This window comes from Numenius arquata, chromosome 10, assembly GCF_964106895.1.
Source record: "Numenius arquata chromosome 10, bNumArq3.hap1.1, whole genome shotgun sequence".
Taxonomy (NCBI): domain Eukaryota; kingdom Metazoa; phylum Chordata; class Aves; order Charadriiformes; family Scolopacidae; genus Numenius; species Numenius arquata.
Window position 1 is genome coordinate 46689474 of NC_133585.1, and position 279072 is coordinate 46968545.

At 40.4% G+C, this 279072-nt stretch overlaps 6 protein-coding genes across 9 annotated transcripts; 3 read left to right on the forward strand and 3 right to left on the reverse strand.

The window, feature by feature from the left end:
• The first annotated feature begins 33544 nt into the window (after nt 1-33544).
• Nucleotides 33545-90637, forward strand: CRACD (capping protein inhibiting regulator of actin dynamics). 2 transcript variants are annotated; one of them, XM_074154250.1, is made up of 10 exons: nt 33545-33691; nt 48404-48572; nt 64234-64369; nt 73853-74017; nt 76492-76560; nt 77888-78070; nt 79756-82969; nt 83957-84147; nt 85193-85364; nt 87749-90637. In XM_074154250.1, exons 1-10 carry the CDS (start codon nt 33556-33558, stop codon nt 87907-87909), a joined length of 4596 nt encoding a protein of 1531 aa, XP_074010351.1. In that variant the 5' UTR covers nt 33545-33555; the 3' UTR covers nt 87910-90637. The 2 variants fall into 2 exon arrangements, with proteins under 2 accessions (XP_074010351.1, XP_074010352.1); XM_074154251.1 differs by lacking the exon at nt 33545-33691 and adding an exon at nt 46441-46500 and having other exon boundaries at nt 48394-48572.
• Nucleotides 90638-90784: 147 nt separating this feature from the next.
• Nucleotides 90785-110876, reverse strand: AASDH (aminoadipate-semialdehyde dehydrogenase). Of its 3 annotated transcripts, XM_074154253.1 has the most exons (15): nt 110647-110876; nt 108527-108647; nt 107461-107792; nt 106468-106660; nt 104237-104478; nt 101507-101613; nt 100884-101056; nt 100150-100342; nt 99003-99121; nt 97197-97653; nt 96816-97127; nt 95527-95690; nt 94814-94939; nt 93328-93459; nt 90791-92264 (listed from the first exon to the last, which is right to left on the reverse strand). In XM_074154253.1, exons 1-15 carry the CDS (start codon nt 110874-110876, stop codon nt 91857-91859), a joined length of 3309 nt encoding a protein of 1102 aa, XP_074010354.1. In that variant the 3' UTR covers nt 90791-91856. The 3 variants fall into 3 exon arrangements, with proteins under 3 accessions (XP_074010353.1, XP_074010354.1, XP_074010355.1); XM_074154252.1 differs by having other exon boundaries at nt 90785-92264; nt 96816-97653; XM_074154254.1 differs by lacking the exons at nt 93328-93459; nt 94814-94939; nt 95527-95690 and having other exon boundaries at nt 92245-92264.
• Nucleotides 110877-113571: 2695 nt separating this feature from the next.
• Nucleotides 113572-162083, reverse strand: PPAT (phosphoribosyl pyrophosphate amidotransferase). The gene is made up of 11 exons (XM_074154313.1): nt 161887-162083; nt 127881-127947; nt 124248-124454; nt 122742-122854; nt 122496-122641; nt 121189-121261; nt 119216-119367; nt 117859-117986; nt 117418-117639; nt 116251-116371; nt 113572-115032 (listed from the first exon to the last, which is right to left on the reverse strand). Exons 1-11 carry the CDS (start codon nt 162012-162014, stop codon nt 114857-114859), a joined length of 1533 nt encoding a protein of 510 aa, XP_074010414.1. The 5' UTR covers nt 162015-162083; the 3' UTR covers nt 113572-114856.
• On the forward strand, nt 130211-155655 carry LOC141469052 (zinc finger and SCAN domain-containing protein 20-like). The gene is made up of 10 exons (XM_074154311.1): nt 130211-130601; nt 136098-136184; nt 139529-139966; nt 141017-141106; nt 146234-146320; nt 149596-149667; nt 150392-150793; nt 152236-152301; nt 153374-153564; nt 155581-155655. Exons 1-10 carry the CDS (start codon nt 130214-130216, stop codon nt 155653-155655), a joined length of 1896 nt encoding a protein of 631 aa, XP_074010412.1. The 5' UTR covers nt 130211-130213.
• Nucleotides 162084-162349: 266 nt separating the features above from the next.
• LOC141469054 (multifunctional protein ADE2) lies at nt 162350-171646 on the forward strand. Its single transcript, XM_074154314.1, has 9 exons — nt 162350-162468; nt 162720-162917; nt 165631-165809; nt 166506-166685; nt 166778-166891; nt 168183-168266; nt 168376-168556; nt 169555-169713; nt 170414-171646. The coding sequence occupies exons 1-9, from the start codon at nt 162450-162452 to the stop codon at nt 170578-170580; spliced, it is 1281 nt and encodes a 426-aa protein (XP_074010415.1). The 5' UTR covers nt 162350-162449; the 3' UTR covers nt 170581-171646.
• A 7276-nt stretch (nt 171647-178922) lies between these two features.
• LONRF1 (LON peptidase N-terminal domain and ring finger 1) lies at nt 178923-196627 on the reverse strand. Its single transcript, XM_074154784.1, has 12 exons — nt 195870-196627; nt 189990-190108; nt 187599-187721; nt 186858-187004; nt 186161-186398; nt 185985-186075; nt 185024-185138; nt 184201-184322; nt 182641-182799; nt 182363-182525; nt 181811-181963; nt 178923-180236 (listed from the first exon to the last, which is right to left on the reverse strand). The coding sequence occupies exons 1-12, from the start codon at nt 196468-196470 to the stop codon at nt 180078-180080; spliced, it is 2190 nt and encodes a 729-aa protein (XP_074010885.1). The 5' UTR covers nt 196471-196627; the 3' UTR covers nt 178923-180077.
• Between the last annotated feature and the right edge of the window lie 82445 nt (nt 196628-279072).

Sequence of the window (279072 nt, forward strand, 5' to 3'; positions counted from 1 at the left end):
AAAAAATTTTTTTGGCTACAAAATAAAAACCTATCCTAACTCTTCATTTCAAAATCCAGAGGGATCACTGCAGAACTTAGTTAATATAGCCAAACTATGTCTGAACATCATGTGCAAGTCTCAAACAGGTTTCTTTTCCTCCTGGAAGTTTAGGATATTCTGGCTGTTTCTGTCCTGACAGGTGTGCAGTTAATTTTGGATAAACTGTCAAGACAAGAAAGTTTCACACAACTTTTCTATGCCTGGTTGACATTTTCCACCCAACCTGTTCAGTCCTGAGGATTACTTTGAAATGTTTTAAATGTTTCAGAAAAAAATTGACTTTTTATTTTGGGGGAATTAAATCAGAAAGGGGAGAAGGGAGTTTCTCCATTTTTAAAATGCTTTAAGTGTTTCACAATGTAAGCTGAAAATTTGGAAAGCTTGCATGCTCTGGAGTCAGGATTATCCAATGTGGTAAGAGGCCTGATGTGGTGTTGTGGCTTTTTTTACTGTCCTCACAAAAAAACCTAGCAAGATACTCTCCAGATCTGGAGATCACAGTTTGTGCATATTTAGTGAGGATTTACTAGATGGTGCTTATGATATTTGTAAGAGATAACGTCCACGGTTGCTTTCTCAAGCCTCTCATGAGGTGTGAGTAGAGATGTGCCTGGGCTACACCAGAGCGGAGAGGTCTCAGTAGCAATATTTCCCCCAATATTGCTTTATGCTCTGGCCTTCAAGCGTGCTTCCTACACCTTCCAGACTTTTTTACGCCTTCTCTTTTTCAGACTGTAGTCAATATATAAATTTTTGTAATGGTGTTTTATTACCATGAACATAGTTGAAAAGTTATTCTCATGTTAACTAGAAAAATGAATATTTCTCACCAGTGTGGATGTTGTGTAGTGAGTGATACACGAGTGCCACACTTGAATAATGAGGAAAAAAGGAACACTTTTAAAACAAGCTCTCTTGATGTTAGAGTTCTACCTTAATCAGGTCGCTAGAGTATTTATGGTGCGATATAGCTCTGGATGGTGCTGTTCCTCCTCAGAGGTTTTGACTGCCCAGATGTATGGCTCCTTTCTGTCCTCTTCCAATATCAAACCCACCTCCTCACCTGCACATCCTTGTCGTGTTCCCTGAACTGTGTCCATGGAAGGGCTCATTTCTTTGCCTCACTCACCTGCTAAGAAATAATAACGCAAGTCTCCAATTAAATAAGAGCTGTTTCATTTGCCTTGTAGGGATTATGGCAACAGGTTTGAGGGGAAGGCAGGAAAGTGTTTTAAAATATTGAATGTTCTTGGTTTCCTCTCTGGGCTCCATCCTACCCCATGGCTTGTTGCCATCTCTGCTGGAGGTTTTCTACCTGTTTGGTCCTACTCCAGTGGAGGGAGGCATCAAGTCTGCCAGGGTCGAAGTGGGCAGCTGGTGAGGGAGAAGAGAATGGACCCACTGGAGGAAAAAAAAGACTGAACAATTACCATTTGTCAAAACAGGTAATAATTGCCCTATGTTGTAACAACCTAGATTTAGGAGTCACAACTATTTACTCTTGTATTACTAATCTCATTCCGAGTTATGATATTGCTCTCTAAAAGGCATCTATAATTTGTATTTAACAAGATAAAACAATCAGAAATGTCTAACAAGACTAGCTTTAGCAAAGATAATTTCTTTGTAGTTTGCTGACATTTGAGGTTTGTTCAGAGCTTCATGGATTTACAGTTCTAAATTCTACTTGCCTGTAGGATCCAAATTGCTGCTTCTGAATTAAAATTCTATGCGAAACTACAGTAATTTGGCAAGAAGGGATTTATCACAGCCTGTTATTGTTGAATAGAGGTGATAACACCTCCTTTGCAGTTTCACACGTTCCCTTTGTTTTTGTGGTGAACTTTCCAAAATTAGGCGGCTAATTCTGACAAGGAGACGAAGCTTTTCTGGCACAAGGAACTGGAGCTAAAATAATCTGGCTGCAGCTAAATTCTTCAGAAAGATGAAGGTTATATTTGGAGAGCACTTGACTGCTTCCTTAATGCATTTGATTAGTGTAATCCCCTGGGACAAGTCTCCAGGGGCAAGGAGGTTTTCTAATGCACTTCTTCAAAGTTCTGTCTCCATTAGTAACTTCATGCCAAGAGAAGATATTCCATACAACCAGGAGCGTTCAATTTAGAAATTAAAGACGCCTAAGGGAGTAACTTCTCATTCAGTTAAAAGGTACAGCTGTGTACCTTGCATGTGTGAACACTGTGATGCTTTCCCTAACAATTTCAGAAAGCATTTGAGGGATTTTTTTTTTAGTTTCTTTTTTTAACCAACAAAAGGCTAAAATTGAGCAGTCATCCTATTAAGGTATAAATACATGCTTTCACATATTAGCTCCAAATCAGACTACTGCAATGGACTGGCTCAACCCAGCCACTGCCTGAACTTTCTGAGTACATTGACACCGGTGCCTGTGCCTCTGTGTTTTTTTTCCTCCTCTTTTGAGTCAGGTCAAGTTATTAGTGAAAAGTCTTAAAGCATTGTAACTCATGTATAGACCCTGTGCATATCAGAGGGGATTTTTTTTTTGTCCCATTATAATTAGCAAACAAGGCTGAAGGTCTAGCTCTTGAATCCCAGGTCTCAGTGCTGCGGGGCCGAGGTTGGGATTTGTCACTTGAGGATGTGACTGTCCCTAGAACTTGCGCCGTATCACCATTTTTTTTTCCCAATCAGAAATCTTAACATGGTCTAAGTTCATATATTTGCTGGATTTCACCTTTGTATTCTATGAACAAACCCCTGTTTTCACAGGTATATTTAAACCATGGCAGGCTCATTCTCTGTGAGGAAATTAACACCTTAATCAAGCACTAAAGGTGAATTTAAAGCTTTGTGGTCATCCAGTGCTGATTGGCTGTGACTAAAATGAAAAGTTTGATCTCTGGAGGAAGTCACTTCACTCATAAAATCAGCACAGAATCTTTCTTAGTGGACACCTGGCAAGAAGTTTTGCCTTTGTGATATAATTGAGAGATCTCTTGTTTTCCTGATCAAAATGTAATTAAGTGTAGTAAACTCCTTCCTAGAAAAAAAAAACCCTATTATTTTAATAGTATGAAACAGAGCTCTACAGGAATGTATTAAGCCTCTGTGTGAAACAGAGCTCTATGGGAATGTATTAAGCCTCTGTATGAGTTATCCTAAGATGTGTTAATTTTAAGAGAGCCTGGCACCCTCTCGAATTGCTTATTTTCTAGAAGAGAACCTATTAAACTGCAAGAAATCTGCAGGGAATACACTGGCACTTACCTGGCAGAATTGCATCTCAATATTTTTGATACACTAATATATTCGGTCAGTGTGACATGATTTGTTGGTTTTGTTCAGATCTTGGAAGACAAGTGTTGGCATATCACCGCGTTACAGCGTGGAGTCAGCACTCTTTGCAAGAGGCTACAGAAGGAAGGAAGGCTACAGAAGAACTGTGAAATGAAGTGATATAATAAGCGAAGTCCCAGATGTCTTAAGTGCAGGGTGGATCCTGCTGCCACTACCTGTGTCACGTCCATTTTGTGAAAAAAGGGCTTTCAGCCTTCTAGATCTGTCATTTTTATATCCACTAATCACAAACATTGACTTCATTGACTGAACAGTAAGTCCTTAATAATATGGGGGAAAAGATATGCCAGGGAACAATGGTAAAAAATGAAGATTAGTACTGGCATGTTGGCTAGAGGGAAGTGTGATGATTTTGGTTAGACCAAGCCGGCAGTGTGCCTTTCCTGCCTGTGACTACCACAGTGCAAGTCCACTGGCTTCATTTAAATCAAACCGTTGATGTCTTACTGCAATTTTACACAATGTAACACAATTTAATGCGATGTAGTTTGACTCCAAAGAAAATTTGTGCAGTAGATTAGGCTGGATGCAATTCTATAGTCTTTAATTTTAGGCTGTAGCATTTGCCTATAGGAATATACAGAGATTCTTATGTAAACTAAGAATTTTACTTTTTTTTCCTACTGTGTCAAACAATATTGTCTGGTTTAGTGTACAGTAAGCTGTGGACAAACTCTTAGGCTTTTACTTCTAAGCGGAAAACAACCAAACTGATGGTTGGGGAAAGCCATATTTTTTTCATTTGTCAGCATATCTTTTAACTATCTGTGTTGCTATTGAAACTTAGGACTTCTCAGATATATATATTATTTTTTTTAATTTCAAACAAATGAACTTTTCTCTCTCTCAAGCTGTCTTTTGGTAACATTTTGAGTATTTCCCAACATTCATTCTTTTCAGTGTAAGGAATAATTTTTTAATGGCAGATGGATTTCTCAAAGATTCGAAGTTGTATTTGGTTTCGGCATGCATGCTAGACTGATTATTTAGGCTCACTGAACCTAAACCAAAGATGGAACAAGCTGGAAACATTCACTCCAGGCTTTCATGTAAAATTTTTGGGAATTCTATTCTGAGATCCTGGCAGCAATATTCTGGACCAACCTTTCTGGTAGTATTTTTGGTACTTCTTGGAAACTGAAATAAATCCTGTGAAAGATTCTTAGACATTTTATTTAAAAATAGGTGTTGAAAAGAACATTCCCAATTTTAACCAAATGATTCATCTGCTTGCAGTGGGGTGTCAGTGCTGGTACTCTATTTTCTCACCTGCTTTTGTTTCCATAGCAGATCCCCCCATGTTTCCTGTTGTTAGTATATACGTGCATCTTCTGTAGCTCATGTTCAGGTCTCCTTAGTTTTTGCCTTCCTGCTAATTTCTTTGAACAGCTCCTCTAACTTTTCATTTCCTATAGAGTTCTCTTAAATCTAAGTGCTTACATCAGCTCAGTTTCTTAATTCCTGGTGGCATAGTGAGCATTCAGTTATTCCAGCACCACTGAGAAATTATTTATTTACCATTGGGCAATATACTGAAATACTGAAGAAAAATAATGCAGGAAGTTATTGCAGCAATTTTTATTTTTTGATGTGACAACATACCAGTATCACAACTGCCAAACTGCTGAACTGCTTCTAAACATCTGGAAAAAAGGCATTGTGATCGGGTCGTTTTTCGTGCTCAATATCACTTTAATTTTTTTCTACTTACCTAGAGAAAAGATAGCACTGAATAATCTCTGCATTGCTCCCAGAAAGGAGGGAAAACAAAAATACAACCAAATACTAGATCAGTGCCCTGAAAGTCTTATGAGAGACAGTTGGGATCTCTGGGTTTAAAAGGACCCAACTGAAACCAAATCTGCACTTGGAACGCTTCCTTGGCAGTGAAGAACATTTTGCCTGTCAATAATGAACTGTGGTAGGTTCAGCTCGGCCAGCTGCCCACCCAGCCGCTCTCTCATTCCCCCACCTCAAAAGGACAGGGGGGAAAACAAGGGGGGGGGGGGCGGGGGGGGAAAAGCTTGTGGGTCAAGGTAAAGCCAGGGAGGAGGGAGGTCTCTTACCAGTTATTGTCAGAGGCAACACAGTCTTGACTTGGGGAAGATTAATTTAATGTATTGCCAATTAAAAATAGAGTTGGATGGTGAGAAAGAAAAACTAAAACACCTTCCTCCCACCCACTTCTTCCCAGGCTCCGTCAATACACAAACAGACATCCAATAAACATTTCAAAACTCTCAAGATTTTAGTTGTTTGGCACAAATTTATTTTGCTGTTTAATTACACAAAAAGCATTCTGATACAATGACTAAACGGGGACCTGATTCTTCAAAAATCACCCTTCTTTGTGCCACACGTCACACTGTGCAAGATGTGACCTGGCTCCATAAGGGTGGAGCCTGTGATGGAGCTGATGCTGGGTTTTACTGAGGTCTCTGAGCTCTACCAGGAGAACCTGCTCCTCCAGAGAAGCTCTGGTCTTGGTTTGCTGCGTTGCTGGAAATGCCAGGAAGGGTACAAGTGTCCATGGAAATATCACAACAGTCTTTGTTCCCTTCTCCTTTCGTTTCCCTTTGGGGCATGTTACTTGAATGGGTTTTCTTTCAAATTTCTGCCAGTTTTCCTGCTCTAGGCACTTTCTCACTGAGAGAAAGTGAGTGGATTTAAGTGTCTTTCCTACTGACAGTTGACATACGGGCATGGGCATGTTTAGTTTGGAGAAGAGGAGGCTGAGGGGAGACCTCATTGCCCTCTACAGCTACCTGAAAGGAGGTTGTAGAGAGGTGGGTGTTGGCCTCTTCTCCCAAGTGAATAATGGCAGAGGAAATGGTCTGAAGTTGAGGCAGGGGAGGTTTAGATTAGGTACTAGGAAGAATTACTTTACTGAGAGGGTGGTCAGGCACTGGAACAGCCTGCCCAGGGAGGTAGTGACGTCGTCATCCCTGGGGGTATTTAAGAAACGTGTGGACATGGCACTTCAGGGCATGCTCTAGTGCCCGGGATTGTTGGTTTGTGTCTGTTTGTGGGTGAGGTGGGGTGTGGTTGTGGGCGTTTGGTTTGGTTTGGTTTTGGTGTTCTGGGATTTTTTGGGTGTGGGGGGTTTTTTTGTTTTTGTTGGGGTTTTTTTTGTTGGTTTTTTTTTGTTGTTGTTGTTGTTGGCTGGACTTGACCTCAAAGGTCCCATCCAACCAAAAATATTCTGTGATTCTGTGATTCTGTGATATTTACCTTATATTATCTCGTTGGCGAAGATGCCCTTTTAAGGTTGTTGCAGAAAAATGTGAGAAATATAGCGCTGATCAATAGGACTGTCACAACTTAGTGCTGATGTAGCAGCAGTTCTGGAAAACATGTCGGATGCTTCTCAAACTTACGAGAAGACTTAATGCTTCTCCAGAATAACATGCAAACCATATAATGACAGCAATTATAGCCTAGGAAATTCAAAGATAACATAGGAAGACTTCCTAATCCGTACTTCTTTTCACGTAGAGAGAGAAAACATGAAGGTTCCCAGGTGAGTGAAAATATCTGCTGGGGTGAAAACTTAGTGTATCAAAATGCAAAAAGGCAAAGACCAACATGTATGGCTGTTGCTATGCTGTACTTTCACAGCTACGGCTCTTTCACTCTACGTATATTTTCTGTCTGTCACACTGGCGGTGGTGATGGGTTGTACAACCAACCATAAAAAGAGGTACCTAAACTGCTTTAAAATGTCACTGATTTGGTAGAATGTTGTGGTCACAAAAAACTTCATCCAGATTATTTTTTTTTCTGATAATTTGTGATTAGAAAAAGGTTCTGATAAGAATCTATTAAATGGTAGGATATAGATACTACTAATAAATTCCTATTAAAATAAAAAAAAAATTCATTTTACAATTAGTTACTTGTTAAAAGGGCTTTTACATATAATATATATTTCTTTTTGTAAGAATAGCTTCTGCAAAAGATGCATTTTCCAGTTTGAAAAATAAACATAATAAAGATATTCATCAATTGCCTCCCTTTGCTGGGAGATAGACCTATTTAACTGAAGAAAAAGCACGTTACTGAATAATAAGCAGTGCACATTCATCTTTACTAGGAACTGGAGTTGTAGTTCACTACAATTATCGAAAGATGACTTTTTGAAAAACTATATAAAATTCAGTGTGCATTTCCTTGAGATGACAAAAAACCTAGCAGAAAGCCCTTATAGCTTGGGAAAAGAAAAAAAAAAAAAAGCTTTAAGATTTTTAATTCAACAAAACCACAAATGCCAAATTGTCATTTTCCAAATATGTTCCAAGATACGTCCCCTAGTTAGATGAAGGTGGAAAAAGACAGAATTTCTAACAGAGCAGTTATTTATTTTAAGTCCTCTTCTGATATTTAAATATATATTAATTAGTTTAAGCTATGTAGAGGGTCTTTTGCCCTATTAACTCTCTTACTTAATTCTGCTGACTAATGCTGAGGACTTTGTATTTATTTGCAGGTTACATCAAGTTGTGAAAGACAAGGAAACGTTCTTTAAATTTTGAAGCTTTCTTTAATGTGTTGTTAAAACCTGAAGATTGTGTGTGTATGCCTGAGTGGGTGTGTATATATATTTTCACGCACGTATATATTTTACCTTGGGTATTATTTATCACAGCTGGTAAAAGGCTTGGGAACTTTGCTGCTGATACGGGGCAGTTCTAGCTGTCAAATGGACGGATATTTATGTGCTTCCTGGAAAGATTATATATGGAAGTGTTATGGAATTGAAAGAAAAATTGTTCTGTGGTACTTGGTGTGGGTTGTTTCAAGAGGAAGGTAAACTAGAGAGTCATGACATATGCAACTAAGAGCTTTAATACAATTAATGCTCTCAAGTTCTTTTAAGTGGCTTTTGTTACTTCCTTTGAGCTTTTTGCTTTTATTATAGTTTTACAGAACTAGATTCATAAACACCAATGGAATTTCTGCCTGTCACTACATGGGGCGCTTTATTAAATGAACACGATAAACACTTAAAGTCCTGAGCAAGAAACGATACATCCTTGTATTTGATAGAGGACTATCAAATCTTTGTACAGCAAACACTCTCTTTCCCTCATCCCTTTCTATCTCTTGAGGTTTGCACACCTCTTATTTAATATCTGTAGGATAACTGGGAGCAATTAGGGAAACTATTGTCCCTCACTACTCCATTTTATTCCTTTCTCTTTTTTTATGAAAGGGAGAAAACTTAGAAGGTTAAAAACTCTTCAGGGATGGAACTATTTATAACCACTAAGTAATATTAATCTAGTCTGGCCACCGTAACATTTTGCATATAGATCTCTTTCAGGGAAAGAGTGCCAAGTCTCTGTGAAATCCCACTTCTTAATTTCCAGGTAGCATAAGTACAAGAGACGGGGAAAGCACAAACCCTGTTGTGCCCATTTGCTACCACCTAAGCAACAATACAGCGATATGAGAGAGGTAGATGTGAATCGCAACATGACAGCAAGCAAAAGCACCTACCAGGATGAAGAGACACTGGGCTGCCAGTAACCATCGTCCATGGGTTCAGGGTCAAATTGTCACATTAGAACAGGCTGATAAACTATCTGGAAGAAGCTGGAAAACTACGTTTGAGTTGCTTATATAGCTAGTTGGGAAACAAGTTCCTACACGTACAGCTAAGGCAGCTGAGACCAGTTGTCAGCTAAAATCATGGCATGCAGCTGGCATGACGCTCGGCTGAGTTTCCTCCCCATATTAGCAGGATGAAGACTGCCAGTGAAGTGCTCCCTCTGCCACTTCTCTCTCCAGAGAAGGGAAAAAAAAGAGCATGTCAATCACAGAGCTGCTGGCCCCAGAGAATCACCCAGTGAAGCATTAGCTCATTTGACTCACATTACCAGAAACAACATCTCTTCATCTCTTTTGCTCTGCCAGAGGAGCCAGCCAGATGAACCTCTTCTTTTTTTTTCCTGGCTCTTTTCACAGAAATCTTTGCCTTTGTTTGTTTTCCCTCAATCGTGATGCTTGTGCATTGAACAACCTCATTGGAAGGTCTTGCAAAGTCACCATCCTGTCCTAACTTAAATTCCTTTCAAGAACTGCTGTCCTCATCATGCCATTAAGAAACCTGTGATTATGAGGACAGTTTGGTGTCACTGAATTTTTGGTACTGGGAGCTGCAAAAGTCTCTGTCAAGTGCCACAACGTTGAACTCGCAGGACCTGGATCTGGGTGCTTTGGACCTATGATCACTCCTTATTTCACGAAGCAGCAGCTCTACCCCTGTGCAAGAGGCTTTTCCCTTGTCTTTGTGCCAGCAGCTGCCCTTTCTCCTGCCTTTCCCTGGCAGCCTTTGCCTCCTGCATCTTCTGTGCCGCTGCCACCATGCGAATGGTTGGGGAGCGAGTTGGGCTGGGGCAGCAGCGGTCACAGGCACTGAAAGGTGAGGGAGCTGGGCTGAAAAGCAAGAGCAGAGCCCTCAAATAGCTGGACTGCTCCCACCACGTTGGGTGTGGGGGTAATTCCCGTCACTCTGAGGCTGGAGGAGCTGGGTGGTTCCTAAAGCAGAGCTTCTGTTTGTGAATTTGGTCCCCATCTCCTCCAGGACGTTGCTGCAAGCCACAGGTTGGACCACGTTGGTCTGTGCCAACAGCTTTGCATCGTTTACCAGCTTAGATGCAATGACTATTTTTGTGTTCTTAAAGGTAAGAAAATGCATTTTACTCCTGTCAAATGTTTTGCTTCAAGCAAGCCTTGGATGAAACAAAGAGATAAGACAGGGATCCCCCTCTTAATTATTGAACTGTGCACTCATTTGTCCTCAGAAGCTTCAGCTTTTGCCACCGATGACCTGTGGTGGTTGAGGTAAAAACACAAAGCCTGTCAAAAGGAATCTGCTGCAGCATCAGGATGGATGCTCTTGTGTTTGCTGCCTGCTGGTGCGTGGCACTGCTGACTAGAAGACTTTCTACCTCTACAGCATGTTGGTTTTGTGCTTCTCTGGTTACCCAAGGATGAGGTCACTCCATTCGTTAATGATTTATGTTTATCTAGCGCCTTTCTTCACACAGCTTCCAAGGCAGCTGGCAAATTTACTTCTGCACCACCAAGTACCTGAAATTGATTGTTAGTGATTTCTGTACAGACTGAGGAGACAGTTACAAGAAACTCCCTTTCCCCTCTATTCTTGGATCTGCGCTAGGGTTGGGCATCATTACTCCATGCAGCTTGCGCTGTCTGTGCACTTTGTGATATGACATTCCACAAGGAGTTTCTCAGGCTTTTTTGTTCCTTTTTAGTTTTGCTTTCAAGTTCTTTTGACAGGTTTTTTTTTTTTTTTTTTTACGTTTACTCTTGTAGAGCAGGATCCTATTCCACAAGCAACTTTACAGCCTCATTTAAACCAGCCTGTAGCACAGAATTCAATTTAGATCAAATAAAGGGAATGCAATCTGGTCACATAATATTGCAAATAACAATTTTTCTAGCTGTGTTTGGAAATAGTGTGGGTATGTGTGCAGGAATGATGCTTGTAGCCATAGAACAGTGTTAAAACATAGCACTTTAAATGGACAGAAAATAGCTGGAGGAATTTTACCATCATGAAACAATCTTGGCACAGTTGATGACCTGCCTTATCATTTAAGGTAATACAAGGAAAGCAATAACATATTTTTTCTGAACATTAGAGGTTATAATTTGCACAATAAACAGGGAACCAAAACTGAAGATCTTGGCAGCAAAATGAAGAAATGGTAATATTTCACACTTTTCTCTTTCGGAGTGCATTAGAAGCATTTCTAATTGAAGATGTTTATGGTTCTTGAGAAAGAATATGATATATTGTTTTGAAAGGAAAAAAACACCTACCTCTTCTGAAAGCAGTATAACATATAAACTGCGAGGAAGAGAAGCCTAAGCCCAGGGAGAGGTTGGGTTCTTGTTTGTTCCTTGCCACTTTCACTTAAATTCTGCCAGTGTAAGTAGATCTAAACAGTACAATAAAGCGTACTTTGATTCACACTTGAGCAAGCTCCCTGTGGCTAGGGCAGGTTGACAGTAGCCAAGTATGAATACTGGAGAGCTCTGCTGAGTTGGACAGGCTGTTAGAGAAGTTCTAACACCCTAAACCACAGGGAAAACTACGGTTTTATTTTTATATAGTTGCTGTTTGATATCAGTGAAGGTAAAACTACAGTATGCTCTGGCTATGCTACAGCACCGTGGTGTGTTCATGCATTGCAAAAATACACCCATTTTCCTCCCCTAAACCCAAGTGGGTTTTCCTTTTTCCATACCTCATCAGAAGTAATATCACACGGCTCGAAGAGTCTCAGTTACCCGTCTGTGTGCCCCCCCCAGTGTCTTTAGATGCAGCTTTGCCGCTCGCCTGTGAAAATATAATTAACCTTCGCTGCCCCTGAGTGTGCTGGAGCGAAAGGAGGGAGTGCAGAGGTGAGGGGGGCAGGCAGCTGCACTGTGCGTGCGTGCAGGGGGTGCAGAACACGTGCCCTGAAAATCTACATTTTTCACATTAAGACCTGGCTTAAGGGTTTTCTGAGAAGGCTATTCCTGCCTTTCATTTCGGGGAGATCAAAGCTCCCTTCCCACTCAGTCTTTTGCATGCATTTGAATTTTATCTACACAACCTTGACTGGGGAGATGACTTTTTAATGGTGTCACCCTGACCCAGGAAAATTACAGTGTCAACAGCAATTCTTCTGCAGGTCTGTCAAGGTTAATCCAATTTTATCCTATTTACTCATGTCATTGTTTGGCTTGTGATAAATAGGGTTGTACTTTTTAAAAAAATATGAACGTTTTCCTATTTTTGTTTCCTACGCATGGAAATTACCTTCCTGGCTTCTTCTCTTCCATTTTCACAGAATCACAGCATGGATGAGGTTGGAAGCCACCTCTGGGGGTCCTCTAGTCCAACCCCCCTGCTCAAGGAGGGTCACCTTAGAGCTGGTTGCCCAGGACTCTGTCCAGTTGGGTTTTGAGTATCTCCGAGGATGGAGACTCCGCAACCTCCTTGGGCAACCTGTTCCAGAGCTCAGTCACCCTCACAGTAAAAATATACTTCCTGATGTCCAGAGGGAACCTCCTCTGTTTCAGCCTGTGCCTGTTGCCCCTTGTCCTGGCACTTCTTGTTACTGAGAAGAGCCTGGCTCTGTCTTCTTTACACCCTTTATGTCTTTCTAGCTTGTTACATGCCCTTGCAGGTGTTGTTCAGAAGTACTGGCTTGTGGAATACTGCTGATAGTCCGCCCAGATCTTTTTCAAGTTTTTTGGTCTTTTCTTTTTTCCTCTTACTTTTCTTCCTTGAGTGTGCACTACAGAAGAGGATGCCTTGCAAGGCATGGCTGAAAATAACTGTGCAAGAGGATCTGGGAGAAGTCTCCACTCTACTACTATTGAAAACTGGGAGCTGAACATTTTTACTGCTTGGTTTTCCCTCAAACACGTTAACAGTTGTACGAGTTAAATGATACTTTGTGATATCCTGCAGTTCCAGGACATGATAAATATCAATGATAATAGATTAGCTTTTTTTATCCCAGGTTTCATGCGCTCCTTTTTGAGACATTATTTACTAACCATGATTTTTATATTTTCTGTTATTCGTAGTGCTTTTAATTGCTAGTTCTGCATGTTTAGCTTCTTATTTATCTCTCAAGAAAGCATATAAGGAATTTACTTTTGGCTGAGGAGAGATAATACACTTTGCTCACCATGTTTGGGTAATATTTTTATGCATATGGAGCAAGAACGGGATTTGCTCACCATATTTGGATGGACAGGAGAGGCGCACTTAATAGTATGCTGGTAACTTCTTTTGAAATTAAACTCTCTCTGCTACTTTTCTTATGCATTTTGGTAAAAACTGTGTAACTTGCAGAAACCTAGGAAAGGGCAGGTCAGATCATATCCGCTACCATATTACTTTTCTCTTAATGAGTCCTGGTAATTGCAGAGGGGGGGTTCATTCCTCTTCAACAGCCCAAACCTCTGACTTTAGGAAGGAAGCAACATTTGAGAAACTTAACCTGCCATTCCGTGGTGCTCTGTGTCTGTGTATATACATACAAATATACATACAAGTCTATGCATATGCATGCATGTTTGGAGATTGTGGTCCCTGCAGGACCCAGCCCTGAAGGGGTTAGGGAGTCGAAGCCAAGTTCAGAACTATGATAAAATGCTAATATGACCGAATATTTCTTTTCTTAGCTTTGAGCAGTTGTGGGCACTATGTGATGAGAGGATAATCCAAAGCAATGAAATTGTTATGAAGTGCAGTGCAGAACCATCTGTCTCTAGTACAGAAAAATGAATGTATTAGTAGCCACCAAAGAAATGCCTGAGGGTTCTTTTGGGTTTATTTTTAATTTAAAAACTAAACCCTAGTATCAAAAGGTACTATGAGTTGTTAGTAAAACATCTAGTGTCCTAGTACTACCTTGTTTACCTAGCCTGAAAATGCCAGAAGTGCCTTTCTGAATTGTACAACTTTTCATGGCTAATAATTCATTGCAGCCTTTTGCCAGGCAAGTAGTCTGAAGAAAAAAAAAAAAAGTCTTTTTATTGATATTCTGTATATTTTTATATGTGTACCAAATCCTTTAAGTTATAGATGTTATTAAATTAAATTGGAGAATCACATTTTTGAAATGTACTAACACAGTTTCTAGTGCAGAATGATCTACCATGTTCTAAAGAAACTGTTCAATTCATAGAAGGATCATGTTCTTGCTCATGATACAAAACACTGAGTCACAGCTTTCAGTATTTTAACTGAAAGATATCTCTACACTCTATTGCTTTTTTCAGGAGTTGTTGATATTGGCTTTCTCTGTCTGATGAGAAACACTTTTTTTTTTTCTTTGAATCAGCAGCTTTCTTTGCATATGGAAAAAAAAAGGATTCTGTGTGTAAAGTTGGTTGTATTTACCTGTGGGATACTGAACATATTTTCCTTTGGGAGTGTTACTCAGCTGTTCTGAGAAGTTGAAACATGCTCTTAGAGAAACAGGTACTTAATAGGCAAAGGGAAAAGATATAGCAGGGTCCTTTAGTGGACAAATATTTGATTGTTTGCCATGCTTAATTGCCTACTAGTCTTGTGTTGCATGATGAAATAACAGCTATACAGACTATGTACAAGAACAACTGTTGTCTGAGAAGCTGAAAATAGACCAGTTGATCAATTTACCACTTGTAACTCTAGCATCAGGGTAGGTATTTTCAGGGACCTGCTTTTATAATGGCCTTTTTCTGTTCTAAAGTTTTGTACTATTGTTATGTCTTTGTGGAAAGGTAAAATGCAGAGTGTGGAGCTGTCTCTCCTCCAACAAAATCTTGAGAAACTGAAGCAACTTTTTATTTCCTGATTTCCGTTCTGATCAGATTTTCATGGGCTCTGGGCCTGGCATCATTGCATCTGTCTGCTACTTATTACTGTGGGATACAGTAATTTTTCTTACTTGTATGCAGAATTTGTGTTTGCTTAGCTTTCTATGCTGAAAACATATTTCTAATAATGTATTTAATTTTATGGTGGTGTTGAAAAAAGGCAATATAGAATAGTTTCCTGAAATAATCTTTTAAGGTCTAAATCTTCCTTGCTGGCCTGTCTGCAGGAATTTTATTTTAATGGAAATGTTTCCCTATTAGATTCTGATTTTCAAGAACAATGAACTAATTCAGAGGTTGGTCCATTGCTCACATGCTTCAAAACCTTAACCAGCAAAATGAAAATTGACTCTCCATAATGGCAGCCACCGGTAGAGTCACTGCTCCCCTTGGGATGCCCACACGTTGATAGACCTGAAGTTTCCGGGTTACAGCAGGCTTTTTATTGCAGGTGCATTGAACTCCTGGTGTCTGCTGCGCCACAACCATTAACATCAGTCAGTCAGGTGCAGGAAGGGCAGGGAAACATGAAATTAGCACACATGTCCCACTGAGAGATGTTTTCTGCTCTGCTGGTTAACAACACGACATCTGCAGGGTAAGGACTGTCAGAGAGACTGTGGCTGAAATGGCTTTTGGTTGCATGCAGGATTTACAGATGGGAACTAACAAAGAACTTTATAGAATCATAGAATGGTTCGGGTTGGAAGGAACCTTAAAGATCATCTCCTTCTAACTCCCCTGCTGTGGGCAGGGACACTTCCCACTAGACCAGGTTGCTCAAAGCCCCATCCAGCCTGGCCTTGAACACCTCCAGGGATGGGGCATCCACAGCTTCCCTGGGCAACCTGTTCCAGTGCCTCACCACCCTTTGCACTGTAGTTGATTGCTGGGGGTGCTTTCTGGTGAAAAAGTGAATACATTCCTGCCTGTTTTGCTAGAACAACATTGACCTGATATCCTGTTGCAGGCCACAAACTTTCCATGTTCAAACTATTGCACATGCTATATTTTGGTACTGCATCTTGTGCTCATAAGCAAGAGGGTAGCGCTGAGTCTACATGTGAAAATTAGATTTGAGGCTGATGTGTATATATGAGATTTTTGACATCTGGAGTTCCCAGCTACACACAAGTACCACTAGTTTGAGACCTTCACAGTTTGTCATAGGCATTAGGAATACCTTTCTTTTTCTAAAAATTTGGCCTGACAAGCTCTGGATGCTTTCATGTTGCTTTTTCATATTTTATTCACACCTTGAAGACATCCTGAATGTTACGAGTGGTGCGGTGTCAATTGAGTGCTAATTTGTCGTTTCTCAGTTTAAATGGACTTTGCCTTCTTCCAGATGTGCTTCCTAGGATCAGCACCAATCTACATTATCTGTCCTGGCAGCCTGCAAGCACCCACCAACACTTAGCCCATGAAATTCAGCAGTAGTTGAATAGTAGGGCTAATAACCTCCCAATTTAATGCCTGCAGGCTGTTCTGTTTGATTGCCAATGGGTGAGCAATGCACTTATCCTTGTCTTGTCAAATGGAGCATGATTTTGCCAGTACCCTAATTGCATTGTTCCAACAAAACACTCTTATTTCTAGCTGCCTGAGGGTGTAAGGATGAATGAATATAGCAAATACTATTTAATAATGGTTAGAGTGTGGGAATAGGATAGTTCTACAAAATCCCTGTCTGATATTTACTTTTAGTTATATGTGAAATGAAGCAAATAATCCCTAATAAAAGTCAAAAAAATGTTGAGGAAACTTTTATATTATGGTTTTGTTCTAAATGGCAAAATTAGTTTCAATTTTTTCAATGGAAAACTAAAAACTGGTGGAAACAGAAGAAAAATTGGTTAAAACAATTGAGTTGTTCTGTGCGATTTTACAAGTTGTTTTCACTTGTTTAAATTTTTCCTACTTTGCAGTCTACTACTATAGTTTGAATTGCTTGTAATAAGAAAGGTTTGGGTTTTTTTTTTATTAAAAAAGGCATTTAATGCTTTTTGCCAGAAAAATAATTGAAACTCATTTTTACATACTCTAGTTGAAGGAAAATCAAAGTTATGATAAGCTCTCATTTTAATTTTTAGAAGTTGCTAGTTTTTCCTTTTTAGAAATTAGAATCAAATACTGCATTTTTAACTTAGTCCAAACTACAGTAAAAACAGTGACATATTTTTCTTGATATATAATTGATTTAGAACTGCAGGATGTGGCTGTTTGGAAGGAAAAATAAGAAAGTGTTGCTATTTCACTAGTTAGAGTAAAGAAAGACCATTTTGTATAAAAGTCTCAGAGGGAAATCTGAAGCTAATGAAAATTTCTCAGGTTGCAATATCTTTTTTTTTTTTTCTTTCTTTTTTTTTTTTAGACTCCGAATGTCTCACACCATGTACAAGAGATGTGGCAGGCAGGAATTGCTCAGCTTATGAGCCACTCCTCAAAAGAGGGAAAACATAAAAATACTCGTAGGCTGGTCTAGAAAAGGTGAACTAAAACTTTTTCTTCTGCCCTTATGCCTAGGCAGTCTGGGAGAATGCTAACCATTGGTCCCTAGAAGCGTATCCTGATTTCTGAGCACTAATATTAAAGAAAAATCCCCATTTCAGAGAGAGAACGAGACTGTGTGAACATAGAAAATACCATACCCCATCTCAAAAAAAGGTAAGGAAATGTTTTTCTGCTGATCTTTTAATACTGTAAGTGATGTCTTCACTTAAGATTTCATTAAGTTCAAGGCAGAATTAAAAATGTAGATAATAATTATTTTAACTTATTTTAATGTACTTATTTTAACATGTACATTCTATCTTAGAAAAAAAAGCTTTTTCATATTAAATGAAGAGTGTAATGCATGTGTTACTGTATTTAGAATTATTTTTTGTGTAGCTTTTGTGTGTATTTTGGAAAAAAAGAAAAAAAAAAAAAAAAGTACGGCACACAACAGCAAATATTATCTTTCATTTCAACCACTGAAGTTATTCCTAGCCATGCCAAGATTTACGTAGTCTCTGGTCTACCAAGCAACTCTCATTTTGCCAAGGCAGATATACAGCGTGTTTGCAGGATGCTGCCGCTGGGAATTAGTGCTAAGTAATAGTTCACCATTTAGGCTTTTATCAGAACAGATATGCACTCTTTCCCTTTCTGCCAGGTTTTGGATTGATTGTTTATTTGTAAAATATTTACAACTCTACTTCCTTAGATGTTTCAGTTCTAAAAAGTATTGGAAGAAGCTGAAAATACTGAAAACATACTGTACTGTGCATGTTTCCTCTGAAAATGGAATGACAGCAGCAGAGGAATTCTTCTATTCAGATTTTCTTTCTTCTTTTTCACTTTTTTTTGTGGCCTGGGAAGAACATTGGCATTGCAAATGATAGGTAATAATGTGGCCCCAGGGCAAATGTGTTCATCAATGACATCATCTGCGAACGCCCTGCTCCACACCGCACATCTATAAAATGGGGTTCAGTGTCTATCTAATGCAGAAATGCTGTCTTCGCTCTTGCGTAAAACAATATGGCTCTGTTATTCAAAGTTATTTATGCGGTTTAGAGAATCTGTCCTGTCTAACTGATATCACCCTGTAAATTAACAAAGCCTATGAATTAACTAGAAGTCCTGCCTTACTTGTGACTGTCTTGCCAAAATGTACGTTTGACTGGTGTGTTATGTGGCAAGAGAATGAATTGCAGGCGGATACTGACGGCTCTTTGGAAATCATCAGCTGGAATACATTGGCTTGTTGTTAAGAAAAAAAGGTTCTGTTTTCTTGAGACAGTCATAGTCATGAGGAGATTTTTCTGCCATAAAAACCTACTACTCCTCAGCTGAAGGTACACAGGTGCTTTTGAAAAACTAATTTGTGAGATGTCATCTGCTTATGTATTATGGGAAGGATATGTTCTTATTTTCTCAAAACAGGAAGGTATGAAAAGTGCCATCACTAATGGAAAGTGCTCTGTGAACTCAGGATTCTGTCTACCTGCTCCCTCTAACTCCATATTTGCATGACACTTCTGTGGAAGGATTACAGATTCTGAGCTGTCTTCTTCCCTTTTAATAGACTTCATTTTTGCATGCAATATGGCAGTTTTCTAACAGCACGTTTTTTTACTTTGCAAAGTAAAATATAATACCCATTAGCTTAAAACACAAATATTCAAAGAGCTGTCTATGAGAGTGTTCAGTTACAATACCATCTCCTGATTAGCTAATATGAATTTCATAAATAAAGTATGTAAGACACATTTCTGTATAGAATTTGCATATATTTTTTTTCCAAGTGAATGAAAGTTATTTTTTCCTACATATACCCAATGTTCTTTCATAACCTGCCCCCATACCCTGTTGTTAGAATATTCTGCTTTTTGCTGCAGAAAGTAGGACCAAAACTTTGATAGGAAATAATTTGTACTATGAATAGAGATTTTGTTTATCCATAAGATTCTTTTTGTCGTAAATAATTTGCAATTTTTGTGTTAGTCAATTTTTGAACGTTTACTGAAGTCTAATATTTTATTTTTTCTAAGACATACATTATTTTCTAGCTCGTTCTACCATTTCACGTTTTCTGGGTTAAACTGCTTACAGCTTCAGACTCACACTTATTGGTGACTCTATCCTGCTTCTCCAGAGGCTTCGGTTTTCCCGTAAGGCACACTTTTTTTTATTTTCATTCTTCAAAAAAAGTGGAGGAATAGGAAAAGCTTTGTTCTTTTATGTTCTGTTAAAGTTTCTGACTTCAGTTGTATCTTCCAAACTTTTTCCCCACCTTTATTCCATTAATTTCTTGGTTTTCCTTGTTTTGCCTCTCTTATTGTTTATGTTTACCTGATTCAGGTTTCTTTGTTACAATAACTGATGAGTATGGATACATTTGATTGTGTTCTGTCAGTCGCTTTAGTGGAAGTACAAACTGCAAGGGTTTTATTAAATTAGTCACTGTGCAATACCCAGCTTTGCAAATAATCTATTTTCTTATTTTAATGAAGAAGAGGTCCTGCCAAGAAGACAGAGACCATGATTTAATCAACATTATGTTGTAGCATTTGTTCATGATTCATTTTCCAGATTTCTAGACTTTCTCTCTGTGTTATACTTGCAATGAATTTGAGTGATGATTAGAATAAGCCTTAATGTGAAAAGTTCCTTGATTTGTGAACCCTCTACATATTATTAATGGGAATGAATTAGTTGTCTCCTCAAATTTGGTATCACAAAACCAGCCAGGAAGTCTTTCACTGTACATGAACTCTGATTTCATACTCTTCTGCAACTCAGCCTTCGCTTGTTTTCTTGCAGAACAATGTCATGTCCCCCTTCTAGCTCCACACATTTTTTATGTTCCTTAAGCCTCTCAATATATTAACTTCAGTAGTTAACTTTCACATTTGGTCTGTTTCCCCAGGAAGGTGCCCAGAATGCAAAAACTTGTTTTGATAATTCTGCAAGAATAGGTTTACTTCCCTTGGATAAACTGGATGATATATATGTGTTACAATCAGAGCAGTATTTCTGTTCAGTCTCTAGATGCTTATATATTTTTGAGTGTTTGTACTTAATATAGAGTAAGAGATTTAGAAAAATGAATATAATAGCTTCTAAGGCAGAGCAAATTTTTGTGAAATTATTTGATTGCAGCAGTATTGCTTGGTTCTAATTATATATGTTTCTTTATTTTAATTACCAAGTTATAATTGGAATTGAGGTTTTTCTTCCTAGTTAGATTCAATACTTCCAAGCAAGATTTCCATGCTCACCAGAAGTATTTCGGAGCGGCTTATACCTCAAAATGGGGCCCAAACTGTGAAGCTTGAATGGCTGTAGAGTTTTTAGAAAGTGTTCAAAATTTCTTATGTCAAGCTAATTTTTTCACAAGGCCAGGAGTCACATTTGCAAAATTTACATCAGTTTCTGTATGGATTTTCATTTTTGTGATCCTGCTGATGACAGGAGTTTATGCAATTAATCCAGGTTTAGTTAATCTGTAGGTTACAGATTCCTCTATGCTGAATTCTGAGAGAATATCAGTGAAGAATACTGTGGGCAAAATTATCTGAGGGCAAAAGGTGATTTTTGCTTCCTCTGGTACTTTTAGAATCAGGCCAATGAAAGGATTCTCTACAGTTATTTTTTGTACCGCTGCCCCTACATTAGGGTTTTAAAGTTCAAATTTGGATCTTAAGAGTACTGAGGAGTTCAGGTTTGTATGTTTGGGGCAGGCAAAAACTGTCACAAATCCTGATTTGACTTTGCTAAAGTAGTGTTTGTGATGTCCTGCCCTAAGGGGCCAGCAATGGCTGAGTAATCTTAGAAATCCTAATTCAGGAAAAGAAAAATCACATGCTTAACTTTAATATGATTTAGTGCTTCCTTGAGCTGGAAGCTCACTGTAGCCCTGGGCTTTAGTGGCTGACTAGGATGGAGAGAGGTAAAGCTCTTCAGGAAATTCTAGAAAGAAAGGACACTCATGTAGATATCAGAGCTAATTATGGTACGGCATGTTAAATTCAGTACTGGCAACGGACTGACTACCTGCTCTGTGTTCAAAGATTTAAAATTCCCTTTGGCCTTCTTCCCCTCCATCTGAATGAATCTCTCAGCTGAAACGCAGCTCAGAGACCTATGCAGTTTTTTAAAAGCTGCTGGTGCATACTTTGCTATTTTTACTTGGTGTTTCTCTGCACTCCCTGAACTTCTTGGACATCTGTGATGTCCTGAGCAGCCAGAAGGCAGAGGTTCCTACAAAGGCCTTCTTCAGCTCCATCATCTTTATCCTTAAGTAGAAAGGGGAGCTGAACTCTCCTGTCGTGGTTGGATATTGTTTTCCACTGCACGGTCCTGCTGAGGTAGCTATTTTTTTTATATATATAACTCAGGATAAAAAAATGTCATACAATGCTGGTTTGTATCTTACTCATTTTCCATATTTCTTATGTTATTGTCTAAAAGTAAGACTTCTTCCCCAGAAAAGAATGGTTCTGGGGAAGAAGAAAAGTATGAAAAATATTTAACTTATAGGCGAGTTTCACTAAAAAAAAACCTTCTTCAAGACGTTTAAGCTGTTATTTTAATCTGCCTATATGTTTTACAGAAGGACAAATGCTGTAATTTTTAATGGCTATCTTGTTAGATCTGGAAGATGTCATGTGCCTTTATAATACTTTTACTGCCTATGTTACATAGGGGTATCTTTTATTGAGCCCATTAATCTAGTTGTTTATTCCTTGGAGAAACTTAAAGTATGGAAAGTATGCAACTAGAGAATGTAATTTGAAGAAAATTGTTTTCTGTAAAAAGGTTTCTTTGTACTTCTGCAGAATTCAGAAAGCCAATACAGTGCTTTATACTATAATACTGTTTATTATAATGTTTTATATAGTGTTCATGTATGACACCATTTGTTTATTGTGTTAAATAGAAGTAGTGCAAATATAATTTAAAATATTTATTATGTAAATATATAATACTATTAGTTGCTTCCATTACTAATCAGAGGAAGGATTACAGCCAGTAAGATGAAAACATGTTCTGCACAATGTGACTTCCTTATTACAGGGCTCTGTGGTTCCTTGGAGGTATGACTTACTGGTGCTGCTGCATTTTGTTATGAAGCAGAGCTGTAATTTTCATATATTAAATATTTCATAATGTAATGACTCTTTCACCCTCACAATACTGCTACTGCTTAATTCCAAAGAAGCCTAAAATATAAGACATTTCACTGCAAGAGCAGTTATTCAAAAATAAGGGAATCTTAAACTTGTGTTTGATTTCAAAATTTTCGTGGCTATATAAATGTGTTGTGCTGTACTTCTTGTTTCAGTAACATTTGAAAAAATCCCAAACAAAAAAAAAAAAAACCACCAAAACACATGGCTGCAGCTGAAAGGGATACTAACCAAAATATTCCCTCTGAGGTCCTGGGTACTGATGATTCAGGTACTGTAAAATAAACTAATTTTTTGGTTGTAAATTAAAGAGACAGAACACATTTTCATCTTATTTACAGAGGAAGCCTCTCCCTTCCTCAGAAATTAAGGCAAAGAAACTGCTTATGCCTGTGTCTGAAAATTGCAGAGTTGATCAGACTGGTCTTGCAGTTCCTTCTTAGCACAGATGGGTCTCCCAATGTCAGGAGCATCCTTGGTCACTTGGGCTAGAAAGTTCTGAGTATTTGTATAGAAAGACTAACTTACAGGTTTTTACAGCAGGATTTGATTTTGTGTTTTTGCCCTTCTCTTTCTTTTTTCTTTTTCGCGCAGTGTTCAGCTTAATTCTAGTATTCTGTGAACAGAAGAGTCCTAGAAACTGGCTCTAAGAAGCAATACTGTATTCAGTTGATTTTGTCTTTCCTCTTTCAAGTGTAGGACCGTTCATTGCATTATATTGCTTAGTATCTTGTCAAGGTGAATCTTCTTGCACTTCATGTCTGTGTACAGTTGTTTAATATACTTTATTGAGAAACTTTTCCTGATACTGAACCTAAACTTTCTCTGGAAACATTTTGTCCTAGAAAACACTGGGAGCCTCCTAAACAACCCTACTCCTTTCATTCTTCTATAGCAAAAATCAACAAAGTTTAATACTAAAAGGCAAAAACATCTTTAAGGATGCAAAATATAATCATTTCTTTCCCCAAACTTGTGGGATTGCCTCTTCTAAGCTATAAAAAGAAGGCCTCCATAAGGAAATCTCCAGTGATGGAAAGAAATTATGGAAAACTAGATCAAAAAGAAAACAATTCTTTTAGGTTCCAGTTCAGGAAGTTGCTGGAGGATAAATTAGACTGAATTCCTCAGTTGGGGTTTTGGTGTCTTAGTTGCATACATCATTAGTGAAAACAATACCATCTGTATATTTTACTTCTGGTGAAGTGCTATTAAATACACTGAAGACATCTTACTTTTTTTCCCTAGTCATGTTTCCAGCTGCCCTCATGGAAACTAGCACCTTTCCAAGGAAACTGGTCCAGCAATTTTAGAATTAACAGAGCAGATAATAGAGTTCAAAAGATTGTTACATGAAAATGAAATACACTCATCATCACCCATAGTTTAATAACTTGTAATTCATACTAAGTACATAAGGGAAATTTATATAGCCTTTGTGATGTCTAGGCAAAGCTGTAAATGGACAAGCCTACAATTCAGTCAGCTGAAAGAGAGTATCAATATGTATAAATGAAGAGAGATTGAACACTCATATTGAAACCTTAATTCTAAAAAGCATAAAACATTTCCTAAGAAGACTGAAATGGCTCTTACTCTGCAAAGAAATTTGACCTACATTGAGCATTAGTTACAGAAGCAGAAGCAAACAATGCTTTCTCTGGCTTTAAAGGATTTCTAACCTATATCATTTGAGTAAAAGCTGGGGGAGCAACATCATCCAAGATCATTCCACCAATGGTGTTTATCATATTAGTGCAATGGAACAGACCCAGGATATTGACCTTTTTTACGAGAGCTTGCCTCTGTTGATGGCAGCAGGGTATATAAATAGCAGAAAGATTTTTTTGGGGGAAAGACTTTGTATTAAAATAGATGGTTGACTTAATTTTGGAATGGGTGTGGGTATTTTTAGATGCCTTTCCTTTTAGATGCAATTTTTCCTTAGGGTTTTAAGAAGCTTGGAAGAACTGTGCAATGGTAGCTCTTAGGAGTTAAAATTCTGCTGAAAGTTGCCTCCAGAGAAGTCATCATATAAACTCACAAACTGCCAGTTTTCTGCTAGTGTCATGACCTTGACTTCAGAAATCCCCAAATCCATGAGGCAGTGATTTTAATCTTTACTTAGGATTCACTTGTAGCTAATCTTGTTTAAATCCCCTCTGCCTCCTTATTTTCCTCCCCTTTCGTTTCCTTCTGTCAGCTCCTCATTCTCATCAGTTTGCCTTAAAGGCCCAGGGTGGATGAGTCAGTGATTCCAATCTGTATCTGCTTAGATACCAATTCCCTTTTAGGGACAGCAATATCATGCTTTAGCTCAGTAGGCAGTCATGCTTTTTGAGCGATTTTGACATCTAGAACTTTCTTTTACTAGATACTGACCGCTGCACTCTTCTCTCCGTTTCGGAACAACATGTTCTCTGGGGTCTTTTTAAAAACAAATAAAACAACCCCAGCTCTTGACTGCACAGATATTACCAGTACAATGAAGATTCAGCCTGGTTTAATCTTGTGTTGATCCCTCATTTTCCTTTCTTGTCCACTCGTCAGTTGTTCATTCATCTCCGGTCACCTGGATATGTATCTCCTCACCTCCTACAAGTCTTCTCCTCCTCCACAATCCCAGGGATCTCCTACTACCGGCACTGCCAGGCATCATGGCACTGAATTTTGCTTTCGTGTGACTTGATAGTTTGGTGGGAAGCTAATACTGTATCTCTCCCTTGCTAAATAAAGAAGAGACTGTAGGTATCATCTGCAATAAGAAAGGCTGAAAATCCACATCATCTGGTGAGAAGGAGACCTTTCCTTCTGTCACCACAGCAGCACCTGAGTGCTCGAGAAGGCACAAAATGCTTCTGGAGCCCCATAAACACCACAATTGCTCCGTGATCTGGAGCTGCAACCACACACTCAGGTTAGGTGTCTCTCACTTGGATGGGGTGAGGAGGGAGAGAATATTTTTTTCTCCCTCCTTAATTCTCTCTTCATCTAAAAAACCAGGAGAAAGCTGGAAGGGTAACCCATGACTGGTATTGTTCTGTGTTCATTTTTTCTAATCAGCCAAAGTATTGAAAATGCTTCTGTCTCTTTAAAATGGTGTGGTATTTTGTGCTGTGACTACTACTGAACGTGAAGTTATTGGAGTGAACAGAATAACTTCATGTGTGTTGAGGTGTGAGGTGACCTCATTATTCCTAAATCTGTTCCTGTTTTGTAGCACTCTTTATTCAGCTCTACTCTTTCAGCTGCTCGAGTGTTTTTATTTCTGCTCTGGTTGTGTAACAGAATTATTTTGAAATGTCAAAATCACAGCAACATAAGTTGGTTAGTTGAGCCAACCTGGTGGAAATTTAGCTGCTCATAGATAAGACAATAATGCAGCAAGATTAAACAGGGCTTGTGGCTTAATAAGATAAGAAGTGACACTTGCCAGGTTTTACTGTGGTGCAAGGATGTTAATTAATACAAGAGATGCTTCTTTCCAACAGAGAGTTCTGGTAAAGACATTCAAAAATCCCCATTTTTGTCTTTGGTTGCATGAAATCAGGGCTTCGGAGAGGTGTTGTGTTGGAAACTCTAGTTTCAGAACATGTTGTGGGGAGCAGTGGTGGGCACTCTGCAATCAGCGCTCACTCCAGGGCAGAGGTGCACCTCCCTGGGGAGATTCTGCACCCTTCAACCCTTTGTGGTTTTGCTGCCACTGAGGACCTTGCTGTTGGGGCTGTTTATCTGGAAATGGGGTCCCTGTCCACTAGCAAGGAAACTGAAAAATTATTTCTCAGAGTTCGCTCAGTGGGAACCAGGCAGCCTTGCTGGTCATTACCACATAGAGTTTACTTGAAGAAGCCAATTAGAACCATTGCAAATGCCATGTGTTGTTAAATTTCTTAAGCTAACTTGAGATTTTTTCCATTGGAAAACCAGCATTTAAGGGACAAATGAGAGACAAGAGGCCAACTATGTTACTTGAGAGCTCTCTTTATAGCCTCAGAGTGGTTCCTGTGGGGTGTGTTTTGTCTAAATAATCTATCCCATCTTTTGTACCATTAACCACCCTTCAGAAGCTCCCTGGCTTCCAGTGAAGTGGTTTTTTGCCTGGTTCATTGTCTGCCACACTCATTTATTCGATTTCTCTTACTAGCTTCAATATTCTCCACTGACTGCATATAGCTTGGAGCACTCAAATGAAGTGGTAATCTGTAGGGTTTTTAACCAGCAGGTAAGTTTTCTGACCAAGCATGTTTCCTGAGTTAAAGGTCTAGTGCCCATGCCAAATCTATGGTTACATTAATAACCTCCAATATCTACAATGATGTGTGACAAGGTTTTAGCAAGCTCAGTGGCTCCATTTCCTGTTGCATCCAAAATAGGTCAAGATGAAACATGAAGTCAGCTAAGCTGGGGAGAGGGGACAAACATTTCAATTTGACATCAGCGGGCGGTAGAGCTGCCAGTTCAGTGATGTGAATTATTTAATTATTCTCCGCAGAACAAAATGTAAAAACAAAACACTACATGTACCTTAATTTTTTTTTTGTATTTGAGATGAATTGGAGTTGTTTGGGGAATAACTAGGACCTTTTAAATTTCTACTGCATTACACTCTTCAGCTATTAAAACCCATTTGCATTTAAGTCAGTGGAAAGAACCTTTATTTTTTCCCTGTAAACTTTGCACAGAATTACATTTTGCCACTTCACCTTTTAATCCTCTTTCATTTAACGTTTCAATGTGTAAGAAAAGCTTGTGTTTCGATTTCCATCCCTGCTTGCACAGAGAAAGGCTGTGACACTGGTGGCAGGCAGTTTGGGTGTGACCGAGATCATGCTGATATTAGGAAGTTATAGAGAGAGTGGTTTCTACCTCTTCATTGTAGGACTGTCCACCACTTGTCTTCATACCTGTTGTCTGACTAATGTTGCTCCTCAGCTGCTGTTACAAAAAAGTCCTTTGATAACCTTGTGTGATGACTAAAGACTGTAAATCATCCTCAGCTAGTAGATTGTCTCATGGTCATTCATGCATCTCCAACCTTGACGCTAGATTAGGTAGTCCCTCTCGGAGGTACCTCTTGACACCTATGCTTTTCAATATCATAATGTTCATCTGTTGATCTTCAAGACGGATCAGAGTCATGGGGTTTGAAGTGATCAAACTGCAAAGGACTTGAATAGCTGCAGAATGTGCCCAGGGGAGCGACCACAGCTGTGATCCACAGAGCGTTTGCTCAGGTAGCCATGCAGCCTTTCTGATGGTCCTGAGCCCTACTGTAAGCTCTCGAGGTCTGAATCAATCCTGGCTTGCTGGCTATGCTGGCTATTAGGAGGGATGCTGTTAGGATTTAGTGTAGGGCAGCGGGGGGAAGACTTGAGGGGGGCTGAGTAAAGCGATTTATTTGCTACAGGGAATCTTGCTCCTGTCAGCTGCTTGAATGGAGAAAGCAGGCCCTTGAGATGGGTCAAAAAGCCACGCATTTTGTCAGACCAGAGTAGTTTCATCTTTCTATTCTTTTTCTTTTTCTTTTTCTTTTTTTTTTTTTTTTTTTTTAGCTCTTTTTAATTAAAAATGAAATTGGGTGAAAGTCATTCTCTTGGCTCCTGAGAATGTTTCATTAACGAAATAAAACGTGTCCCTAAAGGAAGAAGTCGCTAAAGTCATTATTACACTTAAGTCTTGATGTATCTGCCAAAAAAAAAAAAAAATCAGTGTGAGACACCTCAGAGGAGAGGGAGACAGGAAGATATGACTCTCAACTTTTTTATTTTATCTTTTATCATTCTCAGTTTGGTCCCATATGCCTCTGTTTTGGGGAAATGATTCTGTGTGTCTGTATTTCCAGTGCTTAGCAAAACGTAGCTGCTAAGCAGCTTGGGATTCTTAAGTTTCTTCAAATAAACTAATAATGTGTGTTTAATCGACTTTTAGAGGGAGATTTAAGAAATCGGTATTATTGAATGCAGTATGTACAAAATATTAATTAAATTTTTCCTCTGTTAAAAGCTTTACCTTAGTGACTTCAAAAGCCTCTGTGATGGATATCCAAGTGCTAAGGACCTCTGTTTAAACCAGAAGATAATCATAAACTTCTTTAGTTTCACATTAAAAAAGTAAAATCTTTCTCTAGATCCTGAGTTTCATAAGAAACACCTTTTTGGTCTAAACATGTTCGGGATGTAAAGGCCTAAGGTTAGCCACTTGTTGCTGATCTTTGAGTAATACTTGTGTGACATGATTTTGAACCAACACCATGCAAGAATGGAAAAAACAGCATTGAAACATGTATTTCCTGTTGAGGATTTTACTGCACTATAAGCTACTTGGTTCTTGGGAGATTTGCAAATGAAACCACCCATTTGTATGCCAAACTGCAGACCTGGGAGCCTCACTTTACAGGGTCTATTTTCCCTTAAATCCTGGTTGCAAAGATCTATTCGTGGAAGACTGGCACCTCTGCGAAAGGAGCTACGGGAGCCATGGGAAGCTTTATCGAGAGCACAGAGAAGTACTGTAGTAGGCTTTGGCTCAGCCTGCGTTGACTGAGAACTGCATAATGAAGTCTTTTTTAGCTTTTATATTCAAAAGTTTATGGCTTTCTCAGAGGGATTTGCATCATTGTTGCTTCTTTTATGACGATAATATAGGCTGCTTAATGCCTGTCTCCGTTTCATGGTACCATAGGATGCTTCAGAAAACACTAGTGTCTGGCACAATTTTCCTCAGAAAACGCAGCCTCCAGGTTTCATGGCAGTTGTTGACATTAAACTGTTCTTGTAAAGTTAAAGTCACGGATGATAATATAATGACGGGGGTTTTTTTTACAACTTTATAAAATCTGCTGCTGTTATTCATAGCACCTTTAAATAGTTGTCTAATATTCCAGGTATACCTTATTGCCCTTGTGGAAAAGGTAAGCTATTTTTGGCTTTGTAGTTGGGCAAGACTGAGCAAAAAGCAGTTATATAAACTAATGTACCAAATGAATATCGTATGAAAGATCAGTCGGGAGGTCTTAGCTATCAATCTGAAAGCACCTTGGCTCTTGCTAGTTAAAACCTCCCTTAGCTTTTTCCGCAGGGAGATCACTAAATAGAGAGTGCTGAAATACGTGCTCAGCTTGATTTGTAAGGCTGTTCCTACAAGCTTCCTATCATGCTAATATATGTCCTTCAGTGTTCTCTTAAAAACAGCAACAAAAAAAACCCAAACCAACCTTTCTCTTTGGTGATTTCATGGCTTCTGTTTCTTCCTCAGAGAAGATCAAGTCTGGAGTTTCTCTGACTTCGTCTGAAATTGTAGGCATGATCAATTTGTTTAAGAAACCTTGTAAGTACTTGACTGATTCTGTAGATTCTGGAGCACACGATGTCCTGTCATTCGAAAGCTCACTGTTAAGTTTTTGTGGCTTATTCTGGAGTACTTTCAGCGGGGAGCTGGCTGAGGGGCGAATGTGCTGTGCTTATTGTTTTGAAGCAGGAGCTGTTGCTAATGTATGTGCTGCTTTTGTCCATTTTTATGGCAGTCGTCATACACGGTGTGTGTGTGAAGCAGAGTCAATCCAAACCAAAGAGGTTATTCTGGTTTATGTTTTTTGCAGGTAATTCCCTGTGGCATCACTGGGAGCTACCTGCACCACTGTGGGAAACTCTACTCCCCCAGTTTTGGCTATGTCAGATGCTGTGCCTTACTCTACCTTTTGAAACGGTCCTTTTAATTGATGAAAGCTTAGAATCTATGGATTTAAATTTTGAAGTAAATAGAAAAGCATATTCTCGTTTAAGATCATCCGGATTATTTTTTGAAGTTGTCAAAAAGTTTGCTGTTTTTAAAGCTTACTGCTGTAGTTCTAATTTCAATAGACTTTCCTAGATTAGTTGTCAAATACTATCTTTCAATTGCACTGATACTAACTTACATTATTTCATTTTTATTTCTTGCATTGGATTTGCAGAGATTATTTGACAAATTCAGAATTTGTTAAATGATGCAAATGGACTGAAGCAGTATGAAGTTTGTAGCTACGTGTCAACACCAAGCATGCTATCAAGCAGTGGTGCTGGATTAATGTGGTGTCCTTCTGTTCACTTCTCTGTTGATGGGGTTTGGGGGCTTGGGGAAGGGGAATCGGGGAGGAGGGTTTGGCCAAAGTGTTTATAATGAGCAGGATTTGCTTTCAACATGAGATGGTGGTTAACGTTTAACATGACAAGAGCTTTAGTCTGTTTTCAGGTTTCCTGATTATTTGTCTATTCCAGTTGAGAAGTAAGTAGTATCTCTGTTTCCACTGGATTGAATGATGTTCCACATGAGCTTGTGCTACTGAAAAGGTATTAAGAGGGGAAAAGGCTCTCACTTGATTCACTGACTGCCCTTCAGAACAAGGTGGGAAGTCCCTCTGTCACTGATAGTCAGGGCAAATGCTCCACCAGGGAAAGAAAGAAGAGAGGAAGGAATGTAAAAAAGCCTTTATTTCTCAACAAGTTGCTTAATGGGCTCTAATTACAGATTGAAAGGATGGAAGAAGTAAGAAGACTCACTTGCATGCACTATTGAAGAATTCATGTAGGAAGAAGAGACACAAGAGTTTGAAATACCTGGCTAGCTCGCTGTTGTCATCTGTTAATAATTCACATGGCCCTTTCATTTGTATTTTGTTGAGGAAAACAGAGTAGGCTTGAAATATAAAGAAGCTCTTAATTTCCTTTGTGAGGGAGTGGGAGTACAGCGTGTCCATTCAGAAAGAAAAGAATTTTCTTGTGTGAAGTTTTCAGGCTTTTTTAGTTTTCTTTTTGTAGGCAACTTCACCAGTGGTACTGTGGGAAGGAAACTCTGTTTCTCATGTGGCTTTTACACTTGTGTTAGTTATTATTAGTTAAGTCATAACTGAGCTGCAAATTCCAGACTCAGACTTTCCCAGAATTTGGTTACTTGCTTTTGTAGAAAACCATTTGCTGCACAATTACCACCAAATAAAATGGTGCATCACTGTCTTGTCTTATACTGGGTTTTGTGGTCAATCACTGTATGGTACTACTGTAAAGACTTAAAAATCCCTGGCAGCCAGCTGTGGGGGATGAATCTGATTCAATGTCACATGAGTTTTCTCTGAAAGCTGCTGTTCGGGGAAACTCACGTCCATGGTCGCTGCCTCCTTTAATAGAAAAAGGATTGGCTAAAATATATTTAGTTTCTTGGAGGATACCTGTGTTTAATGGATAGGATTAAAAGTAGAAAGGTAGAGAATATCTACAGTTTGCCAGACTTCTAGCTGAGGTGAGTGATGGTAATTTTTCAAACCATGGTGGTCTCGTTTGCAGAACGTGCCTCTGTGCTAGAGTTTCCTTTTGCCTTTGTTTTCAGTCCCTCTTCCGTATTATATGTGTGTGATTATTATTGATATGTGTGATGGTTTCTGACCTCTCTCACCCACAGCAAACTTTCTCTCCCAAAACGGGTAAAGAGAAAATTTAGAAAATATTATGATATTTAAATCTTGTTGGTAATATCTTACTTGGGATATTTGCCTGTTTCTGATTCCTTAAGAAGCATACAATTTATGTAAGAGAGAAGTATGACTTACCTTACTTCTGCATCAGTGCTAGCAGAACTCTAAACAATGATAACATGAACGCAGGTGATGTGCACATCCACAGGTTCTCTAGATAGGATAGCAATGCTTTCTACACATGAAACATGAATTTTTAATAGCGTATGGGTGGAGACAGCCCACTAATTGGCTAACCCAGTCATTTGTAGCAAAGGCACTCATTATCTTCGTTTCTTAAGATTTTTTCCTAGTTGTCTTTCAGAAAAGTTGGAATGCATGGTCTGACGGCCTGTCCCCATGGGTCAGGACTGAATTTCAAATGACTCTTCTGCTCCTTGAGCAGACTGGCTGCTCTTGGAAATGCGATACTCAGCGAGGTGGAATTCTTGTCTGCACCAACCTTGCCATGCCTGCATTCACTTTTCCTAATTACAAAACAACTTACACTTAATGAGTTGCAATTAATCAGTACCTTTTGCTTTGCTACACATATAAAATTATACTCGCAGTAAAATGCTTCATGAACTAATTAGAGATCTCAACCCAGTGTAGCTGGGAGACTTCTGTCCTCTAGTTTACTGGTATCTTATTAAATAGGGAGATTAAAATCTTGTCTCCTTGTTCCAAAGATGCAATCTCTTCATGTTCTTCTTCTCCCATGGCAGACTACATTTAATTCTTATTCTGGAATGCTGTTTCCCTAAATGACGTGTCCTCTTTAGCCTTGTCCCATTTCACAATACAGCCTCCAGCGGGGATGACCAGCTGCTCCCTGGCTGGGTTTGTCTCAGCTGACTCCGCAGGTGCTGGAGGGTAAGAAGAGGCTGACCCTGCAGAGGGTTCTCTGGTTATCCTGAAGAACTGGTACAAGCAGACCTTACCAGTCTAGTGGCATGGTCCAGGAGGGCAGGGCGGAGAAGCACGGCTGTTCACAGCGAGGTCAGGTCCTCAGAACTTACTAGTTCTGGCATGGAACCCATTCCTGCAGAAAAGAGCAGAGTCCTGCAAGGCTGCCTCGGCAGCTGCGCCCTTGCCCATCAGCACATTGAGGGGCTTACAGCTTTTCCCATCTGTAGATCTGGAAACAAAAACCAAGATGTTTTCAGAAAAGAAAAACAACAAAGCAAAATAAACCTCTTCCCCCTGCAATTTGGGATCATTCTGTTGGAGTAATGTGGGTGATGCACCAAGTAATGCTGGTAATGGCTGCATAGATTACCTAGGACCTATGTCTCTGGAGCTGCTGCCTGGGTTCCTGGTGTGCTGTGAGGAAGCACTCTGTTTCCATCACTGCTGTGTTTGGGAGAATTTGTTTCATTGGGGATTCTGAGGACTTTTCTAGGGACAGTTCTTGTGGCAGGAGCTATAGGTAAACAAACATTTGATGTTAGAAGGAAGTAAAGCAGATTTCTTCCTCTTGTTCTTCTCTGAGACATAAGGTCTTGCATGAGTTTTCACAGCCATCCTTTCTGCCCCTTTCCTTGATCCCAGTTAAATTTCAGATCCATTGGTTGAGAGGCTTTTGGCCTCTTTTACAGTGATGTGCAGCGCATGTGGTGCTCATGCATGAACGTGCTGCCACAGGTGCTACCAGGATGGAGCACTCCCCATCCAGCAAGGCTGGCAGCTGGTATCAGTTCCGTGGATGTACACAACGCCGAGGCACCTCCAAGAGGAACAGTTACAGGTAGATAACCTACTTCAGCTTCTGTCCAGTGCCCCTTTCCACTTTTCTCTGAACATTTTATTTAAATAAAATTGGGGAAAACACTTCCCTGTGCCTTTGAAAGTACTTAGTAAAAGTATTATTGTATTTTTAAAAGCCGTTCAAATGTTTTTTGTTACAAAGTAGTGAAATCTCATAGAATCATAGAATTGTCTAGGTTGGAAGGGACCTTTCAGATCATCATTGCTCTCTTATTTTCTACTTTTTGGGTAAGTGGTTACCCAGATACTATCTGCATTGCCTTACCATTCCTGGAGCTTTAGAATACAATGTGAGTGATGCTCTTTTAGGAGTGTGTTTACCAAAACCTACTTGAACACCTTTTAGTCACGTTTGACTGCGGTTTCTGAACTAATACCTTTGAAGCAAGTAGCAGCTGCCCTCCTATTAATGAGCACGGATATATAATGCCAGGTAACTATATGTATTCTTTCCAGGTTGGTTTTTTTTTTCCAGATTCATCAGTGATCTGCAATATGTAAGTACATGATAAACTTCATGTACAGAAACATAAGTGTCTCTGCTCATCTTCATTTAGCATTTGTTGGAATGTTAATAAAACAGTGAATTCTCAGGCAATATAGCAGATTATTTGTCACTAGTTAATTTTCAGTTTACAGTCTGAAATACTTAAACTCAAACCTGTTTGTGCGAGTCAGTCAGCCAGAGACCAGATATACATAGTATTAACTGTGACTAAAAAAAGCAGCTAGAATTGCACTTGCCCAGAGTAGTGTTTTCTGCAAAGAAATTGTGAACAATCCATATCCTGGCATATATGTCATGTCTCTACCATCAGGTTTAAAAACGCTGATAAATCAAGCCAGACTGAAAACCAGAAGATTTGGAGGGACAATCGCATCTCTGCCTCCTATTTTGTTCTGATGCAGTGTGGTTGGGGATTTTATGGTTTGGCTCCAAATAATTTACAGCAAAAAAGCAGGGAAAGGAGGAACTGGTGTTTCTCCTGTGATTTAGACATACCCTCTGATGAAAATCCTGGAGAAAATGTTGCTCTGCATTGGCATTACAATGTGTTCCTGCCCCGCAACTGGCGACTTTTCTTTCTTCCATATGCAAGACCTAGTCTTTAAAAGTGAAGAAGAAGGGACGAAAGGGTGGGAGAAACCTGAGCTTAACTTGTACACTGTGCAAAGTTACCTTTGTATAACTGACAGTGCTGTCATTTCATGTACCTAAATTAAATGGTTCTTTCCTCTGGCTGTCCTGGGTGGGTGTTACTGTGCATATGGCTTTTGGGCTTTAGCTCTGCTGTTTAAAGAAGTATCAAGATTAGCACAGTCGTTTAGAGCATCAGGATTTTTCCAAAAATGCAGTAGAAAACTTGGTAGGAGGATCTCGGGGTCTGATGGAGGGCAAACACAGAACATTGGAATGACTATTCTCTACACCTAGGACGTTTGGCTATACATGTTAATTTTTCCCTTCTGTATGCCATGATTAAAAAGACTGCCCACAATGCAAAGCGACAACTACTGTTATTTCCACTTGACAAATCTTTCAGAAACGATAGTGTGAGGAAGGCTTAAAGAAGTGCAATTTGGACCTGCTTCGAGATGCTTTGCAGTATCTCAGCTTCAAAATGCATCAAGGAGAGAGATGTGTGTATCTTTTGAGGCTAGCTGGTCACATATTGGAAACTGATTACTTTTATAAACTTTTCTTTTGGCTTGTTTATTATTTTTGTACAGTTACAATCCTTTCAAACTCGCATGTGCTGTTGTAGCCCTGGGTGGTGCTTTTCAGAGATGGAAAAATAGCTTCAGCTACTGAACGCTTTATCTAGAACATAGTCTAGATAAATTAAGAATAGATATAAGGCAAGTAAAAAAGCTTAAAACTTGACGAGTACTCACCTCTTTCCTCTGCCCCCACCCCTTTCCCATGTTTACTCTCTGGGATTTCTTTGACAGTTATTGCTCTTGAGCCTTGAGTTGTAAAAGTAAAGCAGAGGTATCAGGTGGAGTGTTTTATGCAGGGGGGCAGGATGCCTACGGTGCCAGAGAAACCATTAGGGAAGGGAGCTAAATACAGTATGGTCATCACGGACTCCCCCTGAATCTCACTTTTAACTTCCCATAACTGGACAGGCAGGGTACCAACTCCTGTACCTGCTTGCAGGGATCCAAAACATGTTTCGGTACCTGGGAAACAAGTTCTCAGAGCTGCTGAAAGGGACTCCCACATCCACCCATGCTGGACAGTCAGACCCTGGCATTAGTCAGTACCAGCAGCAGAATTTCTGCTTCTTGCTCTTGTCGCTATTCCGGAACAGCTGGAGGGTACTCCATCAGCCAGAGGGCACCCTGGACAAGTAACATCTTCTGGAACAGGAGACACTGCGCTTGGCTGGTCCCCTGGGCTTTTACAGCTGCTGTAGCTCCTCAGAGAACAACAGACGCAACCTATGCTCCGACTGTCCTTCCAAGGCTTATAAACAGCCTACTTGAATATTTTTCATTTTAGGATCCATGTTGATGTCATATCCTAGAATCTACAATGCCTTAATTTCCCTTGGCATTAGTTATGTTTAACCATCCTCACCAGCACAGGAAATCTTGTGCTGTGTCTGGGTACCTGAGTCCCCCCCATTCTGTTTCGTTCTGGGACATCGTAAATGGTAAATAAATTCCCATGGGGGCAGGCGATGTTGGAGAGAAAGTGCCATCTCAGTGATGTTTAATCATATCCAACTCGTGTGGCTAAATTTCATGTATTTCACCGGTTCAGTGGTGGTAATGTTTCATAACCTCATCGCAGTGAGACGGTGTGTGATTAGTGCAACCAGTCACATCCTGGCCTGGCAAATCCTCGCCTGGAACTCAACCAGCTTGACAATGGAAAATAGTTTTTTCTCTTTTTCTCTTTTCTAGGTATGTTTTAAAAGGAAATGTCTGGTTGTCCTAGTTCAAGGGTAGAAATTAGATATTTTAAAAATGTTTAGGTTTATAAATACTTGAGTATCATCTCTCTATGGCTGCTTCTCTTCTCTTTAAATTTGCCCCTTTATGAGTAAATAATTTTCTTCTATCATCATAAAATAGAATGGATAGGGGGAGATTTCACTTAGCATCACAGTAGTAGCTAAGATTTTTTTCCATTTTGATGGTACAGATCTTATAATGAACCTTTTCTTGATATTTCTATTTGTGGTGTTCCTACAGATATCTTACTTGGCTGACATTTAAAACAACACTCCTTCTACTTATTAGTGTTTTATGTTAATAAATATACCCAGTGTCAGCCAAATAAATTCAATGACAATATACATATTTTTGAGTGTTTTATGAAGTGAGTATTGTTAGTTTTGCAAAGCTCAAAAGAAAAACATTCAAGAGGTTTTTATTTCTTAGATATTTATAGGGAAGTCTGAAAAATTTCATCAGATTTCTCTGAGGTTACCAGTTAATAAGTGTTTCTAGTGATGTCCTGTTTCTCTGTTTTAATTCCGGAAAACAAAGGCAAACCATGATCACCTCAATTCTTCAGTTGCCTCCAAATAACAAGTACTCCACTGAAAATACATTAATCATATTAGTTTTGGTGTGTGTTCTCACTTTTTCTTTCTCTCTTAATAAATAGTAGCAGGGAAATATCTTCTTATTCTGTATATTTTATTATGTTGATGACAAGATGAGGAATTGAGTCAATGTTAAGCTCCTTTTCCAAAGCAGATCTAGTGTCTAAGAAAGTTGTCAGAACTTCAGCCCTAACCCTTACAGTCTTCTTCCTGCAACAAAAATGTCTTACACTCATCTTGTGTCAGTGCTTGGCCTGGGTGGAGAAGACAACCCAGGCTGAGGGCTCCAGTGAGGATGCGGAAAAGCCACCATGAGTTCTCTGTCCTGTCTTTGACTCTGTTCTGTGAAAAAGTTGTTCGAAATTTGCCTTTGTGGCTCAGCCTGCTTACCACATAGGGCCAGGTGACGAATAAGGAGTGACTGGTTAAGGTCTGTAAAATGCTTTGAAGTTTGAAATACAATACTAGTATAATTAGTGATTAATGCTAATGATCAGTTTTACATTTGCATCTCCATGATCTGTTTAACAGCTCAAAATCTTCCTACTGAAATTGCTGGTAACAGCAGCTCAGCTTGAGTTTTTCTCTTCATAGCAGTCAAGTCAATACTGAGATACCATCTCATCCCAAATCCTATAGTAGGCTAAGTTACAAAAATCAGCAATTTCAGAAAAAGGTGGAAATGGCCATCTATCCTTGGCACTCAGAAGATCCACCAAGGTCTGGAAAACCAGTGTGTCAGCAGGGGAGGTAAAAGTGGGGTAGCGTACCTCTGTGGAGGTGATGCTGAAGATCATAGAATGGTTTAGGCTGGAAGGGACCTTAAAGATCACCTATTTCCAACTCCCCTGCCATGGGCAGGGACACCTCCCATTAGACCAGATTGTTCAAAGCCCCATCCAACCTGGCTTTGAACACCTCCAGGGATGGGGCCTCTGCAACTTCCCTGGGCAACCTGTTCCAGTGCCTCACCACCCTCATAGTCAAAAATTTCTTCCTAATATTTAATCTAAATCGCCACTCTTCTAGTTGGAACGCATCACCCCTCATCCTATCACTATATGCCCTTGTAAAAAGTCCCTCTCCAGCTTTCAAAGTACCTCTCCAGATGTGGAGGAGCAGGAGGAGTTGTAAGCTGGGCATGAGGTTTAGTTGTAAGCTTGCATTGAAGATCTACCCAGGTCTGGCATATTTCATATTTATGCAGATCCTCAGCTGAGTCTCCTGCTTGCGTGCCCAGGAGAGGAATCTTGTCCCTGAAGAGAAGAATGTCTCAGTTTAGTGTCTGCTGATTCTGAGGAGGGGGTTAATCTGGGCTTGTGTTCAACATACATAGTGAAAGCTGCACAGAGGGTGGATGGAAAAAACAGATGTTGGATAAACAGGCAAACTCACAGACTCAGGCCAGCTGTCCCGAGTCTTAATCTGGCCACAATTAATGTCAATTTGTGCAAAGAGGATTTGTTTATCAGAAGGAGTAAGTGAGCCTGGAGGAGTGGTTGGGGAAGGAGAGTGTGCAGCAGAAAGCCGTGAGGAGGGGCCGTGAGGAGGTGAAGGTGTCCTCCTGCCCTGGCGGCTCTGCAGAGCTCCAGCAGAAAAAGCAGCTCCTTGCAGGAGCACGGCGTTTGCAGGCTTTGGAGGGGAACGCAGAGTGGTGTCTTCACCCCCTGTGCTGCTGACTGATGTGATTTTCCACAATGTTTTGGTGATATGCCAGCCTGAGGAATGAGTGCCACGATTCTTTGTGACCACCTTGCCCAACAGAATAAGTTGGTTGAGGTTTGGCTTCCTTCGGGGAAAGAGCCCTTAACAAAACCAAACCCTTCCCAAACTCCTAGTTCTCTTCACTCTGGTTTTCACCACGCAAGCATTTGCTTCAGTCTTTGCTTTTTCACCAAAATCGGCCAGAGCATTTCTGAATGCCATGGTTCGTGCAGCTCTTTTCTTAAGAAATAGTTGATTTTCTTTACTTTGCTACCAGCTGTAAGCCACGACGGCATGATTTTAATTCTGTGAAATCAGAGATAGTCACCATTGTTTTAGTTATTTTAGACACATGGAGCCTGAGTTTAGATTTGACTTGGCTTCCAAGTCACTCAAATATGGGTTTTTTTGACTCCTTGAGAAATTTAGAGATGGTTCTGAGATTCCAATCCCCTAAATTTGTGGAGGGGAGAAGGATATAGTGCCTCCTGTTCAGCTTCACCTTTATAAAATTTAATGAGGAAATTATTAAAATAATGTTTCCACTGCAGTGGTTTGGCTTGGAATAAGCTCCTTTTTAGTCATGGCTTTTCTATATCACTTCATAAGTCTCAGAACTTTGAAAGAGAACACATGGGCATAAAGTAATCACTTTTTTCTTTTTCTTTTTTTTTTTTTTTTTTTTTTTTTCCCCTGGCTAGAGTTGCCTGTAGAACTAGGCCTGAACTTTTTAAAATGTATTTTGACTTCACAGAATACACATGCTAATTTTCCTTGTGATCCACGGAGCAGCTCTAACTCAAAAGAAATATTGGTAGTTTCCAAAAAACCCCCACCCAATAATCAGCTATTGCTTATGACTGGGGACTAAGTAAGTACATAAAATGAAAATGTGACTCTTAATTTCATCTGACCTACTTAAAATATTTTATGAGTTCATCTGAATTGCCAGGGTAAAATTCATATATATGTTTGTCATTGTAAAAATATATTAAACTGAAACCGTGCAAAAGTGAAAAAAATCACTCAAAGCCATTGTTTTACGCTTGCCTGTCACAATGAATCAAAAAAACATTATCTGTTTTTCTTCATTAATTGGTTATTATTGTTCTGAGCGGTGATGCTACTTTGAAAGGGCTCCATAAATTTCTAGTTTCAGTGCTTGCAGGTGCTGTATGTCACAGTATGTCTTTACTGGTTTCAGTTTGTGTTAGGCAGAAAAAAGCAGAAATACTGTATTTTGCACCATGACAAGAAATTTTTATCCAATAAGATTGTCCTTATGTGACATTCAGGAAAGAATTTGTTCTGCGTCAGATCACCTCAGCAATGTATTAGCTTGTTCTTTCCCTTATAAAAGAAGGAAAATACTCCAAATCCCAATCCAAAATATCTTGGATGTACCTCCTTGCTTTCAGCCTTGATTTATTAGCGCCTAACGATTTATTAGCCAGTTGCCTCTCCACCCCCTTGTCAAGTAACAACCCCCTGTCGGTTCCAGGAGCCCTTTCCATAGGGTGACATTTACTTTTTTTGTAGTTACACCACAGTACTGCCTTTTAATTACCCTGTGATCAGCTGGTGTGCCCAGGTCTGTCTTCTTGTCTGTTTCTAGCTGATCAGGGCTAAATTTTTAGAAGAACGGCTCAGCAATATGCCCTAAACAAAGGAGTTTGCACATGATGCTTCAACATTGCCTCTCGTTTCTGTTATCCCAGTCCACCAGCCATCCAGCCTTTCTGGCAGGGCACTCTGACCCTCCTCTGAGTTCAGGATCCCTCTCAACTTTGTCTTATCGATAGATGTCAGCAGCATGCTGTTAGCGCTCCTGCCTTATCACTGAAGAGGTTTGGTCTATGAGTTTCATGCTTCATTTGTGAAAATTAACATTTTTTTTTATGGTAATCCAGTAGTTTCTGTGAGGATGAAATGCTCCTTTTCTCACCAGTGAAAAAAAAACCATGGAAGTGATATGATCCAAAAGTTGATGGGTGCAACACAGGACTTGTTCTAGGGGCTGGAGGGGCAGAAAAAGCACTTTGGGTAACGCAATCCCCTGCAAGAGTGATCTCAGTAACAGTGATTTGAGCGTAGGATGGTGTCAGCAGCCTGTGCCAGCCCTCTGAGGAGGTACAAGTGACCGCCAGCAGCTGGGGAGGGGCCGCAGGGAGGTGTTTGGCCGATGAGGGTTGTATTCCTTGGACTTTGGACCGCTCTGCGGCGGGGCCTCAGGCAACTCACTGCACCCTTGGGAGGTTTATCCTTCCATCCGCAGCTTGGCCAGTAGTTCAGGTTTCAACAGAAATTTCATAAGAAATGAATCTGCTGAGGGAATCCCATGTTTTACAGATATTTTTTTTTTTTCACTGAGAAGAAAACAACGAGCCAATGTCTCTTTACTGCGTTTACCTCAAACGTTTAATTGCAGATCTGGAAACCTCGGATAAAACCCAGCATACCGAAAGGATCTTCCATGAATGACTTTAGTTAATAAGTCTTGCCCTAGTAAAATAAAACTTTCTCCCTCCTGTTACATAAGGGATGAATGTTTTGTTGGTGAATCAGAAGCTGCTGCGGTCTCTTCTTTTCTAAGAGTCTCACATGCATCACTGAGCCCAGAGCTATTATAAGCAGGTTTTATCTTATCCCATATGTTCTGCAATGCAGCCCAGCACCTCAGTAACATCTACCGCATCTACTTAACCCTTTTGCAAATGTCCTTGTGCGTAAGAACTCCGCCAGCTGCTGTCACTGTGCTCGGGATGAGTATCCCAAGGTGTTTCGAAGCCCCTGACTACTCACTGTGTAACCTGTACCTGGGGCTTCCCCCCGGAAGCGGGGAAAGAGGGAAACTCCCTGGTCCCAGTAAGGTTTGCTGCTGGAGTTTGTACCGATCTTTTTGCACTGTTGTCCCCGCTGGGAGTCCCCGCTGTCCCCAGCCTATCCCACACGTCCCCAAAGTGACCTGCCTGCTCTAGGGCTGGCTGTGTTTTTCCGAGAGCAGCGTCTTCTCCATCTGAAAGGTGCTGCCCAAGGCTGGCAGTGGGGTGGATTAGGGGGGCAGGACATCCGTGTCAAAATGAAGGGTTGGGTGAGGAACATGAGGCTTTCAAACCTCTGGGACAGCCGGATGTGACACTTAATAAAAATAACAGGCACAGAAATACAAAGACTGGCTGAGAAGGCTCTAATTTATAGATGGGGAAAACAAGAGCTCAAAAAGGAAGGGAGGTGAGACTCCTGCCAAGAGTAAATGAGGGTGAAGAAGTAGAAAGGAGCAGTATTTACCTGGTTCTAGTTCTTCTGTTTAATATAATGTAAACCCTTTAAAACTACTTTTTACTCCTCTTCTCCACTGTGCCAGTCCTCATGCAGTGGAGGTTAAGTCCTTTTGCCTTGAAGTGTGTAAAATAAGACTTTACTCTCCCTGTTACTTCCTTGTGTCAAAAGAGGTGTTGAAATAGCTCTTTCCTTGCTCTGGATGATAAAGTGTATTATATGGTGTTTGAACATTAATAGACTGTATTATGCTGATTTACAGACGTTTCCTAACAGCTGACTATCTCAGCTACATATGGTTTAAAATGGGCTGCTGTTTATGGAAATGCTTTTTCTTCTGCAGGTGGTGAGGGAAAATAAACGTTTCTGGAAAGTAAGATTGGTTCTTGCTGTGTTATGGATACTTTAGGTAGTATTACTAGTTTATATCAGGTAACCCAAGAATACCTCATCTTCGCTGTGTGACAAGGCTTGCAAGAAACAGTATCTCTTATAAGATCACTTGATACTCTTGGAGAAACAGGCAAGCATTGGCACGCTGTTTTTCCTTCGCTTTGCCTAGGTCTCTCAAGAGGCTATTGTGGCTGCACCAATTTGTCACCTTTGATCCCTCTAAATCTTGTTTTCATTTAATGTTCCTCAGGTATTGATTTAATCTCTGGTTATATTATCTTATCTCTGTAAGCACAGGACTGCTGCATACTGTCTGCTTTACGAGTGTTACGTGCTATTGCTAATTGTCTCGTGCCGTTGAACTCATTGCTGGGAAGCTACATTATTGAATCTGAACATCAGTCTTATTTTTATGTTGATCTTTATACCCTTCCTCTGTTATCTTAAATGTCTCCTCCGGCTCTTTGGTGTTTGTATCTGCTTTGTATATCTGGGGTCTGTCCTCCTATCAGCCCCAGCTTTCTTTTTAGCTACCTATGGAAGAGAGGGTGATGGACTGAGGTCAGGTCACGGAGGCAGAAAATGTCCAGAAACCAACTTTCCCTGTGAAATCTGATGAATTACAATAGGTACGGGAGCTTGCTCCTATTTTACAACGTGGGAACGTGGTTAAGCAGAGCAGAGTCTGCCCTGCTCCTCCTCCTCCTCGCTCCCAAACGATTTGTTTCCCTTTCCTGGAGGAGTGGAGACACCTCTCCGGGGAGCGCTGCTCCCGGCTGTGAACGCAAATGTATGGGCAATAACGAGCAGCTCTGGGGAGTCACAGAAATGGATGTACCGAGCCGTGGAGTGGGTGGGAAAGCCTGGAGGCAAGTGCCGATCCCAGTTTGCACAGGGAATCTCTGTGCCCTACGAGAACAGGCTGGGCTGGGGGGAGTCAGGGTGGCTATTTTGGTGGGGACCTGAAAAGCAAAGAAGTTTGTGCAGATGCACAGCCAACCCAGGGCTCAACAGAGCACTGCTTAGGCTAGTGGATACCCTGAGTTATTTTTAACAAAGCATGAATAAGCATACCATTAGCTTAAAATCAAGGTGGGTTTTTTGTTTTTTTTTTAATACTGATACTGGCAATGTACATCATAACAGCCTTTTTCTGCTGTAGAGATGTGTTTAGAGACGTCAGTCGGCCCACCCTCTTAACTATATTTTTTAGATCCCTTTTTCTCCCCAGCTGCTGCATTGTGCCCAAAGCCCCGTAACCCACCTGCCCTCTCCCTGCCATGCAGTTTGTAATGCTGCATGCGTGCGGGTTTCCATTCTCTAAATTCTTTGTGGAAATTCTATTCAATTTAATAATTCATGTCCTCAATAGTCTAGCCTATTACACCATATTTTATAGCCGTTAAATTCACTGACAAGGAACACATTACTTTGGAGACAGCTCCTGTACAATATCTCGTACTACAGATAGGTATTCCAGACAGGGGCTGCATTTCACGTAGTGAACAAATGTCTGTGAAATCTCTGCAACTCCCATTGCAAAACTGAGGTTTGAAAAGTCTTGGCCACAATAATTTCAACTGTAAAAAATCACTATAAATCCTGCTTTTATTTTTTTTTCCCCTCAATGATCATCTTTCTACCCACCAGCTGGTGCATTTACTCGGTCAGCTCTGCTCGGAGAGGTCTCTCCCCGCGGGTTTTCTCACCCATGTTATTGTGAGTGCCCCCAGCGCTGCAGCAAGGAGGAAAGGCTGCAAGGAACCAACACCTTGCTACGTATCTAGGTCTCTTCTCTATGATTATGTGAGACTCTGTTTCTCGTATGAAGCCTGCTTTGCTTGAAAATTATTTTTTACATGTTTCCAGTGGTGTTGACATCACCTCTGTCCCACCCAGTGGCACAGCCTCACCCCTGCATTGTGGCTGTTGTTTGTGCTGTTTGTGTTGTTGTGGCTGCTCCACGCTCTTTCCAAGCACTTAAATCTCTTCCCTCTGTAAGAGCCATAGTTAAATCTTTATTTGACCTACGCTTGCATTGAGAGCTCTGTGCAGTTTCTGAAAGGCATCACAGCCCAGGAACCCCAATGGATTTTGGGTGACATTTGAGCACTTTAGCTACGAGCCATCTTATGGGGATTTGTCAGCTGGTGCGTTGCTAAGGCTTTGCCAGCTGGAGTCCAAAGGCTGTGCCTGATGTACCGGCAATAAAACCCATTGCACCAGCCTTCATCTTTCTTGGAGAGCACCTCAGAGTGAAAGAGAGAGTGCGAGAGGAGTTAGCTGCTCCTATCGGTCTCCCCTCTGTCATTAGGGGTGGAGGGACCATGTGCTGCCTTCATGATGCTGATGGTCTCTGCTTCAACTGGCTCTGTGTTCGGCACTGCCTGTCTTTAGGCAGCTGACAAATTATATGACAGGTTAAAGATTATTCTAATCTGCTCTGCTACTCTTTTGGAATAAGCTGAGAAGGGAGCGTTTACCATATGTGCTGTGTTATTCTAGCTCGCGTAGCCAACCTTGTTTATCTGTCGCCTTCACACCTCATGTTTTTCTGTGATTCAAAACTGATTTGCTGTTAACTGTTTACAGTGATTTGAACAGGAGAGGCTTGTGAAACATACAGGAAAAAGGTTTAATTGCTGATTTCCCGTGTTGTTCTGGGGCTGGATCTGTAGGATTCCCATTCGAGTGATTGAGGAGAGAAGCAAATGGCCCGTGTAAGCGGACTTGTTTCCTGACTCTCTCAGCAGTTGCTCTTGACACGAGTCAACACCATTGGATGTTCCAGCCTTCAGCCTTTCCTACCCCATTTTTTTCCTTTCTGCAGTGTAGGCTGGAGAGATGAGTCATGTTTGGGCTCCAGCATTAGAGACTCAAAGGGCTGTTGCGCAGGGCGCTGTCTGTTGCAGTGCCTGTGTTTGGATTCCTTTTTGTACTTGTTTTAGGAAGCCTGTTATGGGAAGCATTTTACCCTGTAGGTGATACCATCCCACACCTTCCTCCGTAAGAACTTGTGAAAAGTTTACATAAATAGACTTCGCCTTAGCGGTCAGGCATCGCCTCCTTAGAAACCTGGAAGGGTTGATCTCCACTCCAGCAGGATGGGGAATAGCGTGCGCAGGGAAGGGTGTTCATTGGGTTTGCAACGAGTCACAGAGACTCATTTACAGAATTCACGCTTAGTAATGCGACAACTGTGATGATAGGGTATGGAGCAGGGAAAAAGCTAAGGGACATGTTAAATCACAAGGAGAAAAGCAGATCTTGGCTGGAGATAACCATGTTGGCTTTCACCCTTTTTGATGAAATGAAAGCTGTGTTGACCTGTCTTTCTTGTTCAGCACCCAGATTCGTAGTTGGTGAATCAGTACAGTAGATTTGGAGTTGATGAGGTAATTCACAGTTATATCTGAAGACTTCCAAAAGAGGAGGGGACAAGGGCAATGCGGATGAATGACACAGTGAGAACCTGTTTTAAAAATGCTGTGTTTGAAATGTTTTATGCAGAAATGGCATTACACAACCTTCCCTTTCAAAGAAGGCTGAGGAAGCAGGCAAGGCGGGAACTGTGGAAAAACAGCTCTTTCATCCAGTCATTTGTCTTGTACTGATGCTTTCTCTCCTGTATCCTCCACCATTTGATTTATGAGTTTTTGCAGGCAGTCCCTGAAGTGTGTGAAGGGTTGGGGCAACTATGGCCTAGAGCAATAATTTTTCTCTTTCTCTGCATGACTGTCTGCCTATCTGTTAGGGGTTTCATATATGAAAATATTTCTCTAAAGTCAGACTTGAGCAGCGAGCAATCGGTCTGGCCTGAAGTGTGAGTTGCTCAGTTTATGGAAAGCAGAGCTAGGGGCCAGGGAGTGTAAAATTCTGTACCCCTTTTTTCTTCTACACTGGTAAAACTGCTGCTTCAGTCGTTGTTGTTTTCCTCATCTGCCCATTGTGGGTCAGAGATTTTGAACTGAAAAATTCTAATTGATGATCATAATTCAGCTTGTTATCTTTATTCTGCCACTGGGATGCCTTGTTGTCTTAATGAAGTTGCACAAACGAGGTATATCTTGACTGTCCAATGAGAAGAACGATACGCGCAGACTTCTTAGGGATCTGTAAAGGAAACTCAGAATTACTCTCCGTTGCATCTTTGACTTTATAATTTCAATTTAGATTTCCTGCTTCATCCATAGTCAGGTACAGATATAAGCAGATTCACAAGGAGTAGCTTTCTTACTCTTTGTGTAAGTTTGATCCCATCCCTGGGTTCAACACATGTTTGCTGGCACCATGCTAATTTGGAAACCACTTGTCACTGGAAGTATCCAGATGGCAATGTGCTTGGACGCATTTTCTCTCTCTAAATACCTTGTAATTATGCCTCCAGCAACTACCAAGGGGTGATACACAGCTGTGGCTTTGCCATACACAGGTATAGCAGATCGGCGTGCAAAACCTCATGTGGGATTGAAGAGTACTGTTGCGCTACAGAAGATTTTTCATATTTCCTGGTCAAATGTTCCTACAGGGGCCTTCTGTGTACTTTGCAACCAAAGTACTGCTTTCTGCAGAGCAGCAGCTCATAGGGAAGAGCAGAGCGAGCTGAGGCAGTGCGTATGCACCCAGCCTGGGAGAAAAGCACATACAAGGATTTAAATAGCTTATGAAAATATTTGTCACCAGCACAACATGATGCTTCTCAAACCGGATTATGATAGGAGGCTAAAATGATGTTTTGGTTTTGATTTTTTAAACTAGTTTGTTTTAAGTAGATTCAATGCAAAATTAAGTAGCGGCAGAAAAGAAATGAAGCTCTTTGCCAGTTATGATGTGTTAGAAATTCTTTGGTGCATCCCAGCCCAGAGAAATTAACCTCTTCTCAGAAATGATTAACAAGAAGCTGTTGGTACTTCTTTTTAATAGATGTGGGGAAAGCAGTTTGAAGCTGCATTTATTTTCTTCAGTCTTTGGTGAAAACAAAAGTTACTTATTTTTTTCTGGCTAACTTTTTAATTTCTTGTTCCTGTCTTCGTGTCTGTTTTGCCTTTTTGCCGTGCTTTTTTTGGTGCAGCTTTTAAAATTTAAGTGTCTCAAGGAAGAAATGCTTGGTCAAATCCTGCCCTCAGTTACTTGGGGAAAAAAAGAAAGTCAGAAAAATATATTGACTTTGTTGATATAAAGGTGGACATTTATTGAAGTCACCCACCAGCAAACCAACAGAACTTTATCCTGTTCTTTTTGTTCATTTGCAAATTGACTTGTCTGGTTATGAGGCTATGTGAGTAAAATAGAGCAGGTTATTTTTTAATCGCTTTTAATTCAAGGCAGTGGATTCTACGCCTGCCTAAGAGGGGTGATCAAAGCAGTGCTTGTCTTTTGGTGAAAAGGTCAAATCAAAAGTGTAGTGTAAAGCCTAAAAATGAGCCTCAAATAATAAATGATAAATAAATTCCAGCTCTACGAAATTATCCTTTCTCTTCATCCAAATGTTGGGCTGCACTGACACCTCCAAGCAGGTCCTTAAGCCCAAGAGCAGGTGTTTTAAGGCTCTTATGTTGGGTTTCTCAATAGGAGGCGTCCACGGTAGAGCTGCAGCCCTGCATTTGCATTGCGAGCGCCGGGCTGCTTGGGGCTGGTGACTTGCTCTTTGACCTCATTCTTCCTTTGAACCCGGTGCCGCGGTGCCTGCTCGCCAGCCCCGCCGGGCCACCGCGTCCGTCCCTCAGCCCTCCGCCTCTCCCTCTTGTAATCCACAGACAAGAAAAAAGCAGGCAAGTTCCAGCCTTTCAAGAAGCTCTTCGGCAAGAGGAAGAAAAGAGAGCCGGCGTCAGAGGGCGAGGAAGCCAAACTGAAGCCCAGCCACTCCTTCGGCAACGTCTGCAACGGCACCTTCTCCTCCGATGAAGAGCCCAACGGTGGTCTGAGGTAAGGTCGCACGGGCCTGCTGCCAGCCAGCAGAGGAGCCCCTGCGAGTGCAAGGCTTGTTCTCCCTGCTTTTAATGGAATTAAATTTATATTCTGCCTCTGGCTGGGTGGTAGCGAGTTGTATGCTGTTTTTTTACGGAGCTTCTGCATCCCTGTCCCTCCTCTGAACGTGACACCCGCTGCTGTAGACCCCGAGGTCTCGCTTCTTGCATTCATTACCCACTGGGTAGATGTGCCGGTGTGTGAAAAAGAAATCGCAGGGTGAAGCCGGAATGGATTTGAATCTGGCTCTGTGATTTAACAGAACTCTGTGGTGAACACCTGAGCAGAGGTATTAATGGCATCCCTGTTTTTAGAACTGGGGAAAGGGAAACCTGAACTGGCTGCTCCAGATCTCTTACTGCATGCTTTTCTCTGCAAAGTGGTATCTCTGGGTCGGGACAGACACATCCTCTTTCAGTCTATCCCGTACAGGTTTTGCATTGTAATTGGGGTCAACAAAGAGGCTGCCTTTATCCTGATCCGATTTGAATGTAGAGTAGAAGAAGGAAGAGAGGGGAGAGAGGGACCTGGAAATCAGATCATACTCCAGTGCCAAGAGAGGATGACAGAAGGACTGGGCGAGAATTTGCTGTAGAAATGACGGGGAAAGAAACTGCACAGTTAACTAGTCAGCAGTCTCTAACTAGGAACAGAACAGGAAAAAAAAAAAAAAAAGGGTAAAATAAAACAACCAAAAAACAACAACAAAACCCCACCCCAACAACAACAAAAAAAACCAACACCAGATGCACAAACTAATTGGGTCGGTAATACTTATTTCACTTTCCAACTGAAAGGCTCAGGTTAGTTGACTCCCTGTCAAAGCCTGCTTCTTTGGCAAAAAAGGAACTGTTTGCACTGGGGAGTGTGAGCATTTGAGAGTAACAAAAAATCTGAGAGGATAAAAAAGATGGAAAAAATATGTATCAGAAACATCACCCTGCACAGTATTTTCATTGGTGCAAAATCATAGCTGTGAAAATGTGACTGACTTAAACCAATTTTTTTTTAAGCTTCTGTGTTTTTTGTTCCATTCTGTGAAATTCTGTAAGTTCTAGGTTTCCTCTTTGTTTTCTGCAATGCAATCTTGTACACCTCTTTTGCCTCTCCCAGCTTTTTGGAAAATCAAGACTGAGCATAGCCACACTGTAGATGGAGACGTGCCTGACTGCTGTGGCGTTGCATTGCCTGTGCGCATGATACCGAGTGACTGTAGGGAATTACGGTACCTTTTGCCTCAAGAGCAAGCTAGTGAACAAGAGCAAAACAAAGGGCATCATCTCACTATCAGAGATTTCCCATTCAGCGTAACTGAAAAGTCAATGCTGCGCCCAGAAGCAAACAGTGATTTGGGAACTTGTCCAGTTCCTCAAGAGTGAAGTGAAGGTGTGGCAGACCCTTGTGAGACTGTTAAATGCTTGCATTTTTTAATGCAATAATTCTTTTAATTAATAAAGGCATTAAACGTAAGTCTCTAGTGGAATAAATCAGACTGCACAATTTAAATTACAGGGGATTAGCAACTGTGAAGGATCCCACGACTCCTCTCAAGTGGAATGTTTCCTTCTGCTCCTGTGATTCACGAGAGGTGCTTCTGGCTTGGCCTGCTAGAAATACTCAGTCAGAACTCTGTTTTCCCTGTCAGGCTTCATGGTGCAAATGTGGGTAGCATTTGATAATAATTTTCAGTTTTCAGGTGGCCTTTGCCCCATTACTCATCCCACAACAAGCAGAGACGTTCAGTGAAGTGCGTTAGATGGCTTTAGAGAGCTCAGTTTTGCCACCCCTTTCCGTTTTCAGCAGTGTGGCTTCCATCCTCTACATTTTTTTGCCTTTAATATGGTTTCAAATGTTTATGAATTGAATGCAGACATAAGCTACCTAAGCAAAATAATTTAAAGAGCTGTTTACAAGTTGTCTAACGGTAAATACATTACCATACCTTCCATTATTCCTAGGGCAAATATAAATAACTAGTGGTATATTTATATAACCAAAATCCTGAGTAGTTTTACAAGACCATCTGCTTCAAACTCTTTAAGAATGTACAGCGACCATATATATATATATATATATACACAGAAGCTTAATAAAAGTTCTGATTTTGCAACAAAAGTCCGGGGAGGCTCCCATTCCCTTAATAGAGCTATATTTCTTCAGCAACCTGTAACATACACTAATTTGTCATCTGCGGACGTTTCATGTGGACTTTTTGTTTTGAGGAGGGAGAAATTATTATTTTGAAAAGATATTAAGGAAGGAAGCCACTTCAGGAAGGTAGAGACAGGAAAATAAATGAGCATAAGCTAAATAAGAGATCTGTGCTGCTTCCAAGACCTAAGCTAGTGTTTCACCGAGTGCTGTATTGGCTTACAAGCCTGCTCAGAGCTAACGCCTGAATCTCTGATGGAGTCTGCGCCGACCGGGTGATGCAGATGTACCAGGAGCAATTTAGATAATCTGCATACAGTGTAGATTGACTGGCTGAGTCGGGAGCAGCCTGAGACATCTGCCTGTCCATCCTTTCTTACAGCTACTTCCTGGACTCCTCAGATGCAAATAACTTGCTTGGTATCCTGATGTATGCACGCTTGGTATCCTGATGAATAATAACCTATTTATTCATCCATGTTGTTTTGCAATTCCCAGCTGGGAGGTTTGCTTCTGCAATTTGTCTTGCCCTGCCTTGTGAAAGACTGGAACTCCTTTTCCCACTTTTATATTGCCCTTCTCGAGTTTACAAAGTTAAAGCTGTATTTTGTTAACTTTCTGTCCTAACCATATGAGCTGGGAGATAGAAGTGATTATTACAAGTTAAATTGCGTTTGTGGAGCTTCACTAAAGTCTCCAGAAGCTTCTGTTCTGAAGCTATGGTGGGGCATTTTATAAGATTTTGTGTTTGTCTTATTTGTCACAGTTGACACTAAGCAAGCCTTGTGAGGACGTACCTGAAAGGGCACCTGTGTGGTGCCCTACCAAAAGTTTGTCATTCTGGGTTGACGTGCAGAGGCAGCAAGGCATTATATTTTTCTTATAGAAGATATAGTAGGTGCCTTTACTTGGGCTAAATGTAATATTTCAAAGGACCTGGAAGTAGACCTGTCAGGCCTTTAATACTCGAGTGTGACAACACTCTTATTCTTCCAGGGAAAAGTCTCTCAGCAAACTTCAGTCTCTTGAATGGGCCTGTCTGGGAAATGGAACCCCTTTATTTGTAAATCCCCATCAAGTTCCGCATAATCCTTGTAAAACTGATCTCAGGTCACCTACATAATGCCACCCTCATTAGGAAGAAATGACCTGAAGATCTTAGCTTTCCCTATATACTGAGGAATACTGCATGTGAAGAAGAAAAGTGAGAGATTTCCTGTCTCGTCACCAACTTTGCCCACTATTTGCTGAACCTTCACCAGCACGAATTGCTATTGGGACTGGACCATGGGTCACCCAGCTCTTTGCCTAGTGGAGCTGTGCTAAACCGGTTACTACTCAGCTAATGAATGCAGCTTCTTTTCTGCTTGTGGGCACCACACGCATAAGCAGTGTGACTTCTCCAAATGTGTTAATTCTTCGAAAATGCCTCATTTTGGCAAGCAAAGTTGGTATTTGCTATTCAAGCTGTACCCTTGTTGCACTTGATCAGATAATTCAGAGAGACGGTATAATTGCATTGTGTCACTTCCACGATTGTAGAAGCCAAAAGCATTCCCTTGCAAATATGAAGGCTGCTTTCTGACGAGTTTAACAGCAGAACTTCAAAATTATCCCTCCTTGACAATGGTCCTGACATCTTGCCAGGGAACTTCAATTCTAGAAATGTAAACTGGGCACATGCAGAGCTGAAGGAAAAACTTTCAGTCCTTTTTGTAATATTTGCTCAGCGCCTGCACTCAAAGACAGGCTTCACGTGGATTTAAGGCAGGCATTTTGCACAGTCCTCATCACTAGGCTATACAGATAAGCAAAATAAGCAATAAACTGTTTATGGACCAAAGCTGGGGCAAGGAGCATGGTGTGTTCCCAAGATGCATCAGGAGTTTTATTGCTCGTGATGGGAAGTTGCCCAGGGGGGAGGCCCCAGGGTGGCAAACAGGGACACAGCGCCAAAGACGCAGCACAAGTCAGGTCACGCATCTGTGGAGCTGCAGGTTGTGTGAGCGGCAGTCTCCTGCGAAGAGCAGAAGCCTCCTGAATTTCTCCGGGCAGTCCACCTGCCAACGCCAAGAGGGAATCTTTCAATTTGAAAAGAGCAGAAGGACTGGGGAGAGGAAAAAGAATGCATTTCGTTGTCGTCTTAAGAGACCTTTATTTAATAATTCGCTGAAGGTAATTTTTGTCAGAGGTTGGGTGGGTTGGGCTGTTTCACTGGTGGTTTGCACCTGAGTCCAAATGCCACAGACGGTCTGAAGGTGGAAAGGAGACGGTGGTTTCATTCCAGCCACCAGCTTTTATAGTGCAAATTTGGATTCTCTCTGCTAAAGAGAGGCCAGAGACAGCGGTGGAAAGAATGTCAGTGATGAACGGATGGGTATTTCATGAGATGGGGCACTTGCAAGAAATATTTTTTGGTAGATACTTGGCCACTAGTGGCCGTTGTCAAAGTATTTTTTAGAGCAGAAATAATATGATCAAGATTTGATCAGTCAGTTGAGTTGTGATATCGGCAATGCGTTCCAGACAGCTGCTGTTGTTTATCTAAAAAGTATCTTATCTGTGAAGTATAAATTTTAATTTCACATCAATTTTGAATTCTGTGCCTGAATGGCCGCAAAGGGCACAAGCATGCATTTTCAGGCAGAAAAAGAATAGGAAGCAGAGCTATCAACATGGCTAAATCCCAATCTCTTTAATGGATTGAAATTTGGGAAAGAAGCCTATAGAAGGTGGTAACAAATAATGAATCGCAGAGGGATGTAAAGATGTGGAGGAGACATTTATGAATTCTTTACTGACAGGAGGAAGACTAAGTGAAGAGTTGATCCTCTGTAAGCTAATGATGGCAACAGGTAATGCCAAGAAAGCCAGTGTTTCAGTCCCTTTTTAACTCCATACAAAAAAGGGGAAAGAAAAAAAAAAAAAGCAGCACTAGGTGTACTTTCAACATTACGTCTGTTTTTAGCCTGTGCGAACTTTGTTACTGTGAATGCAATTTATATTGGGGTTTGTGCATACACAGATAGCAGGAACATCACAGCTTTGGGAGAATATATACAACAAATAAAATTCAGATTCTTCTGGAAGGTGCAGATTGGGACCTGTATTCTTGTGCTTGTTTCCACAGGAGTTAGAGATAGGAGGGGCTTGTTCAGTGCTCAGCCACCCTTTCTGTGATTGTTCCCAGCTGAGCATTTACCTCAGAAAACAAAATTATTCATCTGATTTTGCTAAACGGTGCACTCAACTTGGGAATTTCTGCAGGTATTTGTGGTCTTCTACTCCTCCAATAACATAATATTATATAAGTCAGGTCTAGGAGGTGATACAGTTTATTCACTATTATCCATCTCTTGCATCTCCATTTTAGTTTCTGAATATTTAATTTTCATTTTGCATTTCATGTGCATGAGAACAACTCATCTGCGTCAAATGTGGCCTTGGTTACTAACTGCTGATCAATGGCATTCACTCCCGTCGTCATAGAGACTGGCCTGAAAAATGAATGTAATTATATTTTCCTCATCTCTCAAGTGACTCTTTTATTATTGCTCAGGTAATTACCTGACATGTACCTTGAAAGAATATGTGGTGATTGATTAAGTAAGGCAAAAAAAAATAGCGATCAGGAGAAACTGCTTGGTCTCTTTCTTTCTGGGCTTTGTGTGGCCTCTTCAGCAATCCCAGCCCCTGCTCTGGTGGCACGTTCACCTTACAGCTCAGACTTCCACATCGTCTCAATGGGTAATGCACTTCACATGAAGAGTGCCTCCCATGTAACTCGGGTGGGAATAGTGGGAGTAGAAAAGATGAGCATAACATCTTTACTTAGTATTCTTGTACCACCTGTAAACACCAAATTTGGTGCCGATGACAGTCAGCAGTAGGACACGAAGATTCACATTCCTTCTCCGGGCCACCTCAGGCATTTCACTAAAGGCTTGATCCCAAGGTATAGTCTGGTTTTGGTATCTCATTTAGATGGACTCCTATGAAGCAGACATATCAAAGTAGTTGTTGGCATACAATCTGTCCCAAAATTTCCAAAAGCAGCTCATGATATTTTCAAATCCTCATAAAATGAGGTCTTGCTTTTGCCTCCAACTCAAACTTGTAAGCCTAATGGATAAGCTTTTAGTGTCTGTGTATTGTGTTTTCTGCATGACTATTAGAGCTCATCTCATGAAAATGATTCACCGCCAGTTCAGCTGTTCAGTTTCTAAATTTGAGAGTGGGGAGGAAGGAAACCCAACAACCTATAAATGATAACTTGCAAGAATCCGCTTTGTTAAAATAGGAAGGATAAGAAAACTTTATTTGATGTATTGGTTTATTAGCCAGTAGTATACCTATACATTCATAAATCCCTATGAATTGAAGGTGCTGGCTAAGCATTAAAACAAACAGACCTAGAGAATCACAGGCTTTTGTGTTTTGGGGAATGTCCTGATTCCTTCTTGGACAATTTCTGCCGCTACCACAAGATATCTTCCCTCTGCCACATCCAATTTTCATATACTGGGAATTTTTTTTCTTTTGCTTATCAGCCTGATTTCTGCAATTGGCTTTTGTCAGTCTCCTAATTTCCCTTGTAATTGCCTCATTTTGAGTGCCTCCCTGACTCCAGGGGGAGCGCCTTGGTGCAGTGGTGCTTGCTGTCCACCTTCTCCTCGAGACTTCGTCTCAGAAGCCCTCTGATTTCAGTATCTCTTCAAGCCCAAGCGGAGCAAAGAAACACATGGTCATTGTAAGGCTTTTAGAAACAGAGCATGCCTCTATATTCCTCACTTGTGTCAGCCGACATGGATCCACATCGAACAAGTTTCTTATTTCTGGGTTATGGGGTGTATTGTGGGAACAAAGGGGTGTTCCAGGACGGGGAAGGTTGTGGCAAAGGCAGATTTGCTCTCTCCAGTTCTTCATTTGCATGGATCCTTTTGCAGGATTCATTACAGGTGTTGGTGAAATTAGAGTTGTTTCACCTTTTCTGTACTTTACGTTGCAGCTGGGCAGCACAGGATAGGAGCCACAACCACCACACAAGTGGCCATTTCTGACATGTACCGGGTGGCATGTGGTCAGGGCAGAGGAGTGGGGAAAGCCTTCCTGAAATGGTCCTGGGCGTCTTGCCAGAACATAAGACTAACATCATGCTCAGCGTTTTTTGTTGACCTTACCCTTTCTTGACAGCTCAGCTCTTGCCTTCCTCCCTCCTCTCACCAACTGGCTTAAGTCTTTGTGCTCCAGAAGCTTTGTTCTGGAGTATGTGAGCTAGGACTTTTCACTGGTTGTTGCTGCTTTATCACTTACTAGAAATTTGCACTAAATGACATCATATTGCCATTTATTTTTTTTCAGCTGCTACTTGAGCGCAAAGATGCCTCATTATGTACGTTGTAGTTTGGATACGATCCTGAGAACTCTTCTCTTTCTCTCTGCAGCAGCCATCAACATTTTATACTAGGTCCCACTCTGTCTCCTTTTTTTTCTTATATTTTATCCTCAACCCTGGTCACGATTAGCTTCATTTTCACCTTAGTAATCCCAGAACTTTTTTTTAGCTTTGACCTTCACTGCTTCCATCACAAATGTTGTCTTGTTTTAGTCTCCCAGAAATGTTAGGCTGCCCTGCTGTTCACTTGTCCTCCTCTCCTTTGCCTCCCTTTCAGATGTTTTCATTGCATTCTCCCTCCTAATCATCATATACTTTATTTCCTTGCAGATTCTGCATGGCAACTGCCTTTTCTGTGGCTGGTAAGGTCTAGGGCTGGGCTCCTGAACCAAGCAGAGTTGTCACCTGTAGTATAATGTGCTGTCTTATTGCCTCTTCCTTTCCTTCCTTATGAGCTGAATGCAGTCGCTATATAGCACGTATTCCTGCCAAGGCTAACTTAGACTTTTCCCTTCCTTTTCTCTACGTTTTGCCATATTTTAGAGCAAATTTTGCATAAACATATGCTGCTGTTTGATAGAATAGTGTCACACGCAATGGAATGCCAGGTCATGTGTGAAAGTTGGACCACTTAGAGCCCTGTTCCTTCCACTAGTCTGCATATTTCTATGACAACTGGTGACTTGTCCACAATCCTCAAGCTGTGTTAGGGATTCACTTGCAGAATTATTGGAGAACTTACAGAATTACATCACCAGAATGAAGCCCGCCTTTGCTCTGTATAATGAGACTTTGTGAGGTTGGAGGAGTTGGTGAATAATTACATATACTTCACGTGTCAAGAACTATCTAGTCCCACCCCACTACCTTTTTGTCAGAAAGCAGCAAGGGCAGGGCTGCTCCCTCAGGGAAGATGAGTGGGGCATCAAGGGGTATCCCACAGCAGGGTAGGTGTCTCGTCACCCGAGGTCAGGTCCCACAGTATCTAAGAGAGGCAGACAGGACAGATGCTGGGATGGTGGCCAGATCCACCCGGGGGCACAGATAAGGCAATATCTGGATGATAAGGCAGGTCTGAAGCTGAGTCGTGAAGCCAGTTTGTAGGTCAGATCCATTGATCACCCCGCAGGTCCACAGTGAGAAGGCAGGGCCAAGGGCAAGACGGGAAATCAGTCTGCAAATGGAGGTATGGATCAAGGGGCTTCATGGCCAGACACAGTTGTGGCTGAGTTGGAGACCAGCACTCTTCCAGCAATGCTCAGGTAGGAACTAAAGTTTCAAGCATGATCTTAAATGGAGCTCCTGCCCCATGTGTGTGGGGTCCCAGGGCGGGGGGGCTGGTCAGGGACATTAAAGCTTATTAGTGCTCTCAGAGCCCTGACACCTCCCGTGATTAGTTTTTATGCCCTTAGTGATCATTATTTTAGTTAGATTATTAGCTTTGTATAAGATAATGTTGCATGATGTCTTTTGAATGAGCAGGGCTACTAACACAGAGGCTGCAGAACAGGTCATTGGCATCAGTGGGACTCTGGTGGGTCATAACTACGGGGCTGTGCAGCTTTCCCAGAGACGGTGCCCTCAGATTTGGCACTTCCTGAAGGGCCATATGGATACATCTTCAGATTGAGCACACAAATGATTCCTAAATTTACTTTATGAAAAAGAATCCTTCAGCTTCCCTGCTGAAAAAAATCTCCGTTTTGCCTGTTCAGCTTGTAAGGACCATGTTTACGGGTTCGTTAACGCAGTGAAGCAACGTGCTGTCTGAGCACAGTTATAACTCAGAGTTATGTTGCAACATGGGCAATATTCCCCATCCAGGCTTGAGTTAGAACCAAAACTCGCATTCCAGAATAACAGATGAAAGAGAGGACGCTAAAAATACAGCTGAGAATTACAATCCATTTTCCTCTATTACAGTATTAATGCATCTCTGGAATGACTAGAAAATGCAATTTATGTTTTTCATCTCCAGCTGCCCTGGGGACATTCATGGGAGATGCAAAGGGCTGGAATCAGATTTCTTTTTTAAAACAACACATTAGGTAAAGGCATCCTATCACTGCACTTGTCATTTCCCTGGGGCAGTATTCTGGGAGGTGGCTCTCAGATGTCTTTGAAGGGATTATACTAAGGGTCGATACCTGGCTACAACAAATATGTTCTTGTTTTGCATGCTTTGTGATTTTTTTTTAGTATTAAAAATGGCTGTATGTTAAAGAGGTGGCTGTGTTCTCTAATAATTACAGAATTGTTTTTTAGTGGAAATCTAGAAGAGTGAAAGTCATAAGACTGGGGTTTTTTTGGAGTTGGTCTCTAAAACATCAAAGAACAGAACAGCTCATTCTTTCCCTTTATTTTCCAATTTCTATTTCTAACTCTTTAATATCAGAGTGGGAGGAACATCTATGACACACCGAAGAGGCAATTGGTGGTGAGAGCTTTCTGTACTACACTAAATGCACTGATAGGGGATTATGCAAGAGCTGGGAGCTCAACGTTCCCTGCTGACAAAAATTCCACTTTTTAAGGACCCCACATTCGTCTTTGAGAGGAAAAGTAGCTCTGGAGGAAAATGGGGTCTGAAACATAATAGCCACCAGTACCGAGGTAAACTTAGCCTTGTATTCTGTGCAGGGTTACCCCTGATGTATTTTGCTCTACTCAAGGGTGCAGTCCCACGGCAGAATGAGCTGATCAAAGTCCAGACTGCAGTTGTCTGACCCTTTCCAGCAGCTCTCTGGCCATGCACCTGGCATGAATGCTTGTGCCAGTGTTTGCTCAGCCAAACCTGGAAGTTGTGTGGGCTTTGGGGGTTGTTTTGGGGTGGGGTTTTTTTTGGAGTTAGTTATTCAGCCAGAATAGCTCTCTGAATTCTCTCATGTGAACCACGAGCACCAAGCAGGCACAGAAGAGGTGATGGGAACACGTGGAGAGAGGATAAAGGGAGAAAGGCTGATACTTCACCCAGTCCTGACCTGGAGTAGCTAGAAGATTGCATCCTAAGCAGGTACAGATGCATAGCTATGGGTGGCTGGTGAGGATCCAAAGAGAAATCCCTCTCAGTTGGCTGGTCTTCATGGGAGAGGAGAAAGACTTCTCTTGTAGGCTCAGGGTGATCCCATTCTGCTGTGAGGGATTTGTGTCACATTTCCTAGTTTCTTAGCGCACACACAGACAACTCAGTCAGAGTGAGTAATGGGAAGAGGGTTTACCGCACAGATGTTTTTGCAAGCCAAATTCATGCATGGAAACATTACGTCGATGATACTTCCAATACCTATGTAATCTGTTTTACCTATGGTTTTCTGGGATTCTTCTTGAAGTCTGAAATACAGCAGGTGGTGCTCTCCCTTTCCAGGGGAATGAATTTACAAGCATTTAGTTAAACAAAGAGTCTGAGAAACATAAATTTTGCACAGAAGAAAGCTATTTAGGGAAGAGATGTATTTGATGCAACCCTTTTTACAGCTAAATACAGTTAAACTGTGGTTAGGAGTCCACGAACAAGATGTGCTGTGGTCCTTGTACTCCATGTTTTGCTCTATTCCCCACCCATTTGACACTGCTGGCCTCATTATCTGTAAAAAACCTGTGGGATGGTTGGCTTTGCTGTACTTTTATGCTCTTGGGGTACCCTCAAGATAAAGATGTGTCCTGGTGCACCCTTTTTGTGCCAAAGCCCATGTATCTCAAAAAATGTAGTTCTTGAGAATTTCATCCTAATAACAAAGGTGAAAAGTATGTTCTTAGTTTTGCTGAGAAACAGGGTATCCCTAGCTATCTTCAGGAATTTGAAGAGGGACACAGGTGTGCCAAAAAACCTTCTAGGAACATATGGAATTTAACTTTGCTTCCACTATGAGAAAATTCATTTTGAAAATTTGTGTATTGGAACTGAAACTGGAACATGATACTTGGGTTGCAACACATCTTCAGAGAGCATCTTTAAGGACTTGCTAAAAGTGCTTTGTATTTTGGTATAGCACATCCATAATTCATTTAATTCAGTCAGGTTTCTGGGAAGTGAGTCAGATGATGATTCAATTATTTTCGGCACAAACAGCCTCTGAAGTGTCATCGTCGGTATTGTCAACAGAAGTGCTCATAAACTGATGGCACTGTTTTCCCACATCTCTTGGAAGTGATATGGAGGTTTGAAACTTTAATGCCTTCAACTGTGGCTAGAACTGTAGCCCAGGTCTCTGACACACCATGAATCTATCAAAAGCCGTTCCTGGTGTCACCATGCCTTTTAGTTCAGCAGTGGGCTTTCTGAAGCACAGCTGACTGTAGATGTGGATTGTGAGGATGTTATTGTACAAAGGCTGCTGAGAAAATCTTCAGAGATGGGAATGGTGGCAGCAGTGAAGGAAGCTCAATTATTCATACTGTATTATGACTTAAAAGAAATTCAGTCTTTCTGAAAGTAGAACATGGAGGGGAATGAAAAAAAGGGATGGAAAAAGGATCTCTGTGATATGATCTGTCAAACTCACAGCTGGGAGGATTTGAAAGGATTGTAGGCTCCAAGTGAGTGAAATAAGAGACCTTTCAGAAAGTTCAAGTAGCCTGGAAACCACCTTAAATGCTATTTAAACTTGCCTGTAAAAGAAACTAGGTTACTACAATGTGTGAATGTTTTTTCCAGTGTACTTTAGCCTACATAGACATTTAAGCAAACTTCTTAAAGCATTTTTACTAGTTATTGGACATGTGCCTAGCAAAAGTGCTCAGTCACCCAGTTCTGAAATATCCAGCGTATCTGCAAAGCATTTTGAGGGGATACCCTAAGAAAGGTCTTGGGTTAATTCGTTGTGGGGTTTCTTGTGAATGTTTCATGTGTTCTGACAATTTGGACCATGTTTGTTTTGGTGGCAGGTTAATAAGAAACCAAGAAATGGACGAAAGCTTTCAAATATGTTTGGCCTCAGCTCTATGAAACAAAAATGTATGATGCCATGAATGAGGAGGTGCCTAAACTGAAAGCAGCTGCTGTGTGGGAGAATGTCGGTGAGAGATGCTTAGCGTGGTCCTAACCTGCCGTCGGGACCATTGTGGGCACTTGTCAAAGATCGGGCTGGACTTTCAGTGCTGACGGCACTTCTGATTGCAGGTCACATGAAGCTCCCAAGCTGTTTCACATGACCCAGTGTCCCAAAGCAAGCTTTAAATTACATTTTAACAAGTCTGATCACACTAGCCATGAACCCAAACCTGCACATAGGCAAAAGCTGGTGGGCTGTGCATCTCAAACAGTCAGGAGATTCATTGGGGTAGTTCATAGGCAGGAGGTGACACTAGATCACTAAAGGTGTGCTCAGCTCTGTGGCAGGATGGGGAAGATCTTCATCATCAGGCCAGAGCCCCCTTGCTGCTGGTCAGCTGAAGTTTTGGGGTCTGAACTGCTAGTAAACCCTGTTCAGTTCAAAAGCTGCAGGTTGCATGTTTCTGACTTAAATATATTTAACAGACTCATTAGCAAGGTCAAGAACGACTTGCGGACAAGTCACTGAACTCTTTGGTGCCTACTAATTAGTCGTAAGAAACAGTGGGGGTAAACATGAGCTGTCTAATTTTAAGTATGAGAACGCCAACCCACTGGGCAGTGGAAGGGGAGGGAGGTGTCACACAGATGGTGAGCAGCCGTGAGACAAAGCCACGAGCACCCGAGCCACAGCACTGCCGGAAAAAATCTTTGAGAGGGGACACTCTCTGGAGCACAATATGACCTGGATTATATATCCTCAGCAGATCTCTCGGCCCAAAGGTAAATAGTAAACTATAAATTCCCACTGGCCTTGCCTTCTGCACCTGCAGCAGCTTTTTCACGTATTGAAGGAGGGGTTGGCATGGCCTCAATCATCACATTTTGCATGTTCCCCTCAGTTTCGGTAGTGAATACAGACGTTTCCCCCCCCCCACCTTGTGGAATGCAGCGCTGGAGCTTTCAGTTCAAACAGACCTGCATGGCTGTGTGGAAAAGCCAGCTCTCACCCAGCTTCGTGTCAAACCACTCATTTTGCAAGCCAGCCCTGCTAGGAATTTGTCTCCATTTAGGGGGCATTTCTCAAACTGCTGTTCATGGGCTGATTTCTGGATGGCCAAGGAAGGTAGGTACATCCCAGTTTTACCACAGCTTGGTGCAGAGGCTGAGTCACGGCAATTGAGTACAGAAACATTTTTAGAAAAGGGTTTAAAAATAAACTTTTATGGTTTCTCTAATAAAAGGTTTCTAAAAGAAGGTGTGTTACCTTTAGCAGCCAAAGGCAATCAAGTTGTGTTTTTTACTTTAAAAAAAAAAAAAAAACTAAAATAGAATATAGCATCAGTTAAATGTTTCAGCCTCTTTGATGGCTGAAAGTGCTATGAAATATTGACCAGCTCTTTGCTTAATTGTGTGTTGGTTTGTTTCAAATGAAGCGTGTTGTTCAAATATTAATTTTGGGTAAAAAATAGTTTTTCAGTTAATCTGTGCTTGCATGGAGGATTAAATGATATAGGGAGCTCTGTGTGTTCTCCCCAAAAGCTTGGATGATTTATTTTGTGAGTGCAAATGTATTTTAAATATAAACTGGAGAGAGTAAGACATTCTGGGCAGGGTTTTTTTCTAATTTTTCCCGTTTACTTGTAAGAAATTTTGTTATAAAAGTCAATAATAGCCTATCATTTAATCAGTTATAAAAGGTTAATGTAACCCTATATAACATCCTTTTTTGGTAATAAAAGATTAAAATTTTTAATTAAATAGATTATTTCCATACCCCAGGAAAAAAATTATATAAAAATGTAATAAATACATTCCAAACATTGTTTTTTTCAAAGCATGAATAGAAATATTTTGAGCACTTACTAAACAGCACCTTTTAAGAGGGAGAACAATATTATATATTGATTTTCTTAAATATGTGAGGCTTTAACTTTTCTTGTTTTTCTTATCCCTCCTTCTGGAAGTTAATTTTGCTGAAGTATTTATTTATAATGTTTTTATCACACATAGAAAGTTGTGTTAGTTAGATTGGTATAAAAAGTATCTGTTTTTTTTTCTCCAGATCGTTTGTTTATTGAAGCTGTAAATGTGTTCCATAGAGTTGCCAATAAGTTATTAAAAGGAGACCTCTTAGTTCAATTGGCTTCTGCTGTGGCTTTTGTCATATTTGTATTTTTCTGGCTTTCCACTTACCAGAAAATATTCTAGGCGAGACAAAACATAATTTTCAAACTCGACATTTTCCCCCAGAATGCCCCCCCAAGCCCCAAAGTACCAAACCACAAACTTTTCTTTTTAATTCTCAGGTTTTTTGATGAGCCTTTAAAATCTGTAGTAAACTAAACCATTTTTTTTTTTTTTTGTTTAATCCCTTTGCCGGTGGATTACAGAGCAGCCATACAACTAGGTCCTTCGTGATGCACTCTCCTCTTTGGCATCGGTACCCAGTTTAACAGTAACACACGGGCAACTCTCGCCGTTTGCTGCTAATCAAACTCACACGGGATGGTGTAATAAGCTTCGTATCAGTTCAGGGGGTTGAACATAACATTTTATTGTCGGTGTGATCACGCTCGTGGTGAGCTAAGCTATTGGCTAAACGAGGCAGCTCTTTAGAAGAAGGATACGGGAGTGTATCACCTCTTTTTTTGTGTGTTATAGTGGTACCTTTGCTCAGAACCTGCTGCCTTTCTTTGGGGCCTTGGCCTGACTAAGCACGATTGCAGGCTTTCTTCAATATACAGTCTGTTAATGTATGCATCATCATCATCATCATCTGCCCTGTATCCTAAAAGTAACATTTAGATTTGAGTCTTCTAAGGAAAATCGATTGAACTTCTCAACTTGCCTCTTAAAAACACCCAGCTCTATGTTCTTCTGAGGAAGAAAACTGTGAAGAAATAACGTGTTAATCTTTTGATAAAAGAGAATGTTTGGATACCTCTCTTCTGAGAATGTTCAAAGCACGTAGAAGTCAAGGGGGAAGGAAAATCTATACAGCAGAGCAACTATGATATGAAAGGTCACTCTTATAAATTAATTGTTGTGCTTATTTCTTTTTAACTGTTTTTTTTCCACAGGTCTTCCCATTATTCTATGGGCAGTCGAGCTTTTTCCCATGACAGTATTTTTATACCTGATGGGAGAACAGAGAGCGAACAGGCCGTCCAAGCAATGTCACAGGAGAACGTTTTAGGAAAAGTCAAAACTCTTCAGGTAAGAAATTGTAGGTCGGGAAAAAATATTTAAAGTGTGGTAGAAGATGATCTCCAGAATGTGTTAAATGTGGATAAAGGCGAGTTGCTTTTTCAATAGCTTCAGGGGAGTTTCTCAGCCATGTAAGTTGTCTGGGCAAAAACCCATGTAAATAATTCAGATAATCTGCAGAAGGTCTAGGTTTTGGTCTTGAAAGGTAGGGCAGTGATGCTGCAAGCAAATCTGCAGAAATGTCTGGAACTCATTTGAATTGAACTCATGGTTTTGGCGTGTCCTGATCTTTATGCCTGAGACCTGCAGATGTGGTGCTGAGTGAAAAAATGAGGGTGGTGCTGGTGGCAGGGAATGGCATGCAAAGTGAGACTTCTTTGCAAAGCTGGTTTAATTATCCTTTTATACATATTACTTTTTTTTTTTCCTCCTCCTTTTTTTCCCTGTCATTTCAACGGTTCTCATGAAAGGTGGATGTGTTTATCTCTGCAATGCAAACAGCACATAACTAACAACACATTTGGGTATTTACTTCCAAAGAGCTTTACATGACCTCTTTTCCCTTCCGGAACTCTGTCCCATTAGGGTTCTAACTAATTTTTTGCTTTACTTCCTGAACATCTGTAAGATTCCCAGCTCTATGACTATCTAGGCTCTGAGAGAGCTGTCCTTCAGAAGCACATTTCAGTTTATCGCTCAGGATGCTGACATGTCCTGTCAAAATGCTGATAAATTTTTAATGCTGTGTACGCGCCGTTACCCTGTAGCTGACTAGTAAAACAGCGTCGATTTCTTTTACCTCCAAAGTCTGCCCGGGGTGCTTCTTTTCTGGTGAGTGGGAGATCATGCGTGGTAGACAGATCTGACCTTCAGGATGAAATTGTTCCTTCTCCCTGCCTGGGTACTGTCAGTAGAGCACCTGCAGAGCCTTGGCTCTGCTGACTGTGGATGAACTTTGGAGTCGAAACCACACTAAGACAGTTCCAATTTCTCTGTGCTGTTTTTTCAGCTTAAATTTCCCTGGGTCAGGTAGATTCAATGCATGCCACTTTCCAGGCTAGAAACCATTGTATTTTAAATGACTGCTGACTCTGGGAAAAGACATGAGGTTAGTTGGACTTGTCTTGCAGAATGCTTGAGTGTCCTTTGGATACAAAGCCCACTGGCTTCTGTTGGATCTGTTGTCTTGGCTTCAGTGCATTCGCTTTCACTTTGTAGGAGTGGCTTCTCACATTTCCAAACTCACCTTAAAATTCCCAATGGAAATTATTGCCTTCACTAAACTCAGAGGCATGATAAAAAGTACAGTTACTGTAGTTGCTAGCAACCATCGTCACTAAGCAAATGGTAACTCAAGAAAATTAAAGCAAGAATAGTCACTCTTGAAAGCCACAGAATAAATAGCCAATGATACGCTCTTGCTCGTGTGAACTTTGCATGAGCCTTTTTTAGGGGGTGCTTACTTGCATGTACTTTAAGGGGGAATGTTATTTCAGTTGCTTGATGTCAAAAGTATGCTTAAATTTTTATTTAAAACTGCAGAACAGCAGTTCGTTTTTTAACGTATAGCTGCAACTCAGCCTGTAACATCTCCAGTGTCGTTTTCCCACTCTGGTGATAATGGAGATATCCAGAGAACCCATTCAATCAGAAAGCAAATGCATAATAGAATGTAAATGACACTTCTGACTCGTTAGGTATTTACACAGGAAGTTATACATTCATCCAAATGTCCATGGATTTTTTTCATAGCTCCATGAAAAGGCTCCTTATAACAAGCCCAGGGGGCACCTCTTGTATCTGCAAAACCTGCTGCCCAGCACATAACTGTCCCCATTTCCCTATCCATGAGTTCCACAACTGTTCCTCAAGTTTTAGGACAAGATCATACCAGAATCCCATTGCACATTTTTAGGTTGGCCTTAGAGTCAAGTCCCAGGTCTGACCAGTTATTTTAACCATCATACCTGTCTGAAGGTTTTATGCACTCCATACCCCATCCTTTTTTTTTTCTGCTGTACAATTCTGAAAGGAGACTGTTTGCTGCGTGATTTTGCAGTCACAGAAAACACTGGCACTCACTCTCCAGTTATCAGAAGCTTGCATCTACTTTGAAGTCCCTTTCTGCAAGCTCACTCCCACTGGGAATGTCTGTGCTTCTTCAAGTGGTGGAGCAAGAGGAGACAGTCATCTCTTCTGAAGAGCGTTCCACTCCTTGAAACCAATTCTGCGGCCAGCTCCTGGTAAAGTCATTGCTACGTGATGAACATTACTGTGGTTTTGCCCGGGCTTGCACGTCAGGGTGGAAGCACAACCTTTCCAGTTTCCCTTTGCCTGGCAGGATGCTCCTCAGTAAAGAGGTATTGCCAGGATTCAGTGCCCTGTGCTGGCTCTGAGCTCGCTGTATTCCAAACAGAATACAAAGCTCTACAGATTTTAACTGTTTCCAGGATTTTTTTGGGACATGGTACAGTGAACACTCCTGGAAAACTTTTGTTGGAAGAGGCACTGTGCTCACCTGATAGCGCGGTGAGAAGGGTTTTGATGGTGAGAAGGGTTTTGAAACCAGAATGGAAATGCAAGCCATTTAATACTGATGGTGCTGCATCTCATTCCGCTGACCGCTGAAGCGCTTCCCCCTTCCCACCTTGCATTTCTGGCAACTTTGGAGTGTAGATGAAGCCACAAAAAACTGTTGTGTCATGGTGCAAAACTGGGCAGCTGCCCAGCGTGTGCACCCGTTCAGCTTCTTACTGTAGGAATTCTCTCTCCCTCCGATGATGAGCGCGAGGTAAATTAGTTCTTTCTGGAATAGCTCTCATTTCTTTTTATTGATTTTCAGATTGGCAGCATTCATCTTATCAGGCTTTCTATAAAAGGATTTGGTCATGTTCAAAGGTTTTAGCATGTGCTGGTAGTCAGGCTGAGAAAAGCCTGACTTCTTGTTAACCTCCCGTAGCCTCCGTGTATCCTGAAGTTGTTGTGTGTTGGCTCAGGCCGTCGGCTGTTGTAAAAGGAGTCTTTTCCTTGTCCTTTGGATCTGCTGAGATTTATCATTACCTAGTTTTTAAGACCCAGTGTAAAAAGCCAGCCTGAACCTGTTCGCACACAGAGATGGTACCCAGGCACTGGTGCTCTTAATGTGGAACTCATTTAAGCTTGGGATCTGGTGCTTTACTTTTCAGACAGGACTGTGAATGAGACCCGAGGAATGGTTAAAATCTAAACCCAGCAGTGTGTCAGAGCAAACCTAAAAGAAACTCTGGGAGATTGTTTTTCCATCCTTCCCTTTCATAAGTTAGTGTCGTGGGTATTTTTTCTCACATCAGTGTGCTACTTCCACTTGCTCGCTTTTGGAATTGTGACTCTTCTTCCTTCTCCTGGTATTTGCCAGGAGCGGTCAGCAAATGAACAGAAGACAGGTTTTGTTTCAGACCCACAAAAACTGCAGCATGTAAAATAGAAACTTGTTTTGAGCATTAGTATATTGATGCATCTAAGCCATTATCACCTTTTTGCTGTGACAAATCCCTGTTGTGGCACTGCTGCTACCTCTGGAGGCAGGAGGACAGCTTGTGCTCCACCTCTTGGCTTCACTGAAGGTATTTCAGGTCATCTGGCATCTGTGGGGCTGTGGCAGTTGGCTGCAAGAAGTATTAAAGGTTGACTGTGACATTTAGGAACTACTGGGCTTAATCTTTTCTGTTTCATGCGGCCACGTGGTTTAAAACAAACCCTCTGCTCTGTAAATTTATAAAACACTCATTTATTACACAAATATTAATTATGATAAAACATGCTTTGGCAATCCAGACTTCTTGGTCAAATTTTAAAGGTCCACTTTTTAAATTCACGTTTCCCTGGTTTTGTAATGATGAATGTCCCCCATCATTTTCTTCCTGTCAGTCCTAATGACTGTTTAGTTTTGGATCTCTTTTCTTTTAGTCATTAGGATATCTTAGCTAATGATCAAGCCGGTGCTTCTGCTACTGTGCTTTGCACATCTGTATTCTACCAGCCATTCCCATTGTTGTTTCTGTCTGATATTGCCCAGATCTCAACAAGGCTATGAAGTTGCTTGCTAAACATCAAAGCTACTATCTTTTAACTTGGTGCTCTGCATTTTATAGAATTGGCAGTGAATTTTCACTGTGGGATTGCCCAGCTTTGTATTTCTTACAATCCATTTCTTTGTTGCCAGTATTTTTTAGTGCCACTGCAGCCTAGTTGTTTTCTTCACATTTAACAATTGTTTTCACTTTATAAACTGAATTTATTTTTTTTTCTTAATCATTCTAGCAGTTCTGGGGCAGATCCTTTTTTTCCTATGATCATATTAAGTAAACATCTTCAGGCTTCTCCAGAAAGTCTTGCTTTTAACATGTGAGCATCTGTAAGTGGCCCATTGCCACCATAGACCGAAAACTTCATTTGCATCTGGATTTTCTGAAAATCCATATCCCTAGAGATCCATATACAGGTTGCTTCTTCACCATTCTTCTATTTTGGACTCTCCCAAAATCTGTCTCATAGTGTAATGCCCCAAACCACATGCTATTCCAGCAGTGGAGAGTGGAATAGTTCCCTCCCTGCATCTTATACCCAAAACACCTGTGATGATAGTTATTTTCCTCCTTTTCAGTAGGTTTACATGTTAATTTAATGTCTAGTTTACTTTCTAAAGCCTCCAGCTATACCAATATAACTTCTCACACAATGCTTTCCAGTTTATTTTCTCTCTTTGATTAAAAAACCCCATAATTGCTTATGTGGAGTGTTTTGCTTGTTTGGATAAAGAAGTGGACTCATTTCTAAGAAAGAAAAATTAAGCAAACTCTCCTCTCAGCCCAGAAAAAAAGTGATAAGAGAGAGAATGTGATAGAGTTGCACGAAAACATGAGTGGAATTGAGAAAACACATAGAGGACAATTATTCAGTCTTTCACAGCGTGAGAACACATGAGCATCAGTTGAAACTAGTAACGCTTTCAAACCAAAATACCTATTTCTTTATGCATAGTTGGACTGTAGAACTCATCCTCATACAGCACTGTTATTTGTGAAATATTTATAAAAGTCCAAAGAACATTGAAACAAATTCATAAAAGAAAACTTCCCAACTGGCTGTTGATTCCTGAAGTCCTCAGATGCCACAAATCATTGGAGCATTTATAAGGAAAATCTCAGTACGGGCTCGCCCAAGGCATTTGAGTTGTGGGTCACGGTGAGAGACTGTACAGGACCAAGTGGAATTTCAAAGTGTGGCTCTTCTTCGGGCAAGTATTATTGTCATTATTTTACAATTATATATAACTAGAAAACATAATTTCATTTATTTATATATCTGGGCATTGCAAACAGACATGAAAAATAGGTATTTGAGTTGAAGGCAAAATATGACCAGCATTTCTTGTAAGACTTGTTTGAATGGAATCAGCTGAAATAGTACTCCCTGTTTTAATGATTTTTAACTGAACAGAGCAAGCAGCTCAGCAGATCCGGTTTTGGATTCACTCCAGGCAGGGAGCCACAAGAATGATGTGTTTCCAGGGGGCTGAATCCAACACGCATGCGAGCAGGCATGTACGCAGAAGAGGAGCCAAATTGAAGTGAAAGAGGAGATGTACAGCCCGATCCGGGCTCTCTGCCGCTTAATATGGAAAGTTTGTTCTGTGGCATTTCCTATACAAACACAAAGAGCGCTTTGAAAGTCGAAGCTTTTTAATTTGCTGCAGGTGCCAACCAGTGCAGAGCAATTTAACTTAGGAGTTTTATTTCTGATGTTATTAATGGCAAACTGGTGTAAAGATGTCAGTTAAATAGATCACTTTTTAGCAAACTATTTTGCATGAAGTGGACCTGTGTCCTGATCGAGTTACTTTGGAAGATTTTTTAAATTGGATGAGTGCAAACTTTTAATTTTTTTTTTCTTTCCCTAAATTCCCAGTATTTCTTTGCCTTTATTAGATGCGCAGCCCTGCCCCTCACCTCACACTGAATGGCAGCAGAGGCCACCCTAGTTGGGTGGGAATAGGCAAACTCTCACGCACCTCTTGAATTTCATAGGAAAAAAATCAGGGATGAGGTAAACTTGGTCTTTTGCACAGCCCGGTGACCCTGTTCGGAACATCTCCTGTGTCTGTGGTCCCTCCAGCCGCTGTTTCCTGGTATAATTGTCATAGGTGGTAGCCGCGCTGTTTTGGTGCTGAGGATGGTTTGTAAGTCCTGTGGGAAATACCTGTCCACTGGCTGCAAACGGAGGGACTGGGAAAGCCCATTGGAGTTGATAAGGCTGGAAGTGGAAGGTGCAGGCAGGAAAAATTCATCTCTGTCTTTCTCCTTCTAGCCGACAGCTAGATTTCAGAGCAGGACGGTGACTTCTGGCTGCTAAATAACGATTCTTCTTGCACAAAACCAAAAGAGACCGGGTTCATTTAACTGAGGCCAATATGCATCTACGGAGATTTCCAAAAGGGTATTTAAACCCCCTCTGCACGGCTGTGCAAAGGCAGAAGAACAAAATGTCACGCCTGCAACTTCTAATGACCAGAGCTGCAAATAATACTCCTCAGGCAGCCATCATCCACATGCTGCCAGCACAGGGAATTCCCAAGTACAGAGGATTTATAGTTTTGTGTTCAGAAATTTATGTCTAAGTGAAACTTTTGAGAAATTTAAAGCAGGTGCTCCTTTTCAGGGAATTTGGCCTCTTCTCAATAGCCTTGCAGCTTAAATTGATGTATCTCTCCATCTCTGGGTTGGACTCCGTGTGTTCTTCCAAGTAAAAGTTGTGGGTTTTTTCTTCTCTTTCAGGGATGATGCATTTTTAGGCTTTTTATGATTGACCAGGTACAGAATGTATCTGTATGAATTTTTTTGAGAGAGGATAATTGCATTGTAGTTACAGTATAAGCACATTTTTAAAAAGAAAAAGGAGCGGGTTTTACATTGCTCTTTGAAAGCAGTAAGAATAAATTTGCTCAGCGGTAACAATAAGGTATTTGAGATTTTGACATTTGGTATTCAGCATCGGCTTTGGAGATTAGAATGCACTGAAAGAAGTTGGCCAATGGAAAACTACTAGTGGTGCTCATTTAAGCTAAATTTGTTTTAAAAATGTTTAAAAATTAAATAAATAAGGAATGTGAGTGATACAAGAGTTTCTTCTTCAATATTCAAATTAAGTTATGCAAGTCTGAGCAAATAAGCTTTTAAAACTTTGAAGTAATATAAAAAACCCCACCTGTATACAGTCCATAAATATTGAGGATACTCTATATCCTGCAAATATCAGGAAAATAAGATTTTAAAATTTTATATACACAAATACACATTTTTACAGCAGAGCCCTCAAGCATCCTTGATGACAATTAAAAAGGCCATTCTTTTTAAAGCACAACAGCTCCGTCACCACACAACTCCCACCATGCATTGTACACAATAGATCAGGAACTCGATCAAAAGATCAAGAGAATAACACACCATCCCTTCCTCCAAAACGCATTGCAGGTAATATGTACACGTGGGCATGCTCTTACCATGGGACAGATGCCCAAATACTTAGTTTCTCGGGTGGTTGCTCGGGTAATGCTGACAGTTCCAGTTTTCTGCCTGGGCGAACTATTTGTCTAGGAATATGGTTTCTGTAAGAAGAAAGGAGCAGCCTCAAGTTAGAAAACACGTTATCAAATTAAGAAGCTATTCTGAAGTAATTTTCTACGCTAGCACCAGGGGATCTGCAGGAATACAGCAGAATCACCTCCTTCACGCTATGTAATAAGGACCTGTTTGCTCTCTTCAGCTCCCATTTGCGCAGTGGAAACATAAGCTTTCAAGCCAGAGAGATGCACTGCTAACATGAAAGCTTGGGAGAGCTTGGTGAAACCCTTGCCTTTAGGCTATGGGTGCCAGAAATCTAGGTGGGAATAAAACTCTGCCATTCAAAGCTGCCCACTATGCCAAAATGAGGTACAAAAGGAATTTCATTACTTTCTGCCAAAATCCAAATGGGCATAAATAATGCATGCCTCAATAAGGAGACTGAAAAAAACTATTCTTATTTAATAACCTGATTATGAGGAGTCTCTGCATGTACTTTTTGTCTGAATAGTTCAATACAGAAATCTGGTAATGTTTTGGGGTAATATGGATAAACTTCATGTAAGAGTCTAGACCGCTGGGCAACGATGGCAAGCAAGATTGATCTACCTGAATCTCTTTAGAGGTTCATCCACTGCAACTACAGCATATCGTCCCTTGCCAGCTGCTCACCTAAGCCACGCTACTGATTCTGGAAAAAAACATCTTTGTTTTACATGCTGTCTGCTCCAATCTTCCATCAGGGGTCCATGTATGTACCACTGAACAGAAGCTGCACAGCTGAACTGAGTATTGGTGAGCTGTAGAGACCTGTAGTAACACAAGACAGAAATGGAAGGTCTCCTTTGGAGAATTTTCTGTGCTTGAAACAGAGTAAGGAAGGAAAATGACTCCACACTTGGTTCCTTCCTTCCTAACTGAGAATGATTCCCTGAGAAATTTCAGGAAGAATATCTCTCAGCAAACGTTCCTTACTCCATTTGCTCCTTCTAGAGAATTTCTTTTAACTCTCTTGCAAAAAGTTAACTTTCAAAGGCTGTATGGTGTGTGTCTCTGCGGTAGCCAGGGCTGTAACTTCTCCAGTTCACCCTACCAGAGGACAGATATTACAGGTTACTTATTTTATTTACGCTTGTAACCCTTGATAGACGATTACTTCAACAAGGAAAAAAAAATGGTAGGAATGCTCTTTTATCCATTCATCGACTGCACGTCCCCTGCATAAAATTCTTTGTGCAAAAGCAAAGACGTGGCAGTGCACGTGAGCTGGAGCAGACATGAGTTTGTGTGCTGTTCCTAGGAGATCAAGTATTAAAAGAAACTGAGCTTCCCCTCGTTTGAGAACTTGCCTCCTCTGAGGCAGGGTTAAACCACACCATTAGCATTTAAAATATGACTAAACCTTACAATAAAGATAGCTTTAAGAACTACAAATGCGTGAGATGTGGGGTTTGGGGGCTGGAGAAGAAAAAGTTTGCCTTTTGGGGATGTTTTAGCTTCTCAGTGTACACTTGGCTCATGATAGTATTTCTTTGCAACAGCAAGGCTTCATAATTAGCTTGTATAAACAACCTGGGACATAGATTTTAAACAAAAAGAAGGAATCTTTCAAAATTCACAGTAAGTTTTCTAAAGTTGGCAAAGCTGAAGAGAACTCACGTTGATCATCCAAAATCAGAAGTCATGCACCAGATTCCTGACCTTGGTGAATTTGCAGGGAGAAAGGTGGCCACTGTCTTTCAGCAACGTGAGCCTCAGGTTGATCTTTTGGCCCAGAGTCAGAAGCTGCCCTGAGCGTTCCTCTGCAGCTTTCACATGGAGAAGGGGTGTGTGTTAGACTTGGCTTGTTTTGCTCATAATGTAAATACCTTTTCTTTCTTTTCTTGTTTTTCAGCAACAGTTGGCCAAGAATATAAAATTTGGGCAGCCTCCACAAATGACAGTTTCTGTGAGGACAATGGGGGAGGCAAACGCTAGTATAGAAGAGGATGTGCTGCTCAGCAGCCCCATGGAGATCGAGACTCAGCAGGACACGGTGATCTCAGACAGCAGTAATAAAGTAAGCGCTTTAAATCGACATATTCATGGCATTATAGCGGTATTAAAGCAGTAAAGTTCACTGGGGCTTAGCAGATGTCTCCAGTGAGGCGTAGCGGAGCTCAGCGGGCTGTTTTATGTGGGTGGGATCTCTCAGCTCGTGCTTCTTGGACCGGCAAGAAGCGTGTGCTCTTGGCATCCGGAGCCGGGTCCCACAGAATTACCGGTTTGAACGTCTGCTCTGAACTTCCAGCAAAGCAGACGTCGCTCACAGCGTAGCTAGAAGACAGGAATTTTTTTTCTGAGACAGAAAATGTCTTGAAAATACGGACTGCCCCACATGGAAAGTTGTGCGCAGCGTCAAACGGCAAAAAGGAAAATCATTCCAAAATAAGAGGAGCCTAAATCTGTAAAATTCTGGGTCTTGGGGTAAATATCCATATTTCTTGCAAGGCAAGGAAGGGTGAAAAACATTTTGAGACTGCTCCCTAAATCCAAACATCCAGTATAATTCAAATAATTATTCAAATTATCCATGAAGATTCTGATACTGGAAACTGTAGGCGTTCAGGTGTCCAGAAAGGGCTTGTTCAGTCAGTGAAGAAACACGGCGAGTGATGGAAGCTCTCTGAAGTCCTCTAAGGCGAGACTGGTTCTGTGTGCTGCTGTAAAGGCTGAAGGGAGCCCGGGGGACAAGGGGACATCCTTCCCTGCCCGGAGGAGGCTGACTTTGTGCCTGAGAACCCTTGGGGAAGGCTTGCAGGAGCCCACCATGGGCATGCAGCCCTTGAGATCCTGGAGGGACACCGCGGCACGGGACGCGGCTGGTGTTTGCTGGCACTAGTACCAGCTGTGTGAAATGCCTGTATTCAGCCAAACACACAGAAGGGAGATTTATGGCTGAGGTGGCCCAAATTCTTCATCAGTCTTCAAGTGGCAATGTAGCTCCTGTGTGACCACATCCTTCATGGCTGTGGTCGGATCTGTCAGGGAGCCAGGCATTTGGGTAGGACCTGCACACTTACACCTCGCCCTCGGCAGTCTGGAAGGATAAAAATGCAGTTGAAGTAAGGTATATTTCTTCTGCTTCACAAATGGTCCCTTTAGAAGCAATCAGTTCAGATGAATCAAGACCATCCTGTGCAGTGGGACTGTGGGCAGGGTTTGGCTGTGCACCCTGGCACTAGGCAAGGCTCTGTGTTTGATACCAACGAACATTCTCTGCAGACAGTGTTCTTGTTGGGTCCTGCAGGAGACCTTTATGTCGCCTAATGACCTCCAGCTTGAAGGATAAAATAATTCAAGCACTAAAAATCCCACCAGAGTATTTTTGTCTAATAGGGAGACAGAGATTCAGTCCTTACCACCTCTGCTCTTGTAAATACTATGTTTTTAAAAGAAAATCAATGCCCCTTTGCATAGTTCTTTTTCCAAATACTGAAGGAGCAAACATCCCTGCTCAGAGGAGACTGCAGACACCAACAAACCAATGCTACGTGCATGGGCTCAGCCAGAGCACTCGGCTTTTTGTCTTACTGTGCGCAACTCACTACTGCTTTATCAGAGATTTCTGGTGCACAGCAGCTTGCCTGGTTTCTGCTCCTGTCTCTGCTGCTGGCCTTGTAACTCCTCTGCGTGGTTATCTGCATAGCTCCCGGGGGAACGGGGCGGCTTCTGCCAGGAGTCGGTGGCCAGGACCACATAGTACCGCTCTACTTCAAAGAGGTTTCCTGCCTTGTTTGTGACTGTTGATTTTGCCGAGTTACTTGGATCAATGGCAAGAGTTCTGGATTTCGTTTAACCTCTACTTGTAAATTTGATTATTTTTTTTTAGGCTTTATACTAACAATCATGTGCGCCTGGTGTAATGCGATCTCAACATTCATTAGGTTATGGAGTAACACCGTGTTATAATGACTAAAACCAATGTTTCTGGGCGTCATGGATGCTGCTTCAAGCCTCGCGCCTTAAAAATCCCTTCCTGTGAGATGGCTTGGAGAGGGACGATAGCAAAGGAGTCCTAGGGACTGATGGGCTCCGATTGCCCTGGGACAGCCCGTTTGCTCTGTAGGAAGAGAAGTCACCAAGAACCTGGAGTTGAACCTCTGCAGCAGAGCTGATGCCTGGTCAGGGCATTTCCTTAGGTGCAGGTCAGGAGAAAATAAAGTTATTGGGAGCCGATTGAAAAACCTTCAAAGCTGTGCTTTTCCTTTTGATTTGGAACGTGGTTTTCTTGTTAAGGAAGCATGAGTGTTTTGCCTTTTGTTATGTCTTGTAGCAGCAACTGCTTCTCTACAGACAGTAGTGATTCAGGGAGCAACAAAGAGGAGATGATAGCATTTAGGAACCAGAGTTGTTTATCCGTCAATCCTGCAGGGACGGGAGACAGGGTAAAAATCCCACTCTAACGTGCACGATTTCACAAGTCTTTTGAACTGTATTTATTAGATCCTTTACATTTTAATATCTAGCTGTGGTAATCTTCTTGTTTTCTAGTCCACTGACACTCCAAATTTGTTGAGAGCAATGAATTTGCCTGGAACAGGACATGATGTGGAAGAAAAGGTAACAAAACTTTTACACTCGGTTTGCACCGAGTTAATTCCTAATTTCAGTTATTAGAAGCCTGTCAGTCAGTTTTTGCTGTAGTGCACATTTCATTGTTTCACGATCATCCCAGACTTTGTGAACATTATGCAGTTTGGGGGCTGGTAAATAAGCAATAACTAAGATTGAGAAATCTGTATGAGTTGACTGGAGGAAAGGGCAGAACTCGGTCCCTGCCAGTCTTGCAGCATTCCTGCATTTGATGTATTAATCACAGAGCCATAATTTTCATAAGTACTTCTACCACTTTGTTATGCCTACATGTAATTCAATAAGCGTATGCAAACTGTTCCATCAGCTTTTAAGTAATTGGTTCCTTAATTAGCATATATTTAACCTCGGAAGATTACAGAGCTGTCTTGAAAACAATGTATGTGATTTTCTTTCGTTACAGAAGATGTTTTCTCCCTTCTTTTTTTTTTTTTTTCCCTGTCTTCTTTTTCCACTTGGATTGTGCCAAGTGCCAGTCTGAGGATGACAGTCCAGTGACTTACGGGAGAGACTGATTACAGGCTCACTCTTGCACGTCTAGACATACAGTGCCTCTGTATTCATTCATGAGAGGAGTCTCACTAGTGAATCACTTTGGTTTTGCACTTTCTGAACCCAAGTATTTGAAGGGCAAGAGAAAAAAAAAAAAAAAAAGCACCAAGCAAAGCCAGAATTGTCTTATTTTGTTTTTTGCTGTTCTTTGGTGCGAGCTTGGACAACCCTACATGAGTTGGAGGGAAGGTTTTCCGCAGGCTTTGTGCCAGCCTGAGATCCAATACCGTAGTCATCTCCCAGGCAGATAATACAGCTCTGTAACTGTTCTGATATAGTGCTTAGATAAGTCAATCTGATTTGCTCTTGCCTAAAGTGTATAATCTAAATTATTTAAAGATGCAGATTATTTTTTTTTCCACGGTAAGCAAACTTTAAAATGTCCCAGTGTTTGATGTTGCTTAAACCTCTGCCCTTCCGTTCCCAGCAGCTTCTGAGTGGAGCTAAACCGTGAAAAAACTTCAGTTAGAATGGTTTAAGTAATTTTTAAGTGAAAAGTATAAAAACACGTAGTACTAGAAATAGGAAAATATTACAGCTGTAACTTTCATGTCCAAAGTTCATGATTTGTTTAATGGAAAAACAAGGTTTGAAATCGTTTCTCCTAATAACTCCTTTAAATTCAAAACTGCAAAGGCTTTTGTGTGTGTGTGTGTATTATTTATTTAGTTATTTTATTATGTAGCTATTTGAATGGAACAAATAGCTTAATAATAGCTTCTTCTCCTTGTGCTACAAACAGGTCACTCCAGTCAAATCATCTCGGCCAAAAAGACAATTTTCCTGTTCTGGCACAATTGAAACAATCAATTTGGATGCAGTTCCCCAGGCTGTTGCTCGTCTAGACAACAGTGCAGCTAAACACAAGCTGTCCGTGAAGCCAAAAAAGCAGAGGATGTCAAGAAAGCACAAGAGATTAACAAAGGTATTGAATCACTGGTCAAATAGCGAGAGGAGGGGGGGGTTGATTTTGAATCTGGGTACAAAATAACCATAACTGAGTGCACCAAGGGTAGCTATAGATGGAGGACTGTCTCAAGATGTGATTAACCAGTTAGAGATAGCTATTGAAAGCTTCTTCAACAAATCTTCCGACTTCAGGCCAAAACAAAATGCACGCTTCTTTCATTTTATCTTGAAATCAAGATAGCGGCCCAAAGATGAAACGCTAGCTGGAGAGAAGACACCAAGAAGTTTTAATATGGCCAGTTGAGACAAATACTGCTTATACCTGAGGTGCTTCCACTAGGATTTTACATGGGGAGAGCTTTCTGATTCTAGTTTTTCTAGTCAAAGAGGTAGGTGATAAAGGTCTGGAGGATCTCTGCCACTGTTAATGCTGCTCTAGTATTGGCAATCAAATAGTGCAAAATTTGGGTGGGGAAAAAAATAGATTCTCTAAAACTGGCATGGGTTCTGACAGCGATAATAGCATTGTCTTGTAAGAAAGAATAAGATGTAAGTAACACAGCTCTTGCTACAGCTAGAGTGAATTATCAAATCCTTGTTTTGTATGCTTACTGCATGGCTATTTTGCTTTTTATCCTGCATCTTGGCAGTGCTTGTAAACAGGACAAGATTATTCAACTAATACAGGGTTCAGGAGAGGCCACTGTCCTTTCTTCCGCACCGTTGTATTTGCATTTATCACCCTTGCAACAAAGAAATTAAATTTAAACCTCTTGTTTGTACAGAATGTTTACCTGGAGCTGAATGATGGCTTGAGAAATGATAGCTAGACAGGGCATTAGGCTGAGCTGGGAAGCATTCTTCAGGTGCAGCTCATCTTCAGACTGTGTTGCTACAGGGACAAGGAGTAAGCTGTGAAGAAAATCTGCATTCAGTTTATTGCAGGTATTGCACCCACGTGCCAGGGCTGTGGGGCCAGCACAGAGAACCTGTCAGCAGTTGGCAGATGCCTCGGTACGGCGCAATACTGCTGGGGGGCTCCAGGTTCTCCGTCCATGCACAGTCCCATGGCTCCTGCAATAGACCTGAAGTCTCAGCACAGCTAATGAGAAAGGTATCCTGGCTCAGGATTTATGAAAAGCAACCAAATTCCAAATTGTGTTTCCCCAAGCAGCCAGTTCTTCCCTGGCTAGCACGGCAGAGCTCCTTTCTGCAGGCAACGGCTTCTGTCTCTGCAAGTAACAGCTAGATTTGCCATGAAGGAAATGGCAAAACAATGCCCTTAAGCAAGTGCTAATTATTTCAGGCTTAAAGGATGGAGTTCTAAGTAGTAGAACAGGCATATGAAACTTGTGCTCTATTCCCTGGGCTTCTGTAAATTTGAAATGGCGGGTCTCGATCTGGATTAGCTCATGTACACCAAATGGTGATTCAACATGTAGCATTCTACTGTTATCACTGTGGGGATGTTTTCGTTCCCTTAAAGGCTATTATCCGAATAGGTGAGAGGCATGGGATCTATGATGATGGGATGCATAAATTGGTGGGGGTGTGTTGGTTCTGGATCTAAATCATTGGGCTTTTTTTTTTTTAAAAAAAAAAAAAGTTGTTTTGCCTTTGGAACTGATTATTTGTTTTCTGTAAAGAATAACAAGCCAATAGGCAATATTCAGTAACTCTAAACTTGTCTCTCAATTTTAGGGATCACAAAGTCTAACAATAACAGAATTTGAGCCAGAGGACCTAGAACCTCAGCTGTTTGGAGACAGATACCCAGGTTATAATGGACACATCATAGCAGAGAAGCTAATCCAGAACAGAGATGAGCAGAAGCAGCTTCAGCTGGTGGAGGAGAAAAGAATTGAAGATCACTGGGGGATCTTTGAGGCTGAAAGGATAAGGCAGATTGTAGAAATGGAAGAACAAAGAGAAATGGAAGAACAAAGGTGCCAAGAACTTGAGCAGATGCAGAAAGAGCAGGAGAGAAGGCGTTGTGAAGAAGAAAGGAGGCAGTATCTCCTTGAAGGAGAGACAACTTTGGAAACAGAAGAGCAGACATCCCATAAAGAGGGGAGAAGACTGCAGAGGCAGAAGGAGTTGGAGGAGCAACAGGAACTAGAGGTGGAGGAGCAGAAGCACCAGGAACAAGAGGAGCAACAGAGACGAGCGCTTGCAGAGCAGGAGCACCGGGAACAAGAGGAGCAACGGAGACGAGAGCTGGAGGAGCAGAAGAGGCAAGAGCTGGAGGAGCAGAAGCACCGGGAACAGGAGGAGCAGAAGAGACAAGAGCTGGAGGAGCAGAAGCGCCGGGAACAGGAGGAGCAGAAGAGGCAAGAGCTGGAGGAGCAGAAGAGGCAAGAGCTGGAGGAGCAGAAGAGGCAAGAGCTGGAGGAGCAGAAGAGGCAAGAGCTGGAGGTGCAGAAAAGGCAAGAGCTGGAGGAGCAGAAGAGGCAAGAGCTGGAGGAGCAGAAGCGCCGGGAACAGGAGGAGCAGAGACATCAGGAGTTGGAGGAGCAGAAGAAGCAGGAGCTGGAGGAGCAGAAACATCAGGAATGGGAAGAGCAGAGGCGCAAGGAGCTGGAGGAGAAACAGAGACGAGAGCTGGAGGAGCAGAAGAAGCTAGAGCTGGAAGAATTAAGGCAACACGAGATTAAAAAACAGCATCAAGAAGAAGAAGAAAGAAATTGGCTGGAGGAACAAAAAGAACTCACAGAAAAAAATAAGGAAGAAAAACAGAGGCAAGAGCTAGAAGAGAAAGAACTTCAAGAAGCTGAAATAAAACTGAAGCAGGAGAAAGAAGCTGAGAGCCTCAAGCTACAGAAGAAACAGGAGGAACAAAGGCAGCATTTGAAGGAGAAAGGAGAAATGACAGAGAAGGAACAACCCCAGCAAGTAATGGATAAGAAAAAGAAACGAGAGGAGCAGAGAAAACACAAGCTCACAAAACAAATGCACATGGAAAGTGCAGATGCTATGCAACAAGATGAACTGAAGCCGCAAAGGGAACAAAATGAACAAGAATGGAACAAGCTGAAAGAGCAGGAGGTAGGCACAGGACAAAATCTTCAGCAAAACCAACAAGAAAAATCCTTGAAACAGCAACAGGACAAGGATCAGTTGTGTTCTGGAGGGACCGATAGGCATCCAGTAGAGGAGAAGCTCCAAGAAGGATCAAGATCCCAAAAACTCAAACAGCCAGAAAAAGCCAATAAAACAGCAGAAGAAGTCCTAGCCCAGAAACTGAAGAGAGAGGTTGAAGCTCAGGAGCAAAAGCGAATAGGGGAAGAACTTAGGTGGCAAGAGGTAGATGAAAGGCAGACTGCATCCAGACCCTTCACGTTTCAAGTGTCTTCTGGAGATAAACAGATCATATTTCAGAAAGTAAATCTGAGTCCAGTCATGCCTGCCAAAGGAGCATCTTCTCCATCCATCAAAGACCACAGGACGCATGCCTCCAGCAAGGGCTCCCATACGCTCCCGTCATCTGTGTGTGTGCCCCACACGGCTATTTTGGTTACCGGAGCACAGCTGTGTGGCACCGCAGTCAACTTGAACCAGATAAAGGACACGGCTTGTAAATCTTTACTTGGCTTAACGGAAGAGAGAAAAAATGTGGATATTCCTTCACCAGAGAAGGCCCAGAAAAAAACCCAGGACCCCAAGCCCAGCAGCAGTAAAATGAAATATGCACAAGAGGCGTTGAACAACCAGGCTGTACTTGCTGAGTGGGCTTCCATCCGCTCCAGGATCCTAAAGAACGCAGAAAACAGCAAATACAACGAGAGAGACCGGGTAAGCGCCTGCAGACACAGTGATGACTGGACACCCCGAGGGCGGGGTGCCCCCCACGGCAACTTGAGGAAAACCCTCTCTGCAAACGCAAAGTTCTCCATAACACCAGCATGGCAGAAATTTTCAGAAGCTTCAAAAAACAGTTTGGACGTGGAGAACGTAAGTGCGGCAAAAGGCAATGAAACAGTAGCTGTGGGAAGAATCACTGGCCCGTCCGCTGATTCAAAGGAGGATGTGGCTTCCGCTTTTAAGGATAACTTAGCTGAAAAGGCTAAGGAGAAAATGGAAAACCACCGCGAAATGACAGACAACACAGAGGGCTGTAAATTTGCAAAAGATCTTCCATCTTTCCTTGTTCCAAGTTTTCCTCATTCTCCAGGTAAAGAATTACCCCAGGCAGAACTTCCTGGTGCTCCGGAAAACCAGCAGAATAACAGCACAAAAAAAGCAGATAAACCAACACCAAACGGAGAAGAAAATGTTTCTCCTTTTGGGATAAAGTTGCGAAGGACAAACTACTCTTTACGTTTCCATTATGATCAACAGGCAGAGCAAAGGAAAAAGAAAAGATACAGTGCAGGAGACAGTTTTGAGGGTATGCCGGACCCACTAGTTACGACAGACGGTGAGAAAGAATCCGCAGTTTTTGCTCCACAAGAGAGTACATCTCCAAGGATGGGGAGAGCGAACGTCCCCGGTATTTTAAAAGACTCCAAAGACTCTTCAGTTACTGTGGTGGAGATTTCACAACCGGCGGGCCCGCCAGTGGTCCTTCCTGCCACCGGCCAGGGTGTTTTACACCCTCACGAGAAACCAGCGTGCAAGTCGTTGGTGCCACAGAAACCTGCTCTGGCTCCAAAGCCCGCCAGCCAGACCCCGCCGTCCTCTCCTCTCTCTAAAATGAACCGATCCAACCTGGTGGATACGCTGGGGCAGAGGCTGGTGAAAGCTGAATCGGACGTTGGCTGGAGAAGAGACGACCGAGCAAATGCGGCTCACCCCGCACCATCCCATGAGTACAAAAACGAAGAGGAAGAAATCAGAGAAAAGAAGTCGTTTTTCCCGTCTATAAGTATTCCATGGAGAGAAAAAAATGACAAAAAGCCTGAGCCACTGAAGAAAGGTATGTATTTTTCAAAAGTCATTTAGCTATTGTCTGCATTTCCACAACAAGACACTGGAAGACCAGAGGAAGACATTTGGCCTTAAGCTATAATTTGTACCCGGTGTGTTATTTGTGGAGTACCACTACTTTGCTTAGGGTTGTCTGAATGAATGGGACTTCCCGTCCCCACAATTTAATTCAGAAACACACAAACTCAGCATGACCTGTGTGACCTCCTTAAGAAAGTTAATTTCAAGGCAGTAACTGAAGTGTGTGTGCGCGTGCGATTTCCTTGGCAGAGAGGTTACCTGCCTAGTCAGAGGATGGACTCTGTGTCCCACGTGTCATTACAGCAGAGGGAGTAATTTTTATAATTTACATTACATTGTTTCTATCTTTTAGGGGAATATTATCTAGCTTAAAAAAAATATTAAGATCTGGGTCTGCTTTTAATGCCTATCCTGGGGAAATTCTCTGTCTAACCCAACGAAGCTGGGCACAGGAGTCTGCATTTCAGAGGCACTCTTCAATAACAGAAACAATTACAGTAGCCATAGTGGCTCTTCAGAGGATGATTGAAAATGCCTGTGTCCTGAAATTCTGTACGAGAGGAAAAATTACTCTTTCAGCATAAGGACACTCAAAAGAACAATGCAGGAATTTAGCATTTAACTGGGAAATCCCCAATTTTTTTTCCATTCTTGAGTTTTGCAGGCATCAAGATGCTTCTGAAACCATCTCAGTGGAACTGCTGCTTAGTTTTTACAATTTTTTTTACACTTTTTCCTTTCACTTCCATTCTTAAATGAGAATTTTTGGAAACTAGTTGGCGGCACAGCTGCTGGGCCTGTGCCAGCTGAGGGTTTCTGCGCTCACTGAGCTCTGGATTCAGTGGCATTCAATGGGCTTAGCTCTGGAGTCTTCACAAGGTAGAGAAGTTGTATGGGTTTGCTTGAGACAAGAGATGTGCACTGCTTAACCACTTCTTTTCACATTTTCTTCCAGAAAAGCCCATCCTCCAGAGCAGGCACTCTTTAGATGGCTCTAAATTGATGGAAAAAGTTGAAACTTCACAACCCCTTTGGATTACGTTAGCGCTGCAAAAGCAGAAGGGCTTCCGCGAGCAGCAAGCTACGAGGGAAGAGAGGAGACAAGCCAGAGAGGCCAAGCAAGCAGAGAAGCTGGCTAGAGAAAATGTAAACAAGCTTTAGAAACCTGCCCGTTAGAAATGCTGATACCATAAGTATAACTGTTTGCTAGTTTTGTTATGTGAAAGGGATTTTTATTTTTTTCTCAATGTTTGGTCTGAAAGATTTCATAAAAGGTAAAATGACAGTGAGTAAAAAATAGTCTGAAAGTCTTTTGCAAAAATACTGTGCAACAGTGTGACAATTTTAGGGTAAACTCTGATGCCTTAATATCAGGTGGTAGTTAATGGCAATCATGAGCACAACCACTGCACAGGTGATGGAACAGAAAAATTGTATGCAACATGATTCTTTCAAAGCTTGAGTAAGTAAGAACTTAATGCTTGGGGAATAACAGCTGAAATATTTATGGGTGAATATTAGTAAGTTTGAATTTATTTTTATTGTAGCGTATTGTTTGGATAAAATGTAGAAGAATGGAAGAAATGAACTGCCATGAGAAACACCCAAATGCCTAAAGCAGGCACTGAATTCAAGCATCATTTCTTTCCTGTTCTCTAAATTGCTATTTACTATCCGTGGTTTTCTATCAGTAAGAAAAACAGTTCTACTTACGGCACAGAAGTGATGCTACACAAGCAGTGACGCTGTACGTAGATACCACGGATGGGAAAAAGGGAGATTATGTGGATAACTAAGTATATCTTGATGTTTGTTATGAGACCCAAATTTCTGATGGAGGCATGCCTAATTACAGACATAGGTAATTGCTGAAAGAGACCAGCAATGGGTGTGCAGTTGCCCACGGGTGCACGCTGTGTTTCAGTGCTGTATTTAACAGGTAGGGCTGGCTCAAACTGTTCAATATTTTTGACTGAAACGACAACATGACAAATTTAACTTTGTGAGGGTTTTTTTTACAGTCTTTAATAACTGTTCGTTTTAGAAGTATCAGAGCGTTTCGAGTCTTTGCCCAAGAGGAAGGTTAAGGAAAGGACGGGTGATGAATGAAAGCATCAAGCGCAACATCTCTTACGTGTAGCCCCTACACAACAGGCTGCTGCTCATTTGGCATTTTCCTTCTCCGTTCCAGGCTGCTCTAAGTAATCAGTCAGAAAACAAAAGCAGCAGCAGCAGCAGCAAGACAAGCACACTGCAGAAATCTACGACGCAAGAAGGGGAGAAGAAAATTGAGACTGCTGTGTCACGACTAGAAAGGAGGGAGCAGCTAAAGAAGTCGAACACCCTTCCAACTTCTGTGACAGGTACAGTGGGAGATCTGGATTTTAACAGGTTTTTACCAGTTCCCCAGGTTATTAAGGGTGCACCACTGCATTGTCCTCAGAATTGCCTCAGTTCAAGTTAAAAAAATTAGGCTGTCTCCCCAAGCCATATCCAACAGTATTTTTGGAACATGACTAATGCACTTTAGAGGGATTTGATTTACTGCAAGTTGCAATTGCAGGACTGTTCTGCCTTTAGGTTGGGGGTTAGCACAGAGGGGGAACGATACCTAACTTCTACAAAGTGTATTTGTGTAGGAAACGAACCACGTTGTGTTCCCACAGCTCTCAGTTTGCCAAGAATATTGGGTATGAGTGGTCTCGTTTCATTCAAAAATGCAAAACCTAAGCAATCCAGTTGAAGGCAGCCTGTCACTTCGAATTTAGGACTTCTCCCTCCCAGTCAAGTATTTGGTATCGAAGGCTGGAACCAGAACCTACTACTTTATCTATCACTTCAGTTAAGCTGAAATAATTACATATTCAAAAGGCAGGCACATTAAAATAAATACTTCCCCGAAGGGCATAATATTTGGGGCGGTGTAGGGTGACTGTTAAAATAGAGACTTGCCAAATATTTCTGTGGCCAGAACTACTCCTAGGCAAAAGGATAGGTGTCAAACCAACATTTTCACAAGTTGCACAGTAAATAGTGTGGGTTTCTTTGAAAGTAAATCCCTGTGTCAGCCGAATCTATTCAGTACCACTCCCAGCCAAGAACGGAATGCAACTATTGAAGGCAGTGAAGTTTATCTGATTTTATCTGATTTTTTTAATCCGATTTCTTTTTTTTGTCTGATCATTTATCTGATCTGTAACAGTAAAGGCAAAACAGTGCTACTCCTGCATTAGACTGTTCCAAGCTGAACAATCCCAATATATTCCACTGGTTCAGCAGCTCCATGTCCCCACCATGACTCCACATCAGCACAGATATCCCTGAGAACTTCCCTTGCAACATCTTGGGTTGGACTAGATGATCTTTAAAGGTCCCCTGTGACCCAAACCATTCTAAGATCTCGCTTAGACTGCCCCAAAGCTCTCCTGCTCCCCGTTAGCCTGATTCCGCATCCAGACTGGCTTTGGAGGTGGGCAGCTGGAGCAGCTTTACAGCATTCCTATCAACGTCCAACAGGGCTCCACTGCAGCCCTCTAAGGACATAAAAAACCACCCAAAACTTGAAAAAGTTGGTATATATCAGACTTGGACTTGAGTCTTGTACAACAGGAACTGATAAGAGGGTGTAACCTTTACAATAGCATAAATTACCATAACCTTTAAAATAATGAGCTTTTCAAAGTGTCTGTCTACAGCAATAGCTGCTCCTATTGTGCATTTACTTACAGCTAAAAATACAGGATTAAAGACCTACTAAAAAGAAAAATAAACAATTTTTGCCATCCATGCAATTTTAAAGCTTTTTAAAACATCCAAAACCTGAAAATGAAAGGCAGCTAAAACTAATTTGGACTGAACAGGAACATTTAACAAAAAAAAGCTTTTTGGCACATAAAAAATAAAATGTGCAAAGGCAGGATTAGTGAGGAGTTATTTTTGTAACTAAGATTTTTAGATTCGCTCCCCAGGTTTCAGACAGGGCTCATTTCCATCCAGGCTGCCTTCAAGGGCATCCACTGTCTCAGAATTAAAGAATCTTCCCACCTGACTTCTACAACGTACTTCCACAGTTCTGCTCTGTCAAGTTGCTTGTTAGAAATCAGTTGCTTATTCAACGCATGTTTTTGCTGAGGCAGCTCTTTGTCTTAAACACACTATTTTTAAAGAAAATGTGACAAACAGCTGTTGGAGAAAGCCGGTTCGTTTCTTCTTCAGGAGAGTCTCATGGGAGCGGTTAACTGAGGCAGAAACTATAGGACGGCTTTCTTCTCTCTGCTTATTTAAGAACTCTAATCTGAGGAGGTAATCTAAATCTACCGAATGCAGTTGGGTTACAGGTGTCCAGCAGCTGCATTACCAAAGAGGAAAAAAAAAAATCCAGCTTTGTTTCCCACTCTTTGATACATTGCCGATGTAATTAAAATAGTTTATGTAAAGACGACGACTGGCAAATTGGAAAAGTTTTCTCTGAATCTCACAGAGGTTGAAAATTTTGTCCTGATTTTTGTGAGTTACATTACTTGGAGTCACCTCTGAAAAAAGAAACTCAGCTCCTCCTAACTTGATTATTTTGTAAATGCAGTAAAAAGTAAGATTTAACTAAAAGAGTTGAAAATAAATATGAAGTGTTAGATCAGAACATCTGCACAGAAAAGAAGTGAAATCTCTAGAATCCTGCAACAAAGTACAGGGCTCAATTAATGTTATTGTTTTCTTTCTTTTCTTATCCCCTCCCCATCAAAACCAGTGGAAATTTCAGATTCTGTTCCGTCAACCCCCCTGGCAAAGGAGGTGGCCAAGAGATTCTCCACGCCTGATGCTAACCCCGTGTCCACAGAACCAGCCTGGCTGGCGTTAGCCAAGAGGAAAGCAAAAGCCTGGAGTGACTGTCCACAAATCATAAAGTAAACTGTAAAATTACATCTCTGTTGCTAACTATTAATTGCTTTCTTTTTATTTATTCAGCTTTTTACAAATGACAAACCTGAAAATGCATGTACTGAAGGACTGAAAACTGAACTGATTGCCATTTTGCTCTAGCTCACTGTAAAGTCTACTCAAGTCATATATTCCATTGCTTTGACAAATAGCTAAATGAGGTCACGGCAAAAATTTCAGAGCCAGACTCAAAAATTTAAGTATGCTCAGATACTGGATGTAAATTTTAGCGAGTATCATAAAAAGGGCCAGAACGTCAGTTCAGAAACTCTTTAAATTCCATGGGTATTCAGTTCTGGAATTTTAGATCTCTGCATTTAAGTGGAGATCTCAGAAATTTGCTTTCAACACTCCATTGTTGAAAATAAAGTCAAGATGCATGTTCCCTTTTCTTATTCCTAAATTATTTTTTAAGCGTTAAACTGTATGAACTCTCAGTTCTACCTGCTATTTGAAAGTTTCTTCCCAAATGAAGAACTTCGGGAGATATCTTTCCACCTGCAAATGTCGAGTAGAGAGATGGCACCATCCAGAGGCTGAGGTAATTTCCTTCATCACAGGATTAATACACTATGTCTGTATTCCCTCACTCCTAGGAAGAAAACAATTCATCCTACTTAGTGAAAAAAACCCATTATTTAAATAAAAATCACAAAGTTTTCAGAAAGAAGGCAGTGAGTCAGTGTTTCTTCTAGTCATTTAAGTGCATCACTGTTTGTGCTTGGCCATATTTAAGACGCATATAGACAGTGATTGCAAATCATTACTTTAAATCAATCAACTGGAATGAAGATAAGTAAAACTATTCCTGTGCTCACGAAGCTGCAGAATTAGTCTCGGTGAGTTCCCAGGGGACTAAGACTCACAGAGCTGAAGTTAACAGAGAAATGAAAAGCAAAGTCAGCGAGAGTCTCAGGAGTTTTAACTCTGGATTCTTCCCGATTTTACTCCATGTACAACTGCAGGTAGTTCAGGTGATGAACTTCTTGCACTTTGACCAATACAGCCAGAACACTTCAGAAAGAAGTTTACTTACCCCGTCTCAGGTATCTGCTGTGGCAATTGAACACTTTATTACTTCTTGTAACTAAACAGAAACGGTCACCCCCTCCCTCTCACAAAAAAAGGATAAAGTCCGTAATGTAATAAAAATTTTACTATCCTCAGCATCCCACAGAAATAGCGAGGTCTACACTTTAAAAAGTCACCCTAGTAAATAAATCTGTGACACACCTGAGTTTGTTGTACAAAGAAGTCTTTAACAAACTTGAATGTCTCCTTCTTATAACCATAAGGCTCCAAGGAGCCCTTAAGCCTACAACAAGGGAGAGATTTTCATGAGAAGAAACTGCATCATTACGGAATGATACCGCATATGTTTCGTGGAAGTACTTCAGCCAAACTGCTGTATGCAGCATGAGAGGCAGCACTTCAAATTATTGCAGAAAACAGAACGAAACCTGCCAGATCCTCCCGTTCCAATAATCAAAAAGGGCTCGTCAGCAAAAGTCATTATTGAATACAGTATTTCCCACCAAACAGAACACAAGGCTGCAGCATCACGGTTACAATAGCACAAACACAATGCACATGTTACATGGAGTAGATGTGCAGCAGTAAGAATGGGCATTTTGAGTGTCAAGCCATCAGTTTTGCTCAGTTTCATATTTAAACCAGAATCTCTAAAGTAACTTTTTACCCTTAATATAAGTATTTAAAATGTTTTATACAGAGATGGGGCAACGCTGCTCTCAAATACTTGGGAAAAAAAACCACCTTAATGCCTTGAAAGTCCAATCTGTGCAAGATTATCTTAAGAAAGAATTGGGCCCATAATTATTTTTGCTCTGCGAGCACCATGAATTAGTGCTTCTTAAGTTAAATTTACACTTTTTCTGAGTTTATAAGCTTGGGGTATGTATTTGTAATTGCAAGAACTAAACTGCCTGAAATCCATCTTTATGATTATTTCTTGGGAGAAGGAGCCAGGCAGAAATATCGAGAAGGTGAAGTAAATCAGGATTAAAGAATTAAAGATACCGGTATTCTGAAAAGCATAGCAAAATTAGGTGCTATTGTGCATGACATAAGGATGCAATTTTCCAATACAATACATTTATAGCACATAGGATAGAGCTTTCATTAAGGATGGTCTTAATCTAAAGCTTCAAAGCAGAGGTTTTTTTTCAACCGTAAAGGTATCTAGTGTAATAATGGAAACTGTATTATGTACAGTACTCGGTGGAAACATTTCTAAAGTGTACATGTTCAACAGTGACATTTCATGTTAAATTAACAAAAATTTGCACTAAAGACCAATGAAGTGAAGTGTTACTTTGCTTTAGCTTTGTTGCAACTGTTTCTGGTAAAGTGTTGGAAATCTGTAAAAATAAAACCAAAACATTACTACTGAGTTGAAAACAGCAAAAATGTTTTAAGAACCGAACAAACCACTATGTAGTATATTGTCTCAATTTTTTTGTAACTTATACACACAAAATACCATTTCTTCTGACAAGGTTATATACGATTAACCTCTATGTTCATATAGTAATGTATAAAAGCTATAAGATGTATAATTGTGAGGTATCTGTTGTGTACTTTTTTAATTTTTCAAATGTTTTAAAGTGCAATTGTTTATTATACTAATGTCATTTTAATTCTTATTAAACTATAACCCAGTCAAAATTATCTAATCAATAACGTATGTATTCTGTGTCTCCTTTTGCTAAGCGGGTAGTCCAGGTTTGCTTTATAAATAGAACTTTTCACAGTGCTACAAGTGTCCTGCCCATGCATTTCTGCTAACGATAAAATGGAGGAACAACACAGATGAAGCAACGTAGCCAGTGCAACTTCTACTTTACTTTTTAATTCAAGATGATAGAATTCAAAGTAGATGGCTCATCAGAGAGAGTGAGATAACAGTTCCTGCTGTAGTTCTTTTAGAAGACTCATAATCAGGAAGATGCTCTCAGTTAAGTGTCCTTTTGTCACTGCAAATACTCGATTCACATTACTCAGGCCACTGGTAATTCCTTTTAAGGCGTTAAAAGACAACCAAAACCAATCTACACAACCCTTTTTTAATAGTTCTCTGTAAAGACACTGTATAGAGCATTGATTCAAATCTCTTAAAAAACAATTTGACAATGGTTGATCTGAGCAGCGCACATTTCATCCTGGAACTCATACTGTACCCGTGATTGAAATTGAATACATATACACATATTCTCCAAGAATAAAAGAAGTAACTCCTACTGACTTCAACGGGGTTTAAGTATATGCTTGGCTGAACTGAAGCCAAAGGAGGGGCCGAGGCTCACAAAAGATGAACGATTCAGCTTATACACACTATAGCAAACAGGTCCCTACTACCAGGTATACACAACACAGGCTGTGTCTTCAGAAATCAAATTAAAATGCAGATTCCAACTCTAACCATTCTATGATTCTATGATTCACAAAAGGACTTGGGTTACCTTGCCACGGCCTAGAAACCTCGTCAGAGTAGACAAACACCAGTCTGATGCGTGGAATAGCCAGGCACAGGCCAGGAAGGAACCTCAGGGCACAGACGAGGCCGGACTCAGAGACATTCCTTCCTCGGGGAGACAAGAATGTTATTCCATGCTGCAGAGTATGGCACTTTACCACAGTTTATCCCAATCCTGCAAGTGTTTAAAGTGAAACTACTGACTTTTGTTTCCTTTGGCTGGGTACTGAGCAGCCATCCTCCTCCCATCAGCACAGCAAGCGAACAAATATCACTTTCCCTACTCTGGGCACTGCCTGGTGCAAAACGCCACCCGAGAAGTCAGCAAAGAGTACTTCTTGCCTACAGTAAAATAGGCAGAGAGGTAGAGAGCACCTGTGAGTTCTTCATTTACAAATGTAAACAACAGAAAGGAAGCAGCCTAACATCTTAGCTGTTCTTTTTTTCCTCTTATATACAAATCTAGGCAATAAACATAATCATTTCTACAGCCAACAACAAGCTTTGTTCCCCATACTACGGGGGAAGAGAAAACCTCTCCTGGAAGCTTCTCTACTCCTTCTGCTGTTCCGCTCTTGGCATTCAGGATCCACACTTTGCCATCTGTAGATACTGCTGCCAAAAGAATTTTGTTCTTTAAGTCATTACTTTGGAAAACGAATGGTGTTCCATATACACTTGAAGTAGCTTCAAATTTCCACAGTAAATTACCCTCCATGCTACAACAGTAGATAAAGCGATCATGGGAGCCAAAAAATATTTCTTGCTTAGTTAAACTTGAGATGCATGGAGATGAAAACACCGGTCCATTAGTGGAAAACTGCCAAACCTACAGAAAGAACATAACCAATTATTATCAAAGGTTGTTCACGTTATCAGTTTCACAGCAACTGCAATTTTTTAATAGACTAGTTGTTCGACAGGACAGCATTTTATTTCAAGAGTATACTAAATTTCAGCGAGGGCTGGTAAATACTTGTCAAATTACAAGTTTTACACAGAGTAAATGATAAAAGGCTCATAAAATAAATGTGCAAGAGTTACTACCTTCTGTGAGGCCTACATAAAGATGGCCAACTTGGGAAAAGAATATTCTTGGGCTGTTGTACCACAATTAGTAATGAACTTTGAGAATTGAGCTAACATGCCATTCTTTGCCAAAAAGGCAAACACTCCCTTTGTAATATAGATTTCCCCTGCTCATGCTAATGATGTGCAGATCCCTCCTCAAGAGAGTATGAGTTCTGCAACACTGCTGCAAGCAGACAGAGAGCAGGGCATGTGCTAACACGTATTTTATAACCAGAAAAGGCTTAGGAATTGCCATGTATATTGCTTCTCAGGCAAACAAACAGAAACAGCAGCAATTGTTTTAACACCAGATACAAACCACATTCATCTCTGAGGAATTAAAATTACTGTCATTTAATTCAATGTGAAGGCTGACACATTTTGTCAGAATTATGATTTGGCATATCTCTGCTGTGATGTCAGTATTTTTTGATAAATACATAAATATTCTAAGAAACCTTTATTTCTAAATAGCCACCATCTTACAGAAGAGATGGTTTTAAACATGCTTGAAAAACTCTGAAAACAAAACCATACCATTTCATTTGCTGGTACTACTGTTGACCATTTACTTTAGGTGTAAGCTCTGAAATAGAAATTCCATTGCTACATCAAGCAACTTGAGAATTTGCGGTTTATTTGTAGTTTTGCCATGAACTACCCTAGACAAACAGTTTTTCTACTTTCTCCTCTCTATAACAATAAATAGACTCTTCTAAAAGGTACATGTTAATCACTAAACCTCAGAAAACAGTATTAATAAAGCATCTTATTCCAGGTTTTGTGATGAACACAAAAAACCCCAACATCATCACTTTTACCTTTTCTCCAGAATGAGTGTAACAATATAAGTTTCCATCCACACAGCCAACATAAACGTACTTCTCATTGCAGTGAGGAGAGGAGAAGAGAGGTTTTCCCAGGAAGTTTTTCCAAATCTTACTCCCCGTCACCTGTAAATGGCAACATGGAATATCTGATGCTTAACACAACTGTAAAAAGCTGCACAAAACAACCCTTCCTTCACAGCTTGACCCATTATTGGGAAAAAAAACACAGCAACCCAAAACCCGCAAAAAAATCCCCAACAAAACCCAAAAAGCAAAGAAAAGCAGGCTTCTCCATTCCAAAATGTATACCAGACGGAAAACTACTCTTCAAATATTATTCCAACAATATATTTAGTGTTTTCCCTGGGATACTAACTACCCCTGTTCCAACCTTCTCTTCCTCCCCCTAGGCAAAATAATAACAGTGTAGTCATAGAAGAGTTTTAATAAACTACAGATTCATTTTTTACTCCATTCCCAGCTTCTCAGTATGTGATGAAGACCAGTGAAGGAGAGAATATCTTGAAAACAAGTCATATTCATGTCATAAACTATAAATACTGTAGGAAACACTGCAACCCATAATCTATGATCATCACAATAAGCTCCTAATGTGGCCTGCACCTTCCTATTTTTATAAATAATTACTTGGAGTTACAGTTGGGTTTCTCAATTACCTGTTACTCAGGATAATGGAAAAAAAAAATATCTGGTTTTGCTTAACCCCACCCCACTAGAGCTGCAAACCCACACACTGGTCTTCTAACAGTAGGTTGGGTATTACTGAGGAAACTTGTAGTGGGTGGGAGGTAAAGATGGTTAGGACTGATGCTCCAGGTTGTGGAGTAGAAAAACATGAACAGCTGCTCCAAGTGACTGTTCTTTTTATCAGGAAAGACCAGCTGTAAGCCAACAATGCCTCAGAAATCCATGAAATTGCTCCACGTCTATCAAGAATGCCATTTCCCCAGTGGAGAGAACAGAACAGCAGTTCAAGATTCAGGGGGACAGCTCTTTAAATGACTACAGGGAGGGAAACGGTAAGAGGAGTGAAGGGGCTTCTTTCTCTCTTCAGTTCTGATTTCAGTAAATTCTGTGTAATTTTTTTTTTTTTTAATCCTACTGTCAAGAGAGAGGGAGGGGAAAAAATTAATCTACAGACATGCTCTCACTCACTAGTTTAACTGATAAGGTTGGGAACAAGAATGGGAACAAGAAGACACTGATTCCAACTTTGGCTTACAGTCAGCACGGAAATTCAAGCAAGTCACTTCAGTTCTCTATCACCAGATAGCTTTCTGAAATACAGGAATTATTATGGTAACCTTGTGTATAATAAAAGGCCTTCAAGTGAAAAATATCTTATGGTAACCAACTAGTTCCTTTCATCAGAAAAGCAATCTTAACTCAGAAATGCATTTTTGGTTTCATTTAAATTTGAGATTAGGATCAAAGACAAGTAAGCAAAGGTACATACTGGGTTTACCGCCAACAATAGTCCTCCTAGAGTAGCAATATAAAGATGATGTGGAAAAGAACTTAGACAAGGAGATGAAAACACAGCTCCACCTTCGCAATGTAACTTCCATATACATGCCTTTTTCTGTAAGCATAAGAAAAAAGAGAAATAAATAATTTTACAATTGGAGTTTAAGTATATCATGTTTACAAAGGCCTTTGAATACCAGAGCTTATCAAAAAGTGCATTTACTCAGCAAATACTAGTCAAGAAGTGAAGATATCATCTACATGATATTATAGCAACACATTCGCCATCGGCTGCTTTCTTTTCCAGCAAATAAAAGAAACTCAGCTAATGATGAGGCATCATCTGCGCCTCTTATTTTACATCTCCCTTCATCTACTCTTTTACAATGTAAGATTCTCTCTCCACCATTAAGCCATAGCTTTATTCCCATCTGGGCACCCTATTCTGAAATACCCACAGAAAATAACTAAGAAATTTAAGATTTGGTTTCAACCAGGACTAGTAGCACAAGAACCACAGCAGAGAACACCACTGAAACTATTTACCCACCACGTAATCATAACGTCACTTCAAGCAGGCTTAACTATTTCAAAAGTGTAATTGTGGACTCCTGAGAATACTAACGCCAGTGGAACCCCATCTGGTGTGCTACAAACACGATATTTATTCTTCTATACATAAAAGTTAGTCAGTGCTCTTACATAAATATCCAAAGCATAGACATGTTGGTCATGTGATCCTATGTAGATTAGTCCACTGGAAGGGTCTACAACAGCAGAGCTTTTTACAGTATCTTCTGTGACAAAAGTCCAGTGTATTTCTCCATCGCTGCTTTGAAGCACATACACTAAGCCATCATAACAACCTGTGTGAAATAAAACACAACAGGGGAAAAAAGGATAATGAATATTTGTATTTATGGTGGGATTTATGCTGCTAGCTGCATCACTGCTGGAAAGAAATGACGTGACTCATGAGGTACAGTTTCAAAACATTTTCCAAAGCTCCTCCTCTTTTTTTAGCTCAAAGTCTTTGCCGATAGTTCATACATTCACAGTTGATTGTTCCGTGTGTTCTTTCCAGGTTACATTTTGTATATGCTTATTTCACTGCCTTTCTATATCAAATTTTTACAGTAATAATATTAGAAGACATGGAGTTTCTGAAAAGTTAGAATAATTAATGTTTTTTTAATTACCTCTTTCTCTAACTTTCCTTTCTGAAAACAAAGATGCTGAAAGAATAAAGCCTGTCTGTTTTCAATGAAAATTGAACTGTAGTTCTAGAAACTCCTTCAGCTTTAATGAAACAGTCAATTTTGTTATCAGAGTAAATAGCAATCAAAATACTAGGAAAAAGATGGTAACATTAGCTTGACATAAAAACACCTCACCACCTGGACATCAGCGCTAACCAGTGATATGTACGTATTAGCAAAAAAGATAACACTAAGATGAATAATGGCATCTCCATTAACAACGGATATGACAAAACCAAAAAAAAAAAATATCCAAACATGTTCTTTGCATTTCCAAAAGGAAGAGTCAAAGGAGAGAATTAAACGCTGTGAAAATAACCTGTGGCACCAAGTACTAATTTCTACCGCTATCAAATTTTAAAGACATTTTAGGACTGTATCACCTTTCTGTAATTTTTAAAAAAATAGTTTAAAGGTCACACCTTAATTAATCACTAAAAAGAAACCATACCCATTGACTATTCCTTAATAAGGCCTTATTAAAAACTTGGCATATAATAAATCACAAGTATGTATGTTAGATAAGCTCCATCACTGGTCATCATGAAACTTAAATTACTTCTTCCTTCTGTTCCTATATTACAATAAATTAGTTCTGAAGAAGATATGGAAGTTTCTGGATAAGTGTAGACGGAGGGCATTCAGAGGTAAGAAATAAGATTCTCTGTCATTCACGTTGTATTTGGCAGAAAAAAAAATAATTTCAAATGAAGGCTAAAACAAAAGACATACCAACAACAATGAAATTTCCACACTTAGATGTGCAGGCAGAAGATTCGATACGATCTCCAAGGTTCTTCTCCCATTTTATTTCTCCCAAATCTAGATCAATCGCCTGCATGGCATGAGAGTGAGAGCCAACATATACAGATGCAGATATTCCTTCTTCAGTTGGTATTACAACCAGGGGTGATGCATCAACACATTTTCTTGTATTTGACTTCCACCTTATGCATAATGCCAACTCTGCTGCTGTTACGTGACTACATTCTGCATGGATTTGCTGTTCAGAGCAACAGTCGGCTTTATTTGCCTTGTTTGTAACTGTTAGAATTCTGTTCTCCATTTCACACCCTTGCCCATGGCTTTTCATTGTATCTGGAGTCACTAAACGCAGAAAGGATGGTTGCTGTAGCAGTTCCGCTCCTACCTGTACTGTATTGCTGGGTTGCATAAAAGACTTGGTGAAATTCATAGAAAATAAATGATTTCCTCTACTTAGCGCAATAAATGAAATTAACCGTGAAGCAACCTCAATACTTCTTTCAGATTTCAGTTTAATATATTTTCCATGGAATTCCTCTCCATTGTTCCCACTTAATTTTCTTTTCACAACGTTGTCATAATTCATTAATTGGTCTTCATCTGGAAACAGAATTTTAAGAGTATGTCTATAAACCTCTTCAATCGAGCGGCTGAGAATAACTTCAAGGAGTCCAGGCACAGCTTTGCCCACGAGCATCTCGATTTCATCATAAAATTGTAGAGCCTTTAAGGAGTCTCCACCACTGTACAGAAATACCGCATCTTTAGAAATTCCGGTGGGATCACCTGGGAGACCCAGAACAGTCTAGAGAAAAGAAGAAGGAAAGAGGTAACAGTCCATGGGCGTTACACCACGTCACACACACAAAAACTTAAGTTAGGTAAAATCCACCTGAATACCCAGAAGTCCCACTAAAAATCAACAACCGAGGAAACTCACTAATCTGCAAAAAGTCACAGGAAATGCTTTAGTGCCAATAGAGATAGTGATGGAACAAGAGTTAGGGAGAAACAGGGAGATACTAGTTCTGTACTACCGAATGTTTCGCTCAATTCCAATTCTGCAGCCTACGGAATTAAAGCAAATTGTGCTGTATTTTTGTTGGCTGTTTTCCATCTCAATTCCATTTATCAATGACAACTTTACAGATAAAACATTGACGCCTTTTGATAAAATAAATTTTGATAAATTTAGGTGCTTTATTTTATTAATAAAACTTATATAAACTGGTATCTTTTACTTCTGAATTATTTAAGTAACCTACTTATCTACCTACTTTTGAAACTATAACCCCTTCAATTCATGATGGATTTTGGATTTGGCATTGTCACTACAACAAACAACAATTACTGTGTCTTCTCTCGCCATACTCCCTGCTTGTTAAGTCTGGGTGTGAAGACCAAATCCTCTGGCCTTGGAAGCCACCTTCTGCTGTCCATACTGATTTAGGGCACATCCCATCCCTTCGGGTTATCATTTCTATAGCCACCAATACGGTAAGTATCAGCACAGACAAATTATGTTACTAACTTCACTACATTTACTCGTTCAAGTCCTAGCCACAGCAAATCCCACTTTCTGGTGAAACCTGGAAGACTGCCTTCAAAAAAAAAACAACCAGAAGTAATACTGTTTGGCATCACACTTCAGTACGTTGAAAAACAAGTCTTTAGCACAGAAATTGAGAAACAACACAAACCGACAGTCCAAGAGACAATTACGCAATTGTGCCATCTATTTAAAAAAGGACTCTTCAATTCATAATTACCTTGAGAAATAAGAAACTCTACTGACACAGTAGCTATTTTGTACAAAGTTTCCACGTCCCAGTTCCTTGTTTCCCTTAGGGATATCTTCTTTGGCATGTGAAGCAGTATTCAAAAAGCTACTGACAGGTTACATCCTTCCTATGCTAATTGCTGATACCTCATAGCCTGCAGTTTTATCTGATAGAGAAATATAAATTACTCCCTCTTGGCCACTGCAGAGAGTCTATATTTAAGTATTAACTGAACAGAAAGAGCTCTACTGCTTAAATCTATAGGCAGCTAGAACGTTCTGGTTGCATTAGTCATACTTTTTAAAACTGTTTAATTCCTGACACATGTATAATGATCCACTTGCAAAGATAAAAAGGCAGCTCAAAATACTACCTTCCATAAATACTGCAATCTTTCCCACAATTCCTCTGCGTCATTCAGCTTACTGTCACGCCTTCTGGAGTTTAGATGGTTCTGGTAAATCTTGTTCAGTTCAGATATATCAACTTTGCCTTTGTAGAAAATAAAGTACGATTTTTTTTTTCATTGCTCTTTTAGCATTTACATTTCCAAACCTTGCTCTGCCCAAATAGTCACTCTATTCTTGTACACACTTCCTTATTCAAACTCAACTGTACCTGTATTTTTTTTTACCCAGTCAATCAACAACACTTAACAGAACCCAGTAAGGTTTTTGGGAAAAAAAAAAAAAAAAAAAAAGCCTCCCCACATGATCCCACATTCAGGGCCTGATCTTTCCACAGTTGGAGTCTGGGTTCTGTTGCAGACTGCAACAGGAATGACCAAGAAAATAAATGTGCAATGATAATACCAAATTGATTTGACTCTTGAACAAAACCCATCTGGAGTACTGTGTCCAGTTCTGGGCTCCCCAGTTCAAGAATGACAGGGAACTGCTGGAGAAGGTACAGCAGAGGACTACAAAGATGATTAGGGGCCTGGAGCATCTCTCTTACAAGGAAAGGCTGAAGGACTTGGGTCTTTTTAGTCTGGAGAAGAGAAGACCGAGGGGGCATCTGATCAACACCTATAAATACTTAAAGGGTGGGTGTCAAGAGGATCGGGCTACTCTTTTTTCAGTGGTGCCCAGTGACAGGACAAGAGGAAATGGGCACAAACTCAAACATAAGAAGTTCCATCTAAACATGAGGAGGAACTTCTTCGCTTTGAGGGTGGCAGAGCCCTGGAACAGGCTGCCCAGAGAGGTGGTGGAGTCTCCTTCTCTGGAGACATTCAAAACCTGCCTGGACACTTTCCTGTGCAACCTGCTCTGGGTGGACCTGCTTTGGCAGGGGGATTGGACTAGATGATCTCCAGAGGTCCCTGCCAACCCCATATTATTCTGTGATTCTGTGAAAACATTATCAAGAAAACATCATTTCCTGCTAGGAGCTGGTTATCCAACCTACATATTTAAAAAGCATGATTCAAGTACTGGATTTTGGTAAATTGAAAAAAAAAAAAAAAGGAATACAGACCATTAAAATAAGTGGCAAGGGTACTTAATAGTTTCATTTACCATGTGATGTTAAAGGCAAAGCTTTAATCAGCACAAGCCCATCAGGGACTGCATGAGCTGGTAGACGTTTCTGGAGTTCTTGAAGTGTTTCTCTCTCTTCTAAGTCATCTTTGGGTACAACAAACAGGATAAGTTTTTCCTGCTGATACCAGGTCACTGCACAAGCTTCTACCTGACAAAGATCTTCAGCAGCCTGTAATTAAAAAATATTAGTCTGGCTTTGAAATGCAGTTCATCAATAGAGTAAAAGGAGTAAAAAACATAATTTAAAAGAGTACACATTTAAAATTTTTATTTGTCTCCCATTCCTACAAAACTTCCAATGAAATATGTTCTCTAGTAGCTAAAGTTTGTACTTCTTCATATAAAGATGGACTCAGAGATATATGTCTTATTTGCCTAAACGCCATGAATATAATCCACGAGTCAGACACTGAGGCTTGTAGAACAACCACTATACAAGCATTTCAGTGCAACACTCAGTATTTTTCAGGTGTTTGTACAGTTCTCAATTGTTGGAAGAAACCATAAAATAAAACAGATTTCCAAGAACCCACAACCAAACTCCTCCCTAAATTACGTGACTAGATTTTTAATAACACACCCTCCCAATTTCTTTTAGACTCCTAAAAGTCATCTGAAGATGAGTAATTACCCATTTCTGATGATAACGATGTGTTCCTTATCCCTCCTCTTTCATACTGGCATACTCTACTCACTAGATGTTGTATTACCTGCTGCAAACATTCAATATTAAAACGTTTGCCATGACGTTTAATCTGATTGTCTTTCCGACCCAAGAAGAACAAGTTTGCATTCTGCACTCTTACAAAATCCCCTGTTTCTCTCATTGTGCCCAGGGGTACAGTTATTTCATCATCAAGAAAGCAGATTCGTTCTTCACCACCTACACAAGAAAAGATCATGGTCACATATATTAAATGGCTAACTGTAAAATAAAATTATAAGGAATATTTTATCAAATTCTCCTAAACTTTAATAAGCATTATAAGTAGTACTAAAAGATTATTACCAATGTCTAAACTTCTGCAAAGTACAAACTGGGCTATGCAGTTAATTCAGTTAATACAAAGAAATTACTTCAACTGAGAACATCAAAATGCAAGCAGGAAAAAAGGTCAATATAACGAAAGCACAGTCTGCAGTTAAAATTATGTTAATTTCCTGTTCATCATTCCAGCAACCTAAAATACCATCAGAAGGTTCCCAGCCCAAGGGGAACTTAAAATGCTATACTAATTGGTATATCAGAGGCAGACGTCAAGTAAAATCGTCAAGATATTATTAATACTCAATTAAGAAAAGTATCTTAGAAGAATAAGAAATACAAAATAACCTATAAATATTTGTCCCTCGCCTTCCAGAACTGTAGAACCGTTGGTATCTCTGACCTCAACTTTTGTTCCAAGGAGCGGTGATCCCAAAGGTATCGGGAAATCAGTTCTAAGTACATAAAAGACAGAAATAGTAAAAATGTTTCCCTTCTGAACACAAAATAACTGTTCCAGAAATGAGTTAGCATCCTGTCTTTTAAAGGATTGGTATTGGAGCAAAAGTAGACACTCAGGGCTTCTTTCTACAAACGTTTCTTCTTTGAAAGCATCTCAATTTGTTCAAAATTAAAAACATCATTGGTGTGCATGGGTTTCACTACCATATACCAAAACCCACAGAATGATAGAAAATAAGGCTTGAATGGACCGTGAAATACCCTGAGAGTACCCTGGGAGCTTCAGCTGGTTTTTAAGTCCCCCAGGTTGAAACTTCCATCGAGTCAACCAATTTAAACACATGTATTTCTAATTCATTCTTTCCCTTTCCTACCTAGTTTGACCTTCTATTCTATTTCATTACTGATGTTGTGGCAACAAGTACAGCTGACTTTCAGAAAAGACTAAAACACAAGAAATTGTAATTTCAATGTTGTGTATCTATTATAGATGACTTCTGTTGAGTTGCAGACCAACTCCTTCCTTTCCCTTCATTCTCTAGCCTCTTCAAGCACTTGCAGAACTTCATTTATTGGATATATTTCTCAGTGGGAGTAGAGAATAATGTACTTTCTTCAGTAAAGCAAAATTTAAAAAGCAAAGTAACTTTAAATAACTTTGGTAATATATGAAGTTAGGCATGGGCTCCAGTTCAATTTCTATCATAAAGTATCATATTTTAACCTAACAGTTACTGTTCAACTCCTGTTATTTAGGCTGTTGAAACTTCTCCTTTTCTCTGATCAGTCCATTAATTCTTTATCTCAAGTTGATCAAAAAGCAGGCAAATTTTGTAAAATGTGTATTTCTGCCAAGTAAGATTCTTATCCTCCTTTTCCTTCCTCTGGTCAGCATGAAAATATAATTACTTGACAAATAGGTATAAGAAAGCATCCCAGATATTCAATGTGCGTGCACCATGCCATGGGAAAGTCCCAACAAAAAGACAAAACCAAAAAGGAGTGGAATTTAACATCGCCAAACAAACCCCCAAGATTCCTACATATACCATAGAACAGCAACAATAAAAGACATACACCACCTCAATGGGCCATTATTATTACGAGACTTGGGATTAGACATTTAATTTTGCCAAACTATCTAAAAAACAGAGGGGTGCAGACCACTAAGGCCCAACTTTGTGCTGATTTTTTTTCATTTTCTAGTGTTCTCTAGGAACTTTGACAGTTTTTATTATTTGGGTAGCAAAGATAAAAGCCCACTGTCCTACAACTGTCCTACCAATACTCAGAAATGAAAAAGACATAAAATGGTGTGTTCTGGGTTTGTTGTATCTGGGGTTGCTTTCTGCAAAGGAACCCTAATTCCCTTTGCAATGAGGCTCACAGCGAACAGGATCTGAGGTGAAGGGTGGGAGACAACAGTCAGAGACTATTCCATCATTCTAACTGCACATCAGTCAGGACTGAAGAACACCACATTATCTCTGGAGCACAGAAACTTTTGAGTAGAAAAAAACAAGTTTCTCCGAGGAGAAGGTAACGTTTGAACTCAGAGAAACCAGAATGAAAGTGAGTTTTGCATAAGAATTTAGTAACATTTATGACCATTCACCATTCTCAGTCTTCAAGGGTTAAAGTACCAGGCTGATATATCGCATCATCACAAAACATCCCATTTCGTAGGACACATCTAACTCAAGTCACATGTAAAATTATCATGCTAGGGAGTAATCACACATTTCAGAGAGCAAATGAAACACTGAGCTAAATGGAAGTACCTTTCAGGAACTTGACACTCTTGCAACCCTCTTTATAAACTACAATGAACAAAAAAACAGCGAGCAATTGAGTGAAAGTGGCAGAGGGCTAAATGATGAAAACAAAGGACTTCTGGAAGTCCAAGTAAAATTACTGTGAGACCTTGGGTGAGCCACTTTGGACAAATTTCTGTCATGGGCAGTAGCCAAGTCATATCATTGGCATACTTTGCTGAATAGTATAACACCCAATAGCAGAAAAAACCCACTACCTAAACTCCACTTAATAGATTATCTGCGGAGTTTTAAAAACTGTAGGCAAAAGCATGGTCATGGTAGCAGTAAGAAACACATGTATCTACTGATTGCATTTGAAAGTAATCCTTGAGCATTTTTGCTTAAAATAAGTAAATCACAGTATTAACATTCTGAACTTAACAGAGCTAAGCTATGAGTTTATCTTTGGTCCAAGGCTATGATTGAGAGTTACAGAGCCCCATTTCTTTACTCTCACTGACAGCTGTGTTAGGTTTCTTCTCTCTGAACATGCAAAATCTCACTGGAAAAGCCTCACGATGAGCAAACAACACATTATGTGAAACAACAGGTCTACAAGTACACAGAATTTCAGATTGCAGTCTGTCGCTCAAGAATCACTCAGCAGCAGCTTGTACTTGAGGGGTTCTGGATTAGAGCAAGAGTAAATAGAATAATTCTACAGAAAAATCAAATGTAATTTGTACCAGCATAAACACTAGTGAGGACTCAGCAGCCCTGGAAACAGGAGACTGAGGTTCTATTTCTAGTGATTTTCATCACTCACATGCCACACCGCAAAAACAGTGAATTTTCCTACCTAAAATCAGCATTAAAAACCTCTTCAGGAATCTTGTAGCAAGTGGCCCAGCTTGACACTTCAGTAATACCATACAGATTAAAAATACTTGTTTTGTTCTCCTTGTGCTTCCAACTTTTCAAGACATTCAATATGGGAAACGCTTCACCGCCAAGGGCTAAGACACGAAGTGAAGTATTTGCAGACAACACTGTTGATTTAATAATGTGAGCTCCAAACCTTCTGAGAAGTGTTGGTGTTGCCTGTATGATATATATTTAAAAAAAATAATAAAGCAAAACAAAATGATAATAGAAAGACCTGATATATTTTTTCATTATATGCATAAACCTCTTCCTGCTTTATCATATCCACTGCATAACTATATTGTGGATGTACTTAACAATCTACATATAGTAGATGGCATCAACTATCAGATACAAGTATAGATCATGCTGGTGTTTTGCAAGATTTTGCTTCTTATGTGGAGCCTTTAATGAGTTCTATCAGCACCAATCTATACTCTTCTGAAGAGTTTTTGTTTTACTTAGATTGGTTATGGGTTCCCTGTTGTGTCTCAGCTATTACCTAAAGTGCATATTAGTTCTTGTGTTAATTACTTTGAAACAGAAAGCAGAAAGGGCAGTATTCTCTTGATGTTACTGTTTGAGCTTTTTTTTCCCTTCATTCCAGCATGTTACAGCTAAAATATAACCAATATATCTGATTAACTTGCATATAGAACATTTAAAAACCTTTCCATAACACTAAAATCTCCTAGGATGCCAGATTCTGGGTTGTTCCCAATTTGTGTAAATGTAACAGTTTGCGATGATTAGTTTTTCTGAAAGCTTTCACATCACACTCCAAAAAGAGCAGGGGAAGAAGAAAAGACAAAAAAAAAGAAATAACAACAACAAAAAAAACCCAAACAAGACAGCTTCCTCAAATTCCAAAAAAATCACAAAATCAAACTTTTCTTAGAAGACATCTCAAATACCTTCATTCACCAAATTTCGTCTTTCTCTATTAACACTTAAAATGCTTTAAAGTATCTATCTTAAAAAGTCTTTAAAAAACATACTTAAAAAATCTTGCTAATAGAGATTAATATCTCAGGGTTTTTTTTCTAAAAGCAAGTGAGCTAAACTGATCAAGAAACTTGATTATGATATGAAAATCTAAACCATCAAGATCTATAGCAATCATAATAAATAAAAATAAGAGCAGAAAATAAAGTTACAAAATATTTGTAACTAGCAGATTTTTTCTGCTCTGGAATCCTCAGCTAACTACTTCCTAGTCTTAAATGTATACACTACAATCTCAACTAGCACCATTCCTCCCAAAGAAAAGGAAATCTCAGCATTTCTATGAGTGCAAATACTTCAGAATTACAAGACTAATGACAAAGCAAGGCTTAGGGGTTGATTCATCACAATTAATAGACCAATCAGACCATACTCATTTTGTTCAAAGTCAGTTACAAGTGAGATCCATTCCTAGCGACTCTTCCCCCTACACCCTAATTTAAGGTTCTATCCTCAATGAATAGTTTTACAAAATACCTTGTTACAGTACAAGGCAAGGGCTAGGCTTATTAAGCCGAGCTGGATGCTCGTAAATTCAACTAAATTTTCCAAATATGAGCTTTAAAACTATTAAAATTGAGATCATATAGGAAATGATCTATTCCAAGACATAAGGGGCACATGAAGCCTCATATAAGCAGTTGGCCTGGAAACGTTAAATGTTGCTGTGGAATCAATTATTCTCTTGCTCTCATTATTGTAAACACATTTTATCACCCTATAACAACTAAACCAGTGCCATTTGTATTTTTAGCATAAAGACTACCATCAAAACTCCAAAGTTGTTTATGAGGAAAGGCTCTAAGATCTAGCCCATTAAAAAGCGCTAAAAAGGTCCATAACGGGTTACTCCATTACTGGATTCTTTGGAACTAACTGCTTAATTAACAGAATCTTTTAATTAATCCTTAAGAATTAATGGTTTCTTAAGATGAACATCAGTTTTATCTTCAGTTGATAGTTTTCTGCCACCAAGTGTTTGAGGCTTCGATCAAAGTGGAATTTTCTAAGCAGAAAGCAGAAAGGATAGCACGAGCTACTCTTTCAAGGCAGAACGCTCCTCCTCTCTTATCATTAGCATCTAGACTAATGAAAAAGTAATACATATTAGCAAAGGTGAGAAGGAAGACACTGAAGACACATATCTTAGGTGTTGCCTACCTGCAACACTGTCACTTGGTGATGGTGAAACAGAGCAGCAGACAGCTCCACGGGCATCATTCTGATAGTGCTGGGTACTATAAGGATGGAGGCTCCGCTTGTCAGAGCGACGAACAATTCAACCACAGACGGGTCAAATGTTAGAGGAGAAGCCAGGAACAGCATATCATCCTGTGTGATCTCAAATAGGGATCTAAAGTAAGACAGCCAGGAATTACAAATCTGATGCTGGCTGCTAAAAAAAAGTTCAAATTGGAAAAGAAGCATGTTTTAGCAAAGCTAAGGTCTTAAGGGCTGCTCTGAATACCTAGGCATATGCAGGCCAGTCAATTTGAGCAAGAGCTTCTGCATCAAGACTGTAACTATTGATTAAACTAATGAGGTCCCTTACAAAAATATCCACTGCATTACACACCAGTACAGTACACTGAATGTCCTACTTCAACTAATGGGGGAAAAGAAAGAGGAAAAAAGAAAAAAAAAGAGAAGAAAAAAAGAGTGAAGAAGGAAAAAACCATGAAGAGGAAGGAAAAAAAGAGAGAAGAAGAGATGGTATTTTCCATAATATGGTTTTTTAGAAAGTATTAAATGAAACAGAAAGAACCCAGTTAGCCAAAAAGGAACTAGGACTTAAAAACTACAGAACACACTAAATATAACTGTGAATGAATAATTAACTTTGTTATCTGTTTCTTCTAAGCCGCGAGCCAGAATACAATACTCACAGCAACAGCATATTATTTGAGGTACACCCCTCAAAAATTCAGATAAAGCACCATTTAAACATTAACATTCAGAGAAACAAAATTTTATGAGATACAATTTAGAAACAATAGAAACAAACACAAAGAAATCTGAAAAGGCTGGGAAGGAGGAAGAAGTGAACCAGTGTTCACAAAAACCCAATTTAATGCTCCTCTGAAGCATTAAAAAGAGTCCCTAAATGAAAAGTTTGTAAAAGCATTTAAAAGGAAAACTGGAATCCACACTTACTTGAGGTGCTGAATATTTGGCACTATACATTTATGAGGCACTCTGACTATTTTGGGGATCCCTGTGGTTCCTGATGTATGCAAGACGTACGCTAAAGAGTCTTTCTGGCCAACGTCCATGTATCCTCCACCTGATGTTTTTACTTCAGTTTGATCTGGGCAAACGGTATATCCTGGCTGCGAGTTACCCGTAGCTTTGAAAGGTTTCCCTTCATCATCTACTTGTGAATTTAAATCAGCGCTGCTCAAGCTCATTTGGAAGAGAGTTACACCAATATGTTCTATTGGGGAAGAATTGTGGTACAACCAACCAACGTGGGAGATCTGGAATTTCTGTAAAAGAAAATAAACAATTTAAACAGCAGAACTCAGGACACGCTGTTGTTGTGCTAGGGTATGCAATGAAATATGAAACAGTATTTCATAGAAATAAGCTGTGATTTCTCATCCCTCTACTTTTGGCGGAGAGTTTTAAGCTCATGCATTTTTATGTATTAAATATGAGTGAACACAGACTTTACAAATGAGAAATAAACAATTCTCGAAGCAAATAACAAAAAGAAAGGGAAAATGCGCTAAAGAATTCTGCAGAAGACACAGAACTCTGAATTATAACTAGAAGGTCCAATCTTGTCTATTCCCTTTGCAGTGAGTCTATTTCCCTTTGAGTGAGGGTACAAGATTTAGAAGGAGATGGACAAAGGGAAACCAAAGAATTAAATGCAGGAATTATTTTCAACTATTGCAAAGATTTCCAACTCTCATCCTTCACATATGGAGAAAGAAGTCTGGAAAAGTCTTCCAATGCCACTGCCCTACAAGGTGGCCTGGACAACACTGTAATAGTAAAGTAGGCAATTTTTATATATATATATTTTTTTAACAGGAGGAAAAGCACTTTATACTTCTAATTTTAAATACATTCTTTTCTGAATGAGAAAGACAACCTCTTGACATGAAAAAACAAAACAACCCCACCCAGGCTTATTAAAACAGAATACAGTCTGAATATCTGAATAATTTCTAAATTGTCCTTTAATGCTTCCTGTAAAAGTCTGAACACTTACATTTATTTTGTCATTCTCAACAAGAATATACCGGAGATTGCTTTTCTTCATGAAGTAAGCAGATAACATTGGTGGCGCATCTGGATCAATAGGAGAATAGGCAGCTGGAACTTGAAGGATTCTAGCGAGACAAAAATGTTTGAAATGTATTAAAAAAAAATATTAAGAAAATCCTCTTAAACTTCACTAACATTTCTTCTATACTGCAATTAGTTCCCAGAGCCAGAAAACATAGTCCTAACATGACTTTTAAAGGTTTTGTTAGGAAGCAAATTATAATCAGTGTTGCCTTTTGGTATTTTCAATATTCAAATTTCTTCCTGGCCAAGCAGGCTGGTGATGACAAAGGTACCACTGACATCAACAGCACCACGTTTTAAAGGCTTCTGCTATTGACTAGGAACAGAAATACAAGCTTTTCATTTATACTTACACAACACCTATAAACGTATTTTAACAAAACACCAAAAGCCTGCATACTGAAAACACTTTCTGTTCTTACTAGTCTAAAGAGTTCAGCATAAAAAATTCCGAGCACGTACTGGAATTTCTTCCCTAATAAACAAACGGAGGGACACGAGGTAACGTTCTGCCCTCATTCACGGCGCTTTACAACGTAAGAGCTCCAACAGTTGCTCACTACAATCCCCCCCTCTAGTGGCTCCATTTGAGAAAGGCAAGCACTTGAATTATATTAACGCCACAAAAAGCCAAAATGAGTAAGTGCCACCTAAAATATGAACGGTTCCCATCAAGCTTCACATTTCTTCCAAGGCTGAGTTTCCACGTAAAATTAGTAACATTTCCTCTTTGTGCAAATGATTTATCACTGCAGTAATGATGAGATCCAGAACGAAGATTTGGAAACTGCAGCATTCTGAACACTTGAACAGCCACTGGAATGAGTGAGCACGTCAGCCTGCCCTGCATCATATATAGTAGTTAATTACTCCGCAATCAATGATGACTGTAAGAATCAACATGTCCCAGTAGCATCCAGTCACACAGCAAAAGAAAACTGTGTTGCTGCTCGGTTCACTGGGCTTGAGGATAAATCAGGTTGGAAGGGACCTCAGGATGCCTGGTCTGACCCCCTGCTCAAGCAGGGCCAGCTGTGAGACCAGAGAGGTTCAGCCAGGTCTTGAGAACCTCCAGGGATGGTGCCTGCACAACATCTCTGGGAAACCTGCTCCACTGCTGGAAAAGTGGTTCCTCATCAGTGAGAGAGTTCCTCAGCTCTTCTGGGAGGTTTATGATTACGGAACTCGCTCATTTCACTGAAATCTTTATAGTCAACTGTGACACATCTTACACTGTTGTGTATTTTAAGTGCAGGGTGACAACAGGAAAACAGGGAGACAGATCATCCCCCTAAGAAGCACAAGTGCTGCTGTACGCATCAGCTGGAAAAAAATACACTCGCGATGCAGTGATACTATATTACATCATAAATGCAATGAATAGAAAAGATACATATAGAAAGGATACAAACATTGGAATTCATCAGCAGAAGCAGGATTTTTAAAATTGCTGAATTAACCGAAGTGTTGAGATCAGAAGTATACCAATTCCCTAGCCATTAAATAATCAATGTCACTTTAGTGCTGCGCGGCTCATTACTTTTTTCTACAGTATTTGTAACGGAACTGTAACTGTATACTCAGCTTAAAGCATGAAATTTGTTTTCAATGCATCTTTATTTTCTGCTAGCAGAACAAGAATACATTAAAAAACCTGCATGCTCCTTTTTTTTTTTTGTATATATACATTTATTCTGTTAGATCACCTCCATTTTTAAACAAGCACAAAGACACTAGTCATTCTTTTTTTAAATTTATATAGATACGCTTAATCATACATTTTTAAGAAAATGGATATAGTTACATACCGTTTAGATCAATGAACTTAAGATTCAAAAAACCATTACCAGCGGCCTTTCAAAACATTATAATACTCCGATCTTTTTTCTTAAAGAATGCAAGACTCCAGTGCCTCTTGACCATATTAGTATGGTATTACTGCATCTTTGTTGTTATTAAAAATAAAAGCAAATTTTCAGTTTGATTATATAGCAAACAACACAAAAACCCAACACAAATTGCAAGCATTCACGCCATTACCCCAAGATCCAAGACGGTAAGTTTATTCCTGGATAGCAGTAAAGGCCTATTTCACATTTTCCTTGCTGATCACAGTGCTTTTGAAGGAAAGCTGTTAGCTCCATGGCAAGCTTAACCACCGTCGCGTATGTGTAGAAAGTTGGAGGTTTGTCATTGCACTCATCAAACCAAACTGCTTTTCTATCAGAGTACAGGCCAGCTGCCTGATTCACCAGTTCCTGAAGAGTCATCTCTGCAGCATTATCTTCAGTCCCCCTGAAAGATTAACAAACCAGACTGCATTGTCATCTCCTAACTTTTAATACTTTAGTCAAATTATGCAAATACACAAAACACTACCAAGTAGAACAAAAAAATACTTGGCAGAAAACACATAGCTTCAGCACACCTTACATTGCAAAAGAGTAAAGTGTAATACTTTTATCATTTACCCTGGGTTTCATCCCAGGATGTTGTAGTTGCTCAGGATACAGTAGTTCACTGAGATTTCACCACGCAGACATAGTTTGTTCCTCACTGTTACATCTCTATTTTTAAAGCTGGGCACAACTTAATTAATAGCTTCATGAACACAACTACATTAATAACAGAACTGTGAAATGCGAGTCTCTCCTTTGCCAGCAGAAGGCCCAATGCGCCCATTGTCAAGGCCTGTAGGGTACTGCCCGGGCTGGAGCCCGTCTCTGCCCAACAGGGCCCTCCCGTCCCTGAATCACAGAACGGCCGGGGTTGGAAGGGACCTTCAGAGATCATCCAGCCCCACCCGCTGCCAGAGCAGGGTCACCCAGAGCAGGCTGGACAGGAACGCGCCCAGGCGGGGTTTGGATATCTCCAGAGAAGGAGACCCCGCACCCTCTCTGGGCAGCCTGTTCAGGGCTCTGGCACCCTCGAAGTAAAGAGATTTTCCCTCATGTGGAAATGGAATTTCCCGTGTTCCCGTTTGTGCCCGAACCGCATGACCAAGCTCCAGTCACAGCTGACCGAGCCGCGGACCGGAGGCCTCCGGGATTAGGCGAGGGTCGGGCCTCGGCTGCGGTCCCGAGCGAGGGGAGGCAGACTCCTCCGCCCCCCGCCGCTCTAAGCCCCCCGCCGCCCCCGCTTCCAGACACGGCCCGGCCGCTCCCGGACGCAGACGGCGGCGCGGCGCGAACCCCTACCTGAGGCAGCACCTCCCGGCGCCCTCCTTCCCTCTGCCGCCACCTAGCAACGGAAGGTCAGCGCTTCCGATTGGCGGGACGGCGTCCGCCCTGCCCGACTCTGCAGTAATACCCGCTCTCATTGGCCGGCGGCCGTCGCGCTCTTTGGGCATCCACAAGCTGCGCCCGGTGGCGTGTGTGGGACGGTGCCATTTTCCTTGAGGGTGAGGGGAGGGAGGGTGCACCGGAGCCCTCCCCGGCAGTGGTTCTTGGGACAGAAGGCGGCTAAAACAAGTGCAGGGGGTCGGGGTGAAGGGCAGAGTCCCTCCGACGCGCTCAGGTTACCCGTCTCTGTCCCCGTCCCTTCTGCCCCGGGAGGTGGCTGGGGCCGTGGCTGAGGGTGAGGGGAGGGGGAGCCGGTAAGGCGGTACGGGCCGCCTGCGGGGGAGGAGGATTTAACGTAAGACACGGAATGATTTCCCTCAGCTTCGAGACACTTTGGAGGTGACTTTATTAAAAGGAACGTTGGATGGATGGCTGCTGCCGGCCAGCGCGGTGAAGGGAGAGAGAAAGAGGAGACGGGTTCTTACCCATTTTTAATATAGCGCGTGGGTGAAGTTAGACATTAGCTTTCTACTGCTTCATCACATTCTGTAAAGGGTAATTTGGCACAGTTGCAAATCGGTAATACAGCAGAAACAGTTTCACAGTAAAACGTTAAAATTACTCAACTAGCGACACCTAAAACCAGAGTTCCTTCCCTCAACATACTCATTACATGTGTTTGTGCGCTGTATGTGATAAAAAAAAAAGGCCTGGTAACCTGAAGCATAAATCCAGCTGTTGGAGAATAAAGGGACACTTGAAAAGTATCTCCCCTTAAGTTTTTGAAAAATACATACTAAAGATTAGGCATGTAGTGTATCTAAAAATTACAGGGCTTACAGTAGCACGCCTTGTAATTTCACATGCGTAACATGGAAGGAAAAAAAGGCATGAGGACTCAATTTTATTGAAATCAGAATTATGCCACCTAATGCTCAAATCATATTTAGGCGATTATTACCAGACTTCAAAAACAGCGGTTCTGTTGAAAGCAGGTTAAAAGAGTATTTGCACAGGTTTCATTTACAGTCTGTTCTATAGACAATTTCAGATAAATCGATAGACTTCTGCTTGCAACCTAGTTAAAACTGTGCACCTAAGTTTTTATCTCAAGTAGAAAGGGCTCCTCACACGTAACTATAACCTAAGAGCTCAACTTACCCCTTCTTTTAAAAATGACTGCTTTTTTGAGGGCAGGAAACAAGAAAGGTGAAAAACATTAATGACAGTGTTTCTGTTTTCTCACACTCCTCCCTGGTTAATCTGGAACCTCTTCTTTTTTTGCTCAGTTTACTGTCCAGATGAACTGTTATGGTTCCGTTAAAAACCAAACAAACTTGCTAATTAGACAAAAGAGATCCACATGCATTTCCCAATATGCAGATCTGGGCTTTGGTGAAAAACACACAGTGAGCCCAATGCTCGCGACAATCTAGATTCTCCCGACAATCTAGATTCTCCCGTAGGCTTAACTGCAAGTAGTTTGTGATTCCACTGCACGAGGCGCAGTCTGGACTTCATTAAATGTATTTACGTACTTTCTTGCATTGAGACTACTGTTCTGCGATTGTCTATCAGGTACAATTGCTACAAATCCCACATTAAGAAAGCTCACTTTTGAATTTAATCACCAGTGCTGTAATTCTCAAGTATGTGAAAGATGATGAGGAAGGAAGAAGCTCTTAGACTTTGCTGCTTTTTTTCTTTTAACAGTGTTACAAACAATTATAAGGCCAAAATACACAATATTAAATAGAAAATCTAAAATTAAGTTGCTGGTATTCAGTGACAAAACTGAGGTATACAAAATGTTTTTACAATTGTGCGTAAATTTGCAATAGTTTTCAAAAGGTGCTTTTCCATTTTCAGCTAGTGGTTCGTTGTCCAGGTGATCTTCCTGTATATTAGTACACGTGGTGTAACTGTGACCAATTAAAAACTACAGTCTATTCAATATCTAATGGTTCTTCAGAACTCTTTTTTTAACATTCCATTTATTATAACAGCAGTAAGGTAGCAAAATAAAACTATGCCCAAAACAACTCATATACATATGAGTTGTCGATATATTGTTTTTACTGTTAAAAATGAAAAGTGACTTTATTTTTCAGTTTACTTCGGATGTTGGGGTATGAAAAGCACACTGAGCATTCGCTCAGAATTCAGAAATTGTCAGGACTTATCCTAGAGAAAACAAAGTGTAAAACAGAATAAAAATGGCAGTGCCAAGTATTTTTTTCTCCTTCCACATCCTATTGGCAACTGATAAAAGCACACGCAGATAATGTAACTACACTGGACGTCAAAAAAAAGAATTTTAAAGTTATAAAACTAGAGAGCTTTTGGCAGAGCATTTCCCTGAGTCTTCATTTTTTAAAATTATATGCTAGACATCATGTTCATACAATCCGTTACAAAGGGCTTGATTAATAAAAACTGTGTAGCTATATATATATATATATATGCAAAAGTTAGGTACTTCTATTCTTAAAAAGCCTAAGCAAGAACTGCTGAGGAAGCAATTTGATTTTTCAGAATCTGCTATTTTTCCTAAGGAGAAAAGCAAACTTCACATACTTTTGCATTGAGACTGATAATTTGAAATTACACCACACGACTCGTGATTTGTGAACAAGTCTAACAGGGATATCTTTTGGGGCAAGACCAAAACAAAAACCTCTGGGACTGCTACAGAATTTAAAAAAACTTTGGTTTTTATAATGTTTTCTGCAAAAATAGAAGGCATAACTGTGCATCAAAATGATACGATTTTGTATTTTAATCTGCTTACATTGTTTTCATCAGCACGTTGGACTTTCTGCAAGTCTTTACTGTAAAGATGTATTTTAGTAACAGTAATTAGTTGGCTGTAATAAGCTTTCTGCATTATTTAAATGTAAGAAGGCTATTGGCATCTTGGAAAAAGGTACATTCAACAACAGATGAACTGAAGTCCATCCACCGAACGTTCACCACTCCAGCTCTACGGGATACTCCCCCGTGAGACACGCTGTGCAGTGACCGATCTTCCCAAGGCGCGATTTCTGGCTTTTAAAGCTGTTCTCGTTCTCTTGTCTCGCTTTGATGCTTTCTTGCACGGACGACACCAGCCCTTCCACGGAGAGATACACAACACTGTCTGCTCCTAGAGGAAATAAATAATATATGTCACCTATATGGCAAAAATAGAAATAAAATTCAGAGTGTGCATTAAGACTCCCAAAACTCCCTGTGGTTTCCCAGAGTGACCCAGCAGTCGGTGTCTGGAAGCAGCCGTGTGTGTGGCTGGTGCTTCCCAACCTGCCCAGCTCAGACCACAAACCCTCACTGGGACTTGGTGGGGGGTGACAACCATCATGTTAAAAAATAATTAAGTATGCAGTTCGTACAAATGTTCTAGCAGTAGGAAAGTTTGAAAGTTTTTTCATATCATTAGTTTTCTATCGTTTGCACTCATTACTTTGTGAATAATACTTAAAAATGAGATATCCTAGAAACTTGAAATGTTTCAACATGCCATCGTACTAATTTTGGGGAAAAGAATTCATTGCAACATTAGTGAAATTATTTAAGACAGGAAAGCCGAGTTTACAGTTTTCTAACTGTAACCACAGCTGTGTTCTTAAACTATTTTTTAAAATCTTTTGCAGCACAATAGGACATAAACTGTAGATCTCCACACTCTGGAGCCTTCACGTGACTTGTGTTGCTGTCACCCAGATGAAGAGCACATTATTTATCACAAGCAACATAAGCTCTCGCTTCCTCTTTTGTTCTGCTGCAAACGTGACTCGTTCTAAAAGTTTGAGAATGTACTTAACATTCTTTGATTAGTTTCAAATGTCATTTCTTTGAAAGCCAAATATATAATGCAGTTAAAATTATTTACATAAATTTAAATTTATAGAAAAATCAGTAGTTTAAAAAATCTGGACATACTTTTATGAATATTTCATAAAAGTGAAACTACATTAGCTTTTTGTTATAGGACGGATTTTCACCGAATATTTTGCCAACAGTAGCTCCTTGTTGTAAAGAGTTTCCCAGAAGCAGCTCTAAGTATTGGAAAGCTGTGTTGTCACACCTTATTTGTCACTTACGATTATGCAATTATTCTAATGCCTTCTATTGTTTGGAGAAATACAATTCACTGTGTTAAAAAAAAAGTGTGTAACTAAATTGGTTTGATCGTAGGGTACTCACAATGCAGAAATGTACTGTATTAACCTTAGTCAGTTCTGCCACTGTTGCCTTGATGTGTCGTCCTTTATTTTGACGTAGACAATCAAATACCTACAGGTAAAATCTCTCTCTCCAAAATAAAAAAAAAAAGAAAAAAGAAGAAGAAAAAAGTAGCATTTACCTATATAGTTTGCAAGATCGTGAAATTCAGGTCTGTTGGCAATGAGTTCTTCTTTAGTTGGAATGTTTATTCCCATGTAACAAGGAAATCTTATGGGAGGTGAAGCCACACGGATGTGCACCTGAATAAAAACAGGTTCAAAACAGACAGCTGTAAGGTGAAGATCATTATATCACAACACAATAGCAAAGTCCCAGCTCTGAAAAATAGTAATGAAGAACAGGCCAGAGCACTACACAAAAGTCATTACGGTTAAAAGTAAGATAAAGGTTTTTTCAGATTTTTAGAATTTATTTTTACAGTATTTCCTAGTGTTATTCATAGAATCACAGAATAGTTTGGGTTGGAAGGAATCTGTAGAGGCCATCTAGTCCCACCTCCCTGCAATGAGCAGGGACATCTTCAACTAGATCAAGTTGCTAAGAGCCCCATCCAGGGATGGGGCATCTACCATGTCTCTGGGCAACCTGGCCCAGTGTTTCACCACCCTCAGCGTAAAAAAATTCTTCCTTCTATCTAGTCTATATCTTCTCTCTTTTAGTTTAAAACCATTAGCCTACTCTTGTCCTATTGCAACAGGCCCTGCTAAAAAGTTTGTTCCCACCTTTCTTCTAAGCTGCCTGTAAGTACTGGAAGGCCACAATAAGATCTTCCCAGAGCCTTCTCTTCCCCAGGCTGAACACCCCAACTCTCTCGGCCTGTCCTCACAGCAGAGGTGCTCCATCCCTCTGAGCATCTTCAGGGCCTGGCCTCCTCTGGACTTGTTCCAATGGGTCCATGTCCTTCTTATGTTGGGGGCTCCAGGGCTGGATGCAGCGCTGCAGGTGGGGTCTCACCAGGGCAGAGCAGAGAGGAAGCCCCTCTCTTGCCCCACTGGCCACGCTGCTTTTGATGCAGCCCAGGATGCGGTTGGCTTTCTGGACTGCGTTATAAACAGAGACCTGTTCCTCTCCCCTTCATCACCCAAAAATCACAGTCATACAAAAGAAACTTCTCAACCTATCCTATCTTTACAATAAACATGCATTAGCTATTGGGTTTTTTTGCACACTTCCACTTGTAAATAAGGCAACAACGTATAGTATAAATGAAGACAAGCCCCTGTGCTTTACTCTCCCATCAGCCCTCTATTTACATCTGTATTGCGCTGACTGGAAATTAACTTACCTCTTTGGCTCCTGATTCTCTCAGTAGTTTTATTATGGGTGAAATGGTATTGCCCCTCACAATTGAATCATCAATGATAACGACTCGCTTGCCTTTAAAATTATCAGACAGAACGCCAAACTTCTTTGCAACACCAAGTTGCCGTAACCTCATATTTGGCTGGATAAACGTTCTTCCTACGTATCGATTTTTACAGAGTACTTCAACGTACGGTAGTCCGCACTGTAAACAGGAAACAGTTAAACAGAATTAATATCTAAAGAACTGATTATTCTCAGTTTCTGTTTTTTTAAAGCAACCTTAGGACTTCGTATGACTTCACAGTAACCAAAAGCCTTTACAAAACTAATGGCCCGTACCATTATACTCCATTAGAAAAAGAGATATGTGTAAATATGCTTGGGAAAAATTAAAAAAAAAAAAAGGAAAGTTAACATATACCTTTTGAGCATAACCAAGAGCTGCTGGGGTTGCAGACTCTGGAACAGTGCTGACCAGGTCTGCTTCCACTGGTGCTTCGATGGCAAGCTGCTGCCCACATCTTCTCCTGACTGAATACACCATCTGACCTAAGGACAGCAAGAAGTGTTATTCCTGGTGTGCATAATTCACATTTCCTCTCAGTTTGTCATACAAATTTCCATGGCAAGTTGCAGGCTTACAAGTCAGCAAGAAAAGCTCCAGAACTAATAAGCAGTCATTCACATACGGTCATTTTTTATTTCCTTCCATAATGTTATATTCTAACATTCATATCACTACACAGAGAATTAAAATCCAGTTTGCCCTAATCTGGTAACTAAAGGTCCTGTGGATGTTACAAAATCTATTTACAGGAGGAAAGGAGAAGTAGAAATTATGCCTGCATGTTCATAACATGCATATTCTATTTTTAGGCTGGTTTCTCCAGCAAAGTTTGTGCAATCCTGCTCTCTGCCTCTGCCCAGTTACTAACTTCAAATCAGTTGGCAAAATTCACCCCAAATTTAATAAGGGGATAAGAGGCCTCGGAAGCTTTTAAGGTCCTAAAAAATTTGCAACATGGGAAAGAACTGGAGGTATTGAGGCATGGCAAAGGGTACAGTGGCGGCACTAAGGAACGTAAGAAGTGAGGGCACTGAAGGGTAAGAAGAGCATGAAAAAAAGGGATGTGGGATGAAACTGGATTTATAAGAGTAGGGAACTCCATTGGATCCAGATGGCATGTCCAGAGAAAGCAAAGAAGAGCTTATTAGATATGACAGTCCTGACTAATATCTCGTAACTAAGACAACTTTTTACGGCTTCTACTGAAATAATCATAAAAACATTAGACTGCCAACCCCAAGTACTTAGATAATGCATAGATTTACATGTTATATGAAAAGCATCTTCCTGAAATAACCCTTTCTTGCAAAGAAAACACCAAGATAAAGTTGTTTTGCAGATCCTATTTTATAAGTCTAAATTTTAAAAAGTTGTCCAAGAACCAATAAAGTTCCTTTCTTAAGTCTCTCACATCTAAGGGCTGTTTCCTCTACCTTAATCATGTTTGTGGCTCTTTGCATCCCCTCCATAGGACTAGGTGGGCCTGACTGAGGCCATCTGCACAGCCAGGAACAGGAAGGTGATGTTTCATGCTCCTCCTGATGACTATTATCTCCTCAAGAACTGTGCCAACCTGTTCTGTCCCAGCCCTGTTCTGCAAGCTCACATTCCGTGGTACCCTCCTGTGATCCCAGATCCTTTCCAGAGTTGTCGTTCTCCAGGATAACATCTTCTGGGATGGTGAGGGACTTTGTACGTTTTATCATCTTACCTTCAAAAATACTGTCTGGTCTTGCAAAATAAACATATTCAAAGATGCAGAATGCTGAGGGATCTCCTTCAGGTCTTGGAACAACATCCAGTGTCTGAACATCATATCTGGATATTTTCACAATCTCTCCAGGAAGGACTTCACGATAGTACCTTGAAAGAGAAATACATGGCGTTTAGAAATGTCCTGAACCTGGATGATAGCTTCAAAATACAAACAAGATTCAACTCACAGAACAAATGCTTTTGAACATCCTAACACAACTGTTTGTTTCTATCTTAGGATTTGACCTAGGGTATTTTAAGACCAACATGCTAAGAAAAGTGAGCCTTACTAAATCAGTCTGAATTAATAACCAAAAGCAGTAAATTAATACTTAGGACCAGAGAATTATGGTATTCTTTCTATATGTGAGACGTACAGTACTCAGTCTAGTACAGACTTAATTGAGATTAAATATATTTTAATAATTTAGTCTTAGAACAATACTAGGAAACTTTTATTTGAAAGCTAATAAACATTATAATGCAATATATAAACCATAATCAACAATAAAGATGGTAGCCAAAGAAATCCTGCCCCACAGGCCTGTATCTAGAGAAATATCTGTCTAGAGGTGACAGGCAGCTACCTCTGAATGAAGTAAAACTGACTGGAAAGATACATTCCAATTCTCATATCTGAAGAAATATGGAATAGTATTAGGTTTATTACGTTACAGTGTTTAACCTTATTAAACATTTTTCTAGATCCTTTAGTGAGTCCTCAGGTGGCTATTCTAACACTTTCAATCTGAATCTTTCACATAATATTGAAATATTCTGGAGATATAAATCAGAGTTGAGTCAATTTGTGCATATTTGCTGGTGATACACTAACATCAGCAGGCAGCAGCACTGGCTACAGCAGAACTTTATAGACAAAACTGCTTTTTAAAAAAACCCACAGGCTTCAGCTGATGGTCCTGCATGGTAAGCTTCTCTTAACAGAGATTTTGAAGAAATTTCAGAAAACAGTTACCCATATGTAGAATAAATTGTCTCAGGAAAGCCCCTGTCACCAATAGCTAACACAGATCCTACACAGATAGGGTAGAAGTCACAGCAAAAGAACTCAGAACACCACGCCTACAATAAACCACTGCAGAATGGCATAAAAGACTACTAGAGTCACGTTGCTTCCTGGGTTTGCTTTACATTTCTTTTTATTCTGTGGTTGTGTTCTTAATGCAGTTTTGCGCTGCTTTTTATATGAAGAGGATCCAACTGCACTTATTAGTCTAGTCCCCAAATGCACATTTTTATAATGTCTGATTAGGAAATTAAATATACTTCCTCATAATCTTTCTTACTTTAATTATGTTCTAGTTCACTATTGCTTCCACTCCACACTTCTAAAGATCAATTTGGGGTCTCCCAAAGAGCCTCTTGCCCTTCGCTTTTTGTCTAGAGAAAGTATCATGCCTTTATTTTCAGAGTATCTTAGCTAGAGCGGTAACACGAATGTCACCCGTGTTTTGGCTCCGATGGGTGTTTGCACGCATGGAAACAGTTTCAGGCGCCTGTCACTTTTTTCAAACAAGGAGACTGGCTCATCAGACAGCATATGCTACAGCTCAGGTTAGTCCAGCCTGCGAGCTGCCAATGTAACCTCTCCATAGTTGAAGAATTATTTTGTAATACAATGATTCTGCTGCAAACTAGGCTAAAAATTAAAAACTTATATGGATAACCAAGTAAGAACCATTTACTTCTACAACAGTAGTCATCTTTTCTGTTACTTTCTGAACACATAATTCTTCTTTTACATTAATAAACTGGCAAAAAACAGGACTAGTAAAAAAAACCTTCTAACAAACTGATCCTTGATGTCTTTTATGTTGTTATAGATTATGATATTTGGCATTTTGAGGTTTAATGTTTAATCACTTCCTGAGGAGAGCTTTCAGATAAAGTAAGAATCAGGGCACTTACTCTGCACCGATAGACAAAAAGCTACAAGATTCAGAGGAGACGACCCATCCTTCTGTTTCACTGTTATCTTTTCCTGAAATGAAAGATTTCAGTTAGATTCCACAATTCTTGTTATCATTACCCCCTCTCCAATTGCACTTCCACTGCGATATCTTGGCTTGCTATGGTTTAGCTTGCCAAGTGCACAATTAAAGACTGTTGTGATTTCTAACTAAAAGGTATAGCATTCCAAAGTTTCTGTAATATTATTTAAAAAAAAACCAAACTCAAACAAACAACACAAACATCATAAACCTGTTCTAGGCAGAAGTGGAAGTAACAGCATCATATTCCCAGATCATGAAGAGAGACAATTCAGACAACTACCTGCTATCCACTATTTCAAACTTTTCCAATTCTAGTTCAGTGACTTTAGATATACATAATTATTTTATTCATACAAGAAACTCCTTACTTTTCCTATGCTAAATGTCTTGATAGATCCTTTTGATTACAATGGATGCTGGACTGAACTCCAATAGGGAGAGTTTTCAGAGACAGGCACAGGAAAGACTGAATTGTGTAAAATAGGGTAGGAATGTTTGTGTGCTTTAAAAAAACGTCAGTAATTTTTCTTGTGGTTAAAATTACCAAGTTTTGTGAAGATATGGAAGCATTTACTACTTCACCTTCAAATTATTTTATCACTTCATGGAAAATGTCAATTTACAGGCTAAACAGGAACACAAAAAAAAAATCCCATAAATTGATTGCATACGTGTGACTGGGAGTGCTTGGCATTTAGAAATACATTGCCAGTTATCCAGAACTTCTCGGACACCTTACTACAGGAGAAAGGAAGAAAACAGACTTGTTTCTGGACTGCACATAGTCCTGAGCAACTGGCTGTAGGTGGCCCTGCTTCAACAAGGGCTTTAGACCAGACAACTTCCAGAGGTGCCTTCCAACCTCAACCCTCCTGTGATTCTGTTCATCCCTGCTTTCCTGTTTAGGTGATGAGATGTTAATTCAATTTTCATGAATATTCTATTACAGTTGGGCTGCCTAATTCTGACACTTCCATCAGGTGACTAGGATTCCCCTTTGCTGGGAATAGAAAAGATGTTTAGAGACTTCCTACAAATTATTTCTTCTTTACCAACATTTTTTTTTGTTTTGAATTTTCAAAACTGACTTTTGCATCACATATTCCTACTTACACCTCAGTAAGTGTAGCTTTAATTAGTTATATCAGTGATTTCAGGCACAAACTATATGTGTACATATATATATGTCTGCGTGTATATGAATGTATATGTATGGTTTACCTTTTCCATTCATGTCCCCTACTGGAATAAGGCGGCCAATGCAGAGTGGGCGATTCCCATACGGATCACGTACTGCATAGATTATGTCTTTATGCATAATGAGCAATGAATATGAAGTTGGAGTTTCATTCATTAAATTTTTTATTCTGAAATGAGACACAGGTGAACATAATCGTGTGCAAATACAGCTGCATATCATGCTGAGATTAAATTGCTGTTCGTGATTCCAAAACTCATACTCCTCACCTTGCTACCCAGTCGGCTGTATCGTCATTTTCTAGAGGAGGTGTGAAAGCCAGCAGCTGGGTGATCAGTTCACTGTCAGAACTGGTCGACAGTCCTACACCGTGCCGCATAAGCTTTTAAGGCACAAAACAAAAAGTGTTACCAACATTAAATAAAAAAAATAAATCCACATAACACTGCTCAGATTTTAATCGAACAACACCTTTGTGCAATGAACAAATGTTTTAAAACCCATCAGTGCTTCAGGTGATGAGATCATAATAATGTCAAATTTCTTCCAACAAACCAAATATGTAAAACAAGCTGCTACAATCATCTATGCCTGGTATTACATTTCTCCCTTTGCATCTCATTCCTTTGCTCCACACCCAACCAAAATTAATAGCACCAATATTCAGGGCATAAATTAATTTTTGGGCCATTTAATCAGCTTCGTGCTTCTGCTTGCTCTGGGAAGAGAGGTAAAATAAACAAGGGAAAATATGAAATTACCTACATCAGATACAGAAAGAGATATCAAGGCAGAATGGTGGTTTGGACATAAAGCCGCAACAAGAAAAAAAGAGGTGCGAAGGGACGCAGAGTGGGATTAAAAACCTGAAATCCCACAATTTAAAGTTTGTTAGACCTGGTCAGTCAAATTGTTCTGTCTTGGTGTATTTATGCTTCTAAGGGAGAAGAGAACCTGCAGTACATCTAGCCAACTATTACAACTCATTCAATGCTGTATGCATTACAGTTCCTAGTTTTTATCTTTAGAAATCATTTTACATCTCATGTGACTCTGATTCTCCACTCTCTGTGGACATTTCGTCACCACTGTTTTTTTATCCCATCCATTCATACACTTGTGTCTCTGATTAAAGAGGGGCAGGTTCCTTTGGGCATGCCATACATTTGCCTCGCTTCAATGCAAGAGTATGTCCTCTCACTTTTGGATGGAACATATCATAGAAGAGATTTCACAATGAAACCTCTGCTAAATTTTAATTTGGTTCCATAAAACATACCCTTCTAGCCAAACACACTATAAATTTGGCATTTGTTGGTTGATGTCCTGACAGTGCTCATGATTAATTTTGCAAGCCAGAAATACAAATGAAGACAATATTCCAAACCAGACATTTCATATTACTATTACCTCACCTTCTTATGCCTCTCCTAACTCTAAGCATATGATTTGCTGCTTCTATCAGGAGCAAAGGTGTCACAAAGGAGCAGAGCTTCAAGCCAACCTCCCTTTTTTAATGGCTGAGTTGGTTTTCTCACTTGATCAATAGGAATGTGACCATCAGTCTAGAGGACTGCTGAATTATCCCTTGTGACAGTTACAAATGTCTCCCCTCCCTAGGATTTTTTCCCCCCAAATGATCTATTTTGATTATGGTGCTCTTTCACTACCCCAAATAGTTTGATATTAAGGAAAAGTCATAGCAAACGTATTGCTTATTGCTGCCTCAGACTCATAAAGAAACGATGCCAGGGCTGCCCCAAGGGGATACGAACCTTCCTCCTCAGTCGTACAGCGTTTGTTAGCTCCCCGTTGTGCGCCACAGCGATCTTCCCATGAAGAGTCTCTACAACAAAAGGCTGGCAGTTCTGCAGCTCAGAAATTCCTGAGGTGGAGTACCTCGTGTGCCCAATCCCGAGGTTTGAAACGTACAGCTTCTTCAGGCTGTCTGCGTTGAAGACATGATTTATAAGACCCATTCCCTTTGGGAGAAAAAGAAAAAAAAGTTCTCTTTGGTTTTGTTTTCCCAGCAACTTCCTCATTTCTCCTTTATTTTTGGTACAGCATTAATGCAAGCAACTTTAAGAGAAAGGCAAATAACCTGAAAGAAATAGGAAAGAAAGAAGCTGAGTAGGTGTCACAGTGATATATCAGATCCCATAACTCCTGTTTTTAAATAAATCAATACGCATTTTTATGCTGAGGATGTTCATGGAATAATCCATCCCTTAACTAAAAAAACATCTGAAAAACACTACCAAACTGTTGTGGTTAAAAACACCAGAAAAAGGACTGCCAGAAGATAGACAAAGTAGAAAAAAGTTGCAAGAAGAAAATTCTACGTAAAGAATACCTTTTACAAGTCAGTAGTGTTTTGGATTTACTTTTATACTGTGTCCATGATAAAGTTTTTTAGATTCTACTGTCATGCTTGCCAATGTCAGAAGCAAAGCTTTTTTCCAGAGCTTTTATTGTTTACTTAAAACAAACCTTTCATATAGCCAAGTTGCCTTCTATCTAAAGCAGAAATGCACCAAAACTTTTTAGTTGGCTCTTAAGAGCTTCTTTTGGCAACAAGCACTGCATGGAGACAATTTAGCAGCAAGAATAGTCTGAAAAAACTACACAGAGAGCAGAAATTAAGACTGGATTCCAGGCCCTCCTACAAACCACTGCTTCTGCTACTGCCTAAGGAAAATATTTACATCCCTCTATGCTCAGTTTCCCTATCACGTGTAGTAATTGTGATATACACGATAGGACACATGATAACACTCCTCCAGGACCTTCGAAGATACATGGGAGAGGTCTGAAGCGGTGAATGGTTCGTTACCTGTGCTGTAAGTACAACAACAAGAGAGTGGGGTGGGAGAGGAAGGACAGGAATTGGTTGAACTGTTCTCAGAGCTCAGAAAGCTTCAAGAAAGCTCAGCTTTAGGGTATTTTCTGCTGTGACCGTTACACAGTCAGAATATCAAGAGGCTGTGCTGGCAATGTGGTTTTAGGATACTTACTATCACGTTAAAAAGTTACTGCCTCAAACTGTCAGACTGGTATAAATTTGCTTTAATGTCTCACAGATGACATAAACGTGGTCTAGAGTCTATGTCATGTGCTCATATACGTACAGAAATGCAAACATGCACTCTTATTTAACTTCGGCCAACTTTATCCTAACAGGAGATCTGGCAGTTCACAGGTCCAGCATTAATGGATGTGGCTGCGTTAAGCATTGCAATAGCTTAAATAAGCAATGTTGTTTTAAACCATTTGGTTACACAAGTACATAATCTTTTCATTGCAGTTTGAAATATTGCTCTGATTGAGACTGCACTGGTGTGGGGTAGCGAATGTGAATTACACCAGTATAAAAAGTTCTCAATTAAGACAATCTTATGTCTGTATTATGCAGGGGCTGGTACATGCCAGAACATGAGAATGGTTTGATGAATAGCTACTTTAACATATTTTTCTGCATATCCAAGTGTGAAACAATTAAAGTCGTTCTCCTACTGTCATCGCTATGCCTATACAAGAGATTTAAGTTTTTCCACATCCTTAGCTAATAAAGTTATGACAATAATGTTTTGTTACACAAATCTAGCTGAAAGGCTCTGACAGACAAATCTGGGCAAGTCTTTCTGGGAGAGTTAAAAACAAAGGATTAATAGCCTTTGTCAAGAGCTGTTAATCCATGGCCAAAGGCTGGCAACAACCAGAAGGGAACAAATAGCCCTGCCGTAGGTGCTCCAGTTTGTACTCTAATATATGTATTGCCTTAAAACTGTTGACAAAGGTGAGTTTGCATGGAAGCATTGGATAGCAAATCCATGCAGTGAGAAGCAGGCACCTTTTCCATCCTGTTGTCTCTGCTGTGAAGCAGAGTCAACGGGAGTTTGGAGGCCAAATGAATGCAGTAGCGTCTTAGCTGCTGAAATTTTTATGGACTAGTTTACCAGAGTCCTAAATATATTTTCACCAGCGTAACAGACCCACATGTTTGTTACATTAGGACCGATTTCAGGATTAAACAAGTCATATAAATTGTACTCCACAGGCCCTTTATTACACGGTGGTGATTACACATTTTAAAAGTGGTGTAGCTGAGAAACATATTTCAAGGATGAAAGCAACCATCACATGCTCTGCAACTCTTAAAATATCAAAGCCAATATGATGAGACAGTCAATTAAATTCTTAACATGACAGCTGAGTATTGCAGCTCAGTAACACGGAAACACTACAAATTATGATATCACCTGCTGGAATTTCATTCTGAGGAGCTCTTTTTACTGTGGGATATATACAGCAGCCCACTTTAAAGGAGACTGGAGTTCCTGTAAACCTTAAGGAAAGCTGAAACTCAAGCAGGAGCAGGAATGAAGAACAGATAATACGGTGAAGTTGAGAAAACCTGCACTTAAAAGTGTGTCTGTGTGTATCAGGCTGTAAGTAACAGATAGGAGGGGGGAAATGCCTGAAGAGGTGACAAACATGATGCTTGATGAGACAAGATTTTGCATGAGGCATTGAGCAGTCATGCATAGATATACATGATACTGCAGCAAAGCAGTTCTTACTCCTGGACTCATTTGAACAACTTAATTAAGCTTCTTCAGAGACCTCTGAACATGAAGACAAACTGCTTTCTGATTGCAGTCAGAGAACACACATCAAGAATTGCCCCATAGTTATTTTGCTGATGTAGCTTTATTTCCTGCAGCTCCTGATTTCCTTCCTTCATGCTTTTCTTTATTTCTCTGCTCTTCCAGGATGGAATAGGCTTATGATTTTTGTTTTTTCTGATCACTATTTAATTCAGAATGAGCTGAAATATCCCTTGAGCATATGGGTATTCTCCTGGCACAATACTTTCAAGGCTATGGACATTTTATGTCTTTTAACATCCCCTGGGATTCTCTCAGCCAGAGAAAGACTGTGTGACCTTCTCAGGCTTCCATTCAATCTTTTATTCTGTTTATTTTTACCTATGGGTAAAGCAGCTGCCACTTCCTTGAGTCTCACAAAGGCAAGAATTAGTCATCCATTTGCTTGTGATAGCTTGTAGTATTTCTTTTCATCTCAAGTTGCATTGGTGCTCCGAGTTAACACCTTAGGTGCGGGGTGACTTTGGTAAGCAGTTTTTGTGACATCAATAGCCTGATCTGGATACTTCTGTGTGTCTGCCACTGTGTGCAAGAACATACCCAGCAGCATAAGGCTGGCATATTTGTTTTAGACGTGCACTTAAGACAGAAATTGCGCAACTAACAGAATTAGATACTATCACTGACAAAACCAAAACAGTCCATCAAAACACGTTACTTTCCCTCTAATTATTCTGTTTCCTAGCTGAAACAAACTTCCATGCATCTCAGGCATCTACAAAACATTCATTTACACTTTACCTTGTGCACTTTGAATGCCTGGGATGACTCCCCATCACTTGTCACAATTCCAGCACTCTCCTGGCCCCTGTGGACAAAATATAACCAACATGAAGCACTGAAACACTTAGAATGAAATGCTTTAACATACAATGGATTGGTGGGCTTTCATCTGTTCTTTGCAACACGAAATTTTAATGTAAGCTTCTTTGTTGTCTTATTTTACAGGCTTGTTATCAAAACTGGTTTCTTGCCCATGTTATGCTTTATTTCAAAACAGTCACATAAGGTTTGTGCCTAAGCCCACTGAATTCACTGGGAATCTTTCCACTAATAAGCACTGGCTCAGGCTCTTACTGCAGTCCTATTTCAGTGTGGGCATAAAATAACAGCAGATGCTTAATCTGAAAAGCCACTTTGCAGTGATAGTCTGGGCTGCAGTAGTAGGCTCTATAGCACTACTCTATTTCTGCTTTGGTTTGGGGAAGGGTGTTAAGAAACTGATGGTTTTACCTAAGGGAATGCAGTGTCTCTTCCAGGGATCACCTATGCAGAAGCTTTTGCATTCTTGCACTTGAGCAGTCAAGCTAACATTTGCACCTCTAAAAGGTATATGGACCCTCTGATAAAAGTGTTTGAGCACATAAAACTAATATCGGACATCACAGCTTCTGAAGTCAAGCAAAACACGCCTGGTGTAGAGCGTCCCTGCAAATGGCAATACTTCTCTTACAGCAAATCAGCCTCAGGCTGGCAGTTGTGCTGTGCTGAGCAGAAGAGCTGGATCAGCTGAAATGAGAGCCTGCTCCCTTTCTCCCCAGCACAGGGGCTGGGTCCCTGGCGCTGCCCGGTCAGAGGCAGGCACAACACTGCACAGCTGCCCAGCATTTATAATTCAGTCTGGAATTTTGTGGGTAACAGTGCGGGCTGCTTGATCTTCCTTTAAAAGGCTTCCTGGAATAATACTTTTACCAAAACTGTTGCCATATGCCCACCGTGCCTGGAACACTCATAGGGACTTTGGTGAGCTCCCATACACGTTCATATATAATAATGACCGAAAAGGAAAGAAGTTTTTCTTGACAAAGGAAACAGAATATTTTTAGAATATTAGATGAAGATGCTAGGATGATTAGACTGGTTTAACTCAACTGAAGCCACTGGAATTATTCTATATATGCAACAATAAAATCAGGCACAAAAAAATTTTGCAGAACGGATACTAATCTACAACTGACCATGCCCATTACAGATTTTCTCCAGTTCCTAAAATCCCTTTATTGGTCACTAGTCCCAGTTGCAGGTAAAGCAAAATTTTAAAGAACATTTGCTTATGGAAAACCAAACCAAACAAACCATGCATATCTAAACAAATTTACCCTGTTATTGACACAGATCTTCAAGACAAAAATGGAGATGAGGACATTCTTAAACACATTTATTTTAACTTAGGAAGATGATGTCCCATCTATAAACACAGACTGGCAGTAAAACTTAAGGGTTGATATACTACGTTCAGCAACTTGAAATTCAAATGTTAATATTACAGACAATGTCCATTTAAATACTGACACTGTCCCTTTAAACATCAACAAAATCAATAGACAGAAAGAGGGAAACAAACATCCTGAAGGAAAGAAAGGCCTTTGCAAGTTGTTTGATTACATCATTCATGTAGCACTAATGAAAGAAAAGGAAGCTCAGTTTCATTGCCACAAAGCTTATACGATTTTACTAATGTAGTGAGGTTTTTAAGTATGCCATCTTTTTATTAAAACATCACTAATAACCAATGAATATTAGAGTTAAAAATGTGTATATATGACCATCAATTCAAAAACCAATAGGACACAGAGAAGCAGATGTAAAGCTGGACAATCCTATCCACGTTCCCATCATACTGCAACTTGTTTGGGGGGCTCAGCCCCAACTGTCCCCCTCCCTCTCCGTGGGAGGCAGGAGCTGCTGCAATGCCCACCCAGACACGGCCAGGCGAGAAGGTGGGGAGGGTGGGGGGCTGGGGAGAACAGAAATCGTGTTTTTAATTTTATTTTAAAGGAACAAGATGGTGTGACTCTCATTTTTCGCCTCTCTCCTTCCCCCCCAGTGCTCATACCGGAGTCCCTTTTTCCCCAGCAGGGTTAAAGCCTCTCCCCCTCCCCTCCCCATCCAGCTCCCAGTATATTCCCAGCCTGCTTATTTGGCAGTTTCTCAAGTTACTCCCCTCAGGCAGCTTGAGCCAGTAAAACTAGATCCTTTCATCTCGGCGGAGCTTACTGACAACCAGCCGTCTGGTTTCCTAGGAAACAAAATCTTGGCTAGAAATAGTGAATCATTTCCAGGTCACTTTCAACATGGAGAGTGGAGCAGGAAAGCATTGGACTGAGGAGGAGGTTAAAGCCTTGTTAAGCGTCTGGTCAGAAAAAAATATCAGAAAGCAACTCCACGGCACCCTGAGGAATAAAGGAATATTTATCTACATTGCTAAAAGGTTGCAGGAGTTAGGAGTTTGCAGGGATTGGAAACAGTGCCGTGCAAAGTATAAAAATCTGAAGTATGAATACAGAACGGTTAAATATGCCCACAACTCTGGGGATGTCACTAAAACCATGAAGTTTTTCCATGATCTGGATGCCATATTGCGCTATGAACCTGTCACACAATTAGCAGCAGAAGAAAACGGCAGGTGTTCTGCAACTGAGACGCAGCCGAACACAAGCCCCACAACAGAGAGCACGCAAGGTAAAAAAAAACCCTGTTTTTCCTTCTTTCTTTTTTTTTTTTTTTTTTTTTTTTTTTCTCTCTTTGCTTAAAAACCCAAAGGGAACAAAAAGCCGAAGGCTGAGTTTGCCGGAGCCGGAGCGGAGGTTGCGCAGCCCCAGCAGCACTGTTAGAACTGACTTGATGCACTCCTCGCGCAGGGGAATAAAATGTTAGCACCCACCAGTGTCGAAGTCTGTAAATACAGCGTAATTCTAGCAAAATTATGCTAACTGCTTCTATCGCAGCCCCGGTGAGTACTCACTGGCGTCAAGGCTCCTGCACTGGGTCGAAACGTTACATTAAGAAAAGCTGTTTTCTTTCCCTTTGGCATTCGGACTTTGGAAGCAGGTTTTGTAGAGCTCCAATTCAGATACAAACTTAAAGAAAGATAAAAGTAAAGGTTGAAACGGTCATGTGGGTGGTTTTTTTTTTTAAATTGTTATTTGTGATACAAGTGAAATTTAGTATTTTTATTCTTATTTCTCTTTAACTGAAAATTGAGGTATGATGACTAAAGGTAAATTAAATTATTTTAGTAAGCAATTCAACTTAAATATTTGAGAAACAGAGGGATGTTTAATAACAACATTAAAAGCTAATGTAGTGAGGAATGCAAAAATCATCATGTTTATCAGACTATTTTGAGGCAAACCAAATTAATAGAACTGCTTTTATTCTGAAGGGGGTTTTACCAAATTATTTGCATCTCTTCTTTTATTCAGCCCTCTCTAGATATGCATTTAAGCTGTGCTTAACATTTCATTAGGGTCAATCTGCTATTTGACATCACTCAAATCTCCTTGTCACTTCCTAAATGTCACTGAAGCATAAGCCCCAATAATAGTTATAAGTACCAAAATAAGATGGCTAAAAAGAGAAATGCAAAGCTTAGCCATTTGTTCCCACAATATGGGGTAATTTACATTAATTAAGACTGTGAATCTTTTTTAAGAAAACAAAAAACTCAACCTTAGTATCAGGGGAGATTGCCAAAGGCACAGAAAGGAGCTGGACATCCAGCTGGCCCTTATACCCCTCCACGTCTCCTTCTACAGTGCTATTTTACAGGTCTGAGGAAAAGAAGTTGCCATTTTTCTTGTGACTCTCTACCTTAACGAAAAGCTTGACCTTAATTTGTCATCACTAGCAGAAAGCCTTTAATCTGTCAAAGTCACTTTAAATTAAAAAGGCAATTTTATAATATTGTAAGATGTGCTCTCTGCACTGTGTATTGCAATCCATTTTTATTTTTAAACTTGCAGAACTGAGGCTAATGCAAGCTGTGACACTTCTGACGACAACATGAAACTAAGATAGTGTCCTTCATCTCAGGATCTGCCCTCTATGTTTTGATGTAGTTTGCACCAACTGTTAATCTTAATTTTCATCTGCCTTAGACCTCTAGCAAGTTTAAATAAGAAAAGGTTAATTTCAGTTGTGAATCCCAAACTAGAATTTAAAAAAAAATTTACCCTGGGTTAGACACACCTCATTTTGAAGCATTAGAAGAGCCTGTTTTTAAAGGTGATATAATTAAATATATCTGACATGCACAAGCATTTCTGTGCCTCCCTTAGAGAAAAAAAAAAACAACAAAGTTTTATGGATAAACAAAAATTAAATGCAACTCTAATGGTAAGAATTTAAATGCAAAGATTCCCACAGCAACCACAATTCAGCCACAAAGAAAACCCACTAGGATAAAAATGTGTCCTGCAGCTACGCAGAATGCACGCATCCGTATCAAGGGCAGAGAGAAAAGCTGGGAGAACATCAACTTTCTTCATTTAGGAATAGAAGTCAAGCAAGTCATGCCGTGCCGGAGGCCCAGTCCTTTGCCCACTGCAGTTGGAGTTGCCCTGTCTGCCCAGCTCAGTGCTTCGAAGGGCCCTTGTAAGGCTAAAATGGCATCTGGGTCTCTGTGGCTGTTGCTCACAGGTCCTGTGGTGGGGGCAGATCTGATGGTGTGACTCCCACTGAGGGAAACCGAGAACCCTCATCTTGACAGAGCTGGAGGAGCCCAGGATGTCTAGTCTTGTGACTTGGGTACCAAGTCAAAATCCTATCAACAAACTCAAACCTGTGCCAAATAATTCTGTCCAACAGGCACGTCTTTATTTTAACAACCTAGTAGCTATACTAATTTGATTTGTTTAAAAAGCATGACAGGGCATGCTCCCGAAGAAATTACTGTGGTTTTTTACCTTTCTGCTTAGCCTCAGTCTAAATATCCATATCCATTCTTAATGTAAAGCTACAAAGCACATCTCGGTGTTTGGTTTGCTTGATTACTTCAGCTCCTGGGAGATTGCTGGGGAGGGGGAGGAAGGGGAAGGAAGGAAAAAAGAGACTACTTTTATGGGGCATTTCTATAGTGTTTCCCTAAGTTTTTTCTTCATACCTTGTAAAATCAGTTTTCTTTTGAAAGCGTAATTGAAGAAATTAATACTGAAAATCACAATCAAATCTAAGAGAAGGGGGTCTCGGGACAAACATGGTAGCAACACACACACCAATTCCCAGCACCTTCATGGAAAGGCACTTTTTGCATAACCACACACAGCGGTACAAGCCAGAAATGTTCCTGTTGTCCTCCCAAAATATGTTTTCAGAAGCAAACACAGAGTTGTAGCTTAAATAATCATTAGAAAAGATACAACTCAACATGTTCACTTCTTTTAAAATTTAGTTTGTGTATTAACCTAGTAACCAACAACCAAGAAAATCCATGTGGAGTGATGGTGCACTATGAAAAATGGCTTTATTCATTAGAGTTCGAATGAATGACCTTCCCATTTTGTAAGCAGTTTTGATGGTTTCAAGTTAAATCAAGTATTAATAAATCAAGCACGTGATTTTAAAAAGTAAAGCTCACCTAGTCATTCATGTTGTTACTTACGCTTTTTAGTATTTCTCTCTTTATGTTTAAATACTAACGCACTACCCACTTTCCTTGCCTTTCACTTTACCACAGCAAATGTAGAAAAAATATCAAGTCTGAGCAGAATTGCACCAGCAATGACAATATTACCATAGGTACAAAACTCAGGCAGCTACTAGAAATGCAAAAAGATCCTTCAGAAATGCTTACTTGAAAATGCCACTGATACAGTTTTCCATGTCTGGACTTTAACATTAAACATGTCATTGACAAGTATTTTATATACATATTCTTTTAATAAGTGTGCAAGCCAGAAATGTCTTAATGAGTAACTTTTTTGTTCATCAGATGCTTTTTTTCCCCCATCAAATATTCTAAAATCTTTTTGTGTTAACTGTTCTAATTTATTTAAAATAATGATTTTTTTTCTTTCTAATATTACAATGTAATTAAACTTGCTCATCCTAGTACCCATGGCACACTCAGCAGCCTTCCAAGAGAGGTGTTCTTTCCCCTCTCCGTAGTTTGCTTTGCAGCTGGAATGCCTGTCCTGGGGTGGGAGATAGAGGCAGGAGCACATCTTCCTTCCCTCCCTTCTTCCCGCAGCCCGGCCGCAGTGCAGCAGCAGCTCCAGGCAGGGAAGCTGGGAGGACAGGACGAGGAGGACAGCTGGGAGCAGTCGGAGATCAGGCCACCGCATCTATGAGTCATTCTGAGCCTTGCTGAAAGTCAGGAGGATTTAGGATAATGTTTTCAAACGTGGTTTTCAGTTTCACCTACGTCAGGGATACCAGGTTGCATCCTAACCGCACCTCGTTAGTTTTCCTTGTGACGAACTCCCGCAGTACCTGTGAACAGGTAGCTTTGATCTGTGTGACCTGCCTGGCTGGAGCTGGCAGTAGCTCAACTCCCCACACAGTGAATCAACATTTCAAACCTCCTGTCAACATGGTACATTGAATACAGCATATTAGAATCATAGAATCATTGAATAGTTTGGGTCGGAAAGGACCTTTAAAGGTCATCTAGTTCCACCCCCCTGCAATGAGCAGGGACATCTTCAACTAGATCAGGTTGCTTAGAGCCCCATCCAACCTGACTTTGAATGTTTCCAGGGATGGGGCATCTGCCACCTCCCTGGGCAACCTGGGCCAATGTTTCACCATTACCGCTTGTCCTATTGCAACAGACCCTGCTAAAAACTCTGTCCCCATCCTTCCTACAGGCCCCCTTTAAGTACGGGAAGGCCGCAATAAGGTCTCCCTGGAGCCTTCTCTTCTCCAAGGCTGAACAACCCCAACTCTCTCAGTCTGTCTTCATAGGAGAGGTGCTCCAGCCCTCTGATCATTTCCTCTGGACCCACTCCAACAGGTCCATGTCTTTCTTGTGCTGAGGACTCCAGAGCTGGACGCAGCACTGCAGGTGGGGTCTCATCAGAGCAGAGCAGAGGGGCAGCCTCTGCCTAGCAGGTCACCTCCCTTGACTTGCTAGCCATGCTGCTTTTGATGCAGCCTGGGATGTGGTTGGCTTTCTGGGCTGTGAGCACACATTGACTGCTCGTGTCCAGCTTTTCACCCACCAGTACCCCCAAGTCCTTCTTGGCAGGGCTGCTCTCAATCCCTTCATCCCCTAGCCTGTATTGATACCAGGCGTTGCCCTGACCCAGGTGCAGGACCCTGCACTTGGCCTTGTTGAACCTCATGAGGTTCACAGGGGCTCACTTCTCAAGCTTGTCCAGGTCCCTCTGGACGGCACCCCGTCCCTCAGGCGTGTCAACCGCACCACTCAGCTTGGTGTCATCCACAAATTTGCTGAGGGTTCACTCAATCCCACTATGTCATTGATGAAGATATTGAATTGTACTGGTCCCAGTACAGACCCCTGTTATTTTACTTAAAAGTCTATCCTCTGTGAAAATTAAGCTGATTCAGAATCTGACTTAAATATGCTGCTGTCTGAACTTACATAGCAATTGCTATAATATTGTTTTTTAAACAAATGTAGGAATACTATACTGTGAAAAGATAGACTGAATCCCATCAGCTACAAATACGTCTGTTTTCTAGTCACAATACTTTCCCACTTTTCCTAATCTGTTAGTAAATTCCATAGATTTCCAGAACTCTCTGCAGAACATTCTTGTTTTCTTCATACTCTTCTAAACATCCTTCTTGGATTTTTTGTTACAGAAATGGATTTGTGGTTATCTGGATCCATGTGCAAAGTCCACTTTTATTTGTATGTCTCTTACTTTTCATTATCTGCTTTCAAACTGAACCTTTAATGTGCTACCCACCCCAAATACTGAGTCAGAGAAGGATACAAGGCACTAGAAACAAGTTGGTTTCTACAAGAATTTTAAAATACATTTTGAACAGGCTTCATATGCAAGATATAAAATAATTTAATTTACCTCCTAACTTGTGTTCCCTTATGGTGACAGGCCAAATTAATTTTAAGTGTAATTTAAATACAAATTAAGTGTGGAGATTACACAGTTAATCTTCTCACTGTGTATGGACATTTTGACTTAAACTAATTTAAGCTAATTTAGTCCATACCAATTTTTCATCTAAAAACTCTTTCCTTCCCAGGTAAAATAACAGTTTCTTTAGAAGATGATGAGGATGCTCCAGGAGATCCACTACTTTTTATGTCCCATGTCAGACCAGTTCAACTAGGTATAGTATGATGGCGCAGAGAGATCAAAAACTAAAAAACTGCATGGCTGTCAGAGGACTTTTGATAGCTTGAATATGCTGTTACTCCGTTTCTGATCGACATAGCTTTAAAACAGACACTTTTGCAACATCTCCTTCCCGGTTTAGCACTCAGCAGTCTATGCACCACTAGATACTGACCACTGTACATGATGTAACATCTGCATGACCACCGTTCACATTCAAAACGCATCCCATGCTACAGCTTAATCATATCAACCACATTAACCACGTTAATTTTGTTAAATGCTAGTGGAAAGTATGCCAAATGGTAGTATGTGATACCCATGTCAACTTGCGGATTTTCTCTCATTCACGTCACTTCTGCTTAAAGCAGCATGAGTGATGGCCTGAGCCAGGAGAGCTATGCAGAGGTCAGACCTGTCTCACTGAGCAATCCAGATTTGCGGTGGTCTTCAAAGCAACCGTATTCTCTCCCCAACCAAGGGGTGGTCAGCAATGCTTTGGTCCAACCAACCATACAACAACTCATTTGGAAACCACTTGACTATAGTAGGTTTGCTCAGGAAAGTCATTACAGAGCAAAAGCACAATCTGGCAAGCCAGAGAGAGGAAGAAGATCCTGGGTGGGGGCCCCTTCAAAGGGCTGCTAAAGGGAATGGAGAAACCTGAACAAATTTTAGGCAGAATTAGGCAACCGATGAGCTGATTCCTGGATGAACAGCAGCACTGTCCTGAATTTGCTACGTGCTCTTTCCTTTTTTTCCATGCCCTCCATGCCGTAGCACACATCCAAGTCCAGTTACAACAACTTTCACTACAGAATCTCCAAGGTGCCGTATTTAGGGAGAAAACAAGGCCCCAGCTAAACTTAACGGCTTTTACCTTATACACTATACCTCTCTTGCCCAGCATAACAAGAAATTAAGGAAGAGACAAGAATCTCACGTGGAATTATATGCACATATATAGAAACAAAACTTTTATTGCACTAAGTACCTGAATCAAATTTTACAGGAATATGTCTGTGTTAGTGCTCTTGCAACACACTCCCACGCAGATTCATTTGGCCCGCTAAAAAATCTTCAATTCCGAGAAAGCGGCTTTCTACAAAGCCGGCAAAATAACTTCAATTGCATGGGCTCTCGAGTATGCAATAATACTAAAATGTGTTCACCTAGTGCCTTTCTTAGTTTTTAGATTTCGGGCACTATTTCAGACACCACTGAAAGAAAAATGTTGAGCCTTCTGTATCTATATTGCTTAATATTTTTGTTTCGTTTCAGTAGATTTCTTATTTTGAGGAAGCTTAGAAAAAAATCAAATATGCCATAAACACATCTTTTGTATCAAAAAATAATGTATATCCTGTCTCAACAATTTTTTAAAAACAAATTGAAGGTAAAATACATTTCAGACATAAGGAAAATTTTCACAGGGACCATAACATCCTCGTTTCAAAGCAGTGCTTGTGGGTAAGATATTTTGAATCACAATGTTTTTTAAAGGGAGTGAGGAACAAACAAAGCTACCGTTTTCCACTGTGCATACAGCAGAACGGATGAGCAATGAGTCACTAGAACTCATTTGAACTAATACCCACAACCGAAAGTGAGCTCAGTTGCAAATGAACTTACTAGTGAGAAATACTGGTGTACACAAGAACTAAAATAATGTTTTCCCTCCCAGACTGCCCCATACTCTGTGGCTTTGGCTGGGAAGTGCAAGAAGCACCTTCCACATCCTTCTTCCCCTGGGCCTTTTCTCTCTGGTCTCTGCGGCACTCTCTGGTAGTGAGTGAGGGAAGAACCACTCTGGAAATAGGGTTAGTTGAAATACTCTTGGTAACACTGACCAGAGACAACATCAAGCCTATCTGATGTTGGTAGTTGTCAACCATGCCAATTCCTACAGTTGAATTCACCTGTAAACAAGCATTTTCTTTCACTCCCTCAGGAAGAAATAAAGAAAGCATAATTGATAGGTCACCTGAAAATTACTCTCCTCAACAGCGTATCAGTGAGCTGGCTGCTGCTAAGTCCCAATTAACACAGGACTAAGGGAAAAAACGGGTATCTGTTAGTACATCTTTTTTCACAACTAGAACGAATTTCGGAGACTAGCAAAGAATGCCTCTATCTAGGACAGGTTTGTCCCCAGACAGGTTATTATACACAACTACGCTCGACTGAAGCTGTATGCACAAGCAAAGGCCAGATATTTTTGCCATCACAGAAAGCTCAGTGACTATAAAGTATCCAACCCCTGTAACCTGGCTTGCCCTTTTAGAATAAGACACTGGCAAAGGCATTTATCACTTCAGTGTGATTGCAAATAACTGTGTCAGTAACTATGGACTTTCATGTTTGCTCTCTTTGATGAAGCACTGGAATTGTGGTGGTTTTTTTTAAATAGCTATTTTTACAAAGATTTAGAAAATGCATAAGAAGCCACTTTCCAAACTAATTTGATAATCAAAATGAAGTCTTAAAGTAAATTAATAATTAGAAAAAAGAAAACATTAAAGAACTGCAAGAGATCATATTTCAATGTTTTAAGTAATTGCATGGCATCCTTTACCTCCTAATATTAAAAAACAAAGTTGAAGACTGGAGAAAATAAAAAATATATTAGCTTTGCAAAGTTAAGACAACTCAAACTTTAATTTTTACTTTAAAAAAACCCCAAATATTTTTGATTGACCTGCCCTGAGAAAGGGGGGGGAACTGGATTCGTTATCACACAAATATTCTTGTGTGACTTAAGGCAAAAGTCTCCATTCCTCAGATCCCCAACAAAAGGGAGCTTTGTTAAGAGTTAAGGATTGGATTTTTCAGATCCCTACCCAGTTTAAAGCTCTCCATGTGTGTAAAACCGAAAGTATGGCATGAATGCAGAAAGTTAAGTCTTGATGCTCATGTCAGTGACTCAGGGGTCAATTTATCATTGTACTAACGCAGCACGTGGTATCTTCCAAAGAGCACTCTTCTCTCTGGTGTCTGAAGGACAGAACAGCTCATCGGTTATTCTCAAAGGTGTTACAAGTAAAAGTTCAGTGTATTAGGGCACAGGAGAAAGAAATGTTCCTCTTAGGTCAATTAAATGTTCATGTACTATCTTAGTATCAGTTAAGTGAAGGCAAAAATGATGTCAGAATTAACAAAAATGCTGAAAAATTAATAACCAGTAGCTTGATTTTAATGTCACCTCTGCTCCGTCTTTCTCTGGAGAGACAAGTCATGAGGAAATAGCATACTTCATTCTCATTCTCTGTCCTTTCCCACCCCGACCACCCAATGCAGGTAACCCGTGTCTGTGTCTCTCCCCTACCCCACATGATGCAGGTCATCCAACGGCAGCAATAGAGACTTCCAAAACACCGGCTTTTATTCCAACAGTAGCAAATGAAGGAGGAAAACACTGGACTGTTAATGAAGTCAGAGCTTTGATACGCATTTGGTCAGACAAAAATATCCAGCAACAACTGGAGGGGACAGTGAGAAATAAAAGAATATTTGAACAGGTTGCTGCTAGACTTCAAAAGTTTGGAATTGACAGGGACTGGAAGCAGTGCAGGACAAAATATAAAAATCTGAAACATGAATACAAGAGTGTCAAAAGTGCCCAAGACTCAGGGAGTACAAGTAAAAGTATGAAATTTTTTAATGAACTGGATGCTATTCTGGGGCACAGCACCATGGAACAAGCAAGTAAATCAGATAATGATGAAAGTGAGAGGCCTCCAGAATGGACAGAAGCAAAATCAGAAAAAGACTCCATAGGTAAGTACTTCATACCCATATATCATTTAAAATTGTTAGTCTTCCAGCTCTAGAGAGACCTTAAGAGAACAAAAAAAACCAAACCAAAACAAAAAAAAAAGCAACCAGCTCAATTAACCAATTTTCGGGGGGGAAACACTGAATGAAAATTCACTATTTTGTCCAGTTGTTCACTTTACATTATAAATTAATCTTTCAGATTGATTCTTTTTAAAATAGAATTGAGAAACAAAAAGAGAAGAAAAAAATGAAGACATAGGATAAGATAAAGTGATATAGAAAGATCATTCCAGTCAAAACCATGGCAGAAGAGACTTTCCAGCTTAGCTAAAAAAAATGGATGAGAGAGATGGTCAGACTGTGTTACTGGAAAAATGAAGACACTGAGCAAAAGAAGTCTGTAGTTACAGATATTAGTTAAAAAATTAACATTTAAATTGTCTTTCTCTTATGGTCCCCAGTAGCCCCTTTTTACTGGCCTTTGGAGCAGGTCTCACAAACTAGTGAGACAACTATTGTGAAAATAGGAAAAGTAAATGCACCAAGAATGCTGGCAAAGCTTGCCTTTATTTTTGTATGGTAATTGACAGATAACTTGATAATGGAGGGATTAATGCAGAATTAGAGCAGACCGATGAACCTACACTACACAGGAGTTAAAACATTTTTATTGGTATGTACAACCAGAAACAGGCCTATTGTTTAAGAACAGAATTAAACATAAAACTCTTTATTTCACAATAAGAATCCTACACAGGGGATGATATTACGGTGGCCAAATATAAGACTAGAAGTTAGTAAAGTAACGGAAGAAGTCAAGAAAAATATAACACAGGGACTGTCTCTGGCTGAAAGCTACGAGAGCTTTTTTGGGGAATAATTACTCTTCAGTTGCCCTTTATAGGCTCTTTGCTAATGCATCTGCTACTTACTGCCTGCTGGCGTAAGGAGCCTCCTAGGTTGGACAGACCTTTTGATTTGACACAGCACAGCTGTTCTGATGCAGTACATGAATGTGGTGCCCTAATTAACATAGCATTATTTACGCAGAAATGCCTGGAGACACAGGTGAAGAGGACTCTGTTAGTAATATGTCAGAAGACCTACGGGTTGCAGATATAAAGAAAGTTTCTGACTCAGGTAAACTGAAAAATCTTCTATTTTATATAAACCCCTAAATTTAGTAAGCTAAGATGGATTTCTAAAATAAGACCACATTGTAATGACGGTTAGAAAATGCAGAGGCCTAAAAACTTTTAAGCAGGAGATATCTTAGTGATAACCATACTTTCAATAAATACAGCACATTTACAATGCTCTGCTAAATTTGATAAAAACAGACTAATAAGTAATTTTTTCAAAGATTCACAATGCAAGATGTAAAGAAGAAGAAACTATTGGTCTAAGCAAGTTGAGTGCGATGTATTACTGTGTTTACTTAAACTATATCTTCCCAAGAATTAGAATTGTTCAGTCTCCTGTGCATAAACTAGTACGGCATTCTTTCGCAATAGAATGTGATCAGTATTTAATATAATTATGTAAACTCTCATGTCAGGGGATGAAAACTTTAAGAGTATCACTACTACCACTGAATATGAAGGTCATTTATGGTTTTTTGTTTGTAAATAGTATCTTTCAGGGGAAGTGGGATTTTAACATTCAGCTAGAGACACATGAAAGTCGAAGGCTAATGGGCTTGACTGTCGGCAGCAGAGGACCTTATGATGTCTTTCAGTAGCATGAGGCAGAATATGGTCTAAATTAGGCACTATGGAGTAGTCTTTTAGTAAAATTATTATTTATATAAAATCTTTGGAAGATTTTAATGTCAAATTAAAAATCTTATGACAGATGATGTTACTGTAAATACTTCTCCAGAGAATCTGGCAGCTCTGCATATAGCGAAAGAAACAGCTATGACAAGTAAGTAAAGCCATGGTTGATCATGAGAGGTAATTTGAGGTATAATGGACAGTAGCATTCTTGATTTACCATTCAAGAGCAACTACATTTATTAATTTAAACTTATTAACAAAGAAATATGTGACTGGCCTTTTACCAGATCACCATAGGCACTTGAGGCAGTCATTTGAGAAAAACAGATTGTCATGAAAAGTGCATTGCCTGTAGGGACCCATTTTGAGAGAGAAAAAATACATAAGAAATCACAACTAGTACTTTGTGGGATCCAATTAAAACTACTTGTAAAATGCATCAAATTCCATTTTCCCCCACCAATTAATAAAATTACTACATATACATGATCAGTCATAAGACACTGTAATAATACATAGATTCAGCAGTGCCACTAAACTGTCAGCTGACATAGTTTGCAACTGCGTGTAGCTACGGAATATTGTAACTTTTTGGATTGCAATTTTCCAAATGAGTTACTTAAGATAAAGTTAATGGAATGCTTCTAGCAAAGTTTTGAGTACTCATTTTTGACACTTTAACATTCCTTTAGGATAAGTGTTAGGTGTTAGACATCTACAGCTTACCTTGGTTACCACTTCCCTTGTCATATATATGTATTTTAACTGCATATTTTGGTTTTTTTTGGGTAATTGTAATTGCAGTCTGATTTTGTGGGGAAAGACTAAAATAGCAAGTTTTTCAGAAGTGTCTCTGGCTCAGTCTATCCACTCTAAAGACTACTGTTCAAACTTCTGGGGGGAAAAAAGACAAAACCACAGCACTGCATCATGAAAAGATGCAGTTTCAGTTTCCAAAATTTTTTCCCTCATTTCCCAATGAACAATACAGACTCACGTCATTTTATCACAGGTGGTAAAAACACCTAGACTTTAATGTTATTAATGGTAATGTAATTAGGCATTATATAGAGCAGAGAGAAGGTGCATGCTCTTTAGGTTACAATATCATGGAGACCCTTTATTCCCTAATTGTGGTACATGCCTTTCCTAGACAGTTCAAATAAATTCAAAGTGCAAGACTGGTAAGTAAAGAGATTGTATGTACCTCTGTATTCATGAATTTACTTGCTGATAAATAGTGAAAAAGACAGTCAGGCAGGAATACTGTATTACGTCGGTTCTTTCATATCAGTAGAAGTATGATAATCAATAGCCTTTAGGATGTGACTTCTTAAGGACTTCCATATTCAACTGAACTTCTGTAGAAAACTGTTTCTCAACAAGCATGTAATTATAATTTATATATACATATTCGTGTGCCTTTAAAAAAATGTAAAAAAAATAATAACTTGACCTAAGAATTTAGAAATTCTGTATCAGGGTATCTTCCTAATTAGTACATGGAGTTAAAGTACTCTGCAGTCAGTGTTATGCACACACTTGTCTAGGTATGTAGTAGCTAGGCTGGGCAGATATCTGCTCTCTGGCAGCCACAGCTGCGTAAATGCATAGAGGTCCACAGGCTCCCTCAGAAGTGCACATGCTTCTCACAATCTTACGTGTGGTACTAACCACAGTAACATCATCACCACTGCCAAAAGACAAATGCACCGGTTTCAGGAAAATATCTAGTTATTTGATGCTTCATGGTATTGTTTTTCTCCTCAAAGAGCAGGAAATACCCCACCCGAGAAGAAAAAGACAGAGGTTAATAAATCCTTCATATTCATCTACAGACTGTAACAGTTTACTAGAATTTCTCTGCCCTGGAGTAGCTTTCTCAGCAGACTGGCCTGCAGAGGGTGCAAGCGCATCATAGCAATCAAAAACCCATTTCGTTTTTAGCAGAAGCAGCCTAGGAGAAGCTATCATCACTGTAAATATTTCTCTTTTCTGGTAAAAGATACCCATATTAAATCAATCTGGAAATAAAACCTTAATTTAGCCAATTTCACTCATGTTTTCTATTTCATGGGATTACTTTTAAGGACAGCTAATTCCAGAAATCTGTTCAGAATAGCTCGTTGCTTCAGTTAGCACAGGCAGCAGTCAGTCAATTCAAACTCCATATATGTGTACATTCCACATGTGTCAGACTGCAGAACGACCACAGGCTGTTTATAGGTGTTTGATTAAATTCGAAGTGCCAGGGAACAACAGTGGAGACGAAAACAAGATTCTAAGGAGTGCCAGTAGCCTGATGTTCTTTAAAAACATCTACAGCAAGTATTTTTGCATTCAACAAATGACTTTTCTTGTCATTATTTTTTAGGTTTTGTGGTGCCCCACATACTTTACTATATATGTCCCTCTCAAAACCAATTTGGAATAAGTCATGACACCACCAAGATACATTCCAAAGCAAGGGCTTTTTAAAAATCTGTTGTTTAAAGTTAAGATTTTAACTTGGTACATACTCAGGCATTTATGTTGGCTTGAACACTGACTGCTGTGTGCTTGGAGTTTTAAAATGTATAGATATAAAGTCCAAAGATACATATGCCCCAGGCTGGTGTGAAGTGGTGTTTCAGAGAAGTGCGAAAGCAAAAGTTCTTGATTATTCAGTGGTTTAGCCCAAGGCATACTCAAGCCATGGACACAAACTCCTATCTGTGCATCTGGAGCTGACTGCATCCAGTCTCACAGATGTGCAGCAGAGACAGCAACATCTCTGCAAGCTGTTGGGAGAGTAAACACAGGCCACACACTGAAAAATTTTCCCTAGCTTTGACATTCCCCACTCCCCTTTAAATTATACAAGACACACATGAGAGTAAGGATTAGGAGACAAATTACTAATCTTGCCTCGTGAGCCAGAAAATGGGATAAACAGTGACAGTGACAGAGTGCCAAAAGAGAACAGAGCTTGTATCAGTCTGGGGTAAAAGGAAAGACTGCGACAGCATTGCTCTGGCGGCCTTGCGAGCAATACTTAAACACAAAGTAGAGATTAAACATATTTGCTGGCAACTGTCTATAGCTTCACTAAACAATGTAGACGGAGCCACTGTGTTTTAGCCATGCCAGAAACTGTCGATGGTTCGTTCTGTTTGGCTCAGTCTTGCTCTCCTCATGCCCTCCCTCCAAAAACTCTCAACAGTGGCTTAGAATAAAAAGCCCGGCTCCCTACCCACATTCTTGGCTCGCCAAGGAAAAAAAAAAAAAAAAAAGGCACATGATGCTGGTCACATCATAAAGAATGTCTAATGCAAACAAGGCCCTATTGATTTGGGGGGTAATTTTTAATTAAATGGCTCTAGATTATGGTTTATTGCTCAATGTTTAGGGGCAATATTCTTGAATGGACTGAGAACAGGCTGGGAGCCAGAAACTGCTGTCATCGATCCACAGTGTGGCCTTCACCATTTAATCTCTGTACAGCAGTGTCGTCACCTGGAAACAGGGATCGGAAAGACCACTTGCATCATCCGCCTGTCCATCCCAGGGCGGAGGGGTGGATTTCTCCCTTAAACACCAGCGGGCCAATGGCAGAGCAGTGGAGCTCTCCTCCCCGTGGAGAGGAGCCCAGGGACACCTCTGTCACCCTGCTCTCTGGTGTCCACCCCGCCACGCCACAGCAGGGGGGATGCTCTGAGGACAGTCATTTAGTACTTGGTCTTTATCACGCAGGCAGGCAGCCTTGCAGATCAATCGTCCAGGCACAGCACCCTGACGCAATGTCAAAGACCCTCGCCCCTTTTGGAGCTAATTCAGTGACTCTTGGCATCAGTCGCTTGGGAGTCTTTCAGTAATTTCAGTACAAATCGAAGCACCCCTTATGAAAGTCACCATCTTGCCTCTTCTGCTGCATAAAGGTTCACCAGTTACTACATATCTTATAAACACAATAAACAAACCATTCTACAATAATAACTTAAGACTTTGCATATTTAATCCATAAACATATGTTATGCAGCTGTTGTGTGGTATTGTGGATTTCTTTTAATAGGTAAGTGCATACACTTTGCTCTCAAGCCTACTGCCACAGAGAAATCATAGAATAGTTTGGGTTGGAAGGGACCTTGAAGGGTCACCTAGTCCAACCTCCCTGCAATGAACAGGGACATCTTCAACTAGATCAGGTTGCTCAGAGCCCTGTCCAACCTGACAAATGTTTCCAGGGATGGGGCATCTGCCACCTCTCTGGTCAACCTGGGCCAGTGTTTCACCACCCTCAGCGTAAAAAATTTCTTCCTTATATCTAGTTTAAATTTACCCTCTTTTAGTTTAAAATCATCACCTCTTGTCCTATCACCTTGGGCAGCTTTGATACCCAATCTTTAACAACAGTTATCATGAATGGCATTCTGAAGTTAGTGATCCTCAAGACAAAACTCAAGACTGTTTAGTTAATAAGAACTCTGTAAATTTTTTTTTTTTTTTACAGAAATCCTTGAAGATGATGGGGACTTTACCAGCTCCACCCCAGCAGCTCTGGAAGCTCCACAAATAAAAAAGGAGACGATTGACATAGGTAGGTCAAGACTGTGTCTAGATGGTTATAACAGCACATTCTACTTTACTGGGAACTGCAGATTTCTAAGGTTTGTGTGTTACTCCCGCACATTATACTTGTTCTACTTCTAAGTTATGATAAAATCTGGTTTTTGTTTGCAAAAAGTAGTGCAAAAATGCATAAACACTTCTTTTTCTTTCTCCCAATTAATAACAAAATCTGCTTTTCCCAGACATCATACTCCTTATTATGCTGGCTCTGATAAGTCTGCATTTGATTGTGACATAAACACTGTGTTCTTTTTCATAAAGAGCTGCTAGAGATGATAAACTGGAGAGCTAAATAGCTCTCAGAAACACTCAACATTTTATGCCTTGTCTGTTTTTTCAAACTACTTCATCGTAGTGCATTTAATTTCAGACTATTCACTATCAAACAAATGCCCTAAGTATTCTGAATTATTTTACAAGTTAAACTGAAATCGGAGCCTCAGCAATATGTAGAAGTCATACATCCAATACAAGTATTCAGGAGAAGATTTGTTTTATTAAAAATGTTAAAATTTAACATTAGAATCCAGTAGGGATATTAATCTTCTGGAAAAAATCAGCACAGAAACCATGGAAGGTCATGAAAAAAAGGCACCAGAGGAAATAATAATGACATTGAAATCTGTTGACCTGACATCCTGGATCAAAGCATACTTTACAGTAGTGCTGTTTATGCCCCCAAGTTAATGGAAAGAATAAAAAATTCTGTTAGAATGATTCTGTGAACAACAATTCTTTGCCGTTTTAGACTGAAAGTTTCTACCATAAGAATATTTCTTTTGTATGCATCAGTATTTCTGTTATCCAGGCAAGAGTTTCCTTCTCAACAGTCATGTTACCCAGAGTTTGGGTGTTGAGACACTTTATCCAAGACAGCTTTTACAACTGTTTACATAGGCTGATCTTGATTATGAAAGACAACTGTAAGAAGTATGTATGGCACCAAGGACAATATCAGAGCAATGCCATCACAGCAATGACACACAGAAACACAAGTTGCATTGAGAATAAAGCAAAGCTGTGTCCCTGAAAGTTCAGAGAGATAGCGAGGTCACACTCACACTAATGCAAAGAGAGGAGTTCATACACAATGACATAGGATAAAATGTCATGCAAATCAACTGACTGCCTTATACACACAAATTCCCTGTTCCCGTCATGTAATACCCAATTGAGGATAGCAATCACGTAAGTCAGCAGTACACAAGTGCCACTGCCAAAGGCAGAAAGAGATTAGAGAACCAGCACGGTTGAGAGAATGAGCACATAAATGAAAGCCATGCAGTTTTTTGGTAATAGTTCAAGAAAAAAAAAATAAATCACTCAAGAGCCCAGGAGTAGACCTACTACTGCTCCATTTTGGCCCAAAATTGTATTTCCAATAGCTCCAAGTGTTAAAGGAAGATGCAAAAATTTTCTTAAGGGTTATGGGGTAGCTGATTTATGAAAAAACACTTTTTTTCTAGTACTCCAAGTAAATCACACACACGTGCTTATGGGACTATAATTCCTGATTCAAAGTTTTCCACAGGTATCAAATTTATTCCTGCATATGATTTATGAAAACAAATATTTGCCAAGTGCCTTATGAGAAAGCAAGTTATAAAGCAAATATGAATTCGAAATACTACTCTGTGCATGTGTTAGCAAGTACCATTATAGAAAGCACATCAAATGAACCACTGATTATTTACCACCAATCTCTTATTTCTAACAGAGTCTAAATCATCCACTCAGTTTTTTCAAAACTTATAGGCAATACTTACTTCTACCCTTTACCCAAAACTGTAATAAAGATAATTGGTCCATGACATCCCCTACCAGAATGAAGCGAGCTGGTCTTTTTGTCCCTCCCAACCCAAAAAGTAATTCCACACAAAAGTGGACTTTCAGCCTCAGAGAAGTCCAAGCATGAGGCAATAAGCCCAGAGTCAGCAGAGCTAGGTTTTAATGTCCATGCATGATTTCAGCAATTCTGAGGGCTTATGAATTTTGCTTCTAAATAGTTTTTATGCTATGTAAGAGTGAAAATCTGCCTTAGCTCTGCAGAAGGGGAAAAAAAAAACCTGTCATGTAGACATGCAGAAAAATAATATAATGATGTTTCTGTGCTGTTAGGGATGGAATTTTGAAGAGAACACAGATGCTGGTAGAATAAAAAACAGTTCTTCTGTCTTCCCTGTTATGTCATTTAAGCCACACAGAATAGTTTTGGGTAGAGCCATCCCTACATACAGAAAGTGCAATTTAAGCTGAGGCTAAAGATTTCCACAAAAGCATTAATGAATTGTTTGTTTTTCAATTTTTCTTCTGCTTATGTTATCTCCATCACAAAAGCTCTGTATCAGAGACTAGCCTTTTGCCCAAAAGTAAATAAACATGGCTAGCTGCTAAAGGAAGGTAAAAGGATGCAACATTCCCCCCAAAGCCTGGCATCCCATCCTGCCCTCACTCCCAGGATCAGGGAAAGGCACGCCTTAGAGCCCAGCTTTGAAACCCACCACGGTTGCTTACTCTAAATCACTTTTTTTTGTGTGTTAAAAAGAAGTCCTGAAAAGAGGACAATAGGTAGAAATAAGGAGGGAAGGTCTCTTTTCAGTTTCTTTCAAAGCCACACTGCGTGCAGGTCTGCCGCAGGTGTCCTCTGCCTCTCAGTCCACCTCATTGCACTCAAACCACCTGCACAGCTCCCAAACTTGAGAGGGGACAGTGGCCTTCTAGAGCTCAAGTCCCTGCTCATTCCATGTCAGCAGTGGAGGACCTTGTGTGGCCCCACAAAGGGAAGGGCTGCCATCCAAGCCCTGTGCGGTGGGAGGGAATCCACAGATGTGTGCCCTTACAAATAGCACCGGAGCCTCCCCAGGCCTGCCCTACCCACTTCTGGATGGCACACCTGTGCTAACTGGGGTGTACAAACGTGTTATGCAAATCGACTTATATGTGAGATATAAACCATCCACATATGCCTACATGTTTAATTAAGTATTTTAAATGTGTTGCATCCACAGCTACCTTTTGGGGAATGCAGGGGCAGAAAGAGAGATAGGGCTTACAAGAAATGCCAATAAATAATTTGATCTAGGGAGGCACATTGCAGAAGACTTGTTATAACTAATGGTTTTGACTAATGGGATACGACATTTTTAGTTGAAGATAGGTATTACCTGCAGAGGATGGCAATAATATTAGCAATTTATTTGTATAAACCAAGTCTATTTTATTTAAAACTGTGTGTTTCTATAGATGATGATTCTATAAGCACTACCTCAGAAGACAGATCTTGTACGCCAGTAGCAAAACGGATAGTCGGGACAGGTGAGTATTAATTTCCATGCATTTATTCTGAAACAAAATCACATCATAATTTCAGTACCAAAACTGGAGCAACCAGATCTCTACTGAAAAAACAGCTCTGCTTTTCTGTTTCTGACTCCAGTCTAGCTTTATCACTAAACTTAAAAATTAGTTTCATACCTCTATTCCTTGACATGAGCAAAACTTGCATTAATACTGTAGTTCTACTTTGTGTTCTGTACTTATCTGATGCGCAGCATCTGCCTACTTCTGAATATGTAGGTAGGATTTTTTTCTTCTATTGAATTTCCAGTAGCATTTTCATTTGTGTGATATTTTGCCTTGCTATTCTAATTTGAAACCATACCGGAAAGCCATTTTCTTATCACTGCTGATACGTTGTCGCTTTTAAAGCTTAAGGCCTATTGCTTTCCCGCATATAGCACTGGGATACATATGTCTTAATTTGACAACAGCAGCAACAAAATTACACTGACAAAATGTGGAATTTTAGATGCCTTGGAGAAACAAGAGATTCCACTTGCTACATATTTTGCATACTTAATTGAAATGCTATCTCGCATGGATATTAGCATTGCAAAGTTAAAAGATTTTCATAACAAGACTATTATAAACATTAATTAATGTTTAATTAATTAGCTTGTTACCAAATCATTAGCTACAATTACACTTTAACGTATGTATATTCAGCAATATTCAGTTGTTGTTTTATTTATATTTTCAGACAATCACATTCCCTTGGAAGAAACACAGAACCACTTTAAAGTTATTACAGTTAATGATACTGGAGCAGGAAAACATTGGAGTGATAATGAAGTCAGAGCTCTGATAAACATATGGTCAGATGAAAAGATACAACAAATGCTTGAAGGGGCCACAAGAAATAAAGAAATATTTGAGGAAATTGCCAGAAGGTTAATGAAACGTGGTATAGACAGAGACTGGAAACAATGTCGCACAAAGTACAAGAACCTAAAATACGAATACCGTGCACTGCAGAAGGAAAATGAGCACCTTGGTAATCCCAGGAGAAAAATGAGATTTTATGATGAAGTTGACTGTATCTTAAGACGCCAGCCTCTGGGTCCTTCAGGCTGGGGATGTGAAAGTTCAAGTCTCCTATCAGGTACTAAAAACTTCAGTGATGAGATAAAGCGCTTAAAAAGAAACTTAAAGTTCCCTGTTGACCCATGCTGTAGAGGTGAAATATGTGGCCAGAATGGGGAGGGAAAACAATCGAAGAACCTGTATCTGCATGGTTAAGTAGGTCAAGTAGGCAATGCTCAGCAAACAGATGGTCTTTGAAAGAGTTTAGAAGTGAGAACATTAACAAAACGTGAAAACACCTGAAGTGTTCAATGTCATTGGAGACTCTTTGTGCCTTTGGAAGCTTAAGTTAGATACAGTGAAATGGTGCTAGAAAACATCACAGGTTTTAGAGGTGATCAAGCAGGCATGTAAAGTATTACGGATAGAGCGTTGCAAGCCCACACCAGTTAGAACTGCAGAAATCTGTTAATCAAGTCAAGTACAAAGACTCCAAAAAGACAAACTTAATTAATTCAATTCACACCACGGTCAAGACAGAGAAAAATCCAGGGCAGTGATGTTTATGTAAGCACTTGTAATTATTATATTAATTTTGCAGAATCAGTTTTCTAAATAGTTTGCTTCTATTTTAGTATCAACAGACCTCTGGTCTAGGAACCGCACTGCTAACCTCATGTCTGATGTAAGGGTTCTCATGAGTGGGTGACTGCTCCAGTTCTGAGGGGCACCTGCCCCTGCTCCAGGCAGATCAGATGCTCTTGTAGAAGCAACTCAACCACTGCAGCTTAGAGCTCAGTGAGTTGTGGTAAACCAGAACTAATTCTGATTTTTCTCAAAATGTTAGATAATAATTTGCAACGTCACAAATGTTAGTTGTGGACTTGAACCATTTCTGCAGCAGAGGCCAGGTGGACAGCTTGAGCAGAAAGCGCTGGAGCCATCCTTAATCCAGTTGTCCTCACTCATGAATCAGAGCCCTAATGCGGTGCCCCAGAGCACCACATGGTAGTGCCATTAGTTGAGGCTGGAATGACATCCACACAGTCATGGAGTGACACCAGTGTTCCTTACCTGCCTCTTTCTTGTGTTCAATCACACTTTAAAGACAGACATTTCAAATCCAGAAACTGAAGATACTACTGCTCATTTCTGCTCTCCATGAATGGAATTTGTCAACACCAGCAATATTTGAGCCAACCTGGCTTGTTTTACATTTTAGCATGCTGGAAAAGGACTGTGTAATCTGTGCTGTGAATGCTGATCTAGGAGATAGTAAAACAATAACCTTTGAGAAAAGAAGCTTTAGTTATTAAGCTGCTCAAGGCATCTGCCGAATAAATGTGTCTCCACCCTGATTTTGTGTGCCAACCCAGCACCTAACTTTTCTAGAAGATTCTCATTGCTCCAGGTCACTCGTCCCAATGCATTTGCTTTTGTAGTATAAAGCTTTTTGGTGTGTGACTGACTGTGCTGTGAGTCTCTGCAAAATACTTAGTCACTTTGCTTTTCTCTTCTAAGTTTCAGTGGGAGATGTTACAGCAAACACAGGATCCTTGGGTATCAAGAGGAAAACATGGAATGATGGTAAGAACCCCTGACTTTTTAAAGCATCTATACACTCCTGTTGAATGCAATGCCAGATTCTAGTTTCCAGTATTCAAACAGTTTAAAAAGAAAAAAAACTACAACTTAACACCAAGCTCCAAACCAACATTCTTCTCTCACCCTCAACAGTCTGCAAAAGAAGAGTCCTGATAAAAATGTGGGTCTAAGAAAAATGGAAATTTCTTTATTTTAATCCTCATCCTCGGTATAAATGAGGTAAAAATCAGGAAATACTTTGATTTGTAAGAATCAAGTGCAAGGAAAAGATAAAAATATTTTAAAAAGACAATGTCGTAATTACCTGTGTTGCTCAGAGGAAAATACGGACAACATCACAGTTGGGGCTGTGGTTTCCTCATATTATACTACGTGTCAGTAAATGAGAGGAGAAATCACATGTTTTGACATGTAATGTCTAACATACTGTACAAGAGAAAACAGGTTAAGACAGCTATTCCAAAGAGAAGATATGGTATAGAATCACTGAGAGAGAAAAATTAAGGGATGGATAGAAATATGCAGCATGCAATCTGACATAGGAAAGGTCAGGAGCTTATTTTTCTTCCTGGCAGAATTCATGCCTAAATAATCAAAAAGTCTGACAATGAGAGATGACAAACTTAGTTTTTAGGAGGCTCCCCCCTATTTTTAATACTAAAATGATGTCTTGTCTACAGACAGATGAACACAAACAGATCTGAACACCACAACATTTCTGAATTTTCTGCACAGTACACCATCACAAACGGTACTACCAGAACTAGCTCTATGTGATTAAATATACTTTCATCTATTGCTTATTAGATAAGTATGCCTTGCAGAAGGCAGTAGTTAGGCAAAGCTGAAAGTTTCAAATATTGAGTGATTTTTACAAGGACTGCTTCATTCCTACCCGCCGTTATACAATGACCCCTTACACAACACCAGGCAATGCCTGCCAAAAGAGTGTAACAGAAGGACAGCATTAGGAAAATCTAGCATGTGCTAAACTTCAGCGTCAGCAGTTCATTGACTTGTGCACTCTAACTACATACTTTGCTTTTGTCCACAGAGGTGTCACCTGTTCCACTTAAGAAAAGTGCTTCTGAAAACACCATACTCCACTTCCAAAAACTATTAACAGAGAGAGTGCACACAGTAACAGAAGGCAAAAAGTTACTGTTAGAAAGGCTTTGTAAGCAGGAAGAAATACAAGACCTGAACAGAACACAGCTGTATGCTGATCCATCAGCCATACAACAGGTTGGTTTAATGAACTTTCTACAAAATGCATGCAAAGAGATTCTCTCAGATAGTAAATTAAATTGACTTATTTATGAGTGTAGGTCACCTACATGCGTACACAGTTGCTCCCTTTAATATATTCACTTTCAATCATTTAAACTAAAACTAGGTATGAATTCCCACCATAATCCTTAACTATGAGCTTTTAGCAGTGACACCAGTTGGTCTAACGAAAGATATAACCTCTGCCTACATGCCTTAGCTCACCTACATGCCACAATTAACAGGCTTAATTGAAAGAAAATAATACTTTAACTGATCAAAGAAAATATGTACAGTTAAAATTTCATCCCCTCATTTCTAATTACCGTCTCTATGACCTTCCTAGCAAGTTAGTCCTCTGCAATTAACCAAGCAGTTGAAGCCACAAGAGAACTTATTTTTAGTTAGGCAAGGCTGGTGGGGAAAACACAACACTTCATTCCTTTATCTGCATTTACCCTCCTTCTAGCCCTGCCACCTGCCCGTGCCGGGGTGATGGACCATCCCTGTCTGCCTGGTGACAGGGCAGCAATAGTGCTGGGCAGCAATGAATTGGAGAATTCAGTGAGCCAGAAAGAAAAGCCACAAAGTTGATGCCCACCTAGAAAGGGCAGGCACAGGTTCTGGTCCCTGTTCTGTACTGGGTGAGAGTCTGCCTTGTCCAGTAACCACATGAAGTACAGAAAACATAGAAACAGTGCAGGGAACAATGACATGGTAAGTGACAAATGCCATGCCATAACTAACTGTTACTCTGCAAAATCCTACTAGCCACTACTTCATTTTGTGATTAAGTACTCTGCAGCCTATACTGCCTGCAAGGCGTGCATTTCCAGGGTTTTCCTTTCATCGTATTCAAGCAGAACAACTCTTTTCTGGATCTCAGTCATGCCTGGGCATAGACCTGCACAGCCCTGCCAAAGCTGGGGCAGTTATGGGCACACACAAGGGCACCACTGAAGTCAAGCAGTCAAGTGCTTACTGCAGCAGCAAAAACTGCCAGTTTTATTTATACAGAGAGGCCTAAATTCCACTCAAGTCCCTCTTCACAAAATCTTACACAAAAATATTACTGGATATAGTGCTTTGTTTCCTGCTCTATGATTAATTATTTTCTTGTTAATTCTTTTATGAAAGACATTACGAAGTTAAATAATTTCCACCAAGGTAGACTTTATCTGCCATCTGACTAGCATTTTTAAAACAATTCTGAGATGTCAGAGAAAGATCCCTAGAAAATCACATTTTTTTGATCATACTCACTTTTAGAGTGACATGGACATATAGTTGTTCTGGTGTATGCTTATTTACCACTTCTCACATTTGACATTGGTTTCTCAGTATCAACCTTCTTTGGCTTGTAATACTATTACCGTCATTTGTTTAAAAATATTTCTTCTCTCTTTGCAATGAGTTGGTTCAAAAATACATCCTTGAACTTGCATCTGTTATATTAATTGCACACAGAATTTCTGTCTCTGGTAGGAGAACAAGGGATCTGTCCCTGCCATCACGGCAGTTAGGTATCCTTCTAGAACATGCTGAGACAGCTGAAGACCTCGCCATTCCTAGCATACTCCTTCCACATGTGAACCAGAAAAATGTGTGATCCAACCCTAATTCACTCTAGTACATTTAAACAGTTTAGTTACACTTAAATTAACTTTTTAAAGTAACTGTACTGAAAAGAATATGGATCACTTGCATGTTCTGCTCTACCTGCTCTGTTCCATGAGTGCAAGGCTGAAGTTGCATAAAGCCACTGAAGCTGATTTGGTAACTCACTGCAACAAGAAGATCCCCTTGTCTCCATGCTCCTCTGAGCAATCTGATGCTTGCTGGATCCCCTATAAACAAGTGCAGCTCAATAATCTGACACAAGGCTAGCCCTCTTGAGAAAAAAAAAGGAAATGGTTTTCTGTGTGAGTTGAAGCAGCCCAGCAAGTTCTAGCTCCCTAACTTTGAGCAGCTCAAAGGTTGTATTTGTTGCAGAGTGACTGCCCTCGCAGAAGAGTGACAAACCTGAGGGAGGCAGTTAGCACTGCAAAGAAGACAAACTGCACTTAAAATTCTGAATGATGCACAAGGATTCCATTCTTTCTAAAACTTTCCTGTCATTCAGTACAATGTCCCCAAAAAACCTTTCTTTTCTTCCAGAAAATAAAAAATAAAGACTTATTCTAGTCATTAAAATAAGCAGATATTTCAAGAAATATGTATCTGGCTTTAAATGCTGTTATTCAGAAAAGAACTGCACAAAAGCACTGAGGCACTGCCTAAATTCTTAGTAGGTCAGAGCAGAGAATTGCAGAGCACACTTGCAATCTCTACTTGGAAACTGTTCATATCAACACTAGAGGGTAGACATGAAGCAAGAACTGACATTAAAAAAAAAAAGAACACAAGTGGCTTTACAAATAAAAGGGTTGTTTTTTTTCTCAGAAAATTTTCCAGAGAGCAGGATTTACCTGACAAACAAATGTCCAAATAAGGTGGACTTCCTTTTGTGTGGGATTCCATTTCTGTTATTCTTTATGGCTGCAAAGCATATAGCTTGCTTTTTGTAATTGTTTTGTCAGAAAGGCATCCCCTTCTTTCCTGCTGCTCATATTTAATTTTGGTCAAAGATGGTAAGAGACATCAAGTGCATGGTGTATTTGGCATCATCTAGTATTTATGTGCTATTCCCATTTACACAGGTAACAATTAATTTACTTGAATATGTAGGATGCTGAGATAGATAAATCAAAGTGGCATCAAGACAACCTTTCTTCACTGCAGTTGTAGTTGTAATTCCGCATCACTTTTTGCTTAGAGACAAAATAACATGAATATTGCACATTTAGAATTCCGGTTGTCTAGAGCTATGGTCTGTCTCCTTTTGACAGCATCTCCCGGGGTAGTGACAATGGGCTAAATCGAATGTTGCTGGAGTGAAGGATTTCTCAAAAAAAGTCCCTTAAAAAATAGCATTAGTTACTCCAACTCATCCTCCCAGTGCATTTTTATATCCACTGGAGCTTGTGCTGTGGCTCTGCTCTCATCGCAGCTTTACATTTATTACAGTCACACAATATTCAGTCTAGGCACACTTATGGACAAGTTAAGTGGAACTTGGGACACCATCTGACACATGCTAAATGGTTATGTGTGAGAGCATTACCGAAAGACAGAAAAGGTTTTGGAGGAGAGGCCCTCCTAGACATAGATCCGCAATATGGCTCCTTTTTAGCAGAAAGGCCAGACCAAGTTGTTTCCATGTAACTGCTCCTGGGAATCTTAATATAAATTACATCATGAAAATGATCAAGCTTAAAAATCAAAATCAACACCAAGCAATGATGCAGCAATTCTATAAAAAATGGAGATCTTTGCTCTTCTCCCTCCTCAAATCTGTCTCTTCCCCAATTCACAAACGAAGATACTGAAATTTTTGAGATGTGGCAGATAAATGGAGCAATCACTTCTCTGACCTGCATTAAAAAGTTCTATTCGTCTCTAAAGCACAGTCATTCACTGAGGTGAATGGGTCACTTTACACGTCTTTGATAAGGCTGTTACCCTGGAACGTCCTCTGAATGCCCCATTTAAATTATTTCCTGGTAAACCAAACTATATTTGGGGCAAATGCATGGAGAACGAGCTTCAGGAAGCAGAGATGCTTGCATTGTTGGTGGATCCACAAGCACTATCAGTATCACTGTCGACTTAAAAGACTCTCCCCTCCAGACTCTCACCCTTTGTTCCTTCTCCTGCAGCAAGGTCTCCTTTGTGTTAGCACAGCAGTCATGCAGCCAAGCGGTTAACCAACTCACAGACCTGATGTAAACTAAAACTAACCTAATAAAAATCCCCTCCAAACAACCCTGCCTTTTTTTTAAGTTCAAGGAAAGTAGTGTAAGAAACGGCAGAAAGAGCAGCCAGGACTGTTTATTTGAACTCAGCCACCTGGCATGAACCTCCTGTGCTGCGTACAACCCTCCCTCCATTCATTAGGCTCAAGTGTAAGGTATGGGCAGACAAGCCAACAGAGTAATCCTGTGAAAATTACTGGAGAGCTGTATCATGCCTACATGTGATATACCTTAGATGACTTAACTACAGTCAATGGGAAGAAAAACGAACAGTCTCACCCCATCTCTTTGGGTAGGTTAATGTGATGGAAAGTCTGTTGGCCACAATAAACATACTGGCTGTCTCTGAACTGTCCTCTTGTATATACATTTTAGCACCACTTCCCTCCTGGTTTTTCTGCTCCTTCTTATGTTATCTCACTCCAGTTGGTTACTCCACATCCAGAGATAAGACCTGAGACCAAACTGCATTTGGTGACGTGCACATCTAAGAGAGTTGAACTTGGTTAGAATGGAAATCTGGCTTATCTTCACTTTCCCAGCGTGCAGGAACCTGCGTCCTACAGGAAGTTACGTAAAACAACAGAGCTATCTAACAGCTCAACGCAGCAAAAAGGTCTCCCTCTTCCTCTTTTCCTGTGGGAGTAAGCTTTGTGGCATGTAATTAAACTGGGCTGTCAGCATCTAGCAGCACAGAATAACCTACAAATATAAACAAAGATAGAACTAAAAGATCAAGTATTACCATATCGACATTCAGTAACTGTCTCTGAAAGTACTCAGGAATGTTTTACCAGCACATACCAGCTGTATGCTGGCAAAACAGCATACAGACTCAATCACTAGTCAAACAAACACCTTAGCATTTAGACAATTAAAACATCTAACTGCAGTTCTTGCATCTGGGCATGGGGGATCTGCTGAACCCATAATGGGTTCTTGAAATGAAATGAATGAGGTAAATACGTTGTGTACCAAATTATCAGGATCATCACCTGTAGCATATCCATGTTCCTCAAAAAATTCCCATCCAAATACTATCACAATTTCAAGTTTTTTGCTTGAAAGATTGACAGTGGAAGACAGGATGCCAATAGCTTGCTAACTAGCCTTTTATAAAAAATCTATCTTGTAGCCAAGAGCTTGTATATAAAATGGAGATAAGCACTTTCATTGTGCTATAGAGTGTACATAGGATGGCTAATGGGAAGCAACCAGTGATTTCACTAGATTGAATGAGAAGTAAAAATTATTAACTTACATTGGTGATTATTTGGGTTTTGTTGCATGGAGTTTCATAGTGGACAGTAACAGGGAAGTTATCAAAAAAGCATGCTGGCCAAGCCTCCGCTCTCCATTTGCTTTGATCCCCATAACAAATTTCATATGTAGACCCAGCTGAGTTGGGACAAGGAAGATTCACTGACTTAATAGGACTTCCACGTGCACAGAAGAGGCTTTTTAGAGACCTTTTCTAAAAATCAGTACAAAGCTGGATACACTCAGGTTTCAGTACACAGTATTACTGCCAGAAATATTTTCCAGGGAATTTTGCAAAATGTTAACACAAATCACACTTGTTCCAAGATGAACTTCGCAAATTTGTCCTGGTCAAGGACTCAAATGACGTTTAATAGATTTGTAACTCAAAGTACTCCTCCTCCCTCTCTCACCGCCCCCAAGAAAGTCCTCTCCTTACCAATATCCTCTGACTTTATTTTGGCATGCTGTCAGTGGATTTTAGCGTAACTTTGTTCCCTGGCTTACAAATTGTAAAGATGATTTAGAACATCCTCTTTTAAGCCTTGTTAATGTTGAAGCCAGAGTATCAGCGTTTAGCTTTAGCAGCTTAAAAGTTTCAAACATAATGAGAATCCACTGCTAAAATAGCTGTAAAATGTGTTACAAACAGATGAAAATCACTTTAAAATGGCCTTAAGTTAAATTGGTACAATGTTCTTAGTGTGTGGAAAGCCTTGATTACCCTGTGAGTAGGAATAAACTAGTTTTCATTTTAATTCACAGTTCACCATTATAAAACAGAAGCCAATAAAAAGCCATGTTCTAGCTTCTGCTAGAAGCATGCAAATTTAAGCCTCAACAGTCTAGCAGCTGCTTTTTAATTAAAAAAAAATAATGCTTTAAAGTTCTTGCTTATATCAAGACAGTGAAATTCCAAGCCTATCTTTTATCTTTCATGATGTGCCTACTGAGTGGGCCTGCTCCAGAACCTTGCCTACAAATACACTGGGATTTTTCACGCAGAATAGTTTCAGTGTAACAATGAGTACCACTCAAATACGTGCTGTTCAATACTGCCTAAATATTTTGGTGGCTTGATCCAGCATAGGGAGTTTTAAGTTTTCAGTTAAAACATTCTCACTACAGTAAATCTCTCCAGTGCCTTAGTATCTTTTTAACGTTTTAATACAAACTATCAACTCATTTTAGGCAATTTATCAGAAACAGGGAAGTCCTGCACATCACTGCAACAAGCTATATCAGAACATAAAGCGCATAGAATTCATGCCCCATGTTTTTGTGGCATGTAACAAATACTCTGGATCTTTCTGTATACAGATAAGATTTCAAATATTAGAAATTATTATAACGTTGCCAACAGCTGCTTCTTCTTTGTGGATCAGCCATCTCAAAAATGCAGTTTGATACAACGCCATGGTTGAATAGTCTGATTTTTGAAATCTAAACTAAACTAAGGACCAAACTCTATAATTTGATTGATTGCACAGGACTAATTTGCATATAAAAGAACATGCCTATAAGTATCTAAAGCTAGTAGTCACTATGTAAACATCCTTACTAATTTGAAGGTGAGGTCTAAGGACTGTTATTTCTGTTTACTCTGGTTTTCAAGAGACATCCAAAGAGAAGGAGCAAAATAGCTGCTGTCCTATTACCTCCTGAGAGGGATGCCACCTTCCTGCCACAGCTCACAGTAGGAAAAATGCAAAGAGGTTAGACAGAAACATTAAAGAAGGAAATGGGAAAATTAACATCTCAGCTATTTAAAAGAATTTTATTGAGTACTTGCAAAGGTATACCTAATTGAACAGACTGTTTCACTTTACAGATGCAATAATACTTATGCCTCTAAGAAAGCATCCCTTAAAAATTTTGACAGTTATTGAGTAGAAGATCAGAATGGGAGGTAGTGCATGTATGCCTTAAGGTGTATATCTTCCTGTAGAACTTGTGAATTGCTTATGATTTCAATCACAGCATTAGTATTACTGTCTACAGTTGTGTTCTCTACAGGGGATATTTGATATTAAAAAGTATGGAAATTAAATATACTTGTCAAGTGCCCATCAGAAAAAAAAAAGAAAAAAAATTGTATTGAAAAATCATGAAATAAGGTTGCAATGAAAATCGAGATAGTAAGCTACAAGGTGATGAAAACACATCAATCATTCCCAACTAAGAAACCCCAGGTTAACTGTATAAGCACAAAAGAGGTAAGATTTTTTTTTTTTGGCCTCTTCACAGAAAAATGGCATAACCTAAGTTTGGACTATTGATTACACGGCTTTGTTCCTTGGCTTCTGCAGCACTGTTGTTCCAATAAAAACGTTTTTGATGGACACTGACAAATATATATAAGTTTATGAAAGATATGCCTGCAACCCAAAGAAAATTATTAGTATATGAGTCATGTAGGGATGCAGCATTTTACCAGTAAAAGTATATGAAACTCAGCTGTAATAAACAGAAAGTCTCAATGTCAACAATTTTCTGTTAGTCCAAAACAATTTCAGAGCAACCTTTGTATGTCTGTGACCTCAAAAATACAAAGAACACACCATTTTATCTACTCAGTGTATGTGTCCTTAGAGAAGCCCACTTCCCCAGACTGTCAGGAGCGTGATTATTTAGCCCACTTTTTGCCAATGGAAAGTTAAGCGTAGTATGTAGGTGTTTGCACTACGGGAGCCCAGCATGTAGTACAGGAGTAGCATGTGCGTGTTTGGCTATGCGTGTGTTACCACAAGGAGGAGATACCTTTCTGGCACCGCTGAAAAAAATGGTTAGTATATATCAGCGCTTAACATTGTAACTTTGAAATACCAAACGGAAGCCGAGCCCAAACTTCATTTTGCGGCTCTGCATCCACACAGCGAACCGAAGTCAGTTTTACACGGCCATAGACATGTCAGGTAGACAAGAAGTTTCACTCTATCGCGGTGATGGCGGCCGGCAGCAAGGGCGGATGCGACTCAAGCGAGATGCAGCCGAGGTCCACAGCGGGTCGGAGCTGCTCCTCCGGCCGGGCCGGCCCGGGGGGAAGACGGCGGGGCGTTCCTTGCGCTTCACCGCCCGCTTCTTACCCCCCGGGGCCACCACCGCGGCCCGGGCCCGCCAGCGAGACGCCGGTATTCGGAGGGTCCATCCCAATCCCCATCCCGACCCCGACCCCCCCCCTTACCTGTGCTGCAGCCCCACCAGCCCCAGGGTGATGACATGGGGCACGTCCAGCTCGGTGGGCCACACGCCGGAGGCGATGCAGCCGAACACGCCGCACTCCTCACGGATGCCCAGCTCCTCCAGCTCCATGGCGCCGGCGGCACGTGGCGGCGGGCGGCCCCGCTCCCGCTCCCGCTGCCGGCCCCGCTGTGGCGGCTCCCGCGCGCAGCCGCCGGTAGCCTGACGGGGGGGGTGAGGGGGGGGGGGGAGCGGCTTCCCCTCATTTACATCCCCCCCCTCCGGTCCCCGCACCGTCCCCTCCCCGCCGGGGGCGGGGGGGGAAGGGGTGTGTTTGCCCGTGGGACCGGGTTAGCGACAGTGTGGGGCGGGAGGGGGGTGTTCGCCTCGGGGCGGAGAGAGGGGGGCGTTGGGCGGGGGATTGGCGGGCGGCGCTGGTACCTCCGCCCGCCCGCCCCTTCCGCCGACCCCTTCTTACCCCGGCGGCGGGGCCCGGCCCGGCCGTGTGTGGTGAGCCTCTCTCTTCTCTGCTCCTAGGTGCCTGCTCCCGCCGCTCCCGCCGCCGCCATGGCCCCCGCAGCATCAGGTAACGCCCGGCGGGTGAGGGGGCGGCCCGCGCGCCGCGGCCGTTGTGCGCTGAGGGGAGGCCGGTAACGGTCGTTGGGGGGGCTTAGCGCGCGCTTCGTGGTCACTGACTGTGACTGGGGTGGGGGGGTGTGTTCCCCGGGTCTCGCTTTGCACGCAGCTGGGCATAAAGTATAAGGATTTAGGGGTAGAACTTAAAAACAAAACAAACTTAGTTCAAGCTAAAACTTCTGTGTTTTTAAACTTCTGTAGACCTGAAACTTGGTAAGAAAGTTAATGAAGGTAAGACGAAGGAAGTGTACGAGCTGCCGGATATGCCGGGGTGCGTCCTCATGCAGTCGAAAGACCAAATAACGGCGGGGAACGCGGCCAGGAAGGACCGCATGGAGGGGAAGGCTGCCATTTCCAACACCACCACCAGCTGCGTGTTTCAGCTCCTTCAGGAGGCGGGTGAGTACCTCGGAGGTGTGTCACAGGTCTTGTGTATGGCACAAGAACTCGCCTGTGTGTCGTAGATCTTGTCACAAAGCAGTATTGCTTCTGTGTATTGGTTTATCCTGTCTGGGGGCTCTGATGTGTCTCTTCTAGTAGTTTCTAGTTAGGCTTTTCCCTCTGGTACTCCAGAGCTGGGTGGGCGACTTGCTCATTTGGGACATCTGAAGTAATCTCCTCATCGCAGATAACCCAGCAGTCGTTTCTTCTGGCTGTTTGGACAGACCCCTCATCCTCCCCTCTGCTCTTGTCCTTTCTTCCCTACCTTGTGCCCCCTTGTCTGTAACGCTGAACTAGATCCATCTCCCCTTTCTTATTACATCTGCCTGCATAGAAATCACTGCTAGCTAGTGGCACTAACAGATTATGTCTAAGCTGCATGAAATTTGTGTATGAATGCTAAAAGATAAAGTTAGAGCATCCTTTTACTTTTTTTTTTTCTCCCTCTCCCCTCTGTTTCATGTGCCAAACCAATCTAAAATTCTGTACCGTTTGTACTTAAACCCTTAGGAGGACTATATCGCAAATACATGTTTTGGTCTGTATTGGGTCTATCTGATACTTACTTTACTTTAAAAGACTGAAAATATTTCTGGTGCTAGAAGTGAGCTTTCAATGGAGTACATCGCTAACTTGGGTCACTCAAGTAAGTTTTGCACCATGCTTCGAAAAGTGGAGGCAGCATCTTTGCCTGAAGAAAGTGTTTTGAAGTGTCTGACTGAGAAGTTTGCAAATAGCAAAGAAGAATTTGCACTGGTGGGTTTCTAGCTTGAGTCTGCAAACTGTACTATAATACAGGCACCAGTAAAACTTGGTTAGGACTGCTTATAGCTGGGTGCTCAGTGCACTCTGAAGCATTCGCACAAAGATTGCTTCAAATAACAGCTGAGATACTCTAAAAGTTGTTATCTGTTATAAGCTGTAGTAATAGTTCTCAGACAGTCAACCAGTAAAGTCCTGGCATGTTTCTCACAGGTGGGGAAGAAAAAGATGGTTTCTGTAAAGCTGTACCTACCTGTATTTCTCTGCAAGTGGCTGTTAAAATATGAACTGAGACAAAGATAATATCAAGTGATTCAGTACAGTCCTCAGTCACTGGCTTTCTTGGGAAGCCTATTGTGCATACAGTACGAAGAAGCCTCTGAGGTCTTTCTGATTATATTTGCAGTTGATTTAAACTACGAGTTTTTATTTAGAAACAATTAATGAGTTATTTTGCCGAATTCTTAAATGGCAATAGTTAAAATAACAATCAAAATATTTAATATCCTACAGATATGAACTTCCAATGTGAAGAAGCCATGCTGTAGACCTTAAAAATCCTTAAATGGCTTGTACACCGTAACTTCAGGTGCTGTCGAAAAATATGCAGAGTAAACTGCAGCTGCATTTCAAAGCAACAAAAGAACTATCCAAGTTCTTCTCCAGTTTGCCTATTTGACTGGCATAAATTACAGATAACGTGAATGCCTTATCATAGGTTGTTTGCTTTGCGCAACTCTTCTTAACCTACTCTTAGAAAGGTGATCATTTACAAAGTCCTGTTAAAATTTTTTTCTTTTATAATGGAGCTGATGTCAGCCCCTCAAAAGCATGCATCTATGCTGATGAAAAAATGTAGCAGTAAACCGCGCAGGGGGCCTTAATGACTGGATTTAGAAGTGACTTAATGGGCAGTTGATTATTTAAATCATTCTGCCCTTGAGGGCAGTGCAACAAAATCTCAAGAGTCAATGTTAATACTTTGTTTTAAGACTTTTTCCTTTAATTCTTCCTTTGTGGCTCTGGAAGTAGAGCGGAGAAGAGCTACTTCTTGGTTGGACTGGATGCAGCTCCTTTATCTTCTGTTACTGGCAGATGCCAATTGGATTTAGCAGTTGTCTTGCCCTGGGGGGAGGAAGATGGGACTTTCCTCAAGAGTGAAACGGAGGGGGAAAAAAAAACAAACCATGCACTTTTGCACTTAGAGTGCCTACCTGCACGTGTTGGCTGTCCCTGTTTAGTATGGGGCCATCTCTAGAATTATGTCAGAAGCTTGACTTGCTGCAGCAGGTTTGCGTGCATGCATGCCTTTCTGAGTCTTAAGGTCTTTTGCCTAACAAGTCACTGAGACCTAGTGCCCTAAATAAATGTTATTTTTTTAATAAAAGGAAGAACCAAGTCATTCTCTTCCCCATCCCATCCTCCTTTATTAAACACAGTAGTAAAGACTGGCATGTTCCCTAATTCCTTTGAAGCTTCCAATTACTGTTCCATGTATAATGGCTCTTCCACCAGAGAGTGTGGTTTGGTACTTGGTTGCTCCTAACTTTTGTTTAAAGACAATCCATTGTGAGGGATAGATTATTATTTAAAAAAAAAAAAAAAACAAAAAAACAACTGTGTAAAAAATTATTTGCAAGAATTGGATTTCTGACCAGAGCATAAGGTTCTGATCTACAAGCAAGCGTTGTATGATAAAATCGGCAAAACTAATGACTTGTGGAAGATAACTGCATTGATTGCCTTCTGCAAGGCCAGAGTGGGCTTAAAATACCCTCAAGAGATTGTTTGTCCCTTAAGTCCAGGGAAGAACAAAATGCAGTTGTACTTGAAATTAAAGATGTTCAACTCTTGTTTCAACTGTGGAGTGTGTCTAGTAATTGAACTAAGCTGCCATCTTTATATTTAGGAATCAAAACAGCTTTTGTCAGGAAACAGAGTGACACAGCATTCATAGCAGCTCACTGTGAAATGATCCCCATTGAATGGGTCTGCAGAAGAATTGCTACTGGCTCCTTCCTCAAAAGAAACCCTGGTGTCAAAGAAGGCTATAAGTTTTACCCACCCAAAATCGAGATGTTCTACAAGGCAAGTTTCTTTTCCTTTCCTGAGATGTTAATCAAACTTAAATAGAGTTATAACTCTGTATTATCTCCTTTAAAATTCTGACAAATAGAAGAAAGTGGTGCTAGTTGCTGGCCAATCTTCATAGTATTGGTAGTTTTGCCATCCTAATGTTTTCTTGGATTCTTGTCCAACAGCTGTTTTGTCTAAAGCACCTATAATGTAATACTGGTTTACAGGGCCATCAAAGAATAACAAGCCAAACTGTACATAAAATATAAAAATGTTTTATTTATAAGGTATAAGGACTTTTTAGACATAAGCCTAAAGTATTGGCTGAAACAGATGTGTTGATATATTTGAAGAAATTGAAATAAACAGTACGTGCATAGTGAGGGCAAGTAGTTAGCCAGTCAGATTCAGAGCTACTTTGGGCATGGGCACCAAAAGAAGCATTTTGTCAATTATGACTTAGTGTTGTTTGTAGTGTACCCTGTCACCCTTGTGGCGTTCCCTGAACTTGAAGTGCTTTTAAAGATGTTGAGGTGTTACAGCAAGTGTTTTCAATGTTGCTGTCACTCTTCTTAGTGCTAATCAAAAAATCCTAGTTTGAAGCCTGTATTTGTTTTTTGAAAACAACCCAAAACGTAGTATGATCTTTTAAGTGTTATTTTCCTCTTATAGCAAGCATCAATTATGTGATTTTGGTTTTCTTCACAGGATGATGCTAATAATGATCCACAGTGGTCTGAGGAGCAGCTAATTGAAGCAAAATTCTGTTTTGGTGGACTTAGTATTGGCCAGACTGAAGTGGATATTATGGCTCGTTCTACTCAAGCTATTTTTGAGATCCTGGAAAAAGCATGGCAGCCCCAAAACTGCACTCTGGTAGACCTGAAGGTATAAGAATCTGATTTCTCACAATCCTGATTCTGACAGGAAATATATATCACCCTATAGTTCCTAAAATAGGATTCTGATTGTCTTTTTAGATTGAATTTGGTGTTAATGTTCTGACGAAAGAAATAGTTCTCGCTGATGTTATTGATAATGATTCATGGAGACTGTGGCCATCAGGAGACAGAAGCCAGCAGAAGGACAAACAGGTACTGTTTTAATCTTTACCTTCTAAGTCAGTTGGAAAGGAGAATAAAAAAAGTAAACCCCACAGTTAGACATCTGCTTTCTAGGTGGCTTTTTCTAGATAGTCTTATCTTGTTACAGAGTAGCTCATAGGGTACCTAATGCCCAATCCTGTTCTTGTGTAGTTGATTATCTGGTTTATGGTAGAAATAAATCCTCTGTCTGTATCTTCAGTAGGAATGCCCAACAGCACTATTGACTGCAGCTATTGTAATGAAACGTGGGCTTACAGGGGTAGTAAGAATTTCTGACTTGTGCAGATCATAAATATTTGGACAAGTCAGTACGAAGAACAAAAGCTTTGGCTCCCAGGTCTGCCTCCAAGTTTCTCTGTTTATTCATAGTAGTAGCCTCTACTAGTAGAGATGTGGTGACACATAGGAGGGGTCTGCAGGAAGGATGCTTTTCTTCATTATTTGTTTTGGTTAAGCTTGAATTCAGTATTTGATTGTCTCTAAGTGTTACTAACAGATTGTGACTGCATATGAGGGCGACAAACATAAGTTTGAAATAAAACTTGTCCTACATTTAAACTTGTAGCTACTACACTTGTCAAGAATCTCTGAATTACCAGATAAGTAGTTATGAAAGAACTGGTTTGGGAGTGCTGCTGCCATGGAGCTTCTGTGACAGTCACTGAGACTAGTAACAGAGACCCTGTGAGAGAAGGTGGCTGTAAGCCACAGGGGAAGATTTTTAAAGTGTGTGTGTGGGAGGAGGGGTATTACTTTTAAATTAGGAAGCAGAACTACTCTGTTGTTTACCTGAATTATGTAGCAGCATGCTTGAGTGAATTGCTCTGACAGTGCTTTTGCTCATCTCCCTAAAATAAGGTACATGATAACATCATGCAGAACCTAGGCTGGCTAGTGCGGTGCTACTGCAGGCAATCATGGCATTACAACATTTTTAAAACTGAATTTGTATGTCTTTCCTTAAACTTACTCTTTGGGAAGTTTCCAAAACCTTGATACCCTTCTGCCTAAAAGCCTTTCATGTTGCAAATGGCCATGAATTGTAATTTAGACGGTTGTCTATACCTACTGAGATGGTTCCTCATTAAATAGCTCTTCCTTGCTTCTGTATCCACTCTCTCCTATATCTGTACTAATCTTTGGTCTCCTTTCTGTGGAATTCCTAGAAACTGCATAAATATTTCAGTTGGGGTATTCTTACCAATTATGGTAGCAAAATGAGTGTTTTGTGTACCCAAAACACATGAACTTCATGTATTTTTTTTGTTCTTCTTTTCAGTCCTACCGGGACCTGAAGGAAGTGACTCCTGAAGCCCTGCAAATGGTTAAGAGAAACTTCGAATGGGTTGCAGAAAGAGTGGAGGTATCTGTTTTTATGAACAGTATATCCAGACTCTAATAAATTGCACATATTCAGTCCTGCTGACTGCTTTTCTTTCCCTTGCCCCCCCGCCCCTCACTCTTTTCCCTAGTTGCTTCTGAAAACAAAGAGCCAGGGTAGAGTTGTGGTGTTGATGGGATCCACTTCTGACCTCAGTCACTGTGAAAAAATAAAAAAGGCATGTGCAACCTTTGGAATTCCTTGTGAGTTAAGAGTGACCTCTGCTCACAAAGGGCCAGACGAAACCCTGAGGATCAAAGCAGAATATGAAGGTAAATGCCAAAGAACTACTGATTTGCATTGAAACAGTGTCATGTTCATGAATGACTTGGCAATTTAAGGATTTGTGTGGGGTTTTTCCATTATTTTTTTTTGTTAAGCAGAAAACCAAGCTGTTAAAACGCTCTTCTCTACTTGCTAATTACATAATGATGGGTTATAGACTGCACTAGGCAGTTACAGAGTAATGTATTGTCCTGCTGCCCAGCCACAACTTCATTGCTCAAAGTCTAACCTCTGCTTTTATCCCTGTACCAGAGCTACTTTGTCCAAGCCATAATCGTGTTAATACGCTTATTGTAGCATCTTGCTGGGGATGCTGGCCCTTCTGAAACGGGGAGTGGTAGTTTCTGTAGCTGACTCTGAATATTCTTATTTGTTATTTACAAGGCAGATGTTGCTCTTATATTTTCCTGCCCATTTCATGAAAACATTCTTCCTTATTATTTTAGATGCCATGAGAAAAAGATACTTGATTTAAATTCTTATCTTTACTAAGAAAACCTGACATCTCTTCAAAAGTGCTTATAGCCTGGCAGAGGAGAGAGAGAACTATTTATTTTTGTAGGAGTATACTTTCTACTCAATGAAACTATGGATGTGGTAACCATAGTTGAGAAACACTTATTTTGAGGTGAACTGCACAAGATTTAAGGAGAGGAGCACTTAAAGATGCCAGAGGTTTAATGGCTATGTTCCCTACAAAGCTAAGCAGCACCGATTCCTCTAATACTTCCCCTCAGAGGCAGAGTAAGACATGCTAATTTCAGTTGTGGTAAACAGTATCTAAGATTTAAGGTTGCAAGATTTAGAATATGTTTCTGTAAAAGGGGTAGTTAGACACAGGAAAAAAAAATATTTAGTGCTATGTAACGGAATTGACAAAATAACTGCAAACAGAATTGTGGACTCGGGTAAAGGTTCCCACAAAAGCAAGTGGTATAAAACAGGGTGGATTGCTTATTTCTGAATGTCTTCCTTTCCCTCCCAGGAGATGGAATCCCAACAGTGTTTGTTGCCGTAGCTGGCAGAAGCAACGGTTTGGGGCCGGTGATGTCGGGTAACACCGCTTACCCAGTGGTCAACTGTCCTCCGCTCTCAGCTGACTGGGGTACTCAGGATGTGTGGTCCTCTCTCAGACTACCCAGCGGTAAGATGATATTCAACTTATGCTGTTTTTCTGACCTAGCTCTATTTTTGCTGTCCTAGCATACATAATGTATACAAACACATGGCAAAACACCGGAAAAGTAGTTGGATCCGTACTGAACAAAGTCTTGAGAAATATCTTGCATACTACTTCTGACTTTGATGGCAAAAAAGCCCAATAAACAGAGCAAAGATTACATAGGAGTAATCTTTAGGGAAGATATAAACCTTGGCTTATGCTTGCTGAACATTCTAGTTGGAAATTGGAATTAGTATTAATGGGGATTTAAATAATTGGAAGTTTGTTCAGTTATAGAGCTGCATTTTCCTTATGATCAAAAAGTATCTTTCTCCACAATTAGTGTAGGGAAGAGCTTAACTCTTCGATACTACTTCAGTGCACTGCTACCTGTATGAATTTTAATTTTAAGTGACTTGAATGGATGCTTGGCAACTAGGAGACCCAGCAGGCTCTTACCTCTGTAAGGAGAGTCGTTTAGTTCGCTGGCTTTCGGTTTAATGTGCCATGGAACAGTCACATTAGAAGTAGTGGAATGCATGACACTTCAGTAGCTTTAAAACTAGATCATGTGGCTCCTGGAGGCTGAAACAAATGTTGTCTTAAATTGTTCTTCAGAGGCAATGTTTTGCTTGGCTATAAAATAAATACACTTTGGTAAGCGGCACTCTCTTCTCTGCAGGTCTCAGCTGTCCTACTACTCTGTCACCTGAAGGAGCTGCCCAGTTTGCTGCCCAGATATTTGGGTTAAACAACCATTTGGTTTGGGCAAAACTGCGATCAAACATGTTGAACACCTGGATCTCCTTGAAGCAGGCTGACAAAAAACTTCGGGAGTGCACCTTGTAAGTCATGCTAACGAGTAACTTTTATTAGTTACGCAAAGATAATGGCGTGCATATTCATTCATATTAGGATTTACTTTTGGATGAGCTGAAAAATCCTGCATCCTTTCTTACAGAAGAAAGCATTGTTAGAACAGCAGATGAAGTCTGTTCTGCCCTATCCTTCCCTTGGGTATTTTTTTAATATAACAACTTACCTAAAATACTACTTCCCCATCTTTTACTATCTCTTTCTGTTGCTCAAAAATGGTGCTGTTCTGCTTTGTAGTGTACGCTGTTAACTACAGACTGTGTCAAGAGAATGATTTGGTGCGATCTAAATAGAATTCAACTAGTCTTCTGTATTTCTGTAACAGTAATATTCTTCCATAGTAATAATGTATGTCTTGAACCTTTTTAACTCAACTGGACTGCTGACTAAAGCCAGTGCTGATGCTGTTCTGCTTGCAATGATGGTACGCTTTATTTAGCAATAAAATGGCACCATATACTGTATTACTAGGAAAGGGGGCTGGAAAAATGTTTTAAAAGCCTGAAATAAATACCTGCCTTATTTAAAAAATGTGTATACATACATGTGTTGGTCTCTTTAAATGTGTGTGTATACATAACCCATTGCTATCTTCTGGAATGATGTGATAAAGTTAACACCAATTCTCTTGTTCATAACGAGCTATAAATCCTAATGGTTTGAGTGAACTGTAACTAGGCTTGTTGCCTTTTTGCTGTAACTCTTGCCTAGCCTCCAGTCTCTGCCCTTTGAAATACAAGCCAGATCTTTACCTTCAGTAGTTCTGAAGGGCCTATGTGATGTTGTCAAACTGTCTTCATACACTTCAATAACTCTAGCTATTATATATCTATATTTCCTCACTGTTTCTATGGAAATCTTACTGAACTGAAGAGGGGAATAAAGCGTAAAGCAACAGACTACTGGGGGGAAATCTAAGCATGACTGTCTTGTCTTTGCACACACAGATCTTCCGAGTAGGTACGATTCTAACAAATATGCAATTACTCAACATATGTAACATTCATGCTTTTACAATTATAAATAAACTGTTGAATTCAAAGCTTCTTTATGGAGATCTATTCAATAAGTACACTCAAACTAGCCAACTTCAGGATCTTAAATTAGGTAATAATCTTGTAAAAAGCTTATGCACTAAAACCTGTGTGGAGAGATGACAGTCTTCCAGAAGACTCTCTACCACTTGATTAAGTGTCTCACCGTGGCAGGAAGCTGTGCAGTTGCTTTGTTCCTGAGGTACTGCTTTATGGCCAGGTGGTAGGTCAGGTTTACCCCTTGGTGTGAGTAACTGAGTTAAACGCTGCTGCTGGCCTTCTCCGTCTCAGCAGGGGTGCACATCTTGTGTGTAGCTCTAAACAGTGCTCTCAGAAGTGCTGTCTTCTGGAGCCAAGTGCAGGGGTTTTGAAATTGGTCAAAGCTTACACTAAAGCAAAATAACTAGAATGCTTTCCTTAGTGATGAGGGTGGTTGCTTTTCTAATTAATTTCTAAATGAAGTATCAGTAATAGTGAGGGCGATGACAAATGAATCGACGATGAATAGTCGATGACGAGGTTGAAATTCCTTAGTGCCACACCATCTCTGTGGAAGCACTGACTTAAGTGAAAATTCTAAAGGCTGCTTTTTAGCAAGCAAATGATTTACCAAGGTTGTTCTCACCTGCATGCTTCTGCTAGGGCATCTGAGAGCCTGCTGTCAGCTAGCTCTCCTAATAAGATAGTGGTATTGACTTCAACTAGCAGAAAAATTAGTGGGTGAAAAGAGATGAGTTTCCTTTCTGCTGGTGGCAGCAGCCTCTAATTCAGCTGTTCAACAACACATCACTGGAGGGGGAAGTTACACAAGAGGTGAAGGTGTCATCTCCTGTTCTTCCCTCCCTGCCCACCCATACATTGGGTGTTAGCTCTGGTGGGTAATCAACCTGACAAGCTTATTAGTCACCTGATTACCCTAGCACCACAGGTGAGACAGGCTACTGCAGTCAGCCATTTGTGTGTCTTTTCCTACCCATATTGCTGTCTCTGTACCGTCTTCCCCCTGCAATAAAAATTAGCAACGATGGTTTGAGTGTTACACCTGGAATATTCTGTACTGGCTCTAGTTACTTAAATTACTTGCACCCTGATTGTACTAACTTCACTTGCAAAATTGTGCCAATTTATGTTGGGCATGAGCACACCAAGTGCTTTGGTTGCCATAGAGATGGTAATTCTTCAGCTTTTGGATGGGGTGGGTTGTTTGGGATGGGTTTTTTTGTGCAGCCTGTACTGAACTTTCAGAAGGAAACCCTTGCTTGAGCAGTTGCATTGCAAAGAAGCACCGAGACACAGCAGTTAGTGTTAAATGTGTCGCTGTGATCAGTAGAAGAACCCTGCGAGGACATCATACAGTTGTCCTAAGGGCTGAAGTGCTGTGTATCAGCTGTTTAATTGTTCAGCTGGAAGTTATTCACAGAGCTTTTGCTACGAAATGAAAATACTTTCCCTTGGTTCAGCATTCCGGCTATTACATTGACGTAGTACCCTGAATATTTCTTCAGCCAGAAATTGCTCTGGCAGCGCTTAGTTTTTAAAATTGGACAAAAAAACCCCAAAAAAGCGTTCCAACAAATTCTTAAATAAAAAAGTGCTTATCTCTTCATAAAAACTACTACATAGAGTGGTTACTGAAATTTATTTGCATTTTTTAAATTGAGTTGGAATACCTGTACCTAATTTTTAAGCACCTGCTGTGGAAGGAGGACCCGAGGTCAGATTATGTCCTACTTAGCAGAGTTACCTACTTAACAGTATCAATTCTTTAAGGATATCAGTAAAGGACCATTTAGACTTAGCAGAGGGAGTGCTGAGGGCAGGACTTGTTTTACATCCTACGCTGCTTCAGGTACGGGTGAGTGGCACCTGGTGTTCGGCCTTTATAACAACATTTCATTTCCAAAAAAAGTCAACCCCAAACCCAAAAAACCCCATTCTGTAAAAATGAGGGGAAACTCAAGTCACGTGTCCTCCAGACACAGTTCAAAGGTTGAAGCACCTGTCCAGGACGCTGGAGGTACAGTTTTAATGTCCTCTGCCTGTGGAGAGCTGTAAAAAGTGAACTGAAGGCCGAGGAGAGGCTGTGATCTTGACTTCTTGGGGGTCTCATTAAGGCACTCCCTCTTTTTGGAGCCTTTCTTTTTGAAAGATGTTGAAGTATTTTATACTCAAAGAAAAATCATGGCTGTTCCCTCACTAGAGTGGGCATTTGAACCTTTTCTGACAGCCCCAGTGATTTCTTTACCAATGTGCCTTAATTGTGAAACAGTGTCAGAAGGAAATCTTGAGCCAGATGCAGAGGTGCCTGTTGCGGTCCATTTGTCACATGTGTTTTCAGAGCATGCCTCCCTGTTCAAAACCTCCACAAGCTTACACGTGAGAATGCTCAATTTCCGGGCTCAGACAAAAATAAGGTATAAAGGTTGTTTGAAGCATCAAGACTTGTTTCAATGCATGTACAAGAGGAGAACTTCAAAGTTTCATGGAGGGTCGATTTTAAAAAAAACCACCCTATTAACTCTGACCTGCAGGTCAGAACACTCACCCGGGTTATAAGCGATTTAATCCCCTCTATACTAGAAGAAAGGGATAAGAACTTTTCCCTTACTTCTTAGAATTCTTTAACTGCCACAGGCATGCGGAGATCTGCAGGAAGAGATCTTTATTTCCCTTTTTTTCCCCCCAGTGGTTCAATTTGTTTCCTTAAATAACTGCGACAGGGGTGGGACCACGGCAATGCTGCAGCTGCCTCTATCTAGAGCTTTGGATTTCAGCCTCAGGGGCCTTGTAGTGGCCTTAGAAAGGAACATCCCGCTATCTTTCCTCTGTCTGGGAATGCCAATAGCCATGAAACATCAGCTCAACTACAGTCAGTAGGAGCTTTCTGCAGGACTTACTGCCTGAAGAGCATGCCCTGAGTGTAAAGAGCCTAGACTTGGAGAAGACAGAAGATCTGTTCTTCCCTGTGGAAGGTAGAATTCAAAACTTCTTGGAGAAGGATGGAACTTGGTGCGAGAATCAATTGTAACAGCTTTTCCTTCTCTCTCCCTTCCTGATGACAATTGTCATCACCAGTAAGAGGATATCTTGATAGAAAAATTGTACAGCAAACTAGTTGCCAAAAGCTCAACAGAAGCTTGAGAATACCAAGCATCAAGTTCAAGCCTTTTCAAGGACAGAGCTTTTCACAGGGAAGACCAAGTTGTCTGTCACAGCAACGCGGAGCTTCCAGGCTACCGGGATTTCATCCTTCAGGCTGGTGAACAGGTCTGATCTGGTAACCCAGCACAGGAAAGAGGACGGGCTGGGGCAGCCCCAGCAAGTAGCCCTCAGTCAGAGCTAAGGTCAGAGCTAAGTAAGGTCTGATGCAAGAGGAAAGAGGGGGAAAAAAAGAAAAAAAAAAAGAGGGGGGCAAAAACAGTAACAAAAAGGAAAAAGAAAACCCCCAAACCAGCACCACCTTACAGCAGTGTCGGGAAGAAGCCAGCCCACTTTGCCAAGCACCTGGTACCCCTCTTTATGCTGATAGAAACATTCCCAGCTGAGAGACCAGAAAGCTCTTGAACGCAAGGAACCAATACGCACACAAATAGACGATATAATTAAGTAGTTTTAAGATGCCAAGCTCCAGAGAACGTCTATTTGGATTGGAAAGTGACTGTGTTTGTCTTAATATAGCACAGCTCCCTGTCCCCACTTTCCCATTACATCATTTCCCTCTTCTAACGCACAAACATCCAGTAAACGCCGGGTTCCTGGCTAGTACAGGTTCATATCCAGTCTGCTTTCAAAGTTATTTTCAATATAGGACATTCTTCCATCTCATTTAGCAAACAAAATAAAACCCCTCAACGAGAAGTATAAAGACTTCTTTACCAACTTTTTTTTCCCTCTCTAACATTCCAAACACTTTGTCCCAGAGAGCCTCATGAGCCGCATCCTCAGGGGCACTCCTGACTGCGTTTAACCTGCGTCACTCGGACTGTCACTACTGCAACCATGGCTTTAAATCCCCGGTGAAATCCTGCTGTTGCCCTTTCCTTGTGAAAGCAATTGCAGCCTGAACGGCTGCATCCAGGGACGCGTAACTTCACTGAACTCCTCCTCTTCGAAGGTCCCTTCCAACCCCTACCATTCCGTGATTCTGTGATTTATTTTGCTTGGTTTTGGTAAAGGCTTTAGAACAACTTACGTACTAGCATTAAACATTCTGCAGCTTTATTTTTTTCTTTTTAGTTGTAAAAAAGCACACAAATGAGGTGGTGATGGACAGATTTCGGTAAGGTACGAAGTGGCAGGGATACAATAATCCTCAAACAGATCTCTCACGTCTACTCGCTAACTGGAACAACCTTCTTCCTGATAGAAAAATCCAGCAGTGAACAGCCAGGTTTCTACAGTTTGAATCTGGCCGAGGCTTTCACAGGGTTCAGAGCAAACATCTCTCCCTACTGAGGTTCTACCATCACTTCAAGTTCCACAGCCACCCCCACCGACATAATCTTACAACCATCTTCGCATACTGTCCTTAAAGAAACTTAGGATCGGTAAAAGGCCCAGAGAGAGAAAATTTGCTAGAAAGAGTGTGATGAAGTTTGCGTATTTCTCCACCAAAGCCCTTCCAAAAGAAACATCGTGTTAGATGGAGAAACACGAAGTCGCGATTTCACACCGAGAAGGCTGAAGTTTCTGAACCTGAAGGTCAGTGGTTCTCATCCAGGGCATCAAGCTGTTACAATAAATGCTGTTCGCTAAGAGTAATTAAGGTAAAGGGAAGAGAGATGAATATTAAACATGAATGAAGAATTTCAGGAAGACATCTGCTGTGTCCAGCTTTGGAGTCCTCAACACAGGAAGGACATGGACCTGTTGGAATGGGTCCAGCGGAAGGCCATGAAGATGCTCAGAGGGCTGGAGCAACCTCTGCTGTAAAGACAGGCTGAGAGAGTTGGGGTTGTTCAGCCTGGAGAAGAGAAGGCTCCAGGGAGACCTTAGAGCCCCTTCCAGTACTTGAAGGGGGCCTACAGGAGAGAGGGAGAGGGACTCTTTGTCAGGGAGTGGAGCAGTAAGACGAGGGGGAATGGTTTTAAACTGGCAGAGGGGAGATTTAGATTAGATACAGGAAGAAATTCTTTCCTGTGAGGGCGGTGAGACACTGGCACAGGTTGCCCAGAGAAGCTGTGGATGCCCCATCCCTGGAGGGGTTCAAGGCCAGGCTGGATGGAGCTTTGAGCAACCTGGTCTGGTGGGAGGTGTCCCTGCCCACGGCAGGGGGGTTGGAACTGGATGATCTTTAAGGTCCCTTCCAACCCAAACCATTCTATGGTTCTATGATCTACCTACAATTTGGCAAAACTGGGAATAAGTCCTTGCCAGAAAGATTTGAAGAACACACATCACTTTTGGGCAGGTACTTCTCAGAACAGTGGCTCCAATCCCTCATGTTGAAGCCTAGAGATTTCTCCTATTAACATACATGTATAGCCGACTTACCCTATGGCTATTTACCCATCACCGATCTTTCGAGACGCGTCTAGTTTTGTTCTCACACTGATGTAAAGAACACATTTACGTCAGCCTGTCAGTTGTACGAGGGAAGGCGCAATCCCGTATATAACGTGTCCCAGCGCTCACTCGGGGCGGCTCTCGTTGGCTGGTCCGAGGAGACACCCTTATGTCCCATCAGAGAACATGAGAGGCTGACAATTTCCCTGACTATTGCTCCTCTTGGGGTAAGACTGATCATTAACGGCGTTGTACCTTTCCCTTTTTCCCTTCCGCTCACGCCTAGATTACTCGCATTCCGCTCAGGCTTAATCGCATCGATTGTTAACTTATATTATTATAATTAAGTTGATGGAACTTGGTCCTTAGTCCATTGCTGTTTTATCATCCGGTATCTAAAGAAGATATCGGATTATTCTGGATATTCCCCCTTGTGTGACATGGGGGAAAAAAAAAAATCGTTAAAAAAAATATTCAGAAGCATAAAGAAGCACTCCCCAAATTCCCAACGTTACGTACAAAGTACAGCATGGTGTCTTTCTCTATGATAATTTACTGAAAGGTCTACGCTGACATTCAGGCGAGCCTGTTCCGCGCTACTCTGCACAAATGACAAAGGCTGGTCCACAAAACAACCACTCGAAAAAATTCCAACTTAAAGATCCTCTTAAAAAAATCCTTCCTCCCCATTCTCCATTTCCTGTCACTCCCAACAGCACCCGCTGCGTTCCTCCTGCGTGCGGAACGCTGGCTGGAGAGCAGTACTTACGATCAGCCTTAATGCACCACCCGCTCATCACGGGAACTTTGCTTTTTTGTTGTTGTTGCCGTTTCTTTTAAATAAAGTGTTGTTTTTTTTTTTTTTTTTTTTTTTTTTTTTTTTTTACATGGTTTACAATTCCAGAAGCAGAACTTAGGTATGCGCAGGACAGTGCAAGCCAACTGACGCTTTCTAATCTGAATTTTTATTAAAAGCTCATGGGAACGTACAAAACCACCTAGAAGCCACACCTTCCAGCAGAGTAGGGAACACTCAATTTGAAAATCAAAGCTCTTGCCAAGGAAAAAAAAAAAAAAAAAAAAAAAACAAACTAAAATTACCACTAGATTGTTTGGGTATTTGACCCCCGGTTACAGGGACTTTTTGCTGTCAAAAAAATAAAAATAAATATTCTGTCACCTGTGTTCTTACTCTTGGGAAGATCTTGGTGATATGATGGCCTCAAACCAGGACAGAGAAAAGAACAAGTTTCTCAGGTTGTAACATACTGAAGTGGACAAATGGAGGATCCCCCTTTCTTCTTTTGTTATGCAAATAAAGCTTTCCAAATATTAATCCAGGACTTCACTCATACAATAAAGCGGAAATTTACCCTAGATAGAAGCCCAATTAAAAACGGTCCAGCAGATTTTGGGTTGCTTGTAACATCTCAAGCCTTAAACTCCAGAAGAGAAGGAGGCCAGAGCATCCGATGAGCAAGTCTGTGAAATACCTAAGTGTTCTGCAAGAAGAGCTTCCCGCAACTTTAACCGAAGTTTTTTGAAATGCAAACTTCATACCTGAAACCGCCTTCATTTAAGCAAAGCAGACACAGGAGCAGGACACCAGCAAAAAGACTTGTCTGACCGATAATCAGCCTGAGACGGGCGCTGTGTCGGGAGCAGATCGTGCACGTACCCGTTACCTCCCACAACCCCGACGCAGGTTAAACGGCTGCTTCGGGCTTTACTTAAAGATCCCAGAACAGAAGCACACGGAAAAGGAAAGTGATTTTTAGTTTCTGATAAAAGTTAAAAATATTACAAACTTTTAGCTTTTATTGAAAATTAAATATATTAGCAAAAGCAAGATTTAAGAAATATTTTACAAATGATTTACATACAAGAAAGCCAGTATCAGACATATTCACAAATATGCAAACCTTTAATTACAAAAAGTACCTATTGGCAGCATGACGCTAACCTCGCCACTGCAGTGTGCTCTACTGTTGATATGAATAAGGCATAGAACTCACATTTGCACCAACTTAAAAAAGTTCAAATAAAACGTTTAAGCTTTTAAATCCTGGATGCACAATCCCCGGTACACACACGCACGGCACGCTCTAAGGTTTCTTCTCCTAAGCTCTACAAACTAAGCGTGTGCTCTGGAAGAACAGCCAGCCTGAAAAGCCCAGTAGAAATGTAACTGGTACTAGCATTTAGTTTTCAGTTTCCTCTTTAACATGTACAGGCCTAGGTATGTAAACCATATTCACAGTTTAAGTATCTTTTTTTAGACAGAAGTACCTCTTTTTTTTTTTTTTTTTCCTTTTTTTTTTTTTTTTTTTGCATTTGTTTCTTAAAATTGGCTCTGGGTTCAGCATACAGTTCGTCATGTCACCTGCTTTTTGATGCGCACATTTACAAGATAACTTAAAAACCTGTGCCATATTCACGGTCAAGATAATTCAACAAGAGTAGTAATATCCAACAGTGACATTCAATAATACATTTCAAATATTTGTGCAAACAGCAAGAGAACAGTTGTATGAGGCAAACATTTGCAAAACCTTGAACACCTCCTCAACGTTGTAAACTTGGGACTGTCAGCCTTAAGCCCTGCACTTCCCGCAGCTTTAAAAAGTCAGTGGCTAAAGTTATCAAGTCTTAAAAACGTTCTCTTCTACATAGTGCAAATCGTAATGTCGGTAACGCGAAAAACAGGTCGAGCTGGATTGACTTTGTGCAACCGTCAGTGGTCTTCTCTCGTCGTTGAGGGAAATGTGCATTCAGAGAACCCCACGGCTCAGGGAGTCGGCGGGGAGGAGAGAGAAACAAGCAGTTCCGTCACACTTCTCAAACCAGCGCTAGATGTGCAAAGGCAGCAAAAATTCCAGCTGCTACTACAACCAGAACAGAGTAACTTTTCAGGAAGACCCAGGCGGTCAGTCACTTGGACTGGTCTCTAGAAAAATACGTCAGTATATGTTGGATTTTTATCAGACGGTCTTTTAAAGACATCATGGAGAGAACCGACAGCTGATATCTGGGGTCTACTGGGAGAACAGCCAGAAGCCACCAACACCAAGCAGGACCATTGGGCATTGCCTAAAAATAAAAGTTAAGTTGGTGAGTTGGTTACTCACAACCAATTCTGTCCAGTTGATTAACATGAAGACACTGAATGACGAAGTCGTCAGTGACAAAGGCTAATTTAAAGCTTGATACTGACTAGAGAATTCCAGATCCATGAGATCAGAAGGGTTCTGAAGGGATCTCTCCTGATCTCTCCCCAACTGAGAAGTCATATATAACGTACACTTAATCGAAGCTTGATAAAGCAATTCATTTTTAAGACAACAAAGCAAGCTTGTAGCTTCTCTGGGAAAAGATGCCTAAGCATAGGACAGTCGCCTAACAACAAACCTCCCTGACAAAAACGAAATCCATTACCTGTCATGCTATTCTTGAGGCTGGAATATTCTTGAAGCCTAAAGTTTTCATTGCAATTATCTTTGTTATATTTGAAGGGCTCCTCTGACACCTCCCAATTTCCCTCCCTTCTCATGACCTCCTCGATGGAGCAGGAATACTTAACCAGTTTCTTCCAAGTTGATAAAACATACTATTTAACTTTTCCCGTACTTTATTCAATTCTCTGCACCAAGCCTTAGATGTCATGCCCAGAACTGGACGTAATACTCGTCAGTAGAGTCCTATCGCTGCAGAGAAGACTAATTACTTCAAATGACTTGCAAAAACATGACCGGTAGCGCTACGTTCCAGGATGACATTTCCTCCCTCGCATCCGTATCACACAGTCGACACATCTGTGTTCCATCACAAATCTCAGGTATGTGCCCACAGCATCGCTGCCCTGCTACTCATCCTGGTTGTACACACTTATTCCTCTTTCCTCGCACAGTGCTTTAAATTTGTTTGGTTTTGGTTTTTTTTTTTTAAGTTGTTCTAAAATCACTCCTGAATTCGTGCACTGGCCTCCACAGCATCTACAGTCCTCCCAGACCAGTTAATACAGTCTCATAGAAGTACGTAGGAGGTGGGTGAGGGACAGGCTCTCGTAAGATCCCACTTTGTATATAATTCCACTTCAAAAGCCAGATTTTACCTACTTTTAAATCTTGCTTTTCTCCAGCCTCCACCCTCTCAGCATCTCACCAACCTTCATTAATCTTTTATAATAACCATGAAAAGAGACTGCTGCCGCTAGTTTCTTAAGAAAGGTTTGTCGAATCCTAAGAGCTGCAGCAGTCTGGCACTGGCTCAGAGAGGAGGGAAGCGGTATTTGTCATCACCTCTTTGCCAAAGATTACTGCCTGTACGTGTCTCAGGGAAGAAAATACAGGAGGTTTTTGCCATTTGCATTCTAACAGCTTTACACAAAGCAACAGTTTAAAACACTACTAGAACTTGGTGTTCTCAGTTTGCTACTTTTATCTCCACAGCAGCGTATCATCCTTTCCTGAAAAAAAACTGTTGAACAGTGACAGAATTGCCTTTTGTTGCTCATCTTATGAGAAACAAGATGCAAGCCTTAGTGTCTTCAAAAGGTGGGAAAAAAAATCTTAAAGTCTTTTTTTTCTTTTAATGTTTAGCAGTTTTAACAGGGTTTTTATTTTTAGAAATAAGCAGCTAGTAATTGGTATTAAATGATGTCTCACCTGTATATTTTCCTCCCTGCCAGGCATTGGCCCAAAGTGCTGAAGGATTTGAGTGCGGAATTTGTTTCTTAAGTTTTGGAACCAACTGCAGGCCTGATTGTAAACAAAATTGTGAAGTTCTCTCAGTTTCTTTAGTTCTTCCTCATCAGTAACCTATAGGAGGAACGTTAAGAAAATATCATGAGAGATAAAGAAACAATTAAGGTGTTTAAACTAAAAAAAAAAAAAACCACACACATTCAATTTCAACTATATTTAGATACATTTCTTGCATCCTCCTAAGCCTTGATTGCTAGTGACTGAATAGTAAAGAAGTCCTGTGATATTTTAGAAAGTTATGGCTTCAAACGATTGTTCAAACAAAACCCACAATATTTCTTTTTTGCTTTATAATCAATAAAAAATTAAGCTAGCTTCCATTTCTTCATGCTGGCACTGGATCTTCCAGTGGTCTAGGGACCTAGAAATTGGAAACAGAGCTCTCAAGAACAAATCAAGCAAAAATCTTAAGATATTAACACTCGTTAAGTATTTAGACAGCGTTCTGGATACCTTAACATCTTCCAAATACTCGATGTCTGCAGTGCAATAGCCATCTTTCATCCCCCTCCGTAAAACTCTAAATCTCTTTCCACCAACTGTATCGACAACAGACCTTCCATCAGGTAGAAAATGAACGTTCCTAATTTGCAGCATGCATCCGTAATCTGCAAAACTAGAAGAGAAGACCTCGTCAGTAATGCAATATAAACACAGTTCTGAAAGGACGCTTTTTATAATTAGAAAGAGACAGAAGAGACAAGAAGCTTCAAATCAGGATGCAAACCTACCCGTTTTGAGGATCGCTTATGCACATCCCGAACTGTTTAGTCCCCGTTTCCATACTCCTGCGAATCATTAGTCGGTATCTTGGCTCAAACACATGTAGAGGGCAAGGCACAGTAGGATATGCCATAGTGCAAACAAACATTGGAACATTCTTGGTCAAGCTTCAAGAGAACATCAAAAGAAACAGGTGGCTTAAAAATCTCATCACTGAATTACGCCAAGACGAGACATTTTTTCAGTGTGTTTCGTCTATTTGAGGTCACGAAGCAAAGTTTGAATTTCAAAGTTAATTAATAAGCCCATTGTAGTAACTTTCCTAATCAATAAAACCACATACTAACAACAGTGACTGTATACCCATAGGCTGATTTGAATACATACTGGAGAGTAAGCCTCACAGTTATCTAGTTAGTGAGTATCTGGTCAATGAATGAAGGGCTTTGTTTTGGGGACAGCAGTGTTAGTTATTTTTTTCTTTTTCTCTTTTTTTTTTTTTTTTTTTTGTTTTTGTTTTAGTTTGAGCCATACAAGCCACTATACCCTCAGAGCCACAGATTTCCTGGAAGTAAAAAGATGTAGCAGTAACTACATAGTAGCTAGGGTCACCATTAAGGTTATTTTCAATGATGGACTCCAGATCACAAGATGCGATCTGGGGTGTAATTTTTACCTTGCAATATGCCTCAGCAGGCCAAACTGAAAAACAAAATATTGTTTTCATCCTCTTTTATCAAGCCTGTACAGCTGATAGCTGATACAAAGAAGTTAGCATTGAGACATTACCAGGTATTTAATTTTAATACCTTTCAGACTCTAAAACATAATGTGTGGATTCTGTTACGTAAGTTGCATGAGCTATAGTTTTAAATAGTTTTCCAACATTCATACCTACAACACATGATGCTTTATATAGTTGAAAAACTGTACTAGAGATAGACATCAAGATTACAAAAAAAATCCCAACGATTTCTTTTCATCAAATCTATCTTTATACAATTAATGTCTATCATGAAAGAAAGAAAGAAATTCAAGCATCTGATACAGGCTGCCCAGGGAGGTGGTGGAGTCTCCGTCTCTGGAGACATTCAAACCCCGCCTGGACACGCTCCTGTGCAACCTGCTCTGGGTGAACCTGCTTTGGCAGGGGGGTTGGACTAGATGATCTCCAGAGGTCCCTTCCAACTCCATATCATTCTGTGATTCTGTGACACTCTGCAGCCAACTCAAGAGGACAATTCCACTAACAGCAGCAAAGCTAAAACTGAAGCTCCACGATGACGGACACAGAGGAGAAACAGAAGGCCAAACATATTATGTAGAGGACTTAACAGCCTCACATTGCTATTATCAAAGTGTGATTTATTTTTTTTTATTTCCACAGTAGTAAAAAACCTGTTAATTTTCTGAAGTACCCATTTAAGACACCAAATTAACACGTCTTTATACTACTTCTTGCATCCGTAACATGCCATTATTAACAATTACACAAAAGATCAAACATTTCTAAAAACCATTTCCATACTAATCTCTCAAGTTTTCTAGATAAAAGACAGCAAGCTTACTTTGAGTGTTCAGCGGTTTCTTCTGCATGAATTCTTTTTCTCTCATATAATTCATCAGACAAATATTTCATTATTAGTTCCTCCAGCAGTTCTGTGGTGCTGTATTTTCTGCTTGCAAGGTACTGTAAGCAATTTTTAAAAAATATATTAATATTTCTTTTCATATATATTAACAAAAGACTTGTGAAAAACGCAACTTTCTATTTAAAATCACAACACGTGAAATGTGTCAAAAATTAGATTTAAAGCCATGAAAACCTACAGCTCTGAAGTTCTTATGTTTCCTTATTTAACATCTTTGAGCAACCTGGTCTAGTGGGAGGTGTCCCTACCCATGGCAGGGGGCTTGGAACTGGATGATCTTTAAGGTCCCTTCCAACCCAAACCATTCTATGATTCTATGATCTAATCTTACTCTATATTCGATAACCAGAATCTCTATTTTAGCTCTTAGTGTCTGACAACTCGAGTGTCTCAGTTTGTATTGCTATTGTCTACCAGAGACAGAATTAATTTCCCAGGTTATGCAGCCAGACAAATAAGGAAAGCGTACAGAAATCACAGAGAGGTTTTACTGAATAGTTCCCGAAGTTTACAAACACACAGGATTTAATTACACCAGTAAAGCAGTTGGTCACAGAAACAGAAAACCTCTAAGACCCTGAGGCAAACCCAAGCAACCTGCATTCACAGTTTGTCTCAAGTTCTTCCTTTCTAGCAGCAACCCACAGCCCAAGTGAATCCAAGATGTTGGGTTTAAGTGAAACAAGCCTTTAAAAACGATACAATATTTGTATTTGTGAGCTCTACTGAGAAACGGTACCTCTTTCAAACTCTCCTTGCAGAGAGGACACTGAGGAGCGTGGTCTAAACAGCGTTCCAAGCAACCTTTGCAAAAAGTATGTCCACAAGGGGTTGTCACTGGCTCAAAGAAGAGCCTGAAACAAAGTTATAAGCAGTTAGATACCATGGCAAGCATGTGTTTTGCTAAAAAAAGTCAGTGATCAACCTCTTTAAGACTAGTCATACCGTAACAAAGCAGAGACACTTAATCCCATGTCTCCTTACTCTACTTCTCCCCTACCCTGCAGTTTGGTTCCGTTTACCACCCCACCACTTGCTTTTTGTTTTCTGATGATTCTGGACACGTTTCACAACACTCTAAATATCTAAACATTTATCCCAATGTACAAAGATTTTGGCCTCACTACACAGAGATTCAGAATACGCAAAATTAAGTGATTCTTTGAGGAGCTAAGTTGTTTTAATAGCAGTATCACATAATAGTAACATCACTATGGACAGGTTAGTATACACCATATGCTTTAAGGTCTGAGAACCAAGACGACTCAGTACGACCTTTCAAATACATCAACTACATTTAAGTAGACTAACATTCCCAAGTATCCACATCACCTAGACAAATATGAAGTTCACAGGCAATGCTTCTAAGCATTAGCCTTCTCAAAATAGTAAATGAAATAGTTTTATTGACTGAAAAAGACCCTAACATTTAACCACAAAAGATCCTGTCCTTTTTAGGTTATCAGTTAACAACGCCAAGCTTAATTTAAAAGGCAGCTTGATTAAAATAATGCTGTATTATATAGCACTATAGCAAGTGACATTTAAATAAGCATTTAACAGCCGGGATAGAGGAAAGCTGAAAATTATTGCCTGACGACAGAAGTCATCACAATTTATAAGCACCTCAGTTTATATGTGTAACAGGTATGTGGCCAAGCATCTGTAATAGAAATATTGAATTAAGGAGGAAATCTTACCTCATACATAGAGAGCACTCGAAATCAGATACATCAATCAAATCCCCTGGAATTGTTCCAAAAGGCAGCGTCATGTCCCTTTTTGTACTTTCTAAGGAAAAGCAAGACAAAACACTTCTTCAGAGAAAGGCACAAGACAGTCAATACTTTGAACTTCAAAGTAACTGACTGTTTACCTCCTTGCTTTTTGTGTTTGTTTCTTCCATCTTCACATACAACTGTATCCTGTTCTGAAAAGGAAAGCTTTCTTTTCAACAAAGCACCTTTTTCTTGGCCAGAGAGAAGGGGTTCGGAAGACACTCTCTTTAAGCCATCTTCCTTGGCAAGGTCTTTCATTGAGTTAAGAGCGTGGGCAGACTGTGCACGATTTAAGCTTCCACTGACGGGCTCCGGTACCTCTGATCCTCCTAAACTCTGTAAAAGTAAGATGAAATTGAGCTGTACTTCAAAAGTAACACAAATCTAAGTACGCAAGACATGAACATGCAAAGATATATAAGCCAAACTGATATCCACAGTTAGTCGATTAGTTAACTAGAGGAATTTGATAAGATAGTACCCAAATTTGCTTAGCATTAACAATATAAAACTCTTCACCTGCTTCAAAGACAAGGGAAAACTGTATTTCTCTTTATTTTGAAGTCACTAATATCAAATCTCAGTACCTTCTAGTAAGTACTTCACTGGAATGAGGAGTCTAACACTCCAAATGAAAATACATTACTCCCAAATCACAATTCTTTTCTTCCAATTTAGCCAATTACAGAGAGTCAGCATTTAGGCTGGGAAGTAAGTACGAAAAATAAAGATATCATAGCATCTGATGTTAGTGTATCAGCCAAAAAGAAAAAGTTATCCTATAGTTTTTGTTACCTGCTCAGGACAAAGTGGTAAGTCGCAGTAAGACTCAGTCACCTCAGAACCAAGTATAAAAGGTTTATTTCGAATATGTGGTGAATTCCAAGCAGATTCCTTCAGACTCTCTCCTAACTTCTCTGGTGACAGCACATCACGCAATGTCTAGGAAACAAACAGCTAAATGTTCATAATAATGAAAAAGGACACAGCTTTGATTATAAAACTACGTACCAAAAAAAAGAATTTAAACTATATGAAGTTATCCTCGCAAACAGAGACTTATTTAAACAGTAACTGAGAAAAAAAACCAACAGTTGAGAACAAGCAGAAACCTACATACCTAACTAAAAATAAATTTATCCAGAAATCTTTTCTACCACAAGTGAGCTCTTCACACAGAGTTAGACAATTCAATATCATACAGCTTTTGCAATGTAAACCTTTATTATCCAAGAAAAACTGTTGTGCTCTGGGCACATCAAAAGAGTTAGAATATTTAACTTGTGCCTGCTTTCCGGTTTTCTAGATTTCTATTTAGTAACTTCAAAAGCATGTGTACTTTGAAATGCATACTTAAAACCTGTACATTAGGACTGTCTCTTCAATGTAGTACGATATATCTTGGAAAAATACATCTTAATATGCCACCTGAACCTTTTCTGTATGTATTGAAGATTTTCAGATGCTCAAAGTCTACCATAATGGGAGCTTTATAAAGGAATTAAGTCGGAGACCCAGTTTCATAAAGAAACTTACCCTTTCTACTTCTAGCTTGGCTGGAAGAAAGTCCTCATCAAGGGCTAAGCACTGTAGAAACAGTTGTAAGGCATCACCTACGAAGCCAGAGTCTTGCAGCACTTTTCCTTTCTGGAAGTAGACCTGAAAAACAGATACCGTGAAGACACTTCTAGAGCATGTAGAACTGCAGTATGCATCTTACAGGCGTTACAACAGAAATAGAACCCTCCGTGACACAAAGAGTGTAGCTCTTCAACAAACTCCAGCAGTGCACAGGGTGGATGATCTGTACGCCTTATCTAACGTACATCCACTACAGTATTTGGATGGGCAGGTTTTACTCTCCTTCCAGTTATTTGTTTCAGCTTACGCGAGGGGTTAAAAACCTGCCTAGTGCTGAATTCACAACAGGCATTAATTTCCCCCTTCTGTGAGCCATTGGAGGGGAAGAAGGGGGACAAGCAATGCAAATGAATACATAACCTCATACAACAGCTTACAGGACATCCTTTTTGCCCTCTGTTTCATTAAAAGCCTGCAGGTGAATGGTAACTACACACAAACCCCCCCACACAACCATGCATCCCTTACATACATCTTAATCTATACTCTTAACACAAACCAATGCACTTTTGGAATTGCTTCCTCCAACTATATTTTATTCTTGAACACTAGACAGCAGCTGGGAAAAAAGAATAAATCCGTTTACTACTTTCTCTGAAAGAAAAAAAAAGGAGAAGAGAGTACTGCATTTTGTCATATACCTAGGTATATGACATTGCAACCAAGAAGTCCCTTATCCAACTTATCTCAAGTTTTAAAAATTGTATTTGCAATAATATAAATACAAGTTAGATAAAAACAACAGTTATCTAACAAAAATAAGATAAAACGACATCTAGCTGTGTATGAGATTTTGGATAATGGGCCAGAAAACTGGATTTTAAAAAAAAAAAAGAATAAAAAAAATTAAAACCAGAGTGCAGTTTCTATGGAGTGACTGCCAGTATTAACAGTGAAGTCTGTTAAACAAGGCTGTCAGACGAGGGCATGCATCATCTTTGATGGATTTGGGCAGTTTCATTAAAATGTGTCCCGAAGAAGGAAAATATGCTAATCCTCCTCTCACAGTTTCTTTTCCTACAGAAATAAGAACTGTTAGAGAAATCCATCAAACCAATCTCAGCTAAGCGAAGAGGGCTTCTTTCCAAATATATAGAAAAAGTAGACATTACTACCAACGCTGAGGGGGGAAAAGCAGGATGCTCTCTGAGTTTGCAGTAGCCACGGAACTGCTGAACACTGGAGTTCCCATCGAGTTTCTTCGAACTTTTCGAAGAAAAACTTTCCAAGCTAAATCAGCAAAGTGTCCTTCTCTTAATAAAAACTAACAAATGAAACACATGCCAAACCCCAGCTGTTATAGGTTACATCACCACGAACGATCCCAACTCCAAGCCCTGGGAGCCACTAAAAAAGGCCCCAAAGACACGCTTGCATTTTTTAGCCAATACTATTGCAAAAGAATTCATTGCTTCTGCTAAATATTTTTTGACTCTTTGGTAGCATCTGGAAAAGAAAACTGTGTTGTCCTATTTATACAGCAGACCATTTTATCAGTAAAACTCAAAAAACTATGAGAGAAATGTTGACTGAACATAGAGCCAAGAATTCCAGTCCTGACTGGCAACAGCGACCGTCCATCTCATGTGATATTCTCAAGGAACAGATAATGCTTAAAATGCTCTGACTTTGGGAAATACAGTCGAAGTGTAAACACTTCAGGGAAGCGCAGAGCTCTAAAAGGACTAACTTGTACCCAGCATAAGAAATCTCAAAACTCAATTACATCAACCTACCGAACATAAAGGCCTCAGAAGTTCTGCTTTCAAGCAATTAAAGCTGGCTGCACAATTTCAGCCAACCACCCAGCCAAATAACATTAAGCCAAAGTTAAGTTTGTAAATATTTAATAACTTTTCTTAAGAGAACACCTAAAAGTGTTCTTATAAAGAAATTAAATAATCAATAACAAGTAACTACAGACAGCATAAAAGCACTTCATAACACTGCCCAAGAAGTCAGCTCCACTGCACTTAACCCTTCATCCAAGGACACCATCTCATGTTGTTGGTAAGAAATAAAAATACCTGACGTTTTTGATGAAGACTAAATTAACAGTTCCGAGTGGATTCGTCAATCAGTTCTAACCTGCCATACTCATCAGTAGCCTGTCTCATGTAAGTAACTATTTTAAGGTACCTTTTAGCATTCTGCATGTCTTAGAAGATAATGTTTAAGGTAGCTGACCTAAGCTCTTAACTTGATGCAAGTATAATTCAGAATCCATTGATTCTAAAGATAAATATAGATTTTGAAAAAAAAAAAGAAGAGTTCATATCAACTTACCTCTGGCCAATTTGGCATTTTAGAAATAACAAAATTTAGATCTTCTATGGCTGTTTTATATTCTTGGAGGCCAACGTATGACTCAGCTCTGTAAATTCTCAGCATCAAGTCACTGGAATCTGAAGACAAAAATAAAGTAACATTTTTAATAATTCAGAAATTTGTCATTTTTAGTTAGATGTGCTTTCATAGTGATATGTCGTAACCACACTTTTTCATACCATACTTTCAAAATTACTGGAGTATATTCCACCCCATCCGCCAGTGTCCGGGTAATAAAAGTGGCAGTAATTTCAGGCTCATGTCTTTCAAGTTAAAGATCAAATTTTGGACCCTCTAACGTATCTTGCAGCAAGAAGATAATATATTTTAAAAGATCTAACGTTGAAGCTGACAGAATAAAGTATTGCTCAGTACTGCTGTGTCAACAGACGCTGAGGACTAAGTAGACTTTAGCTTTACAGTACACTCATCCAAAATCACAGAAATCTGGGAATTCACCGCACTTGTATTAAGAAGTCTAAGTATTACAAAGTTTGCTTTCAAACGTTCAAGTTTTTCTTTAAACTGTCATTTGTTTGGATAATGCCCGACCCCTTTTAACTATGGCTGGAGACACAGACGCCGCTGTCGCAGTGGTACCCACTTGGTAAGTACCAGCAACAGACTTTATCGCCATGAGGTCTGAAGAGAGACAGAGCCTTTAGCTCCAGCCGGCAGCCCTGCTGTAAGGAGTTGGGACTAGTGGAACTTCCGCAATGGGAAAACATTACTATGTGTCCACTAAACACCAGTTCTCATGTCCAACATACAGCATTTTGCATAAAGCAGCCTCTTAAATGGGGAAGCACACCCATCTCCATGCCCCTAAAACTATGGTTTTCGTAACACAACCGATTGCAGTTGTTGCTTGGAGAAAAATGCCAGCAGGCTGCTTTGTTCTTCATTATTTATTTTTTGTTACTACACCTGTGTTTTTCATTGAATGAGGCAAGTCAAGCATTGGTCTACTACAATACTAAAATTAAATAGTTCTTTAAGTTTCTTTCAACAAGATTTCCTTGGGAGGGGATCATTTCAATCTGCTATTCTATTTTAGTCTATTCTAAATGTCTAGTTTAAATTTTCACAATTTCCAGCATTAGCTTGTTTTACCGAGAGACTGGCCAATGTTCCTGTGTATTCTAACATACTGCTTTGTATTTAGATCCACAACACCAGGTGTAAAAAGACCTTAACGGAAAAGAGTTAAGAAAATCAAAACCGACACAAGATTTCGCAGCTGAAACTTGTGTCTTTCTGATTTGTCTTTCTTTCGAGTTGGCAGTTTCCCTTCAAATATAAATATTCCCAAACCTGGTGTTTGTTTTCTTGTGTAACTTTAGACATAATAAAATGTTTGTATTAACAGAAGTCTGGGAAATTGTCTAATTTAAACAGGCAATTCTGCAAGCAGGACTCTGAAGCCTGCTTTCCTGTGGCTTTGTGTTTTGTGTCTGTTACAGCCCAGCAAGGCGGGAGCCCAGATCAAACTCTTCAGACCCTTTTTTTCCTGTTGTTTTTGACTCTTTGGTGTCCAGCAGAGTTAGTATCAAACCAAATTCTTTTCTTCAGAGGTAGCAGTAAGTGCGGGTCTTTGATAAGGTACCTAATTTGCACACAATGAGAGAGAACTCATCTTTTCCCAGACTTTAAGTGTACAAGATGACCTGAGGAACTCAGAGCCTTCCTTTCTGGAGGGAGGGTGAGGGGTAGTTTGAAGATAAAAATCTGAGTTCAAGTCTATAGCAGGTGGACATTTAATCCATTTAATTTTCAAAGAGAAAAAAGCATGGTTCTAATTAACTAGTACAAAAAAAAAAAAAAGGGCTAAACCAAAGAGCTGGGACCCTAAATCTGCTGCTGGACGCACACAAACACTGCAAATGAATGATCAATACGTAAAATAAATTGAGTCTAAACATCTGGAAGGCCACAAGATATTAATTTACATGTCCAGTTTTGCAACCATAATTTAATTTCTAGGCTTTGTAATTGTGAAAATACCATTTTGCAATGTTTCAGCATATATTTTAATGTTTGCCACCTAAAGGGAGGATGTAAAACTATTCCGAATCCTTAGACCAAAGACTAAACAGAGCAAAAACACAACCTGTGCTTGAATTTTCAACTTCAGCAATCCAATCGATTGTAAATACAGAAATCACTCACTTCCAGCATACCCAAAGACAAAGGACCTTAAGAAAGAAGACACCAAGTACTTTCAGGGCAGAACTGTGTGTACCTACCAGCTGTTATTGCATTAATAGGAAAGTATACAAAGGTGTACGCACAAAAAACCACTCAATCCTATGGGGTTTTTTATACTACTTCCAAAGCATCTGCTCCTGGCTACTGTCAGCATAACCATGCCAATAAACGGACCATCTCTGTCTGACCCTGCGTGCTTTTTATATGGGTCCTAAAAATATACCAAATTCTTCAAAATGAGAGACATGCACATCACAGTCACTAGGCTGAAAAGCTTTAGGACACAGTATTTATTAATACAGTACTATAGGGTCACCCCAACAGTCAGGGGTTAGAACACACAACCCATGAGAAGAAGCCGAGAGAACTGGGCTTGTTTTGTGGAAAACAATTCCCGAAAGCCTTGGGAGAACCCAGCAGCCTTCCAGAATCCATGAGGAAGCTCTCCAGAAGACTCTTTACTGATGTGCACAGGGGAAAAGCAAGGGACAACAGTTATAAGCTGAAACAAGGGCAGTTCTCACTTGAAATAAGAAGAAAATTTTTCACTGTGAGAATAATCAACCTTTGAGCAGGTTGCCCAGAGAGGCTGTGGAATCTTCATCCTTGCAGGTGGACTTAACCTTAAGCAAACTGCTCTGAACTCAGTGTTTATTCTGCTTTGAAGAGGATGATTGATTGGTTAACACATCTCCTCCTCCGGGGCCACTCCAGCAGGAACGGGTCCCCAGTTCAGACCAAACCCAAGCCTATTAGCTGTGTGTTTCAGGATACTTGATTAAAGACAAGCTGCACTTGGATTTTAATCCAATAGACTTCCTTTAAATAAACTGTTTCATTTCAACCCCTGCAAGGAATATATTAACCATACGCATGTTAACATTCCTCATGTTTTTCAAAAGTCACTTTTGCACCATGCCAAATAGTTCTCTTTACGTAAGAAAGTTATGAAAAGATGCCTTTTGAGTAAAGATTTAGTGCCAATGCCTTATTTAGGACATCAGATCTATGTTTATCACAATTTTTTAACTATCTGCATTAAAAAGAAACAAGAGTTGAACTAGGAGTGATGAAACACTGAAAATTATTTTAAACATGAATAAATTTCTTATGCAACGTCTTTTCCACCTCTAAGTGTTTTCAAGAACTCATGTTCTGGAGGAAGATAGAAAGTGTACCAGCAGTTATTAATTAGCTCTCTATTGGCCTGAAATCACCTTCAATTTGTAGCTGGGAGTCCAGAGCTCTAAACTGACATTTAATGCATGAGTAGCTTCACCTGAATGCTTGGAATATACTTGCAATATTGAGAGTTCTCAGGACTGGAGACACAGGAAACAGTCGTAAAAGGCTCTTAAACTGAGCTTCTAGCACGTGTACTAAATTTGAATAATAAAATCGCGGATAAGCATCTCAGCTGATAACTATTCTCAAATTTTAAAGCCAAAATTTAGGCTGTAGCTTCACAATAAAAGGAATCAAAATTCTTTCCCCATAGGTATCTAAATGGTATTGCTAAATCCACAAAAGAAAGATTAACTGGAGCTTGTAGAATTAATTTCCTCTTTTATTCTTTAAAAGCAATCTTGGAACATAAAACCCAGTAAACCCGTTGTGGTAATTAACAGTGTCATCAGTTTGTATCCTGAAGGCCACTGAGTTTTGACACCGTTTCTTTGTGGCTTGTACAAGTCAATGCTGTTGTTCGGAACACAGAAAGAAAGAAAAAAAAAAAAACAAAAACAAAACAACCTTTCTGAAGAGAAAGATCTGGGGGTCCTGGTAGACAGCAAAATGACAATGAGCAAGCAGTGTGCTCTTGTGGCCAGGAAGGCCAATGGAATCCTGGGCTGCATAGGGAAGAGTGTGGCTAGTAGGTCGAGGGAAGTCATTCTCCCCCTCTACTCTGCACTGGTGAGGCCACAACTGGAATACTGCATCCAGTTCTGGGCTCCCCAATTCAAGAGGGATAGGGAACTACTGGAAAGAGTCCAGCGAAGGGCAACGAGGATGATTCAAGGATTGGAGCATCTCCCTTATGAAGAAAGGCTGAGAGAGCTGGGACTCTTTAGCCTGGAGAAGAGAAGGCTGAGGGGAGACCTTATCAATTCTTGTAAGTATCTCAAGGGTGGGTTGAAGGAGGAGGGAGCCAGACTCTTTTCAGTGGTTGCCAGCAAGAGGACGAGGGGCAACGGGCACAAGCTAGAACATAGGAGGTTCCACTCAAATATGAGAAGAAACTTCTTCACGGTGAGGGTGACAGAGCCCTGGAACAGGCTGCCCAGGGAGGTTGTGGAGTCCCCTTCTTTGGAGATTTTCAAGACCCGCCTGGATGCAGTCCTGAGTAACGTGCTCTGACATGCTCTGGGCAATCCTGCTTCAGCAGGGGAGTTGGACTAGATGATCTTTATGGTCCCTTCCAACTCTAAAAAATTCAGTGAAATTCAGTGAAACCATTCTGCTTCTTACAGCTCCAAGACTGAAAATAGATCAGCCGCTTTCTCAGGTCACATCTATCCCATATCCTACGTTTTGGAAACACCCTGGCAAATAACATCGCATTGAAGGACACAACCGAACCTTTTTAAATTAGGTTGCCAAAAGGCATAGAAAAAAACCCCAATATATATATATCTATATGGGAGGTTTAATCCCACCTACACTGAAAACAGTTTATTCTGGAACTAGATCTAATGTATCTCCCCAGAACAGATTGGAAGGATTAGACTTATGCAAGCTATCGGGTTGGGCTTTTCCTCTGAAGTAGAGAACCGCAGAGACGCAATCTTGGAGAAATTCCTGAATCTCTGAACGGAAATAAAGTAGCCCAAAGTGGGGACACCCCCCCTCCCCCCACAGGTGTCAAAATCCACAGCGGAGTAGAAGAAAGGAATCCGCGAGCGGAGACCACCTGGGTGTATCGGTCCCTCCGGGAGACCGGCCGTGTCCCCGCCGTCGGGGGGGGGTGGGTGGTGGGGTGCGGGACCGGGGCCCGGCGCTACCTCCCGCCCGCTCCCCCATTATAAAACGCCGACCGACCACACCCACCCGTGACGTCACCGCCATTACACAACCTGTCCCCCTCCGTGCCTCCCGCTTATGCAACCGCGCCCGGGCCTGCGGGGAACTTGTCTGGGTGACACTTAAAAGACGGCGAAAATAGGTCTCCGGCGGGAAACAAGGTTAAAAGCGGCGGCAGAAGTTCTCCCGCCCGCCCGCCGGGGGAAACAAGCCCCGCAAACTCCTCTGTGAACAATCCCCGGGGAAAGCGTGTGGGAGGGCAAAAATAAAACACCAACACGGCGCGAAAGGAGCCCGCGTGGGTCGCTCCGAGGCGCGCCCCGCTGCCAAGCCCCGGCGCTCGCTGAGGTGCCAGCAGCCCCGCGTCCCGCCACCGCCCCCCCCCCCCCCGCGCTCCGCCGGAGCCTCTCGGCAAACTCCACAAAACTTCCTTATGTTCTTTACCGGCGCCGTTTCCACCCCGGACAGCCTCAGCAGGGCCGCAGGGCGGGAAGGAGACGCACCCCCGCCACCACCCCCCTAGCCCCCCGAGCCTCGGCTAGCAGGCGGGAGGAGTGCGGGCGGCGGGACGGCCCTCAGGCCCGCTCCCCTCCCCGCCCCGAGCCTCACCTGCTCGCAGCGCCTGGCTGGCGGCGGCCAGAGCCTCTCGGAAGCGTCCCTGGGCCAGCAGCTCCTCCAGCCGGCTCCCCGTCCTCGCCCTCTCGCACTCGCCCGGGAACCACTTCTCCGCCAGCTGGTTGAGGACGACGCTGGTCCGCAGCGGGGCAGCGGCCGGGCTGGTGCCCCCCGCCGGCAGCAGCCGGTCCCGGCAGCGGCGGCAGCGGGCCCGCAGCTCCCTGCGGAGGCAGCGGCGGCAGTAGGTGTGCCCGCACGGGACGGTGACCGGCTCGCCCAGGAACCGGCCGCAGCCGCAGCAGCGCAGCGGGGCCTGGGTCTCGGCCCCGCCGTCCCGGCTCCAGCCCAGCCCCTGCCGCAGGCGGTAGTTGAGCACCAGGCAATCCACCAGCGTCCCCAGGCGCTGGGGTCCGGCGAGGGGGCCGAGGCACAGCGAGGCCAGCGAGGCGCCCACCACTTCCTTCAGGCGGCCGCCCGCCGCCAGCCCCTCGCCCAGCCTCGGCGGCGGCAGCAGCTCCCGCTCTCCATCCGCCTCTTCGCCGGGGCTGCCGCTGGGCTCCGGCGACACCTCCGAGCCCACGGGAGAGAACGCCATCAGCTTCACGGCTACGAGGAGGAGGAGGAGGAGGAGGGGGGGGTGTGGCAGGCTCCCCGCTCCGGCCGCCGGGCTGGGGCTCGGCGCAGGACGCTGAGGCACTGGCGGGGCAGGAGGGGAGGAGGGAGCAAGATGGAAGGAGGTTACAAAACACCGCTTCCACGCCGAGCGCCGTCACGGGGCGGGAGGCGGGGACGGCGCCGGGGAGTGAGTCAGGCCGGGGCGGGGTGGCTGAGGGGGGTGTGTGTGGGGGGGAGAGAATGGCGGGCGTCGTTCCCTCAGCGCCCCTCACAGCCCGCCCGGGGCTGAGAGGGAGTGCGGGGCGGCGGGGAGGGCGGCGAGGAGGGCGTCCGCCCTCCTCGCCGCCCTCCCCGCCGCCCCGCACTCCCTCTCAGCCCCGCTGGTTTGCCGGGGAAGAGGGGACAGGCCTGCGGGTTCCTGAGGGAGCGGCCGCTGCGGTGAGGGCGGCGGCGGTGGTGCCGTTGGGGCTGGGTGGCCGGGGGAGGGCGATGGGATGGAGCCCGCTGCGGCGGGGAGAGGGGTCTCCAGCCGGTCTCCGAGCCCCTCGGGGCGGGGGTGGGGGACAGGACGGGACGGGGGTCGGTAGGTGCCGTGGTCCCCCGAAAGGCTTCACCCGGTGGGTGCCTTCCCGGGGGGTGATGCTCACACTCCTCTCCCATCAGCTTGGGCTGGCCCGTTTTCCTTCTGAAAGGAAAAAAAAGTGACAAGATTAAGGAAAAAAGAAAACAAAACACACCTCTTTGTCTGCAGGGTTTATGTATTTCTCCCTCTTTTCTTGAATGTTTCCAGTTTCTGCCCGTAAGGATGGAGTCCGGTGCTTTCGTTCGCTAGAACCTGCTGTGCATGTGCTCTGACAGCCGGCTGGTGCAGGGAACTTTTAATGTTTTCCACGAGTGGAAAATAGTAAGTCGAGCGCTTTTGGGAGAGATCCGCTTTAGCTAAGGCGTAGTCACAGTGCGTTTTCGTGGGGGAGATGTTTAGGGTTTCCAGGTATATGTCAGCCTCTAATGGAAGCTTAAAGTCTATTGATGATGAAAGATGATCAAAGGACTCGGAAGGCTGCCATGTGAGGAAAGGCTGAGAGAACTCGGTTTGTTCAGCCTCGAGAAAAGAAGGCTTAAGGGAGACCTTATCCCCACATTTTAGTATTTAAAGGGTGGCTATGAAGATGGAGACTCCCTTTTTACAAGGACTCACGTGGAAAAGACTAAGGGTGATGGGTACAAGTTACTCCTGGGTAGATTCTGCTTGGACACAAGAAGAAAATTTTTCACAATTAGAACAATCAGGCACTGGAATAATCTCCCCAGGGAAGTGGTGGATTCCCCAACATTGGACACTTTTCCGATTCAGCTGGACAGGGTGCTGGGCCATCTTGTCTAGACCATGCTTTTGCCAAGAAAGGTTGGACCAGGTGATCCTTGAGGTCGCTTCTGACCCAGTATTCTGTGATTCTTCAGCTGTATTTCACTTGTGGCAGGCTGGAGGATGATACTGAAGGTTGTTAAGAGGGCTATAGGCAAAGATGCCATGACTGGAAGTAACGACACACATCTGGATTTATATCCAGGTGTTTTGCCTGAACTCATCCACCCTAAACCACATCCTTTGCCTTTATAGTGTCTTTCAAGTTCCTAAAATCAAAAAAGAGGTTATGGTAATTGAAATATGGGGGAGAACATGGGTATATTTTAAACATGAAGAGATAGGAAAGATACTCTTTTAGGGTAATTCATTAAAAAATGGCATGAGTTAGAAAGTGACAGTCCAAGGAAAGATCAAAGGGATGCCTGTAGTGTGAACTTGAATGGTGGCAGGATGAGGTAAAATGCTTTGAATTATGAATGGTTTGAATGGGTCATGGATTCTGGTTTAGACGGGTCAAGCATGAGCTGACCCTTCACAAATTATCAGGGAGACAGGCAGAGAGTTTGGACAGAAGTAAAACTCTGAAAGAAGTACTGTGGACCATCATTAAAGAGAACAGTAGCTTGTTTTGCATTTCAGATTAGATCGCTTATGGAAATGGAGAAGAAAAATAAAACAGGGCAAAGTTCAGGGGTTTCTGGAACTTCCTTAAAAAGCTGGAGTTAGGATAGCAAGGTTGTCCTCTGCAGGAACAATTAAAAACGAGTAGAAATGAAAACCAGTTTCTTTCCGCCATTGCCGTTCGTAATGATTCTTATAAGAGTTCACGTTAGCATTCATACTGATGATTCAAGCAGTATTGCCAGCCACAATCAGCTATTTTTCATAATTCCCAATTTACAGAAACAAAATGCTTGTGGAGTCTTGGAGCAGAGGAGTTGAGGATTTTTCACATTATCCTTCACTTCAAAACAATTAAAAACAGCGAAAGAAGGGAGTTGAGCTAGGATGGATGCGTAGATGGGATAGGGAACCTGCCACTTTACACTGCTTCTACCAGTTTTAGAAATCTATCTTTAATTAGTACATTTCTTCAGAGCTTGCTCCTTCTGCTAGCAATACTTACTGTCATTGTAACCCCTTACTGTCTCCTGATGTTTGCGGTACATGCTATTCTCTACATACACAGTTGCCCTTCTTTTCTTAGGTTTCTCGTGGGAACTTAGGACTTCCATGCATCAAGGGGAAAAAAATTGTGTAGGTTCGGATAGACAAAAGATTGATTTTTGCTTAAGTTTTTTCTGTGTGGTTGTAGGAAGAAGTTGGAGCAGTTCATTAGATCAAAGACAGAGAGTTCAAATTTGTTCTTAAATACTTGCAGCAGTATCCTGCAAGAATATAGGGATTCCCCTGGATATCAAGTGATTTTTGGAGCCTGGCATATTATGGCTAGGTTCAAGAAGAGTTTAGAGAGGTTCACAGAAAATAATCCTCTACATAAAAAGAATCACTCTTTTATCAGGAAATCCCTGGCACATGGATCTCTAGAATCCGGGAGATGATTTGGGGGGAATTCTGACTGTACATTCACCTTGTCCTTATTCTCTAGATGTTCATCTTTGATCACTGTTGGAAGCGGGACACTGGGCCTGGTTGGACTTTAGTATTACCCAGTGTGTTCATTCTTCCATCTTTAAGCTATGGTTGATTTTTCAAGTTTGGGTTTTGGCGCATTATTTCACCTTTGGCACAAATAACTAAAGAAAACTCCAATTTTCTAATCTTTCACTGTGTTGCCATCAGGATATGAGAGTTATGTAAGGGGGGGGGAAGACAGGCAACTGTTTACTAGCTTATCTAATGCACAGCTTCTCCACTACTCCATTAAAAACAGCGTGCACACAAAAATCTGGTTTTATTCCTCTTGTAAGGTCAGATAAATGATACTTAAAAAAAACCCCAAAATAAACCCATGCCGTTGCACAGTTCATGTGGGCCGTTCTAAGAAAGACTCCAGGGATTGTCTTTTCCCTTCCGACCATAGAGCAGTATTTTACGACTGCTTATGTAAGTCCTGGTTGTCCTCTTTCAGGAAGGTACCTACAAAGTATACAGTGAGGTAGAAGTACATTCCTTTCTTATGCTTGTTAAGCCATTGATTGGATGTTTCTGTAAGCAATTCCTTACACAAATGGTGTGTGCGACCCAGTTAAACATGAGATGATAATAAAATAGTGTTTTAAATTGTATTTGACCCCGCTTTAGGTAAATGATACGCAATTATTCTGATTTAAGATCTTCAGAAATCAACAGCAGTATAAACAAAATGAAGCAAAACCAACCCAGGCTAAGGAAACAGGTAGCGGCAGGCAGTGGACCTAACAATTAATACCTGTATACTGGAAATCTGGAGCCGAGCCCCATTTTTAACAGTCTCTCTTGGCATATAGCCCAAGAAAAAGAAGTTAACCCAAAAGAGGTAGTTATATTCTAAGAGAAATGTGGTAATGGCTTTTTGGCCGTTTTCCCTCTATTTCTTTAAAGGTAGCTAGCTAGCTATCCAGCTGGTATAGCTTTTTGCCAAGATATGTGTAGCAAAGGCAAAATAAAACTAATTGGAGAAAGATTAGATTAGGCAAATAAGAGTCATACTCTTTAAAAAAAAAAAAAAAAGGCATAATGTTCCTGAGAACTAATTGTTCTACCAGGAAACTATTACCACCTTTTCTTCTAGGAAAAACAAATAAATGTAAAAGCCAAAATCTCAAACCATAGTTTAAAAAAAGCAATTTTTGAATGACGTAGTTTTTGAAGGCCTTAGCTGGTAAAGTTTGAGTCACTTCAGCCGTGGCTAAGGAATAATGAATCCTCAGAACCAGCTTGGTTTTGTTTTGTTTCAGTTTGTTCTTTGTTGCTTAGTAGACTATTGGGGCTTTAGTGAGATAGTTCCGGCAGGCAGACTTTTAAATGGAAAAATGCTCAGCATCACTGCAGTAAAACAAATGCTAACCTTTGTGCAACACAATCTTGGGCAGAAATTGGCTTTGAGTAAGTTTTTTTTTTTTGGCATACAAGAGTCCACAAAGCTGCATTCGCAGCTTGGGCTCGGAAGTTCGAAGTGAGCAGAACAGGGCTAGGCTACTGCCACTCTCTTGGAGGTCTCCGTACAGTATGGGTTTTCCAAGGGATCTTAATTCCCTCTGAGAAAATTGGAGCTGTGGGTTCTCAGAACTTCTGAAATAAGGCTCTGAGTAAATTATTTAATTATGCTTAGTAATTATGTATGCACTGGCAAGTATAAAAAAACCCATCTACATGTAGGATAAACAGTTAACTACAGGTTAGAAAGATAAGGATCTCATTAAAAATAAAAGGGGAAGCAAAACATAATAGGATCTAAAATACTTAACCAGGTAGAGTAAAGACAGAGAGAGTGAGTTTATTGTCTAGATCCAATAAAGGACTTAAGTACCTAAAGCAGGATTTAGGGAGAATTCAGGTGCCTAAGTCCAAAAATGCAATCTGAGGAATCTCGTGCAGCTGCTGCCTAACCCAGGAGAGGCCTAAAATCGGAAGGCTCTTCCTTGATTTTCATTTCCATCTCTGGAGTGTCTAGGACTGTACTTCTGCACACGTTCAGCCTGCAGCAGCCGGAGCAGTTTAGCACCTGTTTCCCATTCAGCATTTACAATCCTCAGCTTAAGCATCCAGGGGCTCTATTTTTTTAGTGTTCTCAGGCCACACCAAGCACACATTCGTGTTAAGAGCTTCTTAGTTTGGTGCAGCTGCTTGCTTTTAACACAAAGGATGGGGAGATTGAATAACCTTTTATTTAACAACCTGTCTCCTTGATTACTGTTATAAGAGTTGGAAGATTCAGTTTGGTTCTGTCGGAGAGTGTTCGAGCCCATCTCCTCCTTCCAAGTAATCTGTCTTAAAGAGTGACTGCATGGACTTAAATTGTCTTGGGAGCGTGAATTAGAGATGAGGATGTGTCACTCCCTGCTAAATGCCCTGTTCCTTGGGATAAATCTCACACATCGTTTCTGTTCCTACAGACTACAGAATTCTTTCCTTCGCAGCGGCACAACTTTAACAGGAACAGAGCAGAGTCGTCTGTGTTTTCAAACGCCCTGCCTCTTGCTGGGTAGGATCGCTTTTCTGCCGTATGTTGACTTGGAATATTTTTGGTTAATGGGGATACACAGCAACAATAGGTTGTTATATGGGAGGCGTTTGTTTTCTCACTTCCTTCTGTTATCCTGGCTGTGATTTAAAAGAATACAGTAAGCCCTGCTCCATTTTTTTATCGGAACGGTAATTGGATCCTACAGTTAAGAGAGGACTGGAGGCTGTGAATTGTAAGCGCACTGAGGTGCCTGTGTCTTGGCCTGAGCCGAGTTTCTAAGGAGTTGCGATAACACCGCTGCATTTCTTGCAGACTGGCGTTAGACCACTGTGATGCCTCAGGACCGTGCCAGACTTCCTCATACGTATGGTATAGCATACGTGGGTATTTCATGTGGAGTTCTAGATTCTTTGTTGGGAAAGGAAAAACACTGAAAAGCAGTTTGCAGTCACATAATTTTAAGTGTCCGGTTAGCTCGTTCCTTTGCTTGTACCAGGAATGCATGTATCCCCTTCTAAAATGCTATGCAGTTCTCACACTTAATATTGGCATGTTTGGATATATATGGATACGTTTATATGTATATTAATATATCAACTCCCATTAATGAGTGGAGTTCAGTAAATCTGACAATTATACTTTGAAACTGTGGAAATATATTGATTACCCTGGGAACACCAGTGAGTGGAGTCACTCATTTTCCATTTTTTTCATGTTCGTTGTATTTTTTCTTTTCCCATATATGATGATATGTCATTGTGCATTCCAAGAGATAGCTGACTGTTTCTACATGTGCAGGACAACAAACTTAAAAATATGATCAAGAAGGTTTTATTTTCAATTTTAAAAAAGTAATTTAGCTCCAGATATGACATGAATCATATTTGTCTTTTCTTTAGGAAGAGAATCATTGGACTGATTGGACTCCTTCCTTCTGCCATTGTTGCCTGGTAGGACAGTCACATATAATCATTATAAAATAGCTAAATATTCAGTGGAGTATTTGCTCCTATTAATATATGTTGTAATTATTCAAATAGTAATGCACTTACAGTGTGAAATACTGAACTTAGAGATACAGAACTCTGAATAATCATTTATTTATTCTTGAAGTTCAAGCTCTTAGTGCAGGACTGTGACTGAATAATGAACAAAAAGCAGGATCGTAGCCAAGGCAGTACTAAAAAGACTTTTATTAATGAAGGATTTTTTTAAATAAAAATTGCTCACTAAGAAAGTGTGCAAATAGCAAATAAGTCAGCATTTTTTTTCTGTGTATCAGGATGTTTTTCTTCAGCTGCAAGTTGCTGGCTAACAATTGTGTTGCATATACTAAAATATTTTTTTCTGGATGTTAATGGATTCACGTTAAAGAAAAAGTACAAGCTGGTTATTTTTAAAAGAATATAGAAAAAGTGAAAGAATGATTGGGATATGTGTTCTGTGTTATAATTTCATATTTAAAGAACAATTTATTTTGGTATCTGTTTATATATTCATTATATTTTCTAATATGTCCCCTGATATATATATATATATTCTTTAATATATCACTTGCTATCAAGTTGGATGTTTTGCCTCTACTTACGATCATCCTGTGAGATAAATTATATTGAGATATATTTAGTTTTGAATATATTTTGCCAAATAGGGGAGTTCTCTTCTAATTTCTAATAATTATTGCTGTTCATTCTTATACAATTAAACAAAAGGGGGAAGAATTACAGTCATTACATCGTATTTGCATTAAAAGCATGCCAGTATTGTATAACTAAATCTTAAGCCAAGGGAAAAGGAAGGAAAAAAGCTTATTATGCTTGATATCTGGACCCTTGAAAAAAAAAAAAAAAAAAGCTCTTTTCTGTGTAATCAATAATAAATGTCAAAAATTACTCTCCAAGGTGCTTTTTTTGGTACCGGGTTTACCTTGATAAAAATGGTGACTGGAATACTCTGATGCGTGCAGTACTCCTGCTTGGAGGCTAACAGGCTCTCCGATTTCTTGAGTTCTGCAACATCATTTAACAGAATTAATAGTCAGGCCAGTAATTGATTCCAGGCTTAAACACGGGTTATGCTGATTGTAGGGCTGATTCATATCTTGGGCAGAGTAGCTGAGTTAAGTAAACTGTTGATACATCAGGATGAAAGGTTTTCGAGTAAGCTCTATGCTGATAGATTACAGCATATCAGAGTCTGCATGTCAAGAACGGTGGAACGTGAGCAAAGAAGGTGGCAGCCTGTATTCTGATGCATCCAGATGGTGTTCTCATTGAAAAAGGCTTACGTTGTAAGAGAAATATCAGGTATTTGAAGAGGAGAAGTTTAGGTAGAATTAATCATTGGGAAGGAGGTGGAAGCAAAAGGGAAGGTAGTTCATTTACGTTTTCGAAAGACATACTGCAAATCTCTGATTTTATTTAGACTAATGGGACTGAACTATCCATTTTCTCACTGAAATCACCTCTTCCCAGAGGATGGAAAGCCGGCAAGTTGTGGATGGGGCTACTTTTCTCCTTTCTGAAGTCACCTAAAGCAAAATACAGGTTGTGTTCAGATTGCACCATGGTTCAGATTTCCCTGTGTCCACAGTGTTTTGAGAGCACAGTGATACCTGGAAGGAACCTCTAATCCTTCCTTTCCTGCCCCAGACAGAATAATTTGAATGATAATGTGCTGGTAAATCTGAAACAAGTCTTCACTGCTTCACTTTAAGATGATGACTGCCTTTCCATAGATCTCAATAGAAAGCCATAATGCTTTTATCAATTCTTACTCCCAATAGCAGCTTCTTCCCAGAATGGTTATTTTAAGCAATGGTTAAAGTCATCATTTTTAAGATGATTTACGTAAGAAATAACAACGTCTGCAGAATGATTGGTCATGGTTTTTAAACAAGCACTTTTACAATGTCATCATCTTAGATGTTCTAGTCAGTTGATTTTTCGGAAAATTTTGGTTTTCAAAATACTGGGGTTTACCTTAGATTCCATTTCCACTGCATACTTCATTCCTACAATTCTCATGTCATTATCCTAACTATTAAAATTAGAATAAATACATGCAAATATATATATGTACCTGTGGACAAAGTATTTACAACCCTTTTAAAAACAGTTTGCGCTAGCTTCTGTAAGGCTTGGTGTTTTCTGAAACAAAAACTAAGTAGAGTTTCAAAAGACGAGAGTAACAAGTGCTATTAAATGTAAAAACAACAAAAAAAAAATTACTACTTTTGTCCCCATTTGTACTTCTGTCTGTAAAAGTGATACAGTGTGCTTTTCTGCATTCCAAAAATTTCAGTAGTTTATCTTCCCTGTGATAAGCCTGCAAGAAAAGTTATCTTTTGAACTGCTTATAACGTGTGGGCTTCCCTCCAAAAAATCTGCATTAGTTTTATTTTTAAGCCTGAGCTGTGCGTGCCTGTATTCCTGCTTTAGCCCCTTTTACAACCGGCCAGCACCACCCTATCAAAAGGTACATTCTGCTGGGAGAAGCCACTGCTCTTTCTCGAGCAGCAGAGACACTGTCCTGTAGTTCTGCTGCTTGGCTTTCAGAGTTAGGAGCAGGCCCTCTAAAAAAAGTCTCTGAAGATGTCCAAGAGCAATTAAAAATTAATTGTGAAGGAAATTCACGATACTTATGAAAAATTCTGTTGTTATTCATGGAAGGTGTTAGGTAGTGCTGAATGAAATTTGGAAGTTTTTTTTCTAAAACGGTGTCCAATTTTTTTTTCTTTCATTCCAGACAGAACAAAAGTTAATTTGTTAATTTTTGCCTGTTCCTTTGAGATACAGACAGATGGATACACATCCCTAAAATTAGATTTATCTTTATTCTTTTAACAACTGACCTAACATGCTTTATTTCATGTAAATTCAACTCTCAGCATTTTCCATTTTCGGTCAGTACCACACAGGAATTTTAGAGGGGTTTGATGTGCTTGTTCTGCTGTACAAGACAGATTCTCTGGCCAGAGTGTGCTTCTCACGATGCAGAAGAAATTTCACAGATCTCCAGGAAGATGTTATTTTCCTGCGGGCTTGGCCCTTAGAAGGAATGGAAGTTCGAGTTCCTGCTTAACTTGGTAAATGGGCTGCGTTGGAGATAGATTCAGCGTTTATTAAACTAGTTGGGAACGATGTTTCAGATGAGATGGAGAAAACAAAATACCATCGTTTGAAACTTTGTGTAGTTTTCCCACTAGAAAATTGGCAGTTAACAACTGCATTATTTGTCAAAAAATCTTTCAAGCAAGTAACTGGAGTTGGCTCTATTTGCATGAAGCCGATGGTCTGAGATTTTAAGCAATTTTCTAATTACTTCTTACCAAATATAATACATCCCAGAAACAAAATATGTTTGGCTGTAAAAGAACTGCACTTTTAGGAAAGTGAAGATAAAGACAAAAATAGAGATTGTTGCCAACCTTTCAAATAATTATTTAGTATTACAAGTTCAATAGTGAAGTTTTAAAAACTGCATTTTTTTTATGAAGGAGATTTTTTTCAGCGGAATAGTTTTATTGAAAACAACAAAAAGAATAAACTGTTTTTTAGAGACAGGGAACAACGGATTCTTTTTTGACTGCTTTCATTCCATTACGCGTAACTGTTTCAATTAGGAATTTTAATAAATAACTGCAACTTTATATTTAATTCCTTTTGGTTTCTCGTCAGAGTTTGAATTTCATGAGTACCACGGGACAGTTTCCGTACTTGATCTGCATAATCCCCACGGAAGGCAGCCGAGCTCTGGGTCACCAAAGCTTCATTCACGTTAGAGGTTGTAGGAATTTAGGCCCAGTTTAGGGCCTGGAAAACAAATCATATGAAGAGCGGTTGAAGGAGCTGGGACTGTTTAGTATGAGGAAGAAGAGGCTGAGGGGAGACCTCATCACTCTCTACAACTACTTGAAAGGACACTGTAGAGAGGTTGGTGCTGGTCTCTTCGCACAGGTAATTAATGACAGAACGAGAGGGAACGGCTTCAAGCTCCAACAGGGTAGGTTTAGACTGAACATTAGGAAAGAATTTTTCACAGAAAGAGTGGTCGGGCATTGGAATAGGCTGCCCAGGGAGGTGGTTGAGTCACCATCCCTGGATGTGTTTAAGAGACATTTAGATGTGGTGTTGGGGGATATGATATAGGGGAGAACTTTGTAGTGTAGGGTAGATGGTTGGACTCGATGATCCCAAGGGTCTCTTCCAACCTAGGTGATTCTATGATTCTATGAGTTCCAGGCGTTAGGTGGCAATATGGAATCCCTGTTGCTCCCACAGCAGAGTGTTCCTGTGGTTGTACGTGCTTTTAAGCCACTGACTTTTGTCCTTACGCACCACATCTGTTGGTGGCCTCTAGTTGTGTTGCGTTGGAGCAGAATGGGACGAGGTGGCAACAGGAGTCCCTGTGCCCTGTTTTGTTCCTTTCGCTCTCACCTTACTTCAGCCGTTCTGTCTGCACCGGTGCTGGAACAGTGAAATGCCCGGTGTAGGCACAGACTACCTGCTGGTTTAGCACTGGAGAAATTCTCACTGAAGAAAGTGAGAATTTCTTTCTTTGGGCACCGGCACAGGAAGCAGATGCCGAGAAGGGGAATCAGGGAAAAACAAAGAAACCCGAGTGTTGAAGTATAAATAGATTTAGTAGGATAAGACTAAATAATTAACATTAATAATACTAAAGAACCAGTATCGATCCTGGTACCAATATGAAATACAGAAGGATTATACTCATCCCATTCCATCACAGGAAGCTGTGCACTCCCAGCAGGGGACAGCAAATGCGGGATACTGTGAGCACTACAGCTTCAGGAGAAAGGGAAGGGCTCAGGGGTCCGGCACTGGGGCAAAAACTTCTCTGGGCCGCTGCCATCAAGGGAGAGAGAGCTATGCAGAAAACTTTCTAATGTATATTGAATGTGACGTTCATGGTATGAAATAATCCTGTTGGCCAACTTGGGTCAAGCGCCTGGGTCTCACTCCTTCTCATCCCTGCACCTGGCAAGGCTCAAAAACACCAAGACCTTGAATCCCACATAGCATAGCTGGCTATAAAGTAAATACTTTCACAAATTTGGACACTAGAGTCTTCTTAAAGTGCGGTTTTCCCAAGCATTAGAAGGGAAATTAGTCTCTCAAACCAAGACACTGACGTTAAGGGAGGAAAGTGTCAGAAAGCACAGAATGGCAGTTGCTGCGGAGTCGTCAGTGGCTCTTCCCAGCCGTTAATTTCATGCTTTCCTCCTTTTTCCTCCTACTTCATGGATCATGCTGCTACAGAAGTAAAACTTGTTTTCTAAGAATTTGCTCTCACTTTCTAGGCGCAGCTCATTTCCTCACCCACCCTCCACCCCTTTTGTATGAAAAGCCCTTTCTGGTTTCTGGAACCTCAAACAGTGCAGAAGTGTTACATGATAGATCTGTTTTTTAGGGAGAAACTGCTTGCAGGAGTAATAGTAGGAAGTGCTTATGTAGGAGTATGGTGGGAATTTAAATTTGCTTTGACACACTGGTGATTGACAGTGAGTGATGTTTTGAGTGATCTTTTGTACAGCCGAAGAAGAGTTAACGCTGGTGGTTTTGTAACAGTGGAGATTTCCATATAATCCCCCAATATACATACAACTAACAAGGTGACACCACAGCAAAGAAGTGACAGGACAAAAAAGCAATGGGCACAAACTGAAACACTTAAAAATAAGAAAAATATTTTTTGCTGTGAGGGTAGCCAAACTCCGGGAACAGGTTGCCCAGAGAGCTTGTGGGGTCTCCATCCTTAGAAATATTAAAAACCTGAGTGGACATGGCCTGAACAACCTGCTCTAGTTCACCTTCCTTTGAGCAGAGGGTGGACCAGAGAACTCCAGCTGTCTCTTCCAATCTGAACCAGGCTGTTACTCTGTTGTTGTAAGAAAAACACACAATAATCCTTTTCTGAGAGAAGTGGTAATTCCTTGGAGTATTGTTCTGGCTTCCAACAATTTGTGGTTCAGAGACTTCTTAATACATTCTGTTGTCACTTTAGCGACCTTTAATTATTACAAAGGATGTAAGTGGAAATTACACATGCAAAAAAACAGACACAAAAATCATTGTTAATGAATAGCTCCAGTCGTGTAGTCATTAATTAGAAACATTTTGACTAATAATAAGACAGATTTTCGTTTCTTTGAAGTCTGTAGTTAGAACTTTCATTGACTTCGTGGGGCTGGAGATTTAACCCATTACATTTTATACCCGACATAAAACATGAACTAAAGCAAAGTGAATAGGTTAGTTATATATTTAAACATTCTATAAAAGCAAAAGCTGTGATAATAGGGAGTTCGAGTTACTTCTGTCCCAAGCCATCAGGCAGCTCTCTTTGGTCCGCTCTTTGCACAGCCTCGCAGTTGCTGTGCCCCAGCTCCGTGATGATTTGTTTGGCAGGGAGGAAGAGCCGAGAGGCTTCGTTATTCCGTAGAAAGGCTTTTAAACGCGTGGAAGAAGCCTGGGAGGGCACAGCTGAGGAATGGGGCCTTTTACATGGCACTCTGTACTTTGCTGTACAAAGAAATCCCTCGATTTCTGATGTTTTGAGAGTGGAAAATATTATTCTCTGTTTGATAAATGGAAGTTTGTCTCCAAAACAAGCATATAAGTAATAGAATAAACATATTTGCTCACTAACAGGATAGTTTCAGGAAAAGAGGATTAAAATTCTTGGAAAATCAGCGAGGCAGCTACAAGTGTCAGGTGATTATATGGCCTTATGTAAGTGCAGTGTTTGGTGTCTAGCCAAGTATTTCTAAAACTTATAGGGCAACTTCTGTTCACATTTAGGCCAGCATAAATCTGAAAACGCTTCAAAAAAATCAGAGAGCAGTGTTTGGTCTTGTGTTAGAGCTTTTTTTTTTTTGAAAAGAAAAAAGGTCTATATCAAAAGAAATTTCTTTACTACAGGGAATTCCTGAAGGGGATGATGTGGTTAAAACAGGGGCTTGCAAGGATTGAATTTTATTCCTGCCTTTCATGTAGATCTCTTGTACTGTATGGGGAAGCTTTCTTTGTGGCTCAGTTCCTGTCTTACCCATAGCAAATGTATTGTGTTTGTGTGTATCTGGTATTCAGACAATATAGTGTGTGTGTGCGCGTGGTTGGCAGGTAAAATTTCTATTTGTTGTATGGCAGTGTATTAAAATAATTTTGTTCATTATTGTTTCTGTTTCATGGAGAAAAACGCTAGTTGGAACTAACTGGGAGAAAATATTTATAGGTTTTGTTTTTTTTTTTTAATTTTACTCCCATTTAGGCAGGTGGTGCAGGTGCAGGTGGTAATAAACTCCTTCTGAAGTGAACCCATCTTAAATAAGCCGTTTATTTGTATTGTTTGGTAGATTTTTTCACTGTGTAATAATCTTTCAAAAGCTGTTTTTTCCAAGATAGCATCCAGAATGCAAATTGTGTTCCCTTATGTTATTTTTCTTGCACGTCCATTCTTTTTTTATCTCATGGTTAGTTTTTGTACAGTTTGTATCACATTACTTTTTCACTTCACGTTTGAAATATCTTTAAACTTGGTGAGAGACTTAATACCATTGAATAATTCTCTTTGGCTCATGCAAATCTTCAGGTATTTAGAATTAGAGAAGCAAGATCGTACATCGGTAAGACATTGCTTGAAGTGCTGAAGGCGACTGGCTAAACCTGGTGAGTACTAATTAGGTAGAATTTGTCAGTCTGTCAGTCAGCCAGTCTTACAGATTTTCCTTGATCACATACTGAACACACACAAAGCAAGAGAGCAGATATAGTGAGTTCAAGAATTGTCTTCGGAATGATCCTTCTTTCAAAAGAGATTTATGAACTGGTGTTCAAACAGAAGCATAAAATGTTTCCAGATGACAACAGAATGAAAGATGTCACAGAAATCTCTGGAAAGGAAGTCGGAATAGGCAAGAATGTGTTTGGAAATGTGTTAGCTTTTACTGGAAGTGCAAATTTGGACATCAGAGACGTACTGGAGCGCCTGCCAGGCCGTATTCTCTGTCTCCACTAGGCTTTTAGCACTCCGGTTGCCCACCAGGCAGCGTCAGATGAATCATCATGAAAACCAAAGAAGACAACTTTACTTGAGCGAGAGAATGCAGAATACGAACCCTTGCTGAGACAATCCAACTGCCATCTGTATGTTTTTCTGGTGAGCGGCATTATCATATCTTTTTGTGCCAAATGAGTAAGCTATTTTCACCACACAAATACTGTCTACTCCAGCACATGCTACATGCAAACTACCGAGCACAAATTTCAGGGTGATCTTTGCCATGTGAATTCACTCTGCCGGTTGGAAACCTATCCGACGAGTTCTGGTGAGAAAACTAATGCCAAAAAGAAGTGTAGGCCTGTGATGAATGATTGGGTCATCAAAGCCCCACAGCTTTCCAGGAGCTTATAAAATGCAATTGTGTCCATCACTGCCAAATTAGTAAGTACGTATTAGCAACCACTTGACTCAGTTACAGAGAGATGTACGAGCTGAAAATGTATAACAAAGAAAAGAATGATGGCAAATAGGAAGATGGTATGCAAGAGCATTTCAGTGAAGAATCGGAAGAGAATAAAGAGAATAATTTAGATGGTGAGGTATTCTCTAGTGCTTTACAGGAACCTCACTGTACATCTACCCTGGTTTCAGTAAAGAAAATAACATTATTATTTTACAATCTGTTTAAGTAATATGAACATGTATTCTATACTTGTAGTAAGAAGTCTTTTTAATCAACACCTAATCTTTATAAAACAAACATATATTTTTTCATAATAGAATAGTTGTCATAGCTAAACTATCCCTCAAAGAAGGTTTTGATATTAGCAAAGCTGAGACACCTGTATTCTCAAAAAGCATTCACTAGCTCAGGTGGAGCAACTTCTAAGATCTTAAATTTTGGCTCATCAAGTGGTGTTTCTTTGTGCAGTCTGTCTTCCCATATAATAAAGCCTACTCACAGATCTCCCAAAGCCTCTGGGCAAATCCACAATTTCTGGTAACTCATGTTTATGCTGTGATAATGTGGTTTCAGTAGAATAATGTTAGTAATGGGCCAATGGCTGCCGGAGCAAAGCGCTGTGGAGAGAGAAAAGTCACAGAAAAACTTCCAACTTTTCATATTGATTAGAGGAAACTAATTTACAGCAACAGAACATAAATACAGAGTTCACATTATAAGACGAGTGCGTAAGGGAAATGGTGTGACGTGTTTGACAGGTGTCCTACCTGGTCTTGGTGCTGTTTGGTGTTTCTTGTTCTGTCTTACACAGCATTCTTTAGTACTAAATGCTTTCAAAAACAGAGGATATGGTGTGCTGTTAGCACATTCCCTCTGCATAACACTGCTCAGTGCAGCATTGAAAAATGCTGCCATTACGGAGCAATAAAAGTAAGATTTACCGTGAAGAATATACCTCCATTACAGGGCTTTCGGCAGCAGCGCAAAAGGACTTCCTGGAATTGTGTTGGTGCGACCTCAGTCTTTGAAGACACAACTAAGATTTTGGGTGTGCTTGTAACAGTACATACTGCAAACTGTTGGCAAAGAGTTACGCTTCTTTTTATTATTCCTTTCTTTAAGATGTGCATTTATCTTGCATTCTATATCTGCTCTTCATCTCAAGTTATATTTATTCAATCGTTTATGAAGCACTGGAGGTTTTTTGCCCCCACTTTTGAGTGGAACAATCAGCTGTATGTCAGCAATATGACTTGTTAGGACAAGAAGTCAAGCGCGGTGTCTAGTTGATACTGCTGTGCAAAGATGTGAGAGATAAAAAAAATACTTTTACATGAGATTCACCTCTTGACTTTGGAACAGACATCTCCGCTTTCCCAAAAACTCATTAAGACTTAAAAAAAGTTGTTAGCACAAGAATCTCCATCTCATCTGAAGAATGCTGGTTTCTGAAATACTGTTTTAGTAGAAATATCACGCCCTGACACTGATTGAGTAGAGGATCAGAGATTACCTAATGAATTACTTATGTCATTTCCTGCCACACCTTAGATTTACATGCCAGCTCTTTAAGTTGGGTATGTGATCGACTGTTTAACTGTGAAAAAATAAATAAGAAAACAAGATTACAAGATGTAAATTTAAAATGTACAAAAAGTTTGAACAACCTGAAATCTAATCAAATTTGGAATATTTCACCTTTATAACAAATAAATCTAACACAAAGAATTTTATAGTATCTCAGACTCGTGATGCAGTGATTTGTATCTTGGGGGGGAGAGACTTTTTTAAGCATTTCCTCATATTATCTGCCAAACTCTGTTAAATGATTTACTGAGTGATTTCAGGGCTCAGTTCTTCAGTGGTAATATATCACTCTTTCAACTGTAATGGAATTACCAAGAAAATTATTTCTCTTGATATTTTCTTGGAGGCAGTAATTGGTTTTTTTTGTGTCTCATGATATTTGAATTCCATGATGGTTATTTAAATGTGTTTAATTTTTTGAAGATCTTTAATCATTTCCACATCATTTCATTGTTTGTCTTTCACAAGAACCTCTGTTATTACCAGTAGCAGTACTGTTTCTCTGTGTCATTCTTTGCCCTATTAATTATTTGGCTCTCCCCTGCCATGGGGCAATCACATTTGTCTTTTAAATTGTCCAATTTTTAAAAATAAGTGAAATAAACCGGCATCTATTTGTTTAAAATTTTATTTATCCTTTCAAACCTGAAGAAGTAATTGTGTGACTCCAGTGAACTAGTGATTCTGTAACAGTTGTTTCTGATTCTTCGTTAAACCCGGGAGATGAGCTCACGTCCAGTAACTCTCTGCTGTACAGCCACGGAGGAGAGGATGGATCTTCCTCGGGCCCGGCGGTCCCTCTCTCTGCCATGCAGGGCTGTGCCCTACGTTGAGTTGGAGTTCAGCTTTTGAGCTTTAAACCTCCCAGAATGAGAGTTGCAGTCAGTTTCCTTGAGAAACCTTCCCTTCGCAGAAGTCCAAACATGTGAGAAACTTTTTCCTGTTTTTCAAGTATTATCTACCGTATTTTTATTGAATTCTTCCAGTTATTTTCCTGCCGACAATTCTAAATGTTATCTCTGCAAGCAGGTGTGACCCTGGTAGATGTCGCTTAGCCGGCTGCCTTCTGACAGCATGTTTGATGTCCAAAAAGGTCAAAGGGAAAAGCATATTGCATTAGTTCTTCTGGTTTTGCAAGTTATTTTCTGAAATAATTTTTGGTGAAAAATTTCTCAAAACAGAAACTTTCTGTAAGACCTAAAAGTCAGCAAGAAGAATTCATGTTTTTAGTTTGTTGTAACTTCTCCAAAATGTCTACCGCGTTGTTGACTCAGAGAAGCTTTCAGAGTAGGAGAACTGGATCTCAGCCATCATACTTACATAAGAAAACTTTTAAAAAAATAAGCAATTTGCTGATCCTCAGTCCTCTGACTGCCCAGATTATCCTCATGATAACCTTTGTAACCTTTGGTTAAAAAGTGCTGCACAGAAGAAAGTCTACCTGTTAACGAAGCTTAGTTTGCTTGTGCTGTAAATTAAAAACGTGGCTGATGATTGATTGATAACTTTTCAAACCAGAGTAGTGAGTTGTGTTACAGCACTGAGAAGGTTGATACACAACGGTAAACCAAAGCAGAACAAATACAGAACAAATAAGAAATCTTGAAACTCAGAATAATTAAGTTATGATACATGGTAGCTTTGTTAATTCATCAGAAAAGAATGTTATTCTTTTTTAACTTAATGAGCACATGAGTCTGTTTATCACATGCCTCTATAAATAAGTGTCTTTGCAGATGTTTTCTCTTTGTTGAAACTACTTTTTCTCCCCTCAGGGCATGCTGCACTATTAAATTATACTACGAATTTCCTTGCATATTACAGAAGATGCTTAGGACGCTGTGGCAGGCATAGCACCGGCATAACATTTTAATATAAATTTTAAGAACTATTTACAGATTACTTCAGTAGTATAGCATGGATATATATTTTTTCTGGCAAGCTTTTTAGTATAAATTTTAAGAACCATTTACACAGGATTTCAGTAGTACATTGATGCTGTGTCTGGTCAATCAAAAATGATCAGCAAATTTCGTTGATAGTGATCTCTCTTTTAATACAGTAAGTCCCATGAATTTCACTGGCAGTTAAATGGTCGGGGTCACTTAGGATAATTTTATTATCCTAATTAATTAATAATTATTTGTCTACCATATTCATACTTCCTATATCTGCAACCCCCATTCCTTTCATAGTGTGGTTCAGATTTACAATTACTGTCTAATTTCAAATGTCATGTTGTCAGCGTTACTTCAGCAAACCCAGCTGTTAATGACTGGACAGTTTCTTCAACAGACAGAATAAACACAATCAAAAAACTATTTCTGAAGAGGCTTTATAAAACTCCAAAGAGGGAGAGACGAATGAAAAATCAGCAGTTGCTGTGTAGTTTAGGAAAAAAAAAAAAGAAATCTAAATTACAATATACTTGAATATACTCCCATTTATTTTATATTTTCAACCTCAGAATTATTCTCGTCTTTTACAGTGAAATACTGAGATCACTTGGAAGTGTTACAGTAAACAATAATAACAGCTTTCATTTGCATGCCCTGTTTAAATGTGGTACCTGATGACTTCTCAGCAGTGAAATTGTACTTTATTTTTTTTTAAAGTTAAAACGTTCAAATCTGGGTCTGCTGAGAAAGCTCATACCTGGAGAGTTAAATGCTACAAATCTCAGATGTCTTTGCTGTCCAGTGCAGGTTGGCCTGTACTGATGCCTGCAAAGTTAAGCACTTGTCACATTCTTTAAATATAGCTGTCTTGCCTGGGCATAAGAAACGTTCAGCACAGTTTGCATACGCTGTAAATTACTTTGGGCTCTTTCTAAAGAAAAGCTCCTTGGCATAGTTTCTAAGACACAGGTTTCCCCCATTTAGAAGAACAGTGTAGGTAAATTCGGTGCAAAAATACAAGGGGTGATAAAGAGCTGTAAAATTAGCCTTGTATTTTGTGATAATGTCTGTGAAATCCTTCTTCAGGTGATACGGAGTGGACAGGAGCTGGGGTTGTTCATCTTGGAGAAAAGGAGGCTGAGGGGAGACCTTATCGCTCTCTACACCTACCTGAAAGGAGGGTATAGAGAGGTGGGGGTCGGTCTCTTCTCCCAAGTCACAGGTGATAGGACAAGAGGAAATGGCCTCAAGCTGCACCAGGAGAGGTTCAGATTAGATATTAGGAAAAATTTTTACACTGAAAGGGTTATTAAGCATTGGAAGGGGCTGCCCAGGGAAGTTGTTGAGGCACCATCCCTGGAGGTATTTAAAAGACAGATTGACATAGTGCTTAGTGACGTGGTTTAGTGATGTTTTTATCAGAGTTAGGTTCACGGTTGGAGTAGATGATCTTAAAGGTCCCTTCCACCCTAGACAATTCTGTGATTCTATGACATGATGTAAAAATGCTTTTTTAAAGAAGCTGAGGCTGCACAGAACAGTAACAGGAGTCCTGTCAGGGCAGCGTTCGATCACTCCATTTTACAATGGCCAAGGATATAGACACCTTTTGCAAAGAAATAACCCAAGGCAGCGCGATGTCATCGCGTCACATTTGGTGCCAGTAGATGGCCTTACTTTGAGTCAGCCACCGGCAGAAGAAAAGGAAGGAATGTTGGGTATGTGTTTAGTTGTGATAAGTTATTAGTGTTGATGCAACACCGACATCCATCAGGCGCTCCGAAGGAATGGAATGCAGTGGTTCTGCTGTGAGGATGTGTTTGTGTTGGATTAGCCTGTGCTAATGCCAGCGTGTGATTTTCACCATTTTAATGGTGCCACTGTAGGTGGTATCTCCTGTAGGTGAGCCACATTGCAACCTTACTGCGGTGGGCTGTGACTTGAGCACTTTTCACATGTGGAAATGGTTTGCTTTCTGTATCTATAGTAACTAACTGCTGACATTTTCACTAAGTGCTGTGCATAGGCTGATGCATGACTGTTATTATTATCTGCTTTATAACTTATGCCAGAAGGCAATGTAGTACGTAGTACCTAAATTAGCTTGAAATAAAACAGTTCATGATCTGAAGTCCTCCAGCTGTGGCAGCAAAGGTACTTATGAAGTTTAATTGGCCCTACCAGAAATAGCCTTTAGTATGTATAGAGAGACCCTTGGGCATTATAATTTAACTTTCTAGATCTGAGTACAGATAAACTGTGGTGGCTGAGTGGGCTGTAATGCCCCCAGCTCCCATCACTTCCTTGCATGGTAGACGTGCCTTTTGGTTGGCAGTAGAGTAATGGGCAGCTGAATTTGTGTTTTCTTCAAAACATTGCTGCTAATAAAATGTCTCATCTTCTCACTGGTGCCTAGCTCTGCTGAACTGTTTCTGTTCAACTCATTCCTTTGCACAAAGTGTAGTGGCAGTTACATATGGTGAAGGATATGGTGAAGGGTTACTCAATGACAGCGTCTTATCTTACCTTTGTGTGGAAGGCAAGAGGTTTTATGATTGGGAAATTCCATGTTGAATGGAGTTGCTTAATGGTGAACTTAAAGCAATTAGTTTGAAAGCAATTCTAAGGGTAAAGAAATAATCTGAAAGCAAAATCATGACATCATATTTCCAAATAGGCTATTTTAAAACTTGTTGAGCTGCCACTGTCTGGCTTGTGGCGCTGTGCCCCTTCCCTAACACCCAGCCACGTGTGTGTAGGGCCTGTTGATTTCCTCCTCATGATTTTTTTTACTACCATCTCCTTTGGGTTGGGAGGTTACAACATAAATGGATTTGGGAGTAAAAACTGTTGGGGAATTAGTGATACTGCAATCAACATTACTTTGTTGATATCTTTGCACCTTTTCAAGTGAAAACAATTATGAAGGAAACCTGTCTCTCACTCCATGTTTCTTGTCACCTTCTCTCTGTCACCATTTTATAGCATGTATTTTTCCATGATAGCCTATTTCTTAGTAGGTAACGTCAGCATGGAATAGCATGCTGCAGCATACTCAGTGCATATATTAAGTTCCATACTGTTTCTTCTGGTGTAAGTTGTGTATGTAGAGAACTGTCATGACCTAAAATATTCTGTTGCCTTAGAAGCAGACAACCTAAGAAGACGCCTTGTATCTCGTGAATCTGAAGTCAAAGTGGAATTCGTGTTACATCACTTTGTAAATGCTGTGGTTTTAGAACTGTGGTTGACAGCTTGTTCTGATATTGGCATTCCATAACAAAGTTAAATGAGCATTTGAGAGCAGGGCAGTATGTTCTCTGCCCATGCTGAAAGTGAAAAATGCGGCTCCAGATACTGGAAGTTCCTGCCAGACTACACAGTTTGTATTAAATTATACAACCCTTATGTTGATACTTTGCTGCAATGGTCCTTTGCTCTGCTCTGCCCTTTGCAGAGATGGTTAACCAAGATTTGTCCTTGTTAGAGAAGGTAATTAGGCTAAATACAGTCATCCTGATTTATTGCTGTAACATCAAGGCACTGTAAAATCTGCAAACAAAGCAGATGGGAGAAGAATCTACAGCTTTGCTAATCCACTTACATAATCTTCAGCTTTTCAGCTCCATTTTTATGTAGGAAGAGAGCACCTCATCACTTGTACATCTCTTACCTTTCCCATGTACATAATTTTAGAACTTTCCAAGTGTCAGGATTCCTTCACGTCTCTAAATATATTAATTATGAAATCCCTTTTGACTGGTTGAAATTAACCTCCTCCTAAACATCTGCAAGTCATGATGGTTGTTGGCTAATTTTTTCATCATTGTTGATAAAACAGCAGGTGATGAATGATCAGACAAGTATTGCAATATTCTGGCAGTAATTATTTGTTTACTTAAATTATAAGTGATAAAGTAGGGTATGGGCTTATCATTCATGAGCTGCTCTGCTGTAAAGCCTGCCTGTACGGGTAGGTCTCAGTTTATAAGTCCTTACTGGATGCAGAATTCCTTAAATTCTCTTAAATATGGGGTATGAGTTGCATAACATATAACAGTTGGCCTTTTATAAATTCATACCCCAGATTACACAGAGATAATGTTTTGGAGTTAAATATCATGCATTTGTCTGTTTTTTTTTTTTTTCAGTCTTGCCAAAACCCACACTATCAAAGTCATAGGTCTCAAAGGCTTGGAAAAGAAGTTGGGTATGATTTTAAACCCTGCTGCCTTGCTGACAAGGCATAAGCATAAAGCAAGGAGACAAGGTAATACCAATCAGCAAATTAGCGGCTTCTGGCTCCTCCCAGGTTTCATCTGTGTTCCTACCAGACCTGTGCAGCAAGCTGTAAGAATTATCTTCCTCTAGGCGCTAGGCAGCAGTTTCCAAGTCAGCCTGCTCCACAATGCCTGCAGAAACTTGGTAGAAACAGCAGATTTTATCTTGCCTGGGGATTGCAGTCTGCTGCCTAAAAAGATGGTGGTGACAGTCTGTTCCCTATTAAAAATGCAGAAGTACAGTATACAACTTACATAATCATCCACCACGAGGACTGTAATACAGCTCTCCAAAGCATGTCCTTACCAATCTCCTTCTCATATAGGCAAGCACAATAGCCCTGGGGTTTATCTGAATACATCTGAGAAACAAATTCTGCTTTTAGGATATCCTTGGCTCATCAATTTTGCTTATTCATTCACTTCTGTATGTCAAATGTGCAGGTTGAAAAGTCTTAATTGTGGCAACTGATCCCCTTGTACTAGAGACCACATTGCCTTGCCCTTGCAAAAAACTGTTTCTAGTCTTATTAGATATCAAGAGAAGTCTTATTTGGTATCAAGAGAATCACAGAACCATTTAGTTTGGAAGGGAGCTCCCCCTTCCAGTATCTAAAGGGGCTATAGGGAAGATGGGGAGGGACTCTATGAAGGAGTGGAGCAATAGGACGAGGGGTAATGGTTTTAAACTGAAAGAGGGGAGATTTAGATTAGATATTAGGAAGAAATTTTTCACTATAAGAGTGGTGAGGCACTGGAACACGTTGCCCAGGGAAGCTGTGGCTGCCCCATCCCCGGAAGTGTTCCAGGTCAGGTTAGATGGGGCTTTGAGCAACCTGGTCTAGTGGGAGGTGTCCCTGCCCATGGCAGGGGGGTTGGAACTTGATGACCTTCAAGGTCCCTTCCAACCCAAACCATTCTATGATTCTATGAACTCTTGAGATCATCTAGACCAACCCCCATGCTCAGGCAAGGTCAACTTGCCCAGGACCATGGCCATCAGATTTTGAGTATCTCCACAGACGGAGACTCCACAGCATCTCTGGGCAACCTGTCCCGGTGTTTTACCACCCTCACAGTAAAAAAAGTGTCATCCTGTGTTCAGATGAACTCTCCTGTGTTTTAATTTGTGCCCATTGTTTCTTGACCTGTTGCTGGGCTCTACTGGGAAGTCTGGCTCCCTCATCCTTGTTCCCTTCCATCAGGTATTTATACCCATTGATGAGATCCCCTCTGAGCCTTTTCTTCAGCCTGAAGAGACCCAGGTCTCAGCCTCTCCTCATATGAAAGATACTCCAGTCCAATCATTTTTGTGCTGGACTCACTCCATTAAGTCCATGTCTCTCTTGTAGTGGCAAGTCCAGGCCTGGCCCTACAGTACTCCAGGTGTGGCCTCACTGGTGCTGAGGACAGGAGAAGGTTCACCTCCTTTGACCTGTGGGCAATGCTCTTCATAGTACAGCCCAGGATGGCATTAATTGCCTTTGGTGTGAAGATGCATTACTGGTTCATGTCCACCAGGACCCAAGGGCCATCTCTGCAGAGCTGCTTTCCAGCAGGTGGGCCCCCAGTGTATATGGTGCCTGAGTTTATTCCTCTCCAAAGTCCTCTTCAGGACTTTGTGTTTCCCCTTATCAAACTTCATGAGGTTCCTCTTGATCCAGTTCTCCACCTTTTCAAAGTCCCACTGAATGGTAGCACAACCCTGTGGTATTTCAGCCATTCCTTCCAGTTTTATATCATCTGTGAACTTGCTGGGGTGCACTGTGTCACATCATCCAGGTCATTAATGAAGCTGTTAAACTATACTAGCCCCAGTAATGACCACCTGGGTTACATCACTAGTGACTTGCCTCCAATTGGACTTTGTGCTGCTGATCACCACTCTCCAAGCTTGGCCATTCAATTTTCAATCTATCTCACTGTGTAATTATCTAGCCTTTAATTTGCCAGCTTGTTTGTGAGGATGTTATGGAGTCAACCTTACTAAAGTTGAGGTAAACAGCATCAGCTGGTCTTCCTTCATCCAACAGGCTCGTCATCTTGTTGTAGAAGGTTATCAGATTGGTAAAGCATGATTTCCCCTTTGCAAACCCGTGCTGGCTGCCCCCAGTCACCTTCTTTCCCTTCATGCGTTTGGAAATGGTTTGCAGGATGATTTTCTCTATCACCTTTCCATGGATATACATTGTTGCTGTGTTTTTTGGCTGCTGTTGCAGAGCTCAGATAATAGATCTGATAGGAAATCTGTTCCATTCATTTTATTTTAGAGATTCCTAAATTTTGAAATCCTTTGGATTTTTCAAAATGCCTCTGAATTATCTCCTGGAGATTAAATTGAACATTATCTTGCAGCCAGTGAATGGGAGGAGGCGTGGAAGAGGAGTGAGTAGAAATCCTACGGAGCATTGCAGACAGTGAAGCTTGGAGGGACTGAGGGAAGAGTTTGGGTTGTGTGGACAAAACACTGTGTTTGCAATGAGTGCAAGACTGCCGGATTTTCCTGTTTTCATAGTCCTCTTCTATTAGAGCAATGCTACATCACAATTGACTTGATTGGAAAAAAAAAAAAAGTGAAACATTCACAGCTAATGCCTACGTGGTTTTTTTTTTTTTTTTTATGAAAGCGTAATGGAATCCTGAAGAGCGACACAAAACCAGTGGCTTTACAAAGGTTTGGGTAGATTGCATAAAACTTTGTCCTTCAGAATTATTTCCTTCTATTTTGGCTTTTCAAGACCGTGGATAAACCAACAGGAGTGTGTGAGACCAGTTCTCTTCAGTTGGATGTCGCCTCACCAGGAGCGGATCTGGAGAACACACTGGTGGTTTTGTGTGGGCGGGTGAGAGGTTGCCTACCAAGCTAATCATGACAGAGAGAGAGAGAAATTGGAAATCTGTCTGAAGATGCCTCAAAGCAATGCATATTCTGATAGATAAATTTTGTTTGCTTGCTAACCAAGGAGGACAAAGTCATTCCTGCTACTCAGATGCTGTTGCTTTCTTCTCCAGTCTTTCTCTCAAATGTCAATCTTTCTTCTCTTTTTAGATGTGGGGAAATCAGGCAAGAGTCTAGGTGGAAGGGAAACCGGGCAAAATGAAAATGTGAGGCTTTATAAATAATCCTGATTTGTTTTATTGTTTTTATCTGCTGAATGTACTCAGAGAAGTTGTGTGATTGGATGTGCTGTATGTAAAATCAAAGGTCTAAGAGAAAAATTGAAGACTGTGGAAAGCTTTTTGCTCTTATGATTGAAGAGTAGAAAAAAATGAATTTCATTATCAGCGCCTCATTATCAACAGTGTTGAAAGCTTGATTACTGCAGCAATTAAAAAAGAAAATATTAGGAAAATTAGCTGTGCTAGCCAGATAGCTAGAAAACACATTTTTACTTCTTACCATGGTCTGTCTGAGAGAATGCTAGTAAAAATTCATTACACTGATTACACTGACCCTTGTGAGAGCAGAAACATCAAACTTCCTAGTTCTTTTTTGCTTTTTTTTAGTATTTAGGTCCCTCCTTGGAGTTTAGGGTTTGGTCAGTGAAGTGGCCCGTGTATTTTCAGAACTGGTTCTGAAATTTCTTTATCCTGTTCTGATCATTATCTCTGTCCTGCCTTTTTTGCAGTAGTTTGGCTCAGTATTCCATCTGGTCTTACTTTTTAATTTTTTTTTTTTTTTGGTAGGCATTTGTCTGTACTATGGAAATAATATAAGTAATGAACATATCATGTTTTTCGTGAACAACTCTTTTCTAGTCCACCTCTTGCAAAGTGTCTGCAGTCGCAGAGGTGGAGAGTTTATCAGCCACCATGAGGTTCTTTTGAGACAAATGAACAACTGAGAGCTGAAAGCTCACCCGTTATCAAAATGGTTTATCTCGTGTTATGAGTCATTTAGGATTTTGAATATGGAAGAGTGACTGGTAGTTCAAGGTCAAGCCCTGTATGAAATTCAGTGCCTACCAGAAAATGTCTGAAACGTGTAAGTCTGGTTTAACTGCTTTTTCTGTTTGTACTCAGTGCTGCTCTGTTTTGAAGAGTGTTGTTAAGGCATATGCTACTAGACACTCTCCAACTAGAAAATATACAAAGTTTTTGGTGTGAAGAATCAGCTGAAATTGCACTGGAGGATTTCTTTTTTTCTTGATAAATTCAGAACTGGTGTAAAGTGCAGGGATTGTTTGATGTTTCCGAAAGCCTGGCTCTCTTGGATTCAATAGAGTCTTGCATCTCACAATTTGCTGTGGTGACTACTACCATGCTTGTGTATCCTTAATTTAATTTACCTCTTAAGAGACTTAGTATGTCTGTTTCATGTGTATAGTTTCTGCTTTCATTTTAGCAGTAGAAGAAAGAAAAGAAAGAATCATTGCCTTGTGATGACAGGACAAAAGGTGTTGTTTTAATTCTTCCTCTGTTGTCCGCAGACCTAAGAGTAATTTTGGAAATCTCCTGGTTTAAGAGTTACTCCACTAATTCTCTCATTGTAATAGTGCTTAGCATTTTGATTGTTTAACATCCAGGTAAAGCACAGTATATACGGATCTCTTGGCATAAAATCTTCTCTCCTCAATGTAGAACATCCAGATCCGTAATTTCAGACTTAATGGATACAGTCAGCAGTTTCGTTGTCTGCTTTAGCTTGGAAGAATTGGTGCGTTTATTTTCCTGTGGAAAGATTCTGATCTCACAGTTCTACAACCAATTTTGTTTTGGCATCTAGCTCCTGTTTTCCCAAGGGGCATAGTTAGTTGTTGATCACGCCTCATGGTTGAAGGAAGATGCAATGTACATTTAGAGACTTGTTCCTGAAAAGCAGCTTCTGTGGGGTGCTTACACAGGCAGACTGCAGCATACCCTTTTTTTAAAGGTATCTGGTATGGCTTGTCATTTGCTGGACAAAACCGTTAGCTGTCGCTGTTTGTAATACTATTGGGATTGATTTGTTCTTTGATTTCTTTTTTTCATTACATGCTACAGTCTCCTTTCTGGATCCCTTTGTGTTTGTACTGGTTTAGGGAGTGTTGTGGTTTTGGCTGCCATGAAGCTGACTTTCTTGGGTTGCAGAGCCTGAGCTGAGATCGTTGATGCCCCCATGGTCAACCCCCATTTATATATCAAGCATGACGTCTATGGTACGGAATATTCCATTGGCCTTTCCATTGTTCTGTCTATGCTCCTTCTCAGCTCCTATGGGAAGCTGAGAAAAAGTCCTTGACTAGTATAAACATCACTTAGCAACAACTAAAACAATATGCATTACTGACAATCTTTTCATACCAAATCTGAAAACACAGCAACGACTAGAAAGAAGATCAGCTCTATCTCAGCTGAAACCAGGACAGGGAGACACTGTTTCTAGGCATTCTGGAATACCTTTCCTCTTGGATCTGGGCATCCTCAGAAGATGGTGTTTCTTTATATAGTTACTGGAGAACCATGTTCCTAACTATCTCTAGCATGCTGGATCATTTAGGAATTTTTCTAGTAATTGCTTATTACTCAGCCCATTACTGTGCTGTCTTGTTTCTGTTAATACTTTTTTTATCTTCCCATAATTACAGTGCAGGATTAGGCTGTACGGGGCTGTTCTGAAAGTATTTGCTGATTCACCTTTATTTTGCTGTGTGAGGGAGATTGTGCCTTCTCAAAAATCACGCCGCGGTGTGGCATGAAACTTTTTTATTGAATAGTTTTATGTAAGCAGCTGTAAGCCTTCTGGAATGGATTATGTCCTCTCATGCGCACCCCATTAGATACACCAGGGTATTCCTTTGTCTCTTGTTGTTGATCTAAACCAGATGTAATCTGTAGGATCTGCTTATCCAGCATGATCATTGCTGAAGAGAGAGGTTAGCTAACGTGGCCATTTCTGTTTGGCCACCTTTGGCCAAACTGTTGTCACTCTTCAAGGAATTGGACTGATGCTTTCTGCTGAGTCTGGCCTTAATAACATGCCTGTGCTCGCTGCTTGTTGCATCCTTGAGTCACTACAGTGCTTTTTCTTTCAGCTTTCTGTGTTTTTAGGGTTGTTGTGCTTCTATTACTGTGTAAGTTCTAGGGCTATTGTAGCCACGTTGGAGCTCTGGCTTGCCTGCTTTTTCTCCCATTTCCTTTTGCTGGAAAGTCTTGTGGATCTTAGGTCCTTATCTGGTCTGATTTCTAACACCAAATGAAGGTTAGAGACTCAATTTACTGGAGTTAGCATTTTCCCTTCATTAATGCTCTTTAATGTTCACCCTGGACAGTGCAGTCTTCACAATTAATGTATTTAATTTTTCTTTGGAAGCCTGATCACTAAACAACTTGGATTAAAAAAAACGTATGACAGAAAGGAAGAAAGGCAAATGTAGAGCCCAATTACCATTCCCGCTCCCATTCTGGATTTTTTTTTTCTCTCTCTTAAAGTATGAGTACACAACTTATTCAGTAGAACTCTGAAGGTACTTGGACCTTGCAAAGCCAATGTGCAGATGGTGGAAAACGTGTCCATTTCATTGATATCACACCCACGTTCAGGGGCTGTTTCCTCTCCTCTCTCCTGTGAGAGAATCTGCCTTTGAATCTGCTATGGCCACTGCTGTGGATTTTTGTCAAGGGAGCCCTGCCTTTGACATTGGTAAAGTTACGATTTTATCCCATAGATCTCAGAAAAAATATGTTTAGCAAGTGCAGTTTGCCTTACTGTCTGATTATTTCTTTGAAAACATTTCCATTTAAACAGAAAACCAGATGCATCATTTGTCCAGCTGCTCAACCTTGTCGCCAGGGACATGCTCCAGGGATAAGCAGGATTTAGCAGAGGTTAAGGGGGAACATTTGTACAAAAGCTACTTGTTAATATATTAGTGACGTCTCACAGGAAGATTCACTTCAGGCAGGAACTAAGTGTGGGCTTGATACATCAGCTGATCTCTGGTGATAAGCTCCAATCCAAACTAGATCACTCGATCTTTTAAGGTTCATCACTTTCTAGAACAGTATTTACTGCTTTTGAAGTGTTTGAGTAAATACTGATAAAGATTTAATGGAAGAAGTCCAGTATTCGCAGCCTTTGTTTTGACCTCAAAGTGTAGTTGAACTACGTGAGCTTTTAGTACCTTGACAGCTTCTTCAGAAACATGCTTTTTTTGACATAAGCACGTAACATATAACCTGTGTCGGTTATATCTTGCATATTAACTTCAAACACAGGATGTGATGTAGTGGAACCCGGAGCGTATCTGAATTAAATTTGGCATTGCTGCAGGAAAGAGCCAGTTAATGTCCTTGCGTAATGCTTAAGTAATAGATTAGATTCTCTGCCCAACTATTCTTGTTGTCTCTGGTGGTATATAAAAAGCTCGCCACCTTGCTAGTACTCATTAGCTCATTCGCCACGAGTAAACCAGTTTTCTAGCTTATAGGAGGAAAGCGCTTCCAATCCTCTAATTGGTTTATGCATATAATCTTTTCCACACACCAACAAGTGCAAAAGTTGACTAGCTAATAGAATCAGAGAATAAAGTGAGAAGGGGGAAAGAGATAAAGAAAGGTCTAAGCTCAAGCTATATGGACAACTTGTACAGTAATAGCACCGTTTGTTGTCCCTTCAGTTCTTTTTGGTTACTGGAGACAACAGGTAGGGCAGGGCTGGTCAGGGCACCCAGGGTAAGACACAGCCCAGCAGTCACCAGGTGAGTCCATAGGGACAAGGCAGGGCTGAGGCCAGGGCAGAAAGTCATCCTGCAGGTCAGGCTGTGGGCCCGAGTCAAGAGGGCTGACGGCCAGGCCCAGGCACAGCTGAAATGCAGTAGGATTCATGGCTCGTGTGGGAGACAAGTGGTAGCGGCTCAGCTTAAAAGCAGTTTGCATGGGAAAGCAGGGTCAGCCCTGGCAGAGGCCGCCCCACCACGCTGTCTGGAGGGTTCTGTCCCAAGGTCTGCAGCAGGAGGGGGACCTCCCTCTATTGCACTATCTCTAAGCTGGCCCCAAGCCCAGGCAGCCAAACCTCTGGAAAGGGGAATGCTCTCAGGACCCATAGAGAGAGATATAAATGTGTCTCTAGTAGAACGTTTCCAGTGATGGATGTGCCTTTCTGTGCAGTGTCCAAACCTCATCTCTGTTTAGCAGTTTCCAGCACCAATTCCACGCTCAGTTCGTATGTCTGACAAAGGTTCAGGTGGCTTTCTGGCTGTGACAGAGTATGTCTGTCACTGTGGTAGAATGCTTAGGAGAAAAATAAACCCTTGGGTGATGAGGAGTCCATTTCTGCTGATAGATATGGAAGAAGCTATTTGATAGACAGGTTCAGTTTTCTGCAAACTGTTAGTCCAAAGCTGTCTGCAGAATCTGAAGTTTTATGTGTTAGCAACTGAAGAGCTTGCTAGAAATGATCCACCATTATGCAGTCATTTATGTCCAGTATGGATATACAGAAAGGTTAAATATTCTCCTACAGTGCAAAAGTGAATCGTGAGGCTTGCTTTAAGGTCATGCATTGCTTTGTCTGGTACTACTGCACAACGTATTGGAAACAGGATCGATCCTAAAACACATTCATCTTTCGTAATGCTTGTCATAAGGAAGAGGTCAGATGGATTTTATGAGCCTGTATTCTGCCAAGCATTGTGAAGATCTCTTAAAACTGACAGAAGCTTTTTTGTACTGCCAAATCTTTTTGGAAGGTTCCACGTCCTCTCATATTGTCATAGTCTCTATTTATCATAGTTTAGCAGATACACTTTCTAGAATGCATGGTGTAGTATTTAACAAGAAAAATTGTTAAAATGCATTAAATTGTATTTAAATACGCAGTTTAAATCATCACCAGCAAAAAATCAAAATAAGTTTGCAAGTTCATGATGCAGAGAATTCTGTGATGCTCTCGTAGTACAGGAAAGGATGACAAGAGCTGTTTTTTCTTCTGTTTTTTTTTCATCCTACATTATCATACCGCTGTCATTTACAGACATTTGTTTGGGTGGAATTCAAAATAAAAAGACTGGCCTCTCCTTTGTTTAGTGTCTGTGCCCTGAAGAAAGGGCTTGGCATCCATGGAATTTTTCAGAGACTCCTGAGAAGGAAAGCCTTTTATGAAGAGAAGACAGAAATACTAACTGTGGGAATAAGAATATTGTTTGTAACAGAGATTTGCTTGAGATTCTTTTTGAATCCCAATAAAGAACTTCAAGCAAAGTCCTACATACCACAAAGACAAAACATTAGAAATTTAAGGTATGCTAGATCTTTTGAAAAGGTGGTCTTCCTCTCAAAAAGTACATATTTTAAAATTAAAATGCTTACTTACTGTTAACCAGTTAAAAATGTGGTTTTTACGTGAAGGTTTCCCAGTAGCTATAACAAGCTGCCATCAATCTTGGCAAAGAAACCCATGAAGCCTTTTCTTGAGGGGGCCTTCAGATTGTCCCATGATAAAAAGGAGGCTTACCAATAAAGTATTTCCCTCTGCTCTTGTACTTCCTCCATATCCTCGCGTCCCTCTTTTATCGCGTGCAAATACTAGAAAATGCGGCTCAAAACCACTGGATGAGTATGTGAAATGAGCAGTGGCCCAGGCTCACGGAGGTTTTGAAATCAAGTCCCAAATTGCTGTCGGGGTACCCATCATTAGGTATGTGGCGAGTGAGACAGAAAGGCCAAGGTGTATTCTGTGTATTCTTAAATATCATATAATTATACAGCTGTGTCATTTTTTCCTCACATTATTGTTAATTCCTTCTTGAGAAGGTAATGCATCTGCCAGTACAAGCATGTCCAGGGATTTGTGGGTTAACAGTTTTGTAGTCATGTCTTTGTCCTTAGAAGCCAGAACTGTAAGAATTAGAAATGAATATTCAAAAATACTTTTTACCGATAGTCTGCTTTGTTCACAAACAAGGCTGCAGTTCACCCAAACTGGAGTAATTTTTACTCCTTTTGATTAAAAGGAGCTTGAACTTCAGTGGTGTATTTTGCATAGATTGTCACACCTCTCAGGCATTTGATGACCATTTTTTATTATTTTTCCACAACACCTCTGGTTTGCTCAGGAGCAGAACATTTGGACCAGCGTTGTCCATTCCGTCGCATCTGCATTTCCATTTCTTTGTGTGTCGTAAACTTGAGGGTAAAAGACGTGATCAGTTTCCAGCCAAATCCTTTTCATCACACCTCCATTTAAGAGGAACTCGTTACTATCAGTCATGAATTTCTGGTTCCTTTCTGCCTCCTCTTTCAGTTGTTAGTGTTTGATTAGTTTACTATCTGTTTAATTAGATATTCGTAGACCTGTAAGGCCCTGTGCAGACTTGGTGTTCTACAGCAAAAGGATCAAATCAAGTGGTTTACTTTTCTAATGTAAATAGTTTAATTGATTTTCAGTTTAACCTATGTTTATGGTTTATCTTAGTCAACAGAAAATCTGTAGATTTACCAGCAGATTATAACTGTGGCAACAAGTATGAAGAAAATGGAACAATTTCTTTTCAGGGTGTAACAGGCAAATGAGTCTCAGGGTTGGTTTTTTTCCACTACCAATGCTCTGTTCACAAGTCAGAACTGTTAACGTGTGATATCTGGAACATTTGGCAGTTTCATCACTATGAAATGAATACAATAGGGAATCAGAAAGTCATTAACAGTGAATGTTAGTCAAGTTTGTGTTTTGGAGAAATAGTCTACAAAAGATTTGGTGAAATTGGTGTAATCACAGAGGACGGCTCCTTGTTATGTACGTGTGGTTGAAAAACAATGAAAACAATTAAATCGGTGCCAGATTAAGCTTTTACAGCATGGAAGTATTTATATTTTTCATAGCAATTAGCAATGAAATATTCACAAATTCCAAGTTATTTTAATTATAATTATAACAATGTGTATACACTTTCCACTGCATCCAACAGAAAGGTCCATTTTCAGATATAAAATCAGTTTCTCATTGAATTGCTCCAGTGAGGCTGATGAAGCTTCAAGCCCTTTATTTCTTCTCAAAATTAAAAGCTGTGTCAATGACAAGAGTCATTATTTATCATGGTTCTGGTCTCCTTTTTTAGAGACACTTTTCCTCCACTGAAATGTATGTTCTGTACGACCCGGATCTCTCCACCTCCATGCCCTCTGCCACGCGCATAGGTGCTCTGGAAGTTGTGGATGAGTTCTCCACCAGCAGAGCCTGGCTGCAAAGGTCCGTTTGCAGTCCAGTGATGCTGGATTCAGTGAATTGGCATGGAGGAGAAAGAACCCACAGCTCTGCTGCTCACGAACGCTGGAAATCTTTTGGCACTTCAAGACATTTTTACTCTTGCTGTCAAACTAAATACTTCTTCCATTCACTTTTCTGTGATGGTTATTTCTTTTTTTTCCTTTTTTTTTATCACTGAGAAAAAGAAAAAGTCTCACTTCAGTGCCTGGCGGCTCTTCTGTAGCCACTGCCCTCGGTGGTGTGTGTTGTAACTTCTAAGAAGTGTCAGGCCAAAGTCCAGGTCAGTGGATTGAATTCATCCTCCCACTGGAGGAGAGAAAGCCCAATGCCTCAAGTGGAGAGATTCCACTCTCTCATAACTGCTACCTCTGAGCACTCCCTGTGCAATCAGCCCTTGCTGGCTCAGAGCACGGGCCTGAGCTCACCCTGGGCTCAGGGGAAAGTAGGACTACTGAAGGTTTTCCATTCACAGCTGGTGCTATGGTGGAACTGCTCCTTCTCCCCAGGAACTTCTGTCCGCCAGCTGGCATTGCCAGCAGGGCTGAGGGAGACAGCTTTACTGCAGGAAGCAGAGAAGGGCTGACCACATCTATAAGCAGTAAGCACTTGATTAATCTGCTGAGCATTATCAAGGGTCAACAATATGTTTATGATGAGTCATCCTCACTCAGCTGAAGAGGATCATGGAGATCCTATGGGAAACCAACCCTTCTGAAGAGAACAAATCAGTTCTTTTTAGCAACTGAGCTTCTGTTCAGACTCTTTGTGGTGTTGGATGCTAAGCCAGTCATCATTGAGCACCCAGCAGTGGGACAGAAAGATGTTACCATCTCAACAGTTTGATGGAGTAGAGATGGAGGAGGCAAGGGTAGGCCTGAAGAAAGGTTTAGAGGCAGAAGCTAATTTAACATCCCCTACAGAATTGATAGTTGAGAAAAAGATGGGGGATGCAGGTCTCCCACAGGAGATCACAGTCACAAGCAGTAGCTTTTCTTTTTGCCACAAATCGGTAGCCTCTTTGCAGCCTCTGATGTTAGGGTTCCTGGGATGAATGCGTGCAATCCCAACATGGCATCCTGGGGAATGGAACCTATTTACTTCAGGACATACACAGCAGTCAGGTGGAGGGGTGAGTATTCCTGCACTTGCCTCCTAACACGATGTGTCCAAAGGATAGCCAAAGCAGGTAGCCCTCTCTTCCTTCTCAGGCTGTTCCTCCACATGAGGAATGCCATAAGACCCAGAAACATGCTGGGCTCAACTTTTCTATTCTCCTTATTCGTGTCGTGTCTCAGTGCATTCATTTAGGTCTGCCCTCAAACTCCTGCCTGGTCTGCCAACCCTGTCTTACCTACTCAAGTCTTCACGTTCTTCCTGATAGTTCCACCAGCAAAGTGCTTCACTGGTGGTATTTAGGACCTTATTTGTGTTTACGGTCAAAAGCCTGCACCTAACTAATAGTTTTGCCTGTTTGTTAGCCCCGTGGCCGGGGTGAGCCTGTAGAGGACTGCGGCTTTTACGCTTGTGGGTGAGCCCCATTGCTGTTTTGAGGACTTGGATTAAGATCCGCTTTCTGGAGCGCCTGTTGCCTCTTTTGACTGGGAAGGCTTGGTTAAAAATTAGGGGAATGAGTCAAAACAGTGTTTGAGAAGAGGATCAATAGCTAAGACAGAGGGGGAATAAATGTGAGTGAGGGAGCTTGGCCTTCGGGCTTTTTTTCTTTTGCTGAACTTGTCAGTAGGGGTCTTGGCTGTGAGTCCAGCATACATTCAAATAAGTAACTTACAAGTTAAGTTTTTTACATAATTGCTCAGTTTTTAGTCTGCCGCAATGAATTTGTAGTGCATATATAAGAAAATAGCTTTAATCACAGATTGAAAACAAATCAGTTTTAGATTCAGCAATTCAGGTATTTATAGAAGGGCCAGGGCAGGTTTACAGTGAAAATTAAAGTTCCTCTTAAGGTGGTTTAGCTTGATGGTGATTAACGGATTACAGATGCGTAGAAATGTGTACAAATCACACGTGTTTCTTGTCTGCTTTAAAATTATTCTAAATTAAAAATGTGCGTATATACGTACATAGGGGCTTCCTGGAATTTGAACAATTAAATGTTTCATTTTGTGCTTTTTATGTCTCTATACTGAAACAAGATACGCCGTGTATTTAATTAATACCGTTAAATTTAAAATAATGGCTACTGAGTCTGTCGGACCTCCTGAGAAATCTGTGTGTTGCTCCAGCTTCCTCGGAGCCTGCCCTCTCGGCAAACCTGTCTCTATTTCTTGTGGAGAAGTCCCGACTCGTATATTTTGTTTGCCGAGCGCGCAGCGACGCGATAGCTTTCATGAAATTAGAAGTTAATTAATTAAAAGTCATAAAATTAAAAGGTTTTTTGATTTTTATTTTTTTTTTTTTTTTTTTTTTTGTAGCTGCGTCCTTTTCCTCAGCAGACGTTGTCCTGTAATTGAAAACGTGACATTGGTGGCGGTACCCGGTGTACTGGTACTTTATGGTTGTGCCTGATCATTTCGAGGTTGGCTTTCTTAGTCGAGGGGGAAAAAAAATATATATATTAAAAATTTAAAATTATTATTAAAAATTATTATTAAAATTATTAACGCCTTCAATTAATCGGTCTGCACACTCATGCATATTATGCATTTCCCGTTGGGACGGCAAAAAGAGGATATAATCAAAGAGAAGGAGGGAGACTTCTAATGAACCTTAATAGGTGTTAATTATGGCAATTACTGAAGAAGCGAGGGGTAAGGCTTGCCGTGCTGCCGGCCTTCCCGTCTCCGCGCCGGCTGGGAAGGAAGGTGCTGCCACCCGCTGGCGCTGGGACGGGGATGCCCGCGGTCCCCGCTCCTGTCCCCGCGGTCCCCGCTCCTGTCCCCGCGGTCCCCGCTCCTGTCCCCGGGCCGGTCCCCCCGTCGCCGGACCCACGCCGGCACCAGCAAATCTCGTCAGGATGGAGGTCCGGCTTCCAATTCTGCTTTTGATTAACATGAAGAGGGGTGATAAGTGTTTTCCAGACTCGAGGCAAAGCCAAATGATCGGGATGCAGGGGATGTTTTCTGGAGTTGTGCAGGGAATCGGTGTAATTTGTCTGAAGAACTCTGGGACTCTTTAACATCGATGGTCTTGTCTGACAACTGCCACATTAATACAGATCTAAGAAATGTTTAGATTGATATTTCCTCTTTAGTTTTTAGTTTCTTCTTTGTTTTAGGTGTTTGGGGTTTTTTTGGTTCCTTTTCATGTTGCGCTGACTGCATTTTAGAGAGTGGTATGTATTAGGGCTAGCGATATTTCATTTGCAGGCGGCTTCTTATTGGAATATGTCCGTTTTAGTTATGTGTAAATATAAAATACCACTTGTCTGTATAATATCCGTTTAATATCTGTTAGTATCTGTTTAAACAGTAGCGAGATGTCCACCCCAGAGAAAAAGAGTACCAGTCAGACCTGAGAAGATTATTTCAGCTCTTCCAGAGACCACCTTCTCCCTTCCCATTCACCCAGATGTCTCAATCCCTCTAAACTCCAGAGCAAACAGATGAGCTTGAAAGCGTGTTGTGAAGGCCAGCATGTTTTGAACCTTTCCAGTGAAAGCGTTGCAAAATCAAGGCATGTTGGTATTGAGCATTCTGCCAGGATCTCCTGTTATTTGTAAACTGAGTAGGATTTGGCCGGGCACTGGCCTCACTGCAGCACAGTGTCACTTAGAAACATTTCAGGCCTTAATTGCTCTTTAGAATGTTTTATTAGGATGTTGATGGTTTAATACAAAGGTGCACATCTATTTAACCCCAGCATGTATGCGAACTTTGTGGCTCTTTACTGCTTGTTTGTCTAACCCATTTTAAGGTATTGCTTTTTTAAAAAAAAAAAAGTTCGCTAAACTGGGATAGAGATGACACACATATGAAGTATTAGATATCATAATTATTAACAGCCAGGTTTCGAGTAGCAGCCTTAAGCTATCCTCTGCTTTATTGCATTAAATATTTCAACTGTCTCAAATTTCTCAGTCTCAGTGTCTATCTCACATTTCACAGTCGTACCCTCTACCCCGGGCATGGACTTAGGTTACAAGCGTCCGGGAATCTCTCTCGTTGTATGAGTTGTTATGGGAGGAGACAGGTATGAAGATAAACAGTAGATTTTTCTGGAAACTGGGAAGGAATATTTCCATACAGGTAAAGATTGGGAAATCTAATTACTTGCAGGGTGACTCTATTTTCTGTGAAGCTTTGATCTAGTAAAGAGTAAAATGACGCTAGAACCCAGCATAGATATCTCTGTGAGTGAATAATTTTCTTCTTTAAGGAGCTCACTGTAAGATTGAGGTTACTCTATCTTCATTTCTGGGAGCGAGCTAAAGCAAAGGAGAAGGACAGTGGACAAACTCTTGAATTTTTCATTTAATGGAAATAAAATTTTCTGTTTCTACTGAAATGATCTTTTTGGCATCATTTCAGTTCATCACAGATAGGGAGAGTTTAAAATTTTCTCAGTATGTGAGTAGGAGAGTTCAGGAACTGGGGTGGGAGTTGACTTAATCCACTCCAAAATACATAGATCAGGCTCTGGGTGTGGTAACCTGTTACATCTCGGTATAAAAGGTTTGATCTTCTGTGTTTGATCACCGCATCGAGTGCTACTGCCATCAGCAGGACTTCTTACACAGTTCTGCAGCGTGTCCTGGGCTGACTGGTGTAGAGAGGAGATAGGAAGGGGTACAGGAGGGCTTTGCAGCCTCCCAGTCCTCACATTGTTACCCGTGTGATGTCAAAAGAATACGGTTAAAAAGTTAAACGTAAGCTATCTGTATAAAATTGTAATAGAACTTTGACTGAACTTTAGCTGAACTCCTGAAATTAAAACCTAATTGGGCCTTTTGCACCTGGGCTAGATGTAGAAACAACTCAATTGTGTCCTTACATGTCCACCTGGACTAGATGTAGAAACAATTAACCGAAACTTAGATCAAATAAATTGAATTGTTGAAGGATTACTCTATCGAGAGCTTACTGAAGGCCAGCAAGGCCGGTGGAGGGAGTACACTCCTGGTCTCTGGTCTAAGTATGGGATGACAAGAGGTATAGTCTTTGGAATGGAGTCTAGATAAGAGTGTGTCTGAGAGGGGCCTTAGGAGATTACAATATTAAAACACACCTTCTTGTGAATAATGAGCATGCTAATTAAGGGGACCTCCCAAAACGTTTAAAACATGAACTTGAATGCGTATGTATGGTGAGGGATGGCAAAGGAACTGTAGCTCACCAGTCAGCTGTATCTTATCACTATCACTATTGGACTGTCAGAAGTGTGTGCTGTGCTGGCTGTTATTAAATGCCCGGCACCTCATTCTGCAGAATTGAAATAAAGACAAAGATCTTGACTCAGTGGGTTGATTGGTTTTTGCACACCGGGTGAAGAACCCTTCTTTAGGGACAACACTTGGGAGCGCGTGTCACACCAGGCTGTGCCAATGGTGGGGAAAAAGACAACCAAGGTGTCCTCCCCTATGTTTGGGTATGGTTCTGGGGGTGGTGGGTCTCGCAAATCACACGGTGAGGATGACGGATGCTGTGGTTGGAAGGCAGAGATGAGTAAGAAGGGTGTTTTGAATCAATATATTTTGAATATAGTCTTTTTTGTTGTTGTTTAGAAAGCGGTGGGAGAAGCCACTCACAAGAAAATAAGTAAAAAAGAGACGTAAACACGTGGAAGATTTAAAAGGGAATAGTTTCACGCTTGAGTTTGCCGGTGGGAAGGTGCAATATTGCATTTCTGCCGCGGTGTGGTGCTGAGGGAAGCTGCAAATCGGCGGAGGCCGGCGGTGGCCGCAGTGTCCTCCCTGTCCCTGCCGAGTTTCTGAGCCTCGGTCAGCCTTAGGAGAGCATCGTCTCCCTCGGAACAACGAGTGGGTTGATGCTTCTTGCTGTGAGATCCTGGGGGAGGGAGAGAAGAGGCTTTGCAACTTCTTTCTTTCTCTATTTTTTGGCCTATTCATAGGCTGCATTATCAGACACCGAGGAAATGATTTGCTGTAAATAGGATGAATGGATTAACTCTTCAATCGTTCTTTCACTTGAGCTTTCCTTCTCAGTAGTAGATTATTCCATTCCATCACGCATCCTTGGGAAAAGGACACCGGCGGCAACTGGGGCAGGACACTGGTGTGTTGGGTTTTTTCTTGTTAATGATATACTTCAGCATAAGCAGTAAATCTAGACTCACGGGAGTGACTTTTAAAAGTTGTGGGATAGTAACTCAAGTCTTTGTGACAGTTCTGTCACTTTATGATTTGGGTTTTTTTCTGGTTTTGTTTTCTCTTCTTCCTTTCAATGACTGCTCTTTGTTGTTTGATTTATTGTTTGGTTTCTGTCAGTCTAAGACTGGGGCTTCACAAATAATTCTACTAGTGGCTGATCCAGATACCAAGCCTGGCCCCCTCCCAACTGTGCATTGTCACCTCCTTGCTGGCAATTACCACCCCAGCTGTTTATTCTGCTACAATAGCAGCTTACTTGATTGCTCTATCTGCTAAAGTTTTGTAATAAAAAAAATCTATTTTACGATGGGGATTTTACCTTACATACCTTATGCTACTCTTCTGTTTTTAAATTTAGGATAATTTCACAGGTCTGTTTAAGAGAGTGGTGAAATAAATATTAGTATTGAGCAGAACTGAGCTAAATGTAACTTCAGCAGCAGGCTGAAAGGTTAATTATGTGATAATTGATAATAGGAGACAAATATACATTTCTATTCCCTCTATATGGCCCTATATATTCCCTACACGTGAAAGTTTTTTTTAGCCAATAACAATATTTTGTTCTAGTTCAAGGCCAAATTTTGGCAAAGACCTTGCAGCTCTTTACAGGAATTCTCTCAGTGTCAAAAAGGACATTTGTTCACGGTCAGAAGCTGCAATCCACACACGGGGGACACTGTGGTGTTGTCCCCATCTTTTAAGCCTCATGGGTGAGTTATTTGAATAATTTCTGTGCCTGCAGAGAGGAGGCAGCCTTTCTAAGCACATGGCGATTACACTAGTATTGTTTTTCAGGAACAATGAGGTATCATTACAGCTTTCACTGACTGAAACATTGTGTTAGAGATCACTATGAACTCAGATTTATGGTAAATATATATGTGTAGTGTCAGCATTAAGTACTTATCATGGGTGGGGAATAACAAGGTATTCCTCTGCACTTTTGATCCGAATAACATAGACTATGGTTAGGATAAAGTATGGTTGAAGCAAGATTTCAAATTATGCCAGATATGTAAATTATCACTTTTTATTTTGCATGTGCACCTGTGACACTTCCAGGTGAGAGCTGTTGAGTTGTTGAGAATTAACTTTTTATAAAACTAGGGGTTTTCTTCAACTCCAAATTAAGAAGACCATGCAATGATTTCTAAGGCAAACATATGAATAGGGGTTATGTATATTTTCTCTGAATTTCTCACTACAGAAATCAGCTATATAATTTGTTTTGTTGGCTGTCATCAAATAATAAAGACATTTCTAAAATATGAAATGTGAAGGATTGTTCCTTCTTTCATTCCCAGTTTCCCGGAAATGGATTTGCTGCTTTCCTAAATCATTTTTTTTAGCATGAACAAACTCCATTCCAGATAGAAATGACTCTCCGTGTTTTCCACTACCTAATATTTCCCCAATGCTTTCCTTTCTTCTTAAAGTGCATAGGCTTTGAAATTCATTTACTGAAATGTTAGTTGTTGGGGGTTTCTATTGTTTGCTGGTATACTAGGGTTGTTTTATTGGCAGAACTGAGCAAGGTGGAAGTTGTCCTGGTATTTTAAAAACAAGGAAAATAAGTTGTGTTCTAAATAGAAAGAATTAGTAAGAATGTGCATGAATTTATATTGGTTAATTATGAAGCCATACAAAAGTGTTGAAGTTCACACATCTTCATTGTAAAAGTAAGGCACTATGGGTTTCTAGTTCTTAAATCCTTTTTTAAGAAGAGGAGCAGAAATTAACTTGAAGATGAAATATCAGACACGTGATTCCTGAAAACTGAATCTTAAGACAAGCTTCACATTTCTCTGAATGTATCAAATATAGTGATAATACCTACACAGCCCAATCTGTTGAAAGCAAGGAATAAGCAGTTCCCTCATTCTGAAATGCATCTATCTGCTGCTTTACATTCTTCCTGTTATTTAGGTGACACTGACAGGGATTACTATTTTCAGCTTTGTAAAGAACAATATTTTTTTCCTTCCATGCATGCAACAAATAGAATTTGAAGAGTAACTGCTGGTGTTTCGTAATTGAACTTCTACTCCAGTGAGTGAAAATAAGCTTTCCAGAAGACATAGAAAAATAGAATACATGAGGAGCCGTTAGCTGGGGTAGTACAATATTCTTCCCCTTCTCTCCCCTGCCCTTGTCTCTAATATCCTTTATCCAACCTCATAAATTTTCTTGGAAATAATAGTAGCAGTACTAGTCCGCATAATGATTTATAACTGTTTGTAGTCCTTCCTACCTACTTTCCAGATCTTGGCTGATGGATAACTGAAATGTTTGCCTCAGTTTACATCACATTCTCAGGGCATTACACCAATATTCTGAACAGATTCTAGAAACCTCTGTACATATCCAGATTAGTTTTTTTTCCATGTGAGAGCATGCTTATTGCATGGAATATTGCTTCCAGGAATCCAAAAGAGTATTTCTGAGAAAATTAAAATTAATTTAGAGGTCAATCCAAGTATGGTTACTGGATCCTGTAAAACAGAAGTGCCTTTCTGGTAAAACTTCACTTGATTTATGAGATATGTCTCATTGATTATCTTTCAGCCAGTAGACATTTCAATTTTATTGGTAACATTACAATGCAGTCTAACTACATTGCAAGTTACAAGTGTAGTTTACCCACAGTTATTTGTCTAAAATTATTTAGGAACTTTGACTAAGCCAGAAATATTACCAGGTTAACTATTTTCCAAGGATTTTATCTTATTTATTTATTTTTTTTTATCAGACTTACTTTCTGATTGATTCATACAGCTTTTTTTAGCTATGAAAACATGCAGGTCTTTAAGATCACATGAAAATACTGACTCTTCTCTGTCGTATCACTGATAAATGTATTACTGCCCAAAATAGCAAGCGCTTGTAGCTGCATCTGGTATTCAGCATAAACTTCAAAAGAAGTCAACTATCAGAATACTGCAGAGCAATAGTTGCCAATTTTTATTGCTTTCTGCTGTTTTTCTTAAATTGCCTTTAGATGTTTGATTTGTGATTTCTGTTGTTCCAGAGCTCAGTAAAGTTGCTGTAACAGGAGTGGGTTAGCTCCTGATCTGGTTGCCACTACAATATTTGGAAGCGGCTTGACCACTAAAGAAATTTCAGAATTTTCAGGCTTCTTTGATGGTCACAGAGAACAATATTTTGCTTCATGCTTTGCCATTCTCCAGCTTTTTCATATTAGTTCCCAAAAGCATCTAACCTGCTGTGGGCTTTTGTCATTTATTGTTTGCTTTTTGTTTTTTAAGTAAATGCCTTTTTTAGTAAATTAGATTTTCAGCCAATTAGGTTACGTAGTGCGTTGGATCTGTACTTCTAGCTGTTGCATTGAGAGGGGAGGCAAAATTGCTGATGATAAAAAAAGTAGAAATTCTGTAAATGCTTTGTGAGTTTAATAATAATCTGAAAGTAATTCCACTTGGTCTTTTGGCGCTTGAGTTGCTTTGGAATCCAGCCAGTATTTCAGAGCTTCAATGACTGCGAGCAATTCAGTGCCGCAGGCCATTTTTAGAATTTAAAAATTACTGTGGGTGGCTGATCTTTGTGTGCATATTCAAGGGATATACCACGTCCCAAACATTTTCCTTCAGAATCATAAAAATTAGAAACATCAACAGCAAATTTTTAACATTGATTAAATTAATGTCAATGGGCAGAGCAAAAGGTTTTCTCTGATAGATCAGAACCACTACCAAAACATTACTGGAGCAGTCTGTCTTTCTGCAAATGTATTTCCCGTTAAAGATCATATTTCATCCATAATTACCTTGTTTACCCACTACTTGTGTTGTCCCCAAAATAATTTGGCATTAGGTAACTCTCCCCCTTGAAGGCTATTTGGAAGTACACGTTGGATCAGGGCATGGTGAGTTTAAGCCAATCAACTAATTAAGTATATCCAATGGGAAATAGTATGAGATAAAGCAAACACGTTTATTTATTGTAGATTGTATTGGTCTTCCACTGAAATACAAAACCTCTTGTAACAGGAACACTGATGCTATTGGTACATGATTATTTCCTGTTTCAATGAAAACCAATTCTGATGACAGGAACAATCCCTTTTTCAGTTGAACACCTTTCTTGAAATACCTTACTATTAATTTCCATTCAGCTCCGTCTAGGTTATTTATACAAAGGCCTATTAATGCTGGCATTATTAAGAATAAAATGACTGTCATATTTACCCAGTCCTTTCAGGAATCTGTGTAAAGGAGCTCTAAAAGAAGGAATAACCTTTTGGATTTCGTTTACCTTCTCCTGGTTAGGAGACCCGGCTGCTCACAGCCAAGTGAATGTTCGTTCACAGTGAATAAATACACTGTGGCTGTGAATAATGGCTGTGTTGCTCTTAGAACAGAGTCATATCACTTTTCCAGTTCTGGAATTGCAAATATAGCTTCAGTTCAGATGTCTGCACTATCCTTCTATTTTTGGCATGGTTACATAGAACTGAACCAGCTCAGGAGCATATATATTTATATAAAATATGGACATACCCAGAAAAAAACAGAGCTGCTTCTCTTATTCTCTTTGAAATGATCCATAAAAGAAGTTTTTGTATTTGTTTTTTTTTATATATAGCTTTACTGATTATGCTCTGCATTAAGTTATTTTACAGAATATATTGAAAATTATTATCAACAAAGCTATTAATTAAAGATGATGCAGAACTGCTTTTGCACTAATGAAATGTTGAAGATCATCTGTTATAGCTGAAGTGCATTTAGGTATAGGTTCTAATTCATAAAACACACTACACTGTGAGGCAAATAAAGTTCCTTTGTGTAGTATATGTAGATGTGCAAAAGCAACAAAATAAATAGTTTATGCATCAAACAGTACCAGCTGTTACCTTATTTTGAAGCAAAATTCAGGTCCACACAGGTTGTCTCTGTCAGGAAAAGCATGAAATCATATATCTTGAGGGCAATCCCCCCATTTATTGACAAAGAATTAAAAATACCCCCCAAAAAAACCCCACAACTGTTTCCTTACAAGAAGATAATTTTTTTTTTAAAGATTTCAAGAATTCCAGTCAATACTTAAACTTAAAAAAACTTGTTTCTTATGGTATGAGGTGAGATTATGATTTTACAGGATCATTGGTGGGAAAGCCCTTTCAAAGGTTCTTGCCCTTCTGTACAATTGCCTGCCCTCTCAAGCCTTGTTTTTGAGGCCGTGCTGTGCATAGGCACAGATAGGAATGAGCAGCTGGGGGCAGCAGAAACAAGGCAGGAATGCTTTTAGCGTGGAATTACAGCCTGAATGCTTTTATAACTGCATTTTGGTGTCACCTTTCCTTCATACTCCTAGAGTTTTGGTCTTTTTTTTTCTACCTCTTTCTCATTGAAACAATATCCAGAAAAGCCCCCCTTATTTTAAAGATATTTAATGTAATTTACCTGTACCTCTTCTATACAAGACCTGCTCTTCTCTGCTAATGTTAGAATTACCATTGCCTTTCACAGAAAATGCCCTATTTCCCAGTAGAAACTAGTGTCTTCCAGTAGCTACTGTTCAAACTCTGATCTGCCAGAACAGAGTGTCTCTCATTTACACCTTTACCTGCAAAATCAAACTCTTCATATCAGAGGAGGAAAATTCAGGTTTTGAATAGATAACATGATGGCAAATGAGTAAAGGTTATTTTCTCTGGAAGAAACCACTTGTCCTCCAACTCCATTCCAGATAGAAATGACTCTCCGTGTTTTCCACTACCTAATATTTCCCCAATGCTTTCCTTTCTTCTTAAAGTGCATAGGCTTTGAAATTCATTTACTGAAATGTTAGTTGTTGGGTTTTTCTATTGTTTGCTGGTATACTAGGGTTGTTTTATTGGCAGAACTGAGCAAGGTGGAAGTTGTCCTGGTATTTTAAAAACAAGGAAAATAAGTTGTGTTCTAAATAGAGAGAATTAGTAAGAATGTGCGTGAATTTATATTGGTTAATTATGAAGCCATACAAAAGTGTTGAAGTTCACACATCTTCATTGTAAAAGTAAGGCACTATGGGTTTCTAGTTGTTAAATCCTTTTTTAAGAAGAGGAGCAGAAATTAACTTGAAGCTGAAATTTCAGACACGTGATTCCTGAAAACTGAATCTTAAGACAAGCTTCACGTTTCTCTGAATGTATCAAATATAGTGATAATACCTACACAGCCCAATCTGTTGAAAGCAAGGAATAAGCAGTTCCCTCATTCTGAAATGCATCTATCTGCTGCTTTACATTCTTCCTGTTATTTAGGTGACACTGACAGGGATTACTATTTTCAGCTTTGTAAGGAACAATATTTTTTTCCTTCCATGCATGCAACAAATAGAATTTGTAAAGGTTATTTTCTCTGGAAGAAACCACTTGTCCTCCAAGCCAAAACCAGTGAAGTATATTGCTAATGGTTGTTTCCATTAGACAGGACTGTCTACATCCATGTAGAAGAGTATTCACCCTGTGCTTTTTCTGCTGAAAATGTCTGCAGTCTTGTAAGGATTGTGTCGGGGTTACTTGGAGTGACATTTTTATAAGAGGATACCAGGGTTGTGTACTGTGTGCATGGAGCGTGATACACGAGGGTAGTAGAGAGGTGTTTGAGAGCGCCGGTCTATTGAAATAGTGTCGGGCCCCTGTGTAAGGAGGAAAGAGCCAGCCCCGGTGTCATCTTGTCTGTGCTACATTTAGACTTATGTCCTCGGAAAAAATTGCCTCTGGACTGCACCTAAGCTTTGTCTTAGAATAGAATCGTGGCATCGTTTTGGTTGGAGGAGACTTTTAAGATCAGCAAGTCCGACCATTAACGTAGCACTGCCAAGTCACCACTAAACCATGTCCCTCAGCACCACATCTACACCGGGACACCTCCAGGGAATACCTCCAGGGATGGTGACTCAACCACTTCCCTGGGCAGCCTCTTCCAATGCTTGACAACCCTTTCAGAGCTCAGATGCATGGAGTATGTGTAATCAAGGGACTGAGATCTTGGAAAGAGCTCAGAGCTTGCACTGTTTGATGATATAAATTAATTCCATGTACACCTCCGATTATCCATTATGCATATGTTTCAGCTGTGAGAAATATCTCTAGTCTTTTCTTTATCTGTGGGTGCAAGGACTGATTAAAAAGAACATCTGAGAAAGTAATAGATGAGACTAGGATATTCAAAGGAAAATGTGTCTAGGGAATATTCAGAAAGATCAAAAGCTTGTTTTCTTCATAATGCTATGAGGCACTGGAAGTGAAACAATAAATTTTGCATCAAAGTACCACACTGTCTCATTGCAGCGTGAATAAAAACCAATCTGACTTACAGCAAGGTTACTGAACTGCTGGCCTGTGAACTGCCGGGCCTGAAGGGTGAATTTCTCTCAGGTCTGTACAATTTTGATGCACTTATGCTGAGCGTCTAGTTCTGCAAACTACTCCAGGAAATGGTAATTTTGATTTTTAGAAGTCACAAAAGTCACACCAAGCCACAGTTCTTAAAATGCTAGGCAGCCCTGATGTAGAAAATAAGCTGTTTCATTATAAGCAATGTAGCAACTGCTTTTTCTTTTTAATGAAAATAATATAAAAATAATATAGAAACAGAATGCTGGACTATTTGGTATGTCAGGATGTAATATGACAACTTGACATAATATAAATCATATTATCCATTGACAACATCCAATAACATTTATAGTATGTGCCTGTAATAGAATAAGATAAAAATAATAAATATAAGCATGAAAGAAACAGTTTTTTTAACACAGCATTTTAATTGTATTTCGTAGGAAAAATTGAGGGTACTCAGATTTGTTCTGAATTGGAATGAGGTCAGATTTTGAAATGCCTTTGTTTCCCGTATGTGAGAACCTGACAGAAACTGGGACCTAACACCGCGAAGTGGCAATTTGAAGTGCTCTATTTTTAGGGGAACTTTGTGACTGATTAGACCTCAAACTAATTAGTAGATATTGTTTTCAAAAATCTAGAAAAGAAAGCTGTCATTTTGAGTTCCTGGAATTAGTTTCTGTAGGTGTGATGCATTTTGTACATCTCGGTAGTTTAGTCAATCATATGTATGCATATGTAAATTTGTCTTTGATTATCTTTTATTCCCAATCATAAATAATAGATGTACCAAACATTGCTTTCTTTATTACTTTTGCACCTACTATCTGTACAGGAGAAACCGCGCTAAAGCTGAAGTTCTTAGGGAAGTCAGAATCCTGAACTATTAGGCTGTAGTTACTTTGGACGTCTGTGTACTGTACAAGAGTATACATGATTAACCGAGCATTATTCCACTAAAACCTTCGGTTCTGACTGATTTACCTGATTAGCCTGTACACGATTTTTCAAGGTTTGACCTTTCAGCTTCAGCTTAGGTAATTACATTGACAAAGATTGTTAGAGCTGCTACTGTGCAGTTTCCTTATTATAGACAGTCAGAATGAGCTGAGATTCGTGTTTACATGCTTTCAAATTCTGATTAAATGAAATGTAAATCTCAAAACTTCGAGCCGGTATTTCAAGTTATAATTTATCTCTGCCTGTAGCATGGGAAGATAACAGCATCTCAGTCTAGTGAAGTCCAGGCATGTCTTCTGGGCTTCTTTGCATTAGTTCATCAGCACACCTCCGCTGATCTTTTTATTGCTATTACACTGAAAAAACAACAACAGCCCCCAGAGAGACTCTGAGTGAAATATACCTAATGGAACTGGAACTTGGAAATACTTCCAGAGTATTTTATAAAAAATGCCAGTGTCCTGAGGATTCATTAACTGTCACATGTTGCCAGCAGAGGAATTGCACCTTTTCCTCTCCTCCAAGCAGCATAAGCCAACCCTATGTCTTCATCTGACAAACCAGTGATGTGTTCAGGCTCTAAAATAATCTATGGTAAACGTGTTCTACTTAACAAAGACAGCCTAGTGAAAAATTCTGGTTTTTCAGTCTCCAGATCCGCACTCTATCTTTGTCCTTTGAATTCTTTTAGAGAAACATAAAGAACGTGGCAGTTAGTTAACAATTTGGAAGCGCATCAAGTACATCCATTTTTCATACAGAGCAAACTCTTGCCAGGAAAATTTAATAAAGTAATTTGCTGAAGCAGAACTATGTTGATAATGTTGGATGCACTCAGCATATTTAGCCAGCATACTACAATACTGGCAGCTAATTCTTTTTCTAGATAAACAGAGAATCTTAGACCTGAATGTTTAGGTCATTCATACGTGCTTACTTTTAACAGAACCAACGTGTAGGAGATAATCACCTGGCAATTAAAAAGAAACTGATCCCCATGGTATCTTACAAGGCATTTTTAGAAGATTTTCTATTTGTATTCCCGTCATTCCAGATTTTAATCCACAATGGCAAAACTGTGTTATAGAAAATTCCTGTCAAATAGAATTCTGTGGCAAATGCTTTATCATCAGATGAATATTCATCATAAAACCAAAGGCTTTTTTCTGAAGAGGATGGTCCTGCCAAGTTGTTTTCTCAACTTGTTTAATTTTCAGTTTCTTTACAATGTTGCAGTTGTGAAAAGTGGTTTTGTTTAAATTATAATGAAAACTGATCGAGATTCAGAAGACCTGATGAAATTCTCAGTTTAAAATTTTTATTGAACTAATCCAATTGCCTATTTTTGAGACTTAGGAAAAGAAGAAAGAGGGAGGGATTTGATTTTTGTTCTTTACTTTTAGATTTCTCATCCCATTGTAGTTTGAGGGTTCATTTTAGCATCAAAAAGTAAGGAAGGAAGCTGCATCAAAACTGAGATCAGGATTTAAAATAGTATTGGAATATGTCAGAATACTTATGGGTAAAAGGGAAATCAGGATAAAAAGTTATATAGCTATACATGTATTGTGATTGAAAAATAGGAATATGCAAAAGTAGAAGGATATGAGAGTTTTCAAGTATTTGTTTTCCTACCATATGTCTATGGGAGAAACCTACGCCAAGAAAATCACAAATGGTGATTTTATATTTTCACTCTTGTGCAGGCACGCATAAAGCTCAGAATAGAAGTCAATTGTAAATTAGACTTAGTTGAGGTAATAAATGGCAAATGAATGTGCTGTATGCAGAATTCAATAACACATAATAATCTGTGTATTCTTAATGAGCATTTTCATATAGCTTTTTGTCTTAAAAAGCTGCGGCAAACAAACTGTTTTCTTACCAACTTAACCCATGGTCTTTCAGGTAATTTGATGCATTTTTACGGCGCCCTTTCTTTTTTCTTGTAAGTGGTTCTCTTTCAAATGAGCTTTGCTATTATTACTGGAAGTTCTAATCCATTCAAGTACATTTAATTTTTATTGTGCAATTTATCTAGATAATCATGAGATGCTTTAGGTTGTAATCCTTCACATGCTGGGACAGCAGGCCAACAAGTATAGATCTTTTCTAAGGCAGGACGATGAGACAGATACGCAATCAAGCAAAACGAAGAGGAACAGCCTTAGAGAAACTCCCTGAGGGAAGCTGCTAAACCTCTGCTCTCTTCAACTTTGTTCTCTCCTTTTTTGTCGGACTGTACGTACAGTAGACTTATATGTATATGCATAATTAAATTGTGTCACGCTAATTATCATAAAAGCCTTATCTTAGTGTTTTACAGCTCTAATCTTCACCTATTTTAGGTTGGACGATAACTTTGTGAAATGCCTAGTAATTTGGCAGGTTAGTGGCTTAAAGTGCTCACTTGGTAATATTCAGACTATTAAAATATTTCCTTCCCAATAATCAAATAACCTTGATAGATTTAAGTAACCTTTAAATAGCTCGTCAAGCTGGCAGCTTTAATTGCTCAGCAAGTAGCTGGGTAGACACGGAAGCACACTGTGCAGGTTTTCAGAACAGGCTGATTTCATTGACATAATTTCTCACTCCTTCAGCTGCCGGGATGCGGTGGCACAGTGAGGTGAGCACTTGTTTGAGCAGCTGCCGCCAATAATGTGCTTGTCTGAACGCTGTGCGAGCTGCTGGAAGTTCTGTAATCATATTACCCCAGTATGTGCTTCTCTTTGGAGGTGAGGAAGCCGTCAAGCCTTAAACCTTGGCTCAGCTAGTACTCTATGCGCTGCTGCAAACAGGCTTGGGCCAGCCTAAATTCATTGCAGGAGTTGTTTAGAAAGGAAAAAAAAAAAAAAAAAAAGGCATGATATTTCCACCACATCCTTTCAGATCTGAAAGAGGTTCAGAAACGGGTCTCAGTTGTGTAGGCCTTGTCCATCCAAGAGAAGTTCAGAGTTGCCTGTTCACATCGCTCGAACTGTGAGTGGCTCTAATCCGCTATAAGGTGTTGGAATCTGGCTGCTGCCTGCTTCACTTGTCTGGAACTATAACACATTTTCTGGCTCAGAACTTTTGCCGAACACTCCACCTTGGGAGACAAACTGGAACCAGCTCCATGTGCAAAGTCCTCCGGAGCAGGGTTTGAGTCCTTTCCAGCCTCAGGAGCCCCAGTCCTGTTCATGCTCTTTCAGAGCCCTTGTTCACTCCTCAGAAAGACATGGTAGTAAATAACTTCTCAGCTCAACTCCTTCCTTATCTAAGGAGTGGAAAATCTCAAAAAAAAAAAAAAAAAAAAAGAATTTCCAGTCTGATAATAGTCCTTTTGGCTTTTAGGCTTTTTATAGGCAGGATTGTTTCCTAATGGCAATTACATACAGCTTAATTGGCTTGTTCAGTGGAAAAACCCCACCATAGATATGTATTCTCCCTCCTCTTATGGAAGTAGTGATGTTTTATGTGACAGCAAACAGTTAGTCCAGGTAGAACCTTCTCCTGCACCTAAGCTTAGCTGGATGTCTCTGCTCCAGTCTGCTCTGCGCATGTGTCCTGGAATGAACATGGGAAAGCAAAGGCCCCTGAGGTTGATTGCAAACTGTTGTACGTTTAGAGTAAGAAAAAGAATTGCTTTTTGTGTGTCTTACTCACACAGTCCTGCTGTTTCATAGGTTTGAAAGAGGAGAGGAAATGGCTGAACTGCTTGCATATAATAATTATTCTGTAGTTGTACCAGTAGACTCTAACTGAAATGAGAGCCATACTGTCATAGGTGCCATAATAGCTCACCTCTACCTCCAAACGGTCTTAATATCCAGACAAGAAAATCTAACAGGGTTAGAAAGAAGCAGATTTGGAGGTGAAATTACTTTCCTTAATTAATAGATCCAGATTCTCCCACTGAATTAAACTCTTCTTTCAAGACAGTAGCTGTATCTGCTCCCTTTATTTGTCCAGCCATGTGTTTCTTGGGTAATTAAGTGAAGTTTGGGGATGAAGTTTTTAGGTATCTTTGGGAAAGATATTGTTATAGAGGCCGGATTATGCAAAACATAAAAGAAGATTTTTCCACTTTGCAAATGCCAATTAGCTTTTTCAGTGGCTCAGTGTAGGAGTTCAGCATGATTTCCATATTTTGGAAATAAGTATTGCTGAGAGATTAGAACCAACATGGGTTACAAAAACCCAGGTATCATGTTCGAAATCATTGTCATCCCTTCCCAGTTTTGAGTTGACAGAGCATATCAGGAATGGTGTTATACAAGTGTTTCATTAAAGAAAATAGAATTGCAAATGCAACCTTCTTTTTTTTCTCGCTTGGCAAACTTGCTCATTTTTTAGTTTTGTTTTGATTTAAATATTTTTCTTCAGGAGCATGTCAGATGGAAATAAATGAGTCACCAGCGCTATGCTTTTCACTTAATGTCATGTCCACTACATCTCAAGTTAAACCCACCCTGCCTGTATTACTATTCATTCTCGAAAACTGCTACATTCATAACTTATGTTTCCCAAAGCATAGCAAATGAAAGGAAGCTTTACAGCGTGAAATGCTTCTACACTGATGTGAAAACGTGAAATGAACTCAGAATTTCTGGCATAGATTGAATTTAAATATAACTCAGCATGATTGAAAATCTTCTCAGTGTCCTAGATTTGCACTTGAGGTTTCAATTTATACTAGGCGTGAGTAAGTGTTGTTAGCTGCATGAATAATGCATCATCTTCCTCAGCTCAGCTCATTCCCTTCACGTGTTTATTCATTTATGCTGTTTAAATGAACAGAAATGCTCGTATCAGTATTCACTGGTGTTCTGACAAGCTGCAGGATGGATCAGTTTCCTCAGGCTTAAAAAAAAGCACAGAACTACTTACCCAGAGACCATCTTTTCAGATGATCATTGATATTTAGTTGTCAACTGTGTTCAGTGACAGAAGCCCCCTTTCATACTTCTATAACGTTATCTTGAATAAAATGCTGGTAAATTTATATATATATTTTTCGTAATATATTTCTGGTGTCAGGAATACTTATTGAAGAAGAGAGAAATAGCTTTACAACAGAACCCAAATACACCCAGGGTTTGAGACCTGAGGATGTGTTTTTCCCTCAGACATGTAATAACCACAATCAATCCACACCTTTTCAGAGCTCCATAAACAAGGACTGGATCAACAAGAGGAGGAGACAGGGCTGAATTTGTCATGTTTCAGTGTTAGACGAGCTGCACAGGTCTGTTTGTGTTAGTTCACAAAAATTAATTTGAGCAGAAAAGCAGCTCTATAGAGACTAATATTATCTAATTTCAGATTAATAGAGACTAATTTTATCACTTCACAATCACTTCGCAGATCATTGGCGATTTATCATTCTATAGTTTAAATGTCACAAACTTAGTTTGTATATAATGTCATTCATTCAGACTTGCGTAGGATACATAGTTGATTACTGTCTGTATGCAGCTAATTAGTATATTACTTTTATATAATAAGGTTTAGTAATATTTGTTATTGTGCTCAAAGAATAAATTTAATCTGCAAAGGGAGCTGTTTAAAGACATTAGTGATAGGTACGTGCCACACAGCTATCAGCTTCTCTATGGCTTTTTCCTCAATTTCTTAGTGTCATTAATATGTTTTCCTCATCCCAGCACTTGTGTTGTTTGTTATACTTTAGGTAGGAAGAAAGGCAAATAACTCACACACAATCACACAAGAAGTTCTGTGATAGAAAGGGAACTTGATTTGTACTACTTGAATCCAGGTTATTGCCTGGATACTACAGTGCCACTCATCATTTTTTTTTTCCGTAATTGTGTCTTTGAAAATAATCTCTAAGTTAAGACTTAACAGCTATTGGAGTTATTAAAATGAAAAAGATGAGAAGAGTCTGCTGCTCATTTAATCTCACTCTCACTTCCCACTTTCTGTAACTGTCCCACAAAGACTGCTGGTTTTTTAGGGGGAAAAAAAAGAGAACAAGAATTCAGCAAAGTTGGTTTTATGTTTATTTGTGGTGCTGGGTAGAATTTAGATTTGATGTATTATGGCAGATGGGGCAACTTTGCAAAATTTTGCCATGGTGAAGTGAAACAAACTTAGAAAGTTTTAAAATTTAACCCAAAATGAAAATGTAAATAATTCTTTTCGTTTCTGAAGCAGAATTTCTTTGAAATGACACAGCTAACTTCTGATAATATGGGACAATTTTTCCAAATAAAAACTCTGCATTAGCTTTATAAATTCTCTCTCCATCTTCCTGAGGCCCACGTAACATTCTTTAACCAGTTATAGAAACATAAGCAGCTGTTCCACATTTAGGTAATAGTAAGGCTACATGAAATAGTAAGGCAATGAGAGCTTTGAGCAGTGAGCTGTTGGGAACTGTTACTCTCTGTCAGCTTAATAAGACTTTCTCAGAAATGAACAGATTTTCTACCAGTGCAGAATATAGATTTTTCCGTCAACCCACTACAAATTGAAGTGCCAGGGATTTTCAGAGTAAAATGTATTTAACGTGCAAAAAGAAATGACACAATGGTCATTAAGGCTCATGTACCATTCAGTGAAATGACCTTAAAGAACAGTAGATCCAGGAGCTAGAAATCCGTAAAAGCTTTCCCCTGTTTTTCATGTCTTGGCTCTCTTGTGTCAGTCAGCGTAGACTTTAGAACGCATTTCTGATGTTTTTCCTCCGAGATGATCAAAAAGGGGCTGGTTAGACTAGTGTGGCAGCATTCTGCGTGGATTGGATCCCTGCACTTTGGAGATACTTCAAGGCATGGAGTTCAGGTGAGTTTTCTGGGTTACAGAAGAGCCACTGGGTGACAATAACTTCTAGTTGCTCTTTGCCAGAGTTGGATCCCCACCAAATGTTTTTAGAAAAGTCTGCTTCACGTAAAGTGCGCTGTTCGTTAGTCTCATTAGCAGTCTCAGACGTCGGAAGTGTTCCTTTGCTCCTTCCTCACCACACGTGCTGCCTTTTTATTGGCACTGGCACATGCTGCACAGAGTGTGGGGAAAAGCAGCTGTCTGAGATAACTGGCAGTATAATAAATGGGAATTAACTGATGCTAAAATAGGAATGCTAGACAAGCAAATCCATGAAAATGAAGGAAGACCAGCCTTCATGAAATAGCAACAATGTGAAAATACAACTTCTTTCTAGCAAAAGGGTTCTCATGATTATTTACTCTGATGGAAAATTTCGGGAATGGAATTTATTTCTAGTAAGTGAGGTGTTCAGCTACCCTGTTCTGCAGGTATATAGCCTTGTCAATGCTTTTAAACCCAAGTTCCCCAGCTCTCCAAATTTATTAATCACATTGAACATCTTTAGTTTTTCCGTAAGAGCACCCACCTGATAGTCCTTCAAGTGTTTCTAGTCCTTAATGTGCCTTCTAGAGCCCACATATATGTGTGGTACTGGTGATCTGCATTCTTAAATGCCTCCACCTAGAACACCTGTCTCCATGGTGCACACAGCATAGCTGAAAACATCATTACTTGCACCAGTGCCCATGTTCTCTCACCCACTGGATGCTGCTTTGTTACTGGGGAACAACAGGAGCATGCAACAGTGATATCCAGCAAGGAAAGAGACTGTGACTATGTGCGCTCTCTCTCTCTCTGTATATATATGACGATTTTTAACAGCTCGTGTAGAGGGTAAAGTGTAAGTATGAGAACTCAAGCATGGCAGTAGCAGATACAATTATGTCTTAGCAATATTTAACTGTGCAATACTTAAGGGAGAACAAATGATATAACTGTGAGATAACTATGGTAGTGACATTGGATAACTAATAATTTATGAAATAGCTATGCAAATGGAAGTGGACAGCTGTAACATCAGCAGCATTAGTCTTTGAGCCATGAGCAGAATGGTGTTATGGTAGCAAATCCCTGAGTTGTTGCAATCCACTAAGGTCCTCAATTGCCCTCAGAGCCCACACTCCTGGCATGAGATTCCCAGGGATGTCCCACCTGGTATGTTGAGAGGTGACTGTTCATCACTGTAACCATTGATTCTTGGATGCTGGGATCTTCAACACTGATCCTCTTCTGCAGATCCTACCTTGCTAGTCTTTAAGTTGTCTTTTTATACCCTCAAGGTGCTATGAACTATGACCTTCTGTACTTCTCAGTATGTACTTCTCTGCGTACTCAGAAAGATTGTTCTTTACTTCTGTTGAGTCAGTTCAATCTGCAGACAAGTGGCCACTGTGTCCTCATCCTGCAACTGTTTCTCTGTGGTGCTGATTCCGTGAAACCATCCCTCTGCCCCCACTCCACAGCTGTCTTAACTGCACCATTATTGCAATGTTTTCTTGTATTTTATTAATGGCCTACAATCAGCAATTTGCTAAATTGATTTATTTTAGTTCAGCATTTCCTCTGTGGTTTTGCAGATATGCTAAGGTCTCACACTTGTGACCAGCCATTTGGTTAGTCCTTGCCAGAAACCCAGTAGCCTGGAACCTGCCATTTGTTGCGTAAATGGATATTTATGGAGTTGGCCCTGACTTGTAGCCAACCACACACAGCCCCTCACTTACACACACACACACACACACACACACACACACACACACGCCAGCGTGGGGGAAAACCAGAAAGATTTGGAGTAAGAAGACTTGTGGGTAGAAGTAAAGACAAGGAAACTGCTTACCAAGTACTGTCACGGACAAAACAGACATGACATGGGGAAGTTAACTTAATTTATTACCAATTAACATAAATATTTAATTCCTAATTCAGTTATTAGGAAACAAAAAACAGCTCTCAACCAGGCACCTATTTCCTGAGCACACTTTTGACTTCTTCCCACTTCTAAATCATCATTGGACATCAGACCAAGTCTGTGATTCGTCTTCATGTAACTGAGGATCATCAGTTGGGATGATTAACTTCACGAGTTAATCCCAGACCAGGCTAGTGACAGCCTTTTCCTGTCATCTTCCTGGTACCTGATTTTTCAGTGAATTTCACTGAATTTTTTTAGAGTTGGAAGGGACCGTATAGATCATCTAGTCCAACTCCCCTGCTGAAGCAGGATTGCCCAGAGCATGTCAGTGCACGTTACTCAGGACTGCATCCAGGCAGGTCTTGAAAATCTCCAGAGAAGGGGATTCTGCAACCTCCCTGGGCAGCCTGTTCCAGGGCTCTGGCACCCTCACCGTGAAGAAATTCTTTCTCATATTCGAGTGGAACCTCTTATGTTCCAGCTTGTGCCCGTTGCCCCTCGTCCTGTCACTGGCAACCACTGAAAAGAGTCTGGCTCCCTCCTCCTTCAACCCACCCTTGAGATGCTTATAGGCATTAATAAGGTCTCCCCTCAGCCTTCTCTTCTCCAGGCTAAAGAGTCCCAGCTCTCTCAGCCTTTCTTCATAAGGGAGATGCTCCAATCCCTTAATCATCTTTGTTGCCCTTCGCTGGACTCTTTCCAGTAGTTCCCTATCCCTCTTGAATTGGGGAGCCCAGAACTGGATGCAGTATTCCAGTTGTGGCCTCACCAGTGCAGAGTAGAGGGGGAGAATGACTTCCCTCGACCTACTAGCCAACTGATGGGCAGGAGGAAGAGCACAACTGAAAAAGGAAAGATCCACAAGTGTTTCATTGCCCTCATCATGAATTATTTTTCCTGTATATCAAGTCACAATTTCCCTTGCTGCGACTTGCGCCCACTGACTTTTGTCCTTTCACTGTGCATCTCTGAGAAAAGTCTGTCGCCTCCTCTAAAACCCTCGTCAGTTGAGTGGAGCAATGAGATCTCCCTTTAGCTGTCTCTTCTTGAAGCTGAGCAAACACCGCTATCTCTCTCTCTGTCTCTCCCCCTGTATGCCATGTGCTCCAGCCCCCTGACTATTTTTGCTGGGCTCACTCCAGCTGGTCAATGTCTTGTCTTTACTAGGAATCCCAAATCGGGTGCATTACCTCAGGTGCAATCTTACAAGTGACGAATAGAGGAGAAAAATTACGTCCCTTAACTTGCCGGCCATGCTCTTGTAGCACAGTTATGTCATTAGCATTCACTGCAGCAAGGGCACGCTGCTCATTTCTATTCAAGGCCTTGTCCACCAGGATGCCCAGGTCTTCTTCTGCAAAGCTGCCTTCTGGCCAGCTGGCCCCCGAGCTGTGTTACTGCATGAGATACTCCTCTCCAGGTGAGGAACTTTCCATTTGTCTTTGGTGAACTCCATGAGGTACTGCCAGACCCTTTCTCCAACCTGTCAAGATCCCTCTGAAAAGCAGCCAAAATTTCCAGCGTATTGACTGCTCTCCTCACTTTCTCTTTCCCAACTGCTGCTTTGCTTTCTGCCTCCCCCTCCCCCCCCAATTTGTGTATTAATTTGTTAATTTATTGGTATAATACAATTAAGATCCTGATTCAGCAAAACACTTAAAACGTTTTACTTTACACTAATGTCACAAAGTAGTCACTTTTCATTGCACTTTTCTGTATGTGAATATCTTAAATCGACTTATTTTTTTGCTGTCATGCTTTACACAGAATAGCATCGCGCCAAAGCAAAAATGTGATTAAAGTGCTTATCTTGTTTGATCCAATTGAAGAAAAATGAACTAAGATTACATAGGACAAAGAAAAAAATTCAGTTTTCAAATGTTTCTGTTTTAACAAATGATGGCAGCTAAAGGTGTAGATGTGAATATTTTGCAATCTTTTAATGTAACGGTAATAATTTGTAAACATTGGGTTATACGTTTCTTTTGTCAACACCCTTCAAGCATCCCTCAATTTTTAGCTTATACATTTCTCAGAACAGGATGTGTTTGTTCTGTGCCAAGCACAAAAGGGCTCTGGATCTTAAATGGACCCTTTGGATTCTACGGTAATCTAATCTATCAGGGAACAATAGCCCACGAGACTGTTAGGAGTATCAGCGAGGACATTTAGCAATGTTGTTAATGTCAGTTAATGTTCATGTATCATATGAAAGGCCGTTATTACTATGAAGTCAAAACCAGCAGTAGCAAGATGTTATTAAGCTTATAAAATTTACTTTGCTTTTGTGGGCTATGATTTTAATAACAGCAAGTTACTAGTTTACAATCTGGATTCTTCTGATAATATATCGAATAGTGACTTGGTAGAAGTGTGTGGGTGGGTGTCTAATGTCACTTCTATTTATCTTTTCCATCACCAGTGACCTGCAAACTCCGAACATATAATCCTTTAGGGGATTCACATTTCAGTATGAAATAATTCCTGCTATATGGAATCACAATGATGCTTCCTTAGACATTTCAGCATTCTTTTGCTGTCATAGTGGTAACATTTCTGATGGGGTTGAGAATGGTGGTAGTCTGCCTGGTTCTTGTTATAAAGAACAGAAAGTCAGCAAAATTTCATTTCCTTAATAATAACAAAAAAAGAATTATTTCTTTTTGTTACTACCTCCTCTTCCAGTTTAGAGATTTAATGTGGCTTTATATAAAAATCAATCTCAATATAAATAAATAGGATGTAATCACAATTCTTCTAGGAAGAGTATAAGCTGAGAATAGCCAGGGTGATACATGTAGCAGGAAACTCAACACTGAAATTGCTTGAGTGTTTTTAGCACCTTTTGCACCACATAATTGACCTTTTTTTGGTTCAGAGAAGAGTGGAAGGAAATATCATATTTGTGCAACTGTCAGACTGCTTACCAAGACTGACCTACAGAGATTCTGTGAGGTTTGCATGAGGTCCCTGCTCATGTCCTGTAGCCATTGTCCAGCCTTCAGCTGGCAGCTCAGGATGGAGTCAACCAACCTGGGGAGGCTTGGCAGCAGGTAGAGTCGGAGACGTCACCCACCCTCTGCTCTTTAAGGCTGTATCTTGTGTTTTAGGAACTGTCGATCAGAGAAAGGCAAAATGTTGTCCTTCTGCTGAAGTGAGCAGCCAAATGCGGTGCTGTTGGGACCTCATCCTGCGTGATCTGTTTCTTCTTCTTTAGTCACAAGAAATCTCCAAGATCATAGGCACTGTGGTGGAAAATTCAATTTGAGATGAGTAGCACAGCATTCATAAAGATCAGAAAAGGGAAGCTAATGATAATAAATAAGCAACAATGGTAAAAAAGTTGTCTATACATAACAGTTAATCAAATATTGTTGTATATGCATGTCATTCTGTGTCCTTACTGTCACAAGCTGTTGATTCTATGACTGTGTCCCTATTTTAAGCTCTTGTCTACATTAAAATACTCTCAATATTGTTTAAAAGGCTCCAGCTGGACTATCCAAAGCAGTTTGTGAGCAGCTGGACTATCCAAAGCAGTTTGTGAGCTCAGGCTAAAACTCACTCACCTTACCTAAAAATTCACAAATCTTCCTACAACCTTCTTGGTTTTTTTCCAGATGGGTAAATAAGTTCTCATGGTAAGGTAAGACACTTGAGCGCTGCAGTGCAAAAGGCCGTGGGAAGTCCCCATAGCGCAGGAACAGTGAGGTTACAACTGTTTGCACAGGGACTTCAAATGGGGAATCTGTTTCCAGGGGAGGCAGATCCTGGGGCTCAGATGAAGGCGTGCTCTTTGGTGTAGACACAATCCTGACTCTATTCAGGGTCATCACACAGGGCTGAATTTCCTCATAGTCGATGGGCTTATACCATCTCATTTTTTGGTGTGCTCTTGGTTTTGTAGCTCCTGGTATGCTGGCTTTAATCCTTAGAAGAGTTTTTCCTCCAACTTCCTTTCCAAGTTTTTCTCACATCTCTTTGCCCTCAAATCCTCCTTGAAGCACCACTTGTCCAGGGATCATGTCTTCTTGCGGGAACTCACTCTGAGCTCTCTTTTTCAATAGCCAATATTCTGTTTCTTTTTTAAAGTGTTCCCTTTTTTTCCCCAAACTTTGACTATTCTCTTTTGTGAGGAGAAAATGTAGTTAGTTGGAGAATACAATGTAAATACGTAGTACTGTAGACAGACCTGGATTTATGAGAAAAATCAGCTATTTGTGTGTACTTCTAGGTGATGTGGTACCACGCGGTTGTGCAGCCCTCATTTCCTCCCCTCTACTCCCTGTTTTACTTTCAGGAGTATGTGGCTGTGCCCGGTGGCAGCATAACTGCTTTTCTGTGGTAGCTGGAGCTTGTGAAGTTAGTGCACCTCTTCAATAGGAAGAAACTTCCCGACTTAGACCCATTCGGTGACAGCAGGCTAATACAATGCAGACCAAATTTATGGCCAGGCACCTGTTTTCCAGTTTGAAAGGGGCACTGTCTTGTGCCACGTAACTTGTCTCAGCACTTGATTTATTTCGACTAGCTTAATGAGGAATGTCCTGTGAAGAATAATACCATACTTCTTGCCCTTGTTTTGTTAAATGCGTCACCTGGAGGCATATTCAGAAGTCATGTAAGTTTGATGATAAGGAATCGGCTGGGTTTTTCCTCCTCAGTGCTCCAGATAAAACACCTGAGAGCACAGGGTTGTTATTTCTAATGCATGAAATGAAGAATTTTGTCTTTATGATAAGCAGGCATAAAAGGAATGAAATATTATTTAACTAGAGGTTTAGGCAGGGCTCATAACTGCAGCCTCTGAATATCTGTTTAACAATGAAGGCTGTCTTGAAAATGGACGATCCGCTTCTAATTATTTACAAGGTAATAAATGAGTTGTTTCTTGTTAAAATCAGAGCCCGACATTATAAGCCTGCACATACCTGGGCACAGCAGGCTAGATGGAATGTTGCAGTGCTCTTATATTGACAGGTTGTGTTCCTGTTGGAATATTAACCCTGAGAGCAAGCCAACGAAAGTGTTAACTCTGAGAAAAAAAATACTAAAAATTGCCCTTCCTCCGTTTAGTGTACTCTACATGGTAACCTACATGGAAGAGTTACAACAGAACGGTGAACTAGGATATGCGGGTTAACTTCCCGAGCAGGTTGACCTTTAGGACACCCAACACATTCCCCATCCTTTCTACTGCAGTCTGAAATTAGTGCAGTGACTTTCCTGATCTAACCAGCTTCCTCAAGATTTGTTCTTTAACATCAAATTTAAAGCAATGGATCATTAATTACCTTACTTCTAGAAATAGCTCTGACCATTAGAAGTATTGATGTCACATCCTCAGATTTAATTCATAAGAATCTGGCATGATTTTCAGAATGTCGTCAGTACGTCATTAAGATTTACTCAACATTGTTTACAAACAAGGGGTTTACATCCTGAGAGACAAGCATCATCCCATCAAGCTGATGTTTCAAGCATCACATTAATATGATTAGCGATAAAAAAGATTAATTAATTTTATGCATATTAGGGAAATTGTAATTGTTGCCTTCTTTTACATAAAGCCATGTCAACAGGATGCAACCCAGGTAGCAGGAAAGAGGAATGAGCTCTGTCCAATCTATTAGAGCTCATCTGAGCAATTAGATTTTTTTAAAAAAGGATCCTTGTGGGTTCAGCTTTTGTTTTCATTCATAAAGAGAAGGAAAACAGAAGAAGCTTTCAGAGCACTGTTTCTTATCTTAAGGATAGGAGTGACAGCCCAGCTTTTGCTATGATTATTTAGGGGGACTAAATGAGATATTTCCAAGCACTCAGTGGAAGGTCTTAAACTAGAGACCTGACATTAGTCATAGCATTTTTGACTCTGAAACATAGAGCCAGCAACTGCCAGGTGAACGCAGTATTTCAGCTTACAGGGGATGGTCCAAGTGTGGAATGACATTGAGACTAAATGCCATAATCCCCTGAACACGTGCTTTTCTCAGCTGGGTGTTGAAAAGAGCAATTACTGTACGATACTTGCCTAGAAGAGGGAAAAATGCCGTATGTGCCAAGTTTGATGTTTCCCATGATTGGAATTTTCTTGTCAAAAATACTCCTTTAGCACCTTTGTTTTGGCTTACGGAAGTTAATGTATTTCTCCTGCCTGTATTCTTAGAAAAAATGATGGTGTTCCTTTACTTTGGGACTGATATTGGATGATAGTGTTTATAGGTCAAATCTAGTGAGTTCTTTTGAGGCAGTGTAGCAACAAGTGAGGTCGCAGGGATGCTGGGTTGCATCATTGATTAGCAGTGCCATTTTTTAAGGCACAAAATGACACTGCTGTTCAAGACTAATAGAGGATCCTTACAGCAGAGAAATAGAATAAAGAGAAGAAAAACAGTATATTTTCAGATGCCTGTAAAAAATGCACTGAAGTCCCTAGAGGCTGCTTTTTTGTCAGCAGAGTTCACACCAACTGTCAATAAGTCTGATGAGTGATTTTCTATTACGCGCACTGAAGTCTGTGAACCAGAGGTGTCCTTTTAATATTTATACAGAAATGAGTTCATTGTTTCCAAGGCAATTTCCTCTAAATCTCTCTTCAGTCTTCAGGGCTATGCCCTGTATGATGCTTGGAAAATCCTAAGAGCAAGCCTAATTTCTTAGTGCTAGGAATTCTTTCTTGGGCAAAATCTGTCCTGGTTTAAGAAAAGATCTCATGCCTTCTTTAAGGGGTACAATGTTTAAAAAAAAAAAAAAAAAAAAAAAAGAAAAAAAAGAGACAGATGTTTTGGGAATACAAAGTTCATTAAAATTTCTCAAGACAGAGAGAAGCAATGTATTTTCACAGAATTAAATTAGAGAGGTGATGTATTTCTCTTGGAAGAGAAATGAAGCGTTCTGGCTGAGGAAACTGAGAGGTGAATTGGCAATAGTTACATGCCTGCTGAAGGATAAATACATAAATAAATAAATAACGTATAAACATGCAATTAAAAAAAAAATCCCTCCTGATTTGGGGCTAGTACTATATTGCTCTTGAAAAGCTAATAGAATAACTGTCCTGGGAAGAGCACCAAGGAAGAGAGGGCTGGCGAGGAGCCAGCTGACTAACACATGTAATGTTTGTAGTGTTTGTGATGAAAGACAAACTATCTTTTGGGCATCAATCCTAAAGCAGCTGTTACCTTGACAACTGCAGGTAATGGATGGCTGTAGTGTTCATCTCTCCAGATTCACTTTTAACTAACTACTAATAAAAAATTAGAACAGCTTGTCTTTTAAATGGCTTCATGTAGCTCTCCAAAGATTTGGTGCTCAAGTGATTAATCTGTTTCTGTGAGTGGCATTTTTACAAATAGAAGTGAATTTGAGGAGCCTGACACATAGCAAAGACAAACAGTTATTTGTGAGGTCATTTAACTTTGTGGCTTAGTGGAAAAATCTTCATATTAGGGAAATAAAGCACAGAGTTTCTATACTGTATTTTAAATGCAGGTCCTCAGGCTGTGTCTGAGCCCAGGCTCACCTGATGTCATATTATCTGAGCACAGGCAGACTGCTGGTGAGCTCACCAACACGGATGGGGTCATACGTGTCTCTCTGTGGTACAGATGCGTTCTGGCCGTGCCTGTCTGCTCAGGTGTTTCATTGCATCCCCCATTCTGCAGGGTGGTAATGTTCCATGGCTGTGCTGCCTGGGGTCCCTGGTGGAAGGGGGAAACCTCAGGTGGCAGTGCAGCAGAGGATATATCGCGCAGCATAGTCAGGTGAACAATGCACCAAGAGGTATGTCATAATCTACATTGTCCTCAGTGTTGGCGCTCTCAATAACCTTCTTTTACTGGTTGTGCTAGGTCAGCATGGTCTGGCTGGTGAACTGCTGCCTTTCCCTCTGAGGAGATAGAATCATAGGATGGTTTGGGTTGGAAGGGACCTTAAAGATCATCTAGTTCCAACCCCTCTGCCATGGGCAGGGACACCTCCCACTAGACCAGGTTGCTCAAAGCCCCATCTAACCTGACCTGGAACACTTCCTGGGATGGAGCATCCACAGCTTCCCTGGGCAACATGTTCCAGTGCCTCACCACTCTTATAGTGAAAAATTTCTTCCTAATATCTAGTTTAAATCTCCCCTCTTCCAGTTTGAAGCCATTACCCCGCATCCTATCACTACATGGCCTTCTAAAAAGTCCCTCTCCAGCTTTCTTGCAGGCCCCTTCAGATATTGATAGCTGCTATAAAGTCTCCCCAGAGTCTTCTCTTCTCCAGGCTGAACAACCCCAACTTGGGAATGACCATTTTGGCATTTCATGCTACCCTAACAACTGACTGCTTCCTCCTGCTCCTGCTCGTAGCCCAGCAGTTAGAATACAAGCCTGTGCGTGTTTCTGACCTGGCTTGTGTGGATGCGCAGCCTCACCCAGACCTGGGTAGCGCCTTCGTGCACTGTGAAGGGAGTCTCTAAACCGGAATTTGAGCAATCCACGTATGAGGTACTAATCAAGTAACAGTGGCTGAGTCTTAAAAATATTCTTGATTGTGCTTAATGATGACACTGTTAAAGTAAATATAATATTAAGGCTTCAAACTTTCTGTGTGCAAACTGATCCTTGAAGCTGTCCTCAGTGCTCCAAATTAGATTCCCGGGGAATTCATCAAGGTTAGCAAGACTGCAATTTCCTACTCATGCTTCAAACTAATATTTCTAGATATGCTGAAGTTTGCAGTCAGTATATAGGCCCCTAAAAAGAACTGGGCTTTCAAAGATCCTCAGGATTTGCATGTGTTTTGTCAGTTCATTCGTTTCCTGTGAAAGCAAAGGAAACTCAGCAACAGTGGTTGGGTTTTGATACTGAACTCGTGACGGCAAGTTATACAAATGTCCTTCTGGGCCTTTTAGCAGATTTTTCCTTTATGGAAAATATTTGTTAAATCCTATACTTCTGTCACACTGATATGTATTTTGATGTTTATCTTCTCTAGCACAGAGGCGTTATGTTTTCAGCTGATGTACATCCAGTTACTTAGCAATAGAATTTAATGTCTTCTGTATTAATAGCGTTGTTGGAAAGTGCGAACAGTCCTTTGACAGAGCTATTAAGTCAGCCCTGGGAGCTACTGCTATTTTTATACATGAGAGATAAACAGCGAAAAGTTTAATATTGATACTGAGAATTTTATTCTGATCCGTAGCACCTTATCTCTGGCTGCTGTGATATATGGCATAGCCTCAGGGTATGAGCTCTACAGAGCTGTTCTCAGAAAATTGTGTAACTGCTTGCTCAGTTCCGGTAATTCTGGCTTTTGTCCAGGATGTATTAGCTTCTTAGGTTTTGGTGCATTTTGTTTGTGTGTGTGTGTATGCATATTTAAAATTTTTGTTGTAGAAAAGCTTTTACAATTTCCCCTCTTTTTACCAACACAAGATAAATATTCAAGGTGCAGCCCTGTGAGATTATTAAAAAGCCACAAATCTTATTCTTGGCAATGAAACAAAATTATGTAACTAAACACTCCTGACATATTCATTGGTTTGATTTGTTCTCTAAGACTTTGCAGAACGGCAGAAGGGCTTCAATATCCTTTGCCTATTTCATACGGTAGCTGTTACTGGTTAGGAGAACACAACACAGAGGGTTGTCCAAAATGACCAACCAAAAATCCGGCAATGTTTCAAAAGCATCCTGAAGAGAATCAGCAGGGAAGCTGCTTCTCCCTTTCTGCCCTCCTCCTTCTCTCCTAGGATCATCTGCCTGCCATCACCACCAGCTTTATCTGGCCATCCAGGTCTACTAAAGATCTGATGTACTTTCTTACCAATCGATTGGAGATTCTGATCAGTTGGGTGGTATCAACATATATGTCTACTGAATAAAGAAAACCTGGACATCTATTGAACTCCAGTTTGAAGGCAAGTGGGACAGAAAACAGCAAGGCTTATCCTGTGCTGTAGCAGGTGTCGATAAGCTTAATACAGTTAGGAATATATGCAATTAGAGATATTACATCACAACATTTGATACAGAGCCAGAGGAGAAAGAGATCTTCCTCTGTGTTATAATACAGTAGAAACTGTGTAACACTTTTAGCAGTTTCTTTTGCAAGAAAAAAACCCCAACAATTGGGGAAGTAGTTACAGTATTTCCACTGGCCTTAATTCAAGATGGAAATAAAGAGAATTAGCATCACCTACTCTGTCAGGTCACTGCAGAAGGCTCTTTGGCACTCTAGCGAGAGCAGTTTGGTTGCCAGGAGACGATAAGTTAATTTTGGAAGGTAATGCCCTCCGAGCAAGTAATGCCATCGTTCTAGATCAGAGTAAAATCTAATGCTCTGCAGTGACAAGCTTGCCTTTTAAAAGGATTTACCTCTCTACCTTACTGAGAATAAACAAAGTGTGCTGCTGCATTCTCTGTTGCTGGCAGAACAAAATCCTGGACAGTAAAATCTTGGTGTGATGTTAAATACTCAGCATAAAAATAATGCTCAAGCAGGCTCATCTAGGTTGGGCCATCTGCTAACTATGCTGGTACATATGTCAAATGACAGATTGCCAGAACTGTGTGTCATGACCTTAAAATAAGAGGGAGCCCAATGAAATGTTGCAAGGACAAATTCAAGACAAGTCTTCAGCTGTGTGGCATTAATTTCACAATATGAGAAATGGTAGCTAAAGGCTTTTGGCCCACTAAACTAATTTACTGATGCTGTTAAAGTCCATAAACAAAACTGTACCGACACCTTGGAATGCAAATGGCAGCAGAGCAGTGTAGAAGCAGGAAACAAAAGAAGCTGGATCTCTGACACCGGTGCCGACTGATGCAATGCAGAAAGCATTTCTCTTTGGAATAGCTGCAAATCTGAATCCTTGTGTGTTCAAATTCAGAGTTGTCAGAGTTGTGGAAAACACACGGAAGACAAGGGTTTGAGACAGGAATTACTCGAGAAACTGTAGGAGCTTTTCTGGTTGGAGGTGGGATACATAATCAGAGGGGTTGATCTGAACTGAAAATCTGACAATCATTGAAGAATTTGGGGAAATGGGGAAACAGGCGCACGGACTGCAGAGGTCAGCACATGGTCAGCCCTGATGTTGCATGATTTTGACATATTCTGCTTAAAAAAAAAGCATAGAAAATATATTGTAAAATGTATGTACTTCTTAATCTATTTCTAGAGCAATTCTATACCTTACCTGTTTCTAAGGATGAGTGGGAAAATGACAGGATTTTATGGCAGCTCTGAAAATGAACAAAATTGTTTGCTTGTGTGGGCATGCGTTTCTTTTCTTTAATCTGCTCGTTTCATTCTGGATTGGTATGCAAATTGCTTGTAGAGGAAGGGGGATCTAGAGAAGATCTAAGTCACTGCTTTTTTATAAATACAGTGCTTTTAATCTAAAAGTTCACCAAAGAGAGGAAGTACTCTCATACAGATTTTACAGATGGGCAAACTGAGGCACAGATCAGTTGCTGTGAGTTGACAAGGTACCTAGCACACCAGTGGCCTAGTAATGCCCTTCCAGACTATCAATCCAGTGTTCCTATTGATATTTTCCCCGGATGTAGCAGGATTTTTGAAGAAAAAATGTCCCCAGCCCTAAGAAAACCTGAGTATAGTACACAGGTAAGGAATCTAAACCAGGTTGCTAAGTTTAGGCAGCAGAGAATCATACAGCTTCCATTCAGCATTTTGGATAACCTGGAAAAACTTTTTGCTCTGCAAAACCCCAGCTCTAAGCAAACAAAGACAATTATAAGAGTACAAGTGCTTCAGAAAGCGACTTTTGAAGAGACTTTCGGGAAAGGCAAAAGAAAGATGTCATTAGACACTTGGATGATGGGTACCAGTGATTGGTTTTTACCATTTTTGCGGTTGTCTTGCAATGTATTACATGACACTTCATGGACTCAAGCCTTGCCACCACCATGAGATGTATGGGAGGGGAGGGTCTCTCCTTCTCTGCTGTATTTAGCTATGCAGGGTAGGAGAAGGAGATGGAAGAAGGAAAGAATGTGAGGATAATGGGAGAAGAAGATGGTGGCAGAAAAAAAGGCAAAATTAGTGCTAAATGGAAACCGGAGAAGGGCTTAAAATGTAGAGAGTAAAAGACAGGGAATGTGGGGAATAGTGGAACAGGGAAAAAATATCTTTTGAAATGGAAGTACAAGTCCAAAACCATTACTTTCCTTAATTACGTACGAGATTTGCAGGAGGCCAGAAAATAACGTCTCCTCCTGCTTATCTGCACTCCGTGTTTTCCATTTTGTGTATCAATGCTCTTAGCAAAGTACAGAGCTTGTAATTCAGCCATACCCCATTATCTTAAAGTTTGCTAAAAGCCCGGGGCAACAAAATCTAAAGGTAATCTGCCTTTTATGATGTTCCTGCTTTTATACAATGTGAAAAAGCTGTATATTTTACAAAATACCTTTCAGAATACGTCTACTCCAAGCTATTTTGCCCCATCTTATCAGTCTATCCTGATACAAATTTTTTGTTCAAAAGAAAAGGTTTTTGGAATTCATTGGCAGTATGTAATTTCATAGTGTCTTTTCAGCCTGATACGTGGGGCAGAAATGGATCCATTGTGACTTGTGAATCAGAACATTATCAGCTGTGACAAGTTCATAAGTCAGTAGAATAGACTGAAACAAATCTTCATTGGTCATTGGTGTGAAAAACAGATTTTTATTTTTTTCTTAATTCCAGACATTGCTACATTCTTCTGATGGGAAATTTCGTAGAGTTTCTGGCAAAACCCAAAAAAGAGTAGGACCATTTTGACAGAAAAACAGTGACCTTGGGGGTCATTGCACTGAAAGGGAATTAGCTGGAAAAGCGTCTTCATGACATAAAACTCGAAATGTAGTGATAATTGTGGCAGCTATAACTTACAAATAGGGATTTTTAGGTTGCCTGGCTAACGGCTAATCACATTAAACAGGAAAATCCAGTAAGGATGGGAGAAATGATGGTGGGTGGAGGAACCCTGCAATGCTGATCAGTGGAGACAGAGCATCCTGCATCGGCTAATTCGTTAAGACCATCAAAGGAGGGCGGTTTCCCATTGACCCTGGCCCATGATGAAGCCCATGCAGAGGAATCAATCAAAAACTCTTTTCCTAGAAATCCATCCAGACGGAACAGAGCAATTGCTCAAGTATGGGACTTGCTGTGGGAAGCAGGGGGAGAGAATTTAGGGATTAAGTAAAATGAATGTTTTAAGACTGTTGTAGGAATGTGTCAAATTTCTTAAGGGTTGTTTAAGGGAAGGACTGAAGGCAGGAGACGAGAGTGATCAGGGTGGGCTGGAGACAAACAAATGTAGGAAAAGAGAGGGGAAAATGAGATAAAAGAGTCCAGGCAAGTGGGCGGCTGCTTGGTGGACTTACCTGACTGAGCCCTGGACCTGATCACCTTAGTTTGTCCTGACTTCTTATTAATCTTATTTCTAACTGTCTTCTGTGTGTGTGCACTCTATTCTGAGCCCATGTGTGTGGGCGCTAGTGAGCTTCAAGTTGGACCAGTCAGTGAGTAGAAGGAGGGGTCTCATTGTCTCTGGGCTCTGTAGGTCCAAATGCCAACAACTCATGGAGACTGAGGACCTGAAGGCCAGCAGATGCACAGTGTGAGCGTCTAGAACTGGTGGCTGAAGAGACTTGCACTGTGCATGTAAGTGCTGATGAACTTCATAGAACCATAGAATCAGCTTCAATCCTGATCATCAGCAGGGAGGATCAGGCTGCCTGTGCTGTCCACATCTACGTGAGCACCATCTGTGCTTATTTAGGTGCTAGGGAGGGCACTGCTCCCTGGGGTCAGTTGTGTGCATGTAGTTTGTTTCTGCGTGTGTATGTGCCTACTGGGGGCACACCTGCTCAGCGTGGCCAGTAGCTGGACTTTGGGACATGGAACTGCAGCAGCATCCTCACATCTGTTGGGCTGGGACAGGAGAAATCCCCTGAATCATGAAGCTCACTGGATTCAGCTACTTTTCACAGCAGTTATTTCCAAATGGGTCTTTTCCTATTGTGTTTCCTTAAGGGTAGGTAATAGACTACTCGATAATATCATCAATGATGCAGAAATCAGTGCTGATGAAACTAGAAGATATCACAATAATTGATATCAAAGAGTCTGAATTATTTTCTCAAGTGGGCTATTCAAGAAAAATATATGTTTAATACAGATCTTATGTCTAGGTACAAATACTACAGGCTTTCTCTAGAGCACAGCAGTGGGAAAAATAGTAACACTTAAAAAGGTGTAGTAGATGAGCAATACAATGAGTGCTCCAGCTCTGATGCTGTGAAAAAGATGAGTGGAAGTTTTGAAATAGTAAACTAGTAAGTAGGAATAGAAAGGTCCTATGACTTCTGCATGTGACATTTGTTACTTCCCACAGAAGAGTGAGCGATTTGAATTTTGTATAATGAGTCTTAGTCATGAATGTTTCTTGCTGAGGAGCATTCATACCTAAGCACTCGTGTCTAGCCTGTCTTCCACCTTCTTAATATTGCTGTCCTGTGTGTACTCCTAATATCCCTTTGCACTCGATCAACCACACATACATTATTTTGTTTCTCTGCCACAAATTTTTGCTATTTCAGATTAGTTCAGGACAGTTTCACAGTCAGAGACCCATGCAGTACTTGAGAAAGTTCAAGTATGTGAAGTCAACAAGTCTACCTGACTGGTAAAGCGATTGTAAACTGGTAATGGAATTATAGTGTTTAGACAGAAAAATATAGTGAGGCCCCAGAAAAGTGGTGCAGCAATTATTTGAAAATTAGAGAAAATGCCTTATAATGGTGTAATTAAGGGATATAAGATAACTGAAAGGTGACTTGATTATGGCACATAAGTTCCGGGAAAATATCATCAGGTAGTAATACTCTCTTTCAATCTAAAAAAGTAGCAACATCAAAAAAACAATATCTGGGAACAAACCCCAAGCAAACCTGTAATCAGATGTAAAATTGGATTTTTACCAGTGTGGATGATAAACTATTGCAACAAACAGGATGTTTTATGAAGTATGAGATTTGGTGAAACACAAGTAATAGTTAGAGAAGTAGATAGAGTTATTTAGCCTGGGATGTCCAGAGGAGTGTGATCAGATTACTTCTGGTGGTCTCTAAACACTAAGCCATAATAGATTTTTAAAGGTGTTTTGTGCTTCAGTTGAAAAATTATAATGGTCTTCACATCCAGGAAGGATGAAAACTGACAGGAAGCTAAAGAAAGCCAAGTTCATGGTGAGGTAATATCTTTTATTACAAATGAGAAAGTACAGTTGTGTTGATATATCATCATTTTAATGTATAGTCTAAAATATCCATTTTAGCTTCAAAATCTTGAAGTCTGAATCTAGAAAAAAAATTTTCATAAATAATTGACATATCTTTGCAGGTTATGCCATGTGGTAACTTTGGACATTTAAGTACTATGCACTTATTTAAGTTATTGTTCTGAGGTGCGTCTTGTGTTTCAAACACATTAAAATAAATAAGAAAACATTAAATTTATATTTTTAATGGACTTGTTATTTTTCAGCTTGTGATTTTTGAACTAGTGTAACCATGTTGGTTATTCCTACATGAAAAAGCATAAATTTGTGATTCTTGTTATTAAAATGTCTTACTCCAGCTGAGACTTTTAGCCTAGAAATATCCAGTTCAAGACAAAAGATTGCTACAGCAGCGAGACTGACAGCTTTGATGGAATAGGTGGAGTTGGGTAGATGACAATGACGTTATTGTAATGACATCATGCGGTTTGCTGGATCAAACAGGACACAGGACACTCCTGAATTATTTCCTGTTTGAACTTGTCCGTATCCTTGAAGGGGGTGTGCGTGTGTGTGTGAAATCCTGTTACGAGGGTGGACTACGACCTACAGAGAATCTAATGTGATGACTATCCAGCATTTCTTGGTGGCGTGAAAAATTGGAGCATAAGCACTTTTGGGCCTAGACAGATGTATTATTTTCCCTCAACCATCCAGCCACCGTGTTACAGGGCCTACCAACCAGCTCTGTTTCTTGGGTGCTCTGTTCTAATCTTGGATGTACCTTTTGTGTGACCACTTACACAAGAGTTGGAAACCCAGGGGGTTTTCAGAAGACGTAAGGAGTCTAATAACTGTTACGTTCCCAATTAAACTAAAAGCAGTTTCCTTGACTTCAACTTCAGAGTCTCCCCACTGTGAAACTAAAGGGCAAATCGTCATTGAACAGACAAGAAATGTCCTTGTTCTTCCAGAGGGAGAACTTGTTTAGGAGAGCTGATTGAAAAAGCTAAGCTTACATGAAACACTTATGTTTGAATAAGTTGACGATGGACTTAACGGTGATGTGCGAAGGATTTTGTTTTGAAATTGAGCTTGTTCCTTTTTAGGCAGGGGGCTTTTAAGTTGAGAAAAGGAAATCACGCTGTGAATGGCGTTACAAATTATGCTCTTTTGGAAACAATCTAATCCGAGGTTGCTGGTACAGGCTCTTGGCTGGCTCAGCCATCATCAACTCTCGCACTTGAACGGAAGCCCAGGACTTGTAATGCTATAACAAAATACCCATGATGTTCTGATGTTAAATGGATATTAGCTAACGCCCCCCCCACCCCATCTCGGTTTTTCATCTCTTTCCTTTCCACTCTTGTGTCTTCATTATTTTCCCAACTGTTACAGTTCTTACAGGCTGAGCATGTTTTGTAGTTGTAATGCCAAAGGCAAATCCTGTGGTTTTTAGTACATTTTAGACCATTTTCAAAATGTTATATGAACCTAATAAGTCATAATTCCCTCCTCACTTTGATGTCACTTTAAGGCATCTAAGTGTCAGATTTACTTGGTCTTCCCTTCTCTTTTGGGTGTTACATCCATATTCATTTTAAGCCTGTTCCCTCTTTTTTTCTCACTCACTTCTTACAAACTACTGCAGAACCAAAAAATTGTTGAACGTTCAGAGCTAGTATTATTTATTGTCTTTGATTATTTTAAATGATAAATTCATATATAAAAGCATATTAGTGAGACCAAATTGTCTTTGAGTGTAAATGTCCTCTAATACTAATTAGATTACTACAGATTATGTTTCTGTTCTCTAATTATACTGGAGAGGAATTATTTGCCATGTCCTCTGTGTTGGGCTAAAATCTGTCTCCTTTAAAGTCAAAAGCAGTTTGCATTTTACTTAAATACAGGCAGGATCTCATTCATTAATTACTGAAAATTAAATATTTAAAAGTTAGTTTTCCCTGGGCATCTAGGACCCCTCAAAAACCTGCAGTGGAAAGTATATGACAGAACGAGCTCCGAATATAAAACAAGCTGTGGATACTAGGATTTAGAAGTGCAAAATTCTCTCCTCCACTCTACTACTGCATGATAATCTAAAATAAAAGAAAAAATTGGACTCTTCCTGTTAGCGTTTGGACTTCTAACGAAAACCTACGTAAAATAATTAGAAGATATATAGAATCTCAAAAATCTGAAACAACTTTCTTTATTAGTAGTACCTGAGTCACCCCAACATAGTGTGGGGCACGAGATTAGTTTTGTAATGGGAAAGGACAGTTTCAGGAATTTTTGGTAAGCCAAAATTCCCAGTAGAACAGTCCTGAATACTTGCAGAAGGGATTTCTTTCATTATGATCTGCTGATCATAATGAAATGATCTGATTATTTCATTATGATCTGCTAGGTTTAAATTCTTTGACTTGTATAGATTTAAATTTCCACTTGTTGGTAATTTTGTTCAAATATTATCCAATGTATTTAAATTAATGTAAAGAATTAGTTGAATCTTGGCCTGTCAGAAGAAAATAAATATCACTAGCTACAATGTTTTAAACATTGAACCAAGCCTTCCTCAGCTAGGGTGAAAGAAAGTTAGATTATCATTGCTGTTTAATTTCTTTACGCCCATGTGACATAGAAATTGCATATTAAACAAGATGATGACAGATAATACCCAATGACCTGTTAGTATTACATACTATATCTGCTGATGTTTTAAGTGGCAATAATAAAATTGAGTAATTTTTTCTCATATTAACGTAGTAAAAGCCATTTCTTCTGCTGATCCACAGTCTTGTGCCAATCACAGTTTATCCGGGTAAAAGAATTTTGTCTCTGCAAAGTACTGGTAGAAGATTTAGGAGATAAATCAATTTGTCTTTGGCTTCCACAAAACGGTGGTTGCTCTGCCTCACACTGTGCTGGAAATCTGCACTGAAGGCGCACTTTGCTTTTGCCAGATAACGCCAAGCTTCCAAACTAAGATAATTGACAGTGCTTATTTATATTTGAAACAATTTCCAGCATTGTTGTTCGGAACGCATTTTGAAATATTTCTGACCCCAGTGTAAGATTTGTGCAATTGCAATCTGAGAGTAATTTCACCCAAATGTAAGTTGATTTAGAGAAATTTTGTAAGCCTGACAAGTGTTGAGAAAGTCCTGATCTCCAAATTCCAGCCTGGTCATGGAACCACGAGTTTTATGGAACCACAACCTCTGCCAGCCAAGGAGATACAATAGGACTGAGTGATTTAAACTGGCATTTATTGCCAACGTTTGAAGTGTTTGGAAGTATTCTGTTCATTAAATTTCTGTGATGTCTCCTTGGAAGTCTCTTGAAAATGAACCCATTCTTTCACCTGTTTGCAAAAATTGTACTTTATTCTGAGTTCTACTTGATGATTTCTGTATTTATTGATATCCTCGATATTTTCACATATAAAAAAATAGAGAATGCTTGAGGGTTTCAAGGATTTGTTATGATTATTGAGGATTCTTATGTACATCAATGCAAATAACAACTGAATCATTTTGCCGGCAGAGGAACTGAAGACAATTAAAGTGCTGTCAGCCGCAGTATCCTTGTGCAGTGGATAACTCTCTTGACATTTTTTGGTCATGGAACTCCAGGTCCACGTGCTAGCAGGTCAGCAGCAGCAACATTTATTCCTCCACAGCTCAAAACATGCATTTGTGTAAATTGTACTAGGTGTTATGACAAAGGCAAAACGCCTGTGGGTCATATATGTAGTCTTTTTTATCGGAAGGTATATTCCTAACCTCACAGATGGAATAGAAGCAGTGGAAGGTCATATTCTAGCCCCACTGTCCTCAGTGCAGTTCTCTCTGGCTGACAGTGGGACAGGTGGGGATACAGGTGCTGAATGCCCAGGATGAACTCGTGGGAATATCAGACATCAGGCCTTATTTCTTCTCAGGATTTGGGAGCCTAAGGGAACCATGTTGGTATAATGAGAACGAAGACCCTAGATAATTTTGAGGTGCTTGAATGTCTCTATTCCAGAAGATTTATTTGTTTTTATCAAAGTAGATACAACGTGCAATTTAGTTGATAATGACAGCGTTGAGCCCTGAAATTAAGCAGCGCAGCTAAGGGAGAGCTATGAGGCAAAACATTTTTCATGTCTGTCAGCACAGACTTCAAAAACCCCCTCTCCCCTTGAAATCCCTTCAAGATTGCCCTCTAAATGGAAATTTTATATCACTGCGTATTTTCAAAACTCGTGTGGGAGAATCACAGTAATATAAGAACCAGTAACTTTAAGACTGTTGTATTTTTAGTTATTCTGCAAGAATCACCTTTTTCCCCTGGAAGGCACCAGTAATCATGATGTGGTCTCAAGAAATATATCCAAACGTTTCTCAGTGCAACAGAGTTGCAAATCACCTGCAACTCTGAGTCTAATGACTCATTTTCACAATGTTTTATTGTCTTCTTGTAATATCATTTCTGTTTTGCAGAACGCTGAAGATAACTCACGGAGGAATTGTCCTCCAATCACGTTAACAACCATTCCCACAGCTGCTTAGAAGGATTTTAACGGGAGGTGCTTATTCGCTAGGATGTCTCACTCAATAAATTGTGATTCTGCCGAATGTACACACATGAAAATCTTCATGGACTTGAGCTGCTTCACTTGAACAGTGACTGTCGTTCAACAGTTAGAGAGCTAAGATCATAACTTCTTCATCCTTTTTGATCCTTTAAGGTTGGTAGTTATTTCTTCAGTTTGGTAGTTCTTCATCTTCAAGGGATTTGAAGAGGAACACAAAGTAAATCTCAACTTTCAAAGTTTAATTCTACTCCTTCCTTAATGCTGTCAGCTATGAAAATGGGCAGAATATTTGCTGATGTGTTTTGATTTTTGAATATGTTTCCAAAATAGGAGTATTTTCCTCTTATCACTAAGTGTGTCCTTGTGTCCATGCTGTAGGATTGCAGTACGTTTATCAGGAGTGTAGCGTGCATCTCAGAGAAGCAGCGGGAAGGAATCTGCTGCCTCCTGCCCACTTCTTCAATGGAGGCGTTCTGAAGCCCGATACGGTATTTCATTTCAATTTGTGAGTTCCCTCACTTTGACTGGGAGGTTTTTCTTGGATCTGTGGGAGGAAACATACATTTTGTGACATTCATGTTTCTGAGAGAGGCCAAGAGAGCCTACGATTTGGTGTATAGTGAGTCTAGACACAACCTGAAATGGGACCTGAATCCCGTAAGGTAGCCTGAGGCCAATTTTTGTTTTAAAGCATGTATGTGTCAGAAACATGTGACAACAGGGAGTTGGGATGAAATGATGCGTTATTTAGCAGCGGGTTGGCGTGCAGTGTGTCTGTGGAAGCGCTGCAGCTGAGATGACTGTCACAGGGGTGCAGATGTTCTACTTTGAGGGACGGCTCATCTGGAGCAGAATAGATGCTTTGAGTTGGAGCAGAGCCTGAGCTGGCAGGCTCAGCTGGATGCTGGCTGGCTCCTTGCTGGTCAAACATCTCAAAGCCAGGCGTACTGGGAGGTGCAACGCAGCAGCCCCCAGATGTCTCTGAACAACCTTATCCTGGCTCTAACTTGGAGTTTTAGCCAGAGTTCAGGGCTGGCCCTTTTAGACCTGCCAACAGTCTTCTACAGTGACAGCCCCAAACCTCAGAGTGGGACAAGAACAAAGTGGCAGTGGTTCCCATACCCTTGGAAGGAAGGGAGATGACAATCTACTTTTTCTGTTCTTTGCTTTTTAGCTTAGAGACTTATGTGTTAATGCACAGAACAGCTTGAAGCAGCGCTGTGGCCCCAGTCGGTGTGCTTGGAAATATGAAGCAGGGATGCCCAAGTGACTCCGCAGCACTGGCTTTGTGCGTTACTCATGCACATCTCTGCCTCATCCCGACCTCCTCAAACTACCCAGGCAATTTCCTCTGTAGGTAAGAAGTAAAAGATTATTAAAGAGGCAATAATACTACAGAGGTAAAGGGCTTGCGGATTATATTGGTTGCGGATGAGGATAGAAGATAAAGTTTTTTATAACTAAAATATTTTAGAATAAATGTGTTCATTCTTTTTTAGCACAGTGTATTAACTCTGAGGATGCAAAGTTGGCTTCTGTGTGCAGTTTGTGTAGGAGATCTTTTCTTCTCATGGATCTAGCCACTGAATGGCATTAGAAGCTGTTGAGACCCCATTACCATTGGGTTTCTTTACATTTTTGGAAACTAGATAAGGTACTAGATGAGCACCGAGGCTCTGTAATATGTTGCTGTTATGTGTTTGCCTTGCTGCTCAGCTTCGGCACTGCCAAAGTTGCTTTCAGGACTTCCAATAAACCCCTAGGATATGTTATAAAAACTTATATCAGAACCTGTTAGTAATTGCCAGACCATATCCAAAGAAAGAGAACCATAGGATTTCTTAAAATTAAAAGAGTGCACAGAGAGCAGGATGAAATATTGTAAAAAGCACATTTGGAATACTAACAAGAACTTTGTGACATAAACCACAGCCAGACTGACGTCTTTCTTACTATGTCATATTTTCATGAATAGAATATAATATGTAAATTTGGTCATTTATTGTACCTTTGAAAGCAAGGAGCCTGTTGTAGTCCCCACTGCTAGCAGGACTCCTCCAGCAGATCCTCAGCTGCCAGAAAACAGGACCATATAGCTCATACCTGGGATAAAGTACAGATATTGAGACCTAGCTCCTTGTAGAGTTCAGTTTTCCACCAGTCAGCTGCAGTGTACTCGTTGCCTCCTGAATTTGTAACCTTTGCTTCTTTGCTCTCTAACTCTCTCAGTTCCAGAGGATTTTTGGGGTGTAACCTGTTGAGGCCATTTCCCTTGTTTTCAGAAACAACAGCTGCATGTATCTAGCAATTGTCATACTTCTTGTCAAGGAGTTATGGGTGTCTCTAAAAAAGGCTATCCTGCTCATTGCTTATATGCAAAGACCTCCTCACTGCTTCTCTCCTGTGAAAAATGCTCTAAATGCAGCAGATAGATAGGCTATCAAGGAAAATTAGTCAGATTAACGATTCTGTCTGCTTTGATTGAGACAGGGCAAAGAAATACTTGCTTGAATGGCAGATGATGTGTAAGATATGATTTCTTCTTTTGTTTAAGGAAATATATATCTTAGATTCCCATCAGCGCATCGGTTCCAGGCTAGTCTCATAAAAAGGTCTAAGGACTATCATTTATTCTGCAGTAAATTACATACTTGTGTTCAAATCTACTGGACATTAGGAAAAAAAAAAACCAAACCAAAACAAAAAAGCAAAACCATTTGTCAGGAGTCAGTTTCTGCTCAAGACAACCTCGTCACAGTGGTTACAATTCTATTACTCTCCTGCATGCCAAATCAATCAGAAAAGCTTGAAAAAATAATCAAACACACATTTTAGAAAGATTATTCTTTGTTTGAATTAGCCCGCAAGATTCTTTAAATAGCAAACCCCACATTAGGGTTTTTCTAAGCTGCTGTTCATGCAGCCCAATGACGTTAGATTTAAATAGGCTACATACAATAGCTTTTTATTTTTGTAAAGTACTATCAGACCAGTCAGAACCAGACAATATAATTAGCATTTCTTATTCCCTGGACAGTCCCAATAAGTCTGTTACTAACTTTGATAACATCATGCAGAATGACTCAGATACACTGGTAGATAATTTTCCATTGTAATTAGGTGCGTAATTTCTATCATGAAATAAGGCAGATAATTAAGGCCTCGTATTTTGTTTAAAATATTAAAATCTTATTAACCCTTTCAGATGATTTTACAGAAATGATAAAATGAGACTGAAGTGTAAAACTCTTAATTTCTGCATATCAATTATAAAAAGATGAATCTTTCATTAATGTGCTAAATTAAGTTTTAAGAGGAAGCTTATGTAGTGGGGGGACAGGAAATTTAGACTAATGGTCTGGCAGGGAACAGCGTGAAATCGAAACAGAAGGCAATGTCCCTTAATAAAGGGACTTTGGCTAAGAATACAGAGGGGTTGCTTCCTTGAGGCAGATGTAGGTGTCATAGGGCTCGCCACTGAGAGCCCTGCTCTTTCAGACATTCATCTGTCTCATGGCACTAACAGTTTGGCATTTGTCAAAGCTCATCCATATGGTGAGATTTAAGCACATAAGGACAGCGTTCATAGAAGAGAGCACATGAATCTTGTCCTCAGCTAGCTACTAGAAGATGGGAATAATGGATTGTGTGGTTTTAGAAAAAAATTCTACCTTTCCCTAGGAGTTAGATTTCCAGATTTGAACTATTTGGCTCTTTATCCGTAGATAATTTCCTGGAAAAGCCTAATCCCTTTATTGAAAAAATTCAGCCTCAGATTTAGGGATTCAATAAAGCTGATTTTCAGTGCTCTTCTTTCTCATAAGGAGCCAAAAAGAAAACACTGTAGCTGTGTCTATAGTGCCTGCAGAGGTTCAGTGCAAAGTTACCTAGACTGGGATTTAAGTGAGCTTACTCAAGCGTTGAATGTGGTCTGCCTATGAGTGTGGATGTCTTTGGTAGGTAAATTAAGCCCTGTGTATTGACATTCTGCTCAAGATGGTGGAAAAAAAAGCTTAGATACTGATGTCAGAGCCATTAGGGACTTGCAAATATATTGACAGGCAGAAAACCCAAAAACAAATTACTTGGATCCCAAGAGCAAAGGCCATTCCTGAAAATGCAATCTTTCATGTTTGTGGTGGGAAGCAAGGGTTGAAAAAAGCAGTCTGAGACTGCAGGACAAGAGGTTGTCCCTCAGAAACCACCAGAGAGAAGGGTAGTTATAACATAACTGTTCTGTCAGAGCCTAAAAATAGGCATTTTTATCTGCAGCTACAACTGAAGTTGCTACTCTCTCCAGAAACATTGCTGAAAACTCCTAGAGGAATGTGAGAACTTGCTAGAAGATGAGAAAACTCACACACTGTTTCTCCTGTTTGTCATTGATGCCTTTATACTTGGTGAACATAGCTGTCTACAATGAAATTACTCATTCATCTGTAGATAGCTTTGTAGGTGACATCTTTCTGATTAAACTACTTTGAATGACCAAAGAATGCAGTATTTCCCCATCTTTCTGTTCTTCACAAACAGACAAGTTTGTTGGTCACATTTTTTTTTCTTTCCAACAAAAGAATCAAAATAAACTTGCCACATCAACAGTAATGACTGCAAAGACTGCTTTTTAGGTCAGGCAGAAGCATCCTTCTTATGGTCAAGGAAAATTACCTCCTCGGTTATGGTTGTTATACTTCCTTTTTTTGATATGGTCCTTCCTAAGAAGTGTATATGTACAACTTCCTTTTCTGTCTTGGCTGGAAGTCTGTGTAGGTTTTTCTTACAGAGCAGAGCCAGCTCTTCTGGATCTCTGAAGAGGCATATTTTACAAAGGCATATATTTTAGCTTATCTCAAAATTCTAAAAGGATTATTTTTTGATCCGAGGGACGAATCAGTCAGAGATGGCAAAGAGGGCCTTCATGAATTATTGTAAATTATTTATGAACCGCAAGTTTTCATGGCATGTTAAAAATTCATATGAAGATTAGATTTAAAATTTAAGTGTCTGAACTAGCTGAAGCACTTCTTCAGGCTTGTAATCAGGCGGATACGTAGCACTGTACACAGCAAGGGACACTTAGGACTTGTGTCCAGATCATCAGACATAATATGTAGACATCTCTCATTGACAAACAGTCTAAATTTGGTCCTTGGATAAACACCATGGTCTCTCCCTCTAATCATCCAAAGACAGAACGTCAGTAATATATGTTTGCTATTAAACAGCCTGATTTTGCTTAACTTAAGCTAAATTTCTTTAGGCAGGTTTGGATTGGTAGCCAGTAACAACTACTTCAACTAGAAAGTGCTACTGAATGTGAGTGGTGATAGTGGCATCTGACCCGACATTTGCTCCTTGCTACCTTTCTGGGTTTGGAAGAGGTAAAAAACAGTAGTCTTGCCCTTGATTGTCTCTTTTAGTCAAATCACA

What these genes read in the sequence shown, in the direction of transcription:
- CRACD (XM_074154250.1), top strand. Translation starts at nt 33,556, where the DNA reads ATGTGGTGCTCATGCATGAACGTGCTGCCACAGGTGCTACCAGGATGG. An exon ending in TCTCAGACAGCAGTAATAAA is followed by an intron (nt 74,018 to 76,491) that starts GTAAGCGCTTTA and finishes CTTGTTTTCTAG; the next exon opens with TCCACTGACACTCCAAATTT. An exon ending in GACATGATGTGGAAGAAAAG is followed by an intron (nt 76,561 to 77,887) that starts GTAACAAAACTT and finishes TGCTACAAACAG; the next exon opens with GTCACTCCAGTCAAATCATC.
- AASDH (XM_074154252.1), bottom strand. Translation starts at nt 110,876, where the DNA reads ATGACTCTTCAGGAACTGGTGAATCAGGCAGCTGGCCTGTACTCTGAT. An exon ending in TTGAGAATGACAAAATAAAT is followed by an intron (nt 107,793 to 108,526) that starts GTAAGTGTTCAG and finishes TTTCTTTTACAG; the next exon opens with AAATTCCAGATCTCCCACGT. An exon ending in ACACTCATTCTGGAGAAAAG is followed by an intron (nt 92,265 to 93,327) that starts GTAAAAGTGATG and finishes TTCTTTCTGTAG; the next exon opens with GTTTGGCAGTTTTCCACTAA.
- LOC141469052 (XM_074154311.1), top strand. Translation starts at nt 130,214, where the DNA reads ATGGAGAGTGGAGCAGGAAAGCATTGGACTGAGGAGGAGGTTAAAGCC. An exon ending in AAAGAAAGTTTCTGACTCAG is followed by an intron (nt 141,107 to 146,233) that starts GTAAACTGAAAA and finishes TTTTTTTTACAG; the next exon opens with AAATCCTTGAAGATGATGGG. An exon ending in GAGGAAAACATGGAATGATG is followed by an intron (nt 152,302 to 153,373) that starts GTAAGAACCCCT and finishes TTTTGTCCACAG; the next exon opens with AGGTGTCACCTGTTCCACTT.
- PPAT (XM_074154313.1), bottom strand. Translation starts at nt 162,014, where the DNA reads ATGGAGCTGGAGGAGCTGGGCATCCGTGAGGAGTGCGGCGTGTTCGGC. An exon ending in TTTTTGTCTATCGGTGCAGA is followed by an intron (nt 119,368 to 121,188) that starts GTAAGTGCCCTG and finishes TTCTCTTTCAAG; the next exon opens with GTACTATCGTGAAGTCCTTC. An exon ending in CTCTTGGTTATGCTCAAAAG is followed by an intron (nt 117,640 to 117,858) that starts GTATATGTTAAC and finishes TCCTGTTTACAG; the next exon opens with TGCGGACTACCGTACGTTGA.
- LOC141469054 (XM_074154314.1), top strand. An exon ending in TCAGCTCCTTCAGGAGGCGG is followed by an intron (nt 162,918 to 165,630) that starts GTGAGTACCTCG and finishes CTTTATATTTAG; the next exon opens with GAATCAAAACAGCTTTTGTC. An exon ending in GCACTCTGGTAGACCTGAAG is followed by an intron (nt 166,686 to 166,777) that starts GTATAAGAATCT and finishes TTGTCTTTTTAG; the next exon opens with ATTGAATTTGGTGTTAATGT.
- LONRF1 (XM_074154784.1), bottom strand. Translation starts at nt 196,470, where the DNA reads ATGGCGTTCTCTCCCGTGGGCTCGGAGGTGTCGCCGGAGCCCAGCGGC. An exon ending in GAAACCGCTGAACACTCAAA is followed by an intron (nt 182,800 to 184,200) that starts GTAAGCTTGCTG and finishes GTTCTCTTGAAG; the next exon opens with CTTGACCAAGAATGTTCCAA. An exon ending in ATAAGCGATCCTCAAAACGG is followed by an intron (nt 182,526 to 182,640) that starts GTAGGTTTGCAT and finishes CTTCTCTTCTAG; the next exon opens with TTTTGCAGATTACGGATGCA.